The 276,558-nt window shown below is 44.5% G+C and overlaps 9 protein-coding genes and 2 long non-coding RNA genes across 17 annotated transcripts; 9 read left to right on the top strand and 2 right to left on the bottom strand.

The window, feature by feature from the left end:
• The first annotated feature begins 862 nt into the window (after positions 1 to 862).
• Positions 863 to 9,720, top strand: UBE2B (ubiquitin conjugating enzyme E2 B). Its single transcript, XM_065849318.2, has 6 exons — positions 863 to 1,020; positions 4,221 to 4,301; positions 4,999 to 5,024; positions 6,104 to 6,193; positions 7,788 to 7,876; positions 8,679 to 9,720. Exons 1-6 carry the CDS (start codon positions 977 to 979, stop codon positions 8,805 to 8,807), a joined length of 459 nt encoding a protein of 152 aa, XP_065705390.1. The 5' UTR covers positions 863 to 976; the 3' UTR covers positions 8,808 to 9,720.
• Positions 9,721 to 12,135: 2,415 nt separating this feature from the next.
• On the top strand, positions 12,136 to 16,346 carry LOC139829111 (uncharacterized). Its single transcript, XR_011741386.1, has 2 exons — positions 12,136 to 12,423; positions 13,889 to 16,346. It is a non-coding gene; the product is annotated as an uncharacterized lncRNA (long non-coding RNA).
• Positions 16,347 to 45,834: 29,488 nt separating this feature from the next.
• LOC136107683 (uncharacterized) lies at positions 45,835 to 57,086 on the bottom strand. The gene is made up of 3 exons (XR_010652316.2): positions 56,985 to 57,086; positions 56,823 to 56,887; positions 45,835 to 54,449 (listed from the first exon to the last, which is right to left on the bottom strand). It is a non-coding gene; the product is annotated as an uncharacterized lncRNA (long non-coding RNA).
• On the top strand, positions 54,978 to 133,746 carry JADE2 (jade family PHD finger 2). 4 transcript variants are annotated; one of them, XM_071814751.1, is made up of 12 exons: positions 54,978 to 55,241; positions 62,638 to 62,695; positions 65,647 to 65,732; positions 76,443 to 76,600; positions 94,836 to 95,005; positions 105,242 to 105,453; positions 109,355 to 109,522; positions 110,055 to 110,171; positions 116,325 to 116,786; positions 122,452 to 122,569; positions 126,644 to 126,772; positions 129,222 to 133,746. In XM_071814751.1, exons 2-12 carry the CDS (start codon positions 62,638 to 62,640, stop codon positions 130,109 to 130,111), a joined length of 2,568 nt encoding a protein of 855 aa, XP_071670852.1. In that variant the 5' UTR covers positions 54,978 to 55,241; the 3' UTR covers positions 130,112 to 133,746. The 4 variants fall into 4 exon arrangements, with proteins under 4 accessions (XP_071670852.1, XP_065704976.1, XP_071670853.1 ...); XM_065848904.2 differs by lacking the exon at positions 54,978 to 55,241 and adding an exon at positions 55,533 to 56,060; XM_071814752.1 differs by lacking the exons at positions 54,978 to 55,241; positions 62,638 to 62,695 and adding an exon at positions 55,533 to 56,060.
• Positions 133,747 to 153,617: 19,871 nt separating this feature from the next.
• SAR1B (secretion associated Ras related GTPase 1B) lies at positions 153,618 to 167,748 on the bottom strand. Its single transcript, XM_065848995.2, has 7 exons — positions 167,534 to 167,748; positions 163,014 to 163,087; positions 159,393 to 159,512; positions 158,542 to 158,607; positions 157,931 to 158,034; positions 157,644 to 157,775; positions 153,618 to 156,547 (listed from the first exon to the last, which is right to left on the bottom strand). Exons 2-7 carry the CDS (start codon positions 163,069 to 163,071, stop codon positions 156,431 to 156,433), a joined length of 597 nt encoding a protein of 198 aa, XP_065705067.1. The 5' UTR covers positions 163,072 to 163,087; positions 167,534 to 167,748; the 3' UTR covers positions 153,618 to 156,430.
• An 82-nt stretch (positions 167,749 to 167,830) lies between these two features.
• On the top strand, positions 167,831 to 193,860 carry SEC24A (SEC24 homolog A, COPII coat complex component). The gene is made up of 23 exons (XM_065848938.2): positions 167,831 to 168,010; positions 173,329 to 173,850; positions 176,088 to 176,255; positions 177,908 to 177,985; positions 178,312 to 178,478; positions 179,075 to 179,244; positions 180,282 to 180,384; positions 181,209 to 181,335; positions 181,606 to 181,715; positions 182,108 to 182,220; positions 182,909 to 183,027; positions 183,664 to 183,719; positions 184,032 to 184,238; positions 184,550 to 184,670; positions 185,235 to 185,393; positions 185,916 to 186,089; positions 186,500 to 186,610; positions 186,963 to 187,138; positions 188,604 to 188,741; positions 189,390 to 189,494; positions 189,634 to 189,726; positions 190,286 to 190,389; positions 190,788 to 193,860. Exons 1-23 carry the CDS (start codon positions 167,938 to 167,940, stop codon positions 190,900 to 190,902), a joined length of 3,309 nt encoding a protein of 1,102 aa, XP_065705010.1. The 5' UTR covers positions 167,831 to 167,937; the 3' UTR covers positions 190,903 to 193,860.
• A 2,062-nt stretch (positions 193,861 to 195,922) lies between these two features.
• CAMLG (calcium modulating ligand) lies at positions 195,923 to 202,871 on the top strand. Its single transcript, XM_065849256.2, has 4 exons — positions 195,923 to 196,153; positions 197,521 to 197,975; positions 198,647 to 198,712; positions 200,349 to 202,871. Exons 1-4 carry the CDS (start codon positions 195,988 to 195,990, stop codon positions 200,538 to 200,540), a joined length of 879 nt encoding a protein of 292 aa, XP_065705328.1. The 5' UTR covers positions 195,923 to 195,987; the 3' UTR covers positions 200,541 to 202,871.
• Positions 202,872 to 203,066: 195 nt separating this feature from the next.
• Positions 203,067 to 225,133, top strand: DDX46 (DEAD-box helicase 46). Its single transcript, XM_065849269.2, has 23 exons — positions 203,067 to 203,189; positions 205,462 to 205,647; positions 205,927 to 206,067; positions 207,656 to 207,773; positions 208,085 to 208,250; positions 208,534 to 208,676; positions 209,058 to 209,168; positions 210,032 to 210,197; positions 210,563 to 210,683; positions 211,028 to 211,203; positions 211,640 to 211,761; positions 212,557 to 212,635; positions 214,471 to 214,553; positions 215,309 to 215,473; positions 215,826 to 215,988; positions 216,898 to 217,091; positions 217,666 to 217,803; positions 218,449 to 218,598; positions 219,254 to 219,451; positions 220,030 to 220,248; positions 221,548 to 221,692; positions 222,357 to 222,430; positions 223,176 to 225,133. The coding sequence occupies exons 1-23, from the start codon at positions 203,173 to 203,175 to the stop codon at positions 223,221 to 223,223; spliced, it is 3,123 nt and encodes a 1,040-aa protein (XP_065705341.1). The 5' UTR covers positions 203,067 to 203,172; the 3' UTR covers positions 223,224 to 225,133.
• On the top strand, positions 223,186 to 243,134 carry C14H5orf24 (chromosome 14 C5orf24 homolog). 3 transcript variants are annotated; one of them, XM_065849272.2, is made up of 3 exons: positions 229,932 to 230,062; positions 238,457 to 238,886; positions 240,750 to 243,134. In XM_065849272.2, the coding sequence occupies exons 2-3, from the start codon at positions 238,460 to 238,462 to the stop codon at positions 240,788 to 240,790; spliced, it is 468 nt and encodes a 155-aa protein (XP_065705344.1). In that variant the 5' UTR covers positions 229,932 to 230,062; positions 238,457 to 238,459; the 3' UTR covers positions 240,791 to 243,134. The 3 variants fall into 3 exon arrangements, with proteins under 3 accessions (XP_071670857.1, XP_065705344.1, XP_065705343.1); XM_071814756.1 differs by lacking the exon at positions 229,932 to 230,062 and adding an exon at positions 223,186 to 223,254 and having other exon boundaries at positions 238,457 to 243,134; XM_065849271.2 differs by having other exon boundaries at positions 238,457 to 243,134.
• A 4,330-nt stretch (positions 243,135 to 247,464) lies between these two features.
• Positions 247,465 to 251,711, top strand: TXNDC15 (thioredoxin domain containing 15). Its single transcript, XM_065848979.2, has 5 exons — positions 247,465 to 247,588; positions 247,703 to 248,142; positions 248,701 to 248,864; positions 249,068 to 249,198; positions 250,080 to 251,711. The coding sequence occupies exons 1-5, from the start codon at positions 247,537 to 247,539 to the stop codon at positions 250,274 to 250,276; spliced, it is 984 nt and encodes a 327-aa protein (XP_065705051.1). The 5' UTR covers positions 247,465 to 247,536; the 3' UTR covers positions 250,277 to 251,711.
• A 107-nt stretch (positions 251,712 to 251,818) lies between these two features.
• Positions 251,819 to 276,149, top strand: PCBD2 (pterin-4 alpha-carbinolamine dehydratase 2). Of its 2 annotated transcripts, XM_065848980.2 has the most exons (4): positions 251,891 to 252,224; positions 254,601 to 254,732; positions 272,495 to 272,575; positions 274,026 to 276,149. In XM_065848980.2, exons 1-4 carry the CDS (start codon positions 252,030 to 252,032, stop codon positions 274,119 to 274,121), a joined length of 504 nt encoding a protein of 167 aa, XP_065705052.2. In that variant the 5' UTR covers positions 251,891 to 252,029; the 3' UTR covers positions 274,122 to 276,149. The 2 variants fall into 2 exon arrangements, with proteins under 2 accessions (XP_071670851.1, XP_065705052.2); XM_071814750.1 differs by lacking the exon at positions 254,601 to 254,732 and having other exon boundaries at positions 251,819 to 252,224.
• The last annotated feature ends 409 nt before the right edge of the window (positions 276,150 to 276,558 follow it).

Genomic DNA, 276,558 nt, shown 5'->3' with positions numbered 1-276,558 from the left:
AATATTTTCACGCTGGGATAAAAAGTGTTCAAAGCATAAGACCTTGCAGGGTGAAATCCTAGTAAAAGGTAAAAACCGAGCAGCGCTCAGGTCAGCTGTGTCTAAAGTAACCTGTGTCAGTGGAGCTGCTACAGCATGGGCTTGGCATAAACTTGAGCAAAAAGCAGCTAGGAGCTTTGTGCTAAATTAAACCCAGGATCGAAGCTTTTCAAGCACATGGAGAGCTGGAGGCAAAAGAAACAGGCAGAGGATAAAGAATGTTTATTTCTGTCACTTCATTAGGAGTCTGATGATGTTTTGACCTCCTTAAAATCTTCTGAAGGAAAAGCAAGGAGGCACACGCAGTCACACAAATGCAAGTTCTGGGGCTAACATCCAAGGCTCCACGAAAGAATTAGGTCATGACTTCAAAGAGATCTGCTCGAGTCTGTTTGAATAATAGGATTAAAAAACCAAATATTAACATCTCTGCCCTGGTTCCCTATTACTCCCCTTCAGAGCATAAACCAAGTGGGTACAAATACTTTTGTAAAACGATTTTTCACTCCTTGTGCCATTTCAAGTTTGAGGTTGTTCAGCAGCTCCAAGTTAAAAGCAGAAGGTTGCTGTTTCGCCCTTGCTAAAATCTGCTTTCTTTAAGCCCCAAACTGTAATTAAACCAAAACAAAACTCTATCTGCCGCAGGGGTGATGGAGCCGGACTCACGGAGCCGCGTACTGCAGTGTCCGGTCCTGCCGCCTTTCTCCGGCTGGACGTGCGCAGGTACCGCGGGACAGCGCTGCGCGCAGGCGCCTCCCCTCGCGGTGCGGTGCGGTGGGCCGGCCCGGGTTCAGCCGCCCCCCCGGCGCCCGCGACGTCGGCCGGCCCAGCGGCGCGGCCCGCCCCCCGCGGAGGGAGACGCCATTGCGGGTTGTTTGTGCAGGCGGCGGTGGAGGGAGGCGGCGCTGCGGCCGCGGACTCTTTCCCCGCGGCGATCATGTCCACCCCGGCGCGGCGCAGGCTGATGCGCGACTTCAAGAGGTGAGCGGGACCCCGGCATGGCGGGGAGGGGGGGGACCTCCCGGGGGATGGGGCCGGTCTGGCAGCGGGGGAAGCGTCGCCCGGCTGCGGGCCTGACCCGGCCATTTGTGGGGCCGGGGCTCGTCCCTGTCCCGGCCGGGGGAGCCGTCCCCGCGGGCAGCGGCGAGGAGCTGCACGGGGGCGCCGTGTCCCGGGCCGTCCCTCCGGCCCCGCTCCTTTGTGCCCGGGGGGCTGGCACCGAGCCCTTGTTTCCTGGGTCCTCCCTCGCTGGGTGCCGCGGGGCCGGAGCGCTCCGAGCCGGCGGCTTCGCCCATCGCTCTCTCGGGGAGCGGGGCTGGGAGGGGGAGCGGGGGATCCTGCCCTGCAGGGCCGGCTTTGTGCCGCCCGCCTCGCCCGTGCGTCGACGGCTGGGGGCGTCTGAGGATAAAAGTTGAAGCGGAGCCTCCAAAACAAGGGCAGGGCCCGGCCGCCCGCATAGGGAGGGCCCGGGGAGCCCCCCCCGCGGGCGGTAGGGCGGGGGCTGCGGTGGCTGTCGGGTCAGGTGTGAGTGTCCGGGGCTGCCCTTGCCCTGGGGGGCCGGCGGTGCGGGGCCGGGTGTTCGTGCCGTGCCTCCCGTTGCCCCCGCTCCTCGCACAAGCTTTTGGCCCGGTGTTCCGAAGGGACCGGGCTGTGCTGGCGCTTGGGGCTTACTGGGCTGACGGGCCCTGAAAATAAGCGCAGTCCGGGACGGAGATCTGAAAATGAAGAGCAAAGAATTAGCAAACGCTTTATTTGTCTGTATGTAATTAAAAAAGTAAGATGGCCTTTAATGTTTTTGTGCGCATGCTATTCTAAGGTTTTCAATCAAGACTCTCCTGTACAACATACGCAAACTGCTGAAGATGCAGTTATTAGTTGCGCTCTTTTAAATGTTAATGACTGAACCACAAACTCTAGAATAATTTATTTCCAGTCTGACATGTAAACACACTTAGAATAGTGTGGAAAAAGGTGGGGGGGTCTTTTGTAGGCTTTACAATAACGTTGTATGATTTCCCGGGACTGGAGTCGCTCGTAAGTTGTTGGAGGTGAGTCAGCTTTGATAGTGACTCTTTTTTTAGCATAGCTGTGTTAGACCAGTATCTGAAAATACATCAGTAAACAGTTGACGTGTGGTGTAGTTTCTTTACGTGACTGCATGTAAAACAGCAGCTGTAAAAGCCTGATTTGTCAATCTACCAGAAGTTGGAGGGTTTTGAGAGTGGAACCTGTCTCCTCTGTTGTATTTGGGTGGTGGTGTTTGCTGAGCAGGTGTTGCTTGATTCCTGTTCAAATCAAAAGAGGATGCTCAGTCTTTTGTGTTTGGTTACACAGATCACATGAACCGGTGTTTTTTATGGTTTTTTTAGGGTGAGGAACTAAGTAACTTTTCAGGATTGCAATCAGACATGTTTTTTGTGATTATATAATCTTAGAAGGTTTAATAACTGGTTTAATAACTTTGAAATGTAAGGTGGAGAGAAGACTTGATAGCTGTGGAAAATTATAATTAAATAAACACTAAGTAAATCAAATTTATTTGTCAAATGTATGACAACTTTAATACCCCAAAGCTTATGCAACTTTTTTATGTTATTTTTTTTACTTTTCTCCTTTCTACCATAAGTTCTATTTTTGTTTAGCCTTATATTATTTGTATAATACCTAATACTGAAAAAACAGACTGTGTGCTCTGAACTCTGATTCACTTTATTAAATACAAACTTATTTTGCGTATTGTGATTGTCGAGAGCAGTGAAGAGAGAAACAGCTCAACAGATTTTTGTATCTCGTCTAATTTGTTGGACTGAACCAAAAGAAAACCAAGTCAATTAATTTTTAGTTTTTACTGTTGGAAAAGAGGCTCTGAACACATTTTCCCTGGCTGTTAAAGATTTCCAGACCCCGTTTGAATCGGTCTAATTTTCAGTCCTTGCCACAACCTTTCAGTAATTGGAGCCTTTGATAGCAGGGTAGATGGGAGCTTTTTAGCTTGATCTAAAAACCAAATCCATCCTTCAGATACATTAGTCCGGCTGAACGCTTGGACATTATTGCTGGCGTGCAGCCTGGCTGTCACACAGTGAGAAGCCCCATTCCTCCTCTGCCTGCCCAAAATAGTCGGCGGCTTATGCTGTTGATACTAAGCTGGCTGGACTGGGTGTGTTGGGGCAGTGGGGATGTGAACACGGAGATCAGAGGCGACCTGACCAATGTTCTGGCTGCACACCAGTGTCTGCCCTAAACAAATCTGCATTCGCACACCCACCTTAATTAGAATTTGATACTTGGTCTGCAGGGCTTTTGGTGGCGACTTGCTCGTAAGGGTGTACTGTGATGTGGTCAAACCCCGTGTTAACACTAAATAATTGCTTTTGGAGCACGGGCAGTGACTTCATTTTCTTTATTCTTGCAAAATTCAGGAAGCTGAACAAGTAGGGTGGGTGAGAGCTGTCACTGAAGGGGTTTTATTGGGCAAATTGCAGAAGGAGAGTGTCTCAATCCTATTCTTTAGTTGCGATGTGTGTTGTGTATGGTCCAGGTTGATGTGGCTTTCAATAAGTAACGTGCTTTTCCCTAGTCCAAGGATTAAGGAACTAAAAATCTAAAATGCGTCCACAATTACTTTAGATACCAACACGTTTGTTGAAGCGGGAAGAGGGAGCAGTACATGGGTTTCCCCCCCTCTCCCTTTTGAGTCAATCGACTTGCCAGTCAGAATAAGCTCATACCCAATTTAGCCACATTACGCAGGCGGCTCTGGGAGCACAGAAGCTGTGCTGACAGTCCCAGGCGCTGCAGGTCACTGCCTGGGCTCGCCCTTCGTTCCCTTCGGCACAGCCAGCAGCAATCGCTGTCCTGTAGTTCATGGTGTAATACTGCCAGTCCCAGCTGCACCTCTACCTTAAATTACTCTTGGAGTTAATGCTTTGCTCCCTGCACACTCGATCTGACCTGCTGGGCTGTTATAGTGTGGGTGTAATACATAAGAAAATCTTGATGCGCATCATCTTCTAGGTTTGTCTTTTGGAGTATTGATAAATTGCGTGGAATGCGTTGTGTATTCTGTGATTTGGAATGAGAAAATATTTACCAAATGTGGATATTGCTGTTAAATTATACTTGCAAGTGGAAGTATTTCATTGATACAAAGCTTGTCGTTCTATATTTGTAATTCTTAGATTGCAAGAAGACCCTCCTGTGGGTGTCAGTGGTGCACCATCTGAGAATAATATAATGCAATGGAATGCAGTTATATTTGGGTAAGAGTTTTTGATCACTATAAAAAAATCTGTATCAAAGGGCTAAATATAATGAAACCTGGGGTTTATTTTTACAGTTATTCTTTTGTGTACATTAAGTTGGGAAACTTAGAAAAATGACCAAGCTGTTGCAGTAAAAATCTGGTTTTAGGGGTAACACGGAACACATAGGAAAGAAAAAATTAAATATGTTTTTTTTGTTGTTGTTGAATAAAGATTGCATATGGTTTAATAAATAGGTTAGACTGTGTAGGAGTTGGGTTATGAAAAAACAGGCTTTCTCTTTAAAGTACCTAAGAGCCGCATGTTCTCAGCCATTAAATCCAGATGTATTAGCAGTGATTGGATTGATTTCCAGCAGAATTAGGTCCAGGTTCTGTCTAGGAAGTTGCATTACACATCCTACAGACCAGGAACTGCCTCAGTATCCTTCATAAAACTGAAGTATGCTTGCTAGTAATTTGCTCATTAAGTCCCATCTGGTCACGTCATGGCATATATTTTGTTTGCAATGACGATAAAGTAGATATCTGGGCTAGCAGATTGGCTATGGAAATGTGTGTTAGATACAACAGAGCTCTTGGGGATTGCATTTGGATACTTGGGGAGGATGAGAGAGAAGATATACATTTATTGTGCCTGTTTAGAAGTAGGTAATGATCATTTTTAACTGGAGTTTATTTTTAAAACCTTTCAGGCCAGAAGGGACACCTTTTGAAGACGGTAAGCCACTAACTTTTATATCCTCTGTCATTCTTATAAGTATTACCAGTGTTAACATTGTTCTGCTTTGAAAAAATAATAGATGTTATCTGTATATAATTTGAAACAAACTAAGCAAGCAAGTGAAGGAGGAAAGTCTTGTTGGCGGTAAAAATACATATTTGGATGTAAGCAATGCCTTGTTACAGGGGCTGATGGTTAGTTAGAAAGCTGCGAGGAAATGCTTGTATCAAGAGCTGTTTATACAGATATACCAGAGCTCTTAGTGGGGGAGGTTGATCTGATGCTGCCAGATGTGTTTTCACATCTCCATAGCTAAGCACAAGAAGACAGGGTGCTGTTCTGGTTTCTTCTTTGTGGCATGTTTGATTCATCTCTGTTCTGTTAATGAAGAACAGGTGAAAGATCTTGAATTGTTTCAAATATAGAACTCAGTGAGGGGGAGGGAATACCAAATTTGTACATAAACATGAAAGTTGGTGTGTAATGAACCTCCCTTAGGCATATGAGGAATAATGAGTTTAATAATTATACTATTATTGCAGTAATCAGCAGCAGATGGGTTTTTCTCTGTGTTGGGTTGGAGCAGTTACAGTAAATTATTCACTGATCCATAATAAAGGTTTTCAGTGAATCAGTCATGAGCTCCAAAGCCTGAGATTGCTGATTATGAAATTCCGGTGTTTCTTTGCTGGCACCACTGTGCCTTCTTAATGAAACGCCTTAAAGTCACCAAAGTCCCTGGAACTGGCATGTTGGGTCACAGAAAAAGGCAGGGGGAGTTGGAGTTGGGGTGGAATAATTGATGTTGGATCTGGCTGCGTTTGCCTTGTATACTGTGAGGCTCCAAGCTTCCACCAGCTGCTGCTGCTGGGTTTATTATATCGCTAAGTAGTAGTTCTGTAGTTCCATTATCACTTGAAATATATTAAAAGAAAACAGACCCAGTGTTGTTTGTGTATTTAATGGTGAGGAGAAATATTGATCATGGGGCACCTAAATTAACTTACGTTGTGTGTATTCCTGGAGGAGGTGTTTTGTTCTTGGTTACCTGATTGTACTTATGTTTGTTTGGACAGGTACTTTTAAACTAGTAATAGAATTTTCAGAAGAATATCCAAATAAGCCTCCAACTGTTAGGTTTTTATCAAAAATGTTCCATCCAAATGGTGAGTAAAACATTTTTATTTAGCCGTAATACCCATAAATATTACTGTGTGGTCATGTATTCTTCAAAGCTCCAGAATGCCTAACAGCTCTCCATCTCTCTTCATTGCTGTCTCCTAAGGAGATGTCTGGGACAGAAACTGCTTGATGAAAAATTAAGAATTATGATGCTATAAGGAGCAGCTCTCTGTCTCTTTTTAATCAATACACAGCCTCGGTAGCAAAGCCTGCGAGCATTTGCAGCAGCTGCACTTAGCTTGGCCTAGAGAGGTGATTCTGGCTGCAGATTCCTTCCCCCTTCTATTTCACAGCAATTGGGTGTGTGTGGCCACATCCTGCGTTTGAGTGGGGAACTGACTGAGCCAAATGTTATTTATTTGTCAGGCGAGATTTCAGCCAAGTCTATGCCCTCGTTTGGTTCACTGTACCAACCAAGACTAGCTCAGGGCAGAAGGTGAGAACGCACAGTCATAGGGAAGCGCAGTTGATCCAAACCCTGTAACAAGGGCAGCGTTATGAGGACAGTGCCATGGTTCCTGCTCCAGCACTTTCTTGCATGCAGAAAACACAAACCGTGCCTTTTGCTTTTCCCCACGACTCTGTAGCAAAGATGAATATAAACTGGAGGGCTGAAGCGTAAGCCCATTGCTGCATTTCTTGTAGCTTGAGCCCTCTTTGAACAGGGGTAACCTTGGCTTCTGTTTGGTGACTTTCTCAGCAGTGCTGTTTAACCATTCATCTGTCACAGAAAACGCGTGCCAGTGTGCCTCTGACAAGGTGTTTGTGATTTGTTGGGGTATAGGAGTTTGAGTGACGAATCTGATTCATACAGGCTCTTGTATTAAAATGACAAGGCACAATAGTTTTAAACTAAAGGAGGGGAGATTCAGGGTAGACATGAGGAAGAAATTGTGTACACTAAGGGTGGTGAAACACTGGCCCAGGTTGCCCAGAGAGGTGGTGGATGCCCCATCCCTGGAGACATCCCAGGCCAGGCTGGACGGGGCTCTGAGCAACCTGAGCTGGTGAAGATGTCCCTGCTCATGACAGGGGTGGTACTTGGGGAGCTGGGAACGTCCTTTCCAACCCAAACTATTCTATGCTTCTGTGATTGTACTGAGAGGTATCCAGACAGCAGTAGGGTTTCAGGCACACTTTCCAGTATTTTCTATTACCTGCCTTAGCGTCTCTCATAATTAGTGTAGAGTATGTGAGAACAAGGCACGAACTCCCTCTGTTCAGTGTGTGAGTCCCTTCAGACTCCATGATCTGTGGCTGGTGCCGTGGATTCCATTCCTGCAGTAAATGTCTTGCTGGGAGGTCACACCAGAGGAGCAAGAAACCAAGTCTACCAGTTCTGTGCTAATGCCACAATCTTCAGACTTTCCTTCTTTTCCTCTGGAGCGTTCTGTTACTTCCTTCAAAATACAAGTCAGACTACAGGAGATTGTGAGACATAACTGCTGTCCTCTTTCCTAAAATGTTAATTTAAGCACAGACTGGATCAGAACAGTGACTCTGCCTTGAACAGCATGTAATGAACCAACTATAAAATAAATCTGAGTTTCTAAATGATAATCTGTGTTGTATTTACAGTTTATGCGGATGGTAGCATATGTTTAGATATTCTTCAGAATCGTTGGAGTCCAACATACGATGTTTCATCTATTTTAACTTCAATTCAGGTAAGTTTGCATCTATTTTGGCAAATAATTATGTTGTCATTATCTCTATTCCAGAATACACAGCTCAGTGATGTGGCTAGCAGGTATCTGGATCAAGGGGACTTCAAATACTTGTGAGCTAAGCAGTAGCTTTTTACATCAAATAAAGGTCATGGTGCTGACCTATGTAATGACTAATTTTGAGCTACAAAACTGCTATTTTATTTTTTTACGGGAAGACAGTTATGGATTTTGAGTCCTTTTTAACTGTTTTTGTAAAGGTAGGACATCAGATGTAGAAATTTGCCTGGTGTTTGAAACGCTGTAAGCTTTAGCATGAAGCCTTGCCCTAGGAAGTCCTCAAGGAGACAATCCTGCTGAAACTTGCTTTACTTGGAATAAGTAAAAGTGGCCTGGCACGGCAAAAATGCACATTTTTCTTTTCTCCTGCATGGTTGTTTTTCTGCAGTGAAGTTTTATAGGAGGTATCTTAAACCCCTCTTTAGTCCTGAATGACGATAGTACTGTAAATGCTAAATAATCAATTAGCATCGTACTGCTAACTGGCAAAAATGACCATGTATCTGTTAGGTTTGTGAACCTAGAAGTGCACGCAGTGCTAATGCTTATGCAATGTATAATTTGAGGTTCAGCAATGTAATTATGGGTATCTAACCATGAGTTTAACTGGTTTTTTTTCAACTGGGCTCTTGTGAGTCATGTCTGCCTCCTGAAACACATGTAATTTGAAAGCTGTAAGTTGATTTTTCCCTGATTTAAAATGTGTTGGTTTGTCTCACATTTTGTTTTCCCCTGTCTACAGTCTCTACTTGATGAACCTAATCCAAACAGTCCAGCAAACAGTCAGGCGGCACAACTCTACCAGGAGAACAAACGTGAATATGAGAAAAGAGTTTCAGCTATTGTCGAACAAAGTTGGAATGATTCGTAACAGCTGCTCTGTTACTCTCCCTCCTCATAATCATTATGTACGATTTAATTTTCAGTATAAAGGCTACCAGAAATTTCAAGTGCCACAGTTCTAAGAATTTGCATAAAAACTCATTTGCAACCAAAATTAAGCCCTCCAGTTTAGGAAACTTAAAAGCTTGTGTATCCTGATTAACGTACTTTTTATTGCATGGTATGAACTAAGTTATTGCTACATAAATTTGTAATATATCCTGTTTGTATTTTTTTTCCAAGTGTATAATGTTGGTGTGGAGTTTTCATGACAGAATATACACATTTTGTAAATCTGTACTTTTTCAAATATTGAATGCCTTATTTTTGAATTCTTTAGATTTTTAAATTGGAAAAAAGCACTTAACAAAGTTTTTATATATAAATATTTCATGTAAAACTGTTAAATACATAACCTTAGTGCAAGACATTCTGCTTTCGCTCTGTATCTCTTTCAAAGGGCTCATTTTTAGTCGGTTTTGCCTTTTGCTACACACTAGTTACACCATGCACTTTACCAACAGGAAAGTTAATCCAAGATGTCACTGTCTTCACTGGATGTCTCTGCTTCTGCACCAGCACTTGATTCTGTGTCCTCAGTTGTATGAGGAACAGCAATGTTGGCAGCTGCTGACTTACAAATGGGGAAGCAGCTGTAACTGTTTTGTTGGAAGTCCTACTTTAAACCAATGGCAGAGTTGCAAACAGGACCTGGATGACCAGGCTTGATGATTATGTATTCTAATAACTTTTATTTTTCAGGGAGATTGTATTTTACCAAGTTGTAAAATGTTGTCATCTAAATCTATCCTATATTCCCACACTGATACTATAATATAGTTTTTAATATCTTGTTATCTAATATCTAATTATTATCAAATAATTAAAGAGGTGTCCGATTAGTTTCCCTTGAAGTAGGGAAAAAGTTAATCACCAACAGAAGGAAACGTGTCTGCAGATTTAGTGGCGTTATTCCTCGGAACTTGGCTGTGTACCACAGGGTCAGGTCTTGTGTCTCTATCACAGAGGTTCCACATACTCTTAAATTGCCAGTTTTAAAGAAGTTTGGGGTTGTTTTGGGAAATGCTGGTGTGGTAACTTCTTACTGTATTCTGTAAGCCAGGCTGGCTGACCACAGGAAGGAATTAGACCGTTTTTAAATGGTTTTTTCCCTCCCAGCAGCAAAATTGTAGTCCTGCTGTCAAAATTCCAACCAGCATTATGTGTGTACTAAGACCCCCCCAATCCCAGACCAGAAAAATACAGCTCAGTGTGGCCTGACAAGCCATGGAGGTTTATTTCGGCTAGAAAAGAACACATTGTTTATTTGCAATAGTGATTACTAAAAGTCTCCGTTGATGTAGTGAAACAGGAGTATCAATTTACACCTCATACCTGCTCATAAAGTTGGTTTTGACTTATAGGAGCAGCGCTACAGCAATTGGAAATAAAGTCAAACCATTCTGTGTTAGTAGCTGGTGGTGCAAAACTATTCTACCTTAGATAAGAACTGTTAGAAAACTGTAACTGGTGTAGAAAGGCTCAGAAACATCAGTGCTACGTAATACTAAACTGCAATCTTGCTAAGTCAGTTTGCTTTCCTTGAGTCAGTGGATTCGTGTTTAAAAATTCTTCAGTCTTGTCTAATTAATAAGAGAAACCCAAAGGATCCAATTTGCCTTTTGAATACTGTGCGATTACAGTAACACGAGGAAAGTGGTGTTACATGGCATAAAGCAGCATCAGTGCAGAGATTTTTGTTCACAAATATAGTATGAAAAAGCTTCCTAAGAGTTAGTGTGAACTTGGAAGATTTCGGTTTTTAATTTTGCCTCCTGTTTCACTATTTTTGTTCCTTTGACACGTGTGAGATTTGCCGTTCATTACAGTCCACATTCATTTAATTATTCCCGAACAGCCAATTTAGCCTAGTTATAGATTGGTGAAGCTCAGAAGATGTTTTTAGTGTATCTGGGAGGGAGGCAGTGTATGTCTGAGAAACGGAATTGGAGCTGAAGGAGTTTTAATTAGCGATCAGCACTGCTAACGCAGAGGGCCCGGGCAGGGGCCCACAATTATGGGCACGCACATGTTTGAAGGCATCAAGTGGTGTTCTCTGTTGTAGGCAGGGTTTGGAGCCTGCAGCGAGTAAAGCCTGGGTGGAAAACGTTCTGCTGTCCCACAAAGTTATATATTCCTGGTGTGTTGTGGAGTTGGAAGTTCCCTTGTTTGCCCAGATCTCACATGTTAACACTGTTATGGCTGTAGGATCTGGATGAGACCAGCCCGACGGTGAGAATTCAGGTTTTTGATGCTGGGAAAGAGAAACCAGTGTTTCTTGAGGTGGGAGTCCCGAGTGTGCAGGAGAGCACACACCGTCCCCCTAGAGCTGCTGGGGAAAAGGACTCGGCAACTCCCGTGAGCCCTCCTGAAGTACACATTGAAAATGGAGTATAGATTAAAATCAGTTAAAACTTGATAGAGAAACAGTTCAATTGCCAGGCAAAATGAGCCTGTTGATTATGGTGTAAGCACGTAATGACTGCCAAGCCCACCTCCCGCAACAGGCGGTGGCTTCACTCTTTTCCCTGTTGGCTCCCTGGTGTCACCAGCCTGGACTTGGGTTCCTCCTACAGCTGGTGGCAAAACATCACCAGCTGGTTTGTTTGTACTGATGTTTAGGCTGGTGGGATTTCCTCCTTCCTTTGCTTTCCCTGCTCCCCATGTAGAACGATTTTGGCTGTAACAGACCCTCGAGATCATCGAGTCCAATCATAACTCTGGCACTAAACTGTGTCCCCAAGAACCTCATCCCCACATCTTTTGAACCTCTGCTGGGATGGTGACTCCACCACATCCCTGGGCAGCCTGTTCCAGGGCTTTATAACCTTTTCTGGGAAGAAATTTTTCCTAATATCCAATCTGAACCTCCCCTGGTGCAACTTGAGGCCATTTCTTTTTGTCCTCTCACTTGCGGTAGGGACCGGCCCTGCCCCGGCTGGGAGCGCCCTGGAGCAGCCCTGCCTTGCAGGAGCGCTCCTCGGGGATCCGCCGGCGTGTCTACACATTAACCCTTCCGCTGCGGATTTAAACCGCAGCGCAGGTACGTACTGCCAGGCACCCCGAGCCGTCTGCAGCCCGCGGGGCTCCCCGGCGACGCGCCCTTCCCCGGGCAGCCGCGCTGCCAGCCCGGCTCTACCCCGCTTCTTCCCGGCGCCCACCGACCCGCCCGGCCCGGAGCCCGGCTCCGCAAGGCCTCCGCCCGCCCCGCCGCCCTGCCCGGGAGGAGCGGGCGGGGCCGCGCAGGCGCGCCCGGGCTGGAGGAGCTGCGGACCGGGTCGGGGCCTCCGCGCTGCCCCGGGGCCGGTGCTGCGGAGGGCGGGGTGGCCGCGGGTCTGGGCGGCCCTTCGTGCTTCACCCGCGGGCCCGGGCCGGCAGCGGTGGGACGTGTTAAACGGGGCGGAGCGGAGGGGCGGCTGGGGGAGCCCCGAAGCCTCAGGAGGGCCCCGGGGAGGTGGTGTCGGGCGAGCTGCCATAACCGTGCTCGGTGACAGCTCGGTGCCTTCGGGTCTCGGGGAAACCTCGTACGAAGCCTTTGCTTAGAGGTGGGTTGGAGCCACCACGGGCTGGGCTTCATGGAATCGTAGAACCATTTTGGTTGGAAGAGACTCTCAAGATCATCGAGTCCAACCATAACCTAGCTCTGGCACTGAACCATGTCCCTGAGAACCTGGTCTATACACCTTTTAGACCCTTCCAGCGCTCCTGTTGGTCTGTCACCCAGATGTCAGGAATTTGGTGTAATTCAGCCCTCCTTCGGGAGAGAGAGAATCCCCCGAATACGCATGCTGTTAGTGGGTGTCTGAAGAGTTTCTGTTGCCAAAGCACCGGGTGAGGACTGTGGATAAAGGGCAGCATGAACACAGCTACTGCGCTTGCCTCTTCATGCTGCAAAGAGCAGGAGTCCAGTGGAATTAAAGGACAAAAAAATTCAAGTATACCGATTCACAAGAGCACAGCGTAGTCATGATAAACTTTGTGGCATGGTTAATTTCTTAATAGTGTGCTGGGTTGCTTGATTTTTAAAGCAATTAATTAGGCAATGTCGTTCACAAAGCTTGCTGGGACAGTGGGATTAATTAAGGACGTGCTGATGGTTACACAGATTTTGGTTTTATAGCTTCTCCCAGGGCTTTGGTTCATCAATATTACACAGTTCATAATCACTTATTTTCTGTGGGATCCCATGTAAAGATCTAAAATCACTCTGAAGACATTTTAAAATTATTCTTCCCAGCCCTTTTGTGCTATATGTGCACGTCACTCACCTGATTTTACAGGAGAGGTGGAGGCGTCCAGACCTGCAGCACTTTTGGGCAGGTCAAGAGGAAGGACCAGGGGCAGGTCTGAGTAGTTCGTGGTGATTCCTCAGAGTTTCAAGTACGAGAACACCTTCGCCTTCAGGTTTATCCTGCTAACGTTATTCATGAGAAGCTTCAAACACAGCACTGCTGGTGCTGCTCTCTTCAGATCTTGGTTCCCTGAAGATGTCTCATCCAAATATGGTCCCAAGCCAAAACTGTGGGACTCAGATCTTCACAAATGTGATTAACTTCACTAGTGTGAGTCGTCCCATTGGGATTCTTCGCTGTAGCACAGATAAATGTGTGTAATTGCAGAATCGAGGCCTTAGGCTGTGAGAAGTGAAGAAATCACAGCTTGCGGTGGTATATCCATTGTATCTTTGTGGGAGGTTTTGTATTAATAGTCAATTAATTAAATGTGTCAAACAAATAAAGCTTTAAATATTTAGAGATTAGGAGGTCCCTAATAAAAAATTTACAGGAAGAAAAAAAGGAAGATTCCCTGATCACTACAGCGGCATTCAGTTATTCAAAATAAAATAGGCAGGGTAATATAGACAGATAGCAAAGTACTTCGTGTTTAGCCTGTCAGAAGTCCATGAGAATAGCTGTTGATGTAGGTCACAATGCTGAGGAGAGGAACAGCCTCGTCATCTGCCCAGACTCCCCTGCCTTCTATTTTATTTGAGCACTTTACTGTTTGCAGAAGCTGTCCCAGGCAAATGCTATGACTTATTTGTTTAAAGATGTTTTTTTGGAAGAGGAAAGATGTAATGAACAGCCAATCTGCTGTTGCATGTGAGTTGACGAGGCACCGTTCTCCACCTCCGCTCCTTTCGATGGATGAAAGACCGAGAGGCTGGTTGGGCTGTGAGTGGGAAACCAGTGACCAGAGGCTCCAGATGGGTTTGTTTGTGAGCAGCTCCAGCACTCTGGTTGATGTTATTTAAGTTACTAGATAAAAGAATTATCTGGCCTTCCCTCCCTGCTTTCGTCAATTTTTCTAACAAAGAAGTTCAACAGAATACAAAATGCATCTGTCGGCTGCAGCATTGGGGTGTTCTTACAGATCCATTGTGGGGCACCTGTTGTCATTAGAAGGTGTGAACTCAGACCTTGCGCTAGTCGCTGATGTAAACCCTTGCGTGGATCCGGCCCTTGGGCCATACAAACACCATATAGCCAGTGGTGAGTGATTTAGGAGGCATTGTTTCTATTTCACGAAAGGTTTTGGGGTGAAATCAGTCCAAAACTAGGAGAACAAAGAAGAATTCTGCATTGTTGTACATGCGTGGACAGTTTTGTTGAACATGAAATCTGGAAATCTCTTCGTATTGAAAGAATGGTGTAAGAGGTAACGGAAAAAGGAGCTAAATCTAAAAAAAAAATAAAAAAGGAACTAAGAGAATGCATTGAAACCCCTTGTGCTGTTCTGCTGTTGCTGTGCATTCCAAGGATAGAAGGTGTCATTTTGGAAAACAATATACCTTGGATCATGTGTGTGTGTGTGCATAGGAGACTGGAGGGCTTTTTGAATTGGTTATTATAGAAACATTAAATAATTAGGTAGTAACATTGAAAATAAATGGGGTTTAGAGTTTGGGGCTTTTTTTTGTGCTTAGCATTGTTATTGCACCTTGAGTTTGTCTCATACCGCAGCTGCCATGAGCAGAGAACAAAAAATGCGCAGAACTTTTTAGACTCTGATAATGACTGTAATTAGCATCACAGGCTGTGGAAATTGCAATATTCCCTAAAGGTTTCTTGTCATTCTCCCATGTTTCTGCACTGAAAACAAAGATTTTTAAGACAGAGTATCTTCTGTATTTGGTACTGTCCCACTAATGGTAATGTTCCAGCCCCCGTGACTGGGTGAATCCATTCTTAATGCTTGTGTCAGAGTCGCATTTCTGAGCTGGTCTGTGTGAAAGCTGGATCCTGCCAAAAAGTAACCGTGCTACTCTTAAACAGTGTCTGTTGTTCAGCATCCAAAATGAAGCCTTTTTCTTTATGATGTGGTCAAAGCACGCAGCGTGGGATTTTCTGAGCTAGTGAAAACGTTAGTAAGAGAAAGTGCGTTTTGAAAATCCCGGTATGTGAATGTTTTAATGAGGAAATCAGCGATGCCATAAAATATATTTATTTTTGCCTTTAAAAATGTGCCAGGGCCGGGTCGCACTATGGTATAAAGGCAGTACTATGGTATGATGGTGTCGACTGATTTATTAGAGACCTTGGTGCAGAGGCCATTCACAGCGAAGGCGGGGTGACTCCTCCTGCCCAAGCCTCCACCTGTAGCGCGGGGTCATCAGCCCTCAACCCTCAGAACTGAAAAGATCCTGTGTTCCTTTCCTTGTTTTTCATTTCAGGTCACTAACTGCCGTGTCTGATTCATTTCGAAGCTGAATAATTTTTGACAGCTGCCAATTTGGCACACATACCACGGGCTGGGCTGGGGAGCTGCGGAGCTGGGAAAGGACGGCAGCCCGGGCAGCGGCTCCACCTGCACGGCAGCACCTCCGCACCCCATGGGGACCAAATTCCTATTTACTGGGGAATAGGTTGGTCAAAGTGAGGGCATCCCAAGCACCTGAGACCCACGTTTGATTTTATCCTAAATAAACCCTTGCTTACAAATCAGTGGAGGTGTCCATGCTGTTTTCGAAGCTACGAGTTGAACTTTGAACTGCTTGATTTCCATATCATATTATCAGTAACACTGTTGCTTATCATCACAACTCATTCATTATTTGTGTCTCTGTTCATTTTCAAGTTTATTTGGGTGTGAAGAGAAGATTATGGGTTCAGGGTTTTGCCCAGAATTCTGCCACATAAATACAATGTCCAGTAAATGTAAATATTGTTATTTTTACTACTTCATGTTATTGCTATTGTGATGGAAATTGAAGGATTTAGTTCTGAAATACGGTACTTCAAACAGACTGAGAGGCAACTTGTCTTCAGTGCCTGACCCAAACCGGGAAGAAGGCAGAAATGCCATCTCTTTTGAATTAATTATGAACCACACAGCTCTTGCTATTATCTGTTTACACATTGTTGGCCTTGTGATGTGCTGGTGAGAGATTTCCTTTCACTGTCTGGTCCAAATGTACGTTAAGTCCAATTTCATTAAAAAGACGGCTTGCTGTCCTTGTTGAAAGGGTCATTGTGTCAGTTATTACAGTGTTTTCTTTGTGCTCGCTTTCCCTAAATTCCAGTAACTATTTTGTAGAACAGTTTGCAAGTGAACTTTTGATGCCCGTCAAAGCTGCTTCATTGACTTTATTGGCTCAAGAGCCTGAAGCTCTTTATCCACAGACATATTTTAAAAGGACATTAAAAAGTTTCAGCCAAAGCTTATAGAATTTGGTACTTACGGTTAAGTATCATAGACCCAATGCTGTTCCCATGGAGACCTAAAAGAATTTTTCCATTGAATTGGGAGCAAAACATACCCTCTATTAAGTGGGGAAACGAGCAGACTGGAGAACTCAGTTTGTTGTTCCCAGTTCTGTTTGCATGCTTGCTCTTCTGTATACAGAAATAAAGAAGGAGGAATTCTGGCTATTTGTGTTGCGATCCATCTTTTTTGAGTTTGCTGTGTTTGCAGATAAGGCAGGGAGTGTGGTTACGGTGCGATAACCCACGAGGCAAAGGTGGAGCCCTCCTGGTTTCACTCATTGCTGGTGTTTTTTCCTGGAAACTGGGATGTGACCCTCACATCTCCTGCCGGAGAGAGCTCTGGGTGGCTCATCACTGTGATCCAGTGGCTCCTCAGGGCACTCTCTAATGTCAATTTGTTAGAACACTCTAAATCGTAGCAGTGAAAGTCCAACAGTTCTCTAGTATCCTCACGCTTAGAAAGAGTTGTTCCATTCTGGAAGTTTGGGATGTTGCTCAAGGGGTGTTGGAAAGCCCCTGGTGGCCCCAGCTCCAGCCACGGCTACAAGCGGGGGCCGGATCCTGCAGCTCTTGTGTACGAAGATTCTTAGTAATTTACAGAAAAAAAAAAATAAACAAAACCAAAGAGAGGCCTCAAATTGCACGGTGTGGTGCTGAAAATTGTTTTTGGTTGAAGCTGTGTCATGAAATCCTTGGCTACTGAAGTCAGCAGATTTATGACTGATTTAAATTGAGTGAGGATTTTGTCTGTAATGAAGTCCTTTCATTTTGGCTCACTGAGATTTCTCTTGTTCTTTGTTAGTGCCTTATGACACATTCACTCCATCCTTGCCTTAAACAAAGAGAAATTATACTATCATGGTCTTCCTTTAAATATTTTCTGTTTGAGGACTTACTGAAAAGACTCCAGAGGCAAATTCTTGGTTTAGAAGTTGCTATTTATGTCTAGACACATCTGAATGTCATTATACTTTGAATGTTCTGGATTGCTTGCCATTTTCTTTGTAAAGATGTATGAGTCTAGAGAGAGGGTGCATTATTTTAAATTAACTTGAAATAAGCTTTAACCAACCCAGGGTTGTACTTGTTACAACTGGCTCCCTTGATAAAAATACATAACAAACAACAGCAGAAGTAGAATTCTTATTTATTGGTGTTTTAAAGTAGCATGGAAACAAGTTCTCCATCTATGACATTGGATTCTGTTGCCATATTAGTATTTGAATTGTTATGGTGTCTCAGCTGTGTGGTCGTGGCCAGGGGCCTACATTCCATTGGCTTGACACAAACAAAACCAGCGCGTTGTCTTTATTCTAAGGGGCTTTCAGCACAAGCATAAGGCAGGTGATGACAGGGAACATGGTCAGGCACAGAAGGAAAGAAAATACCAAAATGATAATTACTGCTAAGAAAGCTAGCAGTCTCACTATTGCTTATGAACTATCTAACATTGTAATAAATAAATAAGTTGGGCAATTTGTACATTTAATACAAAAATATAATTACGGAGTTATGCACACCTCTAGCAAGAACCCAAATTGTACTCAGTTTCTGCATTTCAGCTCCAAACCCGTGTTACACAGTACGCTATGCACAGGCCAGGTGATCTCCACCTTGATTTTCCTGCAGTTCTGTATTTCTAAAAGGATTCTTCCAAGTATTCTGAAGTACTGCAAGTTAAATTGCCGCTTGTTTTTCTTCTTTCCCAGAAACTATATTTGCTTACCAAGCAGGTAAGAGTTATGGAGGGTCAACCCGAAGAGCAGCCGAGCTCCCCCATGAGCTCTTGAGCTCTGCTGATGCACATCCACCCCAAGAAGGATGGACCTGCAACTCTCACCCTACTGTTCTGTGGGTATTAATGTCACCACATTCTCCTATGCGTTACATTAACAAATACGGAATTTTCCAGTATTTTTATTTTATGAGAAAAAGATCCTCTGGATCAGTCATGAGACTTCTTGTTTGTGAATTCGGTACGGGCAGGGCAGGACTCCCGGCAATGTAAGCTGGTGAAACACTGGGCACGTTCAGGTCCAAATCTTCTAATTTGCCCTGGATCGCAAGGGTGGGACTGCAGGGATGTTGAGTGTGGGGTGTACACCAGCTCAATGTGGCCTCACTATGAGCGCTCACCTTGAATGGAAACTTCAGGCAACATCTTCAGGGACATTTCATCTCTAAACCTGGCAAAATAGAGGTTAGGTGTATGCAGGAGAAGGGCGGCACTCGTTGGTTTTACATCACTTTAAAGAATACAAAACATCATTAAATCTCCATATATCAGTTTATCTAACTTAATTGTCTTACTGCTGGCTGCATGCTCGTTTACATTCTTTTTTAAAGGATGAAAAAAATACTTCAAATGAATGATCAAAAGAATATTTTCCTCTTTTCACTGCCAGAGTACGGAGTCTATGAAACATTTATTCAGGAAATGAAATATTAGGGCCTGACAGATATCTCGAGTGTCACCGAGTAAGCAGGTTATCTGGAGATTTTCTAGTGCAAACAATCCAGTGCTTTGATGAATACATGAGTAAGACCATTATACTAGTTTGCAACCCAGATTAGATTGATGTTGAAGTTACAGTCATTTCAGCAATTATAATATAGTCTGAAATTAGTGGTCTATTACAATGAGAAACATCTTTCTTCATTGGTGTGTTTCTTATGCAAAGAATAACAGAGTGTTTTGGTTTACAGTGTAAATAACAATATTTTTGTTGAGCAGGGAGCTGGATGTAATGGAAAGAGGTTGGTACCCTGTAGCTTGGGTGGTAGGGAATTTTGCAAGAGTATCAGTGAAATGTTGCAGCCCTGCATGGTCATAGCTTTATGTTTGGCATTGGTTTTGCATATGACATTTCTCTGGGATTTTCACACTTCATTTTTGCTCAATGTTGTCATTAAAACCATGCAGACCCTCTGTTACCTTAAGTGGTTTGGAGCTCTGAGACCTTAAATTGTAATTATGTTGCTTGAAATGTCAGGTTCTTCCACAGCGTATCACTTGTGGTGATGGGAACCTAAGCAGCTTAGGTGGTAGAAACCTAAGTAGCTTAATAGCTTCACGATGGCACATCAGGGATGGGGAATCTCCCTGCCCAGAGCATCCGCCGGGGAGATGTGAGTCAGGGTGACAGCTCCAGCAAAGAGGCAGGCGGCGAAGTGAGGGAGCGCGAGATGCTCCCGGGAGGTGAGCTGATGATTTGCTATTTATAGATGTAGGAAGAGGCTCTGAGACAGGAGCTGCGGGCAGGGCCGCTCCTCGCTTCTCTGTGAAAACGATTCCTCTTCAGAGCTGCCAGCGAAACACAATTCGTCGCTGGCAGAGCCTGAGAGTGCCCTGATTGTATGAACACGTGGACATGCCACAGAAGCAGCTTTTGCTGAGAGCCTGAAATGCAGCACATTTTAGCAATACAGACACTGCTGAGTTTTATCTTTCTGTTCCTTGGTGACTGCAGGGATTTTTTTACAGTGAAGGACTGAAATGATGCCCTGTATCCTTTACGGCAAGAACAGTTTCCTCTCATTCTTTTAGGGCATAATTCAGGAATTAATTTGGTCCAGTTTATTTACTGGAAGATTCTCTCTCTTGTCAACCATCTTTGAAAACTAGTTATAGGTCTTACATATGGTAACCTTCTCTTCATAAGAGACATTAATGATTACAGAATCTGGTTGCATCTATCTCATCACCATCGGCTTGAATTAAAAACAAAGAGGTGGTGTTTGTTTCAATTATTTGGCAAAAGGGTGTCATGTTTTAGCTATCTCCTAAAACAAAAGGGGGACTCCAGAGCTCGGAGTGCTGGTTAGAAATCTCACAATCATTCCTCGAAGACCTTTGTGCGATGAAGCCACAGGCTGTTGCTGAAAGATGTATGATAAACCTGCCCACTGCCTCTGGATGGAAACCATAATACAGGGCTCAACAGTGACATTAACAGTTGAAAATGTCCCATATGTACATCCCAGAAGCTGTCTGTGGTGGTCAGTGGTGGGACGATGCTGCTGGGAAGCTGGTGGCTCTTCCAGGGGCTCATCCCCTGCAGTTTGGCTGCAGCTGAGCCAAATTAGAGGACGGTGCCATTGCCTCTGCTTCCCGCTGTTAGTGCCATTTTGGTTGGGATCAACACCTTCCAGGACTGTTCCTGTCCTAGACAGGGCTTAAGGGTTAGTTCAGGCCATTTTCAATAGGGGATTTGGACGTGCTGCTCCGCTCTGCAGAGGGGAAGGCTTTAAAATAAAGAGTGATGGCCCAAGTGCCAGGGAAGGATCCAGCATGTTCAGTTCAGCTGGGGAGATGGACCCTTTAGAAGAATCTACAAACCAACAGACATTATAATCCTACAAGTAGGCTGTGAGTTTTGTCATAAACCATTTTCTCAATAAGATATTTTCTGCCTTATGCTACAAGAAAAAAACCCATTTCTCTCCCTAAGTGACTGAACATAGCTCTGCTACTGCTCTGGCTTAGACCCTTGTGTCCATCCAAGTCAAGGATCAATGTCACGCTTGTTTCATTGATGCTGAATTGAGTGCTCAGGGTTCAGCTCTGCTTTTAAATCCCGATGAGCTCAATGAGCGCGGAAGGAGCTCATCACCTCGGCAGATCAGGCAGACACTGAAGCCAGCGAAGCCTCGCTCAAGCCCACGTCACACACTTGAAAAGGTCAGTCACATATTTACAAAAGCCTGACAGAATTGAATTGCACCCTGATTGAGATTACACTGGAAGCAAGACATGTGATTGTGCTGGTGTTTACATTATTCCCCAAGAAGGTAAAATTCAGGCGTTTCTTTTTGCACGGCACAGAGCTGGCAGCCTGATTTGTATTCAACTGCTGCATATTGAGGCCGGTCATAGGTCTTGTAAATGGTAGATAGGAGGAATTGCTACAGCAGATAAATATTTCTTCTGGTTTAGGACAGATTTTAACCATAGCCCTTCGACTCCTGATAACCGAAGCAAGAGTTATGTGTCTCGCATTCTCTGCCATACACTCCTGGTTATTTATTTTGCGATGTGCAGGAAGGAAGGAGATGGGTGCAATCTCCATTCTTGTTACCAGGAATTGTGCACCTAATTCTCTGTGCATTGTACTGAAAATGAACTAGTGAGATGTGTTCTGCATCAGCAAAAAGGCTCTCTTATTCAGTTGGAATGAGAACATGCATGCTATAACTTCGGAGTAAAGAAAATTGCTGTAAATGATTTCTTTAAACAGAATCTGTTGGATTTTTCCTTAAATTTTTGCTGAGAGTGAAGATTCTGCAGGGTTTTTTTCCTCCTTTTTCCTACCGAATTGCTAACCTTTCAGTTGCATGCGTTTCTGCTGCTTCTAGCACTTTTCATTCTGATGTCAGTTTTTCATCTCTTCACCAGCTTATGGCTAAAACAGTCCTGGTAACAGGAATTTCACTTACTCTCCAGAATAAATTTTTCCATTTGTTCCCACTCTGTTCCCAGGGGAAAGGGCTTCCTCATGTCTCACCTTGATGGATCCATCCTCCCAGTTCCTCTACTTCGGGCAAATGTCGTCTCCATGGGTGTCAACATCAGGTGACAGCACCTTTCTGAGATGTATTAGGACTGAAATTTTCCTGGCTGGCTACTCAATTAATAAAAATGCATCGGCATATGCGTGCATAATTATGGTAATATGTATAATTCTGTGACGTATTCTGTCTGAAAACTTTGCAGAAGGCTTCACAGCGGTGCCATGAAGCACCGAGTACAGCACAGAGACTCAAAACAAGTGCCGGGAATGGAGCGGATTCTTCATTCTCTTACTCAACAAGTCACTAAAATAACCAGGAAAACACATTGAAATTGTGATCTCCTCACCCTCTGTTCTGTGTGTTAGCCACTCCTAGATCCTAGGGTTTTTTCTGCAGCAAAAGGTATAATACAAAATCACAACTCAGGGTTTTTTACTGAAGAAGAATAATTTGTATGCTGTCTGATTTTATAAAAGCCTTGACCTCCTGCTTCTTATGGTACCTTGAGCTTTGAAAATCATTTTTATCTCTGAATCTAAAGGATTCAGAATCTAATAGACATTAATTAGTGAAAAAAATCACTGAAATTAGAGAAAGAGTGGCTACTTCTCTGCTCCATCCAAGTAAGAGCTGGACACCATTCTGTACAATCTTGTTTCCTACCAGTGTCACATCCCATCAGAAGTCAAGGTGAAGCGTATAAAGCGAAGGTGAAACCGTTGCAGTTTTGTGAAGACAGGTGTTAGGGTACGGCATGAACACATTCACACCAACAGCCATATTCCAGAGAGAGCACCAACATATTGAGCACAAGATGAGGTGCTGGGGAATGGCAGAGGATTGCTCTGCAGCCAGAGATGGAGCTCCCTGTGCTGGCGTCTCGCTCGTCACAGATCAGCTCTAGCAGAAAACTGCCTCGCTACAACTGATGTCTAAATTTAAATCAATACAAGTAATATCAATTTTTCCTGGTTTGCTTGGGAACACATTTGACTAACCCATAATAAGCTACTTGATATGGAAATAAGCGTGTGCGCAGTCCTTGCTCCAGTCAGACTGTATTGGTTTATGGATTCGTGTGAAGTTCTGCAGCAATACAACTTTTTCTGCAGCAAAGCCCTTGGAGAATCATCAGCCTCCTGTGTCGTCAAGGTGTGGAAGTATAAAGTGAAGGTTTAGAACGATTCCACTGTGTCAAACTTCTGAATTCTGCCTGAATTCATGAAGCTGTTGTATTATTTAATGCCTCACCATATAAAGACTCAGATGTTTGTTTCAAACTTTATGTTCCCCGCTCCAGGCCTGAGCTTAAAGAGTTGTGAGAGGAGCAACCTAGTGTCATTTATTGTAATAATTTGCTGGAAGGAGGCGAAGATGCTGATCTGGGTGAAAAGCAGAGGAAATCTGGTCTCTGCAAGTGATTGCTGGTGCTGGAAAACCCCCAGCAGAAAGGAGTAAAGGCAAATGCGTGTTTAAGTGCTGTGAAGAGAAGACGCAGCTGGTGATGGGAGGAGTGGTTCAAACACGTTGTGGGCAGGAATCGTAAAACATCCTGTGACCAGGGAGCCCAGAAGACGTATGACAAAATTAAAGTAGAAGCTGAGTGGTGACGTGGATTCTGAAGGGCATGGAATTGCCTGGAGATATTTAACATATCATCTAAATCTGTGTGTACGCTCAGTCTGTGTGTGAGTAAATGCCTTGCGAGCCTTTTAGCCGTTCCTCTGAGAGCCCTGTGCACAGCACACTGGTTCAGGCATTATTCCTCAAGGGTTAAACTATAAAGTGAAGTACCCTCAAGTGTGGAGCTCAAGTGAGGATGGGTTTTGAGTATCCAACAGTCTTCTAGCAGCTGGAATGCAGAGTTTCATTCCTGAGCTGTAACACCAGAGCCCACACACAGAAGTCGTGGTTGGTGTCTGCAGAGACCCATTCAGCTCCTTGGTTTTATTTAGGTCGGAAACCCTCCAGTATGAATTGGAGGGGTTTCAAGGGTACTAACCTGCAAAAAAAAGAAAAGTGGTCTTTAAATACTAAATAGAAAAGGCACTTAGAGTGTCACCACTGCGAGGATTTTCCACTTGCTGGGAGCAGCATCTGAGCACTCACAGAGTGTAGAGGTGCTCGAGGAAAGAACCGTGATGTGATGGGCGGTTCTCGTGTTTCTTCCTGCACATAAGCATACACGAACAAAACACTGACGTCAGTTCAGACCTTCTAAATTCTGCCAAAATCCCTTTGCCTGCGGTTTTGCACTGGCCAGGCATTGCTGGTAATAGGTACAGGGACCAGAGCAGATACAAGAAGTAACTGTGTGAAGCCAGGAGGAAAACGTCCCAAGAGCAGATGCCTCTTTTACCTGTTTCCAGCTGATGAACATCATGTAACACTTTGCGAGGGTCAGCAGGGAGCTGTTGCAATGCACATCTCCTTGTGTGCTCAGCAAGAGCTTATCAGGAGATGCCCCATGAGTGAGGTGTCAGACAACACGTAGATCTTCTGTGGGACATCTTCGCGGGATGCAGGAACCAGGACATGGACCTGTCCCCATCCATCAGGAGCCTTCCCACAGCCTCAGAACTTGCCCTGTCTAGCATGACAAAGGCAGGTGACTGCAGCTCCACAATTTTCAGGTGGTTTTGTGATTGACTTCTTGCCTCCGCGTGATGAAGGACAAGCTGCCTTCTTCTTCTCCCTGGGATTAGTCCCAGACAGGGTTTTTTTTTGGTGCATATTATGAAGGCATTTTATCAGTAGCATTTGGACTCCCATGAAACAGCAAAGTGACCTTGAGTAAATGGGAAATCTCCTGCAGGCATGAATTAAACACCAAATCAACCTTTTCTTCCACATGCAGGGGCCAGGGAAGCAAAGCGCAGCTGTGATGATGCCCAATGTCGGGCCCGTGACACATCAATAAGAGACCAATACAGAGGTATCTGTAAAAGCTGGATTTTGTGTTATATTCAGCAAATGGTTTTCCTTTACCCTCTGGTGTCTACAGAGGGGATTTACACACCTGGGCTGGAGAATGGTGGTTGTGTGACCAGCGCATGCATGCACATGGACCAGTTTTCTTTATTTTTGGCCACCTTACGGGGCTTTTTGTCTTCGGTCTGGTGACTCTGGCCTGTAAAGGAAGTATATTTAGGGAGGTACCTGTATTGCTGCAGTCTTTTCATTATGTTTACTTTCACTTGTACAGGATATTTAACCACTACTGCTGGGATGATTCTACAGTTGCCGCTCATTACTAATTATTAAACATACAATACAAATACAGTACTATTTTCTTTGCAACCCTGGGGGTAAGTTCTAGAGTATTAGATTTAGTTTTTCAAAACCAGTGTAAAGCTAAACTTTCTGTGTTGCCCCCGGGTTTTTATACTGCAGACTTGATCAATCAAGCATGCAAAAATCTGGTGAAATAAACCCTAGAGACCAGGTTTGAAATGTGCCTTTCACCATCCAGAATTCTCTTCTGCTCAAAGTGGTTGCCCAAACTCAGCACACAAGGCTTAATAATAATTAATTACTCTAAGCCAGATAATGAAAAAAGTGGTATGGACAGACTCAGTGTAAGCATACCATTTAAAAGCATTAGATTTATTTTCTTGTGGTGCAAACCATCGGTAATCAAATTTCCATTACCCAGTGATCAGTGTGAACAGACAGGAAAAATACTGAGTCAACAGAATACGAATTAGAGGTCTGCAAGTATCCTGCTTTAAATATAGCAAAGTAAGAGAGATTTTTCCCAAGAGGCTTATAGCATCTATGTTTGTTTTGTGGGTTTTTTTTTTTTTTCTTTGTTTGGTTTTTGGTTTTGGTTGGTTGGTTGGTTGTTTTTCTCCTCTTGAGAAACACCTTCTGCTTCTGGATGTGTCAGGAGATACACGAGAGGAAAAGGATCTGTTCCCAGCCCGTAGCAAGTACATGGCAGGGACAAAAGCAGTGAAGCAAACCTTTCTTGAGTGTCTTCTGAAGAGAGGAGGAAAAGTGGTTTGCTTTGTAAATTAGTCTAGTCAGTCTTGCTCTGGAATTGCTGTAGAAATCATGGAGAAGCTTTAAAGCACAATGGGAATGTCTACCAGACGTTATTCTTCATGCTGGATTTATGGCACAATACTGTTTTTTCTGGTTTGGAGATACCGCTCAAATTTGTGTGGCTGTTGGTACTGGCTGACAGACACTATGAGAAAATCAAATGTATAAGAGACTTTTAAATTCCTTGGGAAACTGGGAGCAGCAGCAGCCATGCAAGCTGCTGAAGGGGAGGCAGGTTTAGGTTTGGTCCCAAAGACTGAGGAATCAGGAGAGAGGATTACTTCTTCTGACTGCATTACAATCTTCATGCCTTTCGCATCTGTGTAAGTTTTCTGGGTTTTACCTTGAAACTGCATGTCTTAGCTACATCACACACCAGTTGTGAGATTTAATTAATATTAATAAAGCCCATTATGTAAAATTAGCCATAGACAGGAGATCCTTTAAAAGGTGAAATCATAATAGTCATGATCAGTGTCTGTGTTGCTTGGAAACAGAGAGTTTGTTCTGGTCTGCTCCTCAATATTTGCCTTTCATTACAGTTATTTCCTCCCCTACTTGTAGGAAAAGAGTTTTAAAAGAGAGAATCTATTGACAGTGATGACCACAAAGAAGAATCTTTTTCTGAGCTTCATTTTTTCTGGCCTTGGGTCTCGAGTCTGGCAGGTGAAGACCACGAGGACATTCGTTAGCAAAGGTGCCTGGCAAGAGCCAGCAGCAGCAGCGGCAGGTGCAGAGCACGATGCTGGCTTGTTTGGGTTTGAAGTAACTTCCCGGAGATCCTCATTACTCATTTTTCCAGTCTACAGAACCTTTGGAACTGGTTCTAAACCATCCCAACCCATCCATTTCCCAGCATAGACTTTAGCCATTAACTGCAAACACAAGCTTCAGCTGTTTCAACAGCTGGATATACACCACTGGCTTTTAGGTACAACCTTCGAATAAAGCTATGACATAGTCTTGAAAAACCTGCAGCAAAAGTACACAAGCTTAAAAATAACCACACGAGTGGTGTATTCAGCTAATCAGGAGTTCCGATTGTCTCGGCATTTCTGCGCACAAATCAGTTGCGTTTAGTAGACTAAAGTAGGTAGTCACCACTGGAGCCTGATTACATATTTTAAAAGTGCTCCCTGTTTAGATTAAACTTGGTGCTGTTTATGGCTGATTTAGAGAAAATGGGAAAAATCAGAGATGGGGTCCAGACACATAGGCTGATCCTGATTTTGAGAGTGAAAAAATCAGGACTTAAACCCAGACCTAGATCCAAGTTTTATACTGAGACACCTGTCAGAGTGGACTGATTAAAAATCCTGCAAGGAAAGGCTCTGAGTTGTTCACATGGAGAAAACTCGTATTTGCTTAGAAATAACTGAATTAATCCTTTAAAACTCTTGAAGGCTTATGTCCTTGGTACTGGGTTCAGTTTAAACAAAGATAAACTGCTAAGCCACCAAGTGGTTTACTTATACACAGAAATATGCATCAGAAGATATTTCATCAGTTCCTATAGTTTGCAACCCAACATCCTTGCAGGTTAGCATGTGTATTCTGTTTCAGGCTTTTGATTAATTACATAGTACCAAAACCATACATATTTATAGCTTGCAGAATTAGATAAATTCTCCAGATGTGGCGTCCTTTTATTTAAGTCAAGATGAATGGAGATCAAAGCCTTTGATCTTTAGCCTGACTGAAACCTGCTGCTGACATAAGCCTCTAGAAAATGATGCAGCGAGAGGAACTGGCCGCTCTCAACCTTGGTACAGAAGCATCTCAAACAAAACCCATGGGAAGAAACTTTGTGCAGGATATATCTATACACACCATTGAAAGCAGAAGGCAGTTTTCAATGAACCTTTTACTCTTAAATAACTTATTTAAATAGATTGATTTTATGTTCCAGCTGAGAAATAATTTAGGACTTTTCAGTGCATGCATATCCTCTGTGATGCACAGAACTGGCAGAAAATGTCATCATGAGCTAGTTTATAGCCTCAATTAAGGCTATTTCCATTGCTCCAGCTGTGTAAAGCAGACTTATAGGTGAGTTCCTGGTATGGTGAAATCCCTGATGCATCCCAGAATCAGCACTGCTAGCTCAAAGATATCTTCTTCATGAGCCTTGGAAGAAATTACAAATGGCCAGGGAGAAGCAAATTCAGACTGAATTCCGGCAGCATCAACACTTGATACAAGTCTTAGCCAGTAAGGCAGATAGCCCTGCCTGGGAACTCTTATCTTGGTTTATCCCACAGGTGATTCTAGCAGGCACAGCTACAGAGCAATGCAAAATGCTGCCTGGCCACTGCTGCCCATCTCTGTGGCTTCATAAGCCCCACAGCACAGCCAGAAACCCACATGGCTCTTTGGGTGATATTACCAAGGCAGTTCTGACTCCCATGGACAAGGTTGGTTCAGGAGCTGTTTTCTGTAAATGAAACTGGTACTGCAAAACAAACAAAACTAAACCAATAACAACAACAACAACAAAAAAAATCCAAAAACTTTCAATTCAGACTTGCCAATGTCAGAAGTAAAAACAAAAATTAATTAAGGACATTACAGTGTAGCTGACCCACAGCAACCTTGAGAAAGGCTGAAAAACTTGGGAGAAAAGTCTTACTAATAATGAAGTGAAGTAACAAGGAGAATGGGCTGCTTGCCCATCAGATACAGTCAACTCTGAGTCTGCTGTGGAGTCAGGAAGGTCAGATGGTTGATGCCTTTTGTTGTGACAGAAGAATCTTCCAAAGATCAATGCAATGGTCAGAGGAGGTTCTTCGTGCTGGATTTACAGCATGATACTGTTTCCTCCATTTCTTCTGGTTTGGAAATAGTGCTCAGCTTTGGGTGGTTGTTGGTGCCAGGTGATGGACAATGCTGTGAGAGACTCCGGAGCCTTAAATGTTCCTTGGGACATCTTCAACCAGATCAGGTTGCTCAGAGCTTCATCCAACCTAACTTTGAATGTCCCCAGGGATCAGGCATCCACCACCTCTCTGGGCAACCTGGGCCAGTGTTTCACCACCCTCATTGTAAAAAAGTTCTTCCACTTACCATCAGTAAATACAAGGAAGGGTGTGAGGAATAGGATGTCTTCCCATTGCAGACTCACGAGGGAAGAGCAGTGTTAAGGTCTCATTTTTCCCATACAACTCAGCCTTGTAGGAATACTGACCCAAACACCTACAGTCAGGGAAGCCTCTCCAAAGATTTCTGCTGCTCCTCGCCTTTGCATCACGGTGGTCTCATCAGCAGCTGGTGGGTGCTGAGTCAGCACATTTTCCTGCCAGGACAACCTTGCCCCATCACCTCTCCCCGGCCTGTTCCTGCCACCTGGATGATCAGACTGTGTTGCAGGTGGCTGCTCATGCTCCATCCTCTCCACGGTGAACTTGCTGGGCACAGTCCTGCCAGCAGGGCTGCAGCAGCACAGTGAATCCTACGCTTTGCATTTAACAAACATTCCTGCGGAGCTCAGCACAATTGTCCCTGCTGAACCACCCTCAGGATCACCACCTTCGTGTTTAACCGTTCGTCTATCTGGGAGAAAGGAGGTAACAGAAAGAAATGAAGATATTGTGTCATATATGTGATAATATTTCATGCTTGTATGCAAATTTTCATCCCATTGTGGTCAGAAAGGAGCACATCACTGAGATGCTGCATCTTCTGCTGTGCAGTTAGTAGACAAGTAGTTTCTGGTCAAAATATGAACATTATTTTACAGTGAAAAAGACTATTTGCTGCTATTCTAGATGGAATAAAAGCTGCAAAGCTGGACACCCATCTACCTCTCTGAGAAGTTTCTTGGTACTGATAGTTTTATTCTGCTGGCTCATCAATGTTTCGTTTGTGATAAGCAACACCTACCCCTTCAAACCTTCCTTTATATTTCCCTTCAGGTTGTGCTACCACTCCATTGAATGCTGCCAGCTCAGGTAAGGGGACACAGCCATTGTTTCTCCTTATTTTTTGGAAGTCCACAGCTATCTAATGGAGTCCACCACCTATCAAATGGAGACCCCTGGCAGGATGGAATGGAAAATGAGTGGGACTGTGGAGAACGAACAAACATCTTATTTTTAAAAAAGGCTTGAGGCGACAGTGTGAGGGAAACAAAGATGGGCACAGTAGCAAAAATCAGAGGTAAGCAAAGAGAGATACGAGCAATACAGGCTTCTAAGTCAAAATATGGCCATCTGGACTTGTGCAGTGACTAATGGCCACTTGCACGAGATACAATGTGTGATCTGAGACCTCTGACCTGCCTGGGCTGCTCAGCTGAACTAAAGCCAAGTGCAAGATCGGTTCATTGTCTTCTGTAGAGTTCAGGTATTACTCCCAGTCAGCTGCTCAGCCAACAACATGCCTCTCAGTGGGGCAAATTTTGCCCTTCAGCCCTTATGTGATGTCCATGAAGCTGCTGTCATGCAACACATAATGGCTCTTCATGATTTTATCACCTTATGTATTCTTAGGGCATCACCCTCTGGCTCCACCCATCTGTTTTCAGACCTCCTGGGCTGCAGCTCTGGAGCACACAACTGCCTCGCCATTACCTTTATGTGCAATGAAAAACGCTTACAGTTTCCAAAAGCCCGAAATCCATATGGTTCAACATCTGATTTGTTTCAAGCCACTTAAGTCACAAGTTGCAAAACCCTCCCTTTCACATATGCTTAGGAGTTGGGGTGTGGATTTCTCCAGAAAAAATCTTCTGCCTGCCTTTGAAGGAAGTGGCTTTGCCTTTGATGTAGCCATTAGCGAGGAGGTGGCCTCATCTCACGATGTGTTTCCTTCCCAGATACCTTAACTGCTGGGCATTATTTCCAGTTCATATAGAAAACTAGAAGCAGAGTCATATAATACATTGCTAATCATGACCAGGCTGGTTTTAGTAAATCTGAAGCATGGTATAGGTACTGTCATATAGATTTTACTGCTAAGGAAAGCAAATCTTTTCACTGCAATAGGCTCCAGTGTCAGGTGAGAGCACTAATAGGCATTAATTTCCCATTAATCATCCACAGCCTCTGCCCAGGAGCCCATTTAGGCTCAAGCCAAGACCATCAGTTCTTTTTTGAGCTGTAACAGGGAGTTGCTGGTCTCCAGCTCAGATACAGCTACGCCCATGCTGGGCATGGACCTTATTGATCAGACTCAGGTCCATGCACTTTCTGTCTTTGTGAGAGTCCCAGTATTATGATGGACCTGCCTGGGTGGTGTCTGACCTGGGTTACCCTCCCTGGATCTCCTGTTGACTGTGTGGCTTGTCCTCAGACCCTCCCGATGATGTGGGCTCTTGGTTGAACCTGGCTGTGATCTGTGGCTCTGCTCACCTTGCTCAGGTACTGAGGGCTTTCCTGGCTGTGTTACTGGGCTGGGTTCTGGCCTCCTTGTCCCCGTAAAGACTTTTAAATCTCAAATCTATTTATTTTAAATTGAATTTGGTAAGATGACTCATGGCAGGGACTGAAGAATTCAGTAAAATGCGACTTTTCCCCAGAACTAGCAGTTTGTGCTGGGGAGGTTATGTTGTCCAGGGCTGCATTCTAACTGATATATGAAATATCTGCTTTTGGGGAGTAGATAGATTAGGTCTATTAATGCAGCGTGAGGTGTGATGCGTGGCTTTTTAGGGTAATGGAGGGTAATGGGGTGTTCAAAGTGAGATGTAGAGTGTTCAGATTAGCCCTCAGACTTCAGCTGATACAGGGCAACCATGTGGCCCCAGAGGTCTGAGCTCTTGAAGCGTTATGAATTATCTAAAAGAAAAAAGGAATCATAATTGTAGGTAATGAAATGGTTAAAAACATAGGCACTGTGTGACCAGGTTATCAATGTGGAAGGTGCTGTCATATCCACTGGCACCCAAATCAAGGCTGAAACCCAGGGCTGTTGGTGTTTCTAGGAAGTGGGATGGAGTTAGTAATGTCAGCAGTCTTCTATGGTCTGATATTTTCTTAAAGAGGGCTATAAGTGTTGGGAGTTAAAAGGCTTTAGTCTGCGATATAATTGTAGGGATGAATCCAAATAACAGAAGGTTTATCACAAATCAAAATTTGAATCTAAATTTCAACAACTATGTACTATTTGCTTTTGTATTTTCAACTGTTTCTTCTGCCTTTGACCCCCGAACAGGCAGCAAAGCCCCCTGCAAGCGTCTGCAGACCTGCACCATTTTCTGGTGATTACACAGCTGTGCATGGCTCCCCATCTTCCCATATCAGGTGCAAATCCAGTATTTTGTCTGGGGTTATCACTAGCTTTAAGTAACGCTTTCTGCACCATAACACTGGCACTGAGCCTTGTCTGTCAGAGGGGGGAAAAACCCTCTTTTTCTGGTTAGTAAATTATCTGTCCAAAGTTGAAGAGCGTGGTGCAGCTGAAATGCTGACAAAAGCACTAAGTGCAGAGCTGCTAACACAAAGCTGTAGCAGCAATTTAGCTTGCTATCGCACAGTAAATAAGAGCTACCTGCTATTCTTTGATCAACCGTTTTTCTATTACGAACTGCATATGTTGACAAACTATGTCACCAAAAAGAACATCAAGTCTTTGATGAAATAAGAGGAAAGATGCACATGCTAGAAGTTTAAAAAAACGCGCTTAAATAGATGGCTGTAGGATTTTGCACAAGTGGGGCCTTACTCAAGGTGCATGAGAAAGGGCTGGTTTGGAGGTGGGGCAGTTTGGGGACAGCATCCTGCTGCTGGCCAGGAGCAGCCATGGTGGCCTCAAAGTCCCCCCTGAGCCCCACAGAGGCTTTGAGAACTGTTTTAACCAGAAAACTGCAGCTATAGCCAGATGTGGGTGATTCTGCACTGGGTTTGTGACAATAAGCTGGTGCAGTTTCTGCAAACAGGTAGAAATGGATGTTTTTTTGGTGCAGAGACACCTTGACAAGAGAACAGTACTGTGTCGTGGTAAGCAACTGGTTAAGGGTAAGGTTTGGGTGAGAACTGGGTGAAATTTTGGTAATAAAATTCTAACAGTGGTGCTTGAAGTGTTCAGTGGAGCTCAGACATGAATCTCGGTCAAATTCCAAGTTTCTGAACCATTGCCCAGAATGTTAGACAGAACTAAAACCAATACGTTTCCATGTCTGCTGCTTGAAAAACGTGACAGCAGTGCCAAGTGAAATGAGATACCACAAACAAGGGTGCAATGTACAGTTGGAAAGCACAGATTTGGACCTGAATTTCCCTGGAGTCTGGAGGCTTTCAGATCCAAACTCTTTGTTTCCTCCATTGCAGAGCTATCCTCTGCATCCTTCCTGCTCTCAGTTCTTCCCAAGTGCAGGATGCAGTAAAGCTGGGACTTGTGCTGAGGTCATTTTCTAGTTCTGATGTAACTAAATATCTCTGCGGTCAAGATCTCTAAAAGCTGGTTCTTTCCTAACTACAGGCATGTGATTGAGATTGGCTTTTGTCAAGTACATGAGGTCTGAAACCACACCACGTTGTGGTCCAGCTGGCTCCCGCACCCTGTGGCCAACTCCAGGCGCTGCAGAAGACTTTTATTTTTCCCCCAAAAAGATCTTATTCTAATACTTGAGGGATTGGCTTAAATCTTGATCTTTGCCCAGGCTGTGGCTCTGAATATACTTATTCACATAGGACTTGCGTCTCTTGACTGTTGCTGATTTATGAGCATCCATGACCTCTTCTAGCAAATCTAACAGCACATTTTTATCAATTTTGAGTTTACCACTTCACCTTAATGAGCACTAATTGACCATCAATTAATCGATTTTACAGTTAAATGATAATTTATATAGTAATATACTCAAATTAATAAGTATTAAGCCCAGAGGAATGACATAGACATCTTTAAGGTATCTTTCCAATGGCTCCAGCACAAAATGCCTCTGAAAAAATGCAGCATAGGTGTGATGACAGAACCGACGTTACTGCGCACAGGATGGGTCTGTACTGCCCAAATGTCCCTTCTCCTGCGGTCATGAGCTGGGACAGACAGCGAGTGGAAAAGGGCAGAGTGTGTTCCCAGGAGGGCTGAGGCCACAGTCAAATAAGAGGCTTGGAGTATGTGCCAGAGTGGATATTGCTGTGGTTCCAGGTAAACTATCAAGTGTAAAACATTAAAGGTGGGGAACCTGAGTGTCACTTGACTGGCTGAGTCACTTATACAAATCCTACTAGGATGTCTTCAATATCCAAGTACTTTTTTTTTTTTTTTTTTAAAAAAAAGGGTAAATAGTTAATATAAATTACTTTTTTCGAGTGAATACAAACTGTGTAGGCAACACTAGTATTTCTCTTGCCTGTAAATAACTGAAATACAGAAGACAAATCAGATAATTTTAAAATCTAACTAAATAAGCGGGATAGTCAAAGATTAATGCCCCACTTTGTAACACATAAGAACATGCTCCCAACAACCCTGACAGCCTCATTTACAAAGGCTATTGCTAGAGAAGGTAGCTTATTCAGATTCTAATGCATCAGAGACCAGAAATTTTCCTGATCATGTATATGTGAATATATTACTAAAGATAATAATTAAATTCATCCTTTTTTCACTGAAGGCTGAGCGCTGACAATTGTAACTTAGAGGTTTGTCTGGATTTTAGGTGAACTATGGTCTATACTGTTTCCATTCTTTGAGGCACTTGATTTTTCACCAGTCTAAAGCAGCTCTGCCCAGGGCTCCGAGTTCTCAGTCCCTTCAACTGAACATTTCCCGTGCAAATGGGACCAGGGCAGCTTCAAACTGACCTTGTCCAGCGCGTCTTAACCACTATATTGGAGAATATTCACTTTCCCAGCCCCATGGACTGGCACATGCAGAAGCTGGACAGTCGGACAGACTCTGCAGTTAATGGGTAGAGACTTACAATTCATCTTAATCTCTCTCACACATATGGCTCAATAAATACATTTGATGGCAGCTTTGATAAAGCTGCTACAGCTCCAGACGGTTCATGAAATCCTTGTGTTCAGTCAATTTGTAACCTGCAGAATCACCCAGTGAAAGGCGTAGATGCATTTGTTGAGAAAACAGCTGAATTGGAGAAATGAAACATCTCGCCGGGAATAAATATTGTTTGACAAGGTCGGGGGTAGCAAAATACTTTTCATGGTATTTTTCTGCCTGAGGCACCTCCCTTTTGCTGCCAACACAGTATACAGGACAGATGATGGTAACAGCACTGAGATGGGATTATTGACAGTTTTCCCCACTTCTTTATTCCTTGCCTCTCATCACAGCCACCAGCACAGCGTGGGGAAAAAAAGCCCCACACTACACAAAGTTCATTTGCTGCCTTTTTGCTAAATTAACCTACACAGGGATGGTGAGTGCCCTGGGGGAGAAAAGGGATTAGCCCTTCAAAATCCTTTTGATCCTCAGAGATGTATAGGAGTCTTGAGACTCCTCCAGAGAAATGTTTCACTTGTGGTAAGTGGAGAAGGTGTCTGTGGGCTCCTTCCAAGGGTCTGGGAAGAGTACCCAAGGAAAGCAAACCTGCAGCCCCTCGGGGGAAATACTGGGGGTTCCCCAAGCTGGAGAGGCTGAAGACCAAGCGCTCCTCCCGGGAGCAAAGGTACAACCAGGCGGAGCTCTGCTGCTGTCTGACTCTGCTTTGTCCTGCCTTGCTGGCTGCGGGTTGTGCCACAGAGATTCGCCAGCTGCAGCTGCCCACAAAAGCGGCCTCTTTCACCTCAAGAGGGGTTAATGCTTCCAGACAAGCTTTGCTGCACCACCTGTGCAGGACCAGGTCTTTCTCCTCCCCTCTCCTTAAGGTTCATGCATTTATTTTGGCTACATCTGGATCTTGCAGGAGAGTCTCTGTAAGTCCAAGGGACTGGAGGTCACAGCTATGCAGGATTTAAGCACCTTCTTGCTGGAGAAAGAGGGCTGGAGCTGGGACAGGTTTATTCTAAAGCCTTTTTATACCATTTGGGTGATGGGAAGAGGACTTGAAGTAGCCTGACTTTAAGAGAAAGCCAAGAGTGCTAAAATGGTCTGTGGGCTCTCCAAACTTGGCCTAGTTTGAGCTCCAAAGTCCTGCTGCTTACTTTTGAAACTAGCACCTCCTCATTGGGGAAGCAGAGTTCAGCCAATATCTGGCCTGAAGGCCTCTTAGATCCCCATCTCTGTAGAGAATAAATACTGCCTTCCCACCGTATCAACATGCTCCAGTCTGCAGGGGAACACCAATAGCAGTGGATGAAGGTCTGGGAGGTTTTTTTGCAGTTTCCTGTAGTTATCTCAAGCCTTCATCTCCAAAGTGCAAAGGCTTTTATAGCCTTTGTATTCTATTAGTGTAACACCGAATGCCCTTGTTCTTCAGGTATTTATAGCAACTTCTGCTGCTCCCATAATAACTCTTAGTGGCTCAGCACCTCGCAACACAATGTCTTGTTATCCCCATTTCACAGATGTGGAAATAGGGCACACAGAAACTGAGTGATTTCTGCAGGATTTTCTGTAACTCAGTGTGATGCCTTGACTGTAACACCACCTTCACCTAAGTGTGTAGCCCAGGTAGTGTATTGTGGACTTCTGCTATTCTCTTTGTTTAAGGTGATATATTATTAAGAGACATAAATGTTGATTCAGTAATAGTGCCCTGATTTTCAGCAGTTCTGAGGATCCTCAGATGTTTCTGGACTCCATTCAGACTCTCAGGACGTCTGAAAATTAGGCTGTTTTTTAGGTGCTTAAGTAATGGTGTTGTACTTAGAGGCAGAGCAGGGAATTAACAAGAGGTGGAGGGCTTGAATTAATAATGATGGTAATAATTAACTGCCACACCAAAGTGGCATAGAGCTGAACTGTTTTCCAGTAAAACTGTTTCTTGCTCCTGGACTAGATGTGTGCCTGAATGTTACCGTGCTGTTGCTGGATATGAGGCTGATTCCAGCCTGCGTTAAGCAAAACCTGAGGCTCTGTGATGAATATGGTCCTGAGCCCCACAGACCTCAGTAGTGTCATCAGAATCACTAAGTTGTGTTTTCAAACACAAACCTTTTTATCCTGGCTCGATCCTCTTGTTTACCTCCCCAGTAACACCAGTTCATGTTTCAGGCCTTTGGCTATGTGACAGGAGTGGGATATGTTATTTGCTGTAGGGGATGGACTATTTGGATGCTTGATCACTATGTTTTGTGAAGGAGTATGGCGGTGACACATTACGCTGTGATCCGTGGCTTAAGTTTTTTATTACAGCATTATTCCCTAATGATGGAACAGCTCCGGGATACATGGTGTATGCAGGCGCTAAAGGATGACAGTTAGGCAAAGGGCTCCTGTTGACATGGGAATCCTTCCCTAAGCTGCCATAGGTGATGCATATGCTGCTGCTGGAGGATGTTTTTATGTATCCAGAGATATTGCCCTTCTTCTTTCCCTTCTGCTCAGCAGGGCATCACAAAATTTGGGCATTGCCAAAGCACCTGTTTTTTGTGTCATCAGGATCAACTTTATTTGGCTAATGGGAATGGTGCTGGGCTGAGCTAGACCAGTGATATGTTTGGCCCTGGTCCTCATCCTCCATGACAAACATCCAGAGCTGATCCTTCAGCTTTGTTGAGAAGCAGAGCTTGCCTTGTCCTGAACCACACTGCACTTGAGATTGGGTTAGAAACTCCAGGAAAATGGCTTCTGCTGATAAAACAAAAGCAATGGTAATACGGAGACGACGTTTTGTAAGGTTTTCATTAATCTTGCTGTGGGAATGTCTATTACTTCCAGCCACAGTGTCTGGTACTGTTTGGTACTGAACAAATGTGTAACAAACTGTTTCTGCCCCAAAAGGGCTGGCAGTGCAAAGCCATACCTGCTTTGGACACATTTGCTTCAGCACATGGACATCAAAGGTCTGCAGAGCATTCAGTGTGGTGTGTTAAACAGATGGAGTCTTGGAAAATTGGTAGGTACGAACACAGGACGTTTTGAGAAGGATTATGTTTACAATAGCCCTTTATAGCCAGGGCCTTAATGCACTGCAGTTCATAATGGTAATTAGTTGGATTAAGTTGTACCAATATAAACAAAGTAAAAATAAGATGGTTACAGTAAATGGAATGAGCAGCACTCATCCTGTGCCAGCTGCAAAGGTACTGTCAGGAATTTTGGATGGGTTGCACAAAAACCTTGGATGTCCCTGGTCCTGGGGAGGGTGTCCACACACTTACACTGCTGCTTCACAGCCCCCTGTGGTCACCCAGCTTCTGGGGTGGCATTGGCTGCTAAATAGAGCAGGAGGGGAGCAGGAGGAGCACTGCGGATGTCTTGGCAGGCAAATAGGTACCAAAGCCCCAAATGGGCGATTGCGAGCACTTTTAACATGTGAGAGACGAAGGGCTTGGAGGAAAAGGTGAAGCAGTAAGGCAAGAAGTAGAAAATAAGATCAGATTACAGCTTTGCTATGTTTTAATTGCATTGTTTAATTCTAGTTTCTAAAGCTCTAAAACTAGACATCAAATAGAGTGCTAAAATTATTCTAAACCAAGCTACAAGTCTCAACATCAGAATGCCTATTACACTTATCTGTGACCTTCTTAACATTCAAACCACCATATTATTATTATTTTACATCTCCAGATTATTATTAGGCTTCTGAACTCTGCTGCAGCTTGATTTATAGAAACTGCTTAGTCACTGGCAGCAGTGCTGTGCTGGGAGGGAGAGAGATGCTCGCTGGTGTTTCAGCAGAGGCTCCTGCCAAGAAGCAGCCACTGCCCTTGACAGATCATTGAAAGCTGGTGTGCATGTTTCCCTCTCATATCCAACTTCTGGAACTGTTGCAAACCAGTGCAACCTCCTTCCTCATGAAGAGCTGGGGGTGAAAAAATTCCAGGCTCAATTAATGCATCCCTTCCAATCAGTCGGGGCAGATTTATTGTGCTTTGCATGAAAAGTAATCTTTTGGTTTGCTGTGTGCCCTAGATCTTGGGGAGATTGTGCTCGTGTGAAGTTGGGATTCAGGCTTGAGAAGCAGCAGTTTGAAGGGGCAGAAGCAGTCAGCAATGTGGGAAGGAGCCGCTGTGCCGCCAGGTTGGGATGGGAGCCAGGTGGGGACCTAGCATGGTTCAGGCACTGGAGCCCTCTCAAAGTTAAATACAGGGGGACATTAATAATCATTATGGGTTCTGTGACCCCGCTCATAGGAGCAAATGCTCAGAGCAGAAGTTGCAGGACAGGTCCTTACAAGAAGGGTGTTTTTCCCTGCGTTGTACATGCACCAGGGCATAGTAAATGCTAATAATTTACAACTGTCTGAACAAACGCATTACAAACCTGTTTCTTCTGGTTATTTGCTGAGTAACAACTATGCTAAGCTCTTTTTAAAGCACATCCAAAATCACAAACCTCAGCCCTGTGCCATGTATGCCCTGAATGGGTAGGGAGTGATACCTTAGCCGTCATTTCTTCAAACAGCATCATTCCTAGTGCTGCTGCTGCAGGGCTGTGCTCCAGGCAGGCCTGTGTTACTGCATGATGGCAGAACAGAGCCCTTCGAAACCTGCAACATTAAAAGCTTAAAAAAAAAAAAAGTGCCACCAAAACAAACCACCCATCCCCACACAAAAACCAGTATTGAACATTTCTATCCCAATTTCTTTTGCGGGTAAGTTTAAGCATCAGCTAATAAGGTCTGCCTGTTTGCAACGTGCTGGTATCCTGGAGTTTTAAATGGGATAGTTCAAAGAACACACGTTGTTTAAGTAGCTTAGTCATTAATTTTATTCACCATGAAATAAGCCATTGTTGGGTATTTTTGGGGAGCTAACAGAAGAAAAACAATGGCTCTATTTGGCAGAGTCCAGTGGATGAAAAGTATCAAAGGTATAAAGTCCTAAACTGAAGAAAATAGTTAAAAATAATGGATTAGTTCTTCTCTCCTGACTCCACGCCTTTCTTCATTTTTTGCATGATTTTTTTTATTGCCTTTGTTCCTATAACGTGTCATGGTGACTCAGTGTGAAAGGTCTGTGATGATGTTTCATTGCTCTGAATGCACCAGATAATCACTATTCATTCTCCAGCCTAACATGATTACAAATGTTTAGAATAGAGACAGAAGTGGGCTGGCATTGATAGAATAGGGTAAAATAAGAGATGGAAAGAGCATTAAAAAGCGTGTACTGAGGAATCATGCACCCAAAACCCAATGTTTTATGCATCTATTGGAAATCAGAAATGTCATGTGATAATCCAGTGATGTCCAGAGCTATTTTGTGGGATAGTTGATGTCACAGCAGCAGCTTCTGCCCTTATCCTCTTCAAATAATTGCACTTGCTGACAGATCCAATGCTTGAGTCAATATTTTCAGGAACTTTACAACTTGGTGGTGAAGGATCTGGAGCACAAGTGTGACGGGAGCAGCTGAGGGACCTGGGGGGTTCAGCTGGAGAACAGGAGCTGAGGGGAGACCTTCTGATTTCTGAACTGCCTGAAAGGAGCTTGGAGCCAGGGGGTTCGGGATCTGTTCCCAAGGAACAAGCGTCAGGGCGAGAGGAAACGGCCTCAAGTTGCACCGGGGGAGGTTTAGATTGGATACTGGGAAACCTTTCTTCCTGGAAAGGGTTCTTGGGCATTAGAACAGGCTACCCAGGGCAATGGTGGAATCACCATCTCTGGAGGGGTTTAGAAGTCATGGAGATGAAGTTCTCAAGGACATGGTTTAGTGGTAGACCAGGCAGTGTTGGGTTAATGGTTGGACTTGATGACCTTGAGGGTCTCTTCCAACCAAAATGATTCTGTGATTCAACTTGGCCTCAGACCATATCTGAGACTTCTTGCTCTTTAAAATAGCAAAGCTCCATGTGGTCCTGTATGACTGCAGAGCTGTGAGTGTGCTGCAGGAGCAGATCGGGGGATAGGACCCACCACCTGGTTCAGCTTAGGCTTTGATGTTAGAGTGAGTCAGAGGAGGTAGGTGCCACCTCCCTTAAAGCTCCTGTGCCCAGTTCTGAGTTTGCCAGCTTCTTCAGATGACCGAGCGCTGCCTTACAGAGAGAGCAGAGAGTCTGTTCCCAGAGACATGACTGGGTGTCCTCTCTTAGAAGGGACACCTGAGGACCATACTCTAAGCAGAGATATCAAGGCTTGGCCTAATAATAAACCTATTGACTTAAGGCATTTGGGGGCATAAATTCAATATATTTGCATTTTACTGAGCAGAGCATTGGCCAAGTCCCTTTTGCTAAAAGGATATCTCTTCTGAAGCAGCCAGAGTCCTACACACAGTAAACTAGAGAATGTATTAAAAAAAAAAAGTGCTGGCTTGACATTATCACACAGTCCTGTCCCAGTCTGTATCCGGTTCTCAACTATTCTCTGCCTTCAGTCCAATAGTAAAGTGATATTTATTTACTTGGCTCTGCTGCGTTAATGAGAAAGCCACTTAACAAAACAAATAGAAGGAAGGACGTTTGCAACCAATTATGGTATTGCTGATCAGTCAAATTGCGCTGGAAATTACACGTTGAAGTTCAGCCCAGGCAGCTGATCTATTACCTGGTAGCTTGGCACCAGTGCAGACTATCAACTTAATAAATCAATGTAATTTTGGTCGCTATGCCAGAATATATATGTGTATTCAATATGACATCAATATTACATAATGATGGTTAAAACTAATTAGCCAAACACCATGCTTTCTTATCTACTGTGCCACCCCACTGGAGCCCGATGGTGCTCTGGAAGGCAGGATGGAATCTGGCTGGCTATTCTTTAAATATACCCCCGAGCATAATTTGAAATCATATTTTTAAAGCCTTTCTTTTTTTTGCAACCACAAGGGAAGTTAGCACTCCAGCATATAATTCAGGGTTGACCAAATTGCCAGCTATCTGCTTCTCGGGGAAGACTCGCTGTGCGCCGGCTCCTGGCGAGGGCTGCAGAAAACGGGCGCTCGCTCTTCGGTGGCAGATGCACATCTTGGCTGGTTCATACACAGCTTCCTCTTCTTAATTAGCTCTGACATTTTAGCTGTTGTAATATGGGTTAGGTTTAGACAAGAAGGCTGAAAGCACTTTTTTTTTTTTTCTGATGACAAAGTTTGCTTTAAGTAAAGGGAAATCGGGACACTTCTGTCTGAAAGCTTTGTAATGGGCTGGAGCACAGAAATGCGGGAGCTTCTGGAAGTGCCGGTGGTCACTTGCTCCCACATACAAAATCAGCAGTTTCAAAGCTCTCTGCTCTCTTATTTCACTCCTGTCCAATTAGTCTGATCTCTTTGCCCTCCCATTCTGTGCCAGCAACAACTGCAGCTGACTGGTGGTTCCCAGCTCTGCTGTACCTCTGCTCCAGGGAACAGGCTGGTGTGTGTGTGTGTGTGTGTGTGTGTTTGTATTTTGGGACCATGTGCAGGAAATTGAGCCACAGTTCTGTGAGTTGCTTCACAAAAGCAGGAAAAAAAGGCAATCCCTGCCCTGAGGATTCTGCAGGTACTAATAACCATGAGGATGAAGAATACAACTAAAAGTGTGTATACATATATATGTGTGTATATACATATATATATATATATTTATATATATAAGGCAAGGACCATTCTTTGGTAGGGTAATTTGTAATAATGCTCAGCTGAGAGCAGAGGCAGGGAGCAAGGAAAGGAAGAAAGAAAACCTTAGTTCCTCAGTTGCCCAGTCACAGCCAAGGCTGTGTTCAGTAGGTTTTTTTGACAGAGGTGAGTTGTACAGATAGTTTTGAAGGAGGAGAAAGGAGTGGCTGTTGAGATTTTATCAGGAAGGTTTTCCCAGGCTCAGAAGCAAGCTGGGGAGAGCGTGAGTCTGCGCTTAGGGAAGAAGCTGAAAGAGATTATAGAGTCTGGTGAAGCAAAGGTTCTGGGCTGGCTGTACGGCAGGTAGGATATTGGTTCAGTGAGGTAAGAGGAGATGTGGAAAGGTAACAGGAATAAAGAAGAGAAGGCAAGAAGCTTGTAAATTATGTAAACAAAGGACTGGTATGATTGTGAAGTGAATTGATGTGTTCTTGAGGGCAGCTGCTGAAGCTGAATGTTACACTAACTGATGCAAGGGCAGAGAGGCTTGGAGGAAAATTTTTTGGGTTTTTTTCCATAAAAGGGTTTAGAGATGTCAAAAATAAAAAGAACAAGCTTGAGACATGATTCCAAAGAAATCCAGTCTGCATGTGGTGGGTGAGACTGGAAGAATGGTGGTATCACCTGGGCAAGAGGGAGAACAGCAGCAAACTGCACACACCGGGCTGTGGGAGGGGGACAGCAGAGACCTGAGCTGTTCTGTAGAGCTGCCGCAGCCTTTGAGTTATCTGAGTATTTTTCCAATCTACTCTCTGATTAACAGATCTTTATGTGTATGTCATTGGTGATTTGGGTAACTTGCCCAGTGTCACACAGTGCAGGTGATTGCGGGTGGTACCTTGAGGATTCAGTCAGTCTTCATCTGACACCAGCTTCATGCAAACAAGGTTTCTCTTGCTATTTCCAGAAGTTAATAGCAGCAAAATGCTCCAAGAAAATTTTGTCTTGTGGTGGTTTATCCTTTCCTACTTTGGCCATCACTCAAATAAAAGAAAGGCAGTGGTTTGTGGGGGAAAAAAAAAATAAAATAAAAAGTAAGATGCTTATATTTTCCCAAACCACCAGACCAGTTCACCCATTCCTGAAAGAAGATGCAATCAAGTAACATTTCCCTTAATGTCAGAATGCAGAATAATGCCTAGATGAGTCTTTCAAAGAAGATACTTTTATATTTGTCTCATCAAATACAGAAGATAATCAGCTATTTCTTTCTCCTGCCCCAAATATTTACATGTGGAAATGTTAAGTAGTAGATTTATTTTCCTTGCCTTATTTGCTTGGTTGGAAACACATTTCTTTATATGTTGATTTTTTTTGTTTTGTTCATGTTGGAGTACAAAAAAAGGATGCAGAACAGTTGTATATGGGTGGGGGATTTGTACCAGTTAGACTTGAAGAACATAATCTCCAGTATGGTATGACGGAAAGAAGGTGTGAAACCCTGGATCCAGAGACATCAGTACCAATACTTCCTTTAGTTTTCTTTATTAGATATGAGTAATAGAATAATTCATACTCTTCCAAGAGCAAACACTGATTTCTCCAAAATAAATCACTTCTTTGTGATCTTTTTTCAAACTGTAAGCCATGTTACTCTATTTTAGTGCTCAACCACATCAGCAACAATTGCATTTATGTTTTGAGAAACCTTCATCACAGCTTTGGCGCTGAGTTTACTTGGGTTTCCATGAGTTCCAAGGCAGCTGTGCAGCCAGGAGCTCCCAGCGCTCTGGGCATGTCTCTGTGTACACACACCGACGTACTGTGACAGAGTCATTTCTACTCAACAGATCAATCACCATTGTCACCATCCCTGGAGGGGTTTAAAACATGAGGGTCTTAGGGACATGGTTTAGTGCCAGAGTTAGGTTATGGTTGGACTCGATGATCTTTAAGGGTCTCTTCCAACCAAAATGATTCTATGGTGGCTGGAGGTGGAGTGATGATGATGAAGGTACAGTGATGCAGCCTCAGACTCTGGTACCCACCAGCTTCCGATGCTCTACCATGGCAAGTCACCCCTCAGGTCTGCAGGATGACTATCTGCTGAGAAATACAGCTGCCAACGAGCCCCACCTGGTCTTTACTTCGCACTTGGAGATGACACATGTGGATGGACATCTCCAGCAGCCCTTGATGCGAACTCCTCACCCTGCCACCCCAGCGATGATGATGCATTTGCATAAGAAGCAACTGGGTGAGTAATACCTGCCGCTGCAGACATCAAAATGCTGCAAGTATTTTGTGGTAAACCTGTTGCTGCTCAGGGCAGGGAGGGTGCACTTTGCCCTGAAGGATGAAAGCCTTTGTGGCAACGGCTGTGCTTTGAAAGCGACTGAGCCCAATCATCTGCACAAGCAACTGTTTTATTATCAGAATAACTGATCTCCTGAAGCACTTAACACCACTACCTGCACCAAGTGGAGTCAGTGCACGCTGCGGCCTTTTGCTAGTGCTTCTGAGTATCTTAGCCTTGCTCCAGCAGCAATATACTACTGTTAGTTACAATAAAATGGTGCATTTAAGGGATTCACCTGTTTATGTTGCTTGTTCAAGTGGGCTCAGGGCAGTACACAATGCAGATAACCACCAGGTATCTACATGACCTGAAATGGCTAGAAATTCCCTAGTTCCGAAGCTACAGGTGTGCAGTGACGCAGACCTGTGGTTGTCATCACAGAACTGAGTCTAAGAAGAAACTAGATTAGCACCTTGCATATCTGTTTGTAGATAAGATCGCTGTTCGAGATACAGCTGATGGACAGACCGTGAACCTGGGTATTGGGTTGTTGCCGACTTTGGTCTTGGCCACTTAAATCACTGGAGAAAAACTCCCTGTGCTTCTGTTTTCTTATGTGCAGATAAGGACACTGGTCCCTGGGTTAAAAGTGTTATTAAGGAGCCACATTAAGATTATAATTATTGTTTTATAGGCTGGACAGAGTGCAGAAGCTGGCAGCGCTGTCGCTTGGTTTCTTTAAGGAGTGCGTGCATTTGAAAAAGGAAGAAACAACCGTCCGGAAGGTTTTCTCATATATAGGCTGAGGAAACATTATCTGTGAAACAGCCAGCAGTTTTTATTTACTGTGAAAATTTGAATCTTGCTCTCAATTTCCGATCAAGATAAAATGCAGGCATTTGGTTAAAATGGTAACTTAATGCTCCAAAGGTTTAATTACCACCACTCTATAATCAGAATCAACACAGAGCGCAGTTTGCAGCTCCTGACAAAGCAGTCAATGAAAAGCAAATATATCGCATGCACTCTAGAGTTTGTCCTTCCTATAGCTGAACATGCAAATCTGCTACTGCTAACAGTTTTCAAACCTCAGGCTCTCCTTTAGGTATTATCAAGCTATACATCTCCTTATTTACTACATTTAAACTTTATGTATAATTTCTATATAGGTGTGTGTGGTACTGAATTAAGGGAGTTAACAGTGCTGGAAACTACATTTCCAATTTTTTTCTGTATCAGCAGGAAGTACAGGTCTGAACTAGTCATAATAGGGGTGATTATTGAAACTTTGTAAGGGCCTTGGTTGATAAAAGTGTCAAGAAGGCAGATACGTTTTCTGGACCATGGCTGATGTGATCTCTGGCGTGGGTCTCTCCTCCATGGGATGAATGATTGATGCTCCTCTGTTGCAGTTCCTTCTTCTTTTCTTCTATTTTCCTGTTTCTGCAGGAGTTGCAGTAGCAACCACAGATGCTGCTCTCAAAAAAAACCCCTTTGCTACAGTTTCAGTTCTCTCTAAGCAAGGGTTAATTTTTTTCATCATCACCAGCCCCTGTAAAAAGCAGCACATTTTGTATCCTGCCCCTATTGACTTGTGGAAATAAGAGATACCTTATTAACAATCCTTCTCCAAACAAAGTGTTGGCCTGGTTAGTGCCAGCACTTTCCATCCAGCACTAGTATTTGTTTTTCCATGCTCATAATCTTATAAATTGAATCAAGTCTGATAGAAGTGGCTTCCTGAATATTGCGTAACAGTTTGTGTCTGTCCGGATGGAAGACAAATAAACCTGACCTTGAACTTGGAAAGTTTCCTCCCAGCAGGTAGAAGCTTTACAAAGTGTGTGCTGAGCTGGGAAATGCCAGAGGGGGCTCTGGGTCTCCTTGCTGCCCTAGGACAGCAGCAAGGATACCCTGGCAGCCACCCTCTCCCCAAAAAAAAGCTTTGGAAAATGCTCTGGATCCTCCTCTGGGGACCGGAGAATCCCCGGAAAGAGCTGCAGCAGGAAGACAGCAGCACATTCTTGTTCCAAAAAGGAGACAGAGAAGAAATCCTGTCCATATCTGGCATAGTTTAGCCTCCAGGGATTAATTAAAGGCTTTTTCAGTTTTTCTTTTAAACCTCACAATATCCATCTTCGCCTCACTGAATAGGGAAAAGGAAGAGGCATTTTCTCTTGCGGATCACCAGGCTGCTTCAATTTTCAGTTTTACATTACAATAATATTTTTTCCTAAGGGAATACCACAGGAAGGACAAACTTTGGCTTCTCACTATTGCAGCATTACCTTATTAATAAGAGCTGGAAATCTGTGCTGAGGGTGAAATAAATATTCTCTGAACTTATCAGTCCCCCTTTGTCCTTGGTGCTTCTGTCCCCTCCTCCTGACCCACAGGTGAGGCAGCTGAAGGTGTCAGCAGAGATCCAGCATGAGACAGGGGACTGGGAGCCTGTGTGTGGTGATGCTGCAGGAGCTGGGAGGTGTCCTCCACCCTCCGATGGGAATGGAGCTCTGGGGCAGCAAAATCTATTTTTCCATGTCTCAGGCTTGTGGTGATGGGTGCAATGGGAGAGGAGGAGCCACCTGGCTGTCATTGCTCCATGTGAGACATATGGGGTCTTTCATGAAGCTTTCCAAGTGCCAGAAAAGCAAAGAACTTGGGAACCTCTGGTTTTTGGGCAGCATCCTGAAGCAGACCACAGCTCCTGGCTCAGCCTGTCCTGTCCGTGGGGTCCTGCAGACCCTCTGCTGTGTCCTGGCTCTAGCGTTTGTCTTCTGACCCCATTATCTATTCCAGTTTGGATTTCAACTGCTTAGACTTGATTATTTTAAACCCCCTCTATCTGATTATCATCAGCCCAGCCAGGCCAGATATGAAGCTTCCTGGGAGGTGGGGGGGAATCCCCAGTAGCACCACAGAAGGATAATTTGCTTCTCGTTTATGCTTCTGATGGGGGCTGCTCAGCAGAGAGCAGGGGGGAAGAGATATGGGGACAGTACAAGCCTGGGGGACAGCAGCTCCCTGTGTGCTGCAGCCTTGCAAAGCTGAGAAACTTTGCTACATGATTGATGACCTTGCTGCTGCGGGCTGGCAGGTGCCCACCACCCCCAGGAGGTATTGGTGACGGGCACCACGGCACATGCCAACCCACGGTGGCACGGATGGATGCTTCTGGAAGCAGCATGGTGACACGCCGGCATGGCAGGGTGCAGCAGATCGATGCTAAAGCAGGGCAGCCCTCCGCAGCCTTCCCAGAGCTGCCTTGCTCTTCTTTTCTCTCTTTTTTTAAATTTTTTATTGTTATCCTAAAGCTCTGCTCCTCCTCCCAGCAGGATGAAGAAGCCTCCAGCTGGCCTAGGAAGCTTATCAGCTCTGTCTGGCTGGGTGTTAACTGTTTATTTGCATAAGTACCTGTCCCGGTCATATGCCGCTTGCCTTTGTGACTCACTGTATCTGTTTATTTTTCCCTCCAGCATCCAGGCTCCCTGAGCTATGCCAGGGCAGATGCCACCAGCCCCAGGCACCCTGTGATGCCCCAGCCAGGGTGCACAACCTCACACGTTCCTCCTGCCCTGCGGGACCAGCTTGGAAATTCAATGTGTAACTCACGGGGTCCTGCTTTCTCCTGGCTGTCAAGATAAAATTAAATCCAACCCCCCACCACCACCCTTTGACAGCTTGGCAGCTGTCCCTGTGTCCTGGCTGGGGACAGCAAGGTGTTCCCTGGGACCACAGTCCCAGCTCCTGTTGGAGGGACAGGGGATGCATTTGGGTGGATGGCCGCATGATGGTAACGCAGTTGCTGCTCCCTGCTGTTAGGTGGGCATGAGGTGAGATCCTGAAAGCCTTCTCTGAATTCAGATCTCAACTCCAAAGGCAGAGGCTGCCTAGTTTGCCAGACCAACTCTTCTGGGTTTGCTGTGCTAAAGCATCGCTCCAGCTCTGCTCCAAGTGTTGGTCATGACCATGGAGTCACCTCCTCAGGTGGGAGCTCAGCCGTCTTGTTTCTGCTTGTTAGCTCTGAAAGGTTTTTCCATCCATAATAAGAAAGTCATTTATGTTAAACTTCCGCTGCCAGGTATGATTGATTTGAAGATTATAACCACTATAAAGGGGATATGAGTTGCATATACACCATGTTAAAGTCCTGGTGTGTAGGAATCGTTGCTTTGGTGGTTGTCTGTCATCTGTAGAACTCACCAGAAAATGGTTCTGAGGATGTGGGGCTGCTCAGCAGCCGGGCAGTGCTAGTTAAGAGCAGCTTGTTTTCAAAGTGCAAAGGCAAATTCAAATAAATAGCTGGTGCAACCTCTGTGGAGGGGCTGTCACGCTATTCTAGGAGAGGATGGACTTGATGATTTAACAAGTCTCCACCCTTGAAATAAATATTGTGTGAAGTGTCTCAATAAATCCCATCTTTATCTCTTTTCCTCAAAGGTATTAGCAGCTGATTGTCCTTCTGGCCGCTCTTTAGGTCTCTCTGAGCCGTTGTCACCAGTCCCACGTCCCTCCCTCTCTGCTGGTGGCATCCAGGATAAGTTTGCTACTTGGGAGTATTGCTCAGGCGATAGTGTCCATGTCAGCCCCTCTACAGTTAAAACCAACCCTGTAACCCTCCTCATCATTTTATTTATGACTTTTGGATGAGATAATGGTTTTCCGCTTTGAAAAGAGAGCTCTCCATTCCAACATTTATTTTCTATAAATACCTTGGCATTTATATTGCAACAGGAGACTATTCAGTGACATTATCTGATAAATATCGTGTTATACAGCTGCAATTTACAATACATATATTTTTAACGGTGCTTCTAAGCTAAATTAAATGCTTCTAAAATATGGTACTTACGGAAAACAAATGTCTGTTCTAGCAATTTTGTTTTTCAGGGTACACTATTTTTTTAAAACCAGATACCATCTTTATCCTGTCAGGCAGTAAATTATGCACTTGCACTTTCATAAACTCTCCCCTTGGGAACTTAGTCAATGAAATGGAAATGTCTTTTTCACACCCTCCAACTCCACAGAAATACAGGGAAATGGCCAACTCGGTTATAAACTGAATGTCTAGAGGGAATCCATATAAAATGCGGATTAATGCAGTCTTGATGCATGTATTGTTTAGCATATGTACCATTTGTTCAAATGGCGCATTGAATTGTGACTTAGATCTTTAATGTGTGTGTGTGTGTCTGTCCCCCTTTTTTCTTTTTAATAAGAGAGTAACTGCATGTTCTGTGGTGGGATCTGCAGGTGGGAAGACACCTGCTGGCACCTGGCTCTTAACCTCTCTCCCAAGCCAGGGAGGCTGGAGGAGGAGGAAAGCTCTCCTGGCCTCCTCAGCGGGGTAAAACAGGACTGTTTTTACACCTGGATGGATCCTTCCCTGTGGTGCAGGGTGGGAATGGGCAGGACAAGAGCTTGTAATGGCATGTCCTGCCTTTGGGATGGCCCTTCATGGCGGAGAGAAGAGGTATTTAGGTGGTTGAACTAGATGATCCTTGGACGTCCCTTCCAACTAAAATACGCTAAATCTTCTACATCTGGTATTTTTGTTGTCTGTCACCCAGAACTACAGACTTTGCCCATAGCAGTCACGCTGGAACTTGAGCGGTCTGAGGAGATGTGGTATCCCATCACCACATCGCATGTAGAAAGCTCAAAGTGCCAACAAAAAGGGGGCAAAGGAAGAAAAGTGGGGAAGGGCATTGCGGGGGAGTCTGCTGGGATACCCATGGGTCTGCCTAAACCATGAAGAGCTACAACAGGTCTTCTGTGGCAGGAGCAGCACTGAAGCTGCTCAGCTGACCACCAATGGTCCTTTTTTCCCCAAATCTATCCTTGAGGGCCCTTTGAAAGCCCGGGTTCTTCTGGCCTTGGGACCAGATGAAATGTGTGCTGCATTAGATACGTTTTACAATAGAAATGAACTTGCAGAAAACAGAGAAGCCAACAACAGGATAAAATGGGATATTGAAATTTGTCATGGAAAATTCAGTGCACAAAACCCACAAAAATGTGAGCACCTTTGCACAAAACCACTTATGGATGCATTCTGCAAAGGTAATCCCTTCAGACAGAGAGAGGTTGCCATTTCTCTGAAAGATATTAAAGCAGCTGTTGCTAGAACATAGTGATTTTTGAGCTATCCATCAAGGGATGGACATTTGTAATGCTATTTCTGTTTTTTGTTGTTGTTTACGGTTTATTTTGATACCAAATTTCTAGCTACTGAATGTAATTGAGACTGCAAACAACATCTCACTATCCACTGATCTGCCAAATCAATTTTTTTTTCTCCTGTAAGTATAGTATTTTTCCTTAGCTTCAGAGAGAAAAAGAATTATGCAGAATGAATGCGAAAGAAAAGGGATTAGTTTATATAATGACCATAGCTGCCATCTCTCCCTTGATCTTTCTGTAGTAGTTCATTCTCAAAGATGGGAGTGATTATTATTGTAATTTAGAACAGAGCTTGTTCTTTTTCCTTCTAACACATCTGCTTACTACTCTCCAAATGAACGTGTATCTCAACAAAAACGAACTATCCGGATCATAGCTGGGATATTGGATGACCCAGCCTGGGATATGGATGCAGGGAGATTTTACCCATCTTCCTGTTACCCTCTAGAAATGGCTGTGGACTGCTCTGCTCCTCACAGAACTTAAAGTGGCCTCACTAGCTAACATTACTAAATAGCTTGTTTCTAAGGGTCTTCAAAATGACAGTGAATTTTTATTATATTTGGGGAACACCTGTACTCCCTTGAACCTGTTCTATCTGTGTGTCTGGTGCTAATGTACTACAGTAACCAAATTTGATGCCAACAAGGCCACTGGGTTTTCCCCTTTTCCTCTCCTGTGAGCTCTGTCTGCACTGAGATTTTTCACTGATCTCAAGTCCTGTTGAGAAGTTTTATTAAACCAAAGTGTTGAGAGATAAATTATTTTGTATGCTTCTTCTCTGGAAGGTGTTCTCACAGTTTTATTAAATCAAACAGTTTTGTAACTGTAGCTGTACAGTGAACCCATTCACCCCTAAAAATCAAGATATTCACACCTAGTGACACCAGCACTGAGGCACGGACAGCAGTAGCAGCAGCTCCAGGGCACTTTGGGGTCTCATGTTTAGTGATGGGATTCAATTCTGCAGAACTCGCACAAAGCTCACAGAGACTCCGTACTCCACTTAAAACCATCTGTTAATGCTACGTGCATGCTCATCACCGAAAGGTTGCCTATATTTTTCTTTTAGGTATGCAAAAATTAGCACCAGTGAATGAAGATGAAAGGAAAATGTTTCTGGTTTCTTCCCTGGGGATTGTATTTCTTACTTGTTGCATAACTGCTTATTTTAGCATCAATCAGCCGAGCCTTTGTTGTGTAGACAATTCTGTCCTTTTAGAGGATTTGTGCAGTATTATTTCTTCCAAAATGCCTTTTTTTGGTTTTTATTATTAGATTTATATCTTCTTTTAGCAAGTGCCAACTGACAACACCCTGTCAGAGCTCTTCTTAAGTGTTACATAAATGTCATACTATGTAAACTGAGTATCATATATATCATGCAGCTGACCTTTCTGTAGAACCATCCATCAGGTGTTATCTCTGTGTATTTTATATGTATGTGTTACATATGCGCATTTGTATACAAGTTTAGTTTCAGTGTGCATATATGGTACCCAAAAATCTGCTAAGCGTGTGATTGCTACTGCCCAGGAAAGTACTCAAAATGCAGAAATGTCCGATCTCTTGTTGTCAGTGCAACTTAATCTGCATCCTTTTGTTGAAGCAGAACAAGATTTTAATTGCATGTTCAGATACTATTTTTCTTCTGCATCGCCGTGCTGCACAGAGCATGAGATGGTGAGCGAGTGGCTCAGTGATGCTGGCTTGTTCCTATTGTTCCGTACATGATCCTAGGCCTTAGCTCAGCACATTATTCACATGTCTGACCGCTTTTGGATTTCACAGCATCAGAAAATACAGCTCCGGTGTTGCTCTGCGCAGTTTTCAAAGCAGAACAAGGTACTCATCTTCTAAACAGCAAAAATGCATGGATGTTGTGTCTAGGGATGCTGTGGACCTGTCACGCGTAACCCACTGGCATTGAGGAGCTGATCTGCGTATGTGGATTTTGACACGCTGCGACCTCCTCTGGAAGTGTCCAGAAATCTTGGAGAAGTGGCCAGAAGTGTTGTCAGGCTGTAGCGTGGTGTATCAGACCAGAGCAGGGATGTTGGCAGGTTTCTCTGAAGACAGAATTATTAATTTCCTTATGGCTTTTTCTACGGTACTTTCCACTATGCTGCATCAGTGCTTCCACACCTTCATTAATCCTCCCCAAACACCCATTATGAAGATGGGTCAGGGTGACACATGGATGGGTTAAGGTCAGTTTTGACTTATTCGGGGTACTCCACCTGAGAAGCCTAATGTCTGCTTTTTCGGAGCATTTAACATGATACAGCACTTGATACATGCAAGCGCAGCACCCGCTGCTTCCAGCTGTACGAAGATGGATGTCAGCAATTCAGGCTAAAGGTTTCAAGCTACACACCCGGAACGTGGGCAATACAACCATCAGCATCCTAAAGTTTGGTTTAATTACTTTGTTAGCCTACAGAGCCTTTGGCGAGGGAAGGAGAGAATCCTCTTCTTTGGGAGAGTTTTATCCTGTTGTCACTGTCAGACTGTGCCTATGTCCTGCAGCCCTTGCATCACCCCCTGGGCAGTTTTTGGCTCTGTGGATAAAATGGGGACCTGGCCAAAATCTGTTTCCTTTTTGACTTACAGAGCAGGTCCATGGCATGCAGGTGTCATACGGAAAACAGATTGTGACAATGTTGTTAAGAACTGCATTAGAACATGCATGCACAAGAAAGTCTCCATAAATTGGTACAGAATGCCTCACTTTGGACAGTTCTGATGTTCTGACCAGGTAACACAGTGTTCTTCAAAATATCCCTTACTGCAGCTGGTGCGCAGAGATGGGGTGGGATCCGTAGATGAAGCCCTGGCACTGAAAGTCCCTGGAGCAGTGGGGCCAGTGCCCGCCAAGGTACCGGGGTCTGACTAAAAGTGGCCGCGCTCATGTGTCACGCTGCTTTTGTACCACCAGAAAAGGCCTTTTTTAACTGAGGGGTGGAGTTTTCCATTCCCTGGGGGGCTGTTGAGAGAGCCCCAAGAGCAGCATCTTGAGAGATTTTAGCAGCCAGAGTGAAGGATGTTTTTGCCATGTATTGCAAGCTGCTCTTCTTCAAAGACTAATAACATAACTAATTTGGGTGGGTTTACCTAGAAGACCATAAAAGGCTGCCTTATGCCAAATGTCAAGACCCTATTTCCAGAGTTACAATCCAAAATGCCACAGCAAACCCCAAAACAACACGAGCAATACTCCTCCTCTGTTTTCATCCTTGCAAGAGTCAAAGGGAAAAAAGGAAAAACATCCACCGTGGGCTGCTAAGGGTGAAAGTTGCAGCCTAATTCATTGAAGTTTGGCAAATCATAAGGACCTAGAACAGAGATGTACAGGGGAGCATCTGATTACTTTAGTTGTGGTGGTTCTAGCTGTGGTCTCAATGGGTTTTACCAACTGGCAATTCTGTTTCAGAGCTGACCAGCTTAACGAATTTAAGAGATGATAGAAGTTTGCGATTGAAAGACTGTCTTTAACCTGAATTTTAATCTGCAGCAATAGTTTAAAACAGTGAAAGGCAACTTCTGCAATTTGTTTTACTGTAGGGCCTTCGGGAGTTTGGAAAGATGTAGGTTGTATAGACTGCTCCATTTAATTATTATCATTTTAATTTAAGACCCTGTTTCTATCATCTCGACAGCTGTGCTGTTGCTGTTTTTAATCCTGGGGAAACTCCTGGCAATAGGCAGCCCTGAGCCACAGCGAACCCAAACCATCCATTTGGGGAGCACACGGCAGGGTCACCCCGCGAGGGGCGGGGGTGAGGGAGTCACTCCGCACCCCTCCGCGGAAACTCTGCGAAGTTTGGGGGGGATGATTCCCCCTCCCCCCCGCTCCGGCCGGGGCTTTGCTGCTCCAGCCGCATCTCCAGCCCCGTCGCTGCTCGCCCCTCCGCGGGCGCTCAGCACCTCCAGAGTGGCCGCGGAGCAGCGCGGAGGCACCGCGGCCCTTCTCGGCAATTCCCACGCCGCCGGGCCGCCCCGCGGCCGCGGAACTTTACTACGCGGAAAAGCGGGGGGGGTGCAAAGCGGTTCCACGCCGCGGCCCCCGCCCGCTCCGCGCTGGGCAAGAACCGTCTTTTTGACGCAGGAGAAATGGCAAATTTTAAGTACGTCATTAATATGGCGCCAAAAGGTTTTTTTTTTTTTTAAGTATAAGCATATTTTTTTAAGGTTGCAGCAGTGGCCCCGTGTACGCCTGTGCACAGCGCGGCGAGGGGGAGCGGGGGGGTGCTTCGGGGGGTGGTTGGGGGGGGGGGAAGAGGAGGGAAAGAGTGTGAGCGTGTGCGGGGGGTGCGGGGCCGGCCGGACGCCTCCGGGGCGAGCGGGCTCCGGGCGTGCGGCTCTGGGGCTCCGGGCAGCGCCATGGGGCCCCGGCGGCCGGCGGGGGGGTGAGGAGCGGGGCGGGCGGCGGCGGCGGCACGGCCCGGGATGGGACCGGCGCTGGCCGCACCTGGCCCTGCCGCTGCGCCTGGGGAAGGAAGAAGGCGCAGGAGGAAAAGAAATTGAAGATTTGGGGCGGCCGAGAAGCAAGGGGGAAGGGGGGGGTGTGGAAGCGCCGCCACCATTATCCGTCCCCGCTCCGAAAGTCGCTTCCCCGCCTCCCTGCCGGAGCCCGAGCGGCGGCAGGGCGAGGAGAGCCTGAGGAAGTGCGGGGTAAAAAAAAGAAAGAGAAACAGGCGGGCAGGGCTCGCCCGGCCGCCGCGGAGCGGCCATCTCGGCTGGGAGCGGGGCCGCATCCATGGAGTTACCGGGCGGGCGCTCCTAAGGAGGGCCCGGGCGGCGCGGCCCCGGCAATGACACCGGATTGAGCCGGCGAGGGGGCTCTCCCGGCCGGGGACTGCGGGAGCATCCCCCGCCCCCCGCCTGCTCCCCGCCCGTAACCCGAGAGACAGCCTCAACTCTTGGAGGACACTCTCCTGGCAAAGGTAAAGGCTCGGCGGGGCTGGCGTCGGGAATGGGCTTATTTTGCAGCGGATGGTTATTTTGCAGCTCCCCCTGCTTTGCTTGTATTTATTTAATTTTTTATTATTTTTTTCCCTCCGCCCCCCCCCTCCCGGCTGCGAGGCGGGGGATGTGCAGCATTTCCAGGGGTGGATTGCGCATGTTGGTCACTCTTGTTTTAAAGTGTACGAGGGAGGCAGCGGGAATGTAAACAAGAACTTTTAAAGGGTCGATTCGCAGCTTCGCCTTTTTTTTTTTTTAATTTTCCAAATTAATGACTGCGGCAGAAGCTGCCCCGCGCCCTGCCCGCCTGGGGGAGGGGGCTCGCACCGCGGCTTCTCGGGCCGATGTGCTGCACCGGGGGCTGGGGGGGCTCCGCCGCCGGGCAGCTTTACCGCGGGACCGGGGAGCAGCGGGCCCGCGGGCGCGGACTCTGCGCGGGGATGGCGGTGCCCGGGGGCGTGGCGGCTGCCGGCTCCCGCCTGCCCTCCCTCCCGGCCGCAGCTCCTCGGGGCTTTCCCCGCCGTGGGTCCCCGGGCTGGTGATGCAGGGTGGGGAGGGCTCCATCGCCCGGGCCCGAAAACATCCCCCGTGGCCCTACCGGGTGTCCCGTGGGGCGACTTCCCCCCTTCCCCGGGCTCCCTCCGGTGCCCCGCGCCGCCCCCGCAGCCGCCTCAGCCCCTTCCCCACCTGCTGAGCGCGGCGACCGCTTCGCTTTTAGGATGCGGGACTAGGAGCGCATTTACCTGCCGCCCTGACCCTCACATCCCCCCGCTCCGGCTGTTCGGCTTCTGGGGATGGAAGCAGCGACCTGGAAGTTGGGAAGCACAGCAAAGATGGGGGGATGCTGAATTGTCAAGCTCGGATGCAACTGGGCGGGGGGGGGGAATATGTGTATGTCTCCATACCTGTACATCCTGAGCGCTTTTTGAGTGGGAAGGGAAGGATGGCATTCACAGGGAAAATTCCCGGCTTCTCTCAGCACTCAGTGAAAATTGTTTACTTACGGGTTTGAGCCTAGACCCTCCTACTGCTGGGACATATCTAAGAAAGGGATTTGCTTGGGAAAAATCAAGGATCTCAGCCTTTCTCCCAAGGGTAAGGAGCCAAGCTCTTAGGAATAGTGTTTGACCTTTAAGCATTTATTGGCTACTGAGGTTAAAATAAGCTTGAGATAGAAGTAAAAATAGCTTACAGAAAGGTTAAATCAAAGGTTAAGTTTGTTTTTCCTGGGGAAATTGAGGCTGATGTCCAAAAATGAAGGCTTAGAGCAAAGGATGGAAGGGTACAAATTAGGTCTGTGGGCAGGGAGATGCAATTCATTTAAAGTATTGGTGGCTGCTGATAGTGTTTGGCACCAAGTTCTGAAAGTTGGTGGATAGGTGGTCCTCAGAGTGAGGTAATTTTAAATAAGACCCGGTCTTTGCCTTTCTCTGGATATTGGGTACAAAGTTTGGAGTGCCTGTCTCTCCTGTTGATCTTCCTCTGAGTTGTGGATGCTCAGAGACCTGCGGGATGGGACAGTGCCTGTGTCCCTTGCGTGTCCCTGCCCTTGCCCCGTGTCCCTGCCTGCTCCCTCCTGCCCCAAGGCAGGGCTGGCTCCGAGTGCCTGCAGGAACCTTTCTGATTACCTGTGCTCTGCCTGGGCTTGCTGAAGAAAAAAAGGGATAATTAGAGGGTAACAAGTTAGAGGAGGCAAGCGAAGTTATAAATGTGAGTACTAAAGAAAAAAAAATCCCCTTCTAGATGTGGAAAAAGGCAAAGCACAGGAAGTAAAGGAGGGCTTGTTTTGTTTTAAATTTAAATGAGATTAAATATTGCCCCAGGGAGCCAAGACAGCGTGCAGAGTTGATGTGGAGGAGAGGAGGGATGGCTCTGGCTTCACCTGGGCAGTTGAGATTTTGCTGAACACCTTGGAGCTGACAGCAGCCTGCAGAGGGGCAGGCAAGCCCCAGCTGGCCGGGACAGGCTCCCGCCATGCAGAAAATGACTGTTCCTGGGTACCAGGACCGTGGCTTTCTGGATTTACACTTTGCAGGGTTACCACAAAGATTAAGAAAAGGGCAGTGCTGCTTCCTCTGAGACATGGGGGCTGCGCACCAAGATTTGCTGATGGTCTGTTGGCACAGCGCATCCATCGGTCAAAAAGTTTGTTCTTCTGTTATTGTGAAATTTGGGTTGTGCCTGCATCGGGGGATGCTGCTGCTCTCTCAGAGCCTCCTGTTGCAGTGTTTGGCTCCAAAATTGTTAATTGAAAAGGCAGTCCGGCGGGGACAACCCTCCTACAGTGTTACGGCTAGGACCTTCCAGCCCTCCGCCCTTATTATACTTTCGAACAACCTGCTGGTGTTCCTAGACAGAGCAAAGAAGTAGTTAAGGCAGAGGGGAAGCATTGAGAGCAGCCCCTCGACTCCACATCCCCCAGCTGGGCATGGGTGATGGCATTGGGGGTGTGTGGGACCGGGATTCGGTGGAGCGGGGTCCGTGGGATCGGGGCCCCGGGCTGGCCGGAGCAGCGCGGGTGCCGCTGGGGGCACCATTTTCTGTTTGTGTTCCTATTTCTGTGCTGGAAGAACAAACAGGGAAGTGGTTTTCTGCAGTCTCATTGCAGCTCACAAACAGAGCACAGAATTCCGCCGGTGTTGCTCAACTGTCACAGCGTCAGAGGTGACGGCACAGGGGGACCGAGCACGGCGCATCCCTTAAAGTGCGGATGGGCGCTGGGAAGAGGTGATGACCAAATACTTTTTTTGAAATCTACAACTTCTGCAGGTTTCTGTGCCTGTTCCCTGTGTGCACAGGCACGTATGGATTTCTCCAGTTCACTTGCTACAATCCAGAATGGTTCAGTCTTGCACACAGCCCCTGCACATGGTGCTGTGATGCCACCAGGAGCTCCACATCTCACGTGGACTTGATGTTTGCAGGGAGCTGGGAAACGTCAGCGGATTCCCCAGAGCACAGGGATCCTGGAGGGGTTCACAGAGAGCAAGGAGTTCATTGGAAGGAGTTGTTTGCTGGCTGGAAGGTTGCATCAGGCATTTTGGTTTCCTGTGGATGGGAGTGAGGACAGGAGCTCAGGATCTGGGCACACGCATTTCTGGGGGTGCTGAAGAGTGCTGCTGCCTTTGCTGCTCCCAGCTTACATGGGTTGGGCAAAATTGCATTTCCTAAAGCTCTTCTCCAGCCCTCCCCTGCTGCGAGGCAGGACGGGGCAGCCTGAAGCCATCATTTCAATTTTACCGCCAACCCTGTGGCTAATTTGCCCAAAGCCCTGGTGATTTACATTTGTTTAGGCTGATGGAGGGCCATCATCTTCCTTGCTTTAGCATGTATCTGCCTTTCTCAGCTTGAACAAAGGCAATGCTGAACATGTGTTAGTTTGCAAGCAATTCCGTTTTTGAGTTTCCAGGCATTAAGGCAGGACCATGTCTGTGGATTCGAGTTGCAGACACTTCAGGGGGATGTTCATTTGTTTATAAAAGAAACCCACATCTGTTTCTGTTTGAATTTTTAAAGCAAGCATACATAGAAAGCTTTCTCTTGGTTTCTGGCTCTGTAAAAGCTAGATTTTGGGCCAAGTTTGACCTAACAGTGACCTTTCCAAAGTATTACAAATTTTTTTGGTATTTGTTTATGACTTTAATAATGATGCCATGTGGGGAGTGGGTCAGTTAAAGGTGAAATTGGCTTCTAATGTAAACAAACGATTAATTTTGGAGCAGAGACAGTATTTTGTGGGACTTTAATTGCTTACTAGTACACCAACTGAATTGGTCCCAAGAGCTTGCTCTCTGCAAGGCTTGGCCCTGGAGTGCAAGGGATGTGGGCAATGGGTCCCCCCGCACTGGGTGCTGAAGGGGCGTCGGGAGGCAATAACTTGCCCACCCACCATCGGACTTTATAACCCTGTGCTCCAGGTGGGGAAATGGCCCAATTACCCTTCTCCTACAGTAAATTCCTTTGTTAAGTACCATGCAGGTTTACTACTGTTTGCCTGCTCAAAAAGATGAGTCCCTTGGAAAACAGCATCTTCTAAGCACTGCCTGGAAGTTAACCCTTTTCTGCAAGGGGTTGGTTGAATTCTGAGGTTTTTGCCCCAAATTTCACTCCCTTTAGGCCAGCAATACCTCATTGGCCATCGTGTGCCATCCTCTACCCAGGCGGTCGCTGCTTTTCAGAGCTGCTGTGTTCAGAGGTGTCAGTGCTTTGCTCAACCCAGAATTTCATTCAGAGCAATTGAAATGCAATTTGGTTCAGAGGATGCTGTCTTGGATCCTGCCAAACAGTGGCAAAATGAATTACTGAAGTAGGGCCACTGTTTAGCTGTAGTGTGAACCAGTTCTGTATGTGGATATAAATTCATACTGTTATATAGTGAGCACGTAAAAGTGCATTGTGTAGGTAGGAGTAGGACAGGAGCATGGTACAGGGACCAGGTTCGATTAAAGGGATGGTCAGTGGATCTTTTCACATTTAACAGACCTAAAACTAGTCCCAGCATCCCGACACCTGTGCTGTGCATGAATCATATACCTTTTTCCCTCCTTTGGAAGGAGAATGATGTCAGCAACACTGTCTTGCTGTAAAGGCAAAGATGGGAAACACTGGAAATCTCCCGGGCTATGGGTAGCATTCCTTTGCTTCAGCTCAGGTGTTTCTTTTCCCCATTGAATTTGGCTTATTTAATCTCTCTGACTAGGATCTCCAGAATCCATGAAAGCATAGCTTTGTGCTCCAAAGCCTATTTACCACTTCAAACCAGTAGGAACCAGTTCAAAAGGTTCCGGTAGAATTTCCACTAAAAGTAAATAAATTGCAGTTAGAGTTGTCTTGGACATCATATTCCCCAAGCAAATTCTAATGATTACTTGGAACAAAGCTGGTTTAATAACATCTGTTTCCCCTTGAATCATTGGGGGAAAGTGTTGATATTGCTGTATTCTTGAGGAACATTTTTAATCATGTTTTGACAGGGTGATGCCTTACCACAACACTGATAGTTAAAATGTTTATGATACTATGTAATATTATGCCTTATAATGGTGTGATAAAACAGAGAACATATATTATAAAATACAGGAATTGCAAGGAGTTTATATACTTCTGGGGAACTTTTCCTGTTGTTCAGGGGGAAATAGCATGGTCTAGTCTGTGCCCCTAGTACCTGCTGTGAGCGCACCACACAAAACCACTGGTTTATTATAATTCCTACTTAGTGTTTGTGGGAGCAGTGCTGTGTGTGCCGTGTAAACAACCCTGGATTCTTACAAAATATCTCTGAAAGTACTAGGAAGCTTTCCACAAGGTTAACGTTGTTTTCTGCTGCTGTATTTTAGCTCACAACCCGTTGGATGGTTGTCTGGTCCATGGGTAGCACTTTCCATCCAGAACTCCCAAAGCCCTGCACTGGGGACTGACCACACAGGCAGGCTCCTCCCCTTTTTCCTCCCCTTTTTCCTCCCCTTTTTCCTCCCCTTTTTCCTCCCCTTTTTCCTCCCCTTTTTCCTCCCCTTTTTCCTCCCCTTTTTCCTCCCCTTTTTCCTCCCCTTTTTCCTCCCCTTTTTCCTCCCCTTTTTCCTCCCCTTTTTCCTCCCCTTTTTCCTCCCCTTTTTCCTCCCCTTTTTCCTCCCCTTTTTCCTCCCCTTTTTCCTCCCCTTTTTCCTCCCCTTGTCCTGGTACAGGTACTTGACTTTCAGTTCAGAGTGCTTAATTTGTGAGGGGCAAGTTCAGGAGAATGTGCTGATTTCAAGCAGTTCTGTGGCATGTCCAAACTCACAAAGCAAATCAGCAGCCAAGCTTGAAACGGGTCTCCTGTCCTCCTAATCGATGCGGTGGTACCCACTGCTGTGGTTTTGTCTCTGAGAGGATGGAGAAGTCACAGCAGCTGTGCAGAAGCCTCTTGCTCAGCCCCTGTGAGCTGCGGTGCCGGTGAGGGGCTGTATGGCTGTGCCAGAGCGGGCAGAGCAGCTCTGGGTGATGGGAAGCGTGTCTTAAAGTCTTAAAAGAAGGAGAAACCACCTGAGTGGGAAGATGAGTCAGAGGGTAAAACCCTGTCTCGCTGTACACAAGGGTCCTGTTGAGCACCCCAGTGCTCGGACTTCCCCTGCAGACATACTGAGAGTCCGCAGAGTTTCCGTTCTTCCATCTGCGAGCTTCTCAGATTTGCAGCCCAGATGGTTGGTCCTGGCGTTTGTCCCATCCAGCAGTTCCGTGGTCCGTGATGGTGCATTCTCTGCCATGGGGCATCCTCCGACAGAGGGAAGGACATTTGGTTGTGCATCCTGCGCAGGCAAATTGAGTGATCAGAGTGTGCTGACTGTACCTTCTAGGAGCTGGGGAAGCTGGTAGAGAAACACTGACACCCTTCACGTTTTAAAAAAAGTGCTGCGAGGGTTGTTTTCTTCCTTTTTTTAAGCCCCTGTGTAGTTGCCTGTTGTGAGGCAGGTACTGGCTGGTGCTGGGACAACACGGTGTGCAGATATTCAGAGATAACAGTGATTTGGTGCTGAGAGGAGTTCCCTGGGCATTAAGTGTAATGTTCAATTTCTTTCGTTACAGATGGAAGAAAAACGACGCAAGTACTCGATCAGCAGTGATAACTCAGACACCACTGACAGTAAGACCTTTAATTCAAGGCTTTGAACGAGATAACTAAGCTGTTCACCTCCAGCAGGGAAAACGCTTGAATAATTACTTTGCAAAGAGTGGAGGAAGCTGCATTTACTGGGAAGTCTCCTCACAATGAATTGTGCACGGGGCTGGGTTTGTCAGAAGTGCAGCAGCAAGCTGATATCAATTTAAATGCCTGGTTGTGGCTCCTCTTAACTGGTGAGAGCATCTCCCTCGCCTTGTGTGAATGGAGAACTGCTGATTGCAAATCTGCTAAGGAAGCAAACACCCTTTGTAGACAAGTTGTCCTTTCTTGTGAGCTGCAGCCTGAGACCAGTTAACTCTTGACTGAGTTGTAGTGGGGGAAAGAGAAGTTTTTGCCAGAGTCAGGGTAAAACCAGAGCTGCCTTGTTCCCTTCTTGCAAGCTGGAGAGTGATGTGGGAAAGGGGTAAGGCTCAAGCCAGCAAAGCTTGCAAGCCCACGCTTGCTTTTCAACATCTACCTCACTTCATCATTCAGGAAAGCGCAGAAGCATGTGCTCAACAATAAACATGTGCAAATGTGCTGAAATTTGGCTATAAATAGAGCGCTTTCCTCTCCCACTTATTCCTGGGTTTCACCCACTGCAGACATGCCGCAGTGCCTTAGTGTTCGGTACCCTCCAGGCACTAGTCTAATCCCGCGTCTGGGATCTGGAGTTTCCTACTAGTTGCTCTTGATTTCTTACAAATGTCACAGTAATTTCATCTGGGCCGTGCTGGGAATTTACTGTCCACGCTTTACAGGATCTGGCTGCTGGATACCCGAGAACGAGAGGGGCTTTGCTAAAGACACTGAATTTCTGGGCTTTTTCTTAACAGGATGATGGGGAGATTACAAGGGGTTACGGAAAGGCTGATCTTGCTGGGTTTGGCTGCTGTTCCCACAGCTTTAGCCAAAAAAATTGTCAGTGTGAGTGGAGTTTGCACCACTGCTGCCAAGGGGAACCTGCTTTTTGGTGGATGGAGGGGACCCCTGTCCTGCTGGAGCCATGGAGGGGGGTCTGGGCTGTGCCTGTGGAAGGTGTTTCAAGCTCTGTCAACACTGCTTGCTTCTTGTAAAATAAAACATCTCTATCTCAGAAAGGGGTTTGTTTTGGCGGCCATTCTCCAAACTTCCCGTCCCCTCTTGCCCAGATGCTCAGAGGCTTTCCCAAGCTGAGCTGTGCTGCTGGCTGCTCTACCTTTTGGGGTAAGGCATCTTTAATCATGGTGTTAAACACTGTGGCCTTATCTCTGTTGGGCTTGGCTATTTATGCTGCAGGTGATACCTAAGCTGTTGACAAACGCTCTCCTGCAGGATAATTGTAAAATAAGCGATGACCTTTTTTTATGCCTGTACCAGGGAAGGGTGGTGGTGGCGTGTATCTAAGTCTACAGAGTTGCAACACCACGTTGTACGTTGAGAAGAGGGGGCAAGGTGGAAATTAGTGGCTCAGTCTCTCAGTAGAAATGGTGGATCTGCTACTGCAATGGTTTGAGCAGCTCAATGAGTAAAGCAACGTTTCCTGGTGTCTACAGCACAGGGACTTCTACAGTGGGTTTTGCCTATGCGGTCCTGTTATGTACTGAAATAATACAAAAAGCGCATTTACCTGGAGTCTGCTTCGATGACACGGAGCCTGATGCTGCAGTCAGGAAAGCAGCTGTTCTTTGGTAACAGCTCATGCCATCAGGTGTGGTCTTCATTTTATGGAGTACAAGGAAGTGGGTTAATCATGTAAAGAGTGCAAAGTGAACTAGTGCCTCTTCCACTGTAAGCAAAAAAAAGGCATGTGAGATGTATTTGGGATCATGTGGGACGCAACTGCCTGAGCTGGCGGAAGAGGGATGTTTCCCACTGTGCTGGTACTGCACTGGGGACAACCCCAGTCTCTCATGCAAACTCAGTCCCCAGCTCCGAACCCCTTCTGAAGTCCTTCATGTGTGGCTCCATCATGTTTGGCATTTGCTTATGTGCACAGTGTTATTTCCTCCTATTCAGCCATCCAAGGATAAAATCAGTGTTAAATAGGCTTGTCGGTAGTTCATCTGTTGGAGCCCCACATTTTTATATAGTGGAATATGGGGGGATTCTTCTATACAAAAGATCCAGCTGTCAACATTATTGTAAAAGGATTTCAATAATTAATTTATTATATATTATTGTTAAATACATATAGGTTTCATGGTTTTTTAAGTGATAGTAACACCTGTGGGTTGGAAATACAGATTAATAACATAATGGTCACAGCACATTTCAGGCTTCAACTGCGCTTGCCTTGTTCAGGTGGTAGCGGTGCTGATGATCCTGCTGCAGACGGGATGGTGAGAGCCCACTCATAATGCTCCCAGAGTAAAGGGTCCCAAACCCCAAAACAAATACTCTCTTACTACCAAAAAGTGTAACATGCAATCTTTCGATGTGTTCTGGTTCATGGTTGCCACTTGATGCTGAGCTGCACACAGGTGTGGGAGTTATTAGTCCTGACAGTGGCAGAGGAGTTATACCCAGTCCGGTCAGTATTTTTGACCATGGGGGCTGAAGCCCTCAAGCAGTTCAGATACTTGTCTTTAAGCAGCCTTGTTAGAAAATTTTGATCTTATCTCCTTAATTCCTGATTCCAGCAATGGGCCTTGGCTCATTCCCTCCTAGAAGGTGTTCTTCCTCATGATTTTGGGTTTCTCATTTCTGATGTCTGCATTTGAAAACAGTGTTTGTAAATTTCAGCGACCTCTGTATCTATAGCAGCAGGAAAGTGACATTCACCTGTTTTGTTGAGGTACCCTCGGATTTGCACAAATATAAAGGTCTTGTCACCTCTTAACATTGACCCAAAGTGTTGGTTGAGGCTGTAGTAATGGCAGTGGGGCTGGTGACAGATATGGAAAAAGCTTTGTCTCTTTCTCAGGTAACCTGTCTCTGTTACTTTGTTGCAGGTCACACCACCTCTGCTTCCAGATGCTCCAAAATTCCAAACACCAAATCCACCTGGTCACGGCAGAAGGAGAAGAAACCCTCTGAGGTATGTGGGCTTTTGCCAAAGGAGAGTTTTGCCCCGGGGCCATGCCTGCCCAGGCGTGGTGGCAGACAGCGTGCCCACGAATGTGGGTGGTGGGTGCCAGGACAGGGCATCTTCTGGGAAGCCGGAGCCCACAGTGCAGAACCCCAGCTCTGCGGGGGAGCAGCAGGAGGAGGTACCCAGCGGGCATCTGGAACGAAGGGTGAGGGAGGGGGGTCCTTGTGCCCACTGCATCCCTGTTGATGCAAGTGGGAGGAGGTTGAGAGGGAGATTGGACAGTATTGTGATGGCTGTGTGCTGAGGTCCCCTGTTTGGGTGCCCACCTGGGTGCTCTTTCATTAATGGCACAGGTCGTAGCACTGGTGGGTGCTCGGTGGTGTGGAGGCTCGTCAGAGGTGCAAAGAGCTGTGAAATGAAAGACAGTGCAACTGGGTTGGAGATCATGTTGTGTTGGCTTCCTCCGGTCACGGGTCTCGAGGGCATTAAGCCGAGGCTGTTGGGATCTGACCTTGCTGCAGGGTTTTCCCTCACTCCTCGCTGGCCTGGGCAGTGCTGCCCACCCTGAGGACATCACCCAGGTCCCCTTTGTCAGCTCTGCGGTGCAGGGTCTGGGACGGGGTCAGGAGGAGCTGCATTCCCCGAGGACCGTGCCGTGATGATGCTGTGCCCTGTTTTCCCTTGCATGCCTCGGATACATTTCCACTAGACATGGAAACTATACTCGGCATGAGCTGCTGTTGTAGCAACTGCCATGTTTAGCCCTGATCCTCTTCGTTTCAAGAGCAACCTGAGCAAAGCCAGAGGAACATTGTTCTCACATTCCCTTTCCTCTGGACTGGGGTCTGGAGTCAAACAGAGCTAAGTTTAGCAGCAGGTGAAGCTGGCCTGGCTAATGCTGGCTTCAGGCTGTAAATTCCTCCCCAAGCCCTCACGTTACGCCTCTCTGGAGGCCGTGGCCCGATAAGCATGAACCTCTCTAACGTCCTGTTCTGCCTTTGCATCAAGCTGAGTGGAGATTTTGAGGTTTTTGTGTGGTCGCTGCCTGAATTACAACTGCACTTAGTTCTTATTGCTGTGACAGATTTACGTTGATATATCTAATGCGTTGGCAGTGGACAGAGATTTAGAAAGTCCGAGTTGCTTGTGTCTTGGGTAAAGAGCGGGGCTGAAAAGCTGTAATTACCAGCTGAGGTAATTGGAAACACTCCAGAGAGCGAAGAACCAGGGGTACAGATGTCACTGGCTGCTGACAAGGCTGTCGGAAAGTTGCACATTAGCGCTGGTAATGTCATTTTTTGATTATAGATGTGTCTCTTGAAATGCGTGAGGGGCTATATTTTGTGACCTGAGTCCCCTGCTGAAAAGGTGAAGTATTTAGAGCATCTCCTCTTCCTGGGGCACTGTTACCTCCTGGTCCAGAATATCTGCCCATCCCTGTGCCTGTTGAGTCCATAAAGGCACCAGATTAGCTGTGTAGGTGCTGTCAGGAGTGGAGATGCCCAGCGTTAGACCTGGTTACATGTCTGAGGATGTGACTCCTGTCACCAGCAGTGTCACACATGCCACCCTGCTGCTACCTAGTAAAATCCTCCTCCAAAGAGTCTGTGCTGGGAAATCTCTTTCTACATCACTGCTACAGACGCTCATTTGTCTTTAACATTAATTAGCTTTATCAGCCAGCTAGGAGTTTACCTGACTGCTAATGTAAGTCAGAGCCAAGACTCCAAGTGAAAATGCTTCTGCACTTTGTGAAGGATGTGCAGACCCAGATGCAGGTTTTGCTGCTCTACAACAGCTGGAGTGAAAATTGGATGTTAGTCCATGGGACCTGGGAAGATGTCAGATGTGGGACTGTGGAGACCAGGTTCATCCCTTCTGCTTCATGCTCCATTATGCCCAGAGGGTGGTTCTCAGTGCAGTGTAGCTCTGGAACAAATAAAGCAGAGTAAAAGCTTAATAATGCCTGGGTTAGCAACAGTTGGGACAGAAGGTGAACTCTGATGGCATACCCAAACTGAAACTCCCGGGGAATTTGGGGAGGCGATGTGTAAGTACCAAAGTTGGAGTTTGGCCAGGTTGCTCAAGCTGACAAACTGTCTTTTACAAAAGCGTGGTGGGAACCTGAGCAGATGGGACTGGTCCAGATCTCAGCTTTACTCCCCTGATCCCACGGCAGCAGGGGTCCAGGTCTGCTTGAATCCAGGTACAAACGGGTCAGGAGAGTGTGACCTGTCCCTAGGGTTGAACACAGGTCCAAGACCCATAGCAGTGCACGGTAATGGTTTGGAGCTCACTCTGGTGAGTACTAGTTTGTGGATTTCCTCTGTGACAGAATCTTCCAAACTTTTCCATAAGTGACCCAACTTCTGCCCTTACTGGGAGCATGTGTGAACCCGTCTGGGTCCATGTGTGGGATCCGCTGTTTGCCATCTGTGAAATGCTGCAGGGTTTGGGATGTCCCGGGGGATTTCTCGCCGGAGCCGTGGAGGATTTCAGGCGCGGACCAGGATGGACATCGTGTCCCGCTGGAGCAAGTGCTGAGGAGCGTAAAACATAAACCACTCCACTGTCAAACCCATTTCACGTGAAATACCGAAGTACCTTCCTCTTTGCAGTACCTTTCCATCTCATTGAGGATGGAAACCACGGGAGGGTGACATTGAGACTGTGATGGATGTTATTATCAAGGTTTTAACCCCGCCCCGGGCCATCTGCCCCAGACATTTTGGGGCTGAAGAAGCGTTTTCAAACAGTAACTTGCCTTCCAGGTTTACACACTCCTGTAGCTTTGTCAAGAGCAGAGCTGCCATCCAGGTGCAGAGGGTCCGCGCACAGCCTCAGCAGTGGTGATGCTGGGGGAGCAGCAGGGGTGTCTGTGTGCATGGGAAAGCACTGAGCTCTCCTGCTCCTCTCAAAGTCATGTCCACGTTTCCTACCCAGCTGCTGTCTGCATTCCCTCTGACAAGCCGAGCAGGAGATAAAAAAAATCAAAAGCAGTAGTGTTACATAGTTATTAGCCAGGTCAGGGGGTGATGTTTATTATGAAAGACTCTGTGAGAAGGGATTAACTCTACACATTAAAAACCACCCGATACAAGGCATCTGGAAAAACAAGCTTCTTAACTTGGAAAAGTACTGAGCTGTTTGTAAACATCCGTGAAGGGGGCCATTGCTAGGGAGGGTGATTATATTTATCTGTGCCTGTCACGGGGCTCTGCCCGGGCTCTTTCCTGATGTATCCCAGGCACCACAGCTCCGTCCCAGCCGTCTCCCTTGCAGAGGTGACAGTTGTCCTCCCCTACCCCATGCCTGGGCAGCAGAGACCTGGGGGCGATGTCAGCGGTGGTATGGGCACAGCTCTCCTCCCCTTGCCCATAGGATGGACACGGGCAGCTGCCAACAGCTTCTTGTGTGCACAGTGATAGCAGTCCCCCAATCTGGTCATTTTAATTAATCTTGTTAGAGCCCGTTTGTCACTGAACCTGGCCTCAAACAGAGCATGGTGGCCAGTACCCATATCCGAAGCCCTGCGAGGAGATGCTGGTTGTGCTCCATGCCCCTGGAGCTGGAGAGAGGGGGTTGCTTGCTTGGGTGCTCCCTGTACTGGATGCAGAATCTGCAGCGGGGAGTAAGATGTGCCTGAAGTTCGGATTTCTGCTGCTTTTCATGGCACATTAGCGGAATCCTGCCCCTGGCTGTAGGGCTGCTGGGGATGTGAGCAAAAGCCTTGCTGGTTAGACTGCAGTCATCAAGCCCTCTCTTCTGTTTCTGACAGGGAACAGTTGTCAGCGTCTAAGGAGAAAATATAAGAACAAGGCAAGTGTGTAATGATGCCAGTTCTATGCGCCAGCTCCCAGCCATCAGTGGCCTGGGGACTTCCTGAGTCACTGCCTTAGCCCATGTGTTAGTCATGAGCTCCTGAACTATTTAGGATCCAAAGCACTACCTTGCAATGAGTTGCACTGCTAGAATATATTTTTTTGGGGTAAAAGAAAGCCCCTGCTTTTTTGTGCAAACCACCTGCCTGAAAACCCCCAGCTGTCCCATTTCGAAGCTGAAGAGCCCTGCACAGTCTCATCTCTGCTCATCTCCCCAGACATCCTTACCGCCCTTCTCCCTTGGTCCGGACCTTGCGGAGCTGAGGGACCACAGCTGCAGGCAGGGTTCAAGATGAAGGGGAAACCACAACTTTATACAATTTACTTTATTTTCTGCTTGCCTTGTTTAGATGTTACTTCCGTGTTTTGAAAGATGACTTTGTCTCATTACAAGGATTTAACCCTTTTAACAAACATCCTTGTTGCTTCTCTTCTAAAAAGTAATTCTTAGTGCATTGCATCTCATTTTTTTTCCCCTGTGAGAGATATATAATGGCTCAGTGCAATGTGAACGTAGTCCTTGGGCTCTCCATGCTTGAAGAAGGGCTTTTATGAGTATGGCCAAGCAAGACTGGACATGCTTTTACTGGGCTGGATGAGGAGGAAAATCTGTCTCTGTTGAAAGGTTTGACTGCAGCAGCTTTGTCACTTTTCCCAAGCCGGCCTGGGGATAACAGATAATTGCCATTGTCTCCCGAATGCTGAGAAGGGCCAGACAAAAATGCTTCTTGTTCCTATTTTAAATTCTGTTGTTCATTGAATCTTCAACATTCAGCATTTTGAGAGGAAACAAGACTAGATGAAGAGATAGCAGGCTGGCTCCCAAATGAACATGAGAGTAAGTATTTTTTTCCCCACAGGCAGATAATATCGCTACCGACAAGCACGCACCAGGCATTGCCGTGTTTCAGAGCCTTGCTACCGGGTATTGCAGCTCGTCTCATTTTGCAAAGGGCTGGAAAAATGTGATATAATGGCAGGGAAATAGGGCTGAGGGGGGGCAGAGGGAAGTGGGACTGGGCAGCCAAGGGCTGCACCCACAGAGGTGCCGACTCAAGCTGATACGAAGACAGTTTGTACAACCAAAAACTATTCCCATGGCTCCCATTGTTCCCCATTGTTTTCTCTTTCTCTCAAAATCCTTGTGACTCATGAGCTAAAACAAACAATTTTATGCTTGAGAGAGTGAAGGGCTAATAGTGCTGGCTGGAAACGAGGAGGGAGCATCCCCCCAGTCCTGCTGTGGATGGAGAGAGGGGGCTATGGCTGGGGGGTTATGCGGGACACAACTGCCAGGACTGCAGCTGGGGGGAGAAAGAGAATGTTGAACCAAAACCTAAAGAAAAACTGTTATTTTGGTGTCAAGAAGCACTCCCATGTCCTCTGTGAAGTGACCTGCTGCTGCCCGTCCTTCAAAGCAGTGCTCGGAGAGCTCGTCTGTGTGAGGTCCCGCATCGCAGCTGTGGATGCGAGGATGTCAGGGCAGGATTGCGGATTCGTTGGGTTACAGGAGGGAACAGATTCAAATCTGAGTTTTCGGGTGCGGGCTGTGGCTGGTCCCACCTCTCCTGCCTGCCCTCTTCTTAGCAACTATGTTACACTTCAGAGCATGTACTTGGGTTGTGAACGATAGGCTTCATTTCTCTTATCGAACCAGTTGTTTGCATTGTGCAGTGCTTGGAAAGGTTTATTTTTGCTAAAACTTTAAGGATATGAACTTGTATAAACAACATCTGTAATCCATCCCAGTGCTGGGAGCAGGGGTGTCTCGTGTCCCTCTGCCCCAAGAGCCAGATCTGAAAGCCCCAAGGTCACCTGGGTGCAGATGCAGGGGAAGATGTATAACACAATTCCCGCTGGCTCAGAGAACCTTGTGTGCAGGGGGCTGGTTGCATTTGGCTGAGCTGCCTGGTCCCTTCGGAGCCGATTTTCACCCAGGAGGGTTTGCAGCAGGCGGCTGGAGCCAGCACCCCAACCACACACCTGTGTCGGGGGTGCCGAGGCTGTGCTGCCTCGGCAGCCGCGATCCGGATCCTGCACACCAGTCCCCGGGCTGGCTGCGGTTTTAAAAACTAATTAAAACCAGCGCTAGACGAATTTCTTCTCATTTTGATTTGAAGCCCAAAACAGATACCGTATTTTGGCTCTCACCCAGCAGCTGGTTTCATACGAGTGGAAAGTTGTTACCGTGGGATATGAATTCGATGTTTTTGGGTTGGTATTTGGGGCTAAGGGGGTAATTGGCAGGCACAGACCTACAGTGCAGCCACTTGAAAAGCTGAGTCCTTGGCAGAGCATGTAAAGTGGTAGTTGAATGGCGGTGAGATTGCTGGGCCACTTTATTAGAGGAGTTTGTGAGTGAGTCAAAGAACCTGGAAATCGATAAGAGGATTGCACAGAAAGGTGGTGGAGAGGCTTGGAGAGGGGCTGGTTGGCCATGGAGGAGGTGGAGAGGGAGGAGGAATGCTGCTGCAAGGCATCCTTTGCTAACGGTTCCTTACGGGTGCCTATCACAGCAAGGCACAATGTGCCACAGCATCTCCTCCCATGGGGAGCCGTTTCTATCTAAGGTTGCCTGAACATTGATGCTGGTCCATGCAAGAGCTCCTGGGGGTGCCCAGCAGCCATCTCAGGGTGCGAGTCTGGCAGGTGAAGCAGGAGATCCTCTGTGAGGTGGGATGCCCCGTGTACAAGGTGCTTGTGCTTCACAGGGGAGCTGACTCCAAGCCCTGCCTTTTAGGTCCGTTCCATAACCCCAGGAGCATCCTTCCCATGCTGGAGTGGAGTGAAGCCTTAGGATGTGAAAATCAGAAGATGTGTTATGTTTTGTTTGTGGAATTTTAATTTTTTTTTTTTTTTAGAGAGTAAATCTATACAGCCTTTGCTTCACAACAGAAAATTACAGGTAAAAAATATTGATGTATCATTGGGGGATGCAATGGCTTTGGTGTGCCTCCCTCCTGCAGCTCCTGGGGGAGCGCTGGGCACCTCCTTTCTCTTTGCCTTTTCCTCACCCTGCCCTGACATGAAACATTATTTTTTTGCTCACCCGTGTGGCTTCGGGATCAACAGGGACTGAGACACAGCTTTTGTCCTTGTGCCTTTCTTCTGCCCGAGGCTGCATGAGCACGTCGACACTGACTCCTGGTCCCTCTCTCTTGGAAATACAAAGGGAAAAATATCTCAGGATTTTGCAATTTTGTGTCCTCATTCCCCATCTTTAAAGCTGATGCTAGCAAAGGGTGAGGCTGTCCCCTGGGCATCGGTGCAATGCATCTCTGAGCATCGCTGAAACCTGCCTGAGGTTCCCGAGCAAGCAGAGGTAATAAAGTGAACGTCTTCGTTTGGTCTTCTCCATGGCCAGCAGATCGATAGGCAATAAGCTGGATCCCGCTGCCGGGCTGGAAGGGAAGGATGGAGCCAGGCCAGGGCTGCAGGGGGAGCGGGGAGGGATGCAGCCTGGCCTGGGAGACAATTTGTCAGCTCCTGTGGCCCGGGAGAAACAGTAAACACTCCTATTGAGGGAAAATTGCTTGTTTTCTGGTACCCAACTTTCTCTTCACCACCAGGTCCTTGGTTCATCAGTGCCCAATTTATCCTTTATTTGGTTTTCATAAATAATTCAGAAGAGTTTGAGTAGAATAATGAGTCTTTTCCCAACCCTAATCCCAGACAATTCAAAACAAAAAGACATTTAGATTACAATTTGAGCGTATTAGCTGTTGGGAGATATCCAGACAACTGATCTGCTTTCCTTTACAATTTCTGTGCCGTTCTGTCATTTCTAAAGTGTTCTGCTTTGATAGTTAATAATTTGAGCATTTCCAGTTCTTCATGAAAAGACAGAGGCATTGCTGTGATAAAGTGCGGGTGTGCATGCTGCCTTTGGATGGGCAAGCTTATCTGTTTTCCAAGAAGGACTAAATAAATGAAGTAGTGAGATTGCAAATCCAGCCTGCGATGTGCCTTATCATCTTCAGGGAAATAGATACAATCGTGCTTATTTGGCTTAAAATTAAAACTAAGCTCCTATGCCAATGTGAGCTGAAAAGCCAGAAGGGATGAATTTGGGGAAGGCTTAATGCAGAAAAAACACGAGCCTGGGATCCACACCATGCAGAGGGGAGAAATTACACTGAAGGCTGATCCCCTTGCTGCATTTTCCAATGCAGAAGCTGCGAGGTACCTGTGGCAGTTTGCCGGAGGGTTTTCCATCTGCTGAGGATGTTGTGAAGCGTTAGTGAGGCTGGTCCTGCTTGTTCAGAGCAGTGTTGAGCACTGGGGGATGCACGGCCTGTGGGATGCTGGACTGCAGAAGTCACAACCCCAGCAAACAGCAGAAAGCACTAAAGAAATTACCTAAGTAATAGCTGTAAGCAAAGCAAAATGTCTTTAGTGTGTGACACGAGGATCGGATGGAACTGTTTTATTTCCTGCCTGTGGATCGCAGCTCTTGGGGGTACCAGGGCTCCTCAACATCGCTGCTGGCTCCTCCCTGGGCTGGTTGCACAACCAGTGTGGGCTCCTCTGTCTCCCTCTTCATCAGTAGGAGGAAGGTGATGGGCCAGGCATTGACACAAATCTACCCTGGCTGTCGTTGGGAGGCTATTGAGTTGGCAGAGCGGGAGGTGGAGAGCACTTAAATGTCAGCAGGGTCCAGCTTGAGGAGCTTTGAAAACCTGTTGGGTGCCCAACACCTTTAGAAGCCATTCCTATCTGGTTTTGCGCACAAATCCTGAGGGGAAGTGTCTCTAAAACGGTATTGTCTATAACAGTTTTGCAAATGGAGCGGTGTAGAAGGACTGTGACACTCCTGCCTCAGTGCTGGTGACCAAAGCAGGGAGGTGGCACCAGTCCCAGCTGCCACCCATGACCACACGTGGTCCAGGCACCGGGAGCATCGTGTCCAGCAAAGCAGAGCAGTCCGACGTGGGGAGGCCTGCTCGGGTTGGTGTTGTCCTCATGCACCGAAACTGGGTAACGGAGATGCCTTTTGCCTATGTTGTGACCCTGGCAATGCAAGGGTGTCAAGAACAGGATGTATTTGTACACCGTATCTTAGAAAATGAGCTACAGCGAGGTTATTTTTATACACAGACACGCGGTACTGGAAGTACTATGACATCTCACATATCCCTTCTCATGTTCAATTATTATTTATCTTTTCTAAATTTCTCATACTGCCAACACAGTAAAAGGTTACTGTGGCATTCCTAACTGCATTTGTAGCACATGGAGAATTAAAGGAACCTGATCTTTCTCAAACTGAGCCTAAATCTGACTGTAATATGTAGGCTGTTAATTATGTTTATTGAAGAATGTGCTGAGGCTGTGTCTGGCCGACTCAAATCAAGTCTATATAGATGTAGTCAAAAACGTCTCCAAGCAGATGCATTGAGAGGAAGGTACCAGCACAATTCAGAGAGGTCCCAACATGGAAAAGGTTGTTTATGTATTGTATTTAACTCTAATTGGGTTAGCAGCTGAGACTCTGAGGATTAAACAAACTGACCTAAATACTGGTCTCAGTGATCTTAGTTAATGTCTAGTTTCCTGCTTCTCAGCCGATTTGGTTTTCCAGATACTCTCCAAAACATGTTATCTTTGTATCAAAAGTCTAAAACCATATTGTATCATTTATTGTGGTTCTGACAAAGCAATACTCATTTGGAGAGTAAACTCTGCAAACAGATTAATCAGCATCTGAAGAGAACACCTGGTCCATCCCGGTAATGCAGAGGTAATGCAGGAGTATCAGGGATGGAGTGGATAGAGCTCGATGGTGTCCAGGGATGATTGCTGGCACCGTTGGTTATTATTTCGTGTAACAGCAGATGGTAGAGAGGAGAAATCATCCATTTTCATTTACAATTTATTTTTATGCTGCAAGAGGCAGGATTGCTCGAGTCATTGCTGTCAGGCAATCCTCTGGAAGGAAAACCTTACCATGAGGGATTTTTTTTGGAAAGAGTTTTTTATTGTAGTATATTGGAGAAAGACTCTGCGGGGCCAGACATGAGATGGAGAATGAGCCCATCCAGTGTCCGTGGGGCTGGAGGATTTTTATAGAGGAGAGATCAAGTGTCCATCTCAGAGGAGGTTTATTGGGTCAGTAAAAATCTCTGTTATTTGGCTGTGGATGTTTTGGAGGCACCCCTAGATCACCTTTTAGTCAGATATTTTCCAGCTCTGGCATAACCCAGCTAGGCTTTATTTTTCCTTTTGCTCCTTGGTGTGCGATCACTACTGGAGGAGTCGAGGCCCCATGAAGAACCTTTAGCTTTTGGCTGTCCCAGTCAGGGCAGTGAGGTGACACAATGGGGACATGAGGGTGCTTGGGGCAGTGAGGTGGCTCCGAGTTTCGTTCATGGCAGGAATGTCATTTCCCCCAGTAAGGCGGGACATGAAGAAGCCCAGTTGCTGCACATCCCTTGGTGTTTGGGGTTGACATTCATGTGGCTATGTTGAAAACACCGACCCCCTGAGAGAAAGCAGCCTGTTGTTTCTTTAGTTTAATACTAATTTTTGTTTTGGCCAAACTTGCACCCTGCAGCTGGATTCCACATCTGCCTGGGCTGGGGGATCCAGGAGGGGGTGACAGCTGTGGGGCTCGGGCTCTTGGCACTGCCTGGCCTGCAGCACATTGTTCTCCCCAAATCCTGCCCAAACCTCACTCAGGAGGTGACATAAAGTGACACCTCAAAGCCACACCCTTGGGGATGAGAGGACCCACCGCGCAGTCCCTTGGGGACCGATTCCCCAGGACACCCTCCCCATGCACCCAGCCTCTGCCAGACCCATTCACCCTGTTGCATGTTTGTTTTTCCCGGTGCAGGTTTTCCGTACAGATCTGATAACAGCCATGAAGATCCCCGACTCCTTCCAGCTGAGTCCTGACGAATACTACGTCCTGGCTGATCCCTGGAGGCAGGAGTGGGAAAAGGGCGTCCAGGTGCCGGCGAGTGCTGAGGCCATCCCTGAGCCCGTGGTCAGGTAAGCGAGTGAGCTCCCCGCTGTGGGGTCACCTCAGCCTCGGTGGGGTGCAAAGCATCTCCGAGAACATGTAAAAGGGATGCAGGGGATCCTGGGCTTGCATAGGGATGGATGGACGGGACCTCCTGCTGCACCCTGCCATGGGCAGCTTCTTTTTGAAAGTCCCTCATGTACGTGCCCAGCTTTTCTCGAGCAGCAGCAAGGAGCCATGCCAGGCAGGCCAGGGAATTTTTAAAAGAACTGATAAAATCAAAGGGATGGTAAAAAAAAATACCAACAGGAGCCCACCCAGAATGTCAGCCTCTGCCTGGCTGGTTGATGCATCTTCATGTAGAGAGGTGTGGCTGTAGTGCTGGTATTTCACAGCAGGGGAGCGGGAATTGGTTCTTAAAAACTTCCTTCTTTACGATGTGAGCTATTTGTGCGTATTGGAAACGTGATGGGCATGCCGAGATTCAGGGCTTGGGAAAAGGAGCCCAAGGAATAGACAGCGATCTCCTGAACCTTGTAGAGGCGACGTCTATCGGCCCAGATCGGTGTCTCATTAGCTATTTTAAAATAGGGAACTGAGTTTTAAAATAGACACTTAAACAGCTGCTCGGGCAGAAAAATGTGGGGGAGCTGCTACACGTTCGTTGTGCGTGGGGAATTATCCCAGGGCAATGGGGGAAAGGCTGGTGCTGCCAGTGGGGAGAACCAGGGGGGATCAGGAAGGGATCCCAAAGCTTGCAGGGTTGGACCCCAAAACTCTTAGGGTGGGACCTTGAAACTCACAGGATTTGTAGGAATTTTGCAGCTCTCACACTGCTTGATCCGTGGTGTGCAGCCCTGGGTGTGCACCCCATGCTTGAGAAAGCATCATGCTGGTGCGATGCTGGGGCTGCGCCTGGGAGTGGGGCGGCTGCAGGAGGGTGCTGTGTGCTGGGGGATTTGGGCAGGGTGCGGGGGCCAGCGGAGGCTCCGCTTGTCCCACAGCAAGAGCAGCTGCTGCTGCAGCTGCCGACCCCGCTTCTGAAGTAAACTTTTGTGTACGCTCCCCTTCCTCCCCTGGGGAAAGCAGAGAAAGAAATGAAACTTTAATGAGTCTTAACATATCAAAAGGGAAGTTGTAAAGGGGGCTGTTGAGTTGATTTAATCCTTGGGAAAAAAAAAAAAAAGGAAAAAACAAACCCAAAACAAAAAAAAGAAGAGAGGGGAAATAAAAAACTGTGTGTGGAATATCTTTTTTTAGTTGTCTTTGATAGCTGACCGCAGTCTGGACTTGCGAGCGCTCTGCTCCCCAGCTGAGCGCTTCTGCTCCTGCTATTTCCAGCCAAGAAGCGATAGCTGGGCACTGCCTGGGCTGGCGGTGCCCGTGTACCGCTGCTTCCCAGCCGTCCCTTGGGTGGGGGTTTGCATCCCACACCTCTGAGCCAGGGGTGCTGGGGCGCAGGGCAGCTCTCTGCAGACCCCTCTGCTGTTCTCCAAGCCTTTGTTTTTTGGGGGGACCTCGGGGCAGCTCTGCTGGTGCTGCATGTTCTTGTGCAGGGATGCTGCTAAAGCCTGGTGTAGGTCATCCCACCCATGTCCACATCCCACCCTGGTCCCCACTCACAGCCCTGCTCCAACACCAGCCTCTCGCAGTGTCTTTCACGGTGTTCAGGCTGCTGTCTCATGCCTCCTCTGAGTCCTCTCTCCTCTAGATTAAACGGATGCATTCATCTTGAGCTTCCATCAACGGTCATGTTTTCTGGAGTTGTGAACGTTTTTGTTGCCATCTTCCAGGCTTCGCTCACATCGCTGTGGGGATGTGCCTGTGTGCGTGGCAGTGACCTGCGGCCTTTGGGGGAATCATCAGACACGCCACCACAGCCTGGTGCTGCCCACTCACCTTGAGCTTGGAATTCACTCCAACCATCAGATCCTTTCTGAAAAATGTCCTAATTCTTGGGATTATTTTTTCTCTTCTGATTATTCTCAAGCTCAATGCTATTCCATATTCCTTGATGAATTGCCTCTTGTAGTATTTCCAGCTCTTTCTTCAATTCCTCCACACCATTTTGTTTTCAAGCTTTGCTCTCCAAAGAGTTCATGGCTTCCCCTTTATTGGAGTGAAACTCAGCAGATTGAGTGGGTGCACCCATGTCTGTGCGAGGAAGCCTGGTCCCACAGAGGTCTCGGCACAGCCCACAGACACGGGCAAGCATCTCCTGATAGGCAGCATTGAAGCCTTGCCAAGCTGAGATGGGTCCCATCTGCTCCTTTCCTATCCACCCACCGCAGAGGTCCCAACCCATGCCGGGTTGTTTTCCGTGTGCATTCATTTAGATTGCTTATTTATGTGTTTCAGTGGTTTCCCCCAAGTTTCCTTTTTAAAGACAGATAATGTGTATCTTCTTCTGGTCTTCTGCAATCTGACCTGTTCTCCGTGACCTCCCAAAGTTACTTGTTGGTGGCTCCATCACTCTCAGCTAATCCCAGGTGGATTTTTGCAGCCCCTCCTGGTTACGATGTGCCCTGTTCATCCCAGACTGTTCCTCCCGGGCTGCTGCGGGATGGTGCTGCTTACCCACAGCCTGAGCTTCCTCAGAGGTTTTTCCTCTCTTGTTGCTCTGTCTGTCCAGCATTGTGTCTTATCTGCCTGAACCATCTCTCTTTGCTGAGCATGGCCTGAAGGGCTTTGTCCACAGACTGAAGCCTGTTCGGGATGTTTTGCCTCTGCTGGTGCGATCTGAGTGGAATGAAGAGCTCTTCTTACAGCAGTGTTAATGGTTGCACCCGGTTTGTGGCCATGATGCACATCCCAGGGGGACAAGCAGTGACACTGCCAGATTTCTTTTTCAATCAGGACAACATCTCTCCACATGCACACCAGAAGGCACAGCAGAGATGGGTGTGCTCCTCCTGAGCAGTTCTCCCTCCCACAGCATCCGTGCCCTCGATGTTTTCCCATTTGGATCAATGATGGGAGAGCAGGGGATGGAGAGAGCAGCACTCGGGCTGCCAAGGACAGATGGAGACTTCAGTCCCTCTCCGATTTCCAGTGTCAGACAGCTCCCTCTTGCAGCTTGCCCTCCTTTGGAGAGATGTCAAGTATTGTATCGGAAGAGATAGCTATATTTCATCTGCCTAAAGAGTGCAGCCTTAAAAGGCCTGACAGCTCCATTTACCTCCCTAGTTTAACTGCTTTAATTGCCCCTACCTCCATCCCAGCAGCAGTGAGCAGGTTCCTCGCTGGTCCCACCTGAGCCGCTGCTTCCACTGCCCCATGGGCTCTGCACCCCTTTTCCCCTTTCTTTCCAAGCTTTCCTTCTTCCACCACTCAAAAAATTTCATATAAACCCAACAGATCCTCCATGTGTCGGACATGGGCAATCCAAATTCTTTGCTGAAAAAAATCCCAGCACGTATTTTTTCCTAGACTGGGAATTTTCCTAGACTGGGAAAAAGACTCGCTTTTCCTTGCTGCAGCTTTCCCTCGCTGTCAGGGCAGCATTTTGCTTTTCCCCGCTGTCTCAAAGGTGTAATGCAGGGTTGTGACAGTGTCCTGCTGTTAAGGTTGCAGCAGCAGGGAAAGGATGCCCGTGGCAATCCAGTCCTGATGTTGTTACTCCTGACAGCCGTTTCCATGTGAAATTCCTAGAGGGAGAGTGGGAGATGCCACTATATCCCCCGGAGCTGGAGAACAGGCAGGCACTGCCTGCAAAATCATACTCAGCCTGTCATCCTGTGATGCCAGGAGTCTGGTTCCTGGGCTGAGCCCTCGGCAGGGAGCACATTTGCTGCAAAGAGCTGGATCTCGCCCTCCAAAAGGTGCCTTGTACCCAGCCGCTTTTGTCACCTCCTGCCTGGGTGCCTGGAAACTGGCTCTTCCTACCCGCACCCTGCCTCTAGGTTTTGTGCTTCCAAAGCTGAAAATTAGATTTTTTTGAGAGATTTTATTTTTCTGGAGCTCTAAAATGTCAAAAGCTGGGGGTGAGGCAGAAGGATAGAGCTGTATTTTAAGGAATGCTCTCCCCAGAAAGCTGCTGTCTCAAAATGCCTCCACTAAGAGCCACCTTAAACTGGAGAGGGTCCTTTCTAGGCTAGCACAAATTGCAGTGCAGTTGTGAGGAAGGCGGTGGGGGAAGAGGTGAAGCATCTCTTGGCTGGGTGTCCCGGGAAGCAGCGATGCTGCTGCCAGCCACCCGCACACCACGGTCTTCAGGCAGCACAAGAGATCAGCTGTTTCCTCTCCACAATTATTTCTGGCTCATCACTACTGAAAAAGGGTTTTATTGTGGACGGTAACATGCCTGAGAATTGCCCAAGGCTTGAAGGGCTCCAGCATGGCGAGAAAAGCCACTTGCAGCTGGATGAGAGGAGGGGAATGAGGAGTTGAGGTGAGGTTCCTCTGCCTGTGGATCTCCAGGTCACCTGCCCGGGGATGTGGGTGGTGATGTCACTGCATCCCAGTGATGACAGCATGTCCCACCTTTGCTAGAACCCGTAGCTGGAGGATCTCCCCTGACTTTCCAGAACCAGAGATGAACCTTACAAGCCCCGCTGTGAGCTCTGCAGTTATTTTACAAATGGGGAAACTGAGGCACAGAGATTTCCACCATCAGTCAGTGGCAAAGCCAGATACAAAGTCTCGGGCTGGTGTTGATGCACTATTGGGTGCTGAATGCAATGTTGGAGCGTCTGAGCGTGGCTTGAGTTTAAGGATTACGCAAGGTAAAGTAGCAGAAGGAGTAATTGCTACGATCTTGGAGCATCCAGGTTGCGAGTACCACTCCTGTTTTAAATGGGAAAGAGAAGCTTTAGATTAGCTTTGTCTTCCTCAAGTCACACCCTGATACACCCAAGAGGAAAGTGCTGGTTTGCCCTGGATGCTCTTAGGAGTCTGTGAAGCAGGTGTGCAGGGATCAGACCCAGGCTTGTCCCTACCCACTGGTGGCTTTGGCGGTGCCATGCAGGGCATCACATTTAGCTCACTCAGCAGAGCATCACTCCATAAAGCAGCACCTATGCGGGATTTTATGCACCTGTACAGGCTTTAATTCCTCTTTCATGTAATGATTTAACATTTTTGGCATGCGGCTCCTTCCCCAGGCCGACAGGGATGCAGGCAGGATCTAGAGGTGGCTCTTGGATGTTGCATTAAGCCACATTAGTATGTGCTGTAGATTCTGTTTCCTGTGAATTTGCCCACAGCAGGAGGATGAGCAGGAAGGCTGCTTTTTGTTGGCAGACTTCCCAGATATTCTTGGCGTTGCAGATCTATACTTATATCATTGCAGTGGCCCTGTTTTAACAGAAAACAGAAAGTGCTGTGGCTACAGGAAGGCACAACCTCTGCAAGTACCAACCTGGTGATGGCACCAGCGCAGATGCTACAGGGAGAGTGGCTGCCACGTTGGCACGGTGTTTGCATCACTGTCCAGTCCTCCTCCAGGTCCCCTCTCCTCCAACAGCTAAACAGACAGGTAAAGCAGCTGTTGGTGCTCCTGGGCATGTGCCGAGCTGGTGCAGGTGCAGGACTGGCTGTGCCTGGATCATGATGTGGAGCTGCCCTGTGTTCAGCTCCTTCCAGCTGTGTTGCTCTTTAGCAGACTCCAGTCCCATAGGAGTTGCCCCAACATCTCCAGGAGGTCCAGCAGTTCTTTGAGAGGATGCACAGTTGTTGGCAGAAATGTTCATATTGTGGTTTTGTGATGCCAGAATCATTGCAAAAGGGAGCAAGAGGAAAGATGCAGAGCTGGTCTGCTCACAGAAAGCGGTGTTGAAGATGCATGTACTGGGCCAGGGAGGAGAATTAACTCATTGAATGAGAAACACAGGAATACTGGTACACCGAATGAGTGTAGGACTTGGACATGTCCCTGCCCTTCTTCCCTTCTGCTCCCAGTGAGCAGATGCCTTGTCTCATCCTGGCAAGGCTGAATGCTGCATGCAGAACACCCAGCACAGGGAAGGAGCAATTGCAGCCAAGGGAGAAAAAACCCCCGAGAGCCATCTCTGCTGCAGTGTGACGTGTGGTAGCACTGAGGAGCTACGGCCAGGCTGGCCCAGCGATGGGGCGGCACGATGCGAACATCCCAGCAATGCCTGGACTTCGCCTCTGCCGGCAGCGGGAGCCCTGGATGGCAGCCAGGCTGGATCCTCGCAGCTGCCCGGCTCCCAGCCCGGGGAAGGGCTTTCCGAGGCTTCGTTCTCAGCATGTACTGTATGAACCAGCACACTTTGTTCTCAAGTGTTGAGATTGGATTTCCTTTCCTCGGTTGGTGATGCAGGCTGGCTGTTGACTCATCAGCAGCTTCCCTTGGGCTTTGCTGCAGAAGGGGCAGGCAGGATTCTGCAGCAGTTTGTGTATCTTTTGGAGCAGAGGTTTTTTTTAAACATGATCCTTTTTTCTTTTCTTTCTTTCTTTTTTTTTTTGTCCTTCCCTGCAGCTCATCGTGAAAAATGTTTGAGTTTGGGACTTGCGGGTGGCACGCTGGCGATTTTACAAAGGGCTGTTTCTTGGGTCAGTTGTTACCGTTTTGTGCCTGCCTGCTCTTAAATATGCCTGGATTCTAGTATGCTTCAGAAACAAGTGTGTGCTTCCCTTTTGACGTCTGAGACTGTTCTGATCAAAAGAAATAAAAATCCCAGCTGCCCTAGGCCTACATGGTGAGATCACAAGCCATGGGACATAGAAGTGCAGGGAGAGGAAAACTTGCTGCCTGCACATTTCTGTGTGCTCCCAGAGACCCCAGGGTGACACCTGGTCACGGTGAGAATGGGCTGGCCAGTGACAATGATCCAGGGCAGCAAAAAAACCCTATCACTGTGACATCCCTGAGTTCCCTCTGCAACCCTGTACTGGTTCAGAGGATCTGGGCTGTGCGAAAGGTGGTATTGGTGCTGTAGAGGGTTGTTAGATTGTGTCCAGTGCCTGTGAGTGCTTTGCAAAGGAATAAGCCTGATTTACTCTGTCTGTTACTTGTAATTATTTCTGGTTTACAATCTTACTTTCAGCAAGTTCTCACCTTTATTAGTTTGCTACGGGCAAACATGTTAATCCAGGATGTTCTTACCTAGTACCCAGCCACTTGGACTTTTATTTTAAATGTTTGCTAATCCTCCCAGTGGATGCCTGTGGTTTATACTGGATCAAGCACACAGAAAATCAAGTGTGCTTCAGCAGTTAATGTATGTTACGAGCAGGCTTGATTCCTGCTGCCCCGTAACGAGGTTTATGGCTCTTGGGACAGACTCCGGTTTGCTTCAGCCTTGGGAGACTCCACATCTCACTCCATCAGCTCCGCTCTCCATCCAGAACCGTGAATTTAGCGTATAGCCAGGCGAACAGTAGCAGATCTGATTGCTGCTGCTTGCAACCGCAGCAGTAATCAAATCACCTCTTAGTGATTTAGTGCCCCTTGTGTCCCCATTGAACGATACAAGAAACTATTACTCTTAAGTGCTCTTCAGAGTGATGGGAGGACCAGTGCAGCCTGGCAGTGGGAATAGCTGCTCGATTCTTGGTGCTGCTGTGGATAATCCTGTTGAATTTAGGTGAAGGCTGCATTGCTGGAAAGTGAGTTTTAGCGTGTTCCTGGGACCTTGGTGAGGTGAAGAAGAGCTGGTAGTTTTTTCTTTCTCAGTGTGCTTGTAGAAGATCTGGAAAAATGCACCAAAACAAGTGTAGCTGTGTAGCAGTATGGGGATGGTGCAGGAGGCAGACGGATCCCTCCTGGGTTTGTGGGATGGGCTGTGTGCCGCTTTGGGTGACTCAGCGCCAAAACTGTTCTCATGCATTTCAGGGTTCAGCGTTAGTGCAGTGACTCAAAACACATTAAAAAAGGCTGGATGCTGCCTTTTCAAATTCCTCAAAGATTTGCTTTCACTGGGTTGGTTTTGTGTAAGGAGACCTGTGCGATGGCACTGTGCTAATCACAGAAATAGTTGTCTTTGTGCCCTTGCCTGTGTTTGGAGCTTGCTGATGCTCAGCGCCGTTAGCAGTGGGATCGAGGGGGTTTGGCCAATTCCTGATGTGCTGTGGGTTGTGCTCCCATCCCGCTCAGAGCATGGCAGGTGCAGAGCTGCTGCTGTCGCTCGCAGCCTCTGTCTCTGCTCTCTGTTGGTAAGTGGATGCAAGTGGAGCTGTTTGTGTTACTGAAATAATTGTGGAAACACTATCTGGCTGAGATAATTAATTCCAGATGCTTTAATGTTAGTAGTTTGGCTTAAGTTACACAGGGAAGCATCATTTTTCGTCTTTTTATATCTAGAAAACATATGCTCAAGTGTCCCTGGCTTCTCTAGTAGCAATTCCAAGATATATGTTGCTTAAATGGAAATGAGCAGAATAGTAGTGACCTGTTGGCTGGGTTTGGAGAAGGTTGGCATGCAGCACTGGTCCCCAGAGTGCCACCAGGTAGGTTGGTGGTGCTCAGGGATCAGAAGAGCAGCACCCATGGGTGCTGGTGCTGGCTCTGCCCTGCTTGCCCATGGGGAGCAGATGCTACCTGAGCATCTTCTGCAGCTGCCCCGGGATGGGGACTGCCATGTTTTGGTGTATTTTGGGGCCAGAAGAGCCAAGGAGCAGGTTGTGCCTCTTCCCAGCACTGGGTCAGAGCTCCCCCATGGCCTTCAATGCTGCTGTTAAGGCTGAATGGCACAGAGGGGAAAGGGCGCAAGCAATATGAAAAAGATCCTTGCACAGCATCAAAAATTGTGTGTATTTTGCTCCCAGGCCAGATGCTGCTTTTGTCTAGTCAACCAGAAAAACATCTGCGCTTTGTTGTTCCAAGCAGCCCACCAGCAAACCACTGCCTGTTTGTCCCTGCAGCCCTGGTTTTCTTCTGCACAGAAGATGTGCAGATGAGCCCCGCTGTGAAACGGTGCCCGTCCTCTCCTCTTCTTTACCAGGTCCCTTCTCCGGTCTACATCAAAATTATTTTCTGGGCACGAAACCAGAGTTGAGACTTCATTAATTCATTTGTTGAGCTAAATCTTGGTGAGATTTAGGTTGGAATATAAACGTGAGAAAGACAGGGACATCCACACTCTGGGCTTTATCTAGTCTGCTGAGTATCAGGCTTTTTATGTGGTGATAAACAGCTCAGAAATGAAATTGGAAAAGCTGTCTGGGTTTAACAAGATGGCTGTTTAGTGCCTCCTGTTCACTTGTTTTCCTCTTTTTATCACATCAAAGAAGAGTGAATCACTTTCTCCTTAGAGGATCACGTTATTCCAGGGGCCTGGAAGGACCCACTCTGGTTACAGGCTGTTACTGGAGGAGATTCTAGAGGGAGGGGGGAAAACAGGGCATTTTTCCTATTGCACCCATTCATTGCAATTTGGAGCTTCAGCTGCATTTCTGTAAAGCTTCCAAGACCTGCCTATATGAATCTTAAACTGCCAGCACCACGTGAGGAGCCACCCTACCCCATCCTTAACATTTTGCACAGAAATGGGATTGTCAGAAGGGCATTTTCAAACCCAAACAGTGAGACTCTGGACAGTCCTGGACTCAAAAGGAGTTTCCCAGCTGAGATGTGCTCACAGTGCAGCAAGGCTGTGCTGGGGTTCCAGCACCGGTCACTATGCACTCTGATTACTGGAGATGCTTTAAAAGCTGATAATGATTATTTCTCCTATTCATTGGATAGCACTGAGTGGGTTTCAGCTGGGAAAAACAACAGATAAAGGGATGAAGGTTGCAGATGAGCCACACTTGTCCTGGGCTGGTCCCTGCCTGGCAGAGGGTGCCAGGGTCCCTGACGCATCCTGAGGTCCCTGGCACATCTCCAGCGCAGGAGGGATGTGGGGTGCAGGAGTTATATGGGGGGTGCAGGAAGGATGTGGGAGTGCAGGAGGGAGATGGGGGTTGCAAGAGGGAGGGGGGGTGCAAGGGGGATGGCAGTGCAGGAGGGGTGTGAGGGTGCAAGAGGGATATAGGGGGTGCGGGAGTGGGGTGCAAGGGGGCTGAGGGTGCAGGAGAGATATGGCAGGTGCAGGAGGGATGAGCGTGCGGCCGGGATAAGGATGCAGGGGAAATGAGGGTGCAAGAGGGACACAGCAGGTGCAGGAGGGGTGGGGGGTGCAGCCTGCGCAGCCACCCAGCATTACATCACCCGCAGCCACACTCACTGGCTGCTGGTACCCGGAGGGCAGGACACGGCTGCAAGCAGCGTTAACCCCTTCCTGAGCATTCCTGAGCACCGCTCGGGTAGCACAAAGGGACCTTTACAGGACTGAGTGTTGACCACCAGTGTCTGTGCACTCAGGGGCTGCCTTTTGGGCACAAGTGCTCCTTTACTGGAGCTTGGTGAATGCTCCCAGGGACAAATCCAACTGCTTTGTTCTCCGAAAACAGCAGCAAGAAGCTAGACAAGAGTTCAGAGCTGAACCAAGTGTTTACTGCCCATGTAGGATTTTGGGACAAGTGTTTTACTGAAGGTTTAGGTTGTACCTGAGGGTGGTGCCAGCCCAGCCGTTCATCACCCGCATCAGCAGTAGTGGTGACAAACCGTGTGGTTACACGGGGCTGCTTCCACAAGCATGGATGTCTAAGGAAAGGGTTGCTGTTATGTTAACTCTGTCAACTTTTTTGGCTAGAAATGTGCTTGTTACAGCCCCCGACAGGAGCGTAGCCTACGAGTGGCATGAGGCAGGGTGGCAGACAGGGCCACCGGACCAGACAGCCACTGCAGGTTCCCCTTCCAGACCCACCTTTGGCCCCCAGGCTGAGCCGTGCGCCTGCAGTTGCTTTGTTATGTGCAGATGAATTTTTGTGGATTTGCAAAGGCCGTTGCCAAATCTTGAGGGGTTTTGGATCCAACAGCTGATGAGGAAATACTGCAAATTCTTACTTTTCTGGACAAAGTGGTCCCAGCAGTGCCAGCTAAAAGTGGGGCTTTAATTCTGTTGAAGTTCTTGTCTATTTAATCTGTTTTTGAATAAAAGAGTTTGGTGCCAGTGGCCTACCAAGGCACTGTGTCACCACTCTCCTCCCTGGGACCTACAGCCCTTTCTCTGCTCCGTCACTCAGGGACATGTTGGCAGACACTGGGTACCAGTGGTCCCTCCTGCAGGGTCCTTGTCTCTGGTTTCGGGGAGACAGCGGGGTGCATGCAGGGCTGTGAGCTCTCGAGCACGTTGTGCTGGTGACCAGGGTGATCTTGATGTGACCTGGAGCATCTTCAGTCAAGGAGGGAATGGTGAAGTGCACAGGCATCCGTTAGCACTGAGACCTGGATCCTAGAGATGCTTTTAGGTTACTCCTCCAGCCAGTTACTTGCTAGTCTGAACATCAGACTCGTTAATTTAAAACTTAACCTATTTAATACCTTCTTGGCATTCCCTTCTTCTTTGAACCCAGCTCTGGGAGTATAGTTTTTGACTCATGGTTTTACAGACTTTGCTAGAAGCTGTAAAAGTGGAATAAGTAGGTGTAACATGGTCAGTAAATCTGGGCCTGGGTACGCTGAGGGTCCCAAAATCTTGCATGTGGGTTGCAGCTCGTTACTATGACAATCTACCACTCTGCAGCCCCAATCCTTCACCCTTATGCCACTCACCTCTTTTTCTAACATCTTAAATTCTGCTGTACTATCAAGGAGCAATAGCATCTGTAAAATCTGTTAGCTTAAGTTTATAAGAAGATTGGGCATCTGCTCCTCATGGCCTGCTAGATACTATTTTAATAAACAGAAAATGAAAATCATCCCTTTAAACTGCCTTTTTCAAAGTTGTCGAGTGCCGCAGGGGAATTCCCCTGCGAGCAGAGCTGATGGTAAGAACAGTATCAGCATCGGCTGACGGTTGCTGGCGGAGTTATCTTTCCACTGACTTTCCTAAGCTGATTTATTTATGGACGCTGGACAAGACTAATTTAGACTGTAACGTAGGTAAAGAAGAGAAGACTGACTAAAGTCTTCGTTGTAATAAAATTAAGTATTCTCAGAAGAGAAATACCACACAGGATTAATTATTTCTATCTAGTAAATTAAAAGGGAACATATAGAAAAAAATGCCTTTGCCTTTCAGCCAAGTGAAGCATTCAGTTTACAGAGATGATTAACTGTGGGAATTTGCTGAATATATTTTATTACCACGTATAATCTTCTCTAGGGATAGATGTGATCCTCAAGAGTGTTGGGGTCCACTTACTCCTTTTCCTCAAGTGTGCTTGAGACCCACTTTCAGACTAATGGCCTGAGGTTTGTTGTGAGTTATGGGCTGCTCCCAATTTTCAGCTCTTCCTTTAAATAAACCCTTGATAGATACATTTTTTTTTAGATGCAATGTCTCTGGCTGGATGGATAAATTAAGGAATAAATGCTCTTCCAGTGTGATCGAGCTTCTGCAAATCGTTTAACACTTCTTGGAGGCTTTGCCTCTGTAATGCTTTGCTGTGGTGGTGCAGGGAGAGCTGGACCATTGCGGTGGTGGCACATCACCAGCAGACGCCAGTCCTGATAGCTGTGATAGGAAGGCGTGTGGTCCCACCTCCTTGGAAAATGAGTCACGTCAGGCCACGGGTTGGCCTCATCCCGGGTCATTGGGGCGGCAGCGACGTGCTGTGGGTCAGTGAGACGCAGTTTATCTCATGGTTGTGGCTCTGCTGTGCTGGGGTGCTCTGTGATGGTGCTGAGATGCAGGTAAAGCCCTCGTGTCCCCCTGGAGCGGGGCAAGTCTGTCCTGCCCATCACCGCATCCTCTGCCGTAGGGGCTGGAGGGACGAGCAGGGCTTTGGGGGTCACTTCGGGGTGTGGGAGGGATGGCGTTGAAGAGCACTGGCCGGGCCAAGGCACCTTGTGGCTCTCTGAGCTGTTTGGTGGCACTCAGGACCGTGTTTTTTCCCCAAGGACAGTGTCATTCAGGTAATATGGTTCTCACTATGTTCTTCAGTAACACAGTGTGGTTTTTTTTTTTTACTTTCAGTAGAAGTGGGCTGTTTACGTGAGTAAATCTTCACGGTCCAGCAAAGAGATTTCTGCTTGAATTTTTTAAGGAATTTTTGAGATGAAGAAGACGCTTGTGTGGCTGTAATGGGGTAATGATTCTCTGTAATGCACCTATGTTGTACTGATGAACTTTCAGGCCATGCTGTTTGGTCCTTTAATGTTTTCATTTCCTGCTTTGGTGTTATATATCCTCTTGCCACCTGCCCATTCTGGGGCGTTGGAGACATTCCCCATTGGGGTGTGAGCCACCGTGACCTTGCGACCATTTCTGTCCCCAACCCAGGGTCACACACAATACTGTCCCTTCTCTCAGCGCCCCCTGCACATCACAATGCCTCAGAAGCTCACGGTCTTGCCTTACCCACGTGCTTCTTAACACGTTCCTTGCTACCCAAGACTCTTTTGCTCTAGTTTAGGTTGGGAGTGGTGGTTTGGGGCCTTTTGGAGCGTTTTCTTGCTTTTCATGCAGACTCAGTCTGGGTGGATTAGTTGGTCATGCCCTGCACAGGGTCCCTGGCTGCAGGGATGCTTGTGTGTTGCTGTCACCATTTATTTGGAGCATGCCAAAGCTGATACAGCCTGGGGCTGAGCATGTTTCGCCATCGAGTGTAGGAATGAATAACGAAGGCATCAAAACTCAGGCAGAATGGGAAAAACCCTCGAAGACACGTGAAATTCCTCTTGTGCTGTGGCGATGTGCCCGTGCAGGAGATGACCCCACCAGGACAGTGAGTTCTCAACCTCACCAATGCCCCAGCAATTAATTTCCTTTTTGCTGTTTCCTTTTGCTGTTTACCTGACTTCTTCTAAAAAGGAGGAAATTTTCTAAACAAGCCAGCAGAAGCCCTTTAATACAGATAAAGGCAAACGGGAAAACAGGTAATTGAGGTAATTAAGAGCTTGAGTCTTGCTTTCTCTCTGAGAAAGGAAAAATCAATGGAGCATGTCGGTGCTGTCAGCAGGAAGAGGTCTGGGTGCTCTCCCAAGCTGAGGCAGATGCCAGGGCACAGCACGACTGCATCGCTGGCTCTCACCGAGGGCGAAGAATAGATATTTTCACCAGTCTTTAGAAAATCATCTCCCTGAGCAGGCACCTGTGTATTGCCAGACTCCTCCGGGTACATGCTGCCCACCCCGGCAGTGGCAGTGAGCATCCCTGCTTTCCCACGTCCCACAGCCCGGGCGGTATCTGGGCATCCTGAAGCAGGTAGGAAGTCCTGCATCTCCCCCAGCATGCCTGAGGCTGGAATAGAACTAGAAAACAAGACTAGAAATGAGAAGGAATGGTTGATTCCTATGGGATTACTGATGCCTGAACCTGGGGTGTGAAGAATATTAGTACATAATGCAAAATTCACTGCAAATTTGTGTGAGTTGGTGGTGCATGTGCAGACATCATCATCATTCAACCTGTTTTTTTCTTTTTACACTCAGCAACTATGTGGAAATGTGGATGTTTCCAAAGGGATTAAGCCCTGTTCCTGCATGCAAGGAAAGCCCTGATGATGTCCCTGCCAGCCCCAGCTCTCGGACCCCAGCGGAGAAGGGCAGGAGATGCTGGCCAGGATGGCTTTGGTGGTTTCTTCCCTTCTTCTGACTGTGTCCATGCTTCAGTGCGGAGCACAAAGCAACACAAAGCTCACAGCCTTCCAGACTCCAGTTTTCTTGATGTTATTATAGATGAGGAGGGGTGCACAGCATGGTCTGTTCTCTGTATCACTGTAAATCAGGGCATGGGTTTTTCCAAAGGATTGCACTCTTTTATTAAATTGTAGGATCTCTTCCTTCCACTGTTTCTCCTAGCCCAAGGCAACTGTCTCTGCAGTCATTGATCTTTATATCTGTACACCAAGAAGCTCTTTGCAGGTGTGTTAGCATGTGTCAGGGAGGAACAGGCTGTGCTTTAGGAACATGATTTTACCCACCAAAGCAAATCCAGGAATCGCTGGGAGGCTGCATGCCTCCGGACATCATGTCCTGCTTGGGGTGTCCTGTGTGAGCCCCCAGCACCTGGCAGCCTTCTGCACCCCTTGGGGCGGGAGAGATGGCTGTACATGCTCATGCGATTTGCTGGATCGCCTGCAAGCCGTAAGAACGTGATGTTTAACCAAGTGCTGCAGGTGGGTCAGGGGATTTGGTCTGGACCAAGCTTCCAGTGGATCTTTGCATTAAATATAGATATTACTGAATCCTCAAGCCCTGTCCTAGATTATAGTGAGCTCAGTTTAAAATCTGGAGACGGAGAGCTGTCTTTTCATGGGGTGATTTTCAGACCTTGAACTGAAATTTGGAGATGTCCTCAAGGCATTGAGGCACACCTTCATTTTCTTTTTACTTGGGGGGGAAGTAAAGGAAATGTTCTTGATGTTTCCCTCTCTGTTCTTGATGTTTCTCTGAGCAGTGAAGCTGTTGCTTCTTCTCGCACTGGTGGCTCTGGAAGTGCCTCCAGTGGTTGTGACTGCAGAGGACAGCAATTAAAGTACGTGTCTGGGTCTGGAGAAACTCCAGGTTTGTTTTTCCTGCCATGCTATAGATTTCTTTGGGCAAGACAGACAGGGTCCCCTTCCCAAGGGCAGCTGCGCACAAATTTCTTCCCTTGACACTTACAGACCTTGAAGTATCTGGTACCACGATTCAGCTGGTTACGTGATGGACATGATGGCTTTGCCCCAGACACATCATGGAGCACGGGGCACACGATGCTCTGACATTAACTTACGTATCAGGACAGAAGGCAGATAAAAGTCTGACAGGAGCTAGTAGGCTGGTGCAAGAGGAGGGTTGGATCCTCAGCCTTTGCACAGCAGAAAAGCTGCTTGGAAAGGGCCACATGCTGCAGCAGTTGCTGTTTGCTTATTTGTTTCTTTGCAGAGTGTTCTTGTGTTGACATTTGTGCTGGGAGGTGGTATTTCAGGGAGGAAACGTGAGCTGTGCAAATACTGCAGTGAGCTTCAGCTCCCAACTTTGCAGAGATCTGGCAGCTGGCAGCACAGCCTGCTTTTCATTTCCAGCTCATCCTCTGCTTGCATGTCATTACGCGCGACACTGTTGACGTGTGCATGGCAAGTGTCATGCGTGTTGCTGCCGAGTTGCCAAGAAAAGGCAGAAGAGCTAACAGCGAGCGCCTGTTCGCTTTCTGTGCGGGGAGTCTGCAGCAGACCAGGCTGCTCCTCTCCCCACCCCTGGGGTTGTGACTGCAGGGTGCTCAGAACGCATCTCACAGACCACCATGGGACGTTCTCTGTTGCTGAGCTTGCCGAAGGGCTGCCCAGCACAGTGTGGATGTGGCACTGAAGTGCTGAAGGTGTCTGTGGTGGCAGGCAGCATGAAGCCTGCCTGAAACGTGGGGCTCGCTCGCAGGGGCTTGGCTCTGCCTGCAGACAGTGTTCTAGGCTATCAATACCTGCATGGAATGGTGTTGGGCATCTCATCTGCACAGCCCTGGACCAGGATCTGGTCTGCAGTAAATTAGCAGTAATTGCTTGTGAGGAGTCAGTGGCTGGAGGAGTCACTGTTGCTGTCAGTACTTGGACCACTGTAGCAATAAATTAGCAGTAATTGCTTACGAGGAATCAGTGGCTGGAGGAGTCACTGTTGCTGTCAGTTTTAGGACCATCGTAGCCATTGGACCTAATTTTTCTCAGGTAAAGAATTAATTTCCATAGATGAATGGAAAAACTATTGCTGTAGGTAAAGAGAAGTTGCCACGGACCCATGCTGGGGTGGGCTGTCAGTGTGAGCCCACCGATTGACGTTGGTGCTGTGGGGCTGGAGCAGAGAGCCCAGCCAAGGCTGCCACATCACTGGGGAGGGCAGCGAGCAAAGCTGGGTGACTTCTGCTCACCAAACTGTAACTCGTTTTTCCTGCGGTCAGGCCCTGGGCCAGGCAAACGGGGAAGCACTGGCAGAGCTGGGACTTCCTCCAGTCCTTGGGGATCTCTAGAGAGACTCGACAGACGCCTGTGCTCCCGCTGAGCACTATGCGCAGGGCAGAGTGCGGACAAGGCATTCAGCTGCCACTGGCTCGTGTTTCTGAATATAACTAGGGCAGAGCTTTGCACTTAAATTCATCCACTGGGCAGAATCTCATCTTCTTCAGGGCATGGTGTGTGTTGCAGTGCCAGACCTGGCACCCACGTGCCAGCCTCCTGCCTGATGGGTAGAAGGGGCTGGGTGGGAGCATGGCTGAGACAACGGTGGTGAGCAGAAGCCCTTGCTGTAGCCTTATCCTCATATTAATCCCGTGGCTTGGATGCATCCTGCCTCTCTGAGGGTGTGGGATGCTGCTTCACAGCCATGGAGCAAGGATGTGTTGGTCCCACTGCCCCAACAGGACCGTTGGCTCCGGGCAAGAGCATCACTCAGTAACAACCCCAGTCCTGTGCTTGCATGTGCTTTCCACATTGGATTTCCGAGTTTCACAGGCAGGACAGGGTATTATTTCTCCCAAATGGGCTATTTCTGCCCCGATGCGGTATTCCTGCATGAGCCTCTCATGAGGCCCCATGGGGAGAAACAATTCTCTAATGTCAGGAGGAGCAACATGAGGTTGCTGCCAGTAGCTGTAGCCATAGGTCAAGTTATTTGACTCGGGAATTCGAACACATAGGAAGCTGCTGCCGGGAGGAAGAAAAGGAGCCATGCAAAGTGAAAATATGGTGTAATTTCTCATGATTGTGAGGGGGAATTGCAAAGCTCTTGAGCAGGTGTGTTCCCAGAGAGAGCCTGGAGCAGAGCCACCCGCTCAATGCTTCCCCAGGGTTGCTCTGCGGCATGGAGCCCTGTGGGACACAGGCTGGTTCGTACTGTAAAGCATCAGAAGCCAAATTCCTGGTTCTCAGACTGTTCGTTCCTCTCCTGACTGCAGCTGGAGGCGGGTGGGCATGGTGCTGTGCTGGGGTGGGATGCGGGCTGGTCCTCAGCAGTGGGCACAATGCTGAAGCTGCGCTGCTGCTTTTCTGTGGGACGCTGGGAAAAGTACAAACTGCAGGTTTGAGGTCCCAAGACGTGGAGCTGGCAGCTGGAGTGTGCTCAGCTTTTTCTGAAAATCAGCTTGTTTTGGTGCATCCCAGCTCAAACCATCATATAGGGTACCCAGACTAGCAGTCTCTGGGAAAGTACTGGTGTACAAGTCACAGTCCTCAGAACATCAGAAGCACAGGAGACAGCACTGAGTGCATAAAACCCCTTTTATTTTGCTGGACTTGGTTCCTTCTTAGAGTCAGGTTTGTACATGGTGTGGTCATACCTTCCATGGCAAGAAATCAGATGCTTTTGCAAGTTGTAGCTCTTTCTTAACCTCTCTTTTCTTTCAGAATTATACCCCAGCTGGAGAACTCGCCTTCACAGGTTTCACCAAGTAGCCTGCCTGGCTCCGAGATTTCAGAAGCTACAAGGACTTACTTGCAAGGCATGAGCCGCTATGACCTGGATGAGCTTGATGCTTGCTGGTTGGAACTTGTTAATATGGAGCTCAAGGAGATGGGTGAGTATTGTTTTTATCCTTGCCTGGGCATCCCAGCATGGGCATTCGGTCTTTCTAAGTAATCATGTGGAACAGAAGTTCTTGAAGAAGACCTTTCTGTTCAGGCTCTCTGGAAGAGATTACACACTGCAGTGCAGGATCTTGAGTGCATTTCAGTGCCTCTCACTCATGTAGGGGTTTTGGGATGTGGTACAAGAAGAATGGGGCAGACCAGATGATGGTAGGACCAGTGCAGCATGTCCCGTGCAGCAGGGCTCTGGTGTGCAGAAGAACCAATAGATCCAGATTACTCATGACCATGCTCTGATTTCATGACCATCATTATCTCCTGTACACATCCCTGCAGCATCTGTGCTGCCGGAGGAGGTGTTGGTCAGGATGGGTGTGTTGAGCCTGGTTCCTCTTCCTTTGACTGCCCACATCTGAAAGCATTTCTCCAACATTTCTCCAACTGTAGCCAGCTGGGCAGATGGAGTCAGAGGAAAGAGGATTTCCTAGTCAAATGTGTAATTCTCAGAAATCCTGGTCCTGGATTGTCTCTGCTTTCCCAGGTGTCTCTAAATATCACAGCATAACATTGCCTGCATCACTGCTGTTGTATCACTGCACATTCCTAAAATCTATTAGTGCATTTGGTTGAGTGCAAGTACCCGGACTTGGAATTTGACCATTGGCACTAGTGCTTAGCATGGTCTACTGGGCAGATTTGTTGGCACAGGCACGTAGGTGTGTAGTTCTGCCAGACCGGCCAGGGATTTTCCAGTCCTTGTTAGGTCAGGATTGCTGTGGTGTGGTTACTGCTGCACAGGTAAGAATAACAACACAATAAAACATTCACCTTGTGAGGTCGGTGAAAGCTGAAGTGTGCCTACATGAAGCATTACTTCCTGTTGCAAAGGTCTTTCAAGGTTGGGACAAAGTACGTTCTCAAGTGCTGGAGCAGATGGGATCGTGCGCTGCTGAACAGGAGGCTGTGCTGAGTCTCACAGCCGACTGGCTCAGAGTTGCAGGGAGATTCAGTGCGGCTGCGGTAAGATTCAGTTCAGTAAGCTCGCACGGAGCATAAACGAGCTCAGAAGTTGGCTACCACATTGGCTGATCTTGGGTGCAGATCTCTGTTCTTCTGATGTACTCATCATTTACAACTAAATTTTGTTACCACAATCTCCAGGACCTTGAGAAAGTTGTAGAAGCTGCTTTTAGAGTTTGGCTAATTATGTATTATACATATCCTGTATATTGGATTCCCGTAATCTTGGTGTTGTGGAGTCTGTAGTGTCACTAGCAAATCACAGTCAGCTTTGCCCTCGTTAACTCGTCCGGTATTAGCAGCCTCAGCTCTGTTGTTAGCACAGCCAAGTTTTGAGATACTGGCAGCTACAGTCAAGTCCTTGGGCAGAGCAGAGGTGCTCCTGTGCAAAGACGAGTGGTTTGGTTCTGCTTGGGTGCCTTGCAGAGGATCCACCCTTCCTAACACTGACCAGCTGCAGTATTGCATCAGGGAACCAGCTTGTACCACACTGGACATCCTTCTTTTCAGTGCTTTAGCTGTAACTCCTGCTGTGTTTCCCTCACCCTGTCCACAGCTGGGTGGCCATCAGAGCTGTCTCTGGGCTCCAGAGAAGGGTTGTCTGTTTTCACTTCCCCCTTGTACATATTTTGTAGATCTCTCCAAAGGCAGCAGGCAGAGATTTGGCTTATCCAGCTGGGTTTAAAATTGGCTCACTTTATTATATTTATCTTCAAAGTATTACGTTACAAACGCGGTGTCTTAAATGACTTTCAGATGTGGAGCTCCCATGCTGAAGGGTAACTGGAAGGCTGTGATGAGACGGGTGCTGTCGGGGCAGGGATGCTCCTGCCCCAGGCCAGCCAGGACCTGGCTGTCCCCTGTGAGCAGGATGTCACCGTGGGGCTGGCATGTGGCAAACCTGCATGTGTTGAGGGAGAGAGGTGGCTTTGCTAGTGGGGCTGCCTTAGGAGACTGCTGGATTTAGGAGAGGAGCTTGAGCATTGTCACAGCCATATAGCCCTGGTAGCTGGGCTCCTCAGGTTGGCTGGCATTGCCGTGTCCCATGAGCACGCCCTGGCTCTGTGTCAGGGCATGGGCGATGCTTTGCTGCTGACCCTTGTGCAGTTTTGAGCGAGCTGCATTTTTTCTTCCTCCATCTCGTTGTCGTTTATCAGCCAGTGAGTTTGTTCAAGGACGGTCTTTAGGAGGTGTTGGTACAGCACTGGGCTGGGTGGGACCACAGTCTCTGATGGTAATAACGATCCCAGGAGATTAGAGCCGTAGTAATGCGAAGAGCCTCGTTGTCCGTTAGCTGATTCTCCAGCCCATTTCTGTAAGTGTAATTACTGGCTGAGCCTTAAATGCGCTGGGGAGAGAGAAGCTTTGAAAACCAGCATTTGGCATGTGAAATCCACAGTGGATATGGCTCCTGCCCAAAGGATTCTGATAGCTCGCCCCATCCCCTAGCCCTTCCCACTTCTCTAGCAGTATGAGGACTAGTGCATTTTTTTTGGTGGCTTGAAAGGGAAAACACGTGGCATTGATTAATAACCTGTCCCCGGGGCTGTGGGGAGCCAGAGGTCTGTCAGGGAGCAGGGTGGGTACTGGTGTCCCCCGCTGTGGGACCACGGTCACATCACCCCACAGCGGGGGACTTGACCATGGAGGCTGTGGGGCATCGGGGCTGCTTGGGCAGCAGGTTTCTTTGAGGGAATGCATTTTCCTTCTTGTAGAAGTGATGGATTTCAGGTGCACATAGAGGAAAGGTAAATCTATGGCTGCTCACCTGCCGGGCTGTGCTGGAGCAGAGACTTTGCTCCCTCTGCATCCCGTATGGGAGACGCCGTGCAGCTGGGAGTGGTGCAGGGAGGATTTGCATGCCCTTCACCACCCAACCCAGAAGGCTGCCACCTGCCTGGGTTGATCTGAAGGGAGTCCAGAAAAAGCACTTTCTTACAGAAAGCCCTGGACATACTGAGATTTCTAAACCAGTTTTGCTAACCTCCGAGATCATTAACATGACTTAATTGGAGAAGTGCAGCCTCTCCTATTCAGAGAAGTCAGGAGTTATCTCCCAACCTCAAGAGATATGCAGAAGTTTAAATTCCCCCTGCTTGGTTAGCTGAGCTGTTGTCACTGGGCAGTCCAGGGGCACAATGTGTCATTCCCAAAATATTTAATGACAAAGAAGGAGCCTGATCTGTGAGTGGCTCTTGAGGAGCCGCAGGGAGGAGAGCTGGAAAACACCTATGAGATCATCCATCTCGCTTTGCCGTTAGCACGGCGTTGATCCACGTAGCACATAGCACATGCCTTTTCCAGTCCTTTTTAGGTCACCCCAGGGATGGAATTTTATCACCAAGATCAGATAAACCTCCAGATAGCTCCATCACGCTGCACTCTGCTGGCTTCTCTCTCAGTTAGGTGGAACTGCTCTGAAAAACAGAAGTTGTTCACATAAACCGGCTTTAAATAGTTTGAACACTCCCCCCCCCAGTAAGATGCCTCCATAGGTGTTACTGTGCTCAGTAGAAATGTACTGTTTAAGGAACTTCTGCATGCTAGAGATGAGATCAGTGTTTAAGCACACTTAAATGTTTTATTTGTTGCTGCTGCAATATGAGATAGTAAAAAAGTGGGTCCGAAGGAGTCTGAATGAAACCCTGACCCAGATTTATGTACATGCCACTCCAGGCAGCACAGACCTTTCCTTTTAGAGAGGAGCTGTGCCGTAAGTCTTCATTTTTATATTAACATTTTATGCTGTATTTTGATTTCCACTAAATCCAAAGCTATTGTAAGAGCGAGGCTAGAGAGACTTCAAAGACTGAGGCTGCAAGATACGTTTGCGGTGATCGTCACTTCATAAACACACAGAAAATCCTCAAGAAATTGCTAAAAACATTGCCGGAATCAATTTTGCTGAAGGCATAGTCGAAGTTTCTAAGTATTGCCTTGACTTAATCCATATGGTGTATGCTGCTCACATATGCCCACCACAGCTTCTATCTTGGGAGCTGAAGGTGTTCCTGGTATTTTATGGCAGGAACATGCAAAGGTCACATTTATTGCTTTTGAAGCTCCGGGGGGAATTCATCACTGCATACTTGAGCGATGTCTGTGTACTAATGAGATGATCCCTCCCTCGGCAGAGGTGAGGTTGGTCAAGTAGATGTGGAATAAACCGCAGTCGGTGGAGTAACCCCGGGGAAGATGTACTCCATGGAGCAGAGGTTGCCATTAATTGTACGCCTTGGAGAGCAGCTGCCTGCCATGCAGCAGTGCTGGGAGTCCTTGGCCGAGGCTGCCCCCGTTGCACCGCATCCTTTTGGGATTTGGGGGGCCCCTTTCTACCCTGGAAGCAGCACATTGGTGTCCCCAGGCAGAGCCTGTCCCCATGCACCTGGCACCCACCCAGGTTGCCCATCACCGTGGCCTGGCTCCATCCGCTGCGTAGAGCCACCACAGTCTGTTGTATGAAACTTTTCTATTATTTTAATGACTTCAGGCACGATTCCCCGCTGTGCCACAGCAGCAGAGGCACAGCCCCTGCCGGTGCAGCCAGAGAGAGCCCCATGACAGGGATGCTGCCCCCACTGTGGGGGATCCACGGGCTGCCGTGCCCCCATGGGGCTGGTCCCCAGCCCTGGCTGGCAGGTGGATGTGCAGAGCTCTGGCCTTTCTGTGGTGCAATCTGTTTCCTTTAACCACCAGCCTGGCTTCCCCTTTTCAAACCTTGTGCCCAGATAGGGGACCACTCACAGCAATGTCCCTTCCACTCTTTTTCCCCCCTGTGACCCTGCACCTGGGCTCACCCTTCTTTTACCAGTCATCTCTTGAGAAAGCTTATCCCATTAATAATTCAGGCTCTGTTTGTTCAGATTTTTTTTCTTGTTTTGAAGACATCCTGCCAGTTTGGAGTTGTTTTATAACATGTCTGTGCTGCAGCCCACAACAAACATCCGCATGTAGCCTGAAATCTTTGTTCTCTGCCGAGATCATAAGCTCATTGCACAAGTTATCATTTCAGCAGCAGATCGGTTTGGTGCCTGGACAGATGAACCAGCTAATCCTCCACTACTTGGTGGTATATTACAAGCGAGAGATGTATTTAATAGAGGTACCGATGTACAGCATAGAAGTGTCTTGGGAGGGGATTTAGGGCTGGAAGCTGTTCTAAATTATATCACTGTTCATCTGGATTAACACCATTGGTGTCAACGGGAGGAGGACTTGCCTGAGCTGCCTGTAGGCTCACGCTTGCTGCTGGGATGTTGCTCTTAATGTAGAGGTCGATGCTGTTGGAGATCAGTGGGAGATTCTTTAGACATTTTGTCTCCATGTTTTTCAGCACAATCAGTTTTTATGTCAAGTCATCGTTTTGCAATTTCCGTAAATCCCTCGCAGTAGTTTCCAGCGATACTCGGAGTTTTGTGAGAAGGCTTTCATCAGAAGTGCTCCAGGACAGCTCTGTCAGTGCCGAGCGCCGCTGGAGAGAGACAGCAGCTTATAAAGTGCCTTCTAAAACATTTCATCATCATCTTAATTTTGAGCAATAATTGATGTTGGTGGGTGGCAGAAAGGGTGATAATTGGCTCCTGTAAATCTTTTAAGTGCATTAGCAGGCTGTGTTTGTAACAAAATATCTAGAAATTTCACTGGATGCTCAGCTGGCACAGGTTGCCTGTTACTGTTTGCTTTCTTGGTCACACTTCATGATAAGGGTCATCGATAAAAGATTAATGTTCGATTGCTGCATCTCTCAAGCATCGTGTGCCTGACAGAGATGGGTTGGAGGTGGCTGGGGGAGTCCCAGATGGTCTGGTGTGGTGTTGGGCTGCTTGTCCATCATCCCCTGGCCTTTGCAAAGGATGCCTGGGACAGGACCTGCGATACCTAGGACAGCACCCGGGCGGGGGTGGGTGATGTCCCCACGGGTACCTCGAATGTGCAGATCTTCAGCTCCCAGCCTTATTCAGAGGCAAATTGTGCTTCTCCAAAGTGTACTTCTGCACAGCGGAGCCTAAACTCAGTTTGAGCAAATAACTAGTGCTTTTTCCTTCAGATGGCTTTCGTTCTCCTGGCCTCTGAGGTGGGAAGGATCCTCAGCACAACTTTGCAGAGGCAGAAGCTGCAGTGGGCAGGTTTGAAGTGACTTGTCCAGGCTGAGCTGGAGGGACAGCAGGGTGGAAGGACAGTGAGGTGAAGTCAGGAGCCCAGCGTCCCTGTGACACGTACCAGCACCTCTGTCCCATCAGGGAGCTGCTATCCTTTCACTCTCAGTTTTCCAAAGATACTAAGAGACAAACCTACATCATCTCACAAGTGCTTGCTTTTTTTATTTTTTATTTTTCCATTATTTAAAAAAACAGTAATTTTGCTTGTTTATATACATTTTTATTGAAAAGTAGACTCCAAGGTTTATGGCTTGTGAATCAGCAAACGGCACAGCCTGCAGTCCTGATGACTGTTTGTTCATGAGCTGTTTTATCTCCAGGTATCCTCCACAGGGTAAAAGGATTTATTGTTTCAGTAAATTGATTTTAGTGGAGCACAGTTTAGTCAGAAATAGGTCTCTGTTTTGTGAGAGGTGGCTATTTTTTTCCTCCCTGCACAGTGAGTTGGCTCACACCACAATAAGGAGTAGCTGAGAATTCATTTAGCAGAAAAATATTGCTCCTTCATGCCACATAAATTACGATATTACAGAAATAATTGTAACGGAAAGCAGCATTGTATAAAGTAATGTGCTCGGTGGTTCTCCCAGACCCGACGCTGTGGCTTCGGTGCCAACCCAGCAATCCCAGTTCCTTTGGGATAAAATATTAAGTTCTCACTTCTGCCTGTGTCCCTCTGGTTAGAAACTGTGGAGAATTTTGCAGCTACATGGCACTTCTCTGCAGAGACTCAGAAAAGCTTCGTTTTCTCCCCATCTTTCATACAAGACCATGGCTTACCTTAACCAGGTAAAAATACCTTTCTCCTGGTCATCAGGTAGAGTCCACGGTCCAGGTGATGGTGTGACTTGCTCTCTGAATGTTGCTGGATTTATTCATTGTAGCCAAGATTAGTACCTGGGTTTTTGCTTTTCCTTCCTTGGGGTCAATAACAGTGTCACTTGTACACATGGAGTGTTTTGGTGGAGTATTTTTTTGTTTTTGCTGTTTAGCTGGTCACAATCAATACAGATAGCATTTTTGCAGCCAAAGAGATGACAATTTTATGAATGAACTCCTATAGCACAAACTTTGTATGATGCAGAAGGAGATAAATGGAGCACAAATGGAAAAAGCACTTCACCCCGGGCCCCATTGTTTAGTGTTTCATAAACGATTAATCGCTTCATCCCCATCAAGTGCAATTGTCAATTCAATAAGCTCCGAGGTATTCTGAATGGCACTTGGCAAACGAATTCCTAATGTAATTACATCTAAATGGAGAGAGAGAGCACGCGTGTGCGGGCAGGAGAGATCTATATTTTTTGATGTAATGGTATAACAAGTGTATTGCAGGTATATTCCCATGAAATGGGAATGGTGGTGATGCCCGGGCGATCCCAACCCCGCAGGCAGGTCAAGGTTAGGATTCCTGTGGAAACACCCATCCCTTTCCTTCCTGGCGCTGCCTGCAGCTGCCTGCTATCTGCCTGCCCTCTCCCCTGAGCAGCTCCAGAAAGTGTGTGGGGAAAAGCACCAGGAATGCTTTAATGATCAGTTTGCTTTCCAGAAGAGCAGAGGCTGAAATATTGGGAGAAAGGGAGTAACTCAGGCTGATGCTCCAGTGCCTGGGATCATGATCACAGGTGTGGATTTGAAACACAGACCAAGAGCTTGTTTAATCATAGAATTGTTTGGGTTGGAAAAGGCTGTCAAGATCATCAAGTCCAGCCATTAACCCAACATTGTCACTAAACCATGTCCCTAAGGACCTCATCTCCACTTCTTATAAAAACTGCTCCAGGGATGGTGACTCCACCACTGCTCTGGGCAGCCTGTTCCAATGCCCGACAGCCTTTTCTGTGAAGAAATTTTTCCCAAGATCCAATTGGTACAAGTGGAGACCGTTTCCTCTTGTCCTGACGCTTGTTCCTTGGGAGAAGAGACCAATCCCCCCTGGCTCCAAGCTCCTCTCAGGCAGTTCAGAGATCAGAAGGTCTCCCCTCAGCTCCTGTTCTCCAGCTGAACCCCCCAGGTCCCTCAGCCGCTCCCATCACACTTGTGCTCCAGACCCTTCACCAGCTCTGTTCCCTTCTCTGAACTCACTCCAGCACCTCAAGGTTTTTCTTGTCATGAGGGGAACAAATCTGACCCCAGGATTTGAGGTGGGGCCTCAGCAGTGTCCAGTGCAGGGGGGCGATCACTGCCCTGGTCCTGCTGGGCACACTGGTCTTGGTAGAAGCCAGGATGCTGGTGGCCTTTTTGGCCACACAACGCTCACATGAATTCATGGCTTGCAGCTCTCCATCAAGAGTAACACAGGTGGTATGTTTATAAAGGGACACCGTTAAGGCAAAAGTAACGCTCTGGCTTTATCTGTAACCCTCTCCTTGCGCTATTGCATCCGACAAGCACCATGCCAAGAGCAAGCTGCGCCCATTGCCAGGGCTGCTGGGCAATAAAACAGGTATTGTCAGGTTCCTTAACATGTTGCGGCACAGCAGCCCGAGCTCTTGAAAGGGCTGCGATAGGGAACAGTGTTGTCTGTCTTAGATGGTATCTCAGACTTGACACAGAAGTGTAAAATGCCAGGCTAGATGTTTGCAGAGACTTGTCAAGCCAAGGGAATCCATGCCAACACGAAACATTGGGAAAGAGCTTAAAAAGGCAGATCATGGTATGTTTGCTTGTCGAGCTCAACTGCAGGTTGCTTTCGCCATTGACAGAGACTTTTTGGCCAGTCTGTGACTGTCAGGGGAAGGTGCAGCCTCTGGCACCATCATCCAGCTGGAGGGACCAGGAATGCCGGCTGGGACCCCTGTGCCCAGGGGCCTCCCAGGGCCCCAGAGCTTGTCCAGGGCAGGGATGTCACACTGTGGCTTGAGAGATGCCCAGGATAACAAATTTCTCACTGAACATTTAATTAATAACTGCTTCATATTACTACTTCCTTAAGCGTTTTTTCCCCTTCTCTGCTCATAAATGAGATTATTTTCTCCCGTTACCTTGCAACAAAAAGGATGTACAGCAGCGCAGGTCAGGCTCCTCCGCTGTCTGGTGCATTGTGGACCATCCTGGCCATCACCACAGATAATATATACAAACAGAATGCAGAGATGAAGTGATTTTTGTTGCATCCTCCTGTTATCTCCATCTCCGCACCTTCTCTGGGGATGAAATAGTGCTCATGGGGAGACGGGGTGCGGCGGGGGCTTAACTCTGCCTCTCACCCCTCACAGAAAACCTCACTCCTGCTGCTGACAAGTTTTTTCCTTCTTTTTCCCTTACCTGAAGTGACCTCACATTGCATTTGTGGCACCAGGATGTTTGTGTGCGGGTGAGACTCAGCACCTTTGGCAGCAGCACTCAGTGTGGCACCGTTTTGGAGCTGCCGAGCTGCTGGCAGCAGCAGCATCCCCCGTGAAGGTGGCCAGGTATCCCGCTGCAAGGGGTTAATGCTCTGAAAAAGCCTCTTCTGGTGATTTGCCTCATATTCCTGGTCATCACTCTGGATAAATGGCCGGTGAAGCACCTCTGCCGCTTCTTTCCACTGAAGATCCTGGTATGGGGGGATAAAACACAGCACAGCGGTGTCTGACCTTCTGATTCCACTGAACGCAGCCACGGGAAAAAATCCTTACTTGTTCTCAGTTTCAGCCTTTTGCTTCAGTTTTACAGTTCCATTTAATTGGCCCTAAAAGGGTCAATTTTCAGTCTTAACAATTAAAGCATGGACTTTGTTTTGCCAAAGCTTGTCTGAGCCCTCGCTGCAGAAAGCATCTTTGCAAAACTTGTCTCCTTGAACATTTAAACTGTCAGACCTAATTATCCGCATTGCTTCAGCTGAATGGGTCTCTTTCCTCTCAGCCAGCAGCAATATTTTGTTACTGTCTATGAAACATAAACTGCATCCCAAGTTAGAAGCAGCCGCTTCCTGAATCGCCACTTGTACCATCATTGTGGATTTGCCTCTTGAGCTAAGGTTTTAAATGCTCAGCCCTTTGCAAAACGCTCCCCAAAGGCAGATGGGAGCCGCATCAGTGTCCTCCTCTGCCTTCTGCCTTGCAGAAAAGCCCGAGCTGGACGAGATCACCCTGGAGCGAGTGCTGGAGGAGCTGGAGACCATGTGCTATGAGAACATGAACATCGCCATTGAAACGGAGGAAGGTTTGGGCATCGAGTATGACGAGGATGTGGTGTGCGACGTCTGCCGCTCGCCGGAGGGGGAGGATGGCAACGAGATGGTTTTCTGCGACAAGTGCAACGTCTGCGTGCACCAGGTGAGCCCCCACTGCAGGTTTTGGCTGTTGGCACATCACACTCCTGTACCCTCCCCACGGTTCCTCCCATCCCCACCGTCCCTCTCGCCACGAGCGGCTGGAGATCCCTACTCAGCTGTTCTAGTGGATTCCCAGCACGTCTGCAGCAGAGCAGGGGTGGCAAATGGGGTCTTGGGTAGATGGCAGGCAGCAAACTTGCCTTTTTTTGCTTTCTTAGCCCCAACCCTTGATAAGTGCCCACAGAAATGAAGAGCCAGAGGCTGAGAACCACCTCCTGCGAGCTTGCTTTGCCCCCTCCCTCTGTTCCCTGTGATATTTCATTTTATGCCTTTTCTTCCATTAATGTGCTGATTCTTCTTTCTTTACGTTATCTTTCTTTAGCCCATCTTTCTTTATTAAACTGCAGCCATGGGACCTTTAGCACCCAGAGATGACCAGGACCATGTGTAGGACTGTGGGCTGGGAGGGATGCAGGGCTGCAGCCTTGCACTCACTTGCATGGACCTCCCCCCTCCTCCCCAGCATTATACTGAGGGTACTGGGGCCTTCCAACTCCGCTAGTGCAGTCTCCCATTACAGGGTTTCTGTCCCATCTTCCCTGCTATACAAGTATAGGATTACGTGTTTATTTTGCTGCCTGGCGGAAAGTAAATTTATTTTTAGAATTGAGTGCAAACACTTCAAGCCCTTACTGGGGGGGTCTGTGGGCTCCTGCTCTTGGGGAAACCTTGATAAGGAGAAAACAGCCGTGCAAGGGTCTCCCTGGACTCCTCATGGGTTCCGGGAGATTTTGCTGGTCGTGCTTTGAGGGGAAACACAGTGCAGTGCTGGGATGGTGGTGGCAGCTCGTGGGCTTCACCCTCTGTGTGGAGGGATTTTGGCTTTTTTTTTCCCTCTGAAGAGAGCCATTTGCTCATCTTTTGGGCAGCTTTTCCGTCATCACTTCCTGGAGGTGGGAGAGCATTGGAGATATCTATAGTTGCGGGATGTGGGTGTTTTGAATGGTTTCCATCAGTGAATCAGATTCCACAAAATACCAGGACCATTCAGTGTTGGGGTTGATTTTTAATTTTGTTTTTAACAAGCCCAAGTGGCAATGCAGGCCATGAGCTGGCACGGGCCTCAGGGTGGGCAGGTCAGCGTGCACGGGGCTGCTGTGGGGACATACGGACCCTGGCTGTCCCCACCGTGGGCCATGGCACCTGTGGTCTCCGCTTTCGGCATCAACCCCAGTGCTGGGAGCAGAGCGGTGCTGCAGAAGGGGACACAGCGGGCTGGATTTCAAGGCTCTTGAAATAAAAGTTTTTCCATTGTTTTCAGAGAGCAGAGTCCAGCCCAGTGACAGCCCATAAACTGCCCCTGATTTAATCTCTGCCCTGATTTACACAGGTCCAGAGCCACAGCGCAAGGTATTATGTGGCATCATATTCCTTATCTAACCTGCCCCATGCCTTTGCAAGCCCCACATCCAAAACTTGTTGGGGACGATGCTTTCCTGTGGGGAACCAGATGCCGATGCCAGGGATTTAGTGTATTTGGGAAGCAGTGGAGGGGAGCTGGGGTCCCGTGGGGCATGCCCAGACCGGTGCCTCGTCCTCCTGCATCCCAGCGGGAATGGGCAGAGCAGGGTTGTGCCAAGACACACATTGGTGAGTTATGGTGCCAGAGGGGATCGTTGTAATTATCTTATCCGCATAACACAAGCCATGAGGCTTGCTATTAGTTAATTTCTATGAAATGTAGCTTTTAGAAAACACATACAATCTTAATTTCTAAATTTTTGGTGAGGAGGAATCTTCCCCCCACTGCTAAGCCATTGTGGTTCATTGCTCTTGTGGTAACAACGTCGCACATCTCTTTAGCGCAGGAATGATCCATCCAGGTTGCAGCCACGATGCTGAGGTCCTGTCGCTACCAAATCCCTGTTCCCAGGCGTGGGGACACAGCCGAGCTCTCTCTCTGTTACGTGAACCAGGCCAAGCTTTGCCCTGGCTCAGCATCCTCCCCATTTTTTTGGTGTCCCCTTCTCTTTGATGTCGAGCCCATGACAGGCACAGTGATACAAACAGCTGCTCTGCTCCTACTGAGCTGGCTCCGTGTTCCCGGAGCACCTTCGGTCGGACTGGCATAGGACTGGGAGAGTGTGTTTAGCTGATAACCCGCATCATTTCCAGAGCTGCTCCTTCTCCAGGACAGAGGCTCCTAGGAGTAGAATTGCACCTTCAGCTGCTCTAAAGCCTCTAGGAATAAATAACCAAAAGCCAAGGCTCTGCTAGAGATGTACACCTGGTTGTAATTCCTGTTTTCCCTGGGATTTTGAGATCGCTCTGCCAGTTTGTTCTCCTGGTAGTACATACCTAGCTGGTTTTGTCTGGTACTAAATCACATTTTATAAAACTCTGTTACAAACAAGATTTATGTGTCAGATTTTGAGGCACTGTGAAACACACAGTTAAGTCTCCGAACTGTGTAGACTCACAGCAATAATATTACCTCCCTTAATTCCTTATTATCACAATAAGATGTTCATGAAGTGGGTTTTTCCCCTTGGAAGTCACTATCAGAGTCACTTTGTGGTCTGAGGCAGCCTAAAGCCATGTTATTAAGTCTGTTTTGGCCAGTAAAGGCCAAAGATGTACTTTTCCCACGCTCCCGCATCTCTGTGTGCCCTCTCTGCCCCATCCCCACCTGCGGCTCTGGCACTTGCTGTGGCGGTGACTTACAGCACTGGGACGAAAAACTTGCTATTTTTTGGGGTAAACTACAAGAAACAGTGTTGATAAATGCCCGGACTGAGTTTACAGCCAGCAGCGCTGGGGGTGCTTATCGGTGCTGCCCGCTTGCCTTCTGGAGGGATGTCAGAGCAACCAGATCTAGACTTAACTACATCACCTCGCTTAAAGTAGACACAGCCACACATTTAGCGCCCAAGGCAGTTGTCTACCGCTCTTGAAAACCGTTTAAGTGTGACTTATCAGGACCTGCTGGAGAAAAACTGTCTAGTTTTAGCAGTAGTTGTTTTATACAGTCGTAAGTTACAGCCGAAGTGGAAAGTATTTTATCGTCACCATTTCGTGATACGGCTTATCATTTGGCTCTTCCCCAAGTACAGAATCGAAATATTTATGAAGCGCTTTGGCTTTTCTGCATCCTGTGCTATCACAGCAGGTTGGGAGCTCCGTGGGTGACCAGAGTCCTTTAGCTCTGGCTCTCCTGGCCATAGTCTTGTCCTTGCCTCCTTTAGGTTTATCTTCCTTTAGATTTACCATCCTTTTTGGTTCCTCCCTTCTGATTTATATTCATGACTATCGGTTTCCCCTTTTTACCTTTCCGTAGTTCTTTTCGCTTCCCCTTTGGGCTGGGTTGGGTGTGTAACCAATGTGGGCAACTTTCTTAATCATGGGGTTGTGGCTTTTCAGCCCTCAGCTACCTCAGAGGTTTTTTCCACACAGCGTTTCTTACTTCTCTGAGTTGTCGTGGGTCTGGTAGCTGTTCAGGAATGGGCAGGAGATGAGCAGGTAGATGTCTGCATGGCAAAGGTGCCAGTGATGGGGGCTCTAATGGAGCAGCCTGGATGCCCCCAGCACCCTGACACACAGCCGGGTGGATGCTTGGCACGATACACAGCACGTTTGTCTACTTAGCTTTTAATTAAAAACCAGGACATATTGATCCAGGATGAGTCTCCACATGAAAATAGGGAAGGCAGCGAGGAAGGAAGAACTTAACCTCACTGTCTGTGACTGCGGAGCTGCTTTACATCTGCTGTTTATCATTAGGATGCCCAGATGCAGTGGCAACAAGCCAACGGTAGTGAAAAAGGTGCGAGGGAAGGAGGAGACACTGGAGGATGCTCTTCCTGGGCTGCTGGGGCTAATCCTTCTCTCTTGTGTCCCCACAGGCGTGCTACGGCATCCTGAAGGTGCCCATCGGGAGCTGGCTGTGCCGGACCTGCGCCCTCGGGGTTCAGCCAAAGTGTCTCTTGTGCCCCAAGAGAGGGGGAGCCCTGAAGCCTACCCGGAGCGGGACGAAATGGGTCCACGTTAGCTGTGCCTTATGGATACCTGAAGTAAGATGATTTCCAGCCTCCTCTTGACACGTGTGTGGGCACAGACCTGGTTTCCAGATCTCAGCCTACGATGTTCATTTATGGTTTAAATAGCAAGTCCAGTTTGGTTCGTCAAGCCGTGCCCGGGTCAGAGCTGCCATGCCGGTCGGTCATCGGGCTATGTGTTTAATTAGCAGCTGAGCTGCAACTCATTAAGGGAGGACAGAGGTGGGGAGTAAAGGTACAGAGGTGGGGGCATTCACAGGACCTGCCTGGGCAGGGTAAAGCTGATTTTGTGTGCCCATCTGAGATACACAGCGACATCCAGGTGAGGAATTAGTTGAGAGGAAACACTGTCATGAATTTTTACTTCCATTTCATCCAGATTTGCTTCTGGGGTTTTGGGTTTGTTTTTTTTTTCCCACATTACAAATGACACTGAAAAATAACAAATAAATTATCCATCCATAATTCATATTGCTACAGACATCACCTTGTAGGAGATTTGGGATGGTAACCAGCATTTACAACTCGTCTTCTATTTCATTACCAGGTTAGCATTGGATGTCCTGAAAAAATGGAACCCATTACAAAGATCTCACATATCCCAGCAAGCAGATGGGCTTTGTCCTGCAGCCTCTGCAAGGAGTGCACTGGGACCTGTATTCAGGTGTGTATTTTGACACTGAAATACTCAGACCTCTGGGGCTGTGCCTGTAGTAGCCACTGGAGAGTCTCGACTTGTTGGCAGACACGATCTGGCTGAGGCTTGTTCCTGCTCTGAGTAAACCTAACAACAGCGAGCACTAGCACTCGTCAGACATCATCAGGTGCTGTTTGCAATCGTTTAATGTATTGAGTGCTAGGAATCTAGATTAACTGTCTTTGCATAACACGGGGATGTTGCTGTAGTGACACTAATTACTGGAACTACAAATGACCTTGGTTTGAAATCAGGAATCTCCAGCAGAAATGCTTGGCATAGCTTCTGGAAAAGTGAGATACTCATGAGATATGTAGCCTGAGTATTTCACAAACCAGTGGGGATTGGCTGAGAAGCCTTTCTTTTGGGGGTATATCAGGAAACCCTGGAATTAGATAGTCCTCAGTAGCCTGCTGGCTTGGAAAATAGAGTATTGACTGCATGTTACATTCCACATTTTCTCCACACCTAAGCAAACCACTGCAGGCATCTGATTGCCAGCTCTCCCCCCAGCAGCAGCGTGAGATGTTCTCTTTTCAGACCGAAAGCAGGATGCTTTGGGCTTTCCTGTTACAAAAGTGGGGCAGAGCTTCCAAGACCATGATCTCTCTTCTTGGGGAACAAAGAGCAGAAGCTGCCATCCAAAATGCAGCAGACTTGATGCAGGAGCATTTGGAGAGCCTTCTTGCATCCAGTGATTTCCCTGCGTCCCCCTACTCTGCCAGTGTAAGGGGCTGACAGTCCTTAGGAAGGGGCTGGGGGATCATAGAATCTTGGAACAGTTTGGGTTGGAAGGGACTTTCAAAGCTCATCCAGTGCCACCCCTGCCATGAGCAGGGACATCTTCACCAGCTCAGGTTGCTCAGAGCCCCGTCCAGCCTGGCCTGGGATGTCTCCAGGGATGGGGCATCCACCACCTCTCTGGGCAACCTGCGCCAGGGTTTCACCACCCTTGTTGTAAACAATTTCTTCCTCCTGTCTAACCTGAATCTCCCCTCCTTTAGTTTAAAACCATCACCCCTTGGCCGATTAGATCTGCTGCTCTGCCGTGCTGCTGCCTGTTACTTTCATTGGCAGACCAGGCGTGGAAGCAGTCTTGGTGTGCAGAGAAGGATGGACTAGCTTTGAAAAATTGGGAGAAAGTTTGGAATGTGGCCCAGTTCCAACTGTTGAGCTCCCGTACAGCAATGGGAGCTGTACCTCAGAGGTCGGTGTAGGCAGAGGTGACTGTTGGGGACCAGAATAGCTGACTGGTTGCAGAAGGACGATAGGAATAGTATCTCCGCAGGCTCTGTTACGTTTGTGTGACTGCCTTGGGTTTAATACTTTAAAGGGAGCTATTTAAAAGCAATCCCCTTAGCTTGAAATGAAATATCACAATACTTCTTTAAATCTCTAGCGTTGACTCACTTCTTTTTTGATGGCTCTGGGTGGATCTGCTTATTCACCCTGCCAGATGGAGATACTGTGTCATAACGGCAACTGCTTTCAAAGAACGGAAGGGCAGGGAAGGAGGCAAACAACAGGCTTGGTAGCATCAAAAAGAATTCAGCTTCTCTGAGGCTTCATCCTCTTAGTGCTGGCATGGCACGGGAGCTGTGAGATCCCTGGGACTGAATGGATTTGCATTAAAGGTCACCTGAGATGGAACAGGAGCTTTATTGTCTTCTGTGCCGGCTGCTTACAGTTTCTAAGTCTTCACGAGATTGTCACCGGAGCATTCTCCGAGGCCACCCTAGCACGCCCGAGATGGTTTAGCTTCAAGGAAAAGGGGGAGAAGAAGCAAAAAAAGCAGGCATTGACTTTATTTAAGGATTTATGGGGTAAATCAGCAAATTCACCCATGGATAAATAAACACGCTCCATACTCAGTGGTACAGAGCTCTGTTTTGAAAGCTTATGTTTATGAAGCATTTTTTTGATTAGTGCCTGTTTATACAGGTGTAATCTAACTACCTTTGTCAGCGTTTCAGGTTTATGACCCAGCTCTGAAAGGAGAAGATTGTTTTCTGCTAAAGCACTGAGCTTTTATCCTTGGCAGTGAGAATCGAGTGTTCCAGGTCAGGCAGGTCTGGGGAAGGAGGGGTGTTACTTCCATGAGGGGTTTTTCCAAGTGGCTGGTTAGAACTGGGCTTTGCTGAAATGGGAGGTGATATCCAGAGGTCAAGCTTGGAGGAGCGAAAGACCATCGTCCCAGAGGGGCATGGGGATGCTCAGAAAACACCCACCTCCACCACATTTATGGAGACGAATATGAGGTATTTCTACATAGGCACCTCTGTGCCTTGGGGTATTTTTCCCCATCCAAATTTGGCTGTAAAAATGGAAACGAACCCAAGGAATCCTGAGGAAGGGCTCCCCACTGCTCTCCATGCCTCTGACCACGATGCTTGTCTGTAATTACTTCCGTTGCTTGGCTGGTGCGGAGCTGTGAACCCAGGGTAACTTGGTGTGGCTGTAGCTGAGCCAGAGTTCCTGGATGCTGGGCAGGGATGCAGCCTCCTCATCTCCTGTTAAGGAGAAGTCATGACCTCATGGTGGTTCTTGTGGTCAGACATCAGGAGATGCCAAAGAGAGCTCAGTATCCAGCAGGAATTTTCTCGTTTGCATTGCTAAGATGGAAAAGAGGATGCTAGGAGCTGGTCTCTGGCACAGCCTGAGTCCCAACTGCGCTTGCTTGGGACTCCAGCTCCTTCCTCACTTCTCAGAGCAACTGGAAGAGCTCACCAAGCCCTTGCAACACCGCACAAAATGCCAGGTCTTTATTAGTTGCTGGCAGGCTTCTCCAAAGGGCACCATCTTTTGTTGTCATTATCTTCCAGCTTTCTTTTTGGTGCTGTTTTTTTGGAGAAAAAGCCCTGGGAAGCGTCCTCCACTGCTCATTTATTATCGTTCCTTTGACCACTGCTGCCAGCTCCCCTTGAGCTGCTTGTGCTACTGGTCCCCACCCACTGGGATAACTGGTGTGGCAGTTCCCGGAGCTGTCATCCAATTGTGTCTGTAGCCCTGAAAATGTGCAGTTTGCCCTGGGGGGAAGAGCAGGGTGTTTGCACTGCACAGCCCCCTGCCATCCCCTGCCTCAGCCCCGCATCCTCCCAGGATGTCTCCATGCTGAAATCACCTGTTTTAGCTGAGAAGTGCTACCAGGATCCAGACCATCTGTGGTCACTAAAAATCACATGGTAGTTTTTGTGAGGATGCAGAAGTGTTGTGGCTGATGGCTTGGCTGGAATTCAGCACCGGTAATTAATTTTTCCTTCCTGAGTTCCCCTCGCAGGACTGTTGGAGGAGCTGCTTCCTTCCCCTCTGGCCCCAAACTGCAGCAGAGCATCGCTGTGAGCTGGTAAACTCCTTGGCAAATAAAATCATCCCTCTGTTTCTTCCCAGTAAGAGTGGTTCGAGGACTAATTAACAGCCTGTGTTAATCTCTGGTGCAGTTTTCACCCTCTCTCTCGGAATTCTGTTTGGGGATGGATTTGCCTGGCTAAGCAAAGTGTGCTGAAATCCTTGAATGAAAGGTGCTGTAAGATAACGAAACATGATCAGTAATGAAGCAGGCTTGGGGACTGCACCATTCTTTTGAGCCTGGTTTATTCTGCATGGCAGATCCCTCCTGCCCATGAAGAGCAGCTTCATTCCACCGTTCTGGGATGTATCAATATGTTTTTATTGTCAGTTTATGCAAAGACCTCAGGTAGCCACGGCTGACCAGGTACCTTTCTTTGCTGCCCTGTCAGCTGAGCTGCCTAATTATTTTCTGTTTGCATTTTGGGCACGGTTTCTGACAAGCGCTGCTTGCCATCTGTTAGAGGAGAGATCCAGGGTGGGTGTCACTTGCTTTGCTTTACTCCTAAGGTGGAGCGATGGTCGTTCCTGTGAGCAGGACGTCGTCCTGGCAAAAGCCACAGCAGTGCTGTTAATGCTGTTAGTAGCGCTGGTGGCAGAAACAGGAGGGAGGGGAGATGGCTGCCTGGCTTTCCTTAGCTCACGTACTTCATCGATGGCAGCGAGTTTTTAATCTCCACTTTTTCTACATTTATGTGCGTAACAGCACAAAAAGGATGCTGTAGTTTGAAGCACCTGTGGCTGTTACACCAGAACAACCAAGATGGAGTACGTCAGGAGTGCATGAGGAGTCCATCAGGAGTACGTCAGGAGTATGTTAGGAGTACATCAGGAGTACCACAAGGGCTCTGTAGCTCCATGCAGCACCATTACCATGTTGGCTACCAGAGAAGAAAGCTCGGTCATGGGAACTTTCAGCTGGCAAAGGCAACCTGAAAGTACATCACAAATCCGCCTTATATTAGCGCTCACCCCATGGCTGCAGTAGTGAGCACCTGCACTTTAAAAGCCATCGTATGATGTACTGACAGGCCTGAATAAATCTGGATGCTGCAGAGTTGGGCTGGGCTCCTGCTGTCCCCCGTGCGGTACCAGAAACAAACAGTCCCGTGCAAGCTGATTTTTGCGAGCTATCACCTATTTTCACGAGCAACTTCTGGCTGAAATTAGGAACAAATGGCTGTATTTACACAAGGTAAGCGGGGGGTTGGAGTGCATAATCCACTTGGATTTGGTGTCCGCAGGAGTTAGTGCCCAGCATTGCTGCCCGCAGCCCTGCTGGCACAGCTCAGGGCTCGGCGGGGGCTGCAGCCAGCTTGTCCCACTGGTTTCGGAGGCTTTGGAGCAGGGCCTGGAGAACCCCCTGGAGAACCCTGGGAGGGGAGGACTTGGGCACTGCTTGCCAATGCTTTTCGTGGCCCTGGCAGCTGCACAGGTCTCTTGCTTTCATAAGGACCAGCAGATTCATAAACAAAGTCAGGGGAAATATCTAAAAGCACACTGGGTGACTGAGCAGGAGTTCTGGGCTGATGGGATGAAGATAAAAAGACATAACACTTCTGTTCCTCAGCTACTAACAGAATTATTTTGTTTTTCTTTTTGAGAATAAAAGTGCAGCAAAGCCCAAGTAAAGCTCTACAGCATCCCGAATGGTTTGTCATCAATGTCCAGGAAATTTCCTGTTCCTCTGCCTGGTCCCTCAGGCCACAACTGCATCTTCATCCCCTGCAAGAACTATAAATGCTGAAATATGGTGCCTACAGTAATAGCCCACTTAAAATGTCTCATTATTGCAGTTTAACTGGTCATTAGCAGCTGGAATAGACTGATTTCGTATGGGTTATGGCTGAATTAATTACCTGACACTCTCAGCCATTAAAAAACAGTTAATGAGTAGAGGGGGAGAAGATACTGGCATGGACACGGGCACAGTGCTGGCTGGAGAGGTTCCTCTGTAGGAAACCAGGCTGGAGTTTGCTGCCTGTGGGGTCCAAAGTACTTTAAGCGTGAGATAGGTTAGGAAAATTGTTAAAAAATTAATCTGATAGAAGTTGAACAACATTCCAGCCACTATAATAGTTCTGAAAAGTTAATTTCATGATGTTTTACTCTGTATGTACTGAGTTCCCTTTTTTTTAATCCTTTTTAATGGAGCTCATTAGAGGCTATGTAATTTCCAGAGGAGAAAGACATCATGCTCTGAGTGTTGGCTGCTTCTGAGATACCATGTTCACTCATAATCCTTGACGTGTTCTGTATTGTTTCAGTAAAAATTACGCATTTGCTTTAGATGTGGTAACATAGCGGGGTAGTGTAAGGGTGAAATAGAGAAGAAAATTTCTTTGTCGGGAGAAATCCATTGACAGTCTTTGAGCATCCCATTGGGCCATGCTATTGTCACTGGCTGTTGATGTGTCTTGCTGGAAGAACCATCAGAAGCTCCTGTTGATGGAAGATGAAAGATGAGCAGGGCCTGTCACAGGGGAGGATTCAAGCAGGTGAGGTGGGAAGGTGCCTGCTGATATCTGCTATACCTGGGTTTCTTCTGCTTGTGTTTATGGCGTCCAGCTTGTAGGTGTGCAAGACTTGGGCAATACAGGTGTTCCTCCATAGGGAGAACCTGTGGTTGAGCATCCATCACTTTGTGGTAGGTGTTGTCACTCCCATGGGTGTCACTGGGTTTGTAGTAAGCGCTTGTGGTCCTGTAGTGTTGGTAAGCATCCCCCCACCAATTATGCTTTGCACTGGCTGTAAGCCCTTTCCTTTTCCTTGCAGTGCTCCATGCCCGCCTGCGTCACCGCATTCCACGTCACCTGCGCCTTCGATCACAACCTGGACATGCGGACTATTCTAGCAGACAATGATGAAGTGAAGTTCAAGTCCTTCTGCCTTGAGCACAGCACCGGTGCCACCAAGTTGCCCGAGGAGGCACGGACAGAGCCCGACCAAGCCCAGCTGGACTTGGAGAAGGTCACGCTGCGGAAGCAGAAGCTCCAGCAGCTGGAGGAGGACTTCTATGAACTTGTGAAGCCATCAGAGGTGGCTGAGAACCTTGACTTAAATGAATCGCTGGTGGATTTCGTCTACCAGTACTGGAAGCTGAAGAGGAAAGCAAATTCCAACAAACCGCTGCTGACACCAAAAACGGATGAGGTGGACAACTTGGCCCAGCAAGAACAGGATGTTCTCTACCGACGCTTAAAGCTCTTCATGCACCTCAGGCAAGACCTGGAGAGGGTGAGTACAGCTTTTCCTTTAGTGTTGTACCCGTGTGCTCCATCAGAGCTGCTTTAATGTGGACTGGCAGCTATAGACAGAACTAGCCCTGTTCCCTCTTGACCCCTCACAGTTGTGTCCCTTCATCTAGTGCGTATTCAGATGAGTAGTGGTGCTCAGCATGCATTTGTCATCGCTGCCAAAACACTGACACTGATGAAATAAGTCAGTGGTGGTCTCAGCTGGGGTTTCAAAATCTCTGTGGGGAGGGATGCTTCAGCGAGGCAGGTGATGCTGCAGCTTATATCCACTACATCTGAATAGTCTCAAACCACAAAATTGTCCTGTGCTGCCCCTCAGATGCTTTCCAGCAGCAAGGCATGGCATCACTTCATTACTTCCTCACATTAAACATCAAAGACGGGTGAATGGCAGGAGTGAGCTGCAGGGCCAGTGGGACTGGGCATTCCCTGCCGCAGCCCAAAGTGGGTCGGCTCCTTGGGGAGCTGCCGGCGGAGGCAGAGCTGTGCCAGAGGATGCAGCCGGAGGATGCAGGCATCCCTGTGGCACAGAGCATCCTTGCACAGGGGGAGGGAGCAGCTGCCCTCCACAGCAGCTTTTTGGGGGAGAACAAACGTTGGTTTAGCAGCAGTGCCAGAGCGGTGCCAGAGCCACCCCCGAGGCTGTGCTTGGTGCCGCACTGCGCTGCCAGCCTGCGGGTTTGGCTGTCATGGCTGCTCGGAGGGAAGGAGCAGGGGTGGGCAGAGGGAGGCTGGAGAGGAGGAGGGGTGGCCAAGGCAAGAAGCAGCCAGGGGAAGAAGAACAGAAGAAACACAGCACCTGGAGTGGAGACAGCAGAGAGCAGCCAGGGAGGGGATGGGTGCAGTAGCACCACTGCTAGTTGGGTACAGGGGCACGGCAGTGGGACAGGGACAGGCAGGGCAGGGCTGCTGAGCCTGGCATGCAGGGACTAAGCTCCCTCTCCTGCTCTGCTTAAAACCTGAGCCCTGCCTGGTCCCCCGTCTCCTGCTCCTGCCAGAGGGGTGGACCCATGGCCCCTGCCTGACCACCCTCCAGGGGTGCAAAACCATGGAAGGGCTCAGGGGGTCTCTGGAAGCAGCAAAGAAGGAGGAAGGCAGGAAAACAACATCACTTTGACCCGGTGGTGGAGGTGGTGCCATGGAGACCCTAAGCTGGGGGTGCAGAGAGCGCTGCAGGGGACATGCTGCTCCCTGGGAGGTGAAGATGACGGTGATGCTGCCCCTGCCTGTCCCTGAACTCTCTCTCCAAGCTGCTGTGGGTCTGTGGTGTAATTAAACCCATCGGAGAAAGGTGGTGCAGGTGAGGACTGTGTTCGTGTCCAGGTGGGGTTTTGGCTCTGGACCAGCCTGCCCTGGTCCTTTGCTGCACCCACCTCCTCAGGTGGGTCTCAGAGCCTGAGACCCTTCTCCTGTGTAAAAGCAACTGGATTTCAAGCTATTGATACCTTTTCTGTGGCCCTATTGGCCTTCATCCCTGTGTGTGTTGTTGCCATTGCTCTGCCAGTCTGTCCCTCCTTTGCTCCTGCCTTTACTGCATTATGTTTCCACCTCTATGTTGGGCTGGGCTGGTGCCACCGTTAATGAGTCTCTAGCACCAAGCTGTAGGCAATAGGCTGCAGCTGCCAGATCCAAGGGTGAGGAGTTCAACTCACTTTATTCCCGTCATCTGCTTCTTTATGTTGTAAATGTAAACCAGGCTGCTCCAACTCCCTCTGCTTCCACTTGCTCCCAGCCTGGCTTTCCCAGCTGCGTGGAACCACTGTGCATCTCTGGGTACAGAACTTTGCTCCAGGAGCTGCCTAATTCAAAGACACAGCATGGCAGCTTCTCTTTGATTTCTTTGTGTCAAAACTACAGGTTTTACCAGATTTCTCATTTTGTCGAGTTGCCTCCAGGCTTTGTGGGGTCATTCCCCATTAGTGTTTAGCCTTTGCTTAGCAACTCCTGGACGCGTTTCTCTGCCTGGGCCTGAAAGAGCTGTTTGTTTGCTCTTCTTGCAAGACGGGGGGAACAATAAATATTGGCCAGATCAAAGTTCAGTGCTCAGATGGGTGATAGGGGTTTAAATCCCATCACTGCCAACACACCACAGGTGTCTGATCCTGTTTCACTTGCAATAACGAGGCATCACGTTGTAGAATAGATCATAGAATCATTTTGGCTGCGAGACAACCTCAAGATCATCAAGTCCAACTGTTAAGCCAACACTGGCACAAAACCATGTCCCTAAGAACCTCATCTACATGTCTTTAAACCCTTCCAGGGATGGTGACTCCACCACTTCTGGGGGCAGCCTGTTCCAATGCCTGACAGCCCTTTCCATGAAGAAATTGTTCCCAAGATCCAATCTAAACCTCTCCGGTGCAGCTTGAGACCGTTTCCTCTCATCCCATTACTTTGATATTTCATATCAAATAGGGGTCAGAGAAGAGCAGCCTGGAGGGGTGGCTTTCAGAGGGTGTCCTTGGGATATCACATGCCATTTTAGTGTTTTCAGCAATTAATCCAGCAGAAATGGTTGTGATTTTGGGGCTGATGATGGCATCTGGATCCAAGTGTGGGGGAAGCAGAAGCAGTGGGGCAGATGGTGCAGGGACAGCCAGGGTGATGGTGTTTCCCTTTGCCATCCCTTGACCGCTGTCATTTCTGCACTTCAGTGTCAGCAAATTAAAGCTGTTGCCTGGGAATCCTAATACAGTCCCTCCGTTTTCTTTTGGGGCTTTTTTAACTCTCTTTGTCTTTTTATTTTAAGCTTTTTTCCAGGGACTGGTCGTTTAAATTAAAGCTGTAAAAAACCCTGTAGTTTCCAGGCTTTCATACCAGCATCTAAGTGTCACTTGAGGAAGCAGCGCTGGGTGGGGTTAAGCTGTGCAAGTGTGTGTGAATACCAGCAGTCTCTAAACAGAGCACAAGTCATGTTTTCTTCCAGGAATACCGAATCATAGAGATACCGCCAAACACTTTGAGATGCAGGTTGCCAGAGGCGGTTGTTTTTCTCATAAAGAAATTTTAGTTTGATGTTTTCTCCAATCCCGAACAAAAAAAGAGAATTTAGTAAAATATATAGCTCACTGATTTATGTTTCTAACTAGGTGACTCAACAACAACAAAAAAAGAGCAGCTCTTTCTCCTCTATTCCTCGGTGTTTCCAAATTGTCCTTAGGTAAGAACGATGCTATTAGGGGATGGCCATGGTCATCCTGCTGCTTTCACAGCCTTCGGTGGCAGAGATCAGGTAAGTGTGGGACGAGGTCCCGGCTTACCCTGTCACCATGAGAGGTACAAAGGCTCCTGACCCCGTAGGGGCAGTCCCCCAAGCCTGGAAATAGCCCAACCTTCCTCTGCAGAGAGGGGTTTGAGGACGAGGAGGAATCAGAGACATCAGGGTCATGTGCGAGTGTGGACATACCCATGCACATTAGTGCCTGTTGATTCAGACCGCCTCTTCCTCACCTTATTACAGGCAGTTTTGTTCTTTCACAACATCAGGAAGCTGAGTAAATGCTCTCAAACCCTGTTAGCTGCTATCAGCACTTTCTGTTTTGCACCTAAACCATCCGTTTCCTCCAAAAGCCGTGAAGCCTGCCGCAACCATGGTGACAGAGCCCGTCTCTCCAGCCACCCTTATGCAGGGCTGGCAAAAAGCGTGGCACTGAAATTTGTCCCAGGGCAGATGCCAGCGGGTGTCACAGCATAACCCTGTCATTGGGGGCTGCTGAGGCTGTTTATCGGCAACCCCATGTGACGAGCAGGGTTTAACAGAGCTCACACGAGCATTTGTGTCTCATGCTTTATTGTTTGCATTTATGGCTTCCCGCTTGGGTAATAGTTTCTTGTACTGGGACAAAATGCATCAGTGGTTTGCAGGTAGATGTGGAGTAAGAGTGAGTAATCGTATCGAGGGGCCAGATTTGGGGTAGGAGAGCTGCACCCGCTGCTGACCTGGGCCAGCATCACCTGGATATTTTGCTGTATTTTCTATGCTCTGTCCTGGCATTTGTTTTAGAGCAACAGGCAGTTCTGTAAGGCAGATGTGCAGATGGGTATCCTCATACCTGCAGCTCTGTCCCACCTGTACTCCTTCCCCTTGCTGGCTGCGGGAAGAGGGTCTCTCCCTCTATGCAAAAGGAGCAATTTGTGGATGAGAACTGACGTGTTGACCCAGGGCACTGAAGTACCTCTGAGCATTTGGCATTTCTTTGTGCAGGCTTCTGTGTCGGGTGTGAACAGGGCATGTGAGTGATGCAGCTGCTGGGCTGAGGGTTCAGCTCAATGCTTGGGGCCCTGTGCGTCTGCTGGACCTTTGCATAACTATATTATAGTGCTCCTTTTACAGCATCTTCTCTTCCAAGACTTTCCAGATCCTTTAGAGACATTAACTTCTTCATACAGGTCTGTGAAAATTAGCAGGAGATTAAAACACCCTGTGTGTCCCCACCGTTGCCATACCTGGGTAAGATCACAAAATAATTTACCTGTTTCTCCTAGCTCTGTTCCCATTTTGTGGGTCTTGGTCACTTTGTACACTGATGTGTAGCAACAACAGAGTTAAGGTGTGTGCTGCAACAAGTACTGGAAGTTAATCCCGACTAATCGGAGCAGATTAGCAGCATGCTTGGCCCCGTTTGACTCTGTGCATGTTGTGTTATTCGGGCTGAATTTGTGCCCTCAAAAGAACTGATGCTGAAGGGCAAACCCTGCCTGTGTGTTCAGGCCTTTGATGGGAGAAGTTAAAGGTTAACTTGCTTTACTGATTATGGTCAGAAGAAGCCAGAAAAGAGAGAGACTGTCCTGCATGGGGACGGCTTCAGACTGGGGCTGCCCCTTGGGCAGGACAGTCCCAGCTCGCTACTGCCCCAGGGACTGTCAGCGGTGGTGGCCAATGTCCCTCATGCTGTGAGAGAGGCTCGGGGAGCCGTGTTTGGGGTTCCCAAGGTGGCTGCTCTGGTTTGGAGTGGGTGCCCCAGGCAGACTGGCTGATATCTGCAGGGCTTTGCAGGGAGACTTGCTGCTGCAGGAGAGACTTGCTGTTGGGGTAAGCAAAGCTGCGTCTCTGGAGATATCATGCGTCCTTATGGCTTTCGTGTGCCCAGCACGTGTGCTGGAGAAGCCAGCCAGCCCTCCTTGTCCCCTCCATGGGGTCATGGCCATTGGAGCCAGAACAGACGTGTTTAAGAATCACAGAATCATAGAACAGTATGGGTTGAAGGGACCTTCCAAGCTCACCCAGTGCCACCCCTGCCATGAGCAGGGACATCTTCACCAGCTCAGGTTGCTCAGAGCCCCGTCCAGCCTGGCCTGGGATGTCTCCAGGGATGGGGCATCCACCACCTCTCTGGGCAACCTGGGCCAGTGTCTCACCACCCTCAGTGCAAACAATTTCTTCCCCATGTCTAGCATGTTTAGGTTTTGAATAATTCACTGCATGGTCTTTCCCACATGTATTGCGCAGTTTGGATCAAGACTCCTCATCTGTAGTCCTGGCATATCCAAAGAGCCCTGGTAGAAGTTTTGGTGCAGCGCAGATGATGGAGAGATGAAGAGGACGGAATCACGGGGCACAGGGATTTCCAGCAGCGACACAGCTTGAGAGGACCTTCTTTGAACCCTGTCTAAACCAGACACTGTTTCTTGTGTTTCTGTAGGTTAGAAATCTCTGTTACATGGTGACAAGACGGGAGAAAATGAAACACACCATTTGTAAACTCCAGGAGCAGATCTTCCATCTCCAGATGAAGCTTATTGAGAAAGATCTTTACCCAGGTCAGTACCACTTGCCAGAGCTGGTTCTCACACATGTACGTGCCATCTTCTGCAGCTAAAGACTCGTGCCCGAGTCTCAGTCCCCACCTCAAGGAAACCAGAGCTGCCCCCGCCCCTGCCGTGTTTTTTAAGCACAGTTTGTATTTTGACTCTTTGCACATCTCCAGTTTTGTTCAGAAACAAACAATAAAACCATAACCTGGGTGACCAGGAGTGTTGGAGCCCCTTGTTTTTCACAGATCCCTCTTGAACCTCCTCTCCACAGGAATCAGTCAGAAAGACTAAATGTTTGGTTAGATGGTGATGCTAAGGCAGCGTTTTGGGTGACTTTCGTGGAGATGGAGCTGTTTGGGAGCAGATGACAAATCCTGGGCACCGGGCTGCTGTCATTGGGGCTGATCCACGGCAGCTGGCTCCCTGGCACAGATCAGCAGCCCTCGCTTTGGACTCTTTGGAGATGCCTTTGGCTCTGTCAAGAACCGAAGGTTAAGCTGCTGGTGGGATGTCTATTGCACCTAGAGACCAGCTCCTTTAGCTCTGGTTGGCTGCAGCTCTCTGCTCCATGTACTTACTAGTCAAGAACATGGCACTACTGCATGCAAAACCTCTGGCACCTTTTATTAAGGAACTGAAATAAAGTTTATTTCCTTCTGCCCCATTTTTTTTTCCTTTTGCACAAGTAGTGCCAGAGCCCACAGCTCCTGCTCCCCCCTCCTTTCCCTTCGGTGGCAGCGCAGACCAAAACCCATGGCTGCAGAACGGTTTTTCCAGCAGCAGCATCTGGTGCTTTGGCAGACTGTGCCGACGGTTGTTGTGTTTGTGGCTTTGGAGTTGCGTTTGAAGCCATCACATGGCTGGGGTTTCTTCAGGAACCGTCTGGGCTGAGCTTTCTTTGACAAAAGTTTCCTTTGACTGAAGCTTTGGAGGCTGAGAAGTGTGTATGTTGAGAGGTTTGTGACTTGGAGTCTGTGCTATTTCCTCTCAATGGCCAGAGGCAGGCAGCTGTGCAGGGCAGGGGTGACCAGGACCTGAGGAGATGTGGGTCTCAGTCCCCAGGACTCTCCATACATCCTCACTGAACCAGCGATATGGGTCACCAGCTTGGACACACACAAAATGGTGTTCCTGGTGTTCCCACCAAGGGCAGACCCTGTGCTGCACATCCCCAAAGCCGTTCCCTGGCACCCACAACATCTGTGCTGGGTGCTGCTCCCAGCAGTGATGCTGTTGGCCTGGGCGGCGAGGCGGGAGGTCCAGCTTGGCAGTAATGGGTGGATTGAAGACAAGACCAACAACCTCAGATCCTGAAGGCAGATGCCATGTGCTGTTGCTGCCTGGCTCTGGGGGTTTTGAGGGAATTGCAAAGGACCTTGTGATGCTCTTCAGTTCAGCTGGTTGAACTCAGTTTATCATTTGCAGTTCTTGGGAGGAGACAGGTGCTGGGTAGGTTGCCAGGAAGGCTTTTTGAGCTCACCTCCCTTGCAAATGGAGCGAGGCATTAGATGGCTGGAAATTCCCCCTGGGGACATACATTCCCCAAAATGCCTTGGAGAGTCCAACCTCCAGTGCATGGCCAACCCTCTCCAGCACAGTGATGTGGGGAGAGTTGGTAGCTCCTCCAGGGAGGGCTTTGGGGTGAGCTGGAACCTTGCCCCATGGGGTAGGGATGCCAGACAGCGAGCAGGAGCAGTGTCAGGACTCTGCCGGCTGCATTTTGGGGCTGTCTGCAGCACTTGGTGTTTGTTCTGCTTAAAGGTGAGCGATCAGAGACAAACCCGCAGTGTGCGGGTGGCTCGGGTGGTGATTGATATGCAGGTTAGGGGATTGTTTCATATGTTGTGATGTGAATGTTCTTCTCTCCTACTCTAAATGGTTGGTGTTTGCCAGTTTGTTTTGTGATCTCAACCACCTGATACAAGCTGCTCATCTCTCCCAGATGGGCTTTTTGGTGGAGCCTGAGCAGGGGCTGCTGCCTCCGGGAGCCAGCTGCCGCAAGTCTCTGCTGCTGGGGAAAGGCTCGGCTGCTGGAATTTGGTCCTGGGATTTCCAGGTGGTTTTGTGCACCTGGGTCCTTCCCATGTCAGGGGGACATTAGGGACGTGAGTGCCTTTTCGCGTTGGTGCGTATGTTCTCCTGAGCTCAGGAGGAATTCCTTACCAGGAGGCAGCATCAGGCCGTAAGTTGCAATCCCGAATGTAGGAAGAGAGGATGACCTGGTTAGTTGTGACAGTCACAGTCCAGGTAGGAGCACAGCATCGGTCCGTACCTCCTCCACGGTGTAGCACACGACCCTCAGGGTGACCCCCAGCTCCTCCGGGGCCATCAGCATCACAGCACAGAGGGACAGTCTGCTCGATACCAGTTGACGATACTTAGAGCTAAAGATACTCATCCCCCAGTGGGACCAAAGCTCTGGATAACTCACTGCTGCGTTTTGCATCATTACGAAGCAGTAACTGGTTTGAAAGTGGGGGGAATGGATCCTGTAGCATCCCTTCCACATAACTCCTGACTGGGCAGCTCTACGTACTTGGGGTTTCGTGGAGAAAAGAAAAAGTTTGCATTATTTTGCCTGGATGAGGCCAATTTTTAACTGCTGTTACAGTAGTCATCAACTGAAATCTGTTTGGGTTATTCCAAAGATGGTTTTGGCACAAAGGTTTTTTTGGAGTGGCTCCCATGTAAATCTGAAAACTGGAGGGGTTTTATTTTTCACGCTGACAAATGGTCATTTAAGCAGGAGATTTTTAATAAAATTAGCGAGAACTGCCCATGTAAAGTGAACCCACCTCCCTCACCTATGTTTTTCATGGAGTGGAAAGTAAACACTGTTTAGCTTTGAAATACGGCTACTATTTTGACAGATTCCTCTTCAAAAAGTACTGCTTGGGTTTCTCTTTAGCCCTATTATGCTGTCTAAACAAAGTTAGATCTTTATTTTGTAAGCGAAGTGAAAAATATGTCTGCATTTCTCCAGTTATTTGGCAGGAACGTAGCACATACTCGTTTTGCTTCTACTTTTCTTTCTTTCAGTGAGTCCTTTGGGCAGGAGGGGTTCCTGGCTTGGCAACCCCAGGACTGTACATGCTCTGTTAATCCAGACTCAGGCAGGTGCAATGCGAATTCTCTCCCCTGCTCGCCCAGTACATTTCCACTGCAGCACATTAAGAGAGGTTATTCCTTCTGACCCAACCAGCTTTTAAAATTGTTGCTTTAATAGCTGCACAACTTCTCTGGGTTCAACCTATGGGCCAGACTCTGAAAAACCTGCATGTCTCACCTCCTCATCCGTCAGCCACTCACATTGTGGTTTAAGGGCAATATCCTTCCTGCCTCCGAAAATTAATAGAAGTTTTAGCATGTGTTTCTTTGGGAAAATGATCTAATGGGGTAGGTAAAGACTGTTGGAGTATTTCGCTTGGCAATACAAGTCATACTTTTATAGGGTATTTGTCCTGTTTACCCAAGAGGAATAAATGCAATAGAAGTTCAAAGCCATTTAGGAAACATTGATTTTTAGCTGAGCGTCTACATAGCTAAGAGTTATATCCCTGGCTTTCCATAGGCAATGCTGGTAGTCTTTCCTATTCTATTTATGTATGTTCAATATACTGCTTAATTTTTATATCTTTGGGGTTTTTCACCCCCTCACAGTGTGATTGCAAGCAGTTAGTATCACCGAAAGGTCAAATCAAATCAAAAGTCTGCTTTAAAACGCTCCCGGTACTGTTGCTGTCAAACTTGCAGGTGAATCCTTCCAGGACATGCTGTAGTTGGTGACAGGTGACACACTCGAGGTCCCCATGGCTCCTGGAAGGTGTTTGAGCAGGGCTTGGGGTTCAAGGCCCAAATTTCTTTTTATATAACCTATCAGATACAGATTTTCTTAACCTATAGAAACTTTAGCCTACAGTTAGCCAAAAAGCAGCCGCTGTTCTCCCTTCAGCTTGGAGTTGTTTGCAGGTCTGGTCCAGGTCTCCACCGCAGGGTTGTGCCCATGGGGAACTTGCTCACCGCAGCATCCCTGATGCCTCGTCTCACATGGAGTTTTCCTTTTTTTCTGAAAAATGCCAGAACAAACTGGGAAGAAGACAAAGGGTAAGAAAAGTGACCCAAGAAGGAAAGGAAGAGATGGTAGAAAAAGTAGTCCTGAGAAGACAGAGAAAAGGAAATCTGTCAACGAAACTGTATTGGGACAACTGGGTAAGTCTGATTTTATGGGTGCAGAGTTGACCCGTGCCACTGGCAGCTCCTTGTTTTGGGGAGCAGGGTTATGAGTCCCAGAGCCCCTGATCCCTCCTGCACGTCGGTGGAGATACTCCTGAGGCCAGGGAGCCTCCCTCGCAGGCATCAGCCTGAACGATCCATTACGGTGGCTCTATGGGAGGGAGACATCCCCATCCCTGGTAGGGCAGAGGGTGTAAAATCCCCCCCCACCCCGCAGCCTCAGGCTTGCGTCCAGACTGGGAGAATGTGTTACAAACCCAGTCATGTGCTGCTGAAGCATGATTTCACTTTCAGGTGATAAAATCAGACTTACCCACCCCGCAGTAGGGCTGATCCCCTGTATCCACTGTGCTGTGCACCGATGGTGGGTACAGCACGTGGGCTGTGCTTTTTCATGGCATATACTGTCCAGGACTGTGTGCTTGTGCTGGTCGTGCTGGCGGTCCGGGAGCATCCAGGAGGGAGGCACAAAGCGTGGCTGGTCTCCTGAATTTGCTCGAGGGGCCAGGAGATACAGGCTGCCTCTGCGGATGCTTCACCCACCTCCAGCTCTTCCCCATCAGCTATAACCTACCACCGCTTGGCAGCCGATAGGTCTGGGGGAACTAAAAGAACAGAACAGAAAGGTCTTTTTTGTCAAGATCCTTGACAACTGCCTATGGTTTTCACATTGAATTGGGGTTTTGTTCAGCTTCCTCTGGCACTGTCACCTCCTCCAGCACACAGGGCAGGAGGTGATGAGTTCACACATGCTCAGCTGCTCCGTGGGTGCACAGAGGTTGCACTGGTGCCATGGGGCACTTGGACAGTCCAGGGGTGCTATAAATCCTGCCGGGGGGTACAGAGAGTTTCTGAGGGAGGTCTGGGGATCTGGACCACCCTGCCTTGCCCTGCTTTGCCCGTTGCTCGCCCTGACTCTGCTGCGTTCTGTTCAGCTTAAAGCTGTTGGGTTTTAGGCAGGAAGCCCTTTGGAAACAGGGCTTTTGTGCTCATCCTGTCGCTGCACTGTTCTCAGTGGAGAAAGTTTCGATTTTCTGGGGCAAATTTTGTCAAATGATGGAGGGCTGGGGCATCTTTGAGAAAAGCTGCACTTTGTGAGCCAGGGAAACTAGGCAGCTGACCCAAACCTACACTGGGGTCTTTGTAACCTCCTGGATTTAAATTTTAAGCGTTTGAGGCATCACTTGAGGCAACAGTCATCAGGGCAAGGCTGAGGGAAGGCAACCTTGACAGTGCTCTTGCCAGCAAGACCTCAGGCTGTTCCATTCCTGGGTACCAGGCAATGCCTGAGCTCATCCCTGTTCCTGCATCCCCTTCCCTGGATTGGGCTGCCGGGGCAGGTGGCTCACTTCTCCAAAAGGACCATGGGGACCTGCCAGGGGATGTGGGACAGACACCTGGACAGTGTTGTCTCCCAGGAGGGCTCTGACGTGACCCACCACCCCAGTGCTGCCCTTGAACAGCCCTGGCGTCACACAGGGTTGTTTGTGTATCCCCGGGATCATTGCTGCTCACAGGGGAGCATGATGCAAATTTATCATCAAGATGGGCAAACACTGCAGGTGTGAGTCGCCCTGCCCATGCTGCTTCTCTTTCCCTCACCTGTTGCTAAATGAACTGCTTTAAAAGGAAAGCTCTCACCTGAAATAAAAAATCAAATCTAATCCATAAAACCAGCTCTGGTGTGGAACCCAGGGGTTTTTGTTAAGGGGATTAAAACTGGGCTTGCTGGTGTAGGTGTGTGCCTTTCCGGTTGCTAATTAGACCCACCCTACAGTGCTCCCCTTGCTCTCAAAGATAATCATTAGGAAGTTTTTTAGCTTTTCCCATTCCAACCTGTCATCTCTGCTCCTCCTCTTCAGTTTTCACACCTCTTGAGTATTTGGAGATGTTCTCAGACCTGTCTCCCTCCCTCCTTGCCTTTGCACACAGATTTAGCACTGGTCCCATCACTCTGCTGCTGCCCGGGGTTTTGACAGCACATTGGTAGCCCAGCAGCAGCTGGTCCCTGGGGAACCCCACACCCCTTTCCTGGGCACACGTCCCACTCTGGTAGCAGTCACCAAATTTTCAGGCTTACGCTCAGATTGTTTGTCTGCTGCCTTTGTACGGGGATGTGTTTTCCACCCATGCTGGGGTGGGTTGGGGCTTGGCATGTTTGGGGCAGAAAGATGCTCCGCTTAGATGTGGGGAGGTTCACGGAGTGTTGGGTGGGGGACTGTGCGGGTTGTTGTGTTGTGACCTCAGTGGAGCCTAAATTCAGCATTAGTGCTGGAGTAAACTCTTCTGTGCCCTGGTACATTATGGGTGACTTTTTGAGTGATTCTCTGGTGCCAGGGAGGCTCAGTGAAGTTGGTGGTGGTGTCAAAGGGCAGTGTGGCCATTTCTGGCTCCTGAGTCAATCTTACCCTTTTGTTTTTTCCAGGCTTGTCAACCTCCTTCCCCATCGACGGGACCTTTTTCAACAGCTGGTTGGCTCAGTCAGTCCAGATCACCGCCGAGAACATGGCGATGAGCGAGTGGTCCCTCAACAATGCCCACCACGAGGACAGCACCCCCGGCCTCTCTGAGGAGCTCCTCCAGGACGAGGAGACCTTGCTGAGCTTCATGATGGACCATTCCCTCAGGTCCCCGTTCAAGCAGAGCGAGGCCACAAAGAAAGTGAAAAGTAAAACGAGAACGAACACTAAGAAAAAGCTGCCCAGGAGCAGCCCCCCCGCCGTGGGTGGGAGCCACCCAGAGAGCTCGGAGCCCTGGACTAATAATGCCAGTGACTTGTCGGATGATGCCACCAAACCCTTCGCTCCCGAATCCAGAGCAAGCAAATCGGAGAAAGGGGTGGTGAAGCTTCCCTCCGACCGCAAAGGGACGGGCGAGGTGAAAAAGGCCACCAACAAGGGCTCTCTCCCAAAAGCTGGTGAGCCTCACCCCCCAGCCGGGGCAAGGGGCTGCGTCAGCAAGGAGGAGGAGGAGGAGGAGGAGGAGGAGGAAGAAGAAGAGGAAGAGGAGACGCCAAGCTGCACTCAGCCAGAGCCCAGCCCCACGGCCAAAGTGCCTGACTCCGTAGGTAGCCCCAAAACCGTTGTGCGGTTCAAATTACCAAAGGAGAGCCGAGGGACTCGGAGGTCGCAGCCCCCCAAGCCCGACGGTGCCGGCGGAGCTCCCTTGCATCGTTTTGATGCCGAGACAGACGGCTACTTCTCCGACGCAGAGATGAGCGACTCGGACGGGGAGTCCCGCAGCGGCAGGGCACAGCGGGGACAGCTGGATGCTGCCGGCGAGGACATCGTCAGGATGAGCATCCTGGCATCCTAATTCCTCCCGATCACACCGGCTCGACGAGTCCTCAACCCAGTTACAACTGCCATGTCCAATTTCTGCCTGGTATCATAGCACGGGGGATTTTTAATATGTGTATATAGTTGGAAATTCGGCACTGTTGTCTTTTTTTCTTCTCTATACGCCTGTGATACAGCTTCAGCTTCACTGACATCGATGAGCGTGACAGTCGTGGTCCCTCCCTGGATCCCCGCTGGACCCCACTTCCCGGGAGCGCAAGCTGGCGCCCGGTGGGACCGATGCCGAGGGTGCCGGTACCCGTGCTTTCTGCAGGGACGACAGTTTAATTAATGGGCATTATTTAACGAGGGGCAGATTCCTGCCCAGGACGGTTGCCCCCGAAGCAGGGAGCGAGCGGAGGGTACGGTAGCAGAGCTGCAGGAGGGGAAATCCCTGCCTGCCTGTGCGTATGCGAGGAAGCAAAATAAGTGATACTAAAATTAAAAAAAAAAATGATTAAAGCACAAAAAGCTTGTTGGAGGGTAGTGCTTGGGGTGGAAGAGAGCAATGTTATGTTTCTATTTTCAGAAAAAAAACCCCTCGGTCGTTATTTTTCCCCTCACCTTTCCATCTGGTCAGGATCCGTCCAGGGGCCAGGATGCAAAACTTCTCCCTATCCCTGCTTTGCGGGTCGACCCTGTTGAGGTCGTCAGAAAAACCGAAGTGATTTACTCAGGTGAACTCATCAGCTCTTAGCAAGCTGGAAAAATGGAAAGGCGAGGCAGGATGGAGGAAAACAGCATCCTTTAAAATCACCGTGGGGAGTCAGGGTTGGTTTAATCTGGGAGGTTGAGCAAAGTTTTTCTGCCCGCGCTTCTCTCCAGTGCTGCTGTGGTCCCACCATGCCGGGGCAGCACATCTGAAATCCCCTTTCCACAAGGAAAAGCTTGGCCCCGAGGGTAAATGTACTGTCACTGAGGGGAAATGGAAATGCTTGCCTTCACCATTTTGTGTTCCCCACTAAACGCTACAATGGAAATGGTGAATTTATTCCTCCCCATCTTTTTTTAATTTTTTGTTTTAATTATTATTCCTTAAGTCTTGGTTACAAGCTGTTGACTCGTTGTGGGAGGGTGATTCACAGAAGCTGACATTATAAATACTACAATAATTTAATGCATAAAATGTCCCAAATAAGCCTTAAATGTTGTTTAAAAGCCCTTGTTACCTACAAGTCAGGCGAATTTCCATGTTTGCACTTAATTGCACCATTACTTCGGTTTTGGCTTCAAAGGTCACAGTTGAGTCGTGCTACGTGTTTTATTGGAGTGACCCCAGTGTGAGCTCAGGGAACAAAAAAAAAGGAATTCACTGAAACTTTTGTTGTTGTTGTTTTTTAAAAATAAAAAATGTCTAAAAAAAATAATAAAAAAACTTAAAAAAATAAACCAAACCTGGGACACTTCTGCAACCGGTTAAACCCATCACTAAACAAAAAAACCTTGCAATCTTCAAACCAATCCGTCAAATAATGTTGTGGATGCCAAAGAATATTTTGACAGTCAAGCAGCACAGCCAGAAACCAGAAACTTGTCATTACGAAAAAGAATTGGAAGTTGTTTAACAACAAAGGACTAAAGACACACTCATAACACACTGCTGTGGCGTTAGGTTCCGAGCTTGCTCCGAGGGATGCTGCTGCTCCCAGACCGCATCCTGCCGTTTTGATTTCCGATGCTTTGTGCTCATTTCACTGTGAGCTTTCTTTTGAAACTCTGAGACTCCTTCAGTTGATGTTTTAGAGTAGATCATCTTTATCAGCCTTCCAAAGTCCTTATTCTTGATGAAATTGCAGCAAAGATAAGCGATGACAGCCGAGCTCATCCCAGGCATGGCGAGCGGCGGGGGCTTCGGGTGGGACGCACCCAGCCCTGGCTAAGCCCCACACTGACCATGCCTGGGGGGAAATCTGCCTCAGATGGGATAAATGCGACACAAGTTATTAGCAGGAAGAAAAAAAACAAACAAACAAAAAAAATCAACAAAATGGAAACCACCTTTGCTATAAATTAGCAAAATCCATTGAGGTTGGAAATGAAAATCTGCTCATTAATTAAGGCTCAGTGTGTTCAGATAATGTTAAATACAGTAAATAGGACTTAGTTTATCTTATCAGGCTTGCTAGCTTTAGCTACAGTATCCTAGTATAAGAGTCATAACAATAATCAATATGCTGCCTTTTAATGAATCTTGCTTCCGTGTGCTTCACTCAATTATGGTTAAAAAAAAAAAGCAATCCACAAATTTCACTGTACACAGCTCCATTCATCAGCTTCTGCACTACTTGTCTTCTCAGTACAGGAAAGCAAAAAGAGGGAGACTTGAAAGAACAACCAACCCGGCGCCACCAGCACCAGGCAATGAACCAGTTTGAAATGCTCCCCAAAACGTTGTGTTTTGGCATTGGGAGACAGTGTTTAGGTGGGGAAAACTAAAGGGGGTTGTGGGGCCTGTCAGACCCGGGGAGAAGAATGGGGTGGGTGAAATAAGAGAAAAGGGGTATCCATGGAGGGAAGGGGCTCTTTGAGGGCTGTGGAATCCCTGCCTGGCGCATTCTTGCCATCCCCTCACCTTGGATCAGGGGAGCCTGGCATTCAGGAGAGAAAATGCACAAGGCAAATATTTTTGATGTCACTGTAAATGTATTTTGGAATTAATAGAAAGGAATTAAAAGCAAAAATACGAGGGTTTATTTTAGTAGAGAAATGTTGTGTTTTAAAGATGTATAAACTGCAGGAATCGCCATTTGCACTGAGCAGCCGTTTCCTTGAAGAAGCAGCAGCTGTTGTGGTTGAGATGAGGATGCGAACAGCATCATGCGCTGAGCACGGAGCACAGCCCCAGCACCGACCCCAGCCCCGAGAACAGCTCCGATTCCACACACCCCTTCTCCACATCCTCATTTTTTAAACTTTCTTTTGCTTGCACCTGTTTGACGGGGTCTGGGTGCCTGCTCTCCGACAGAGCGCACCCCAAGGCGGGGTGCAGAACGGAGCCAGGAGGTGCAAGCGGGATGCGGGAGCAGCTGCCGAGCGGGAAGATGCTGGTGCAGGGCAGGTTTGGTTGTTCTTTAAGGAAATCCCCCGCAGTTTGCGCCATTTCATATACAAAACAGACCCACTTCACATCAGTTACAGGAAATGATATGAATGTCACAGGAGGAGAAACCCTTCTGTTTTCTTTGTTTCAAAGAACGTGATGTGCCATTTGTTAATATAAAAGAGAAATATTGAAATATATTGAAAAGAGCAATTTTAAATTATTTTTGGCTTATGTTGCAATATTTATTTTCTTGTATTAGAAATTCCTTTGTAGAGAAAAAAATGTATTTTTCATTAATGCAAAAACCTATTTCTCCTTTTTGTACATTTTCCATGTTAGTTAATCCTTAAAGCAATATAATGTTATCAAACTCGTTCTGTGTGAGACTGTATTATGCATGCTATTTGTGTTGCCTTGGAATAGCTGTCTGCCATTATTTTCATCCTGTTTAGGTACAGTGTATGCTTTAATACACATTGGGACCATGGCCCATTGCTTATGAAAAGAAAACCCTTTGCATTCCTCAGTGTACTGGCAAATGCAGTCAATAAAGCAGTGTTTTCTGTGTACCTCGGTGTCTGTGTGCTGAGCAAGGTCACATGGAGCAAAGTTACCTGGGGACCATTTAAGCCATTATTTTGTGAACGAAATGTCTTCCCAGGAAGGTTTGTTGGGCACTGGAAGAGGCTGCCCAGGGCAGTGGTGGAATCACCATCCCTGGAGGGGTTGAGCAGATGCAGAGATGAGGTTCTTAGGGACATGGTTTTGTGCCAGAGTTAAATTACGGTTGGACTCAATGATCTTGAGGGTCTCTTCTAACCAAAATGACTCTGTAATCCCAGGGATGCAGCTCTGTGCATGGGGATGAGGAGGTGGTCCAGCCCTGCTGGTGCAGCCACCGCCTGCCCGCAAACAGTGAATTCCAAATTTCCGTTGTGTTTGCATTTACATTCGTGCAGCCAACAGTTGCTCTGTATGTCTCCTCTTCCCAGAGAGCCCGTTTCACAGGAGAGACAGTAACCAACATGACAACAAAACCAATCCACCAAGAATAGCTCAGCTCCTTAGTCCTGGAGTCCTTCTGGTTGAGCAAACAACTCCCAAATCAGCAGCTGGTTCTTGCAGGAGCAAGGAACAGGACCCAACTCCTGGGTCCCCACACCCGGGCAGTACCCCAGTGCCCATCACCAGGTGAGAGCCACCAGCCCAGGTCCCCGAACCACTGCTGAGGGTCACCGCTGTTCTTCCAGGCGCCCAACAGAGCAGGGACATCATCCCCAGCCACCCCTGGGACACCAGGGTTCCACCAGCAGCAACACATTATCCTTCTCCTACAGCCCAGCCTGAAAAATACTTTCGCAATAAAGTTACAAAAAGCCATTCTTATTTAAAAAAAAAATACAGGCATTAATAGCACATAGGGTTTCCCTGTGTTGCTTGCTTGGGGTTTGCCTATAGTACCCTCCTCACAGATGGTGCTGAATGCCTTGATCGGAAGTGAGCAGGCAAAGAATCATTTCAGTTTAATTACAAAATAAATGTTAGGCTATCCCCAGTATGTTTTGCATAAGGACTGCAAGTGCCACCATAAATACTAATGGGACAAAAGTGCCTCAGTGTCAGTAAATCGTCAGCAATGGGTGTGAAAATGAATTAATTTCCCTTCAACTTATCCTGAAAGAACTGCAGTCAGATCTCGTTTTATTGTGTTTGATTAAGTGCTAGTGGCATAACATAATTTCCCCTAACCATTAAAAACGCTGGTGCTGTACTTCTGCATAAATGCTCCTAATGCAACGAGAGTGTATTTAATATTTACTCTTCCAAAGTTAATACATTTAGAGAAGACATTTTGTGTGCTAAAAATAGTTTGTTAGACTTGTATTTCCATGTAGGGCTGTGAAATGATGTGTCTGCTGTGATTGCAACAGATGAATAAGAAAAAAAATCTAAAAAAATAAACAAACCTATGACTAACCCACACAACAAGGGGAAAAAAACCTCCCACTGCAGCCAACACTGACCCTGGCTGAACCAGCTGGATTTTGCCAGCGCTGCCTCTGCCTTGATGTCTCACCCATCCCAAATTCCACTTGACAAACTCGTTCCTTGTCCATTTAATGCACAAGTTAAATATAGACTTGTGCATGTGACATGCAGGGTTTAACCGGCACCATTTTTCACAGGGAAGTCAGAGTGATGAGAAGGGGCTGTTTTTGTTCACGGGCAGCTCTTTCTGCTCCTGGGATACACCAGAGACCATCCACGGATTCACGGTGGGCAGGTGCTCAACCCCCAGCCAAGCGGTTTTGGGGGCAGAGGGTGAGCTCACAGCTTTGTCTGAGCGGGTGCTGTGGGCACTGATCCTGAATCCTGCAACCAATTTATAGGGGAATTAGAAGGAGGTGGGAGGAATACAGTGCCTTCCAAAGGCAGGAGTTGGGTGCTGGGGGTGTTGTTCATGCTGTGGCTGCCCTGAGAAATGAATCCTGGGGGTGTCCATGAGCTCGGCTTATGTGTGCCGTGGTGGGATGGAGCTTCCCAAAGTGGTTGGATGCCATTTCCCAGCCAAACCCACTATGCTGAGTATCAGACGCAGTGTTTTTGCTCGGGAGAAGCTGTTGTACATTCCAATGTAATAAAGATTAAAATAATTGACTGCCTGTGCTTATATTTGGAGTGGTACTTTATAACACTGACACTAAACACTAGGAGAAAATGCAGAGGTTAAAATTACGGTTATGGCTTGGCTATTGGCAGCCCTGCAATGAGCTTGAAATGGTCTGATCAATGAAATGGAGTTTTCCCTGGGAGGCAGGCAGGTCAAAAAGCAAAATAACACATCTGCAGCCATAACTCTGGGAAAACTATTCCAAGGAGCAAGACGCTGTGTTTGTTTAGGATGCTGCTGCCACGAGAGAGGGACACCGGCCATCCGCACCGGTCTGGACCTGCCTCCGTCCGAGCATCCCCCTGTGCAGGCTGGAGTACCACCAGCAGCTCCAGGCACCCTGCAAGAGAGAATTCCCTGTGGAAAACAAGGTACAGAAACCCCTTCCAAGAATGCTCAGCTAAAAATAGGTGTTTGTTGTATGAGATGTATGAGATACCACAAATAACACCCAGGCTGCGCAGAGGGACTGGCAGGCGGGGGATAAATTCCTGCCCTTAATTAGCAAGCAGGATCAATAAAGCATTTCTAAAAGAGGGAAATCAGCAATTTTTGTAGCTCTGGCTTAAAAATGACTAAGTTTGGGGGATAAAACATAGCGGCAAGGATGCCAGTTCTTGTGCTGCGCATTCCCAAAGACACCAGCCCAGGGGACAGAGGAGTCCCCAGCTCCCAGAGAGATCCTACACAGACCCAGGGTGATCCTCTCCCCACAAAGGGTTGCTTCTGGAGACACGTGGGGAATGCCCTGGTCTGAACCTGCATTTTAAATCCACCATACAGACAGACAGCAGCCTCTGTAGTAGCACAGAGCCAAGCAGCATCGCTGGGTGGCCAGAGGCAGGATGGGGACACGCATCCCCCGTGCCCTGAGCATAGCCTCCTCAGCACCGTCTCTACTCCAGCAGCAAAAGGTGCCCATGGCTGATTTTTTAGGCTTTCTGAGGCACGAGACTGCCAAGGCACAGTCAGGCACAGGGCAGCAGTGCCACCGTTAATCAGCACCGCAAGAGCCAGATATGTGCTGAGCCGTGAGAACTTTGGTCACTCCTCTGATTTGAAGCCTGCGAGCATCTCCCCAGTTCTCTACTTGTGCTAGACAACAGCTATGAAACTGGCTCACATAAATACACCAGGATGAAGAAACACTATAAATAGCTGAGCTCTGGGAGCCATGCCTTCCCCCACCAACAGCCGCATCCCACCAGCAACGCGTGTGCAATGTTTTCCATCCCAAGCGTTAGAAAATAGTGGGTGAGGATGAAGTAACTGTCCCACCTGATAGCGAGGGAGATGTCACTGCTGCCTACGGCTCACAGCTCTCTTCTATGGCTGGAAAACATAACCTGTGCTTTGAAAGTCAGAAAACCTGGTCCCCTTGGCCCAAGCAGGGGGAGCAGCACTGGTGGGCATTACCCTACAGAGGTGTTTCCATCCAGGTCACTCCCATCCAGCAAAGGCAAAGCTGGATGGAAGGGAGCAGCAATGCAGCTGGTTTGGGAGCAACCAGCCACCTGCACTTACTACAGTGGTAACTGGATATAATTATCATTTGAAGACACCCTCAAGCTGAGAAAAGACTTAACATCCCCTGCAAAGCCCAGCTACGTTGCAAACCTGACCCACCATGTGGTCTCTCAGTGGGGATTGTAAATGTCTGACAGTAACTTTCCTATAAAGTCATTTATTCAGCGTGTCCTTTGCAAATCTCCTCTGCTGAACTGCTCATTGAATGCTGCTGGGAGCAAAGCAAGGAGCAGAGATCACCTTTAAACTTCAGAGGAACGATCTCCTCTCCAAGCCTGGTCAAGCTCTACATACTTTCTAGCACTTTAAAAGAGAGTTAAATTAGTTTATCTATACCAGGCCATTCAAAGTTTCCCAGGTTGAGTGGGGATGTGAACCCTTCACACTGTGTTGTTCTCACTCTTGCAGATTCTGATGTCTTTTACCGAATATTCAGATGTTGAGCGATTCTTTATTTAATCACACCATCTTATCTGTGTGATACAAATCTGCAGCTGTGACATTTCAGGGTTATTGCCTTTGCAGCATCTGTAATAACAGAAGGATGAAAAATGTCAGTATGTGCATGGGACAAGGCAAATATGCACTGAGTGTTTGGGGTTGTTCTACATGAAGAGAAAAGAGAATGGGTTGTTTCCCATGTGACAAGTATAGCAGTTGCAAAGGGGAAAACAAAACAAAACAAAAGATTGACATTGAGTATATTTTTATTGCTCTAGTCCTCCCTGCCCTCCTCTCCTCTGGGTTTCAGTAGTATATCAGCAAGAAAGCTGGAAAAGAGCCAGTTAAATGCAGGACAGAATACACTAAACCATCAGGAAACCCAGCAAAGTCTATGTGAAAATGTCCCTTTTGCAGCTCTGCCTGTGAGGTTGCATTTGGGTTTGGCGGTAAATAACAAGAGCGCCGTGGTAAACAGCTCAGCTTTCATGGGGGTTTTCTCTGAACTTCTTCAAAGCGAAGGCAAATTTTGGCTAAGATGCCTTAAGAGCAAAATTAAATGTAGTTTTGAAGGCTGTAGTCTTCACCAAGAGGATGTTTTGGGGCTGGAAGAGGGTGTGCAGCAGGAGGGAGGCTCAGGGGTAGGATGGATGCAGAAATGCGTAATGTCCTGATAAACAAAACTCACACTCTGGAGATGCTGAAAAATGTTTGTTCCTTCATTTCAAGGGAAATGGCCTGGATAAATCAATAGATATTTTTTTCCCGTTCTTCCCTCTCTGTTTTTTGTTCAGCACTGATGATGCCGGTTTCTATCAGCTGCTCTGCTTTCCCTCTGGGTGTGGAAGGGAGAAGCCAACGCTCCCGACAGGAGAACGTGTCACCTTTGGGGTGGTTCATCCCCAACGAATCCACAGCCAAGGCCAGCTCCTCCGGGACTGGGCACAAGCCAGGATGGAGAGGAGCAGCACTGGTACCTGTTGTATTAACAGGGAGAGCGGTTTTTTCCAAACTCCTGGCAGCCGGTGACTGCTGATCTGCGGGGAGTACCTCGGACTGCTTTTATGCACTGCGTAGGGTAAGCAGATTTATTTCCCAAATGAAATATTAACCTCTATGTAACTCCCTGCTTTCTAATGGGGGCACATAGGATGCCATTTATTGGCTTACGAGACTGCTTGATGGCTATTTTTAATACTTTCATAAAAATCTTTGGCATAGCTAAGGATCCCCATCTCCTTACAATTAAGTGGACACCACCATTCGCTTGAGCAAACAGAATTACCTTGTATTAACGAATGCATGGCCGAGTGAGGCCAAGGGCAGTGCTGTCTGCTAATAAGAAGGAAATGCGCTTGTACCCTCATAAAAATCACATTTTGGCCATTTTCCCAGTCTGAAGTTGGCGTTTGCTGGCTGCTGAAGAAGAGATGGGATGCTGGGGGCTGGCATGATGGATTTACAGGCTCCTTTTGCATTTTTGGTTTCTGTATCAGTGAAAAGGATCCCTTGGAAATGAGGGGATCAAGATGCAGGGAAAGGTTTGCTGACTGAAGCTTGAGTGGATCTGGAGGGCTGTACCACTGGGGTGAATAAATCAGGAATTAGCTCATTGCTGAATGACAAGACAGAACCAGGAGCCAGTTCCCAGCAGCAACTGAAACATCTCCCAGCCTCAACCATTGACTAAACCCAGCTCAAATGAGCTTTTGTAGCTTTCTGAAGATAAGCAGCAGGAACTGAGGTCTTGTTGGTAAAACATCTCCATTTCCTTCACTTTGTGCCCCTTTGCCTTTCCCAGGAAGGCATATGGGGCCAGGGCTGTGTGCCATCTCTGGGACATGACCCTCAGTGCTGTCCCACCCTCAAAAAATGCTCCCTCCAGCTGGTCCAAGGAGAAACCCGACTGCAGGCAGCAGTTTCATCAACATTTTGTTCTGAGATTTTGACTCATTCCAACCTGAAAGTCAGAACGAAACTCACAGCGAGGAGGTGGGGCGATCTGAAACACTGAAGTCGGGCTGGGACCAGTAACCAACTGGGAGCCCCAAACGTTGGTCCCCTCTGCTCTCCCATCTAGCATCCTGCTGGTGCTGCACCCCTTTTAGGATGCTCTGGGACCTGATCCCAGCAGGGGGACTGACAGGCTCAGCTCCCCTGTGGCAGAGTTTGTTTTTTCCATCCTGTGACGCTGTCAAACGTACGCCTAAAGGAAAAACCCAGACTGGTTGATGCAGCCCTAACTCTGTCCTCCAACAACTGGCCCAAATCCCCCAGCCTGGACACAGCCTTTGCCCCACATGAGTTGAGTCCTGCTGCAGCTCAGCGCAGCTCGGCAGCACAGGGGGATGCCTGATCCCTACTCCAGCATGTGCAATCAAGACCCAAAATTATCAAGGCAGGGAAGAGAACATCTCCTTCCTAACTGAGATGAGGAGCCTGCAGTGCTGCCTGTCCCAACCAGGGCTCAGCCCCTGCCTCTCAGCTCCCCAGGGCCATTGTCTGCCCTCAGTGCAGTTTTGGCATCTTCACCTGGGAGAAGAGGAAGGAGGTGAAGGCATTGCTCAGTGACACCGAGAGCATCATCCTCCCCACGAAACACGCGTCACCTCCACAGCGCCCAGCCGGTGTCAGCTGAGACACAGGATTGAGCACTCTGCCCACACACTGCAGAACACAGCCAGCCAAAACGGGGTGTTGGGCTTCCCAGCAGCACCCAGCCCCCTCCTTCCTTCCTCCACCCGCCGCTTTTGACAGCCACTGGCTCTGCTCAAAAGGATGCTGAGGGTTTTTTTTGCGGTTCATCTGGGCCAGATGGCTTTAGAAAGAGAAACTGGGGCTTATCTCTGCTCTCCCTGAGTTACATGCAGCTCTCCAAGCAGTTTGTGTCAGGGTTGATGCGGTGGAGAGGGGTTTTGCTTGAAGAGAACTTCCCCTCACCACTGCACACATGCTCTGTGCTGGCAGCACAGCCCTGCCAAGCATCTTCCCACCCCTGCCAGTGGGGACAGGGACAAGCACAGGGCAGGGGACAAAGACAGGGACCCCTGAGGCACACCATGATGCTCAGCCCACCAGCTTCCCCATGCTCTGTGCATGCAGCGCTCTTTACTTACTGATGAAAACAGCTTGAAGATGTTACTGCAATTATTTTATGACTGTTCGAGTCTAATTTGACAGCAAACTGGTGCTCCGACCCCACAGGCAGGCGTCTGTGCCACAGAGCATGCCAGAGACATCACTGCTCCTCCAAATGACACGGGGTTGTCCTCATGTGTCCACCCTGGTGGCTCACCACCCAGCAAGCCGGTGGGTGAGAGCAAGGCTGAACCTGGCAAAATAAATCCATAAATAAATAAAACCACATTAACCACTATTTCAGCAAACAATACAGTAAACCGCAGGGGAAGGGTGGGGATACACTGAAATTTGCAGGCTCTTGTTACATACAGCCACTGTTCAGCTGCGTGGCAGTTACTTACTCATGTTGTTTATGCAGAGATATCGTGCAAATAAATGTAAAGCAGCGCTTGCTATAGAGACTGAGCATAACCCTCCTGATGGGAGAAAGAGCATCCCGCTTTGGCCGCCCGGCAGCTGCCGCATCCCCAGCTCTGCATCATGCAGCTCAAAAAGTACTTCTGAGATCTTTTTCGGATGAAGTTATGGACAGATCAAGCCAGGGGAAATGGGCACTTCTGAACAGAGGCTGAATTTCTTCTGGAAGTAATTGCAGGCACTCAGCGCGTTGGAGCAGCAGGCAGAGATGGAGCCTGGGAATAATACAGTAATAGCCCAAGCCTGAGCAGAAGGGGTTTCTATTAAGTGCAATGCTTAACCTGTAAATTTCCCACAACAACCTGCAACACCTTTCTTTGGCTTTCCTAACACAGATGTGAACCACGATGTGAAATGCCTTTAAAACATAAACATGGCCTAATGCCTGCTGTAATGTTTCTTATGCCACTTTTGCTTCAGAGAGAAACAAGAGAATTAGGCTGAATGGCATCAACCATCACCAAAAAGCAAAACTGGTGAAGCTGCGGGATTAAAGATCATCTAACACAGCTCCCACCTGCAGGCACAGCAGCTTTTCAGGCGTTACAGCTGAGCATCCCACTAGTGCCAGCACCCGCATTTACCTGAAAGGGTTTTTTAACCTTATAGGCACAACTATATTTAATATCTTATAGGAAAAACTGCATTAATAGAATTTAAGGTTGAAAAACCCAATTCTGTGTGAGAAGAGAGAGGCCTTGACTCATGTCCTTCCCAGTCATGACACATGGCGTCACCCATCGCCAAGGCTCAGCCCTGGGACACTCAAAGCATGGTGGGGTCCCTGCATCCCTGTGGCTCATCCTCCAGTCCAGACTGAGGGACAGGGACCATCTTCTGAACTCTGCTTCCAAGGACACATGATTTTGGAGGACTACCAAGAAGCTGGGGTATACATCAGTGGTTTGGATAGTGGCTTTTTACAACTATTTTTAGTTTTTTGCTGATGTACTTGAGTGCTGGGAACCCTCCTGCTGGGTGCTTGGAACCAGTGGAGGCGATGAAGGCTGCGGGTTTCCCCGCTTTTCCACCTCAGGCAAGGCAGGACCGCAGCGATCCCGGCCCCAAGGACAGCCACCACCTGCACAGTGAGGCCCCTGCGTCCTGCACAAATCTGCATTTGATGCTACAACAAATGAAGAACCACTGTTCTCACAACTGTCTGACATAAAAATCATTCCTTAGGAATCTCCTGGAGTGGAGAAGAGAAAAAGCCACCCAAATCTGGGCAGAACACTGCAGAAACCCAGTCTCTGGCTCAGACTTCATCACCCAGACTTCTACCCCCTCTACGTCCCCTTTATCCCCCAGGATGCCAATCCCCACTCACATCCCACACGCAAGCGGTTTCTAATCGAAGGCCACTGCAAACCAGACTGAGATCACGAGCCCATTTTGTGTCAGACACTAACCAGACACAAGATGATCGCTTCAACATAATTATATAATAATCAGGCCCTCATATTCCTGTCATCTGCAACAGTCAACGGCAGCCTGAGCAGAGCTGCTGCTCCTCTGGAAGAGCCATCACTCATGACCGCTAGCTTCTGAGGTGTCAAAATAGCGGTAATTTTCCCTGCGATGTCAGGTGATGGCTGTAAAACAACCCATGGTGCTTCAGCTCAGAGCACCATCAGGGAGCAGCTCCTGGGGCTGTGGGGATGGAGAGGTGGGATAACGTCCCAGCGGTGGCATCGGTGTTGCACCTCCATCAAGTGAAACCTCCTCCTCGCCTTGTGTGAGCAAGTTGTGTAAGGCATAAGTATTTAAGTGTGTTATTAGGGAAAGTTAAATACAAATGGGTACGTACTTTTCCCCACAGGATCAGAAAATAAAGTCTGAGGAAGGAAATGTGGCTTAATCTACCATTCAAACAGAAGAAGATCCAGTTCCTTGAGGTCCAGCTGAGCACAGCATCCCTCCGGCACGTGCAGGGAGCTGGATGTGCTCCCTCTCTGTCGGAGGAGACCACGGCCTCTCCCAGCTCCTCTGCTCACCAGGACGGATCCTGCTCCCTCCCTGCATCTTCCACAGCTGAACAAAATGTGCAGGATTGTCCTGTTTCGCCTGGGAGAGCCAACAGCCCCAGGAGATTGATGCATAAACCCTTTGGCTTTCTCCTTCCCCTTTGGCTGCCTTTTCTCCTGACCAAGTCACAGAGCTCCCCATGCATACACACTTTACTATAACTAGAATGTTTATTATTATTTAACTTTCACAGGCACCGTGTACAGCGTGCAAGCAATCCAGGATTGCTCTGCTGCCTGTCAAAAACCCTGCCACCTTCCTAGTTTCCCAGCGAGTCACTACCATTGCTCCAGCAACACCTCATCAGCCAACAGGCAGGTGGAAAAGAATATCTCATGCAATTAAAGCCATGATTAATCTTACAGGAGAAGAGTAATGACTTACATGGCAGGTTTCCCTCACCCTTGGCCAGTGCTGCTCCCATGCAGCGGAGCTTTTCTGTCTCACCCCTGGCCCAGCCACACTTCAACAAATTCCTGATTGGTGGCCCTGGGAGCAGCCGTGACTCATTGCCTCCTCCAAACAAGCACCTTCCTCGCCCTGAGCCCGCTGACCTCTCAGCCCTGCCTGCAGCCAACACAGGTTTTGGTAGCTCGGGTTATCAACACCATGGAGCAAATTGTACCCACACAAGCAGCTGATCCTGCCCTGAGTTGTCCTGTGTCCCCACTGTGTTTGGTGACACCCCCCGGGCCTGACCCAGACTGCAGCCAGACGCACACAGAAAATGCAAAAGCAAATTTGAGCAAAGTGGCTTAAATCTGCATCACAAACATGACTTTTTGCATCCACGTGCTTTTGCAAGGGAAAGCTGTTAACCATGGTATTTTTCCTAAGTAACTTACCAGATAACATTTCTGCTCTTTGCAAGGGTATGTTGGCCCAAAATAGATGCTCGGCTGCTCCTTCTTACCTCCGAGTTTGACTTTCTCTTTGCTTTCATAGAGCAATTAAGTGAACAACTGGAAAGGATGTTTTATTCTTTGAAAAGAATTCATTGCTCTTATACCAGCTCCTTGCAGCAAAGTTCTGGAGATCGCTGCAGAGCTCGCTGAGCTCCTAAAAACCAAAGATTTTAAAGCCTGCTGCCACCTATGGACGGAAACCAGTGAGAGCAGGAAACCTCCCGGGGGGGGCGAACGGCTGAAACTTCAGCTCCGAATCAAAGCCACAGGTAGTGGGGAGCTGCCAGCAGCCCTGGGCCTTCTCCTTCCTCAGACAAACTTAACAAGGTTCAGGACACAGAGGACTAAGGGAAGGTATTGGGAAACTTGCTTCCCATCCTGTGATTACATCCTGTGATTTCTTGCCTTCCTACTCTTCTTTGCCAGTCCTTCCTTGATTTACCTTTACAAGGCTAATAAGAAAACCATTTGAAATTAATCTCTAGCCAATATTTCTACAAGAAAAACCAAACCAAACAAAAAAAACCCACCGAACCAACCAACCGAAAAAAACCCCACAGAACCCACACACAAAATCCCACACCATTTTTTGGCTTGCTGGATTAATCTGATTACAGTGGTTTTAATTTTTTATTGACAAACTATAGCTTGCCTTGCCCTTTACCTAATTGTTCCGACTTAAAAAATGGTACAAATTTGTGTTCAGATTGCTAAGGTGATAATTTCTGCAGTAGAACTCTACAGAATACCTAAAATGGACATTTGTGGGGCCATGCAAACTACAGAGCAGTGTGTTCTATCCTCGCTGGAGGGAATGGGGTTGTCTATAACAGCAAGTGCACATTACTGGTACAGCATCATACTTGGCAGAGCTTTTAGTCCATGGTCGAGGCTGTTTGGTGGCTGCTGGGGGACATCTCCCACCTGCCAGCCAGACCTCATGGGGAGCTGCGGTCCTCTTTGCCCCACAGGACCAACCTGTTACCTTAAATTGGACCAAAAAAAATGAGGCAGTAGTGAGCATGATGCATGCAAATGACCACAATTCAATGTTCTATAAGATACTGTTGTGTACACCGTATTTAGCACTTATACTCACAGTATTCAGCTGTGTTCCTCTGGTTGTCTGCATGCACGGTCTGGAAGTGCAAAGCTGACTGCAAGGTTAGCGGTCTAATCCGCGGGTCTCAGACATCCACCAAAACCACTGCCTTGCTCTTTAGGAAAAGATTTAGTCCTTTCAACACAGGGTTAAAGATGTTCTATTATTTTATTCCTTTTTGCAATTTCTTCTGCTTCAGCTTCTTGAAAAACCTGTTTTTCTTTTATCTTGAGTCATTTGCATGGAGAAACTATTGTTCTAAACTGTGACTCATCAGTTTGCATCACCACTTTCCAAACCCCTCAGGGGCACGCGGGCTACAAAGCAGGCAATGGCATGGCAGCCAGCCTTTATTTACCAATAAATAGGCATTTCATCGCTGCATTGACTCATTGCTCTGCAAGACTAATTTTTTTCGTACTTCCCAACTGTGAGCCCGGAGTGATCGTTCTGTTTGCTTTTGTAATCATCTTCTATGAAGAGCATTCACATGAACTGTGTCTTGCTGACAGTCTGATGTTTAAATACAAAAACTTGCAAGGAGACACAAGTATCTAAATGCTAGCTCTGATATACCTGGAAATATCAAGTTTCCGGAAACCAGCCTTTCATGAGGGAGAGAACACTTCTCTTTGTTGCCGAGACATACCTCATCTACTAGAATTCATAGGGGAGAAGAGGCCACCATCCAAATTATTCACTGCATTGAAGCTCTTACACAGATCGTAACTGTATATTTTTGAAATCCAAGTGAAGAGGAGATGTTCTAGAGGTAGTCTCCCCTCTGCCTCCCAGACGTATGCCATCCAGCAAATGTAATGCCAGCAGCAGCATGCAAGGGATGAGTGAATTTTGTGTGAGCAAAACAAAGTCTTCAGAGGTCAAAGGTGCAAAATAAAAGGCTTGATCCTGTTTTTCTTATGCACCTAGATCTTAGTAATTTTCCTTGTGCACTTCTGCTACTGAATGTGTCAATAAAATGAAAAAACCTGAGGAGTCTGATTGCATTATTTCTTCTAAATCACACAATTGTCAAGACTGATACTCAGCACCTCGCCCTAAATGTGTGACGCAGCGCTTGGGCTGAGATTCATCTCAAGGGCAGGAGGCACAAGGCACAGAGCAGCCTTAACACCAAGAGTCCTGCTTGAGGTGAGAAAAGTGCGAGAACATCACTTGAAAATGAGTGGGAAGAATCAAACAAACATCCAGACCTAAGACTATCATGATTTCTGTTAAGTGGCCCAGAAGTGGGTTTTACACCATGAGCTTAACACAGGGCATAAATTCCCTGTTTGCTCTAACAGCAAATAGCCTATTCATGAAATTGTGCATAGTTTAGTTTTTCTTGCCTTCCTACTCTTCTTGGCCAGTCCTTCCTTGATTTACCTTTACAAGGCTAATAAGAAAACCATTTGAAATTAATCTCTAGCCAATATTTCTACAGCAGTCACCACCCTTCACCGCTGGCAGAGTTGCCCAACCACACCTTATGAGGCATGGCTGTATTTTTGTGGGGGAATGAGCTGAATTTTGGGCTTGAGGGTTTTCTTTGGCTCTTGAGCAGCATTAACACACGAGCCTGGGATCCTGACAGAATCCTCCTCATCTGGCACAGCTTTCCACTGAGGACCCCTCCTGTACTGTAGAAGGCTTGTGGCAGGGAAGCTGCTCCTTCCACTTCACCTAATGTTTTAGTTTTAGTACAAAAACCCTTCAACCTTCCTAACGACTAGAACTGGGAGCAGATTAATCCCTAGGGAGATACAGATTAGAGGGAGCAGGTGCAGGGTGGCAAACACATGCCCTGTACGCTACATTCCACACAAGAAATGAAGGCACATGCTGCTCCAGGAGGTTTGGGGATGTGTCTGTGACTGGAGGGCCACCACCTGTGTTTGAAAGGACTGTCTGCTGAGTTGATTGCTGCAATAAGGCTGGAGTTCCATAGAACCGTAGAGCAGTTTGGGTTGAAGGGACCTTCCCAGCTCACCCAGTGCCACCCCTGCCATGAGCAGGGACATCTTCACGAGCTCAGGTTGCTCAGAGCCCCGTCCAGCCTGGTCTGGGATGTCTCCAGGGATGGGGCATCCACCACCTCTCTGGGCAACCTGGGCCAGTGTTTCACCGTTCTCCTTTGACTGTAACTTCTGCGAAATGAGAAAAACAGGAACGAAGTAAATGCAGGATCCTACTAGTCTTTTTTCCTCCATGTTTTCGCTCTCCCTCCTTGCCTGACTTTTTACCCCCAGTCCCCAGGATAGGCTCTGGTTTTCCTCTCACCTGCCCACACAGGCAGGCTGCTGCTTGTCCCAACAAGCTCCTGCCTGGTGCACCCCAGCACACAGCCCACTCCCTGCCCACTCATCCTCTGGCAACAGGCTCTGGATCCCCAGGAGGCTGCCCGAGCCTCTAGACAGCAGTGAGCTACACCAGCTGTGGTGCTGTATGAGAAGATGCTGTGTTAGGGCAGCGCTGGCCATGTGTGCTTGCAGCCCAGAAGGACAATCATGTCTCGGGCTGCATCAGAAGGACCGTGGCCAGCAGGTTGAGAGAGGTGATTCTGCCTCTCTGCTCTGGTGAGACCCCCCTGTGGTGCTGCGTCCAGCTCTGGGGTGTCAGCACAGGACAGACATGGACCTGTCGCAGAGGGGCCACAGAAATGATCCGAGACTGGACAGCTCTGCTGTGAGGTCAGGCTGAGAGTTGGGGTTGTCTGGCCTGGAGAAGAGAAGGCTCCAGGGAGACCTCATTGCAGCCTTTCTGTACTTAAAAGGGGTCAATAAGAAAGATGGGGACAGAGCGTTCAGAACGGCGTGTTACAACAAGACAAGGGGTGATGGTTTTAAACTAAAGAAGGGGAAATTCAGGGTAGACATGAGGAAGAAATTTTTTACAAGGAGGGTGGTGAAACACCAGCCCAGGTTGCCCAGAGAGGTGGTGGATGCCCCATCCCTGGAGACATCCCAGGCCAGGCTGGACATGGCTCTGACGAACTTGAGCTGGTGAAGATGTCCCTGCTCATGGCAGGCGTGGCACTGGGTGAGCTTGGAAGGTCCCTTTAACCCAAACTACTTCATGATTCTGTGATCTACGGCCGTCCTTGAGTACCAGGGAGGAACGAAGCATCTGAGGTAGGGACCATCACCGACCTTTGCACCAGGGATACAGGCTCAGCACTGGAGCTGATGCAGAGGTGTCAGGGATGGTCCCAGTGACTGCAGGTGGTGCCACATCTCTGGGAGGAGCAGCAGGATGGGAGGGCATGGCTGAGGGAGGTGCCAGCACAAGACTTGGGGCAGCACCAGCCCCTTCCCCACCACAGCCTTGTACCATGCAGGTCACCATCGGTACCAGCTGATGAGCACAACAGCAAAGTATACCATGTCATCTTTTCTGTCTTGTGCAGTCTTGAGACATTTTTTCTTAATTTTCGCAGGAAGATCCAAGTCTCAGCTGTGCATCTGTTTTAACAGAAATTTATTTCAAATCTGCACTGTACAAAAGAAAATATGGGGGGGCTTTGGCTTTTTTTTCTCTAGGTGATATATTGTGAAGTGCTCTTGTATCCAACAAGGTGTATGAGAGAGTATTACAGGAATTCACAGAACTTTCCTCTTACCTGGTAACACACTGGGTGGTTTCTTTGCTTTATTGCTTAACCTATTCCCCTTTCAATGATCATCTTCCAGCAGCACGATGTTCTGCAGTGAGTTCAAATTCACTTTGTACTCCCAGAGAGGTGCAAGTTCAGTGCCACATGACCAGGTCAGACAAGGACTCCACCAGCACCATCTCATGGTGTGTATTTCATAATTTCATGTTTACAGAGACATAAATAGACTCCATCCCACAGTCACATGCGTGGGGATCTGTTACACATTCTTCGCTGCAGACAGGCTTGCGGCAGCTCTGTGAACTTCAGTTAACCACGGTGATTGTAACTTCTTTGGTTTTCCTCATTTCTCCTAAAATAATAACAGCAAACCCCACATACAAATCTTTTACTGATTCTCTCTTGTCTTCTGCCTGACAACGGCTCTGAAAATACAAGCAGATTTATCTTCTTTTTGATAGAGGGCCTCCTTACAAATTTCTTCCCCAGGACTTTGAACATCCAGCTGTTGAAGTAAAGCTCTCCCCAAAACAGCCAGGGAAAAGAGTCATATTTTTTAAATTTAGGAGGTAATTCAAGTTACAGATTAGGAAACAAAATGGTATTACTGAAGAAAAGCAGTCAGGACTGACACAAAACAAAACAAAACTACTATAAATCAAAAGTTCTCTTTACAGACCATTTTTCAGGTACAAACATCAAATCAAGGTACCCCCTTTAGGAGATGCTCAGGTGAGCTCTCCAGAACCAGCTGCCACCGACAGCAACGCGCAGGACACGCTTTCTAAAAACTGCTGAAGGAAACATCTCGTTTTGCAGGAACACCCAAACTATTTTACGCCGATGCTAAAAGTGTCTCAGATGCCAGTAAGAAAGCAAAAAAGGCAAACCATATTATTAGTTCTGTCTCCTGTTCTGCCTAAATGCTGCTTCCCCAGGCGGCGCCCAGGACTCCAGCTGCTTTCCCTACTGTAGCTGCAATATGAACTTCCCCCCCAGCATCTCCTGTAATTATTTATTCACCAGCAAAGCAAAAGCTTTTAATTTTCTCTATTTCAAACTCATCCTGACTTTTTTAGCCTTTAAAACCTGCTATGAACACAGACTTTCACTAAATGTCCTCTGCAATTTCATGCTAATGCATCTCAGTAACAATATTTTGAGCAGATTTATTTTAAACCTCTTGTGTGTGTAAATAAGCACACATATGTATTTATATATTACGTATATATTACATGCATATATGCACACACACATCACGGAATACAAAAGTTAAGTGGCACATACAGGAGCCTTCCTTTTACAGTTCCAATTTATTTGAACATAAACTAAACTCCTGCTCTAACAAAGCAGTAGAGAAAATGGCATTTGGGCACTGGGGCTGGAACCAATCATTTAGGCTGAACTCAAAATCCAGCTCTGAGTGCCAACAGGCATGAGAGAGTTTGAAATATGGATTTAAGTTTTGCAGGTGGTGCTTATCTCTGGTCAGAAGTCAAGTGCATTAAACAAGCGACCTCAGCTTTGTCCTTGGGGAAGTCAACCAGGGATCAACAGTTTTCAGTGACTTAGCAAAACCCAGCTTAATTGTAGGATACTGGATTTCAAAATAACCTGACAAACACTGGCATTAATTACATAGCGTGCACAGACTGATTGAAATACAGCTCCTATCTCTAGTTGATTTTTCTCCCCACACTTTGCTTTCACAAGCATCAGCATTTCCAAACACCAGCCCCAGGGTCAGCCCAAAACAAGCCGTGGCAGAGCCACATTAGGAGCCCTGTTCATAATTGTTCTCCCTCTTACCTCACTGGCAAGAGGACATTTTTCAACCCATTTGATTTTTCCCTTCCTCCTTTGCACAGCCAGGAACCTGGTCAAGTATTTCCCTGAGACTGTCGCACAAGCTGCAGGTCAGGACCCGGGCTGCGCTGCCCAGCCCTGACCCCCTCCTCCAGTTTGCACAGAGCCCAATTTCCTACAAGCACAGGTTTTTGGTTTCAACAAACCTCTACCAAAGATTTTAACAAACTCAAACTCAAAACAAGTTCCAACCTTCCTCTCAAGAGCCACGTTCTCACTGAAAAGCAGGTTCCTTCACTTGGAAACCCCGTGTGCTACAAAACCCAAACCGCCTCAGATCCTGTTGCGGGGTCAGATCAGGTTCCCCGTCTGCCAGCCCTGTCCCCTCCCAGAGCAGCCGCTTGTCACAGGACACCCCTTGTCAACAAACCAGCCAGATATGCTCCTGTTTGGGTGCTCAAATATCACTGACATGACTAAGATCAGGTCTCCAACAGCTCGTCTCTGCCCCAAGCTACTGCCAGGGGTTTGCTCCAACTCGTGCTGCTCCTGGGAGTTAATCAAACGGCTCTGACAGTAAAGTACCACCTCTGCCAGGGCAAAAATCTAACCAAACAATATAAATTCTTATTTGCCTGTGCCAAACCCAGGCATTTGGATGCAAATACTGAAAGTATGCCTTTAAATTCTCTTTTTGCAAAGACAGCATTTATTTACATCACACATTTAGGAAAGAGAATCATAAATTGCAAGTAGATCCAAGGTTTGCACCCACTCCACACATAACAAGTTAAAAGAACAACACAAAAACTTGAAATCTACTAAATATTGTCATAGTTGGGTGCAACACATTTGTCAGTGAACAGTACATGCTTAGACCAGCTTTTTTGCTATGAACGCAGAGGCGGCGACACAAAATGCCACTGATTTACACATGGTTTGCACAGTATCTTCAGTAGCTTGCATGTGATGAAGGCTTCCATCATCCCTCTAGGACATGAGCAAATGGTGCCCAGGTGAAGAGAGGAATCATTTCATGCGACGCTGCCCATGGTCACTGTGAGAGCTGCTCTTGCTCAGGCTGTGACAAAGTACAACTAATCCCTCCGGATCTCACTTTCTTTGTAGCTTAAGCAAGGGTATCAAAACACTGTGGTTCACAAGGATGTTGAGGCAGCATTAGCAGGTGGAAAGCTTCAAGATCCTGGAATAAAAGGCATCAAAGACTCCAGAATATTATTAGAAATTTCTAACTGTGATGGGACACACGCCATAAGAAAAACAAGTTTACCATAACTGTTCACCACCAAACTTCTAGTTCTAAAGCAGTCAAGTACAAAATTATTTTAAGACTACAAAATAATTTGAAGACTACAAACTAAGGAGAACATCTCTTTAGGGCTGGAAATTAGTTCTCTGTGACTGTAGGTTAACACGCTTTCCCGTGGGCTGTGCCAAACAGGGCTGAGTGGGCTCAATTTGATGAGCATCTCAACTCGGTGGCAACCCCCACCAGCCCAGTCCCACCAACCGCGCAAATCCCAGAGGCAGCTGGACCAAAGGCAGCGTCACTTGCCTCTAAGATTGGATCCTTCCATCTCATTTTAAAATTGCAACAAAGGAACCTTCGTTTTTTCCACGTTCAAAGAGTTTTCCAAGCAGAGGATTTGCTTCCGTGCACACGTGAACAGACACCCCAGCAAAGAAGAGACTGAATTATCATTACACCCAACTGGATTAACCCAAACTCACAACTAAACCAAATACTAAGCACACTTTTTCCCCGGTTTTGATAATTTGACAAGAACTACCTCTCTAAAATTTCTTTTTTTTTTTTTTGTTCAAATTCCAAGCCAGAATTCTATTTTCTGTTCCTGATACTTAAATTTCAAGTATGGGATGGGATAACATAAGAACTTGAAGAACATGTTTAAAAACACTTTCATAATTAGCTTTTCTTCTGAAGTTTATTATATAAATTACGCTTTTAAACATTTAGAGCACTCACATTTCAAAACAGAAAACGATCAGTTCCACACTGAGATTATTAATAGTAAAAAAGTGGTTTATCTAAGTGCAAGTAAGTTATATGTCCCCACTGCCAGCTCGTGGATCAGGCTGTTTTTAATATCACTCCTACATCTGTAACCAACAATGTTATACACACTACATCTGAGCACGTTGTAGTCAATAGAAATCCTGGACTCTGGCTGGTAACAAATACTTGACAGTACAGACAAGAGAAGAACAATTCCACTTCCAGCAGACCCGTGAATTCATTGGGATTGGAGACCACCACTATCATTTTTCTGACCTGACTTCAGTTATAAATAAGCGATGCCAAGTGTTCTATTTGACATTCAATTCTAATCATGAAAACTCAAATGCGTGCAGGCGTTGTATTCCAGTGAATGCCACAGCTCATCTTTGGCACATCACAGACAGTACCTGAACAGTGAATCCAGAATTATTCGGGAAACAATCTTGATCTGGCAAAAGGATAAATGAGAAAGCTCAAAGATCCTTCCCATCTCCAATGCCAATAACTGTTGCTGAAAAAGTTATTAAACCAAGACTGAAATCTAATAATGCCTCTCAGTTACAAAATACATACTAAACCCAAAGCTTAATTAAATCCAAACAAAATACATCTTATTCAACTCATAAATACAGAGTATGTGGTCACTGCAGTGAAATACAGGCCATTTTGTCCGTAGTTACTGGTATCGTGGGAATCTGCATTCATTTATCTTAAAGAACTGTTGTGATATAAAAACAAGATCTGAAACACTTCATAAATAACATCTTTATTAATGAGTTCTTCACATTCTTTAAAGTGATGTTGAATTGAAACTGCATAGTCAAGAGTGAAGAAAAAAAAAGAAATATCATAGAAGTCGGACCCAAATGTGAACTTTGCTTCTAAGTAGGACTGGTCACAATCATGGGAATAAGCAACCCCCAGAAATAAGTGACTGGGGAGATGTGGAGAGGGTGAGGATGAAAACCACCAGAGAAACTCTCCTCAGTATGTTTTTCTATTAATAAAGTCTTCACACAAAGACACACAACACCCATTCATGTCCATGTGCACCACAGAATACAAACTACAGAAGATACTTCCTCTACCGAATGGAGCAAAACAGAGCAAGATTATTTGTGTATTTAACCGAGTGTTGATCAGCTGTTCCCACAACAGGAACCTTTACAATACCCAGGTGGATAAACACAAGGTCCAGATTTCTTCATGCCCTTATTACAACCACATTTAAATTAGTGCCCTACAGACAGAAACGTGAAATCTGAGTATTTCCATAATACTAAGAATTACCCATATCACACACATAAAGCAGTATCACCTCCTTTTTGAATTCTTAATGCTACCACCCCTTTCCTGACTGCTGGTGTTATTCACAGTTGGATGGCCAGGAGAGGAGCTCTCGGTGCCCAGGTCATGGCTCAGCCCGTGGAAATGTTCTGCACCAGAACATCTCCAGCTTCATTTCCACATGCTCGGGCACCACGGTCCCCAGTCTCACACATCAACACCACAATGTGACTCCACTAGTAGTATTTTTAATACTTACACCATCTACCGAGCTAACTGCTTTTCTCTGCATTCTAACCATCACCAGAAAAAACTAGAGAGAAGAGGCATGTCCCCAAATGTAATAGGTGTAGGCAGCAAAGACTCAAATATTGTCCACATGCTGGTGCAAGGCCATTTCTTACCTCCGGTTTTGATTTATGCAGAGACACTGCTCTACAGCTGAGCACTAGTTTAAATGTAGAATTCTCCTATGTTGGTCATTTGGAAAAGCTATCCGATACCGCGCCTCTGAACTTCACTAGGCTTAACGCTTTGCATGTGACCATGCAGTAACAAACTTCAGTCACAATTTATATTACTTAGGTTCCAAATTATTCATCTTATTCAGGTGCACGATCTAGGACTACAGGGAGCTGATCATCAATATTCAATCATGCAAGTTCAGATCTGGGCAATGAATAAGTCTCATTTATTTGTTATGAGCCTACAGGCTTTAAATCTGAGATTCAAGCCCAGTAGGTCAAGAGCAAAAGTTATTTATGAAATCAACGCAGTCAGAAATACATTTGCTGCCATGGATCTTGGAAACATAAGGCCTAAAAAGTATTTTGAAGACTTACAGCAGTGAGTAAGTGAGATTCAGCAAAAACCTCTGTAGTAGTTCATACTCTTACAAGGGGGAAACAAACTACATGGCAAAACTCAAACCCAGCAGAGTGAAATGGTGACTCCAGGGCTGAAACCCTCCCTGTGCTCCACGGATCAGAATAGGACACCCTCAGCACAGGGAGGCACCAACCACAGCTCTTCAAAAACAACCTCGGGGAACTGATGCACTCAAAGGGGAAAAAAACCCACAGTCAGAAGTCTGGAAAGGAGGGCTGCAGATAACCAAATCTTACCCCTAATAATGCACTTGGGTAGCCAGCAGCTGCTACACCGACTATGTTCCAGGGTGAAACCCACAGAAAAGAATCCATCTTGTCCCAGTTCAAACCAGCAAAAATAAAACGGGCCTATTGGGTGTGGGTAGATACATTTTCACAAGAAACAATGGCAACTTTTTTCATGGCAATTTCATTGTCAAGTCTTCTGGTAGAGTCTAAATCTAATTAAATTAGGAACAGGATATTTGGTGCAGTGGTATTCTTAATTTCTTCAGAAAAAAAACCTGTATTTCTTGTGTTGCTTCAGCGGTTTAGTTCATGAGACCAGTAGAGTAAGACCACTTTTGACATTGGTTCAAGATTTACATTGACACAGCCGATTTACATTAGTTGTACGTTTTAAAGGTGGTGGTTATAAGGGTATCGGATTAGATTTTTCTTTCACTAGTGCAAAATCCTACAATAAATGCAATTTGGTAGTCTGAAAAAAAAGCAACACACCTTACTCTTTAACATACAAACTACTTCGTGGCCTTCTGCGTTTCAGGAAAATACCCCACATATTCAGATGATCAGGCAGTCTCGCTAGTTAAAACACATTAAAATGAAACATTTTCCATTAAAGTTGCCAAAAACTGGATTTAAATTTATTGCATGACGTTGCATAAGAAAGTATATTATTGAAAACTGTAAGGCATCATGCAATTATTCATCAGCTAATTATTTATTATTCCTTGATAGATGGTTATATACTCTAAAGTTATAAAACCAGTTTCAAAAAAGTACATAAAAAATTTAACATAAGCATTAAATATTTTTCACATGTTCGTAGTTCTTAGCTGTTAAAAAGTGCATTCAAACAGACCGTACTGGAAAGTTGCTCTGACTAAAAATGGTGCCAGAGACTTGTTAAATTAAAAGCTGCAAAAGAATGTTGCATGGGTTTAGAAAGCTCACAGGTTGTGGTAAACTTACACACTTGTTTGAAATAATTCTTCAATCCTCACACTTACAATTTAGCATACGTGATATAATTAGCTAAAAATGTATATTTTTATAACTAAACAGTCAGATGAATTCAAGTTACGTACACTGAGTGATCAAATAAGGAGCAGACTTCATATTGAGACAGGGGACAGAATGTACTGATGGGATTTTGGCATTAATCGATGTACTGTGCCATCCAACGGAAGCCTTCGCCGTAGCCTTGTCTCTTCAGCACGCTGCACATAAACACTTCTAGCGGCCTTGCGTTCAGCTCTTTCAGTGGTATACTGCCCTGCGGAGAGACAAGTGCTCCAAGTGACCGTGTTGTCATAAAGAGACAGTTTGTGTCTACGGAATGCCATTATTTAACTTGTGTTAGATACTGGAATGCTATAAAATGAATTAATCTAAAACCTGTACGTGTTACTAAGACCAGGGTCACTTGAGATACGTACTGACAATGTTTTTGTGTGAATACACATTTGGAGAGGGTGAAGTACATGAAACTAGAGTGCAAGAGCAAGCACATGCACAGAGAATTTGAGAGCTTATATTTAATTTTCAGTCGCAGTTCCCTGCTTCGTTTCTAGTAACTCTCCAATCAGATAAAAAAGCATTTGCTACCAATTGCAGGACTAACCATAGTAAGAGTGCAAGTTGCATGCTTGCCAAATTCAGCACAGTGTGATAAAGCTGTTGCTCAACTGGAGATTCACAACAGTATTCATATTCATACTTCAGACTGTGTGCAGTGTTGCAAAAACCATGGCAAGGTTTAAAAAAATAATAAAAGTCACTAGTAACTGCTTACAGCCCATTACACCCACTCTAAAACTAACCTGTGCAATTCTCTGCCACATGGAAAACAAGAAGGTAAAGATTTGTCCCATAAACTCTGACTGGCACTGAACTTTAAGGGAAGCATCTAAGAAAAAACATTCTTAGAGAAAAAGAGTACAAACTCAGACTTCTGCAACAGTGGAAATCTATTTCTAAGCTTCAGGTAAACATGTTAAGTAACAAATTGTACTAAATCTGCACTTCAAAGGAGAAAAGCCACTTACTGGAAGACTTGATCCATTTTTCTCTTATAGGTCTCACTAGAACTACAGCCACTGAAAATTTGTTCATCCTTTTAAAGTCCTAAAAATTATCCTAAGTGCAATTAGAGTTCTTTGAAAATATGTGGCAGTAAATATGACATTAAAAAGTTGTAACAGAGATGCATCTAACACACACACACAAACTCCATAATTCATCCATACGCAGTTAGTACATAACTAAGTACATTTTAAATCATTCCTCTTGTGTAGCTGGAGTTAACTGGAGTCAACACACAAATAAGGTAAACTTCCCAACAAAACAAAACAAATAAAATGGAGCATTACCTTTCCTGTTGTCTGGCCATACAGACCAAACATCTCTCGTAACCTCTCTTCACTAATGGCTTCAGGTCTGTCAATCTTGTTACCAAGAATTAGGATAGGCACATTAGCAATAGTTTCATCTGTCATTAGTGACTAAAATGGAAGGAAAAGAGATTAATTTAGACTATAGAAGGTCAAATCCCTACTATTCATGTCCAGGTAGCAGCAGAGCTCTGCTGGATACTGGGAATTTGAGCTTATTTCTTAGAAGTGAAAGTTAAAACTTTCAAAAACTTATTTAAACTTACATCAAGTTCTTCTTTTGATTCAAGCAATCTTTCTTGATCTGCACAGTCCACCAAGAACACAATGCCATTGATTGCAGGCAGATAGTTTTTCCACACTCTGCGAGCTACAAGGAAGAAGTGAATTAAAAGCAAAACAAAATTATCCCGAAATTACTGATCTGTGTCACTCTGAATTAAGAAGCAACAGTTTTTTTGGAAGTCTTAGCTTATGTTGCCAGCCTTCAGGATGCAGTTTTGTGTTTTACAAAGCTTGAAATAATGGAGCAGACACATCATCCCCTTCACTCTGTCTATTCCATGAACACTGACCTACTGAAACTTTGTGTTTCCCCAAGAATTATGTCAACTAAGGTAAGTTTGAAGCAGAAAGCTTAAAGGTAAATATAAGTGATCCAAAGTACAGAATTCTCTTCAAAATACAGATATCCATCAAAAATTTCTGCTCTGCTTCAACTCTTGGCAAACTTTTTGGGATTTGTGATAAATGGTGGAAATGGACAACAGAGCAGTGAATGTTTTTATACTGTCAGAGTGCAGAAGTCAATCTCTGCAGCAGAGTTGTATTTCTGATCCGAAACAACTCAGTGCAGTACGTCACCACATCCTCTTACCTTGAGCGTGTCCACCCAGATCAAACGTAGTGAAAGTCATGCCAGCAATTGTCAGCTCTTCTGAAGCTGGAAATACACAGAATTACGTTCTCTGTGAAATTACGCAGTGTGTTGCAACAGTCTAACCTTCTAGCATGCAGATTTTACTTTACCTCTTGGGATTTTTCAGTATTTTGTTATTCAAGAAACAAATCAGAGCAATACATTTTTTTCTCATTTTTGTTTAACAACGACGCTATTAACCATTAAAACACATATGAAATACCTATAAAGCTAAGAATAGCAGAGAATATTCATACATTAATTGACTGTACACATGATACAAACAACAGTTGGCTCTGGCATCTGGTTTGCCACGAAGATGGCATTTCACGTACAATACTGTTTGTTGTTTCTCTTCTTCACGTACTTTCCTGATTTCTTGCCTCCTTACTGGATGTCAGCAATCTACATTTTAAACCTGTGTTGAACTTTTTCTCCTGCGAGGCTACCAGGATAACGATTACACAGCAACCTCTGAGCCAAAAAAATTAAAACAGTATACATAACTGCTAGTTTTCCAGCTACACAGAGAAGCTACTCCCAAAAACTGCAAGCCCAAATGTCCAGAGCTTCTGTTATCTACACTCTCAGCTTCATCGCTCTGCTTGTTTTTATCCCATTTTACATATACCACACTGAACTATGCTACACTGTTATTTTTTTAGCATTACTTGAACTATCTACAGATTACAATCCCAGAAATTTGTTTCTCCCCAGTTACACTGTTTGCCTATACAGGTCATCAGATCCTGCTTTTCCTGCAACATTTTAAATACTTTCTAGCTATGGAACCAGCAATTCTAACTTACTGGGGTGTAACGTGGGGACGTGTTGTCCCAGTCTGTCATCTTTGAGCATGTGCAGCAGCGTAGTTTTTCCAGCATTGTCCAGTCCAAGAAATACTAGTTTTCCAGATTTCTTGTACAGTCCTAGAACAAAGAAGGACCTAGTGAATAATCAGTTAAATGAGTGGGAGTTCATTTCTAGCACTAGATATGATTTTACTCCCAGGAACAAAGTACAGTCGTGTACAAAATACGCGCCAGCCAAACTCCACCACGCACTTTATCAATGCCCTTTATCCGCGTTCTGCTCGTACAAACTGCGCTCACACTTGCTCATGTACCCGCTGCACTACATGTACCATGTGCAGCCTACAGGATGTGCAGTGGGGGAGAGACACACAACCGGTGTGAAAGCATCACTCCTATAAATGCGTTTATGTTATCTTAGGAAAACCACAACAAAACAAGACTAAAGTTTGCCAGTGTGTCTTCCTCTGCCCCAGCAATAGACCAGTTTTGCTTGCAGGCGGTGGAGAGTTGGGTGTGCAGGTACAGTGCTGACAAGCTCTAAAATACAGACCATCCTGGACCCAAACAGAGGGTGTTTTGTTCAGCTACCTCCAATTCAGACAAAAAACTTGTTCAAGGCAAGAAGGAAGTTCAGACCTCAATAGGTATATTATGGAGAAACTAGTTTCAATGGCAATAGTCATAATTAGTGTATGTACAAAGTATTTTATGTTGGTTCATCTATTGTTTTGACAAAAAGTAACATTCACCCATACCCCCAGCTAAATTGTATGGATATATCCTGAATGGCATCGTCACAGCAATTCTGACACGCTTGCTGTCATGCGATAATGCCTTCCTAACAGGAATAAGGAATGTTATTTTCACTGATTGTCATCTTTATAAAAATGCCTTTTTTCCTCTACTTGTAACCCCAGAAAATGCAACAGTTGCTGTGAAGGAGAGGAAGGATGGGTAAGACACGAACACCATATTGTCTGAAGTTTGAGGTTATCAAGGGCTGATTCTCTTAAATTCGCCAACACTACATCCTATGACAGGATTATTTTTCACTGCTTCAAAGTGACGGACATTCAAAGTAAAACATTTCTAAGAAAAAATTGCATTTAAAAAAATCACGTTCTGTACTGAAAAACTACTGATGTAAGAGACTTCTAGCTTTGCCTGTTTTTAAAATGAAGAAAATCTTCCCTTATTCCCTCCTAAAGAGCTGTGTCTGGACACTACACACTGCACATCTCTTTAGGAACCACCACTGACCCCACAGCCTCCACAAGTGCTGAAGAGGACAGAACACTTACAACAGAGGGTGGGAAAATAAATATTCATGTATATGCTGAAATTACATTTTCTTAAAAGCAAAACTGGGCTGTGTCACTAGCAGAATTCTCTCTTCTTTCTGCAAAAGAACTACAAAATACAGCCAAATATTGTAATGTGTGAGTTTTTAAGTCACCAAGATCATCTGCTATACAATGTCACAGTGTTATGGTTCTTTGCAATACGCTGAAAAAAGTTTATTTTACTGCCACGGCGATGATCCAGAAACATTTTGTGAAGAACACAATCAGCTTTTATAATTAAAGCTCCACTGTCCCCTCGCTGGAATCCCTACCTGAAACTGCACCTTCTCCTGCAAGCACAACCAACACTCCCCACCTGCAAATCCCACCGCGCCATCCTGCGCGGCGCTCAAGCGGCTGGTGGCCACTCAAAGGACACACAGACAGCTGCCCCGGCTCTCCCTGCACAAGCCACTAACATCCATTTCCAGAGCCCTCATTATTTTCTTCTTATCTAACGTGCTATCCTCATACGCATTTTATTTGGTGGGATTTTCGGTGATGTTGTTGCACGGGTGGATGCTCAGACGGCCCCGACGCCGCAGTGTTACAGGGACACACGTGTCTCTGCCCGGCCGACCTTTACACCGCTGCTGTTTGCTCCCCTCAGCCTTTGAGCTGATCTCTGGGATCGCGTTCCAGCATGACGTGGTTTGGAACTTGCGGGAATATTCTTTCATATTCCTCAGCTTTTCATTAATTATCTTTATTATTACGGGTACGGTAGAGTGTCTTCACAGTTCTTTCAAATACAACAACTCTTACTTCCCAAACTCACCTTCTCACATGCCCAAACATGTATTAACTATTAAACTCCACAGCAGAGGAGAAAGTATTAAAGTTTACAGAGAAAGAAGGAGTGGATAAACATTTTCATATATTAACTTATGCCACAGGAGAAACTCCAGTTGACACTTACCTTATGAGTTAAGCAAAACCCTACTAAACCACAGTAAAACAATATTTTTTGCCACTCTCAGCCTGGAAATCCAGGAGCTTTTGCTCATAAATCAGGTGTTGCTGCTTTCACTGAAACAGTTCATGCTGCCCAAGTGTCTTTCATAGAAACACAAGACAAACAAGCAGCAAAACTTCAGCTATTAGCTATGTTAAGACCACAGTTTATATATATATATATATATATATATATATATATATTCTTTGTGCATTCTAAAGGTATATGTGTGCAAAGCTGTACTTCATAAAGCGATCTTATCAGCCTGCCGACAGGACAGCACAGGGAGCTGTGGGGAGTTTCCCAAATGTTATAATCAATCTTCAACTGTAAATGTAACTGAGAAAGAAAAGACAAAATGTTTCTTCTAGAATAAGAGGGACCTATTGAAATTAATTCTCCTTCCTACTCCCAGCTTCAGTATCTTTCACCAGATGAATGTGTGCATGGGAACGGAAAAGCAGGCTGGCGTGCAGTAATCACTGCTTGGCTAAGTAAGAGGAGATAAGAAAGATTAGTCAACTTAGTTAAAATTTCACTGGCTAATATTTTGATAGTAGGCCAAGGGTATAAAATTCAGCAAAAAAGTTTAAACTTTCAGCTGATAAAAGGCAGGTGGCACAGTTTGCCATGATTCATTAATCTCAAATGCTCTTTATCCGGGTCAATAAAATCCTTGGAACTTGTAAATTGTGCCTTTTACCTGTGTCATCTGCGGCTTCTGTTCCTCTTTTTAGTATCTAACATTCCTTTTCTTCCTGTTGTGTTCCTCCCCCTGTTTTCCACAAGCTAATATTTCACCTTAGATTGATACGAATTGTAAACTCCCTTGGCCTTTCCTGAGGCTCTTCAGCAGATGCCAATGAAGCTTCACACCAATTTCAGTGACATCAGTCACAAAATAATGTACTGCTGAACATTAACAAGGGCTTCGATACCTGGCACTAACGTTTTATAGACATTCCCTCATATTTGGATTCTCAAGTGATATCCCCACATGCAAAAGAACTGAACTAAATAACCGAGTTCACTTCTTTACCACAGAGAAAAGTCAGGAGAAACTCCATAAAAGTAAACTGAATTACATCAGCTTAAATGTAGTATGATTAGAAAAGTCAAACCTATTATGCTCATAAAAGAAAACTAACTTTTTTCAGGAGGTTAAAGGATTAACATGGGGATAAGTGCAGAGCATGCACTGAAAATATTCAGTATTGATATTATTTAATCAGCAGCTATGTTTGAAGATGACAGAGGTGAACAGACACTTTATATAAGAATAGCAGAAAGGAAAAAGCCCAAACAATACAAACTTACCTAAAAACTGTAATACGCTACTGAAACCACTGTAAATCCAATCAAATATGAAGGACATATCTAAATCTTATAGTCTGAAATAAACAGAAAATATAATGTGGTTAGTATCTGTCAGAACAGCATATTAAACATTGCAAGATATTTCTACGAAACAAAAGTAATTCAAAGTCCTGGGTGAAAAGCAAAAAAATTTAGCTTCAATGAACTGTATCATTGATCAATTAAGTGACTCCGAAACACATTAAAAAATTAGTGTAGAAATGGAAAACAGAATCCAGACCTTGTGATTCAACAGCAGAGACCTTTTCCTCCCCCGAGAAAACGCTACACAGATGAAGTCTTTGCAAGAAGTGAAAATAATTCTGTCTTAAGTACTGTTTAGTGGAGGTGTACGATGTTCCACTGAAGATTTCAAGTGGGATCATCATGTAGACTTTTCAATTGGGAAAAGCAGCATTTTTGAGAGGGCAATAGAGGGATGTCAGTGCAGAGTCAGTGCTCCAGCCACCCTTGGGAGCTGCTGGGGTTTGAAGCAGAGGCAGTAAGAGCTGAACAAGTTCTGTGAAGTTGAATCCAGAGGAGTTTGGTACCAAATAAATCCCTATTCTCGGTGCACAAGCCATCTGTTTGGCTTGTAACGAGAAACAACTACTTAGCGCAAAGCACCGGAACTGCTATTCAAAGACCACGACCTCCTGCACTGTCCTGTGCAGGCTGCCACAATTTAAACATTAAATGCAAACCTTATTTTTATAAACGGGGTCTAGAACACCGTGTTTCCCACCAAATTCCTTCAGCTTAGATTCAAGCCCAGCAGGATGAGCTGTGTGCAGCAAGGATGACTATAACCAACACTCTGGTTGTGCTGTGCAACCAGCAGCCAGGAAACCCCTTGCCACCAGAATGAAGCTCTGCTACTCCACGAGTACCCCTTCTCTGTGGTGTGGTTAAAAAAAATTGAGGCTGTTACACTCATCCCAGAGAAAGAAGCAACTGGCCACAATGGACTGCACAGACTGATGAATTTGGTTGTTCTTGCTCCAGAAAAGCAGCACATCTCGAGCACCTGGGTAGCGCAGAGGAGGAACTGCTGTTCCCGCCAAAGCGACGCTTTGGGACACAAGAATAGAGCCATCACTAGGCTCACTGCGCAACCGCGAGCAAGTAATTTCTTAGTTTTCATCTTAATTTCCTCATTATGTAAAGTGAGGATAATCACACTGAATGCAGTAGTTGGACACAGTGAATTAGTACCTAGTGTGAAAACATTTTGAAAGACTAAATGGCAACACCCTTAGAAGCCTTTAGCCAGCTAATTTGTACTGGAACGCATAACCCTGTCTGACCACCCTCGAGAAACCAGGCTGTACTGGTGAGTGCAGGGACACCCACGGCACCAGAGGCTGAACGGTTGCTCCTGTTAGTGCTGCGGTCCTGCCTTGAGGGTCATGCAACGATTTTAGGGCAGCTCGGACCCCAGAGCACAGCACTCAAAACACAGGTAAGAAGCAAACCAAAATCCAGGCATCCGTCAGAGCAATCACACGCGTGGCAACAGAGTTTCTCCACTGCACAACAACAGGTATATCACAGAAAGATAAGATGGGAAGAAGAGTAAACAGTATTTTAATTATGTTTGCTCACACTGGAACAAAATCTGTTCTCCTGGAAATGTCACCCACATCCTACATGACTCCAAACAACCCACCAACTGCAACAGGCACAAATTTTAAGAATACAAATCAAATACATTTGTCAATGCATAAACACCCAGTTACACAATGTCACAACTGAAACTGTCCCTTGCATAGCTAAAAAGCAAAGGTCAAGAATAAGCAAACATGGCAGAACATACACGTCAGCAGATTTATTTATTGCTTGAGCAAAATACCAATCGAGAAAAGCCTCTATGGAGCTTAGAAAAACGATCAACTCAAATAACCTGCAAATCAGGGCAAACGACATGATGTAAGAGAAGCGCTCAGATTACTGACGTGAGAATAACTTCACTCGTTTTGTTGTATTAACCTTTTCCACCTATTAAACTTCTGAAAAAAAGAAAAAATCTTTATGCATTGCAGAAAAGACTTTAAGAATCAAGATACAAATGATTAAAGTGAGAACAAGATTACTCTACAAACACAGCTGAAGTGGCATTAATATAGGTTAAATTTCCATTACCACAAGAAAAGTGGTTTTGGAATCAGAGCTATCCAAATATTCCCATAACATTCTCTGAATCAGCTGGCAGCACTTAAAGGAAAATACTTTTATAAATGGGGAAAAAACCAGACAGCTAATTGTAAAAGCACACTGGTAGTATTTGAATATAGATATATTAAATCTACTCTTATCATACAGGAAAAGCAACCACATAATTCATAGGGGTGTCAAATCGCAGCATTAAAAAGCCATAGTGGCTCTGCACTGTTATCAAGAGCTGTGACGCTGCAGGGATGCCCAGCCCAGGGAGCTACACTGAACCACGGCGATGCTGAAGCCGTTCAACACACACAGACACAAACCCTCAGCCCACATTAAAAATACTGTAAAAGCAGAACAATGAAAAGTCTGGCAATGATTGTTCACAAGCAAGACAAAAACACTATTTTAAGTTTACTTTAAGGGTTCCCTGAAAAATAACCAGTTGCAAACACATATGAGCTTTTAATGAAAAATTGTGCTGGACTCAAGACAATCTTTTTGATGCCAAATATTTTTTGCAGATATCATCAACTTACTCGTGCCTCCTTATTGAAAATATGAAAGTTAGTTTTCTAGCATCAGATCAACAACAGATAGCTTTCACAAAACGTCTCCAACAACTCTGGGTACTGTTACTTGATCAGCAAAGTATCATTCGGTAACTCCCATGGAGCCCCGTAAGCCACCCCACCGCCCAAGGAGATGGGTTTGCTTACTGGAAAGCACTTCTGACCGTGGGGATGCGGAATTCCCACCAGTGGCTTTGGTAACACTTTGAGCCAGCCTCCCGTATGGAACATCACCAATGGCAACGACTAGCAAGCAAACTCACACTAATTTATTTTACATAGTGAAAACCAGGGAATTTTTCCCAACTCTGGATCTCCATTTTTCTAGCTAAAAATCCATTCTTTCACTTCTGAACCAGTTAGTGCTCACTTCCAAAGCCTGTGAAACTTAAGTTAAGAGAGAATATCAGGCTTTTAAAGAAAGCTCAAAATTCCCTTTACGGAATAATTACGAAATAGAAACCAGTGACACTCAAGCAGAACAGCTCTTGCAGTAACTGGTAACACACTGTGCTCCACCTGGGTGGGTACTGTGAGCAACAGCTACAGAGAAACCTCTGCCCAGCCAACCTGCACCAGCCCTGCGCCCCGGCCACAGCTTAGGCTGAGAACACGACTTGCCAACAAGAGCTTAACTCCTACTGTTAAGTGTGTATTTGCAGCTTTTCAAGTAGGATCTAAACACGGTCACTTAAGAATGATAATTTCACACACAATCATTTCAACATTGTAAAAACGCTACCATGGACAACAAAAATTAAAATCTCTAAGAAACTCTGTGGATAAACTGGTATCTGCCTTCTACAGTCCCGTTTATTCTATGATATGAAAATGTGCTTTGGCATAGTACTTTAAAAGTTAAGGAAAAGATAGAGTTTGGAAACAAGGTAATGGCATAGGTTTGCTTTTTTAACCATTTTTTTGATAGTAAGTCATCTTTGAGATTTCAGAAAGAATAATCACCATACCAGTCCATGACTAACGAGGCTGAAAAACCAGGAAGATAATAATGTATTGCACAGCAGATTACTTAAATTTAGTTGTATTACATCTTTTACTCTGGGATGCCCTATTTGCATTCAACATGGAAGTTCAGCACACCTGAAGCAGCAAAGCAAACCGTTTGTGTGGTTCCTCAGGACACCTGATGCAGTTCAGCCGCAGCCCAGTTCACAAAACACAGTTTTCAGAGCACAATATCAAAGTGGGGCCTGTTGGAGCAATTTTCCTACTTACAAAGAAACAAAACAGCTGCATTGGAGCACAAGTATAAAATTATTCCTAACCTTGGAAGTCACGATTTCTTAAGAAATAAGAATCCTGGCAGACCAGTACAAAGGGGCAGAGAGCTGCACAGCACCTGCAGGCTGTGGGTCACAGTGACAAAGCACTCTCGGGCCACAGACCCACCGAGGGATGAGCCCGGACTACAGCAGCGCTGCCGGACCCCGGGAGGCTCCGGTACCGGACGGGGGCACACGGGCCGCTGTCCCTAGGCCCGCCGAGCCAGGAGAGCTCTCTTCGGGGCGAGCGAGAAGAGTGAGCGGGAGGGGAGCGGAGCCCCCAAGAGCCGCACAGGCCGCGGCCTCCCCGGGAGCGCAGGGACCCCCGATCGGGCCCAACCACAGGGGGAGGCGACGGCGGCCCAGCGCCCTGCGGGACTCGCCCGGGCCCTCCGCCGGCCACCGAGGGCGAGGCCACAGCCCCCGGCGGGCAGCGCCCCTCACCGCCCCACCATACACTCACCTACTGCCACCGAGCCTGAGGTGCGGGCGCTCCGCTCCGTCGGTACCGACACGCAACCCCGCGGCTGCACCCCGCTCCGCCCCCGCGCGGCTCCTTCCGGGCCTGGCGGCCGCGTCGCACCACTCACGTCTGGCCCCGGCTCTGCGCTGAGCTCGGCCCGCGGGGTTCCCCCAGCACCACCCCTTCCCCGCGGGCCCACCCGCAGCCCGGCGGTCCCTGCCCCCTTAAGGATCAGGCTCCGCCCACTGCCGCAGCGCGCTGCTCCCGGAAGTGCCACGTGTACGCGGTGCGCCTGCGCGCGCCGCCCGGTAGTTCCGGTGCGGGGCCGTCCTTCCCCTCCTCCCCTGTGCTGGGCCGGGCGCCGCCAGACGGGCGGCACCGCCGAGCCGAGACCAGCCCGCGCCATGGCCCAGCCCGCCAGGCCCCCCGCCGCCTACCCCAGCCAGAACGGCGGCGGTCAGCAGCCCTACAGCAACGGTGAGTGCGGCGCTGGGCCGCCCCGCTGGCGGTAGGGGGCTGTGTGGCCTGAGCCGCGAGGAGGGAGCCTGGCCTGGCCGGGGGCCTGGCCGGGAAGGCTCCTGCCCTGTGGCGCTTCCCCCGGCCCCAGCCCGCTCTGCGCCTGTTCTTCCCGGTGCTGCGGGGGGCAGCGGCGCGGGGGAGGGGGCCGGTGGCCGTGGGCAGAGCGGCGGGGAGCAGGTGTTGGGGTGCTGGGAGTGGGGCCGCCGGCGGCCGCGGGGGCTCCCGGTGGATTGACTGCTCGGCTCGCTGAGTTTACAGCCCGTAGGAGCGGGCAGAGTCCGCGGCGGCCCCGGGGACAGGTCTATATCCGGCTTCAGCGGTGTCCTCACCGTATCGCGGACACCTTGTTTCTCGAGGGGAAGTGCAGCTGGATTAGGAAACAAAAAATAAGAAAAAAAAGTAGGTAATGGTGACTGACCTCTGCTGTGAGCCCCCGCACCCCGGTAGCGTCACCCGGTCTGCTCGAGGGCACAGGGGCAGGTGGGAGCCGTGGCTGCAGTGGTTCCCTGGTTGGGAAGCCCCGGGGGCTGCTGGACGTGGGGGTCGCAGTGAAGCTGCTGGCGGGGCCTGTCCTGCCCGAAGCGTTACCGAGAGACAGGCAGAGCTGTTTACCAGGCACGATAAATCCTCATTCCTATCTCTTCTCATGACAAAAGTGTCCCTGCGTTTTTTTTTTTTTTGTGTCTCAGCCTATGAATAGGTAAAAGTGCCTTTCAGAACACCCGTGTTTGCACTAACGAGGTGAAATGTGTGGCAGGAGCGGCACTGGGCGGTGTTTCAGCCTGTACCCTAGCCGGGGACACAGCTGAGGCAGCAGCCGGAGCCTCTGACCCTTTGGAACAGAGTTGTACATGTGGCACCCGCTTATTGCTGGTGGGGGCGGGGGGGAAACCTGACTGGGCGCAGGCTGCAGTGACTGGATTTTATCTTGTCATTCATGTAAAACCGATATTATCTCATTCTGCATCCTACAATCTGGGAAAGTCTTGGTTAATTTCTTCCTCTCAAAATATATTTTTTTTTATAGCAGGATATTGAGGGTAAAACTGGATAACTTACTGGCCAGCCTTCTAAGCTAGGAAGAAACACAGAGCGAGCCTTGTCTCTGTATCTATTTTCTTTGTAAGCATGGAAATCTCTGCTGTTGGAAGTATTTAATGATTTCACATGTACAGACAGCATCCTCTGTACCTGGTTCCTTATATACTTCTGTGTTTCAGTACTTGTGCTACATCATAAGCAATTCATTTATAATAAAATATTTTGATTTTTCTGCTTTCTGTATGAGTAATTAAATGGTTTGACTTGTCTTCTTCCTCCTCCTTCACAGCATGCTTATTACTTTTCCTCAAAGTCATCTGCAAAATGACATTTTACAAACAACTGTATAGTTGCTTATAGGGTCAAGAAAGTGGGAAGCGTCTGAGTACAGCCTGAGGAAAGCCTCTGTTCTGGAGAGCTCACGGGCTAAGCAGAGAATGTACAAAGAGAACGTTTGCTAATGGAGTCACTGAGTGGGATGATGTACAGACTGGCATCACTTTACATTTCCTGATTTCCCTGTAGCTGGATTAAGCTCATAATGGAAGTTCTGGGGAGGAGGAATTTCAGGCTACCTCGCTGTCAGGTGTACGAAAAATAAAGAACTGAAATTTCAAGTTATGCAAATGCAGGGTGATAAACAGTTGTTATGGTATGGTAGAGATAAGGTTTGGGTTCCAGACCTTTTGAATAAATTAGATTATTCAAGCGTGGACTGTTCATAGCATCATTTAAAATCTGTGTTGAGAAGGCGCTATAATCCTTGACCTTTACAATAAAAATAAAGCTTTTCAAAACAGTCTAGAGTCTACTGAGAGTGCTCTTGTGGTACTTGCAGTGATCTATGAGGAAAGAAATGATGAATTGTTAGATAGTTGTCAGCTCTTCTCTCAACTTGTTGCTTGCTTTATTTGTTTGCAGGTAACTCCCCACACTTACGTGTCCAGTGAAGGCAGTAAATTGTCCAGGAAATTGTTTAGCATGGAGTATCGGGTTGCTTAGCAACAACCTTCCTCTACTTCATTTATTTTTTTAATAGGATCAGTATTTTGTGTTATTTTAACTGCAGATTACTGATTTGCTTTCCAGTTAATAGGCTTTAAATGCAGATGAGAAGGAGAAACAATTATTTTAGGGTGTTTTGTTCTCCCTATGTGATGTCTTAGAGTGGCACTTTGAGGTCCTGAGAAGCTTTGGCAGTTGTTGATTTTGGTCAGCTGTCCATGAGCCTGGGGACCAGTGGGTCAGACTCAGCTGGAGAGGGCACTGGTGGGCACTGATGGTTTGTTTGGGATGCAGCTTTCCAGTGTGTTTATCCTTGCATCTCCCGGGAGCTTGGAGAGGTGGCACCTGCTGAAAGTAATGTGCTAAATAACTGCCTGGGAGTAGGTGACAGTGAAATTCTGTTTGGAAGAGAAGGTCACTTGAGTCCTAGCCTCTCGTACTAGTATTTGGACCCCTCATTTTATAGAACCATCAGGCAACCTTCATATATATATTCTGGTGCCATTCCTGGTCTCAGGAACGTTAAATGACCTGGTGTTGCTGTAGAGGTGTCTTTTGCTGTTAAGTATGTGGCCTTTCTTGTGTTACTGACTCATCTCCGTGATCTCCGAGTGTTGGAGGTTTGGGTGCCATGCAGGTGGTCCAGCTCTTCATTCTGTGTTCAATTCTTTGTTGGCTCCTTGCTTCATGGAACAGCACAAAAAAACGCAGCACTATTATAGGTAAAGCTGCAGAACCTATGTGCTCTCTGACAAGCCTCGGTAAAGAGGTCAGGTAAGGATGAATACCTGGCAGCACCAAACCAGCAAGTTCTGAAAAGTTTTTATGAACTCTGAGGCCCTTTAGAAAGCGTTTGCACCCCTCAGTGGTGTTGCTTTAGTTTTGTTGGCAGCATTATGCAGGCTTGTCTTGAAAACATGAACTGCCTGTAGGCAATCGAGACTTCTAGTTGTGTTTCTGACTTTAAAAATCAAAACTAAAATCTGGAACATTGTGCTGTGGTGAATTCAATTTTTAAAGCAAAGTGCTATAGGAAATATTAATATCAGGTCAGTCAGTTTTGGGTTTTACCTTGCTTCCATTACTTTATCCTCAAACTTATCGCTCAAGCAGGGAAAACAGTGTGTAAGAGAGAACTTTCTGTACTATGACTCCTGCCTGTGCTAGACAGTTATGCCTGAAGGCAAACAATCAGGTTATGAAATTAATTTATGTTTGTTCTGTGTTTTTCATATGGCTTATAGTAATGTTGTTATATCAGTGTATGTGGTGATACCATCAGGACACTGGGCATCACATAAGAAATCATTGTTTTTAAGAGTGAGGAAGTTTGATTTACAATGGGTTTTGTAAATCAGTTGTTGAAAACCCATCTGACACACCGCAAGGTAATTTTTGAAGGTGAGTCATTTGTTAGCATTTTCGTGTTTGCAGGCTTTTTCTTCAGACATCATTGGGTTTAGAGAATTATTACTAAGCTTTATGAGCAGCATTTTAGGGACAGTGGGTTATAACTGGACTTCCTAACTGAAAGGCAAGCAGCATATTGAGATTAATAGGTGGAGAATAATATGGTATGTACTTTTTATGCACACACAACAGAGGCAGTGAGGATGAGGTCACTAACACTGTAGTACTGCCTTGCCTGTGTATTATCCTGGATATGTATGATGTTCAATGAATTTACAGCTGTCTGTGAACCACAGCCTAAGGCTTTCTAGGGAAGGAGGGGCTGAATGACCAGTGCAGTGTTTGTCCTAAGAGCTTCAATGTATTCAGTGTTTAGCTTAGTTTATTGTCAAAAAGGCCTGAGTTCAAAGTTGTTTCAACTTGGAAATGCAAACTTCCTCACCTTTTGAAATTTAACTAGAATGTCTTAAAACAAAGACAGCAGGTTTCCTATTAATGTTAAATGAAATCCTGCGATTCCATTCTGATGCCAGCTGTTTGTAATACTTGTACGGTAAATATATCAGTTCTGGCATGTTTTTGAAAACTAAAGTGGTGAATCTTGCAGAATTTTCTGGTCTGGAAAATTAAGTGCTTTTGTTTATCTAGGTTCCAAAAAATTGTCCAAGTCTTAACTAATTCTGGAAATCTGGAAAATAATACAGGATTGCAAAGAAAAGAATCTTAACTCTAAACCATGAAGAGGATCTTCTCTGCTTTGAGATGTTTAACCATTTATGTGAAATATCTTCACTATTCAAACTGTGGATGGGGGGGAACCACAATACCACTGGATTAAATAAACTATATACCACTGGAAAGTGGTTTAGTGATTTATATATTTTTTTTAAGGAGTCATGGCTGGCTGTAGGATACATAATCTAGTGTATTCTGCTCAGAAGGATTTAGCTCAAATTTATAGTCTCCCTTCAGAATGTCTGTTTTGTGGCAATGAACAACCTGCAGCAGTAGCTTTCCTGACAGAGCGTTTACCATGCTGGAAATCTCACAGTATCCTGTCTCTTTGTGTTCTTGTGTAAAGCAGAAATCTGATGATGCTCTTACCAGCATTGTTTGCTGTTTGAAGAATTATTAGCCTTTTTTCAATTTATTTTCTTCAAAAGATTAAAACTCAGTGCAGCTATGCCAGCCAAAAAAATACATAAAAAGCACCATTAACCTGTCATGTTTTATTTTCCTGATTGATTAATTGCTCTATGAGAAAACTACTGGTCATTCCATCTTTGTGACCAGTTGGCTGCTCACATGAGCGATATGTGTATGAATAGTTCCCTTACTAAAATTAACTGCAGAAACTTTCATAGATTAACTCTGTCACTTGAGAAACAGCATAGTGACCTATGTTGAAACTGGTCGTTGGTGTCCTTGCCATAAGCTGAAGTTTAAGTTGATGTCAATCCTGAAGTGAAACTGAGTTATTAGCAAATGGGTGCTTCCACTTTCAGTCTGCTCACGTGTCCTACTGCCAGCTGTGTGGGTGAGCACTCCGCTTTGGTCGGCTCCTTTTTGGGTATTTCTGAAGGCAGAAACAGTGTCGTGTGTGTATTTCAGTCCAGGAGGATGGATTGTGCTCAGGCACCAGAATGCTTGATGTTTGGGAGGCTACTGTAAAACAGAACAAATATCTAAGTGCCGGCAGCAAAATTCTTGGCTTGAAGACTAATAAAATCCTAAGGAAAGTGATTCCCAGGAACATCTCTTATTTTCAGCAGTGATACACAACACTGACTTTCTAAAAGGTTTGTTTATTTTTCTTCCAGGTCCCGTTCAGAATCAGCTGATGCATTCACCAGATGGCCAGGGATATAGCCCTTTGGTTCCAGGATTGTATTCACATCAGACACCGGCAAAGGCTCCTCCCCATCAGCCTTCTGGACAGTACAACTACAGTGGCTCTCAGAATGTTTCTCAATTAAACAATTATCAAGGACCTGGGCAGACTCTCAACAGACCACCAGTGGCACCTTTCTCTGGGTCACCAGCACAACAAGCAGGTCCTGTTCCACAAGTGCTACCACCTGCATTGCAAAACTCAGCTGCTATATCATCTGCCGGTAGCTTTCCTACTGGAGCGAGCCCGCCAGTGCTTTCAAACTGGCAGTACAGCCAGAGCCCTGGGAGTCAGCCCGCTGGGTCACCATCAAGCCATTTGGCTCACATGACTGGGACAGCATCAGTTCAGCCACCGTCATCCTTATCAGGAAATACAAATCCTCCAGGAAATTATCAATATGCTGCTTCTCCAGGAGGTCCTCCACTTCAGAACAGCTATATGAAGCCAGGTAACCATACATTTTTGGTATTTTGCCAATGCCCATTTCTCAGTGTTTCTTAAAAAAAAAGTGTTTTGCTTGTGGAATGAAGTTGTCAAAACAGATACTTGGAGAAAATGCATATTGTAAATACTGGGGAGATTTCCTTGGATTATAAGTGGAAGTTCTGTGTGCAAGTCAGGCATTTCAGTTTGCTTGGATGGCTGAAGCAGGTAACCCCTGAATGGTGTCTTGTTGTTTTGGGAAGCTGTTTGTGGGAAATGCTGTTTCCTTGGGGTGGCTGTTGGAGCATTGGCTTCAGTCAAGTGAGAACTGTGGGACTTCAGGGTTGAAAACTGTACCCATCTTTAGTGACTGTGGTCTTAGGCAGTTTAAACCTTGCTAGCCTTTCCGTTCATCGCTTGATTCAGGTCCTTCTCTGAAATGCTGCATTCAGATTTATGCAAACAACTTGAGCACAGTCTGGAAAGAAAGCTGGAAAGTGCTCTGTATCATGAAATAGAGGCCAGTTGAATGGAAAGCTTCCTTCCTCTAAACTTGTAATTTGCACTCCCTAATAGTAATCGTCAGTCTTTAGAAAGCGTTTGGAAAGCTGGAGATGCAAAGAATTACCACTACTGCAGCCTGCATTCTGTTTCTGCCGCTCGTGTGTTGGTATATGCAGTGGCGAAAACCTTTTCTAACAGTAAATAGCTCTATTATGCAAGTGATTATTATGGAAATAAAGTTAATCCTTAAGTTTCCCTTTGCCAAACTGCCGTTTGTTGTTATAGAGGTTTTTCTAACTGAGCATGCAAATAGGAGTTACATACAGAAATATTTAAAATGTTAAAGCAAATATTTTTTTTCTTGTGAAGTACTTTTAGCCTCAGTAGAGATTTTTCTTGATGGTAGCTTTTTGTTAGATGTTGACTGATTTTGTTATGATGTTCGAACTGACTTAAGCTCACAGAATTTATGAAACTATTTCTGGCAGTTTATGGGAATAAAAAATTAGTACTTTGGAGTTAGTGAGGAAAGTGCTGAGAGATTTTGGGAAGTGGTATACGAAATGAGAGCGAGTGTCTGGTATAAGAGAATGCTTATATCCATTCAATGGTGAATCCTCCTGAGCAATTTCCCTGGTAGCTTTTGTGGAACAGTGATCACTATTAAAATGAATGTAGCTTGTTCTTAGCACAAAGGTCTGACAGCTCCCTGCCTGTGTGGCCAACTTTGGGCAACCTCTTAGACACAGAATCCCTTCCACATTCTGTTATAGTGTAGCCTGTATATAGCAATTATTAATTAGCTTTGCAGTATCAAACACTAAGTGAACAAACAGATAACTTCACTGGATGTGACTTTTTTTTTTTCCTTTTTTTTTTTTTCTTTCCCTCCTCCCTTACTTGCAGACTTTTAAAGTTGCATATTTTGTGTGGTGGGGAATTCGTTAGTGAACTGTCCTGTATGGCTTACAGGCTTCTATGCTGGGTTGAGACCTGTGATGCTGGACAATTTGGACTTATCTTTTGAAAGGCTGATTTTTATATTAAAATACATTGGTATCTTCCTAAAGTTAAAGGACAGTTATACTGGCCTCTGGAATAATATGGAACAAAGAGATGGAAGTGCTTTTAGGATTTGGCATTATTTGATGGGAATAAAAGCAATTGGGTTTCTAACTGTCTGGGCTTGAAAAAGTCCTAGAATTTTAAAACAGAAGCAATTGAAAGACTTCAGAGCAAAACACCTCACACTTGCACAGCAAGTTTATCCAAACTGCACATTGCTGATGGTTTTCCAAGAGAAATCTTTCTTCCCAAATAATTTTAGTAGCTATGGAATCTGTACATTGCTGTTTTGCATCAGATTGAAGGTGAGCATCGTGTCAAAAGGGATCTGTTTAGACTCTTAGTAGTTCATTATTCTCTGTCTAACATGGGGCTGTACTGTAACTTCATAAAGTCCAGACTTAGTAATTGAAGTTGAGATTCTTTCTGTACCTCTTGAAATTCTTACCAACAAGAGCACCAGAAAGAAAGAGATCATGGATAACAGCTACAAGAACCCACTATGAGAAGGGCATGACAGAAAGAACCTGAAGTTGTGAAACTTTCTACATGCATATTAGTATTTATGTATATCATGCTGTTTAATGTTTGAATAAGAGAAAAAATTAGATTTCAATCTGTGTGGTTTTGTAACAAAACTTTTGTGACCTTTTCATCTCAGTTAAACTCCTTCTAAAAATGAATCTCTTACAGGATCTGCACCTCCACCAGTGACCCAGCCTTTAGCTCCACTCCACCCTCCTCCAAGGCCACCTTTGGGCCCCCCGCCAGTCGGTGGTCCGCCATTGATTAGGCCGTCAACACTGATAGCAGGACCACCTACTACACAGTCTCTGCTAAATTCAGCTCCAAATCGAGAAGGTAAGAAATAATTTGTTCTTTTTGTTGAATTTGAGTGTTGCACCTTGCTCTAATGTGTAATGTTTCAAGTCAACTGTGCTCTTTGCAAGTACACTGTTAGACTCAAATAGTAAAATTTATACTAATATAGCATAATTTTATCTGAATGGAGCAGGTAAGGACCTGGAAGGAAGTAAAATATTTCTTGTTGACAGTTGTTAATAAAGTAACAATAAAGACTTAAAAATAGTTTTCTAAGTGCTATTTAACATGTCCCTGTCTCCCATAGTTGCCATCTCTTTTTTTGTTTTGTTTTTAGCTTTCTAAAATGGTATTGAAATTCTGATTTCTCTGCATCCCTGACTGCTGTGGAGGACCTAATCGGTGTATATATCATTTTATTCTGCAGGGACACCTAAAATGAAAACCCTGCAATTCCTTACCTGTTTACATAGCTGTACCTTATTCTTCCTTTCTGTTTAAAATCACCGAAATGTATCTTGGATTTGTTCATTTTCTGCAGGTAGTTAGTAGAGATTGTTAAGTGTCAGCTGTTAAAGACATATGACTTTCTCTGCCTCTTGTGGGCCCTGCACAAATATGCTGTTGTTTAAGAACTCATCAGGGCTCTGTATCAAACAGAGCTGGAGCTGTATTGTATTTACTGCCCCTGCTAGATGGGGCCATGTGGTAGTCAGCAGTTTTATTTTCACATATATAGTTTGTTCTGTCACAGCTGTTGGTTCGTTGCAGGTTCAGATTGACAGTTTCTGTATGGTAGCTCTGTGAGTACAAGAATAGTATATTCAGATATAGCTTAGTTTTGAGCATGCAAAATGCATTAGAAACTGCTTTTGCTTAGAAAGTCTTTTCTTCATAATGAAGAGAAATGTTTCCAGGGCCCTGGAGAGATAAAAATGTTTAGTCTGTGAGGTAGGGTGACTGCTGCTTACTAGCAAGATTCAGGATAATAATGTAAATTCCTTTCATTGGGTCATCTTTGAACATTTTAATGAAAATAAAAAGTAAATTGCGTACTGACTCCTCCTTAGCAATAGATAATCGGGTTTGTAATTTAAACATAGTGTACAAAAAGCTGTCCTTTGGGAGCACTCTCACACTTTCAAGGTTTTTCTTATCTCAGCTGGAGTTTATATCTTGGCTAGTATGTGACTGTATCAGAACTGTTGGTATTTGGTGAGCAGTACTGGACTAAGTGAATGTAATTTGATGTTTCCTTGAATTATTAGTGGAAAAGGTTCTTCAGGGAACTCAGTACCTATATTCCAGGGTATTCTAAAAACTGTGGCCTAGACATTTCCTCTGATGAGGAAGATGCGTCCCCTGACACTTTACTACATGTCAGCTTGGAAGTTATGGTGAATATCTGATGTAATCTTAAAACATCATTCAACCCAAAGAGTAGAGACTTTTGTTTTCCTTGAAAAAAGATCACAGGGCTTTGTGAATGTCCTTTGTTGAGGTCACGTCAGCAGGGGAAGTGTGTGAGAAAAGAGGACAAGATGTATATTCAATACAGTTTCATCCTGGGACAGGAACAAAGTAGATCCAAACTATGGTAATTTTAATATTTCTAGGGTTTCTTCACAGTTACCTCATTACAACTTCTTGTAACTTGTGAAAATTTTTACTGGGATTGTCTTTCTTAATAGGCGATGCCACATCTGTTGCCAGTGATGGGTCTGCGGTGCAAAACAGCTATGATGCAATAGAAGGTGGTGGCCTCATGGGTAAGGCTTGGGGATGAAAAATGTTTACTATTATGTGACTTTTTTTAAGATTTGGGAAAGATCGAAGTTTAGGCATTTATGTACAAACATATATACTTGATTCGATGTCTGTCTTGAAGCTAAGTGTGAAATTTGAAGCACTGACAGCATGTCTTTGCCTGTAAGTATGGTAAAGCAGTTAAGAGCATTTTAGAAAATTCTCTACAATTGTCAGTTTTTTGCACTTGGAAACTGAACTACAAAACATCTTACTGCTGTAGTAATGCATTGAGCAAGCTGCACTTCTTCAGCAGTTAATTTAAAGTATTTGTCTTCTCTGCTTCTAGCAACTCCACATCCTTCTCCTGCAGCACCGAATCTTAACATGAATAGAAATGTTGGCTATTCTTACCCTGCCTTACCTCCAGGCTACCAAAATGCTTCCCCACCTGGAGCACCGGGAATGCAAGCAACTGCTTTGCAGTATCCAGATGGAGCAAAACATTTCCATCAGGTAGAGATTGTTTGGTTTTGATCTCATTTACTACCTGTGGTATGTGTGGGTGAAAAGAAGTGCTGACTAGTGTGTGTTGTGCATCTCTGGGGTCCTGCTTCTCCGGTTCACTGCTTGGTGCAGCATTTGTTCAAGATGATGGACGTAGCCTGAAATTAATGCTTTTGCTGACACCTTGTACCAGTTTGGAAAAGCCGTGTGCCAGCTCTTTCTGAAGTGTTCTATCCTTGTATCTGTATTTATCTTAAAACCTTCAGCTGCTTTTGGCGTGTTTTTCTTCCCTTGAGTTGCTGTTGTTAGCTGAAGTATTTGTTTTTTCCCTGAACTTTCAAAGCGAACTGAGCAATGCTTCTGCCAGCTGAGCCTCTGTATTTTAAGAGCTTTGTACCAGATACATGCTCATTTTTGCCTCTATTGTGTTGCATGCCTAAATTTAAGTAACAACTAGTATTTCTAAATATATCACTGTAATACAATGGCAGTTAATACACAAATAAAACAAAAAAAATGAAAGGGAAATGTGTTTGCTTTTTAAATGAATGGCAGGTTTTATCCAAATAATTGGTGTTAATTTCTGAAATTTTATTTGATTCTAGCCTGCCCTGGGCACTAATCACTTAACTGCATCTATGGGTGGCCTGAGTCTACAGCAAGGATTAAGACCTGTGAATCTTCTTCAAGAAAGAAATATTCTTCCTACGAGCCTCTTGAAAGCTCCTGTCCCGAACTTGCATGAAGACATCCAGAAGCTCAACTGTAATCCTGAGTAAGATTATCCATTTGCTGTAATCCATCAAAATAAAAGGAAGTATACATTTCTGCTTGTAAACGTAACTCTTCATGAAATATTTCCTTAATTTTGTGAGTAGAAAACATTGAAAACAGGCTTCACTTTGTGTTAAGATAAAGGTGGTAAGTGGTTTAAACTTTGGAGTGAGGAAAATTACCTGTGTAGAAAATATGAACAAAAATACATTGCTTGCAAGGCAGCTATAGACAGGTATAAGACCTTTACAATACAGTGGGCAATGAGCATGATTGAGAAAAGATAAAATAGGAGTTAACTCACTTCAGTGAGGTATACCAAAAAGATTGTGAATGCAGAAACATGAGTGACCTCTGTATTGAACGTAACCATTTAAAACAAGGGAGTAGATGGAACATCAGACAAGCAGCTGGCACTTGGTTATTCAAGTAATCTCTGAGGAGACCAACCAAACTGTGAATAAGCAGGTACTCTTGCTCTGCAAGCCTTTTGTGATCAATAAAGGAAATAACAGCATCTTTGGGAAGTTGTTCATGTAAACAAGCTGGGCTGGGTTTGCAGAAATACTGTGCACTTCTGCGCTTCAGGAACTACCGAGTTCTCAAGTCTTTAGAAATTACTGTGGGCTTGTTTATATTTCTATATAGTTTTAAGACAGCTTTTTAAACTTCGTTGGTTCAGATTTGTTTATAAGACCACCTCAAAATAGCAGTCCAAAATAACACATAAAATATGAAGATTTGGTGCAACTTTGAACATTGTTAGGCTTTAGTTACTTTGACTTGAGTGACTAAAATGATGCTCAGTTCTGTGTAAAAAGCATCTGTATAAAATAAAGTAAGCACTCCAAGTATGTACTCTGAGTCAAGCTCAGACTAAACCAGAACAATTTGAGAGAGTTGGAGAAGATCCTTTATCTGGAAATGGAAATTTGCCGTTACCAGCTGTAGGAAAGTATAAAGGATACTCTTTACTATTGAAATCATATTTTTTTTAATGTGAAAGCCTCTGAAAATAACCCTTTGTCTTCCATGTAGGTTGTTCCGCTGTACCCTGACTAACATTCCTCAAACTCAGGCCTTATTGAATAAAGCCAAACTTCCTTTGGGGCTCCTGCTTCATCCTTTCAAAGACTTATCGGTATGACAAATATTCAAAACTTTAAATGCTGAAATATCAACAATGCCTTTATTAAATCCAGAGCTGGACAACGAATTATAAAAGAAGGTCAAATATGTTAGTTAATCTTGGCCCAGAAAAATTACCTTGGTGGCTGACACTTCCCTGTTCCATAGAGATCATTGCCATTTTTCTGATTTCTTTTTTTTTTTCTTCCAACTGTTTTTAAGTTTTCAAGGCTCACTTCTTAATCAAGAAAACCTCCCAGACCTCAAAAAACCCAGAAGCTTATGTACTGCACAGCACTTGGACTGTGACAGAGGGTGACACGTATAAATTCCAGTATCGCTTATACAGATTTATCTTGTCACGTATCTAGTTGTAGTTATTGATTTCCTATACCAAACCTAGTACTAATTCTAAACTTAGATTAAGAAAGATAAAGAGGATGTCCTTAGATAGCTGGGAGACTTTGAATTTAACAGGGCCTTTTTCTTTTAAACATTATTTTTCACAATTTAAGTAATTTTTCAAAGATGTGCACTTTTTTTTCTGATTTTTGATGTGTACTGTGTGTAGGAGTTGGCCTTAAACCACCAGTGTAAAATTCAAGACTTCAGAGGCTTGAAAAGTGAACCTACACAGTCAAATAGCTTAGAGCTCAGTTCTGGCCAGTCATCTTTTTAAGGAATTGTATCAGTGCTGTGAGGATGCAGAAATACGTTTTCCTTTGGGAAGTGAGCTTTGAGTAGCTTACCAAGCAGTACAGTGTAGGTAATGCTGTTACCGTAGATGAATAGCTGTAGTGTGGTGATGCTTTAAAACACGAAACTTTTCTTTTCCAGCAATTGCCAGTGGTCACTTCAAGTACTATCGTGAGGTGCCGTTCCTGCCGGACGTACATTAATCCTTTTGTCAGCTTCCTAGACCAAAGGAGATGGAAATGCAATTTGTGCTATAGAGTGAATGATGGTAGGTTTTAAACGTGCTTGTTGCATTAAACTCTTAAGGTTAGTGTTTTCCACCTTGGCCTTTGAGCCTCTAACATTATTGGCCATATCAGCACTAGGGATCGTCGTCAGTCGTGCCGGGGCTGTGAGACACAAGAAGTGTTTCCCTGCCTAGGGTCGTTCTCCAAGAAGCGTTGCCCAGCAGGCACAAAAGAATCAATGTATTTATTTTAAAATGCAGCATAGCTAATACTAGTGTGAAATAATAATATATGTAAACTTATCTGCATAGTTCCTGAAGAATTCATGTATAATCCTGTGACAAGAGTTTATGGAGAACCTCACAAAAGACCTGAAGTCCAGAATGCTACTATCGAATTTATGGCTCCATCTGAATACATGGTAAGTCTTTATTTACTCTTAGTTATTCTCTCCCTTTGTTTTATTTCTAGAGGAAAGTCAGAAAAAGCCTTGTTATGGAGGATGTTTCCCAGTTTAGAACAGTTGCTGCCTCGAGTATATCTGAGAACTCCTGGGAAGAACCTCAGATAGTTCTCCATTTCTAAACATTTAGGGTGTCAGAGGAGTTTTGTATTTAGAATATTTAGATGTTTGTAGATCTTCTGGAAGAAAACGGTAATTATAGAATTAGCCAAGACAAGACAAATGCATTTAGAAGTTTTAGCTATTATCTGTGTCGTGTTTTAATAGAGTTTAAGCTTGCCATGGAGTTACATAAGCCAAATCTAATAAATGTCACTTTAAAAATTAAAGGTAGTCTTTTCTTTGCTCAGCTACGTCCACCTCAACCACCTGTGTACCTCTTTGTGTTTGATGTCTCTCATAATGCAATAGAGACAGGATACTTGAATACAGTCTGCCAGACCTTGTTAGACAATCTTGACTCGTAAGTACCTTTTCCTTACAATCTCCTATTTTCTTTACTCTTCTGAGACTTGTGATAGACTTCAACATGCCACTGCTTCCTGTTAAGAGAAGAAATTTCCAAGGGCTGGCTCGCAATGGCCAATGTTGTATTAAAATATAGTGTAAAGCTGTAGTCTTTTTTTCCATCACAGTATGAAAGGTAATTTTGAGGCATATTTTTCGATCTGGCTCTTTTCTGTCAGTTTCACCAATCCCAAAAATGAATGAACATCATGGTTATGATGTCTTTTGAACTGTGTTTTTCAAAAGCTGAAGTTCAGATATGTATTTACTGAAAAGAATGCATATATCTAATGAGCTTTTCTTAAAATACATGCTGTATGAACTTACATAAATCCCACTTGGTATTTTGCAGCTCGTGTCTTACTTTTCTTACATTTCTTAAAGATTTCCTGAGTGTCTCGTAGATGATTCTACTGTACCTTTTTTTGGTTTGTTTGGATTTGTTGGGTGTTGGGGTTTTTTTTGTGTGTGTGTGTTTGTTTTTTTCACCAAAATGACTTAGTCAAGCTGTTGCACTAGAGCTGTTTAGCTAACTACTGAGTAACAACCTTGGGCAGGTGCAGTGGATTTTTTTTTTTTTTAAGAAAAAAAAGCATGCAGAAATGAAATTTCATCTTGCCAAACACCATATGTCTCCTTTTTAGGCTTCCTGGGAACACTAGAACAAAAATAGGCTTCATAACATTTGATAGCACAATCCATTTCTACAGCCTTCAGGAAGGTCTCGCTCAGCCACAGATGCTTATCGTTTCAGATATTGAAGGTATGCAGAAATAACTTCTGTCATTAGTGTCTACTAATGACTGTTGGGTTTGGCAGCCTTTTTAAAAAATATATCTGTGGGAGTTCTAGATACATCATTAGTCTCTCCAGTAATAGCTTTAGAAGTAGCATATGTCTCTGTTCGTTTGTGAAGCCTCTGATGTCTGGGCAATGCTTTGGCTGTTCATGACTTCAGACATCAAGACAACCTTCCCAACTTGTAGTTTAATTTGTAAAATTATCTAGATTTCTCTTATGATCCCAAATATTGTTGCTTGGTAAATTGCCGTAGATTCTGTGGTGACTGATGCTTAGTGCTTGTTCTTCTGCCTTTAATTTCAAGTCACTTTTCACTGTATGTTATGGGGTAGGGTAGAATGAACACTAGAAAGTCTTTCTTAGGCATTTTTACTTAATAGTCTTGATTATCCTTCAACCCTGTCAGTTGCTACTCTGACATGGCATTCAAGGCATGGGTAGGCTTATGAGAAAAAATAAAACCACAGAATTATGTTTGAATGGATTTACACGCTGATACTGTATGCTTTTCACAATGGGTATAGTGATTGGCAAATGCAACTGGTGGAAGCTTGACGTGTTTTTGAAAAATAAATTAAAACCTTTTTTTTTCTTTCAGATGTATTTATACCAATGCCAGAAAACTTATTAGTAAATTTAAATGAAAATAAAGAGGTAAGAACTACCTTACCGTACATAATTAGTGACATTCACACAGTTTCAGATATGCTTGATAATTTTTGGATTAGTCAATGCCCTTTAACACCTACAGTTTAAATGCAAGTTTGAGGTGGAAAAAAGAGATCTCTTAATTTATCGATGTGACTCTGAACATTTGCCAACCTGAAAGAAGACAACGCTTTTGCTACGTTTTTTTCTTTGCTCCCTTAATGTTAAAAGTGTTCATACATGTTCAGCAGTCAGCTATATAAAAGAAGAAAACTCCTCGGACTCTTGATCTTAATATTTTTGTTTTCTCCATTGTAGCTAATTCAAGATCTGTTGAGGACCTTGCCACAGATGTTTACCAAGTCCCTGGAAACCCAGAGTGCTCTGGGGCCTGCCTTACAGGCTGCCTTTAAACTCATGTCCCCCACTGGAGGTAGAATCTCTGTCTTCCAGACACAGCTTCCATCTGTGGGAATGGGAGCACTGAAGTCACGAGAAGAGCCAAACCACAGAGCAACTGCAAAGGTTTGAAAAGCAAAAGGTTGAGAGAACTGTCTACCCTGTTCTGTATATGTAGGTGGTTCTGGAATTGCCCATTCTGGGTTACTTTTGTGGTTTGCTTGTTGAGCTAACCTTCCCTTGTTAAAGCAGTAGAAAGAACAGCAACAACAAAAACTAGGCAGTATAAACACAGATTTATGATCTGATTTTTTTTTTAAGCTATCACTGTAATTAGTGATGGAGAGTCAATTGTTAGTGCCCCTGTAAACAGGCAATAAATGTGTTAATCTGTTTTAATTTCCTTTGTATTTTGTAATACTCCGTTGTATTAACAGGACATACATTTGACACCGTCAACTGATTTTTACAAGAAATTAGCCTTGGACTGCTCGGGGCAACAGGTTGCAGTGGATTTATTTCTTCTTAGTGGACAATATTCTGACTTGGCTTCTCTAGGTAAGGCATATTAAGCTGGTTTGGGGTGTGTAACTCTTGTACTTTTGGCAAATACATAGAATCTACATTAACTTTTAGTATATGAACCCGATTTGAATGAATCTAGTGTGTCAAGTTGCAAATTCATCCTTGATGAGCAGTGACAGTGAATAGATTGTAATCTTGCAGTCTTTCCTGATTTAACCTAGTCGTTCTCATATTTTCCCTTGTGATCCTGGTATAAGTGGCTGAAATACTTCCCTTGTATGCCTTTTAACAACCAGTGTAAACATCTTTAGAGGAAGCTTCATTAGCATTTAAATTTTTTTCTCCCTTTAACCAAACTTTCAAGTGACAAAGTACCTGTCATTTCAGGCCAATGGAAAACACCTGAAACTACATACATACTTGAACATGTAGTTGTTACATCTATGTCTCTGTATGCAGGTCTATAAGTGTGTACCCGAGCTATTTGCAGGTGTGAACAGTTTAATAATTGAAGGGAATATTACATTCAACTGATATATTGAAAGACCACAGCAGCAGCTGTCTGCACTCTGCCAATGTCTGTTGTTTTGGTTTCAGGTTGCATATCAAGGTATTCTGCAGGTAGTGTCTATTACTACCAGTCTTACCATCACAAACACAACCCTGTCCAGGTGGAGAAATTGCAAAAGGAACTGAAACGATATTTAACTAGAAAGATTGGGTTTGAGGCTGTCATGAGGATAAGATGCACCAAAGGTTTGGACACAGGTTTTTTTGGCCCTTGGGAGTGTGGAGGGGAAGTGGGTGTTTGCTGTTACTAGGGAAAGCTTTAGTTGGTATTTTGGCTGTCGTTTAAACTTAAATGGTTAAAAGACAAAGATTAGAAAAGTAAAGTTCAGTACCAGGAATCAGACCATTAATTAAAAACTGTATTTACAGTATCTTTACTGGCATCCAAGTTCCATTTTACAATGGTTAAAACTGGAAATTTTGTTGGACTGCTATTTTCCACAAGGGACTGTTTTTATAGTCTGGAGACTTGCTGCTGTGGTGCATTGATTTGACTTCCAAATTTGTGCTTTCTGCCAGCCTTTGTGGATTCTGTGGATTAGCTGTCTGTTTGGGATGTTCACCTTTCTTGAACATACTTGTTTTCATTGTGAAGGATCTTAACATCCCGATACAGAGCCATCTAACAGTGATGGCAGATGTGTAAATGGTGTCTGTACTTCATGACTACAAAAATAAAATGGATTCAATTCAGTGCTGATCTTCTAGGTCTTTCCATTCATACCTTCCATGGGAACTTCTTCGTACGATCTACAGACTTGTTGTCGTTACCCAACGTAAACCCAGATGCAGGATATGCTGTGCAGATGTCAGTAGAAGAGAGTCTTACTGATATGCAAGTTGTTTCTTTTCAGTCAGCTCTCCTGTACACATCCAGCAAAGGTAAGATATACAGGCAGTTCAGCTGCATTAACAGTACAGTGTTCAGATGAGTATTTTTATGTCCATTTATCAGCTGCAATTCAGTTGCAGTAACTTACACAAACTGTTTTACATAACATCAAGATCACAGCTGTGATGGGTTACTGCATGTTGTTGATGTTATTGTGTCTTCTAGACCAAGAAGTTTTTCTTGGGAAACTTAGTTCTGATCTGAAAATATGTAGACTTCACCCAGAAACTGAGAACTAAGAGTTTTTAAAAGCTGCTGGAGATGGCCTGATTCACCTCTTGTATGACAAATTAGATTAAATCTTGGTTTGCTTTTTGCTGTTGAGTAAACAGTGGCGTTTCTTGTATTGTTTCATAAAACAGAAGTTATGTTTGGAGACTAAAGTTTTCTTTCCTTACAGGTGAAAGACGAATTCGTGTCCACACTATGTGCTTACCTGTTGTAACAACACTGAGTGATGTCTACCTGGGGGCAGATGTACAAGCGATCACTGGGCTGTTGGCCAATATGGGTAGGCATGATAAGAGCCTTGAGCCGTAATCCTCTGGGAAATAACATTAGAAGAAAAGATTCTCTCTTTCTAAGAGTGCTTTCTAAGTTGCAAACAGAACAGGATTTTTTTAAATGCTCGTCTTGGGCAAAGTGTCAGTGTAGTTGTATGTAGTCACCTGGATTTAGTCTGTTGCATCGTCATGAGCCTCTGGATTTTTTTCTGAATCACTTATCTTGACTTCCTCTATTGTGTAGTAAAAGCTTATTAAGATGCATGGAAGTATATGTTAAAATGAGAAAAGTTAGTATATGTGCTTGTATTTCTACCAAGGGAGGAAAAGCCTCTTATTTGAGCTTTGTACTCTTTCTAGCTGTGGACAGATCAGTTTCTGCTACCTTGAGTGATGCTCGGGATGCCTTGGTCAACGCAGTGATAGATACTTTATCTGCTTATCGTTCATCAGTCCTAAGTATTCAACAACCTGGTCTCATGGCCCCCTTCTCACTACGGCTCTTTCCACTTTATGTACTGGCACTCTTAAAACAGGTAAGAGTTAAATGGAAGCTGTGCAAGAACATGATTATCTGTTTGGCATGTCAGCCTGCAGTAAAGAGACATTTATTTAGCATATAAAATAGCATTTATCTTCTCTTTCAGTATTTTTGTAGGATGCAAAACTGAAAAGTTGCTTGATTTAGAGTGTTTAATAAAATGAGCCTTCCTGCAATTTGCCATTGGGGTTCTGAGATATTTTACAGATTTGAGAATGGTCCTTCTTACACAGATAAAGTTATCTCAAGATAACTGCACCCCAGAATTTGATGACTTGAAAGGTCAATGTAGAACAAAGCCTATTCAATTGTTTCTTGAACCTGGGTAGATAACATGTAATTTTACAGGTGGTGAATGTATGTTTGTATTTTGGAGTCTGATATGTTATAAAAAATGAAAGGATTTGGAGAATTTTATGGAGCAAATGTATAAGGATAGTAATGGACAGGCCTTCTGCTCTTGCCTGCAGAGGAGAGCAAGGGGATAGAGATGTTCGAAGAGTATAACTTACAGGAGCGAACTAGTTGAGAAGTTTACAAGTGTGTACAAAAACAAGTATAAGTTATATAACCAAGGGAATAGGAAAATATTAGAGACACTGACTAGTCTAGAGAATGTGGAAGAGTACTGGTAGAGTGTTTTTTCAAGAACCTAATTTCTGTGCATTTCTGGAAATGTAGATCCACATAGCAGCTCAGTGTGGATTAAGAGAGCTGGATGGCTGGCAGAGAGGTAGTTGGCTGCCTGCTCTCACAAAAGGTTTAAAGTGTTTCATAATATTTGCTCAATAAAAGTGGTTTTTGATTGGATTTCCCTGAAGTTGTTTTAAGTGTTGGACAAGCTGCCTTTCTGTTCTAGAGAGAGTTTTCTGATTTATAGATCTTGATAAGGAAGTAACCAGCATGTTGCTACTAGCGTGTTCGTAAGGACACTTGAGCTTTTTCGTGTAGAAGACTGTGTTTGACTCAGTCAAGTGGGAGGAGTGAGCCCTTGTTCCAGTTACAGCTGGGCTTTTTTTTTTTTGTCCCCAGAAGCCAGGACTGTCTGTATCTTAAGATTACTTAATTACTTAAGATTCTGTACATCGAAGCCAATTTTAAACTGCTCCAATATTTATTAAGTTCCATCAAGTAGCATTTTTGAGGTGTATGTTAGAAGGGAGATATTTCAAGATGCTTTTATCTCAGCTGTAGTACTCACTGGAAAGGATTGATGGTGCAAGGTCATCTAAGTTCTAGAACCCAGAAATGGCAATGAGGAGGATTGTATAATTTGTATGTGAAACACTGAAGAGAACTATGGAGAAGTCAAATAGCAGTGGTAAAGTACCATATTTTGAGAAAATACTTATGGCTCAACTCTAGGACTTCAAAGTAAGAAATAAACAATAGATGGTGTGCTAAATTCAGCTTATCACACCTTGCTTTCATGGTCAAATTAAATGCCTGATTTTTTGCAGAAAGCATTTCAAACTGGGACGAATGCTCGTTTAGATGAACGCATTTTTAACATGTGTCAAGTGAAAAACCAGCCCCTTGTTTACCTCATGCTTATGACACATCCCAGTCTGTACAGAGTTGATAATCTTACAGATGAGGTGAGTGTTTGCATTGCTACAACGTCTTTGTCTCGTCCAAAAAAGATTTGTACGATGTGAAAATAAATTTGTGTTAAAGATCTCACAGGTTTTTCACATTAACACAGCATAGCTAAAATTTGCTGTTTCATATTTTCCCATTTGTTGCATTTGTTGTTTGGGAATTCTGGAGAGGAGCTGTACTCTGGCTATGGATGCACAGGGAAGGTTTTTCCTAACCTTTTTCCCTTGTCATTATCTTGCACTATAAATCACATGTATGTAATGACAGTATAACATCTGTTTTAGCTTTTTGTCCCTCTGTAGCTTCCTTTATTTTAAAATGTCAAAGTAGTTTTGTGAACAGTGAGAGAATGTTTATGAAGGAGCCTGGATAATTTTAGAAATGACATCTTTTGTATGTAACAAACCTGATACTCCAGTTCTAGAACTAATTAACTAAGTAGAAATATGCAGTCTTTAAATAAACCATTGAGATTTATTAATAAATCAGGCACTTTAAGTGTGACTTGCATTAAACTGAGGAAAATGGTCCAGCTTCAGTATACAGTATAATACATCCTATTCCTATTTAACCTTTTGTTCTTGTGCCTGTTTCAATGCATCAAGATGTGAACCTCTGTTTTTCTGTTTGCTTTTTTCCTTTAGGGAGCTCTTAACATAAATGATAGAACTATACCTCAGCCACCCATTCTCCAGCTGTCAGTGGAGAAGTTGAGTAGGGATGGCGCTTACCTTATGGACGCTGGCTCTGTAAGTTGTGTGGTGGTGGTTATTTAAATATTATCTACATTTACTTGAGGGGTTCTTTCTGAGAACTCAAAATGTGCAGGAGACTGGTGAGGTGTAATTTTGCATTGAATTATTTTTGTTATTGCTGGGTATCTTTCAGGTAATGTTTCTGTGGATTGGGAAGAACTGTGGGCAGAGCTTTATCAGCCAAGTCCTTGGAGTTCCAAATTATGGCTCAATACCACAGAATATGGTATGTGCTTGCTTTGCTGTACACCAGTCATACAGTGCTGCCAGAAATATGACCTTCATGAGAACTAAGACACCACTGTTCAAATATTAGCCCTCTAGTTATCATTCACTATAAATCCAGATTCAGGGCAAGAAGGAATTTCCAATACCTCTCTTGGTGTTTCTCCAGGTTAAAACTTTGTAGATCTCCCATGAAAGCAGAGTAAGAAGAGGCTGGTAATGATGAAGTCTCATAGAACTGTGGGAGCAGACTGAGAATACTTGGGAATATTAAGGATAGTGGTTTAGTGGGAGATCCTTTGGTTTCTGTAATAAAAGAGGTAATCGATCACAGCTCAGTCATCACTGTGCTGACAGGCAATTGCTGATACCAGCATAGTGGATTTGACCGTTTCAAGCCCTTTTGAAGGTGACTAGACTAAAACTATCCATCACAAATCGTATCTGCCCGAGTGTCCTTTATACCTGATTAGGACAGTGTTTGGGCTATTTTAAGCGTTCCTTTTACTGTTTTTCTGAATACTATCATGTGTGTATTAATATTATCCTTTGTCTCTTAGACACACCTCCCAGAACTTGAAACTGCAGAATCCATCAGAACAATAGCTTTCATTTCTTGGCTGAGAGAACAGAGACCTTTCTTTCCTATACTATATATAATAAAGTAAGTTTTTTAACAGTCTTTGTGCTTCTTTGGGGACCCCTTAACAATACATATTTAGGTATCATATACTGAGCTTTCTTAATGGAAGTTTTAACAATGGTGCATGCTGTGCCTAACAGATTTGACAACAGATATGAATTATGAGTTGTCTCCAACTATTTTCCATAAATTAAAAAAGACTAAATATCACAGAATAATCTTTAGCTAACAGCAGATAAGTAAATGCTGATAAGTGCACTTGTTGGGGTTAATCACAAGGGCTGTTGGAGAGCCTCTTTTCATATTTCCTTAAGTTCTTGAAATATTTTGCCGCTTGACCTCTAGCTTTTTGAATGTGTTGCACTGTAGATCTTGGCAAATGTTTATCTCACTCAAAGCCTTATATTTTCATTTTTAAGGGATGACAGCCCATTGAAACCAAGTTTTCTGCAGAATATGGTTGAAGACAGAACAGAATCAGCCTTATCATACTATGAATTCCTCCTTCATATACAGCAGCAAGTGAATAAATGAAACACTAGCCTTTGGCTGACTTCTTTAAGGAAAGATTTTTGCAGTAAAGAACAATTGTGCTTGTAATATCTTCATTAAATCTGTGGCCTGAGGCAGTTGATGAGAAGTTCTCACTGTGATTTCAACGAACTAAAGCAAATAAAGGACCACATCTGAGAATCAAATGTGCAACTACATAATATTGTACCTTAAAAATCAAACTATTGGAACTGGTTGAGCACCTTTAATTTGCTGCAAATCATGTTTTTACTGTAAGTAGTTGCAGCATGAAGTACATTTACAAAGGCAATACCGAAAAGGTGAAATACATTTTGTAAAATAAAGAGCTCTTTGTTGTTCAAAATGTATATTTCTGTAACTCTTTGCCTTTTTTTTTTTTTGCTGCTAGATATAAAACCTCACAATATTGATCATGATTTGCAGGGAAATTCTTGTTAAGTGCATCCAGTGATTACAGACAGAGCATCTCAATGTTCTGCTTGATACTTAAAGTAGCAATGAAACAACTGTTCATTGTGAAATGAACAAATACTTTATGAAGTGTAGAATCCAGTGCTTGGATTGGATTGTGGTTAATAGGACTAAAGGTAAGCTTAACCCGGACAAGGTGGCTGAATTTGTGAAAGCGTTTCATAAATCAGTATTCAAATTAAAAAATAGAGTGGGGAGAAGCGGGCCGTATATGAGACATTTTAAGAAGTCTGTGCCTGAGTCAGCAGTATATTAGGTAGATGACAAGCTTTTTTTTTTCTTCAGTAAAAAGAATAGTTTTAATTTCAGTTTGTGAGTGGTGTGGGAGGGGAAGGGCAAGGGAAGTTATCTCAGATTTATTTAATTAACATTTAGAGTACTTTTGGCTCTTGTTTACATTAACTGAATGTTAGGCCCCTAAAATGTAGTGTGTCTTTGAAGTCAGTTTGTATGACAGGACTTCAAACCTAATGTTTTGAGACAACATTTAATATTGTGATGTTAAAATTGGAAATGAAATCATTTTTCCAAAGACAAAAATATTATATTGTGTTTGAAGTTTTGTCCATGGTTTCAGACACACTTGAAGATTTTAAACATTTTTTTTTACTGCAGCTGTGTCTAGGTCCAAAGCCAGTGTGCACCAAATAAAAGCTTTAAATATACTCTTACATCCCTGGCAGAGCTACAGATGGAGGTTGACATTGACCCTGAAGTGAAAATTTATGCACAAAAATCATTTTATAAAAGTGTATTTGTAATTGTTCTCTTTTGGAGATTAAGCTATCATTGATGCCTAGCAATGTAAAGAGTATTTAAGTTACTGTATCCCTATGCCCTTGGAAGTCTTTCATATGGAAAAAATCTTGGTTTGTTTTTTTTTTTTGGTAAATAGTGGTAAACTGAAAGGTCTTGCAAAACCTACTTCCTGGGGCAAGTAACTTGAACAGGTGAAACACTTTGAAGTGGTCAAACATGTACTGTGATGAGGCTAGTTAACTTACATTTTGTGATACAAGTGTCAAAGGACATCATAGGGTAATAACTTGCTACCATTTCAGGCAGTAGCTTCACGTGATTGTCAGGAGTTGCCTTATTTCAGGGGAGGAGTTTATTTGGGGAAATTGTTGTCACTTGAGCATGAGAAGCTGAAGTTCAGAACAACGTCTGAAATAGCATGAAAAGACTATAATGGAACCAATTTAAGCTTCCCTGTCTGCTGGCTCCATAGCACACAGGAGTATATTTACTTGAACAGCTTTTCAGAGAATTGCACATTTTCTAGTCATAGCAAAGAGGTTTTTTTAAGTTTTGACAGTCTGATTTTTTTTTTTTTTCTGGGGGAAAGGGGTCTCTTCATTTACATCATAAATGTAAGTTATGTGGTTGCATAGGCTATGGCTTAAAACTTGTGTTTTGGGTGTATTATCACTCAGATGTTGAAAATCATCCTTATATCTAACAGCCCACCCAAAGTCTGTTTCTTACTATGACTGTATTTTGCTACTATTATATATCCCATAGTTTTTAAAACAAACATAAATGTTGGAGTTGGCTTCACTGCTTTATGTACACCTGACTACTGGCTAAAGATGTCGGTCTTTGTGGCAGTTAACAACTTTGAATTAGGATCCCTAAGTTTTACAGAGTAAAACATTATAAACAAGACTCAGATGAACCCTCTTTGGGAGTTCTCTTCACCTTGGAAGAAACTCTGTATTTACCTTCGTTAGTTTATTCGCTTGCAGTGGGAAAGTCCTGCTGGTTCACCTTGGATTGCCATAAGGGCAATACAGGGCAGATGAACACACAAACTACCTGATTTTGTACCTACAATTGAAAAATGAGGACACTGAAGATGATCTGCAAAAACAGGCAAGAGAGGCTCTGGTACTTAGATCTCAGCACGACAACTCTACCACTGCAGATGTACTCTGTTTTTCTAGTTGAAGACTTTTTTTTGGTTCAAACTCTTGCTGTATTTGACACCTTAGTGTTCAGCCAACATTGTTACCATCCATTTTACTTTGCTTTCATTATCGTTTTTAATTTAATATATTTGAGTCTAAGTCTGCATAGACTGTGTTGCAATAACTAGAAGGATTCACTTTTATTTAGAATTAATTTCTTAACAGAAACTAATCAAAGATGCAGAATGGCTGTTAGATAAGGGACCATTAAATGTGATTTTAAGGTTCTGTTTACTATTATGGATGTAATCCTTATAGTAAATTTAATTTTGTAAAGTAGTGTATAATATTGTAATATTAAATCTTTGCTTTATGAACTCAAACTTTTGATCTTCAGTATGAAGCTATAAATCTTCCCCCTTCTGAATTTGAGACAGGATTTACTTGTCCTCCTTTTTACAGTTTGTAATTTTCACTGTTTTATTCCTGTAAAAAGTCATTTGTAACACATGCAAATGCTTATTTTATCTGTGCTAATTTATCAGATTTGGCTACGCAATAAAATTAATTGAAAGAACTCATGCAAGTCCATCAGTCCTTTCTTATAAATAGAATAATACATTTCATCAGTCTAAATACCATGTACCAACAAATGATAAATTCTACTTTTAGCTAAAATGTAGTGTTCAGGTGAGATAAACTGAGGGGGAATTTGAGAAAATTAGTTGCAGCTGATCCAAACTTCCCTTCTGCCCCTGGTATTTTTTCTCCCTCCAGAGCATGTCTTGTCAGTCAGCACTGTTAATTCCATCCTACCTTGGGGTTTGTTCTCCCAGTACCCCCACAGCAGGGCTGTTCCCCGCTGAGTGGTCCTCGCCAGCTGACATCGGTGGTTGGAATTTAGCCTTCAGCAGTGTTCCCAAGGTGATGATCAATTTTATTGTAGGTAATCCTAGATCTTCATTTAACAGCCTATTATTTCAACACCTTTTTATAAAAGTCATTCCATCTTCCGCTTGCCAGGTTTTTTTATGAGCTGTCATCACTGCTGCTTCTGGTTCATCATATATAAGTTAATGCACAAGCTTGGTACTTTCATCTCAGTTTTTGAATACAGGATGGTATCATTCTCTAAATCACTTAGTATCACTAATTGGACTTGTCAACACAAAGGTTTTCCCCAATACGTGTAACAATCTCTGTCCTGCTGCTGCTGAATTTCATTCGTGGCTCCACGTTCCGTCCTGGCAGCAGCCTGTGGAAGTTCAAGAACAGGATCCTTAAGCAGAGTCTTGCTTCTAATGGAAGTGCCTGTGCTGCAGTCTGGGAGTTATGGAGTGCAAGTTGTTAAGGTAATTAATTTGAAGTATTGATCCATGTCACTGTCTTCATTTGGTTTGGCTTTCAGGTGCTTTCACTATGTGTGTTAGCCATGGAATGTTCAGTTAAGTAAAGAATACTGTGGCCTGGTTTTATCACTTTTTCTCATGCAATTAGAGGTGTAATGCACTTTTTGTTGTACATAAATATGAATATTACACCAACCATATCTTGGTAGAAATAACTGGAGATGTTTCTTGGTTTATAGTGTTATGGTAATTCTGGAATCCTTGAGTGGTCCTTGTTCCCGTGTTTTTTTCCCTCACTATCCACAGTCAATCCCTTCATTTGCTTAATGTATTAACAGCTGTGCAGTGACACCATATGCGGAACAGCCTTTGGGAAGCAGCCCCGCGCTGCCCAGCAGCTCCCTGAAGGCATTTTCCTACGTTACGATCCCTTTCACGTACACATGAAAACGTCTGTTTGCTCACACTCCAATAAGCAGCATATTCTCTTCCCTCATTTGGAGTGTGCCCAGAGACGACTCATTTCCTAAATTCGGCTGTACAGCAGCACTCGCAGCTTTTCCAACAGCAAATCTCCACCCCCGGGCGTGCTCCTCCATGCACTGCTCTGAACATCGTGTGCTGGAAACAACTCTGGCAGTCTGTCCTTCCGAACCCCTCTGACATATTGCTGCTTCCGCACGGTCACAATTTTGTACAGTGTTAGATAAATACAACTTTGGCTAGAAACATGAACCTTCGCTTATTCAAATACTCTAAGTTTCTATACAGAACACTGCTCTCATCTCTTTGTATGAGAATGAAAATGTTACTATCCTGCCTTACTTTTTATACTGCCTTGTTAAGCAGATTCTCCTCACTGAACACAAGGTGGATTTGCCAGGTTTACTGAAACCAGAATTCAAGCCAATTAAAGAAGGAGCTGGCCCCCGCTCGCCCTCAGAGCACGGCGTCACGTCACTGCTGGTTTGCTTTTCCGATAGCCACGCAAAACCCCTCGCCTTGACTGCATCTGTCAGTCAGGTTTTTGTCAGCACCGAGTCTTCCCCGCCACCGCCTCAGCTCTCGCCACTCCCGCCCCCTCACTGCGCAGACGCCATCTCCTTTCGCGCCGTAATGTCACTTCCGAGGCCGGAGCGGCCATCTTTAATGCGGGCGCCGTACCGTCAGAGAGCACGGCCAGTGAAAGGTACTCCCTGCGTCGCCCATTGTTCTCTTGCCCTTACGCAAGATGGCGGCGCCTGCTTCAGCGGCTGGAGGGTGCTAGCGGCTAGAGGGAGCTAGCGCCTGCGCGCTGAAGCGGGGCGGCCCCATTGTGCGGCGCTGAGGTAACGCCGCGGCCTTTTCCGTTGGGGATGGAGGACGGTGGCGGGACGGGAGCGGCGTCTGCGCCCCCGGGAGCCCCTGCTGGCCTCTCGGCCTCGCAGCGCCGAGCCGAGCTGCGGCGGAGGAAGCTGCTGATGAACTCGGAGGAGCGGATCAACCGCATCATGGGCTTCCACCGGCCCGCGGCGGGCAAGGGTGAGCCCTGTGACGGGCGGCGGCGTGAGGGCTCCCGGCCGTGGGGCTGGCGGTAACAGCCGGCGGCGGCCTCCTCCTGCCGGAACCGCTCCCCGTGGGACGGCAGCGGCTGCTGTTTGGCCCCTCAGCGCGACCTTTCGTTTCAGCGATGCTTTAAGTGAAGCCTGAGTTTCTCTGGTTCTCGAGAAACCCACGGGTAAAACCCACATGTCACCAGAAATGTGCTGAGATCAGGTCACGGGCCTGTTACTGTGCACACACAGCGAGTGGACAGGCTGTCACTTCAAGTGGTTTTTCTTAGCTGAAGAAATGATGAGCCTCCCCCATGTTTTCATTCAGTTTTTGCTTCCATAGTTGTGTTTGATATCAAAGTTTTCTTGCATTTGGATAATTATCAGTCATTGTTTATTTGCAGTTGGCATGCAGAATTTTCTTGCAGATTTATAAGTAGGTTATTTGTATTTCTGTACATACTTGGAGGAGGCTGACTGTCTTGTCAGATTTCAGTTTACAAGGATGCCCAGAAGCCATGAATTATTCTGCTTTAATGCTGAAAAGTGTTGATTCCCTTCTCTGGTAGGAACAGACCTGTTTCGTATGCCCCTCCATTTGGTTTGTGTTCTCTGGCATCACTTTCTTCGCTGTAATATGGGGCCTTCAGGTTTAATACAGTGCAAGTTAACGCTGCTTTGTCTATGACAACGGAGAACAAGCCAAAGTATGCTTCCTTTATTGCTTGCTCATTTCTCACTCTAATGTTCCTTCTATGTAACTTACTTTCTTTGAATATTTGTCTTTTTTTTACATTGCTCCCTGTATTTGGAACATCTTGCCTCTTGTGCACGCAGTGTTGCTGCTTGAGGAAGTCCAGTGTTTTCATTTCTCCTTTGCTGACTGACAGCTTCAGCTTCCAACTTGCCTTGCACAGCTTGCTGTCTCGTGTCTGCCATTTCTGAAGAGTGGTATGTGCAGGGTTCTTTGTAGGCTGGCAGAAGGGAGACAGGAGTGTGCTGAGCCTAGTTGTATACAAGCATAATCTTGGTGAAGCTGATGAACATTTAAGTCTGGTCCACACTGTGCTCTTCCCTTTTCATTATCATCATCTGTGGGGTGTGTGTGTAAACATTTCCTTCGATACACAAACAGGCTGTGTATCAGCTGAGCCCATTTCTTTTTACAATAGGATTAATTGTATTCAGGTATGTCAAATAGCTTTGCGACTAATAATTAGCACTTTTATTAATAATAAATCTGTGCTTTCACTTTGGAAGTGGAGTCGTCAACCAAGGACCTCAGTCCAGTATGACTAAAGTGTTGTTCCTTGTAGCTGGTGTGCATAACTCTGTATTTTTATTTCTCTTCTTTAGATGATGAAAGTCACACAGAATCAAAACTTCAGCACGAACAAGATATATCAAACTCCCTTCCCATTCCTTCAGTTTCCAAGCGAATAGTGCTTGGTGATTCTGTCTGCAATGTGGTGGGTGCAGCTGACCATGGAGGCAGCGTGGTAGATCTCAAAGGGGATAAGGACTTCTTCAGTAAAACTCCAGAGCTTGTCAGTGAGGGTACAAGTGAGCTCCGTCACCGTCACAGAGCGGAGCTGCCATCTGAATCTGCACCGCGGCCACCTAGACGTGGATTAGACCAGTACTTATCCAGATTTGATGAAGCTCTGAAGCTGAGGAACCAGCTGATGAATGAGAAGCCAAGCCAAGAGAACGGAAATGCAGTGGAGGAGTTTGACTCTTTCCGCATTTTCAGATTGGTGGGATGTGCTCTGCTTGCCATCACAGTCAGGGCTTTTGTGTGCAAGTACTTGGTGAGTTCAAGGAAAAAAAATCCTATTTTGTTTTGCTAGTTAACTACAAACTTACTGTGAAATACTCTTTATCTAGGGGTGAAATCTGTTAGCAATGACCGGGAACTTCAGCCACTCTTCACATTTCCAACAACTGTATAAAACTGTTTGATAGGTAGAAGCATTGTAAGAGTTATTGCAGCTTAAGTCTCCTGCGAGTTTATTCCTGTGTGTGTGAGCACAAGTCAACTGCTCTTCTAGTTTGGAGTCTATGAAAGAAGAATAGAGTAAGAACAATAGTTGTCCCACGATAATCAGATCGTACTCAATTATCGGTCTTCTGAGAAAAGTAGTTCCTCAGTATTTGGGGTGTCTGCCAGTACATCATGCAGAGGTGTGTGGCTGGTACAGCCTTCTGCCTCCTGGATCACTGGGCTCATTTTTACACACTGTTGTATGCTTCTGCAGTTTCAGGTTTTTAGGTTCAAATAAAATAAGGCAGAAGGTTATTTTTGACATGTGACTTGTCTACTTAGGTTTGTAGTATTCAAGAATACTGTTGCTTTTGTCCACAAATTATTTTTTACCTGCTTAATTTTCTTTTATGACTCAGGAAGCATTAAATTTGTGTGTTTTCTTTGCTATTACTTCTGACCAAGTTAATTTTTGTGTATTCTTTTCTGTTCCTTCAGTCAATATTTGCACCATTTCTTACTCTACAACTTGCGTACATGGGACTGTCCAAGTACTTTCCAAAGGTAAGGTATTTTTTCAGAATTAGATTTAAAATGTTTTACATTAAACTTGTGCTTAGATTGTCTTGCTAAAGAACCAATGCATGTGAAGTATTCTTCGTTTTAAACTGTAGAACTGGGAGTTACCAAATGCTGATAGTCTATATTAGTTTTTAATCAACACAGATTTAGTCCAAATCTTTTTTAAAGTTGCTGTGAAAATGTATACTGGCAATTTATTTAGCTGTAGCCTAATTAAAAGCACATGACCAGGAAAGCAAATTAGTTCATTCATGCATTTGGGAAACTTCTTTTTTTGTCTTGTAGGTCACACTTTTCTGTAGTTACTGCTTGCTGTGTCAATAGCTGTTTTGCATGTGATACATGGATGAAATTTGGGAGGGTGTTTGTTAAAAAATGAGACAGTCCTTTGGTTTTAAGGGCTCTGCATTCCATTGCTAGCAGCAGTTTGAGTGACAACTTGAAATAAGACATTTCTTTGTGTGTGAACCTTGCTGCTTATTAGCAAGATTTGCTATATCACCTGCTTTTTATGTTTACACCAGTTAATTGTGCTGAAGTATTTATTTGGTTAATGACTTTGTCAGGTCTGCAGAGCAAAGGGGGTTTGAATGATGCTCAATCCATACTTGAAAGCAAACATTAGCATTTAAAAAGGAAAAATAGATTAGCTGTAGCATGTCAGATCAGTGGTTCTTGTGTAGTTAAGTATCTAATTCAAAACTAAACTTCATATTAGGCATTCCAAGCTGATGTGTCAAAATACGAAACATTAGAATTAGCCTTAGACTTGTAGTAGCTCATCTTGATCTTGTTTCTACTGTTTTAAAAATCGGCTCTTCAGTTTCAGCATTTAAAGAGTTGGTTCCTTTCCACAACTTGCTTTTACTGCACTTAGATGAGCTCTGTCAGCTTCTTATCCTTAATTTTTCTCCTATGAAACCTAGAAAGATTTTTGAAAGCTTTAGATTGGATTAAATCAAGATATCCAGCAAGTATCATCAAATTACCCAAATTTTCAGCCACTATCGTTTTTTTCCTGCCTGTCAGACTTCCCATCCTTGGGATTTGTCATCGTAAGGACAGAAGAACAGCTTTCAAAAGGATTTGAGGGCATTTCTGAGTTCAGAGGATAAAACTGCCAAATAGAGTCTTACTAAAATAGAAAGGAACAAGTTGGCTTTCAGTTCTAAATAATTTTTCCGTGTTAGAAAAGTAACAGTATCCTTCGCCAAGCAGTGTGGAGAGATTAATCGTGTTCTGCCCATGCAGATGCCTGACTTGCCTTCTTACACCCAAGTTGCTCTTGTCTGGGACTCTTCCCACTCATGTAGAAGCTGCTGCGCTTTACATCCTGCTTGGAGTGCCAGCATGAAGTAGACATAATATCTGTGGTAAATTTTATTCGCTGTTAACCGGGCTCTCATTTGTCTCTGCCGGATCCATCACAGCATCGGTGTGTAGCTGGGCTAAGTGCTGTGAATCCAGGAGCCTGTCTGGAGAGAATCAGGCCACGTGATGAATCTTGAATGTGCCTGGCTAGGTCTGAAATGGGCACAACACCTGCATAAAGCAGATTTGAATTATAACAGAGGAACTAACTTCACACTGTTGTGTTTTGTTTATTTTTTTCTTTTAGTGTGAGAAGAAGGTGAAAACGACAGTACTAACTGCTGCCCTTTTACTGTCTGGAATCCCTGCAGAAGTCATTAGTCGTTTCATGGACACCTACAGCAAAATGGGAGATGTTTTCACAGACCTTTGTGTCTATTTCTTTACTTTTATCTTTTGCCATGAACTTACTTTGGTTTTTGGTTCTGAAGTACCATGATGGCTGTAGAATTCAACACGATAGTTACATTAAAGCTTTCTGGACCGTATTCCTTTAATGTCTGACTGTGCAGACAGGTTTAAACCTTCATTAAAATTCTTACCTGTTCAAAGGAGCCATTTTGGGAAAGGAAGAGCAGGTTTCCAGACTGTCAGTTGCATTGGTTCAGTTTATTTAAATACTGTGACTGCCTGTTATAAATGTGAAGAATAGGATGCAAGTGTCAATGGATTATTTATTTGGTTTAGTTAATGCTGCTCTTCTCAGCCTCCTTCATAAACATTTACAAAGCTGCCTTTGTTCTTTTCAGTGAGAACAAAGAGAATTCCTTTCAGCAGAGCTATATATATATATATTTCTCCAGTATCACTATAGCTAATAAGAACTGCTCATTTTGTGGTGTTCCCATTTTTTAAGAAAGCTCTCAATAAAAGAAATTCCTGTATCCTGTTGTTCAAATTCAGACTGTTGAACCAAGTAGCTGCTTCTGGAGAATGTTGGTGAAACAGGCCACTTGGTTGTCCTAATCCTTGCCTTGCTATACATCATTTGTTGTGATTGTGATTAATTTCATTTTATGATTATAATGCAAAACCAACAACAAAGTCCTGTTGCTTACAAATGTCATTAGTCAACAAGCAGGAAGAAACAAAATTGTTAATCTCACCTGTTTGTGAGTTTCCAGCAGCCTAGTACTAGTAGCTCACACGTATGTTTTCAGCCTGATGTCTTTATTTTAACAGTTCATCTCATGAGGAGAAACTTGTATATGTTGGCAACCAACCTGCAGCATCAGATGGTTGCTCTAGTAGACATAAAACTGCCAAGGGAAGTATTTTGGTTTTTTTGTAGCTCCTTCCCAGATTGCACAAGACAACTTTTAATATGACACTAATTTCTGCAGGTTGTTTATTACCAGACATTTGCATGTAAACAGGATCTTAATTGTGGAGGAGTTCTGCTTCTGCTGTGTAATGCTACAAACCAACAGCACACAGCCTTTGATTCAGCAGAGCTATTTATCTTAAATTTTTTGGTGTATTTTGGAAATTGGCCCAGCAAAATCATAGTAGCCATTCCTCTTTAAATCCTGAATACTTCAAAAGACAGTGCAATAAAAAACAGTGCTTTGAGTTGACTCCCGCATGAAAATCTATGTATGAAGGGACAATAGTGCTTTGTATTTTGTTCTGTGGATACCCAGCCACACAGGTGAAATAATGACAAATACAGATGGATCCTGTCACTGGACACAGTAATAAAGTAGCAACTGCTCTAGTTTTCAATCTCATGAATTTTGCACACCAAGAGGGAGTGTCATTCCAAGTAGTTTAAACAATAATCTGTGAAGATTTCTATTGAAGCTAAATTTGCTATTATTTTCAACTTGCAGCTTTCTGTTTAGAATCTGGATTTCAGATAATCTAGGCCAATGCTTTTTTTAACATAGAGAAATACCTATTTCTGTTGGTATTTGCAGACATTTTTTAGGCAGCAGAAACGTTTAATTATGCCTCTTTAAAGTAAACAGCCCTGCTTTCTGCTTAATCTTCTCTGTTAAAGCTTCCTGATTTAATTTTAGCACTGCATTTCTAACCCCTAAGTTAAATATATGTTTGTTTGTTGCATGAAAACAAAAAGCCTGTGTTTTGATTTGACAGTTTTCTTTTTTACTGAATATTTTCAGTATGCATCATGTTACAGTTGTCCAGGGCTGGGCTGCAGAAGATTCTGACTTAGGTCTATTAGCACAAATATTTATTCGGAAGCTTTAAATTTGTATTAGGAACTGAATTGAAATAGCTGCCATTTAAATTAAGGTTGAGATATGTAAATGAGTTTGCTCAAATGTTAGACTTGTTCTGACTCTATTTATATGCCCAAACGTAATACAAATAAATTGCAAAAATACTGGCTACTAACATCTGCAAAGGCAATGTTTTTTTAATCCTCAGTGTGAAGATTTTAATCCCAATGAGCAGAATGCTGAGAACAGAGCTGTCCCAGCTGCTGTGTGTTCACTCAGCCCTGCAAGGAAAGCTGAAGTGGGTTTTCTTCTCAAGCAGTGACAGAAATATTGCCGTGAGACCTGACCTGGAACTTTTCGGCCCATAAACACTTACTTTTGTCTGACGAACTCAGGGTGAGCTGGAGGAAACCTTGCTGGAACCGGCAGGGCGCGAGGAGGGGCAGGTTCTTCCTCACCGTTGGTCAAGGAATTTGTCCCTTTTATTCCGTTTTTAACTTATTCTGTTCATGTACGTAATTATATTTTAACGTTTCTCGCCAAACTGATTGTTTTCTATTAAAAGTATATTTGTTACCCCCTTCCTTGGCGGTTTGTCCTGGCTGGGGAGGGGGTTGTATGCGCCACAGACGCTCCGCACCGGGAATCCCGCCGGGGCAGCCCCAGGCGGTTGCGATGGGCGGGACTGCGCGAGATGCCCGTTCCTACCCGGTTTTTGCTGCCCCCGCCCCGGCTCTGCGTCCTCCAGCCGCCAGGGGGCGCGGCAGGCGGGCGGCGGGCCGGAAGCGGGGGGGCGGCAGCTTCCCGCCGCGCCTCTCATCGTCCCGGGCGCTGAGGCGCGGAATGGCCGCCACCGTCTAGCGCAGGGCCCGCGCCGCCGCCGCCATGGGCCGGGAGTCCAGGTGAGGGCAATGGGATCGCTGTCGCCGACTTGGCCCGCGCCGGGGCTGGCGTCTCCCTCGGGCCAGTACGGGTGGCTGCGTGGGGGGAACAAAGGGCGGCGGCGGGCACGCTGAGGGCGGCGGTGGGGCCAACGCGGCAGGGCCCGGGTCTGGCGCGGGGGCGAGGAGCTCACTCTGAGGTGGATCGGGACTCCGGGCCGGGCTTCACGGCCCGTTCCAGCCGCCCGGCCGTGGCACTGTGAGGGGCTTTGCGTTGCCCCGGGCTCTGCCCGTTCCGGCCGCCGCTCGAAGGAGCCGCTGCGGGCCTGGAGCCGCTCGGGCTTTGCGCGGGGGGACGCGGGGATCAAGCGCCTGGTTGCAGTGCGGGGCATTGGCCCCCCGCCCCGAGCCTCTCCAGGCACACCTGGACTTTGCTTCCTTTTTAGAATGAATAGCAATGGCATCATTAGTTGGGTAGCGTTTCTGACCTGGATTAGACGGTTTTGCTGGTTCTTTTGAAGTTTTTGCAGGATCACGTGTCTCTTGTTCTCTCGTAGCTTGTACAAACACCTGATGAGGTGCTGTGATTAACTCAGCAGTAACGGGATCGTGCACTTTTGTGTGTTTCGGGTCAAACCCATGCTGCCAGATGATTTGGAGCTGCTCACACCTATTAGGCTTTAAATCAACTCCGTAAATTACAAGTGCTGTTGTGGCATATGTCTCTATTTCCTAATTTAACTATCAGATTTTAACACTGCAGCTGTGACAGAATAGTCCCCGCTTGCAGTTGTCCCCACACTGTAACAGCCTCCTTAGATCCCTAACTGAGATTTATACTGAGAGGGGCGGATGAGCTGAAAGTTTAATAACCGCCTTAGGTTCAACTTAATAATTCGATGAAGAGCTGGGCCTCCCCATAGGTATGTCTAAATTAGTTTTGAACTAGCTAGCGAATTAATTGTTACCAACAGGACACTGCTAGAGACTCAGGCTGCAAAATCTCCTGGGAACTGAATGCCAAAGTGCTGGCACTCAAGTGAGCAGGACTCCCATGTTTATCACAGTTCAGCCGCTCTTCTGATGAATACAAGGTTTTTTTCTGTTTGGGCTAAAAATAATGTGAGAAGTGGGTTTCAACTTGTGTTAATTTTCTATTTGAATACCTACAAAAAGTTTTAAAAGCGAAGAAATAGGAAGGTGAGAATGAATTGTGGGTGGAGATGAATTGGGTGGGCTGCATGTGCTGGAGTTGGAAATATGCATCAGACTAGAGCTTTTGAAATCTGAAATCATACGCTCAGTTTTATTGCACGCTGTAGAAGAAAATGTAAAAAAAAAATAGTTTAGGAAAGGGGGGAGTATGGAGCAGATCTCACAACATTTTGTGACAGAGATGCGAAAGAAATTAGAGATACTAACACTGACAGATGTGTTTTGCATTCAGTTATACTGCTGATAGGCAGTATATGGATATCGTGCTGCTACTGTAATGATTCCAAATGTACATGATACCTAAATATACCAACTTGCTGAAATAAACTGTATTATTTTTAGTGCCGATAGTGGTGTAATACAACCCTGGGTGGCAATGGCGGAAGGAAAAGAAGGAGGTGGGGTGCCTGAGGTCTTGCCCTTGGTGCTTCTTCCTGCTTGCTAAGCCTGCCGGGAGAAAGGGCCTGCGAGTCCTGGGCTATGGGAGGGTGAACAAGGGAATTATTCTGACGTGGTGACTGAAAATCAGGAATTGGAGGAAGAGGAGAAGGTCGTAGTAAAGGTCCCTCTGTGACTTGTATGCTTGTCACTTAGGCTCAGGGTTTTATGTTTCCATGTATGATGTTTTGGCAGCTTCCCCATTGAGCAGAGGTATAATTTACCTAGTTTAGCTGGGTAAAAATTATATATTGCATAAAAAGCGATAAAGAACAGTTTTATTTCTGTGACAAATTTTGAGATAACTTCAAAGGGTCTTAGTCTTTCTGTGTGTATAATGGAAATCTCTGGATTTCTATACAGGAAATTGTTCTTGGTGTTCTAGTTTTCTCATTATGTGCTTATGGTAGTACTCTAAAACCAAAACAAAAATGACCAAGTAATCGCTCCAATTTCAGCATCGTTAAGAATATATATATATCTATCAGTTTGGCAAGATGATTACAAATGTTTAGAAATTTAAATGGTCCAAGGAATCAGGATAAATAATTCTTTTTAGCCTGTCCACCTAAATATGACAAATGTCCTTCAACTGCAAATTGTTCTTATGCTCATGTTCATCTTTACTGTCAATATGCAGGCATTATCGGAAGCGCTCTGCATCACGTGGACGCTCTGGTAGCCGTTCTAGAAGTCGTTCTCCATCTGACAAAAGAAAACGCGGAGAAGACAGACGGTCTAGAAGTCGAGATCGAGAACGTAGACGTGAGAGGTCACGCAGCAGGGACAAGAGACGGTCTCGATCGCGTGACAGAAAGCGTCAAAGGTATGAGTTCTCAGTTCTAATCAAAGTAGATAAAAATGCCCGTCATCTGAATATTGATGTTCTTACACTATAATTAGTGACTTTGGTGTTGTTCATGACAGATTTTACGATGCTCAGTGTTTTTAGTTATTAAACAGTTTCTAGCTGCTGGTGCTGGAATTTGTAAGTTCTTAGTAGTCTTGATGATCATTGGATTCCTTTTACAACCTCTTCCTTAGTAGCAGCCTAAAATTATACTGTGATCATGTGCTAAATAAATGCAATTTTGTTCTGTGGCAGACGTTCAAGAAGTAGAGAAAGGGAACGGAGCCGGGAGAGAAGAAGATCCCGGAGCAGAGAGAGGAGGCGCTCTAGAAGCAGAAGCAGAGGTAGACGATCTCGATCCTCCAGTCCAAGCAAGAACAGGAAAACAGAAAACAGGTATTTGTGTTCTCTAACGACAGTCAATGTCGTAGTAACAAAATTAACACTGAATTTCATTCTGAAAGTTTTGTAGTGCTTCTTTGTTATCTCAGATTCCGGTATCAATAAGTAATGTTTTGTGTTCTGGCATGTATACCCAAATTAATAAAGTACAGGTGCTCTCTAGCACAGACATTACAATGAAGTGTAACTTTCTTTAAACTTGTGAATTGCTGGAGAATAGTAAGTTTTAGTTACCAGATTTGCTGAAGTTCAGTGTTCTCAGTGATGCACTGTATCATTTTCTTTCTCAGATAAAGCATTTTATTTCTTTGGAAACATACTGGGCTTTTGAAAATGTGGGCAAGGTAGCAATACGAGATCTGTAAACAGCATTGTGGTGACATCTGTAACAGAAATTTCTAAACTGCTGAATGTGCCAGTGTTTGCACCTGAGCTCAGTGTTTCATCCATTCTTTGCAGAAAAAGTGTTCTAAAGAATGTAAGCCAATAAAGTTTGGAATCTGCCTTTTCAAATTATATTTGTGCAGAAAAATCAAGTATGTAGTGGTAGCACTTCAGAGAAGCTCAAGAAGTCTGCTTCGGTAAAGCCACCACCTGTTTCTCTGCGGTTTGTTGAATTCTGTAGGTGTGCTTATAGCTGCAACAGTTTGGATTTGACAAGTGCCAGTCTTAGGTGCTTACAATTGAATAGATGTCTAGTAAATAGGCTTACTAAAGAGCTTGAACTCCTTTAGATGGTGACTTCAGAAACATGTAAAAACTGAATATGAGTCATGTTCTTTTCAATATATTTTAATGGAATCTTCAGATATAATTAAAACCAGCATATAATAATGCTATATTCTCAAATGAGTGGGAAGTCCCTAAGTTGTAACAGCAGTACAGAGAATAAGCAGGTTGATGACAATCTAGAAATTGTAATAAGCTGGAATCATAAAGTCCTTTGAAACAGGCATATGGTTTGTATTAGAATAGCCCAATGAAAAAGGCTTAATGAGATTTAATCGGCTTGGTTTGGATACTTTTTTTAAAAAATTGAAAACAAGTCAGAATGATTGTTTTAAATGCAAGTCTGCATCTTACATTGAGTTACATGAGTAGCTTTTCCCAGGGAGAGGTGTTTCAAGTCTTTCAGCCAGTATTGTACACTCAGAGTGATGTTCAAACTTCTATGGCAAGGGGCTACATCACTTTACCTTTCTCTAGACGTTCCACAAACAGGAGTTTTTTTAGTATCTCTTTTCTAACCGCTGTCTTCAAGAAGGTGTAAAATAAACTGCAGAACCACTGGAGTATCAATCGTGTGTTCTGGAAATAAGTTCTGCAACTTCCCCCGTAAAGAAATGAGGAAAACAGAATCAAAGCATGTAAATCCATGGCTTGCAATAGATACTACATTTCTGGTAGTAAAAGGGAATATTTCCATGAGATGGAAAGGTCTCTGGGAGGCAGTGAGCTTTGTAAGGTATTCGAAAGCATAAACCTGTACAGGATGTTCATAGTTCTGTTTCTATCCAGGACGTGTATCCTTCTCCTGAGAAAAGCTGTAATGGTCTCAGAAATCTTTGATCTTACTTTTTAGATCAAGATCTAAAGAGAGGACAGATGGTGTAGAAGTTTCCAAAGAAAAGAAAAAAGACAAAGATGACAAAGAAGAAGAGAAAGATAAAGATGCTACCACGAATACCGTGGCCACTGAGGTAGATGCTTTTAACACTGATAAATATAAAAGAGAGAATTTAAACCAGGAATTAAGTTAGTTGTAGATAACTCCATTGACAAAAGAAAACCTGTTCTTAGAGCTGCACAAATTCCCCCCCTGAGAGAGTATTCTCTTTAGTAATGAAGAATAAATCTATCTTGAAAATGTTATATTTGATGTTAGTATTTTTCACTTCTTCTGTGATAAGTTTCTGGATGTCCAGTCTTACACAGCATGCTCACACTAGAGTTCTATTTGGCTAAAGCCAGTGGCCATTAATTTGCAGTATTTGATTGGTTTTTATCATAGAATTTTGATCAGAACAAACTAGAAGAAGAAATGAGAAAACGGAAAGAAAGAGTGGAAAAATGGAGGGAAGAACAACGCAAGAAGGCTATGGAAAACATAGGAGAACTGAAAAAAGAGATTGAAGAGATGAAGCAGGGGAAAAAATGGAGTTTAGAAGATGATGATGGTATTTAACTTTTTATATCTAACAGTTAAAATACTTTTCTTCCTAATGAGGTTTTTATTACCCTATCTTTAAAGCATTTAATTACTTTTCAGAATGTGAACTATAAAATAACAAAGCCTAAATCTGGTCGTGGCTTCAAATGAGATACAGTTGAGATTAACAGACTGGAGAGATTTGTATGAGGAAAGATGTTACAATAATGAAACTGGACTGTAATTTAACACACATGAGCACTTTTCTCTTTCCCTGTCTGTTTTATTCCCATCTTTCTTGCTTGTATTAGATGATGAAGAGGAAACTGCAGAAGGAGAAAAAGAAGGCAATGAGGTTGAAGATGAAGAGTTAGATCCTTTGGATGCTTATATGGAAGAAGTAAAAGAAGAGGTCAAGAAGTTCAATATAAAAAGTGTGAAAGGTGGAGAAAAGGTAAAATAACTTACTAAGATGTCTTATCTTTGTCGTTTAAAAATAACTTTATGTTTTAATATCAAAATGGCTTTAAAAAAAAGGCAAAAAAGCAAGAAATAAGTTAGATGCACTTAATGCCTGTTTGCCTTAACTTTAATTTCCTGATGTTTTTATCAAGCATTATTCTGATAAAATTTCACTGAATTAAGTGAAAGGAAAAAGAACGAAACAAATCAAACCCACAAACAAACAACAACCCCCCACCCCAAACAAACCAACCAAAGAGCATAATTCATTCAGAAGTACAAATATTCTATATATTTTATACAGTTTGTTTGTTTTATTTTGTTTTGTTTTTTAATATGGTGATGCTATAATGTTTCTTAACTGGTTTTGTAGAAATCTGGACCAACTGTTACCAAAGTAGTAACTGTGGTGACAACCAAAAAGGCAGCTGCAGAGTCAAAGAAGAAAGGGGAGCTCATGGAGAATGACCAAGATGCAATGGAGGTAATGAAAGGATCTTGTATTTCTAATATGAAAAAGCGATATGCTTCTTACAGCAGGCAGGAGGATGCGGGTAGTCCTGGGATTTTTCCATCTCCTAAGAGATAAACATTTAAGGATTCAATTTGCAGAACTGTGGTCACAAGATTTTTGATCTTACACAGTTTCTTGTTACTTGTACTGTTTTTTTCAGAAATTACCGTCACAGCTTTGCTGTTCAGAGGTGGGCTTAGACACATGAGAACTGAATGGGTGCATCAGGTTGTCTGGCTTTGGAATCTTTCTTAATACGACTGGGCTGGTGTATGTCACACGTGTGTGTTCAGGTCACCTTACTGAAAGTGGGCAGGCAGTCCTGGTGACCCCGTGTGTTAACGTGCCATGAGGTAGTATAGACTGCTTATGTTTGCAGCTGTATGTTCAGTTGCATATATCTAATCTGAAAAAAAACGAGGTCTTTGTGTTACATTTCTGCTGAATTTCCTTTTAGGTTTAAATATTTTAATTTCTGTAACACCTGTAAGTTACAGATCTCACAACACTTCATAAATCAAAATGAGACATCTCTTTTAACACAGTAGAAAGGAATTTGATTCCGCCTAGAGCTACAAAATGGTATTCTAAGTCATGTGTTCTAGTAGACAACACCCTAAACCAAATTTACAAGTATTTTCTTTTACACTGACTGTAAATAAAAAAGAAATAGATGAAAAAACAATGGAGACTCTTTAGTGGGTTTTCAGTATCTTGTCTAATAGGGTGAGGGGTAACTGTTGCTTCTGAGTAAAGTTCCTCTATAAATGAAAAAACAGAGCCTCTCAGAATGCCATTCATGCTAATTTACACAAAAATTATAATCCACACAGTATTCCTCAGAAGAGGAGGAGGTTGATCTTCAGACTGCGCTGACTGGCTATCAGACCAAGCAGAGAAAGCTGCTGGAACCAGTGGATCATGGAAAGATAGAATATGAACCTTTCAGGAAAAACTTCTATGTTGAAGTACCAGAACTAGCTAAAATGACTCAAGAAGGTAAGGACAAATAGAACCAGAACACCTTGGGTACCACTGAAGAGTGATGGATTTTGATGTGCAAAGAAACAGCAAATTATTTTGCAATTTAAAGAGCATTTGGAGCAGCTTGTTGTAGAAAAACACTGAATCAGCTGGATCGCTGTTATTGATAACTGCATATAATTATTTGTGAGGCTTTGACTGAAAAATTTACTCAAGTCCTTTCTACCTACTTCCTGCATTTACGTGTAGCAAGCTAAAAGCTGTTTTTCTGGTGGTGATCAAAATAGTATTTCATGTTCAGGGACAGATCAAGATTATTTTGATCAAGGTACTAGAGAAATGTCAAGCTTGACTCTGTTGTAATGCAAACTCTGTTTCAGAGGTGAATGTATACAGGCTGGAGATGGAGGGAATTACAGTCAAGGGAAAAGGCTGCCCCAAACCAATAAAAACCTGGGTACAGTGTGGTATTTCCATGAAGATTCTCACTGCCCTCAAAAAGTAAGCAAGCACATTATGAACTATTTCACATTTGATTTAGCTCACTGTGTTCTATCATATGTTTACAAGGAAAACCTTTTTCTTTGTTGCATATTAAAACGTGCCCATGTTTGTAGATGTTATATATAGTCATCAGAGTGCTTATCACTCAGTATTGAACTGTTATGAACTATTCCTTCTGCCATTTGTAGCTGATTTTGCTGCTCATTTTTAAACTGTATTTTTTTAATGGCACTGATATGTGTATCTAAGTATGAATATGGAATTTTTTTCAGCATGGCTTTGTGATTCAGGTCTGTCAAACCCTATTTGTTGTTAAAATATCTTTTTTTCATCTCTTTAAGACACGGCTATGAAAAGCCCACTCCCATTCAAGCCCAGGCTATCCCAGCCATTATGAATGGACGTGACTTGATTGGCATTGCTAAAACAGGAAGCGGAAAAACTATTGCGTTTCTGTTGCCCATGTTCAGACACATTATGGATCAGAGAGCGTTAGAAGAAGGAGAAGGTCCCATAGGTACAAAGCTTTTATTTTCAAAATTGCTATGTAAATTAATAAAAGCTCACACACTTAAGAAGGATCTTCAGTTCTTCTCTTTGTTACAGGGAGGAACGTTTACTTATTAATGTCCATTAATGAGTGGCTAGTTCTAATTTAGTTAATGACCACCATGCTGTTCAGTGTTGTTTGTGGTGACAGTGCTGTCTGATGTTGTTTCAAGAGCACTTGCTTGTCCATATATCTAGGAGACCTTACTCTTTTGACTTTGAAACTTCGACCAGAGTTCCACCCTATTCTCATGCTGTCTTCAGTCTCTTTTTCTTAAAATTACAGTTTTAGAAGTACATATAAGTTAATTGCTTTAAACATAATTACAAATGATCAGTTTTTATTGGATGAATAACAACATATCTTCCCTTACAATGCGTGATGAAAATGTTGTGCTTTTCAGCTGTCATTATGACACCTACTCGTGAGTTGGCTTTGCAGATTACCAAGGAGTGTAAGAAATTCTCAAAGACACTTGGGCTTCGAGTTGTCTGTGTTTATGGAGGAACAGGAATCAGTGAACAGGTAAGCAGAAGACATACCTTACTTGTCAGATAACTCTTGAACTTCATTGGTTAATGTTACTTTTGCAGTGAATTTAGTTCCTTTCTCTTTCCCATAAATTCAGTACGTATGCAACCTTCATTATGGATTTTCTCTGTATGAATGGTAGTAATGCAGAAGCCTAAGTGTTGGCACATAATTTAGTCTTAAACATACTGATCTCCTTGAAAATTCTCAAGTATGGTCCTTAAAAGTTTGTCTGTTTCTTTTTACATATGTACTGAACATGACAGCAGTTAAACTACTAGTGGGATGTGATCCTTTGAAAGTTGTCAAACTGTATTTTTATGAGTTCCCCTCAAGATGACGAAAGCCAGAAAATGTTCACTTTGGTTTATTACATTATCAAATATTGCATGTTAGACTAATTTTGAGATTAATTTCAAGGTTCATCCTGCCCCCTCTCATTTATGGATTTCTGTGTCCATCTGTGACGGAACATGATCTATTTAGTGTCAGTTGTCCCTGATACAATGTGACATTTTTTATAGGCCCTTAAGCGTATAGAAGTCATATCCCCATTATAACTGCTTCAGCTGGTAGTAACTTTGGTTGTCAGAGGTTACTCTTTTGGAAAGTAAGGTTTTCCAAAAACTTAAGGTAGTTGCCAAGTGAAAGCTTTATATAAACAATTCATGTTGGTAGTACAGCTGTATTACAGTGTATGTTTTCTTTTTTGCAAAGTGATATATGTTTAAAAAGAAACAAAGCAAAAAAACCCACTCTAATAGTTCGATTGCTATGTTTTAAAATCAGATAGCTGAACTCAAAAGAGGTGCTGAAATTATTGTTTGCACACCTGGACGTATGATTGACATGTTAGCAGCTAACAATGGTGAGTAGAAAACCTTTTCCTATGGAGAATTTTTTTTATTTGTTGTGTAATTCTAACAAATTCAAAAGATCATGTATTTTGATAAATGGTCTTATGAAATTTTCTTATATCTCTTCAGGCTGCACTATCTAGCTATTGAGAATATATAACACTAATAATAGGTTTAATCATATATTGGTTTGACTTTTTTGGGGAGGACAGGAAATACTACATACTTGAAGAGTTTCTGTGAATATTTATCACTGTTAAACTTATAATGTGCTGGCCCAAATCCTTTCACTTCAGGTCATTTAGATAAAGGTTATTTAACAGTTGCTTATTTTGTCTGCCCATTGATCCTTTATTGTTAGTGTAGCTCAGCAGTTACCCACTTTTACATAAGAGCGTCTGACTCTGCCTTCATCTGTTGGTTTTAAAAACCAGACAGACAAAGAAGCCCTCCCTAAATAACTGTTCAAAAGTAAAAGAACTGACCTTACATCAAATACTTAGATTGATTACACTGAGCCACTGCAGCTTTAAGAGGTTTTGTCCTAGTGTAACCATTGCATGCTTATTAGATAAAGTTTTATTATTAAATTATTCCACATCAAAACCTCTACTAAACTGTTGACATTATTTAACTTCTGTGGAAAAAGTACCTTCAAGACATATAGAACTGGGCTTCCAAGACTTAAATCGTCAAAGGTAGGTACATTAATGCTGTTCCCAAGTAATTTTACAAAGTTATTATTTGGGGATGAAAGTGTTAAGATGTTAAATAGATATGTAGATTTTAAGAAATATTTATTTTGTTCCTTAAGTATGAACTCCGTATCTTAAAAAAATGCAGCGCTGAATCTCTGAAAAATGATTTGAGTATTCAGGTACAATTTGCTGAGGCTGAAAGGACCCAATTCTACTGTAGTTTGATAGGCACAGGTCTGAGTGATAGTTGTACAAAATATGAAAAACCTGTTCCCTTCTGGGAGCATTGACAGTGTCACTCCAGAATTGTTTGGAACTGAATGTGTTCACATTTCTATCATTTGAGAATATGTTTCTTAAATCCTTGAGTTAGATCCTTCTCATGAAAGAGAATCTCTTAGCTATTTGTTTGGGAAGGCTAATTATCTAATTATCCTAATTAGCTAATTATCCTGTCCATCATAATTTCAAAATGTTCACAGATATACAACTTGCTTATTTTGTTTCCAGCTGTCCCAGAATTTGGGGTGGTTCTCAGTGTTAAGCTTAGTCGTGTTAGTGGGTAGGTTTTAATCTTTATTTATTCATTTTGAAAAGACTGCTTACTCTGTTTTATGCATATTATTAGCAGCTAACTAGAATTAGTATGATTATTTTCAAGTAGCTATTTCTAACTCCAAGGAAGCGTTACAGATTATATGTATGAAAGGAATTTTTCTGAGGCTGCAGCAGTTAGCACTGGACTTTGCCTTCCACACATGCGCTGTAATCTCTAATATGTTTTTTTCTAGGTGGCGCTGTCAGATAATGGCTGATGTGGCTCCTTGCTTCATCTCAGTCTTAGTTTTATGATGTGTTTTGGCGAGGGCAGTTTTCTGAATTTTACAGGTTCTTCTGGCCCTATGATGGTATGCAAGAGAAGAGTTTAACAAAATAAAGGGCCTTGTGCATACTTACACGTTTCCCAGAATGTATATGTGATTAAAATGAGAACATTAAAATTCACATTTAGTGAATTTTTTTTAAATTAATTAATGTATTTGTTAGAAGATAGTGAGACTATATAACATTAAAAAAAATTATTCCTGAGGGAAGCTAGATTTCCATTTGATTTTGTTTCCCATGTGTTTTTTCCTCTCCTTTCACAGGTCGCGTGACAAATCTCCGTAGAGTCACGTATGTTGTGCTTGATGAAGCAGACAGAATGTTTGACATGGGTTTTGAGCCTCAGGTAATTAATTACATGAGTGATAGTACCACAAGACGTTATTTTCCACTGGAAGGATTTCGCAATGCTACGTTATTATTACACTGGCAATGAGTGTTCAAAAAGATGTGCTACATATGGACAGCAGTTTAAACTGACTCTTTAATTTTTCTGTTGTCCTCATGTGCTTTGGTTTTGATAAATTCTTAGATTTTTTATTTTTCTCCGAAATACTTTATTATTATTATTATTGTTGTGTTTTGTTTTGTTTTGTTTTGTTTTACATACTTGTTTTGGATACTTGTGACCATATTGTAGCCCTATGTAATCCCTTGATGCAGGTGTCATGGTAGTAGTTGTATTCTGCTTGTAAAGTCTTCAGTATATCCTGGCAATGTTGTGCAGGAGACAGGAATGAAATGTTGGTGACAAATTACTTGCTGGCTTTGGACATCTAGGACTTGTTCAGTTGTCATCAGGCTATGTTGTCCCCCCAAACTAGGAATATTCCTGTATTTTGTCTCTTGAGCTGTAGGGTTTCTGCTGCATGTCTTAAGATTTCTGCTGGGCTGTTGTTGGGTTGCATATTCCCACTCATTTTCCTTTCAAATCCAGCAAGTCTTCCAGTGCCAGGACCTGCATCCCAAGAGGAAATTTGTAAACAAATGCTTTGTGGTCTGTGTCGTGCAGATCCTGCTGAGCTTTAAAGACAGCTCTGGGTGTGTATGAAGTTCAACTACAGCACTTGAGTATTAACTAGGAATGTTCTCTTCACCCAGGTTATGCGCATTGTAGACAACGTCAGGCCTGATCGTCAGACTGTCATGTTCTCTGCTACTTTTCCCAGAGCTATGGAGGCGTTAGCTCGGAGGATCCTGAGTAAACCTATAGAAGTGCAGGTGGGAGGCAGAAGTGTTGTCTGTTCTGATGTGGAGCAACACGTTGTGAGTATCACATGTCTGCCTCGCTTACCTTCTCATTTGCTTGCAAAAGATTATTTCCAGCAATATTGAATGTAAACCAGTATACCCACAGACACTTCAGTTTAGTGACCATATTAGACATAAACTCAAAATAAACTAACACCCTAATCTGCAGATGCAATCACCTTTTTTTAAAAAAAACCCCTTGGTTTTATACCATTAAACTGAACAGCAGTTTGCCACTAGCTGTGGAAACAACCTGAAAAAGTCATCTCGTGTTCCTGATTTTTATTTTTATACACCCTGAACATGTTTAATGACTTGAGATACATTTCTTGCTTTATCTACTTTGCTTTTTTCTGTCTTTTTCCAGGTTATCTTAGAAGAGGAGCAGAAGTTTTTGAAGTTGCTGGAGCTACTGGGACACTATCAGGAGAAAGGATCAGTTATCATATTTGTAGATAAACAAGAACATGCAGATGGGTTGTTGAAAGATTTAATGAGAGCCTCTTATCCTTGCCTGTCTCTTCATGGAGGTAATCTGCAATCTTAAGGATTCACGTTAACGATTTCAAATTAGAATATTTGTATTCGGTAGTCACAAAGAGAGGTTACTTAGTTCCTCTGTAGTATCAATTAATATTTCTTCCTAAGCAGGTTTTGCTTTATAATTGGGAAAAATATTTGTCTCTTAATTTGAAATAGACATGATAGTTTTTCGTCATTACTCTTTATTGTTCCCTGTGAAATGTCATCAGATGCCAGATCCTGTCTGTGCAACAGGATTGTGACTGAGAGTTAACATCTCTCAGGGAATATTGCTGCCTACATTATGGTAGTGACTGCCATTGGGGGAGTATTATATCATATTTTAATTTGAGATTCTGCAATAATTGCAGCTGTTGTTTCACTTTTCTGCCATCAAGTAATAATATAACAGAAATAGTTTAATAGCAAGAGAAGGAAATCTCTTTAAAATATTGTCCCAGGTATTTTAAAACTTTCTATATGTGATGCTCCTAAAAATACTGTAACCAATAAGTGCAAAACCACTGTTCATTTAGTGCAGCAATGGAAGAGAGAAAAATAGTCTGATTTTCCTGAGATTTCTGTTGCCTTTAGACAACAGACAAAGCCTCCAGATGGGGTCTCAATTGAATAGAAGAAGTCAAATAGAAAATTATAATAAATAAGTTTTTGAGGATCTTGGTATGGGAAAACAACTTGCTGTAGTGGAAAATTAAAAAAAAAATATTTTGTTATTCTGAATAATAGACTAAGAGATTTATTATTCTGGCTAATGTATTTTGCCTGTAGAAGTCTGAATGTATTGAAACTTTATTAGCTTAGGCTTTCAGTTGTATGGAGAGTGTTTGAACTGTGTACAGGTTCTGTTGCCTCAAAGAGCAAAACTTTATAAGTAACTTTTCTCTGGTTTCTTGCAGGTATTGATCAGTACGACAGGGACAGCATAATTAATGATTTTAAGAATGGAATTTGCAAACTTCTAGTGGCCACATCTGTAGCAGCAAGGGGCTTGGATGTAAAACAACTGGTGCTGGTGGTCAATTATAGCTGTCCCAACCATTACGAAGATTATGTGCATCGAGCAGGCCGAACTGGACGAGCTGGCAATAAAGTATGTATAGCCAGGTGCCTCTTTCAGTTATTACTGAATTTTTTTCCTTATCTATTGCTTGGTCAAGGTATTCCCCAGGGATAGCTACAGAGGGACTAACTTACATTATTGGTGGGAACAGGATTTTCCTTTTGAGTGCATCTAAGGTTTCTGAGTGGTGATGTGTGAAATATATTCTCATTTTTAGCGCTATGAAAGTTGGAACTTGCATCATCTTCTGATGTATGAATGTTCTTTTAAATCCCATTTCTGGCTGAAAGTCTGGGTGTTTTTTCACTGGTGCAAATATGCCCAACTAAATTTATAAGACACTGTTTTCCAAGCTTTTAACAATGACAAGATCGAAAGGAAAGACTTCAGCTTCTACTGTCTGTGGTTGATGACCTCGGTATCTGCTTCTTGGGAAACCACATTATTCATTCTACATTCTTGCTAAACAAAGTTTATTCATGAGTATCATAGGTACTTTTATTGACCAGAAGAGCAACATCTGTGTTAGGGTGCTTCAAAAAATTTAGAGATAAAGTATCTTTAAAGATTTTTCTTTATTATCTTTTAAATTAATTTTGACCAGGGCTTTGCATACACATTTATTACTGAGGATCAGGCACGGTATGCTGGTGATATCATTAAGGCTTTGGAATTGTCTGGGAATCCAATTCCTGCTGATTTGGAGAAGCTCTGGGCTGACTTCAAAGACCAACAGAAGGCTGTAAGTAATTCTTCCTTCTGTAGTGGGTTTTGGTCTGGGTTTAATGCGTATGCACGTTGGGTCCAGTTGTACAGAATATACACGAGTCATCTCACTGACTTCATTGAGAACACACACGAGTGCTTAGGTAAGTGTGCAGGTGTTTTCAGGATTGGGATCTTCAATCGTTTACAGGGTTTTTCTTGAGAATTTAATTCTTGTCAACTGGTATGTGACAGAGGAGCACCTGCTGTATAAAAGGTACTTTGGCTTTTATCAAAACTCACATAAAATAATACAAATTCTGTGAAAGAACTTTATTATTTCTGGAGCTCTCTCCATCAGAGGATCTTGCTCATGCTGAGAAGAGTGACTTTGGAGTTTTTTCTGGAGAGTTTTATTTCCTTACTTTGAAAAGCGTTTAAAATGCATATTTACAGAAAATCCCAATAATGTATTGTTTCTATCTGCTGAATTGACATAGCTTTCTATTACACTTCATTGCAAAATACAGTTTTTAAAATTTGAAGAGCTCTCTAAATGTGCTAGGATTTACTTTTTAAAATAAATAACCTCAAAATTATTTGTATAATTTTACAGTTGTTTTATGGCTTGGAATCAGGGTTTTAAACTTCTAAGTATGAAAATACATGATTTTGTTTTCAGGAGGGAAAGTTGATTAAAAAAAGCAGTGGATTCTCCGGCAAAGGTTTTAAATTTGATGAAACGGAACAGGCGTTGGCTAATGAAAGAAAGAAACTACAAAAAGCAGCTCTTGGCTTGCAAGATTCAGATGACGAAGATACAGCTGTTGATGTAAGTACCTGAAAATCAGATTTAAGTTGTTTAAGGATTTCCAGTATATTTGTTTTTTCCCCAGTAGGTTACATAACATGTTGTGGAATGCATGCATTTTTGTTACTCCATGTCCTGCACTTCTGACTTAGTTAACTTCCATGAGTAAGATCTGTATGTATTCTTGATATAAAAGATATATAGCTATGAAGGTCAAGATCTATGGGAATCTTGAAGGTCTCTGACCTACTGGTATTTTATACTTAAAATATGTAGCTATGTAAATATCAGATAAATTATTTTCTTTGTACTATTAATCTTGGATAAATGAAATAGAATTATTACCCTCAATTACAAACATGTTTTTACTTGCAGTGTTTTAAAGAAATTCATGCTAGCCTCTTCTATTTATAAATCCCTATTAGAATCCTTTCTTAATGTTTTTTAGACTCCTGATCGTGACATTGAAAGTAAACACTATGTTCAGACTTTTTCCTGATTATTAGATCATCTGTTCCCTTTGTTAGTTGTAGTTCTGTGTAGTCTTCTACCATCTATACAAGATTTATGTCTTTAAAAGCATGTAAACTAAATGCACCTTAGTGTTTTCTTTCTTTGGGATGATAAGATTATGTAATAGTCAATGCAGTGATCTTATAACTGTTATTTTCTTCAGATTGATGAGCAAATTGAAAGCATGTTCAATTCAAAGAAAAGAGTGAAAGATATGGGAACGCCAGGAACCTCAAATGCTCCTACACCATCAGCTGGGAATGCAGAAAAACTAGAAATTGCCAAGAGGTTGGCTTTGAGAATCAATGCCCAGAAGAATCTTGGGGCAGAGGCACAAGTCTTGGTTCCCTTCCACTTTAAGGTCAGGCTCTTTGCAGAGCAATTTCTTTATTTTCTTTTAATAAATCTTGTTCAGTTACTTGTTCGGCAGTTGCCATTTTATTTAGTGTTTCTGCACACTAATACTACATCATTTAGCTAATTTGTGCTGGGCTAACTCAGTTACAAGTTGTAGGATTTGTAATTGAGCTAATATGATAATAAGATTTAATAGAGAACTGGAAATTCTTTGTCTGCCCTGGCAAAGATTTAATTCATTATTTATAAAATCACACAACTGGGTTTTGTCAGCTTTAGCAGAGTTGCAGAACATCTTTCTCTGCTGAAGTATGTAACACACAATCCATTTAGATTTAGGTTAATGTGGTCTGGAATGTCCAAAGGTATTTTGAGATGAAGATACGAAAGACCAGTAAGATCTTTTCTATGCAAGTGTGAGAGGAGTAACTGAGAGGGAGGAAGGAAAGAACAGAGAGCAGTTTGGAGAATGTATTTGTTTTGTGGACAATTACATTACGTAGAAAGCTTTAATGAAAGCTTTGGTTTATATTGGACTTCTTTTGGCTACCTTGTTTTCAACATGGACCTACTTTTTTCCAGGATGTGATGCAGCAGGCTACAAATGCCATCCTGAGAGGAGGCACAATTCAAGCTCCTACTGTGTCTGCCAAGACTATTGCAGAGCAACTGGCTGAAAAAATCAATGCTAAGCTCAATTACGTACCCATAGAGAAGCAGGAGGAAGAGAAGCAGGATGGAGGACAAAACGAGTCCTTCAAGAGATACGAAGAAGAATTAGAGATCAATGACTTCCCACAGGCAAGTAACTATTCTGCTCTAATCAAGTGTAAATGACTGTTATTTAACAAAGGCTATCTTCGTAGCTTAGGTTACACCAATAAAATGTTTTGTCTCTATTTCTTATACCTAATTGAAATTACCACATTATCTGTGATTGCTTCTCAGCTTAGACACACAATGCTTTGGACATATTCCAGAGAATATCAGAAAAACAAGCATTCCTTATCATACAAAATTTTTTTTCACCCTCAGCCACTGACTTCTCTCTTATCCAAATCTTTGACACCGTCTGGCCTTTTATTTCAAAGGCCATACTGCTGTGACTGATACGGCTTTTTTTATTACCTCAGTATTTTTGCCATTCAGAATATTGCTGCTCTAGTTTACCTCATCTATTATTTTGAGGATTTATATTCCACTGTATCAAGCACAAAGTCTTTGTATTTATCTTTGAGGTTCTGTCCACGTTTGCCCTATTTTATCAAGTTACTATTAGTTTATTACTCTTCCCTCTCCAAAATCCTCCTAATTCTTATGCTAAGCAGTTTCTCATCCATAGAACTTGTTCTAGATTTTATAATTTTGCTAAGGATCCTTCTAACCCTTTAAGGATAAGCTTGCTGGGTGCAAAACATTACCTACTCCTAAAAGCTGGTCAGATAACTCTTCCATTTTCTGCATATGTGTGCCTGCAAATAAATTGTTATTTCATTGTCTGATGGGATGCACTTATTTAAAAATGAAATGTTTTTGAGGATATTGTAGAGATTTGGGACATTTTTTTCTGAAAAGCACCTGGCAGCGTTTATTCCTTCAGCTTTATTTATGGAGATGTTAAGGTTGACTTGTTTTTGTCTTTAACCAATGAACTGTTTAGAAATAAGCAGCATTTATTTTGTTAAAGGGAAATACTTGCAGCCATTAACATTGTACATTTGCTCTTGAAGTCTATTCCTGTACAAAAAGTGCTAAATAAATTACTTGAATGCTGCTGCAGAAAATGGTAAGAAAAAGTCACAAGTTTTAAACTTCCAGTGTCACAAAACGGAGGGGTTTTAGAGTAGCAGTACTATGCATCCATTCTCTTTTCTCCTTTTTCCGTAGCTTTATCTTGCTGACACAAGAGGCAGATATTTTTAAATATACTTGCATTAAAATAAGTAGCTAAAATTTCAACCTACTTTTTTTAAAGTAGAATGCTGTGACCGATTTTCACAGTGCAGTGTCCTTGTTGTCTCAAATGTCACCTAACCTTTGGCTTGCCGCTGTGTGTGATCCGTTTCTCTTGCTGATCCTCCCACATCCTTTTCCTTGCAGACTGCCAGATGGAAAGTTACCTCCAAAGAAGCGCTACAGAGAATCAGTGAATATTCTGAAGCTGCTATTACAATCAGAGGAACTTATTTCCCTCCAGGCAAAGAACCCAAGGAAGGAGAACGAAAGATTTATTTGGCTATAGAAAGTACGTATTTTTATAAATGTCTCAAATAAAGATACAACCCGACTTTTATAGTGAGACATGGAATCTCTATAGTCAGAGTGTCTGGATGCTCAGTTACAGACCCACTGTAGTTACTTTGCAAATTAATATAATTAGTAAAGACACAATTGTTTATCTTAATATGCTTTGCCATATGACCCATGGGGGTCACAGAGATGCCTCTTCTGAGAAGACTGATTCACCACAGCAAATCTGTATGGAATCAGTTTGGAGGAGATGGAAAGGAGGAAAAAAAGTCATAATAAGCACAAAGATGTCTGTGCCAGTGCGAAATAAGGAAGAAAATGGAATTGTGTAGGATTTGACTGGTATAAGAAATTGCATCAACTACTAGAACAGAGACTTTGCATATCTCATGATGGTTGAGTAGAGGTTTTTCTCAAAGGTTTTCTCCTAGGTGTTTCTGAATAGTGTCATTTATGACTGTTTTATGTATCTTCCTTGTAAGAGGAGACAGTCTGGCTGTGGCAGTCTATACAGTACTAGAGTGTTCTTTGGCAAATAGTTGAGGATATTCAGCAAGTTTATAGCGTTTCTGAAAATAGCTTCACAGACAAAAAGTGCTTATTCTGTAGGCTTCGCATACAGAAAGTGTTAAAGACAGTAATACTTGTTTTGTCTTTAGGTGCCAATGAACTGGCTGTACAGAAAGCAAAGGCAGAAATCACACGACTTATAAAAGAGGAGCTCATCAGATTGGTGAGTGATATATCCAGAATGCAGAGGGGAAGGTGGCTTAATTGATGCTTTAGGAGATCAATTTCTGCAAATGTTGACATTTTTATTAATATTGGGGACTGGGACCTATAGATCTCAAAACCATTGTGTCATCAAACAGCCTAGAAAGTAGGTTGCTGTGTTTGATCAGCCAGACATGGGGCTGTTATCAGCCAGCAGGTGGAGGTAACACATTAACAGAACTTTTTGACTGGAGACCCCTTCAAGAGTTACCTCCCAGCACATTTCCTGATTTCAGCACCATCAGGCCAGGGGGAGGAGAATTATTCCCCTCATTTTAGTACTTTAATATTTTATATGTGCTGAGAGATTTGTTTTGCCATAACTTTTCCCAGCTAATAATGTGCTGTGTTCAACATATTCTTTTTGCAAATAAGATATTGTCTTGAGAAATAGTATTTTGAGTTCCCTAGTAGAAGAAACTTCAGCTTTTGCTAGAATAACCTTCAGTGATGCTGCATTAGACTGGACATTGTCTTTGGCTTTTTCTCATGAGCAGCCAATTCCAGTGGTCCAGTTGAACCATTATTGATAGTTTTCTTTCTTTTTCAAAATTGATGACCTCTCCATACAAATGTTTTCCAAAGGAAGTTGCCAAGGAGCTGCTTATTTACATGGAATATAGAATTATTGTTAGTGGAATTTTATTGCAATTGATTTATCCATTTTCACTTGTAACTGTGATTATTCTCTCCTTTATTTGCAGCAAAATTCATACCAACCAACCAACAAAGGAAGATACAAAGTTCTATGAGTATTTGGAGTTTTCTGTCTGCCAGTGGCTGGTGCGTGAAACTTTGTGGCTTCTGTTGTTTTTGCTGTTTACACTGCTTATTGTAAATTAAGATTTTATTTTTTTTTTTTTTGTCTTGCGGACATTTTTTAACAGAAAATTGATACTTGCTGAAACGTCTTCATTCTCTCCACTAAAGTTATCAGTCTTAAAGCAGACCAGTTTTGGCAGAACATGATTTAATTTAAAAGTGCAGTTTATATACTTTACACCATAAGGAATATAAAATAAAACAGATTTTACTTTTCCTGACAGACTATACTGTTAAGTAAATTAAACAATGTTGGGATTTGTGTTGGAAATTCTTAGAATGTACCTGGTTGGTTCATGCCATATCAGTTTCTACTGGAAAAATGATAAACCGCCAAAATAAAGGCAGGATTTTCCCCTGATCCATAGCATCTCTCTGGCTGGTTCCACACACACTCGTGCCCTGTACAAATGTCCCGCTAAGGTCAGAGTCTTGCAGTGATCAGAGAATTTTATCCAGAAATACTTGAGGTCTAGTTTTAAGATCATATTATCCTTTTCACATCCCATTCTGTCTTTATCATCCAGGTAATAGATTAACTCTTTGGGGTTTTTGTAAAGTGAAATGTTTTGTAGTACGAAAATAGTTTTCCTGTTTTTTTCTAAGCATCTGAATTTTAGGATTTGATTTTCTTTCCTCATTCTCTGCCATAAGAATGAAAGCCTGTTTAGTTTAAAAAGAAATTATCAGGAAAAAAAAAAAGGAAAAAAAAAAGAGAAACCTCTTTTGTAATAAAATACGACCTGGTCACTTTTTTATAGTGTTCTTATATATACATTTAATGTGATTTTTTTTTTCCCCCAGGGTTGTTGTCTTTATTATTGCTAGGACATGGCTTTAAGTAAAAATGAATAATGATATTTATGAGTGAGTTCCACAAATATTGATTATCATTGCATTCAATAAGCTACTGGGACAGGCAAGACCTTTCTTTTTGAGGTCTTATCCCCATAACCATTAGTATTTACAATGGACATGTAACTACTCTTAAGCATTTAACTTTCGTGTCTACTTATCTGGAGCCTGGGCGGTAGCAATTTGAATCGTCTCGTTCTAGCAGCTGCAAGACTTTCAAGATGAGGACTTTCAAAAGGACTTTTGTAGAAAGCTTTTCTTACCTGACACATTCAAAGGAAATGTGTTGTTTTAAAACAGCCGTGTATATACTGCTTTAACCCTCGTTAGGACAAATCATACAATCTGCATCATGGCTGTATAAATTCACAGCTTCTGTTTCCCAACTTCAGGTAATTTAAATGATTATTTCTGTTTGCATACAACTGTCTGTTACTCTCATGTCAGTGTACTTTGTTTGCCATACAGGAAAGTAATGGTCATACCAAGTTAACAGTATATATTTAGGATAAGAACACCCAATACTTGCCAATATTAATACATTGAGAAGAAGCAAGCACACAATAGCACTTCTCAAAATTTAAAGCAGAAATCTCAAGCCCCATGGTTCCCTTTAAATACGCTGGGTTTTCTTCTGTTAAGAACAGGGTTTTGATCTGTTCCACACAGCTTGTTTGTTGAATTGTCTGACTTTCTGACAGCGTCCCCCCAGAAGAGTAACAGATTTTGGTGTATTTAATGAAGAGCACTTTCAAGTTTGGACAGTCTGACGCTTCTTTAAAACTCTTGTTTCAAAATGTTCATATATATATTGGTATCTCCTAAAAAAGGCATGATGGAGACATTTTTGTGATTTCCAGCTTTGCACTGTTGGATTTCAGAAATGCAACAATGTATAATCTTTAACTTCCTGGGGTTTTTAAATGCAATGTCAATATTCCTATGTTTTTTAAATTCCAGCAAAAATAAAAATAATTTCAATGTATATTTTTCAGAAAATGTCTTTCTGAATAGCTCATCTGTTTTCTGCACTTCCATTGCTTCTGCATTTTTTTCCTATGACAGTTAACCTCGTACTTTTTGGAGTAGGGTGATGTGTACAGTAACCAGTGCTTGTGTTTTTCTGCTGGAAATGTAATGAGATGCAGCTCAGGCTCAGTTAAGAAAGTTGCAGTGAAGGTGTTTGGATACACAAAACCAGGAGCAAAGTCCACATAAGCCAGAGGAGAAAAATCTCTCAAATTAACAAACACACCAGTGCTTTGTTAAAGTGGAAACAAGATAATAAAAGTAGGGAGAAGACACAATAATGAAAGATGTTATGTTGGATGCTTTCCAAGTGTGTCCATGGCTATAGACAAGATCTTTATAAACATCACACTTTGGTTGCTTTCCAGGGAATCTTGCCCTGCATGGATTCCTGTCACCAGTTGTTGGAAGAGCACAGGGATGCTGGTTTTGTTTGTATGTTTGGTTGGTTTTTATTTAATACGTATAAGCAGTGTTTGTTCTGTTACCTGCCTACGGTGATAGATGCACTGCCAGCTTTCTAGGTTGCCTTATGCTTTCAGCGCTTGGGCAAAGAGTGGTATTTTGGGTGGATAAGTATTTGATTCTGGATTATGAACGAGTTTTTGTTTGTGTTGCAGTAACGCAGTGCTGACATCATGCTGTGACAGTGGTGAGGGGGGATACTCTTGTGGTGTTGCTGTTCTTGGGGAACAGGTCACTGGCACTTGTAGGCGGCAGAGAACGGTGTACGTGAAGGTCTGTGCATCTGGAGGAGATGATGAACACTGGGAGTGGCTTCCTGGTTCTCGCTGCAAAGTGGCACAGCAAAGATTCAGCACAGCAATGTTCCTCCCCACGTTGTGAGGGGTTAATAGACAACCTGGCTGTTGCTGTGGTGGCTGTCGGTGTGCGAGAGCTGATGTAGCATGTCAGGGTACTCTCTGTGTGCCCAAGTGGGCAAATGAGCAGAGGTTTTGCACTGTGTCCTAGCCAGGAAAACAGGAGGTGAGGACTAAATCCAGTCTTCTAGATGGGGGAAAAAAATTCACACCAAGATGAAAAATGCGTGCAATCACAGTTCAGAATTTTACACTACCCTAACTATATTGCACATCATTGCCACCCTTTGTTTTGTTAACTAAGCAGCTTAAGGCCTACTTTACATTGTTGTGAAAGTTGTAACCAAAGTATGAGTGTAGATCACAGTGTGGTGCATTCTGTAGCTGTTCCCTGTCCTGGCTGCTTGAGATTTTACTTGTACAATTGAAGCAGTGCAGTCTAGGTAATGTGCATACAGCTGCTAATTGAATAAAAGATCCAGAGGCTCCAAGTGTCATCTGTAGGAGCTTTTCTCACTCAAGTCTTCCAAGTGGAAGACAAAAAATAAAGATTTTTAAGCAAAGCTTTGCTAAAATTCTGCAATTGTAATAGGTGAATATAAAGCAAACATCAAAGGCTGGATTTGGTATGTTGCTAAAATAATATGTAAAACAATACCAGAGTGTAAGGGAGAGCAAGTGCACTGTGGTATTTCAGTCCTTCAGATGTGTTTACATTTATAAGAAATGGTGGTTAATTCAGTGAAACTAGAGACAGGGTTACAGTGACAGGTACATGTATCTCTGAGCAGGGAGCCTGCGTAGCTTCCCAGAATTAGTTTTTAATGTTCTGCCATGGACACGTGCCATTGATGGCACATTGCTGAACACCTCTAGTAAGAAAATGTTTTCTAAATTTGCCTAAGTGTCCTCAAATAGGCTGATGAGGTTCTTCTCAGTGTGAACGTTGGTGTAAAACCAGCCCTTGCCATGAGTCTGCTCGCAGGGAGTCACTTGTGAAGGTTGCGCGCAGCCCCTTCGCTTTATCCCAGCATGAGCGCTGGGCTGTGTCTGCGCGTTCTGGCCTCCTCACGTGATGCTCCAGGAATGCACTTTCCTTTGATTATTTTTCTTAACCCAGATCTCTTCCAAATATGGTCTCAGCTTAAACAAGTTTGTGTACTTAGAGCTCAGGCATTTGCAGAAGAAATTCTGGCTTTCAGCTAACTGTGGCTGAAGCAGAGGGGAGTGGAGGCAGAGAGCAACCTAAAAATGTAAAGATAAAAGGCACACAGCTGGACTCAAATTTGTCCCAAAATGTACATTTTGTAAAATGTTTATACAATGCTAGGCAGGAAGATTTGTTTTCATAATTTTAGCTACAAGGGAAACAACTGTTTTTAAATAAATGACCATTAGTCTGAGTGATTGCCACCCAAACATTGCTTCTCTGAGACTTCTCATCTGAAACAGATTTAAATATTTTTCTTTAGTCAAAATGAGAGACACAAAATTTTCAAGCTGACCAGCATAAGCAGAGGTAAGTTAATTAGTATCTCAAAACTAAGTAGTTCTAGTGCGCTAAGAAATTATTAATAACCTACAGTGGAGCGAGCTTGTGATTCTGAAGTAATTTTATACTTCGGCCATTTTAAGTACAAAGTTCATCTTCACAAGCACGTTGCTCAGAACAATAAATGCTACTGGGCAACTGTTCTGAAACTAACTGCTGAGGAAAGAAAACGTTATGCTTCACGAAAATCCTTAATCTTAACAAAAACCTCCATTTCCTCTGCTTGTACATGTTAACAAGCAAGTGACTTTGTAAAAATTATCAATGCTGATAATTCACAGTGAAAGAGGAGGTTGTGGCAGTTACGGTGCTGAATTCTGGCTTGCTCAGCCAGCTGTACAGCTGAGGGACAGTGAGAGGCTCCCTTGTTGGCAGAAGGAGAAACTTGTGCTTTTAGGCCCTTCCTCTCCTTGAAAATTTGGATCCACCCATGAGAACTCCAGTGAGGAAGAAGGAGAAGAGGACTTTGTGATCCAGATGCAGGAAGGGGCAACATTTCATTGTATCTTCTACCTTATGGGTACTGCTAGTGAGAGCCGCCCTTCAGAGAAGGGGGAAGCAGATTCACAGTCCGAGTAACGGCTGTGCTGCAGGCCCTGGGGACACGCCGCAGACCAATTTGTCTTTTGTTTGTTCCTGTTTTGATTAGCACGGCGTGCAGATGAGGAAACCGGACCCCGTTGCTACCAGATGAATACTTGAGCATAGTGGGCACTGGAGTTGGCTCAGCTGGAGCACGATCCAGGGCAGTCACGCAAACCCGGCACCCTCACCGAGGCTTGTCCAGCTCCAAGGTCAAGCGTTTAGGTCTTGCTTTGCCACCCATAGTCCCCAAACAAACCCGATTCAGGTTTCACAGCTTCTGGGGATGGAACCTGCTGCTGCTTCAAATTACAAGATCACTTCTCTCTATTACCTGACCACTTCTGCATTTTGTTCAGATCATGATTTCTAGCTAAATCAGGAGCCTAAGCCCAGCCTAACTCACATCACCTCAAGACTAAGATACTAAAAGGAAAATAAGATATCAAAGAGGTATCAAACTCTACTGCTTTTGATTGGCAGCAGCTTTCCAACAAGAGCTAAAAAGCAGCAGAAATATGAGGTTTGTAAATAAACTGAATAATTTGATAAATTAAGCTAAATAAACACTGGTTTTCCTGCTGATTTCTTATAATGCAAGTGAAGATTCCTGCATGCATTAGGAAGCACTGGCAAAAAATGAGCCATCGTCTTGGCAGGATGTTTCACAGCAATTTTTGGCCTGAAGAGCTCCAAGTATTATAGAAATGGAATATCACAGGGCTGGAGTACAGCAGCCAGCTCCCCAAACAACAGCAGGAGAGGAAAATATTTAGAAAAAACAGAATTAGCTGTTTTTTTAAAAGCTGCAGGGGTTTTTTTTTGCCTGATCTTTCTTGCTTTTTAAGACCTCATCTGAATAATGCAGAAGAACTTTTTCAGATGTCAATCATGTAGGGACTTATATGTTCATTTAAACCCTGTAAATCGAAGGTGTATATGCTACTGTTTATCAGTAGATCAAGAGTAGTAACAGAGTAACTAAACTCTAGAATGTAGATGGATGAAGTAGGGCAAAATCTTCAGTCATCAACAGTACTTCACTGGAGCAGCTGCTGTAAGACACAAGTGGCTAACGGTGCATGGACTCAGCTCTGAGTTACATTGGAAGTGGCTGCTGTCGTCATTGCCGAGAACTAATCTAATACATCATTTTAATACAGTCCTAAAGCTTGGCTATTCTATAATGGATTGCAATATGTGTACGTTTGAGATGCAGGGTATCATTCTTCTCCATCCAAATTATAGTAGTGGGAACATCCTGAGTTTTCATGAGCATCCCTAAATCCTTTATGGTATTTCAAATATAGAGAACATATTCTACGATGTATTTTACTGTACAAGAAATCAGCGATTTATCCTTCAGAGCCAAATGCAAAGGCAAATGTGGATAATACTCTTCATGAGGTAGAGAAGAACAGGAATGATGGACCAGAGCTGGTCCTGCTGCTCAGCAACTCCTCTGCTCCTGGGCCCTGTCACAGACCTCTGGGACTACGGGGATCGTTTGCCTGTGCTCGAAGCTGCTGCACGCCTGCCTGGCGGCCCTGCCTCATCCTGTGCAGGAAAGCGAGGAGCCGGCCCCACCGCGGCCCTCACCGCGCTGTGTGCGCCTCGCACCTCAGCCCAGACCCGGCCCGGCGCCTTCCCGCCCGCAGGACAAAATGGCGGCGGGTCCCCGGCACTGAGCGCCTGAGAAGCGGGAGGAGCCGCCCGCCGGCCCGGCCCCGCCCCGCGCACGCTCGCCGCGCGTCCCCGCGGCGCGTCCCCGCGGCGCGTCCCCGCTCGGGAGCGCGCCCCCGCCCTCCCGCCCGCGCCCGCCGCAGCGCCGCTCCCTGCAGCCGCCCGGCGGGGTGTGGGGGAGGCGGCCGCTCGCTCCCACCCACCGCCCGCTCTCCCGCCGCCCTGCAAGTCGCCCCGATCTCTTCAGGTAGGTGCAGGCCCGGGGCTGCATCCCCCGGCCCCTTCTCCGCTCGGTGGGAGGCGGCGGGCGGGCAAGATGGAGACGCGGCCGACGGGGGAGGGGAGCAAGCTCCGCTCCCCTCCCCCGCGGGCCGCGTCCTGCCCCGCCGCTGATGGGGGTCCCCGGTCTCCTCACGGGGGGCTCCGCCTGCGAGCCCTTCTGGGGTGCGGGAGCCGGGCCCCGCAGGCGGGGAGCTGCGCCATCGCCACCCCCGTCCCGCTGTGCCCCCCGAGCCGGGCTGTGCCCTGGGCCGGGGGGAGACGGCCGCAGCCTGGGCCGAGCGGGGCTTTGGGCCGGGCACTACTCCGTGCCAGCCGCAGGAGACAGGTGACACACGAGGCCAGCACCCCGCGGTGGACGCTGAGGCGGCAGGACGGGGCTGCGCCGCCCCTTTGTCCCCTCCGCTGGCCCGGGGCCGCTCCAGGTGGAGCTGGGCCCTCCCAGCCCGGCCTGTGCGCGGTGCGCAGGGATCGGGAACTCCCTTCAGCACCCGCCGCTCTGGTGCGTGGGGATAGCGGGTACGCAGGGCTTTTTACTTGGGACATATTTGTATTAGTGTGGGGGGTCTTAATGCCTGCATACAGTCCATGGATGTATTTCCTCGGCGCACCTACGTAATGCCTTCATTCACCTGCATGTCAGGGTACCTGGAGAGCCTCTGCTGTGTTCCTTCTGTGCCTCTTTGCGTTCTGGCATAGTGCATGTGAATGGTGTATATTCTTGTGGATAATTACAGATAGTTTAGTACATACTTTTTTTGTGCATAGCCCTTCTGGAGTAATTAATTAGTGGGTGGTTGCACCTTTAATTTGTATGCATTTCTCTCGGGATATCGCTCTAACAAAAGTAACAGCTATTTTGATCCATATGGTTTTTATTTTTGTAAAATGAAAGAGAAGAACACTCAGTTAATATATTTCTTAAATGATGGATTATTTCTATTTCAATCTTCAGATGCCACAGTTTCTCTTACAACTTCTTTTTTTTTTTTTTTTTCTGTGTGCATATCCTTCAGGTTCTAGATACAACCTTAAACGAAAAAAGTCCTGCATGTTTGTCCATTGACCATTGTTGAATAGATTCAACAAGTGGACTTTGCCTTTCTGTAGTCTAGCACGAGTATGCTGCAGTGGTTGCGTTTGGTGTGTTGACAGATGTCTGGAGCTGTTCGCACTAGTCCTGTGGCAGAGAAACGCACTGTGAAAGTGCACATCAGGAAGGAGATGTTTGATCCATCTCTTAAGCTTCCAAATCATTTTTTTGGAGGATGGTAGGGAAAGAGGAGAGGGGAGTGAGAACACCCACTGAGATGAATGAGCACCTCTCACCTCTCTGAGCTATTGTTCTAGACTACAGCGAGGTCTGTTCCCTGGGGAGAAGAGCAAGTGGGTGAGAACACCCACAGAGATGAATAAGCACCTCCAGCACCTCAAAGCTGATGTTCTAGGCTATGGCAAGGTCTGCTTCTGTTTACCTGGGAATAGCTCCTTGAGGTGAATGGGCAATTTCACGAACACTAATAATCCTTTCTTTATAAAGATCTACCTCTACCTGCTCTGTCATTCATGCACGTATTTGGATTGCCTTGAACTCTGGTAATTACAGAACCACAGAATAATCAGGGTGCAGTTTCACAACCTCGTTGTTCTAAGCCAGTCTGTCTGGCCTGATGACTGCCTTGATTCTGCATTCCCCCATTCCCAGCTATAGGGTTTTTTCCCCAACCTTCATTGCCGTTGCTGTGTTTGGGACTTGTCATACTCTTCATTCAACTCTTCTAAGTCCATTAAGATGTCAAAAATCATTTTTTTTGAGACCTGCTTAGGCTTTTAAGTAACAGGGACCAGGGGGGAGTGAGTCAGTGGCAGCCGTGAGTAATGTGGCTTAGGCAGACCTGGGACCTCAGTCTGTCTCTTTGCTTCTAATGGAAATGTGTGTTTCTGTTCTTCTCTTGTCTCAATGCCAGACAACTGTTACTTTTTCTTTCTTGTTGGATTAGTTTTCACCTGGGTAGGGTCCCTGGTGTTAGTTTGTCCTGCTCTTGCACAACAGTTATTGTTGGCACAAGGAGCAGGAATGCAAGAGGAAAGGGCAAGATTGTCCTGTGTGGAAAAAAATGCAGATTAAGAGTGATTTCTCTTGATTCTGAAAACAAACTGTCAATTGTGTCAGTGTAAGTAGAGGTACATAGTTAATTAAGTTATTGACGTGATCATCCTTAATTTTTGTGAAGCTGTCCTAACCCTTTCAAATGTACCATCATTACATGGTTATATGATCTTAATTTTGAGGTGGGAAGAAGTCAGCTGACGTTCTTGCTGATGGTAGCATCTAGTGAAACTCCACCCTTAGATAGGACTTTTTTGTCTTTTAAGGCTAGAGAGCCTAACAATTAGTTGTTTGTCTGGTTTTGCAATCAAATCATGAATGATCCATGAAAGTCCCCAGTTTACTTGATGCCCTAGCTAGTGCCTGATGATACCTAATCTTTGTGAGAGCAGAGCTGATCTCAGTCTTTAATACAAAGCTGGTGATTGGGCTTTGGAGAGCACTGTTTCTCCAAGAGTGTCTGAGCCAAAAGACTTGAACTCCTGGAGGCACAAGGATGTTGCCAGGTTTCAGTGCTCTGGTGAGGAGCAGTAGTTGCAGCCCCATTGCGAGGGGAGGCTCCCCCTCCGCCTGGCACATCTGGGGAAGAGGAATTTGAAGGGGGTGGGTATATCTGCTCTAAATATCTGTTCCCTTCTGTCATTTAAGAAAATTACCCTGGGTCACCAGGGGAGGGACCGTACTTGTAGGTTGTTATATTGCTTGTGGAAGTCTTAATTTCTTAGTCTTTTTGCACTAGGAATAATTGAGAAAGAAACTGTTTTCAAAATCATAGAATAATTTTGGTTGGACAAGACTCTCAAGATCGAGTCCAACCATTAACCCAACACTGGCACTAAACAATGTCCCTGAGAACCTCATCTAAACACCTTCTAAACATCTCAAGGGATGGTGACTCTGCCACTGGACGGGGTGGCATAAGATAGTGTTCTATCTTCAATTTGCAGTCTCATGTTGTTATGTAGGATCTCTAGTGAGTCACCGCTGTAAAGAAATTGTTGCTCGTATTTTGGCTGGTTTTAATGTATTTTACCTAGTGTCAAATGATGAGGAAAAAATGTATTATGCAATCAGCTGTGGAATGTGCTTTGTAAGCACACTTTGAAGAAAGTGGTTATCCAGCTTAGTAGATCAGATTTCAAGTGCAGGTTCCAGGTGTTACGGTGCATGTTGTGCCACTGACAGGTTTTCGTACTTAGTATTTATTGTGAAAAAAACAGTTTTAAGTTTTAAAAAATTGGGTAAGGCCCTACTTTAGCAAGAACTAATGTGTAGAAAAAGAGCTGGCAATAAAAGGGACACTTGAAAAACATTTAAATTGATATTCATTCTTTTCACCAAGTGACGAAAGTATTTCTCACACCCACTGTCCTAAGAGGGAAAAGCAGAACCAATACCATATCTCCGTTGCAATCTTGAAAGGCAAAATATATGTGCTGGTTAAACTCCCCTTACAAAGCAAATGAGCCCTTTGGTATTCCCTGGGGCCTACAGCCCCTGTGCTGTTGTACGTGGCATAGAGCGTTCTTTATGCAGAGATCTCAAACAGAGCTGGTCCTGTGCTCTACTTCAGCAGTTTTAATTGGTAGAAGTGACGTTCAGAGTACTAGTGCAAGGTACAAGAAATAATGCCTGTAGCTGCTTGTGATTTTAAGGAATATGTCATACAGTTTGTATGTGTTGGATGATTGTGAAAATATACTGCTACAGCCTCCTGCTGCTCCATCAATACTGTCGAAGCTATTGCAAGCTCAGTGATGGAAAACTTCAGAAAAATCAGTGGGTTTTATATATTAACCCTCATTAAAAGCAAAGTAGTCCCTGTTGGTGATAGGAGGTTACCTTTTCTGGTGTTGATAATTTGAAAAGCTGTGATACAGATGTACTTTCAGTTTTGCTCTGATTCAAGTGTGTTTTACCAGAAGTTGAAAGCGCTTGCTGGGTCAGGTCTGTTTTGGTGCTGACCAGGCATAGTTACAGAAAGCAAGCCGGAGGGGTGAGGCCAGAGCAGTTGCCACCTTCTTATGTTGGAACTGATTATTCTGCTTAATGCACAGGTCCGGTACTCAGTATAAAATATTTAATGACCAAGTGTCTGTTCCGACGGGCTTGCGTACTTTCTCTGCTCATCAGAGGTCTTATCTTTTGTACACTGGCAGCTAAATTCTGCCCGTGAAGAAGGCAAAGGGCATGATGTTTGAAATCTAAAGACATGTCACAACCCAAAAAGGTGTTTTTATGTGATGTCATTTGAGTAGTTTGGATCCTAAAATTTTGTGTAGTGAACAGGACATGAATGGGGATATTCTGTGTACTTCAAGCCTAGAGAGAGATGGGTCATACCAGTGACAGCAGCCTTAGCAGTTGCAAGCTAGAACTCTGCAGTGTGCTAACCTGTATTTAGGGACACGAGGATGCACTCTCTCTGTCCAAAACCTGTAATACCACTGGAATTAAACAAGATTTCTTAAGTGTTTTGCTGCATCCGTATTGCCTAAGTAGGGTTTCTGTTTCATCTCCCAGCAGAAGAAAGCAAGCAATACCATGCTTGACTGGGAAATACCAAAATTCGTAATGGCAGCCTCATACATTATGTATTGACTGGTCAGCCTGGCTGCCATCTGAGCAACCCAAAACTTCACACTCACGTGGCCAGCACCAAGGGAGGTTAACTTTGGCGGGTGCTCGGAAGAGTGGCAGTGCAGCTGTGCTTTAAAAGAAGGGGTCCTCACCACGTCCAGAAATCCACAGCAGCAAAGCTCTGCAGGTCCTGGATTGATGATCCTGTTTCTTTCTTTTTTTCTAGCAGTGATGGAGATTCTGCACTGCATTGTGTTGGAAGCTCTAATGCTGCATCTCTTTTTTCCAAACCTAGCTTATCCAGTCATCTCCCTTCCACAGCATTGTAGAAAAATAAATTACCAGATAGGAAAGGATCCATACAGAAAATCCTCTACACCCACTTTCCAGTAAAAGATATTTTTGAGATATTAACTAAATTTCATTACTACAGTGCCTCATCTTGACTACTTTTTTACACAGACACTCAGCCAATCAGTTGAATCAGTTTAAAAACTGGTTTAAGTAAACTGTTGCAAATATCTTTTAGGTATCTATTGACAGGTTTAAAACAAGGAAGTTCTATTTCTCTGGAAACTTTTCTGGCTGGGTTTATTTGAGAGTGCTAGCACACAAAGTTGTGTGTGTTTGGCTATACAATTAGCTAGAGTATGATTTTTAAGTTGGCATAGGTTTGCATTTTATACTGATTCTCATTTATACTGTATCTCCCTGCCAAGAAACCTGCTTCCTCTCTACAGATAGACTCACTGCATTCTTTTATTCCCTGCTGTAATGTGAAGTAAAATTACATTGGAGATGTCCATGGTAGGGTAATTAAGCTCAATTGCAGATTTCCTTTTTTAAATTTTTCACAAAAAGTCTTAAATCAAAAAACACAGAATACAAACTTTGGCTCCTACTTGCAGTTTTCATGGCTTGATGAAAAACGGTGCAGGGAGGAAAAAAACATCCCATTGGCATTCTTCCATCAAGATTGTGGGTTTTTTTAAGCTTCCTTCTCTTGTAAGAAATTTTAAACGGTTCCTGATTTGTATGTTTTTCTTCTTTCATCAGTTCCAGTGCGGTTGCCAGATGGAAGGTAAACTGGCATCAGCCAGGTTTTGTATGTAAAGTTTGTGTTTGTCAGGAGCTCTCAGGGATATTACAGGAGACAAAACACAGGCATATGATGCTGAAGGTCCAACGTTTGCCAGTTACAGCAGGATACAGTCACTGTCTGGGAGTACCTGTGATGGTTCTCCCCATGAAAGATGAATGGTGTCTGTAGGAATAATTCCCCTGACAATAATGAGGAGAAATAGCAGAGAATTAGAATATAACATAGAGAGGAACGAGTCTGGGCGGTCGTTGGTCTCCTGAGAAATCCCAGAGGCCTCCACTGCATTCAGTGCCTTCTCCCTGCTCTGGTGTGTTCCTCAGACACTGAGCAGCTGAACTGATCCTTCTTTGTTGAGCTCAGAGTGGCTTTTTGGGGCCGAAGCCAGTACTCCTGCATTTAAAGTGAGCACTGAGACAAGAATGCTGCTAACCACTCCAAGTGTCCTCTAGTGTATCCACAAACAGTTGAACAGCCTTTCAGAGCCACTGGGCTTTCTCTCTTGGCAGCAAAAGTACATTAGCAGAACCCTTATGTTTGCAATTATATATCATAAAAAATCTCAGGTATTTTTGTGATATTGTGAACCCTATTCTAGTGGGGTTAAAGAAAGGTAACTTTTTTTACTGCTAATAAGCTTAAGCTTCCTTTTTATTGCTGCACAGGAAAGTCTGGCTGGTCTCTTGACCTGTAGCTTACTGCCTTTGTTTTTTTGCAAAGAGCAGGCTTGCTAATTATTCTTAGTTGTTTCATTTATTAATCAAAACCCACAATAACAGTGGTTTCACATTTGTTCCACTATAGCCCATTCCACACACCAGAACTGTAGTACTCAGATAATCTCTGCTAGAACCATGTCATATTTAAACTATATTACTGTAATAATTTCACTATTTGACATAAAACCATATTCATGTATTTGCACAAGAGTAATGCCTACACTGTGATGTGCATTTGACAAGCCAAAGTAAATTTGGTATACAAGAGGAAACGTATCCATTGTAATGAGAAGAAAAGGGCACAGGGATTTACTCCTGGGTAAACAGACTCTCTGCTCTGTGTTTTCTCTCTGTCTGGGAGGAGACATTCATAACTGCCAAATAAATTAAAAAATCAATGGCAGAATTTATATTTGGTTGCTCTAGGTGATATTCCAGAGCTACTGCAGGGAAAATACAATACATCTTCCAGGCCTATGTGCTAGAGCAATTTGCCACAGGAAGAAATAGTTGTTGTCCTAAGCATGACTGCAGGATGCAGAAGTACTTTGATGTGCCAAATATTGATGGGCTTAATCTTGTCTTCAGCATGGCTAAATATTATCTTAAACTGAGTATTTGCATCTCATTGAAGTTGTAGAACCAATATAGTTGATGGGTGAAAATATCATTGTGTTGCTCCTAGAGTGGCTTGCTGGGTTCTTGTAGTATTGCTACATTGTACTATGAAGAAATCTGAGGCAGTATCTGTGCAGTTGGTGTTTAGAAGCATTAATACTAAAAAAGTTTTAGAATACCAGTAGAATTCTTAATTGTTATGATTCCGTGCCAGTACATATGTAGCAGGGATTTGATATATGGATATAAGCATAACCTGTTTACTCAGAAGTAGTTGCTTGTAATCATGACGGTGACCATATGTGGTTTCTAGCAGCTGGATGACAGTTTGTCCATTATTGGAAGCAGGTTCGCCTGCAGTAACATGCAGGTGAGAGTCACCCTGCTGCTGTCCTGAAGATGGGGCTTTGATTCTTGTTTAAAGAAATAAACCTCTGTAAACAGAGCACAGCTCAACTTGGTTTTGTCTAATGAAAAGAGCAGGCTATATAAAACAGCTGTTGACATCAATGTGCCATGTTTGTTTTCCAGAATATTTGGAGATGTGTGATAACATGCATGTCTGTAATGGGAGTTATGGTGTTTTTCACAAAGTTCTTATCTTAGAGTTGGCATTGCCAGCAATTGGTACCTGCTTTTCTGACTAGGACAGCAGTGGCATTTCTGCAGTCTAGCTTCTTGCACTTTGCAATAGACTCATTTTGTACCTCTGCTTTCCCAACTATGGCACCATCATCTTTACTGAATGCCTTACCTGATTCTTTCTTTCACATTAATTGTGACAAGAAATGACAAAACTGACTAGTGTCTTATTAATTTGCTGCAGTTAAGCAAAAAAGAAAAGAAAAAGAAATAAGAAATCTTTAGGAGCCTATATCTGCTAAATTAAGAGAGTGATACCATGTTTTTCCTTGGCTCACAGGTGATAGGCTAATCTTGCAGCTAGAACAGCTAGAATTTAGATGAGATTCTGTTAGAAGGGTTTTGAAATGGTGGTGGGTGAGTGGATACTGATTATCTTGGTTGCTGTAATCTAATCTTCCTTAATTATACCTATCTGAATAATACATAGTTAAAATTGTCATTTTTAAATATGTGTAAAGGTTACTGTGTTTTACAAAAGATAGACAAAGTAGTTTCAACTAATTTTGAGAAACAGAGGTAGCTTTTATCACTTGTGGATTGTTGTAGTATTCTTATATATTGATACATATTTGTCTCTCTTATTTTTGATAGAAAATGATGCACCCAGTTGCCAGCAGCAATCCAGCTTTCTGTGGGACTGGCAAGAGTTCTTGCCTTAACGAAGATAACGTGAGAGCTGCCGATCAGTTTGACTTGTACGCCACACAGCAAAGCAAATACAGCCACGCGGTCAGCCACAAACCGATTGCATGCCAGAGACAAGATGCGTTGAACGAATCGCACTTGCAGACCACAAGTGGCAGAAATATAGAGACAAAAGATGAACTAAAGAAAAAGAAAAACCTCAACCGATCTGGTAAACGTGGAAGGCCATCAGGGACCACCAAATCAGCAGGGTACCGAACCAGCACAGGTCGACCCCTGGGGACCACCAAAGCAGCTGGATTTAAGACAAGTCCAGGCAGACCCTTGGGTACAACTAAAGCAGCAGGATACAAAGTCAGCCCAGGCAGACCTCCAGGTAGCATTAAAGCTCTATCACGGCTTGCAAATCTCAATTATACTTGTGACGGTGCAGCTTTTCCCTATCCTATGGTGCATAACAGAGGAGTACATGCTGCTGGTGAAACTAGTAGCAAAATGAAGCAGCCTAATGAATGAAAGGAGCGAATTAGTAACTCCTTACTAATCCACTTTACTCTGAATTTTGGCATGTTTCTTGCATTTTGTTGTAGTGTTTGCCTAAGTCTGAATTTCTAGATTTTCTTTTTATTCAAATAATGCCATAGCCTACAGGTGCAATTCGGTAACTTTTAAAGCAATGTTGAGGAGGCACTGGTTTAAAGGGGGTTTTCTTGGCTTTAAATCGTAATTTATAAGGAAGTCTGAAGTGATGCGTGTACCTTGGTGTTGATACTTAAATAATGTCCATGTCCCTAGTTTTACATGCAATTTCTGGTAAATCTAGTTGTGTGGTCATGCATTATATAATTAAAGAGGACAGAATTAGCTGGCTATTGGTTCATGATGTGGCCTTTCCCACAGTAAGGAACGTAGCCAGATGAGTTCTTATTTGATAAGAAAAATTGATGAAGCAGCAAGTTACATTTTCCACTTCTGCAAGAGCTCCTACGGACCTCAAGTAGATACTTAAAAAACAAAGAGAGAAACTCAAGCTTTTTTTTTTAAGTGCTGATTTCAGGTGGCTTTTGTTTCTGGAGTTGTAGCAGTAAGACAATTTCAACTAGTGCTCCAAAAATATTTTTGAAAATATTAAAGAAAACTGAGCATTTGTACAACACATTACAGCTTCACAGCACCTTATTAATACAAGCTAATTTGCCTTTAGGTGATAGCTGTTCTTTTAGTTCTGCTGTTACAGGATTCTGCTGTGTAATTTTGAAATGCCTAATAGTACCTATACCAAACCACAAGTAATTCTTTGAAATTTGAAATATTTTATAAGAAATTAAGAACTGGTCATTGTAGTTATGCACTTGGTTAATATTAAACAGTATGTTCTTAAATCTGTAAATAGGTATTTACACTCTTTTTTGCCTTTAAAATCTGTGTTTAGGTGGCGACAGTTTAATAGCTTTTAAAGTATTAATCTATAATGTTTACAAATTAAACTTTTTAAATAGATGCTGTTGCCAAGTTTTCAGACTTAGTTTTGCCAGATATTCCTGGAAATAGAGTTATTTCGTTGTTTGACACTTATACTATATTTAAGTTATGGAAGCTTATATATCTACCAAAGGACACCATTTTCATGATTAATAAAAGCAAACTGTATAGCTGGTGCAAACAGGATGCAGTTTACTGCACTGCCAGACCCCAGATACAAAGTAATTCATCTATGCACACAAGCTGAAAAAAAATGTAGTTGGTTAACTATAAATACCTTTCCTGACTCAAACGAAAACCTTTCCTCCTTCTAAAAGAAATGTTCAATTTTTCAGCTATGTTTAGTGGGGTTTTTTTAAGTGTGAGAGAGTGTGTGTGTGTGTGCAAAATACTTTCCTCTAGACTTCAAAAAATTAGTCCTCAATGTTGCATATTGTTTGTTCTAAATTTGTTTTACTGGAATTAAAGCTTTTTTTTTTTTTGCATCTGAAAGTAAGTTTACATTTAAGTTGTTTCACTTATAACATGGTGTTACGATAAGTCTGTAGCTTCAAATATCTGGTTGGGGGGATATATAGAGTTTGCAGATTTGGGGAAGCAGAAAAATTTGGGTTAATTGAGCTTGCGCTGAATGAGTAATGATGCTGATAATTTTTGTTAACATAAATGCTATTCTGGCCTGCTGTCATTTTGATGAGAACTCTTGATTTCAGTGATGACAACTTAAGAAACAGATGTTTCATACCTTTTTTATCAGGAAAAAAGCAGCAAGCCTTCAGGTGTTCCAGTGATGCCTAACACATATTGAGCTGGACTTTATGCTGTACTTTACAATAGGTGTGTTGAATTGTTTTGGGGGAACTGTGTATGCACTGGCAACTAAGACAATGAACCTCAACGGCTCCTTAGTCGATAGATGAACTAACGGCAGCTAAACTGCTACTAAAAATAGTTTCTTCATGCTGAAGCTATGACATCCAGTTATATGTTCTGTTCCTCAACAAACTTGCAAGTCTGAAATTTAGCAATCTTTCTCAGAACGATGTAACTTCCGACACATGCAAAATGCTAACGTGAGTTAATTCACCCTCAGGATCTGTGTTGTATTGGCTGTTTTTAATCAAATGATTTTTCAAAAAAAGACTGCTTTAAGTTCTTTCCTGAACTCAGCTGGGAAAGCCGTCCTCTTCAGCTGAATGTAGTAACTGCACCTCGCTGCAAGGAACAACACGTGTTGCATGTCACCGCTGTACCTTGGAGAAACTCCACATCTTACCTCCTCCTTGATCCTCTTTGCTCCTGTTTTGTTTCTCACTTTTGCATCTACTCGATGGTGCTGTGCTGTGTATCAGGAGATAATGCAGATGTATTGCCGTTCTGCTAGTATAATGAATTTTGTATTCGAGTATGCTGATGAACTAATGAGATCATCTAAGCAGTTTCTGTTCATTATTGTGTTTATTGATTAGATCAGATGGAATATAATCCCAGAAAACAAACAAACAAACAAAACACAAACAATTAGCGTTGTCAATTGTGAAATGATGAACATAAAGTAGAAAAGTGTTCTGAGAGTCTGTAACGGGCTGCTTGGCACTCTAGTTTTAGTTAGGAGACCAGAAATGCACTGCTGAGCATTTCCTAACTCTGGCTTATTTGATATCTGACTATAGCTTCCTGGTGCCGTGCAGTGAGGGGAAGAAAAAAGAAGTTAAGAGATTCAAAATGAACTAGAAATGGAATTTTCAAATACTTCTGCTTTTCCTATGTATAATCTGCAGAATACATTGTACTTTTTTTCAACACTTTTCTTTCCATGAGAAACACTGAAACAGCATGTTAATGCCTAAACTTTATTAGTACCAATGGGAAAACTGGTCTTTTCCCCCCATAGTATGAAAACATTACTTGCAAGGTAAATTGCTTATTTTATGTATCATAATTCAGCTGTTCATAAACTAGGGTCACTGTTGTGTGTTAACACTGTTTGAAAGATCTACATGTCAGGTTTGTTTTTTAATAATTTCTTTTAATTATCAAGTTTCTAACATCTTATTTATACATAAGTAAAATGTATTAGCTTGCTATTATTCCTTAATGATGCTATACAGTTCACTGTTTAATATACATATAATAACTGCTATTCAGTTTCTGATTAAATTTACTTAAACTTTAAAACCAAATAATTTTTCTATTATAAAGTCTTGCACTGGACGTATTTAAGATGCTAGCACCCTATTTTGGCAGAAAAAAAAAATCAGATACCATCAGAAGTGGCTGACTTTGATATGAAAGGTAGTATTTTTAAAATCAGCAGCTAGCTTTGTCGCTAAAGCAATGTTTTTTATATCTTGGATTTAGTATCAAGAGCCATTAAAGATCTCTGTTCTGAATGAATATATTTTATTTTGTCTGAAAGATCTTAAGAGTTCAGTCAGGACAAAACCAAGCCTTGTCAGTGAAAAGTGATGTGTCTGTGAAAAGAATGACTTGGAACTACAATACACAGAGTACACGGATACAATACAATACACAGATGAGATTTTAACTCCCTCCCCCATTTTTGAAGAGCTTTAAAAGGCAGAGCAATGTGAAGTCATTTGTCCGATGGTTTCATTAGCTGTGACTCTGCTATTCTTTGTTATATGTGTAATAATGTTTCACGCTATCCTTAGAGTTGACAATTAAAACAGTTGATAACAATCATAAATACTTTGAACTGCAGACTTCATTTCTGACCACAGAAGTTTATTCTTCTCTATTTGAATGCATATATTTTAACACTGCTTAAATATATTTATGAATTTAGTAGAGAATAGCCCTTTCTCCTTGTGATTTTTTTTCCAGATAGATAAATCTGTATTCTGAAATTTGAACCACTTTCTGATACTTTAATCTTTCATCATTGGCTTTTCCACAGTTTTACTTTGCAGGAAACAGTAATCTATTAATAAATAACTAGTATCGGCACCCCGTCCTCTGCTGTAAAAAGCCTGATTAGATACTGTGTATGTTTTTATGTCCATGAACTTGAGCTACTCGTGTGCAATTATGTGTATGGGAATGGAGTAGTGTTCATGATCTGTATTTACATCATCATATGGATGTATATTTATTAATAAAGTTAATACTTTAAAACCTATTTTTTTCTGTTGTCTTTTTTTTAAATATCTTTTAAATTCTGGCTAAAGATGCCTATTGACAGCGTTACCAAACCAATAACCTTAGTCCTTCTTTCTTGTGCATGAAAATGCTGTTTGTTCTCCTGATGTCTCAGTCATACTTAAGTGACTCCAACGGGCACTGAAATATTTTGGTTCACCTTGTACAAGTTTCACTTGACTTGTGTTTGTCCCTTTCCTCCCTGATGTGTAATTGAATCTGACTACAATAGACTGAATGTGTTCATGCCTGTGTAGACTTCAAAATGCACACAGGATTTGTGAGAGCCAGGAGGCCACTGTATTGTGAGATTTTAAAATTAAATAAGCACACCCTTTCAGTATACTTTGCTTTCTAAATTTCAATGTGAGATGTGAATTGCTTGTTATAGGCAAGTCTCATATGTTTGAATTAAGGCAAAAAGCCTGTATGAATTGCAAGGTGTTTGAAAATAGAGGAATGTTGCTTATTTTTTAATGATTGAAAATGCTGCTACAGTGACTTAATTGTTTTTATCATTTCACTCAAATATGAGAAGAGAGGAGGAAATGAGTTATAGCTGTATACATACAAATAGTAAGCTGCTGGTTTTTTTCTGTGTTGCACATGGAAATCGGTTTCAAATTACTCAAACTAAACTTTTTAATGGAATAGTCATCATTATTCATTTTTGTGATGAGTAAGAGGTATTTATCCATGTATTCTAACAATATTCCAATTTATGTGTGTTAGTAAGATGTGCTCTGCACACCACCCAACTTATTTCCCCACCCCACTGAGGTTTTTCGATAACTCCGGGGGAAAACAGGCCGTTCTACCTACCGGAACCTGCACCCAGGACTCCTGGGTCTGCATCCTCCCCTTGCTCTCCAACACCCTGTGTTTTCTCTTTCACATACTTTCAAAGGCCCTGAATATATCTAGGGCTGAAGTGTTTTAAATGTCAGTTGCAGTTATTTTGCAGACTGTAAGTTGCTTTTACCCGAAAAAGACATCTGATGCCTTTTGTTGTTGTTGGCCATTCTGGTCATTGTAAATATTTGGCTTTCAAGTTGACTGGATATGTTCAGAACAGAGTTTGACTACAGTCTACTACATCCTGATCTAAAAATCAGTTCCTGGATGCGATTCCTTGAGCAAAATGGATTATTTTCTTGGTTGTAGTAAAAATGTGAGTATACATAAGTCGGTCATAAATGACATCGTACAAGAACACGGAATTTTCAACTGTGGTGGAAGTTGCTTGGCTGCTGCCATGGCTGCTGTGTTCTCTGCCGTGTAATAACCTGATCAATGACGTTGCCCCGTGGTCTGTTCCCTCGACACACGGTGTGTCGGTGCAGATTCTGATGATGGGACCAGTTCATGATTTCTTCATGCTGATAGACTCGGTGCTGGGTGTCAGCTGTGGGAGCTGGACATCTTGAAGGAGTCTTTAAGATGGTAATGCATTTTAATAATTTCATTTATATGTATGATGAGACACCAGGGCTTGACTGGGACCTGGACTGGTATTTTTATGGTTTTATACCTCTTTGGTGCAACCTCTTAAAGCAGCACAAATAGAACAGCGTGAATTAGTGATCTCGCACCTATTAAATGTGCCAGCTCAACAGAGGGTGTTTTTGGACCAAGACAAAGACTGTTCTTGACAGTTCAGCATTTAAAGCTGTAATGCCTAAGAGTAAAGGGCTGACTTGCCACCTTGTGTTGTGTGCTGGTTTTATTCAGATTCTACCTGTGGCTCTGTGTTTAAGATTTAAAGAAAATAATTGGCAGCCCAAAAGCCACCGTCTTCTGGAGCTGTCTCTTGCACAGGTTCCCTGCACAGCCTAGGGACAGTAAGCTCTCCTTTTCCCTATTGGTAAAAACGTGGTGAAAGTATCTGCTTATCTTGCAGGGTTGCTGGAAGGAATCATTGGTTAACAACTTCTAACTACTTTGAAGCTGAAAAATGTTGTGGAATTCTGAAGTGTTGTTTAAATGATCTGAGGCAAATACATCTTGCCTTTCGTATTTTTTTAATACCACAAAAGCTTGTTCTAATTAGTGCAAAATATCACAGTAACAATTAGTGCAAGTTTGATTACTTAGAGTATTACTTTGAGATATGCATAATACTAAAATGTGTATTTACTGCTTCAAGAGGCCATATTTTAAAATAATCAACTGCAGCCACATTGAGAAAACAAAGGTTACAAAGTCACACATCCCAAATTTAGGTGTAGGTGTAAGTTCCCTGTGTGACCTCAGCCTGTGCTTCTGACTTCAGTGCCCGTCATGTTTTCTCCTACCTCGTCTTTTCGCTGTTGAACGTCGCAGCTGTGAGGACGTCAGGATGATACATGAGTGGAAACCTTGGTCTTCGTGAAGGTCCTGGCATTGTTTCTTTGTCCCAGTCTGTGTCCTCTTTGGGTCCTTCCCTCACCACGTTGCCCATTAAGGGGTTTGCTCAGAGTGACTGAAATCTGGAGGATTTCAGCTGCAGAAATCTGAGATGCACAAATGAGTTTGGGTGTTTATTCATGGGTGCAACAAAATACTCATGTTTTGCCAAATCCTCCTCTTTGCTAAATTCTGGCTCCTTTGTTAACAGAGAAAGCTATTCTAATGTGCCCAAGTTTTTGTAATAGATGGAAAACAATGTATTTTTTTAGTAGACCTTTTCCTGAAAACAGACATCTTTAAAAATCAGAAAAATGTAAGCCACGGAAAAGTTTTGCAAGAAAACTGGCAGGTATTGTAAGCAATGTGCCTTCTCTGTAGTCAGTAAGCACTGGGACAGCGCATTTGCTGTGAGTTGGGTACAACAAAGCCTGACTACCTGCAATTCCTGGGAATTCGTTTGTGTTCCATTAGTAGATTACTTAGTAGTGCCATGAAAAAGATTTTGCACAAGACTTTTGCTGTTACAGTAGGAAGAATATTATGTTAGGACTAAGCCCACAGATGCCTGGGATGGAGGCACGCTGCCAGAAAGCTGTCTGTTATTTTAAAGGTTTGGAATATCATCACCTGTCCTTGAGGTCTGGACTCATCCAGGGGAAACATGGGACCCTGATGGTGGCACAGAGCCATGAGCTGGGAACCACGTGCCCAGAGATCGTTTTCAAGTTGAAAACGTTGCTTATATCAAACTAAAAGATAAGGACAATTAGGAATGGGGCAGTTTTTTCCTGGCTAGTCCACACCAGCTGGGATTCCTTCATGTGCTTTTTGCTTTCAAGCTTGGTCTGTATCAGCTGCTTAAATCCAACGTTTTCCTTCTTGGTGCAAACCTCATGTTTTGTATTTTTTGACTTCTCTGCCCTCAATATTAATGCTTATGCAAATTGGACTTTGAAGGGAAAAAATTTCCAGGCAACAAGAAGGACAGACTTGGAGAAGCATCCCCTAGTAAAAACAAAAATCCCATTTTTGTATTAAAGCTGACACCCGTTTTTATTTCTGTGCATGTAAAGTGTTTTCCATGTTTTGTTTTGTTTTTTTCCCCTATGCATGTGTATGGGTCATACTCTCATGGTTCATAACTCTCACTTTTGGACAGATGCAGGATTTCGGTGAAATACCATTGTGCACTGCTGACAGTTTTAATGAACACAGTAAAAAAGGAGGTGTGAGCAGTTGAGTATTACATTCCTTTCCAAAATACCACAAATAGTCCTGAAGCTTCACTATTAAACTGAAAACTAAGAATTCTGCGTCAGGGCGAGTATTATTTCCTAAAGGAATAAATGCCGGAATATTTATCTTGCCTTTCAGCTTGGGAGCTTTGGGCAATAAACGGATCGGGAAGAGCTCGTCTTTTACCCTTACCCCAGCCTGGCTGTAGGTTAAAGTTTATTTTTCAATTGAAAACGTGACAACACATCCTCTCCGTGCAGGAAAATCCTTCGGCGGGCACCCGTGGCTGTAGGTACTTGGTTAAAAAAACCAAAACAAACTCCTATTTGTATGTAATACTGGCAGGTAGTGGTAGCTGAGCTGATTCCTGCCTATTGTTCTGTACCGCCCAGAGCCCCGGCAGCCTCCTGCCCCCTCACGGCGGGGTCTCTGGAGCCCGCGGCTGTGCCGATCGTGTCCCCGCTGCATCCGAGCCCCCCCCGCGCAGAAATACAAACGGGCGGGCGGGGGAGGAGTTGCGGCGGACGGCCGCTGCTCGGCCTCACGCCAGCGAACGCCCGAGCCGGTCGTTGGCGGCCCCGCTGCCCTCGCCCCCGGCAGCGCAGCCGCGGCCCTGAGTACAGACAACATGGCGGCACTGCGCCCTCACGGCGTTACGCACGCACGGCGGTGGCGTGGCGGAAGCGGAAGTGAGTGAGGGCACCGGCGGAAGTGGCCGTTGTCCGGGGAGACGCCGTGGGGGTGAGGTGGCGCCGGGGATGTGGCGGCTGCTGCTGTTGCTGGTCTGGCTCGGCACGCCCCTTCCTCCTGGTGAGCACGGCGGGTCCCGGGGCTCGGCGGCGTGTGCGAGGCTGGCGGGGCGCGGGGAGGCCGGGGCTCGGCCGCAGCGCGGAGCTGACTGGTCCCCTGTCCCTCCCGACGCAGGGGCGGTGACGGAGCGCAACGCCGGCGGGCAGCCCCGCTTCCCCGGGGCCGACTCCGTGCAGGGCGGCGGCGAGCCGGTGCGGTACCGGACTGCGGAGATGGCGGACGCGATGCTGGGCAGCGGGCTCCCCGCGCAGGAGGACCCGGGGCTCCCGGTGCTGCCGGGGGAGGCGACGGACGGCGTGGTGTCCGACCTCGCCACGGAGGCTTGCGATGCGGCGGCTGGGGGTGATGCTTGCGGCGCGGGGGGCAGCCCCACGGCTCCCCCGGGGCAGGCGAACGCCCGGGACCGGGACCAGGCCGTGCCGGAGCCGGTGCCGCCCGCGCCCACCGAGGAGTCGAACGGCACCGACAGCGCCAAAGCTCCCAAAGTGAACTGCGAGGAGAGAAACGTCACCGGCATCGAGCGCTTTACGCTGCAGATCCTGAACGTGTCTCAGGTGAGCGGGTCGCCTGGTGTCGCTTTGAGCGCATGGGGCTGGTGCGAGATGCCCCGTCAGCACCGCGAGTGTGTTTATTTCAGTGTTTGACTCGGTGAATTGCCTTGTATAACATCCTGTGCGCTGTTGAAAAGATGAAATGTCTGGGCAAAGAGGCTTTTTGTGTCATTCGGATTAGGAAAAAAATAAGGGGGTACAGCTCTGTCCACATGCCTGTGTCTCTTATCTGTGCACCTGCAGTGAGCTGTCACTGTTCATGCTGCATGGATTAGTGTCTCTCTCTGAAATTGTCAATGGTGCTTACTGCCACTGCCCATTTCTAGTTTGTTTCTTGTAATGGATATGTATATAGATCCATACATAAGTAATAAACTTCTAAAGCTACCTTTAACAAAGTTTAAATACACTTCTTCTGTTTTAAAAAGGTTAAACAAATGGGCAAGTACTTGATAAATATTGTCAGGTATCGAATCAGTTTCTGAATGATGGATTCCTCTGCAGAACAACTCTATTAATTATTTAATTGTCCTTGTCTGCTTCTATTCGGCTTTCTCAAAGGACCTGATGGAGTTCTTAAACCCAAACAGCAGTGACTGTACGTTAGTCTTGTTCTATACACCATGGTGCCGCTTTTCTGCCAGTCTGGCACCTCATTTTAATTCTTTACCTCGAGCATTTCCAACTCTTCGCTTCCTGGCACTGGATGCATCTCAACACAGCAGGTAATTGGCACTTCCTCTGCTTTAGCATCAGTTTATTTCCATTAGCAAGTTGTGTTTTAAAAACAGAAATGCTTTTTTTATTATTATTATGAAATGACAATGTAATTTAGTAAAACTGACACTTCTTGTATCGTGACTATATTTGATCCTTCCTCCAGTGGATTTCTTTTCATTCATACCTTGTATTTGTTTTATGTCCACAGTTTATCAACTAGATTCGGAACGGTGGCTGTACCAAATATCCTCCTTTTCCAAGGTGCTAAACCTATGGCTAGATTTAATCACACAGACAGAACGCTGGAAACACTGAAAGACTTCATTTTTAATCAAACAGGTACGTAAATCAGCCCTTATGTGTCAGCAGGAATAGCAGGTCAGGTCTTAGCTCTGAACTGGGCTTTCTTCTCCCTGCTCTTTGTTCTTTAAAATGAATTTCATGAAGATCCTGGGAGGACCCAGTGGAAGTTTATATAATCAGCTGCTGTAGTGAGCTGGATTTTGGGGTGTACTGAGGGCAGAAGCTCAGCTTCCAGGGCTGCTGTCACAGACTGGGGGGAAACAGCAGGGTTTAGCTAGGGAGGGTGCTGGAGGATCGAGCACATCTTCCCACCCAGATATTTAATTTGAGAGCAGTGGCAGGTGAACCTCAGCATCTTTGCCAGAGCCATGTAAGGCTGGCAGCAGCTGAGGGACAAGGGGTTTTCAGACCTTGTGTTGGAGGTGACAAAAAGATTCCCGTTTCTGTGATCTGGCTGTTCACGTTGTGAGCTTCATGCCAGCCAGCTCGTGGTCCTCCTGTGCCCTGTGAAATAAAGTAAGACCACACACGTAAAGGCCTATCAGGGCCTTCATTAGAGATAAGAAATTGATATATTTGCTAATACAGCAGAAACACTCAACACAAACAAAAAAACCTCCACAGAAAAACAAACCAACCAACCAAACCAAAACACAACCCACAAACTTTCCCAAGGCTGTGCTGTGGAAGGGCAGAACAAGCCTTCTGTTAGAAAAATATACATAAATACTATTATGTTTTTACATAAGTAAACTGTATGCTAGACATATGTTAACATACAAGGACTGTCTCACCAAAATTTGATGTCTAACTGTACATGCGCGTTTGTCTGAGAATTGGAACAGAGCTCCAAATGCGACCAGCTTATCTGTATTTAATGATTATTACCAGTGTTGATCGAGTGCTTTCTTTTGCAGGTATAGAAGCTAAAAGCGACGTGGCTGTGACAAAGGAAGACTGGGAAGGGCCCCTGCCCAGTGTCCTGACAAAAGGCATCGACTGGCTGCTTCTGTTTTCTGTGCTCTTCCTGGCGAGCTTTGTCATGTACGCGACTGTTCGGACAGAGAGCATTCGGTGGCTGATCCCAGGGCAAGAGCACGAACATCAGGAGTGATCTCAGATGCTGGATTTCCTGCTCATTGGTAAAGTGGGACTTCGTACGGAGTAGTAGTACGTGAGAACGAACTGTTGAATTTGTTCATTGCAATTTATATTCTTGACTAAAAGTCTGCTTTATTTATCAACTACTGAATCTGTAAAAAGCAAAGTTGTGGCGATTAATGTGGTAAGTAAAGAAATATGAAAAAATATTAACTAAAAAGGTATTCAGTTGCTCTGGTTTATTTTTCATGGACTTTAATGTAAATAGGTGATACAGTTCTATTTTGCTCTCCTGAAGAAGTCCCTGAGCTTTGTCAATCACAGAAGATTTTTACAGCATGTGTGCAGCACTGCTTGGCATGGGAGTGGAGTTGCTTCTGTGCAATCTGGAGATCTTCCTCATACATCCTACAGACGTACGGACTAAGGCTTCTACACAGACAATGTGGTAAATGCTACGGCACTGGGATATGTTACCCCACAGGGATAATGTTCATATGTTCTGAAATAATAATGTTTTAAAGGGATACACCAGTGAATGGTGATGTCACTGCATTAATTGTCAGTAAAATGACCTATGAAGAATATTTTTTTTTAATAGTGGACTTTTAATTATCCCACTGTTGAAAAGATTTTAATATTACCAGTGTGTATTCCTGCAATAGCAACAATTCCAAAGTGTGTTATACAACCCTTGGCAGGGTGACTGTTTTCCACTTTTGGTGCTGGGTTCCTTGTTCACTGTGCCTCTGAGTTTTGACTTAGTGGTGGTTCTTTATAAGATTTAGAGTAACTTCCCAAGCTCACCTCGTTATTTTTGTGTGTGTATGCACAACTTATTTACCATATTCCTCTAGAACTAAATTGCATTCATTGTCCTTACTCATTTAAAATAAATCAGGTTTTTACTGTAACCTTTTAAGTCACTTTCTCACAGGACTAACAGCATGCAACATCTGAAGTAGGGTCACCTACCTAAATTAGCAAGACCAGTCCTGAGACTTACTTAAATTTCTACAAGCATGTTTGGTGGTTGCACAGTCTACAGCAGAGGCTACATAAAGAATTAACATGGGTTTTAGTTATAATTAGCATGGAAGACTTTGAATTAGGTATGGACTGGTATGTTATGTGGTTTTCAGATTATTTGATTGCACAGCACTTATCCATGGTGGAGGTTTACCACAGTACCCTGATAGGAAGCTTCAGAGCGTGAATTAAGCAAAGAAGAAACAAAGACAGCTGTAATATTTATTGTTCAACAAAGAGCTCATATCCCTGGAATATAATTCTTCAGGTATTTTTCTGACAGCCAGATCTTTACAGTTTGGAAAGCTGAGGTCCTGTATATCTGTGTGTTAAAAGGAAAATGCACTGATAAAACTTTGGTATTACTGCAGATAAAACTAGGCAATGTTTTACTAATAAAGATTCAAGATTTTGAACAAGTAGTTGGAGTGTTCTTCCCTCTACCATCTGCCCAGGCTGGATTGTCCCCAGGAACTATCTCCATACCTCTGAAGAAAGTGATGTCCTGAAAAACGCGGTGCCTCCTGCTCTGAAAAGTGCCTCTTGCAGTGCAGCCCCGTGGAAAGGACAATGAAACGTCGCTCGGGGTTAAACACGGACCCTCTCGGGAGCGCCGGGACTGCAGCCCGAGGCGGCTCCGCTATCCCGTTCTCCTCCGCGCTCGGTGTCGTTCCTGGCCGGTGGCTCCGTTACCGGTACCGCTGCTGTTGCGGGGCCGGGGTGAAGCAGCTCGCTCCATGTCTCCCCGCTCGGTTCCGTTTTGCAGCCGCGGTTCCCGTCGGGGAATCCGGGCGGCGGCTCCTCCCGCTGCCGGAGCGGCGGAGGCGGGGCCGGGGCCGAGCGCGGCGATGCCGGGTGGCGGGGCCGGGCTGCGGCGGGCGCTGCTGGGAGCGCGGCGGGCGGCGGGCGCGGCGGCCCGGGGAGCCGCCATGGTGAGGGGCCCGGCGGGGCAGGGGGGCGGCCGGGGCCCTATCGGGGCGGGCGGTGGCGGAGCCGGGTCCTGCGGGCCCGGCCGGAGCGGAGCGGAGGGGCCGCCCACGGCCACGCGTACTCGGCGCGCAGCCTCCGGCCCCGCTCCCCGCCCGGTGGCTGGTGGGAGTGTGTGCATGGAGCTGATCGCTAATGGCCCTCACCCGTCAAACCGGCAATATTTAACACTAATTTCTTAATGTCCTTTTTCCCCCCTGAACTTCTTCTAAATGAAGGTTATCGATGACCGAGGTTAAGCTCCACGATGGTTACATGTCACCCGTGTGTTGTGGGTCAGGTCATATTCTGTGCTAGGTCAATATTGGTATGTCGGTGCCCACACTGCACGTTTCTGCTTTTCTGGGGGGCCCCGTGTTCTGGTACTGTGGGTGCGTGACTGTGAACATGCAAGTGGCATCTCCCACCTCGCTGTTTACAAGCAAGTTCGTGCTGCTTTCTGCTGCATTTCTGAATATATTGTGAATGCGTTGGAGGGACTAACGCGGGTAACTTATTCCTAATCAAAATGCTGTAATTGGCGCACTCTGGGGCTTGCATCAAACTCACTCTCTGTATTTCTATTAAAAACTACTCAGTTTAACTTGAAGGCACAGCACTGCCTGTGTGTCTCGGGAAGGTGACTGTAACGTCCCTAAAACCAACAGAGATCATCTCTGCTGCCGGCTGGGGACTGAACTTGGTGCTGCCTCCTGGTTGCAGTCCTGGAGGACTTTGCTATCTCAAAAAAAGAACGCCTGCATGATCTTTTGTAAATTAGCCTACTCATTTAATCTCTTGCCAGATAAAAATAAATTTTAGGACAGCCATTAGCTTTGGCATTTTTTGTATGTGCTTGGAAAAAGAATAGTGTAAGAAATTCATGCCTGCAACTGCACTTATAGCAACAACAAATGTGATATTTGTATTCTCACAAGTCAAAAGCTGTGTTTGAAGCGTAAAGAGCCTAAATTAGTTCATTTTGCGATCTTTAATCCCATCTCTTGGGCCAGGTGTATACTGCTGAACCCAAGCGGTGGCAGTGATGCCGTCACATGGATTTACGCTGTTTCGGGGTTTTTGTCCCTCGTTGTTGGTGAAAATGTTGCTCCTCGGCTGTCTGCACCTCCAAGCCTTGCTGAGGTCGCACTAATTGCGTTAATTCCTGCTCTGCTCGGGCTCGCAGCCCCATCTGGTGGCACTGGGGCTCCGGCCGGTCTCTGCAGCGGAGCTCCGGCGCTGCCAAAGTCAAAGTCAGCCCCTGAGCTGCCGTGGTGCGCACAGACCCCCGCGCCCCAGGGGCGCTCTGGGGCAAAATCGCTCAGCCCTTTTCTGGAGGTTCTCACAAACCTGTGCTGGCTGCTGATTTAACGGCTACAGCAGCTTCAGTTCTGTTCTGCTGGGGACAGAAGTTCATCCCGTTTAAAGCATGGCGTTCATAATGCGAATTTGAGACCCACCTGTTAGAATGTATCGTCCAAGTAATCTCTCATGCCCTTAGTCTCTGCTCTTTTTTTCTTTCTTTTTTTTTTTTTTATATCCAAGCCCCTCTGAACACCCCACAGAACTTTCCTCTGTCTCTGGCCTCATGTGCAGTTCAGACAGGGATTCAGATATTTAGGCAGATGGTGTAATTTGTCACGTCTGTGTTCCCGGTGGCTTAAGAAGGGCTAATTTGCTTAAAACAGGACATATTTAAAGATAGGTGCTTTGCAGAATCTAGTGCTTGTAGAAGTAATTTGTAGCGTATCGTAGTTGTGTCTTTATTGTATTTTTTTTTCTTTTCTTTGTGAGTTAAAAAGCTCTTTATTGCTTGCAGAACTCCACAGTGTGTGCTATCTTTAAATCCGCTCCAGCTCCCTTAGGAATAGCAACATGCAAGTTGTGGAGAATACAATTTCCTATTTTGCTTCTGTCTTTTTAGATATTCCCCTGATATCCCTTTTAACCTTGTAATTGTATATTTAGCATATAATGTAAATAATCCTTTATTTATATGACAGAATGGAATATTTGAAAATTAATTCAGTTGTTACAGCATTTGGATGATTGAGGTGAACGAGGGTACAGGTGCGCTGGTGTCCATGTTCATTCCCATGAAGGAGCTTGATGCTCTTTGTTGGCTTTGTACAAAAGCATTTACTGGACTTAATTGACCAAACAGAAATGGTCTTTCTTGGCTGCTTTGAGTTAAGCTGGTGTGTGAAATTATAGACAGTAAGAAACGGTGCAGTGAATTTTCTACAATACATAACCACAATTTCATCGTGTGGTTTTCTTATTGTTGGACAAAAGAGAACCTCAGCCTCACTCCTGTCATGTTGTTGTTTTTCCCTCAATAGTCTTCGCAGTCTCACTGGTTGACAGCAGAGGAGAGGAACCAAGTTTTACTTGATCTCAAAGCTTCTGGCTGGTCTGAGTTAGGTGAAAGAGACGCCATCTACAAAGAGTTCAATTTCAAAAATTTTAATCAGGTAATTATTTTTATATACCACTTTGAATATAAAGGAAATGTAATTGCTTTGATTTCCATATGATCGTGGTGGGAAAGTATTTATATTCAGAAATTTGAGAGCATCCTTGTGGGGCCAAACTATCTTGGGTTTGCCGTGACAGATCGCTCTCCGATTCTGATCTCATTAGGTGGAGTAAATTAATTCTGTTTTGTAGTTGTTAAGTAGATTTTTTTCTAATATTACAATTTCTTGATTATAATATTAGGGTCAGTACTATGGGATTAGACAAATATTATTTGATCCTGGTATTTTTTTCATTACTAGCACTCATAAATCAATGCTAGAAATATGTAACTGATGGAGAGTGGTGTTCATTTTTGACTGGAAAAACTTGAGAAAAAATGGGTTAAGAACAGAAAGTTTTGGGAAATAAGGTGGAGAAAATATGATACATTTTGCCTTCTCAGCAGGAAGGCAGAACTCTAGTATATTGCGGAACGAATCATAGTAGCTGATCTCGCAGTGTCTTCAGCACGGCAGGCTGGAGTTAGACCACGTTGGCTTTTCATTTGAAGTCAGAATCCTGAGCCGTGTCCCAAACTCACAGTAACACGTCTTGGACATCAGTGACAAACTTACCTTAGAAATCCCGAGTTTATCCTGAGATTTGCGGTCGGCTACATTCCCCTCAAAAATCGCCTCCTGAGGAGTCATGACACTGCTTAGAAAAAAGTCACGTTCCAAGAGCAGGCGTTTCCCTTCTGTTCTATTTCTGAAGGGGGTGAGCGCTGTCTGGGTAGGAGGGGAAACCCCAGGTTCTGTTCGGGCGATGGCTCCTGCTGAGCTGTTTTTTCCCGCTGTGAGGGGGACGGGGTGAGCTCCACAAGCTTTGTTGGTGTGCAGGGGGACCTGGAGCTTTGCTCTTCTCATTTACATGGCTGTGCCTCAACCCTGATCAAGATTTTTTTTTTGAAATCACAGTGAGCTAAATAAACAGTAACTTGTAAGGCTGGCTCTTTATTTTTCCCCCATTTCATGCAGTAGCTATTATGGCAAGGAAAACCTGGGCAGTAGAGAGAAGGTGGGTGAGGTGCTGGCCCCTCTGAGCTGGGGGAAAGCAGAAGAGAAAACTTCAGACAACTCCAGCTCATGAGCAGGATGGTGCTGGCCCAGGGAGCACATCCAGAGCCCCGAGTACCTCTTTTCCTGGATTGCCCTTCAAACCTGAACGTTAATACAGAACAAATCAAACCATATCAGATAATTCAGAGGGGAAGGAAGGAGGGAAGCCCGTGAGAGGGAGCTCACATGAAACCTTGGTGAGATGTGCAGACAGCTCTGAGCTGGAGCAACCAGGAGAGACCGGCACATTTGACACCGATGAGGTGGAAGTAACCCTTGGAAGAGTTGAGATTTTCAGCCTTTGTTCTTTGAATACTCATGAAACTGCATCTCTGCGGGGGCATGGTCAGAGTCTCTGTTGCTTCAGCACAACTAGAAATGACTTTTTGTCCCAAAGTTAATAAAAAGTGGTTTTGTACACTGTAGATAAATCAATTTCATCAGAGGGACTTCTGTGTGCCAACAGGCAGGTCAAGAGACAAACCAGTGTGCCCCATCAGCAGATATTTAGAAAACCCATTGCTATCGCAAAAAAATTACGAAGTTGTGGGGTTTTGACTGTGCGTGTTTGTCTTACAACACAGGTAGATATCCATATGTCTTCTTCATTTGAAGATCAATGAAGCACATACCAGTATAGGAAACTGAGTATGTTTAATATGTCCATTAGTAAATGATGTAGTATACATTTATACTTCTGGTACATGGCATCTTAGACAGGGTACTCAAAAAAATTGCCATTTGAATTGTTTGGGAGATATTGGTACAGGCTCTTTCATTCTAGCCTGCCCTTCATGGATGTCGGGGAAGGCAGAAACGAGAGCAGAGGCTGGAAATTGGCTTCAAAACTGAACATTCTGTGCCCAGCCAGGAGAACGAGCTGGGCAGGTGGGTCCCCTGTTTGGATCAAGGTTTATGTGCAAATATCTGAAGGCAGAATTTCACCTGCTGATTTGTAGGAGCTGCTGCAGTGTCCCCATTTTGCAGAGGACAGAACCTGTTCCTGTTATCAGAGTCCCGGGAAAGGGCTCAGTGTGCAGATCCAGAGGGGATGCTCAGAGCTGGTATTAGGGAGCAAGTATTTGCCTTTCAATAAGTTGATGCTGAAAGTAAATTGGAATTATGGATGTATGCTTATTGATGCATATGTTTATAATAACTACTAATAAATATTGTGCTTATTACCACCTGGGGAACAAATGACAAAAGCGGAACTATATCTGCATGGCACTTCAGGAGAATTTACTCCTGCAATGAAAAAAATCAAACTCGCAGATACAACTTATTTCATTTCACTCAATAAATACTCTGTTTTCTTTATTTAAAGTGTGCGTATTTAGTGAAAGTCACGGGACTGAGAATTATAACTTCCTCACTGATCTTCCTGCTGCCCTTTTACAGATGGTGTAAAATCAGGTGTGTATAAAATAGAAAAAAAAAGGAAAGAGTAGTTGAGCTGACATGAAAGGTATTTCAGATTTATGTTTTGCAGATGATATTGGTATGATTAATGTATTCATTGCTTTTTTTTTATTGCTTCTCGCAGATAATGTTCATGATGCATGGAAAATTCTGTGGCTTTAAAATCTCTGCCAGGTTTACAAAGTCTGTGTATGTCAACAGATGTTAAGAATATAAACACAACTTTTATTATAAAGTCCTGCAAATGTGTAGACATGAGTTTGGTTTATGTATATTATTTTCAGCATGAGAATGAAATGAAACTTCTGTGAAACAAGAATTATTTAGATTCCTGAAGCTTTCAGGCCGAGCTTAGCTCGGGTAAAAGCCATCAGTGACGGGCTGCCTCGGTTAAGGCTGACGAGCTAATGACACCGCTGGCTTAGGGAATTAGTTTGGAACCCAGAACTTGAAAACACTGGTGCTGTTGGTTAGTCAGAAGATACATTTTCATGCAAATGGGCTTTTTGGGTACAATTCTCTAAAAGAAGCTGGAAACCAGCCTGGGGCCCAGCTGGAAGCCCTTTTGTTGTGGTGAGTGCCCACCACACACTGGTCCTGGACTGGGTGCTGGTCTACGTTCCTGTTGCCTTCAGCGTGAGATGGGTGGCGGGTGTTCTGAGCCTTGTATGAAATATAAATACATAGAGAGTGAGAGGAAAAATGCAAATGTAACTTAACTGTGGAGGAGAGCACTTTGGAAGAGCTGCGCTGATCGCACTGAGGCATCCATTCCTCCTTACGCCTTGCAGTTGCTGCGGGTTATTGCCACTGTTGAACAGCAGGTGGGCAGCAAGGAGTTAAAATCAGAGTCTTTTACCTCCAGGACCATGGCTCTGGTGCACTGACTCAAGGACCCACATGATGCACATGCTTGGCAGAAAGCTCTGACCACGAGCAAGGTCTTGGCGAGCACGTGTGCTCAGAGCAGCCATGGCAAGTCGCGAGCCCTGCCACACATCCAGGGGCTGGTGAGTCTCTGTGAACCTCACAGCCACGTCAGGGAGCTTATTCAGGGCCTTTTTCCCTGGCTTCAGGGAAGAGAAGAGCAGCTAGTGATGCTTTTGCACCACTGTGTAGCACCAAGAAGACACGCTCTAGTCCATTCGTGTCTTTGTGCTGCTAAAAACGTTTCTCTTCCAGCTGTGGAGCAAGCCCTCTGCTTCCAGTCTGCCCAAGCAAAGTTCAGAATCCCGATAGAAAGTTAATTTATGCTTTCAGACCATGCTGGTAACTTCTCCCAATTATTGTTCTGCACACTCAGAAAAGAAACTGCAGAAACGTTGGGAATGATGTTAAAATCTGGTCATCGAGGGAGGGAAGGGTTGTTGAGGACCTTGATATTCTCAACTGTATCTCAGGAATTTCCTGGGATTTTCTCAGCAGTTCAGTACATCTTGAGAGGACTGATCCTGCAAAGACCTGCCTTAAAAATCAGGGTTTCCCTGGGTTCATCCTGAGCCCAATCCCCGCGGGGCAGGCGGCTGCCAAGGGCTCCAGGGGATGGTGCTGAGCACTCAGTTTGGGTCCTTTGCCCAGCTGCTCGTTTTTGCCAAATTTGCAGGAACATCTTAACTCCGAGACTTCAATGTCTCTTGTCAGAGTTGGTTGGATTTGATCAGAGGGTTTAAGGGGCAACTGCCTGTGTGATTGCATTTCCTTCAGTAATCACGCCAAGGCAGAAAATGCAGTTAGGAAATTACAAAGGTGGGCACATTTGCTGATGGTCAGGTTCAACGTTTACAGCTGCTTTCTTTTATAGGGTAAGTTTTTAATTAAGGTTGGTTTCTTAAAAAAAAAAACCAAAGAAACAAAGTCATGTAGGAAGTCTCCATAAGACCTCTAACGTCATTTTGTAAAATGACAGGAAATCAAATGCTCTAAGAGATTTAAAATAGCTTTTAAAAATATCTTCTGTTTTGGGGCTACGGGACCAGGCACAAGATGAGCCTGAGTGGAGGGGACAGTAAGGAGATGCCTTGGAGGACGGCACTTCATGAGAGCAGAAGCACATGTGTTTTGTTGGAATTGTTGCTTTTTGAGAACTTATTTAAAGATATGGAAAAAATCTGGAACTGTTAAATAAATTATTATTCTCACTTTGCATTTCCTTTCTAGATTTTCTAGCTCCGTTGCTTGAAATACAGAAAAACAAAACAGAACAAAACAAAACAAAACAAAAACCCAGACAGAGCATGTTACAGTAGACGCCTTTTTTTCCCCGTCCTCATGGAAATGCCAATTATTTTCCCTCAGATGTAGGGAGACATACTCAGGTTTGTCCCTTTAAATTGATAATCCTTATTGTAATATCACAATTACACATCTGAAGGAATTTTGTAGAATAGGCAATGAATACTCTTTACTTATTTTGATACTGGTACTTGGGGCCAGTCCCTGTAACGTCCTCTGTGTCAACGCTCCCTTTTCCTACTCCCAGCATGTTGCTTTGTCTTCTGGATTGATCAAAGATTGGAAAATTTGTTTTTATGTACATAGGCAATGTATTTCATTGCTGCTTTATGTACTTAATTTTTTGGCTGTTTGGCTGAAATCTGTCCACGCCTTTTGCGTATTGAAAACATAATATCCTTTAACCTACAGTCTGCAGAGTTAAAATGAATTTCATGTTAAATATTCGGTTGTGGATCACATCTCCAGCTTTTTATATGCCACAGTGGTCTTGTGGGTTTTTTCTTCTCCATTGTCTGATAGTGAGGTCATTTTCAGTCCTCTGAGAAATTTTATTCCCAGCCAGATGCAGGCCATATATTAAAAGTAGCACCTGTGGCTAATATCACAGCAGCTTACCATAAATTTACATGGTAACTAGGATTATATCTGTCAAGACTGTTAAAAAATGTCTAGATTTAATTTGATTTCCAGTATTGAAGGAGCTCTCCAACATTTTGCTTCATAACTATATTTTAAAAGTTAAAATCACTCCATTGTTAAGTTTTATAGCACTCCCAGTGCCCATTAAGTTGATTTGTTAAATGGGGGTCAGAATAAAGCAAGTTGGCTACAGGAGGATCGGAAACCAACCCATTTGTGACAAATTTAGTCCTCACGTGTGAATCTTCTCAGAGCCGGGGACTGATTGGATTCAGGTGCAGCTTATGTCGGTTGTGTTTAACCTCAAAGCCTGAGCAGCTTCAGCCCCTGACTGTCACTTGTGCTAATCAAAAGACAAACCTGTTTTCATTTGTTTGGGGAGGAATGGCTATTTTTATTGTAGCATTTTAAATTTGGGTATTTTTAATTTTTGCTGGTTTGAATGTAGTATCAGTGTGCTTGCTCCCTCTGCTAGTGTTTTTGTTAGATTGCCTGTTGAATGAAATGTTGGGTTTTTTGTCTGCCCAGGTAGGTGCTGGTTTTCATATAGTTTTTCCTAAACTGCTTCATTTTCTGTTATCCTTTGAATCCTCTCCCATATGCTGTGATTTGTGCACCTGCAAAGTTATGAAAGTATTTCTTTTGGTAGTTATGTTGTTCACTAACTTCCCTGAGTTTATGAATACAATAACCGATTTCCAATAAATCAGAATTATTTATGGGTGGATTTGCAGAGTTGAGAAAAATCTTTGTATCTGAAAATAATGAATTTCTGGCGTATCTTCCTGTTGACGTTTTCCTTTATTAGAAACTGATAGTGAAGTTTTTGGGACTGGCAGAGGTTAACCTGCTGGCTGAAACGAAGCCAATGAACTGACTCAAGTGTGCACAGTAAAATACATATGATTCCTGGATGGTCCAGCCTTCTTGTGATTCAGTAAATAACGCTCTCGCCTCGGACTCGGCAGGTTGAGGTGCAGCTGTGGGACATGGACATGGTCCCCCTGCCCGTGCCACTGCCTGGCCTGCCCATGGAAGGCAGGGAGCTCCAGGCTGGTGGAACACGAGCGGGTGTTCTGGGGAAATGGTTTGTTTGAAAGCTTCAGAGTCTCCTTCCCAGGCCTTAGAGAAGATGCTGCTGGTGGGACATGGTGTGTCCAGTGATGCTCCCAGTTACCTGTCAGTGAGCGGTTAGCTACAAGTGGGAAGTTCTACAGAGCTTGGAAGTCTGTACTGCTGGAAATAAGGAACTGGGTTGCATCTAGGCAGAAATTAAATCCTTGGTGCTGGGAAATACTGGATTTATTTTCTTCTCATGATCAGCATGGGTACAAAACCACATGTAAAGTCAGCCAGTGCTCCAGAGTATTTTCAGACCAATGTTTTGCACTTGGCAATGTTTCTGTTTCAGATAGCCTTAGTGCATCAGCAGCTTCTTGTGTCTTTTAAAGTCCTTCACAATTAGTCTTTCCTTATATATCTGGGAACTCTTGTTTTGTCCTTCAGTCCCTTCATTAAAACTTCAGAGTTTAATGCATATGAGAAATTAATGTCTGATAAAAGTCAGGCAGGTGATGAGTGGTGATTGCTCCTCTTCTCCTTGTCGGATATCTCATCTCCTCTTTGGCCAGGGTCTGTGTGTACGGGTCGCACTGCCCTTGTGTCACATCTGCTTGGGGCAAGTTACAGTACTAGTGTCACCGTTATAACGTCATCCTGGCAGTACCACCAGTATCAGGCTGCCAGGATTGTATAAAATGTCATTATATTAGTCATATTTAAATAAAATTAATCATGTTGAAGTTAAAGATTCAGAGTAGGAATGTCCTTCATCTCTTTCATCATGCAGGGTGGCCCATCATAGGTGTTGGAGGAGTTGCATCCATTTAATTTTTCTTGTGACTTAGCTGTCATTAGGGATGCTCATTTTCTTGATGAGCTAAGTCATATTTCACCCTAGAATAAACCATTACTTTATTGGTTAAAGTCATTTGGGGCAGTGGCATTCCTAGTGACTGAGTTTGCCCCACTGAGGAGACCTGCTGTATCTCCATTTAAACAGGCCACTGCTTAAATCTGCCCAGCTGACCTTTGGGCTGCTCTCCGGTTGGCTCTAATACAAATGCTTTCCTTAAAAGATGGATTTATTATCACTCATGTAAAAATTATTACAGCATTTGCCTTGTGCTTGTCTCATACATTGATCTGAAAGTGCAAAAGAAATTATTTGTCAAAATTCCTTTCGGATTTCACAAGCTGTCTTGTACATTTGGAGTGGAAGAAATGTTTCTCCTTTTTTTTTTCAGCTGCACAGATTGATTGCCCGCTCTGTTTGAATTGAATAGAACAAACGCTATATCAGCCATGTGTGCAGGGCTGCGGTACATTTGTACCAAAGAACTGCAAATGTGAGCAGGTCAACTTGATTTTAAAGTTCAGACTCTTTCCTTGTTAAACCACCTTTGGAAAATGTCACAATTTTGAATGCAGTTGGACGCCTTCATTTGGGAAAATGCAAGTGTGACTGATGCTGCCTTTGCTGAAGAAGATGGTCACTCAGAATGCTTTTTTACTTTTTCAGTTAAGGAAACCTGGTGTCTTGCTACTCCCTATGCATTAGAATTTATTTTTATGGGAATGCTGGAAAGATACTGATGAAATGCAAACAGCACATCTCTCTGTCCTGGTTGTTTAACCTTTTGCATCCTCTTGCTTTTGGAATAACGCCTGACTGTGTTTTCAAACCATTAATTGCCTTTTACGCCAGCAGCTCTCACTTTCTCCTACTCCCATGAAGGAGGGAGAAGCTTTGGAATATTATCCTCTGCAATTGTAATTAAAAATGGACGCTGGTTGGCAGAATCAACTAAAATAAATCTGCAACGCCCCTATTTAAAAATTAACCATTACTCACCAAAAAAGCACATCAAACCCGCTTAGCGGACATCCGTTAATCCCGCGGTGAGCCGTTTCGGGCTTTAATGCACACTGTTTTACACGTTAAGGGGTTTGAAGTCGCGGGCCGGCACTGACCTTTCACATCTGCTCCTCTCGCAGTCGGAATCTCCGCTCGCCGCTCCCCGTCAGGCCGGATTAGCGTGATGAAGTGCAGCGCTTCTGCTGGCTGCAATTTCGGGGTTTTGATCAGAATTATTTCTTTCACAAACAATCACGGTTGGCTAAAACGTTACATCTGCTCTGAAAAGCCACTGGCAGGCCCGCAGTTTATTGAGGTGACGTGAGTGTAATTTTTTTTTTTTCTTTTATTCCTCTTTATTCCCACAAACCTGCTTTGTATGGGGAGCACTTCCCATCTTCCTCTTCCCCTTCTCTTCTTTTAATTTTGTTGGACTGAGATAACAAGTTGCTTTGGACAAACATAAAGCCGACTGTGATACCTTGGAGGGATTTGGCGGGGACCTCCGTGCTGAGTCAGCGCCTCACTGCTGGGCTTACCTAGTGCTAAGGGTGCTGTGTAGGAAAAGGTGGTTTTATTCCTAAGATCAAACAGGAATGTCCTGATTTCATGATTTAGTATGATTTTCTTCATGCTGTGATAACAGTAGGCAGTTAAAGTTATGTCTGTGTACGACCAAGGTGTCCATGGTTGGGAGAATCTTTATTCCATGAGACAGTAGGTGGGTGGTTGTAGCAAGCAAAACCACTGTTGGCTGGACAAGCCCAGGATGTTGTGTTTCTGCATCATCTTGTAATGCCCAATCTAATGAAAAAACAGAGGTGTACAAAGAGTTTCCGTTCATGGTGTGCTTCTATGAACTTGGAAAAGAATTTGGTGTTTGCTAGAGGACTGAGAATTAGTATTTGTCTCCCCTTATGAGCCCATCTCTCTGTTCCCAGGTGTACCGATGTACTAATGGTGTGGATTACCCAGAGGAACCCTTGTATCTTAGTGAAAAAAATCAACCAGCCAAAAAAACTAATGGGACCTCTCGATATATTATACATTGAATGTACTCTACCACCTTGGGCATGTACGTGGAGCACATGGAGGGGTCTGAAGACAGCTGAAAATGTCAAATATAGCTTGTCTATCTAAATTGTTGGCACTGAAATGAGCCTGGTTCTTAATAATGTGACTTAAGGCAGTTGCATTCCTCCATTTCTACATGACCTGCTCCACTCATTCTTCCAGATACCAGGGACAGGAGATGAAGCACAGGTCTGGGTGGCCTACAGGTCACGGAGGGGAGCAGTGGGCATGGCAAACCAGGCAAGGTACCAAACCGCTCTGAGACCAAAGGATGCTGCAAAGAGGAAGATGCTTGCTTTCTCCTGCTCTTTCTTCAAAGGATCTGTCACTTTTAGAGTTGAAATGTCTGTCTGCAAAATAATGTTTGAATTTTATAGTGCAATATAAATGAAAAGCCAAACATGAAGACCCATTCTGACAATACAGCAGGATGCTTTCAGCATCCCTGGCTGGATCTGCAGTAAATGTTCCTCAGTTTGCTTTGTTTCATAGCATTAGGTCTTTTTTAGCTTCTGGCTTGGCCAAGAGGGTGATCAGAAGACCTCTTGAGAATTCCTCACACCTCCATCGTGATTTCTTTGTCACATATTGGAAATCTTGACCCTGTCTTAAAAAAAAAAAAAAAAAACAAAAAACCAAAAGCAAACCAAAACAAAAAAGCTGACAGTGTGACAGTGTAGTGGGTAATGGGGATAGTGGAAGATGGAATGGTCAAGGGACCAGGAACTTCTTAATCCATCAGAAAGCAGTGCCTTTCTTATCACTCTTTGATGTTTTCCTAGGATCATAAATGGCAGAGATTTAGAGGGTTGTCAAAGGCAGGATATGATTCCCCTTGGATACTCAGCAGAGAAAATTTTGGATATTAAACTGGTAGTACATGTAATCTTGGCCAGAAGACCAAGGAGAATTTTGTCTGAGCATTCCCTATGTTATCTACAGCATGCATGGCATGTGAACGTCATATTCACGTCTACAGAATGAAACAATTCCTTCATGTGTGTTTAAAAAGAAACAGAGGTAAACCAGTAATATTTTGTCCTGATTTCACCAGATCTGTTCCATCCAAAACATGGTACAATGGGATAATGAATGTCTCTGTTCTTCTGCACCGTACCTGAGCTCTTTAACAAAGTCAGAGGATTTGAGCACCTTTTTTGAAGTGGGGCAATCACATAAATGAATTTTTATTTAGGCCATTTTGTCATGGCTAAGGCTGGCTCATTGCCCGAGTGGCAGCATCCTTGTGCAGCACAAAGGACGTCGGAGGGCAGCGCCCTGGCAGAGGGTGCCTGAACTCACAGGGCTGGAGCTGGAGACCATCCGCACCTTGTTATGGGTTTATTTGTGTGGTGGTTTGTGTGATGGCTTTATTACAGTACAGCCAGGGCTTTCATCTGCCGGGCCAAACATTTGCTTTAACAAGTGAAGTTATCGTTGTTCTTTCAGTTGTGCAGCCAAGAGAGTTTATTATTTAAAGTGACTGATTGCTTTAGCAGGTGCTTGGTTAATGGGAGCTTCGCTGTATTATTTAACGTTTTTAGGTAGAGTGCAAAAAACTCATTTTAAAAAGTAATGTTTCTTGAAATAGCCATTTTATTTGGTGTAAACCTCCTAAGTGCAACCTTTATATTCCATTTTTGAGCACAAAGCATACAAAATTGGCTTGGGAGGTGGAGAGTCACATTTAGCTGACTATGTGGCTGGAGGACTTATTCTGTGTTCTAGTTCAGTCCTGAAACCAGGGATTATTTTCCTTCTTTCTCTCTAAATTCTAATTTAGAGTTCTGTATTTTTGAATAAATAATATTTATGAGGCTGTGTTTACCTAGAGTGCTAAGGAACTGGAACTGGGGGGAAAAATGGCATTTATTTTGAATATTTCTGTGAAGTGATATATCACAGATGTAATGGGACCTTGTTCCAGGTTTGGTTGGGATTTAGGATGTCTACTGATTTTGCAATAGTCTTTATGGGCAACTGTAATTATTTATATCTACCTATAAGCAAATGAATGTGTTTTGTAATATGGTTGTATTGAGCCAGCAGAGTCCAGGCTTGAAACTTTTATCACTCACAGAAAAAGGTTTTTATGCCGTTTTACGACATCTCCATGTTATCTCACTTCTACTCCATGAAGTCTGTAAATCTTTTTGGTGCAATAGGTGATTAATTTTGGCGTGAAGTCTGTTCATTGAATCACCGAGAATATTATCTGCCTTCTGTTCATGAAATCCAGGTGCAATCACTTATTGTAATAAAAAAGAGAATAGGAAAAAGGATCCTCAGCAGTGAGGCTGCTGGGAAAGTCAGGATGTGATGAGGAAGATGGTAACAGATGTAACATTTTGTGTTATCAGCAGTAAGAGAAAAATATATCTAAAGTCAGCAGTTATGAAAATCCTGATATTAACAGACTGAGAAAAGCTAAAGTTGAGGTTTGTTGTGCAGATCGTGTGTATGTCACACACTTGGTGAGGAGCACGAGGGGAAGAGGAAAGGCGAGCGAGGAGAAGGCTGTAAGAGCAGGTCCCTGCTCTCTGCCTTCCTTGGTCCCTTTGCTGGTGTTGATCCCATGTCCCTCAGCCTCAAATGAAAATTTGTATTTGTTTTTCTAGACCAGTTGAGTCTCAGATGGGGCAAATGACTCTTGCACCTGCTTTGTGACAAACTGATGTCATCACTTAGGTCACTGCTGAGCTTGGGAGATGAAGCCCTTGACTCAAACCTCTTTTGGAGAAGCTGTGTCTCGAGCAGCATCAGGACGGTGTCGTGTCTAGTGCTGCGCCTGGTCTGGATCCTGCCCAGCGAGTGTAAAATTCCAAGTGGTTTGGGCTTTTCCTGGGACAGAATTCCTGAAATTGCCTTCTGTCATCTCCTGCAGCTCTTGACATTGTACCGGTACCTGTGTGAGAAACGTCCCCGTTGAGGAAAGGCTGTGCCTCCCAGCCCTGCTCCTCTTTGCCTCCATTTATTCTTCATGTTCTTCAAATTGGTAAATCATATGACAATAAACAGAAATACCCTCAATGAAGAGAGAAGGGGAAACTGTTGTTTATCTGGTCAGGTGGTTTAGATTAGCGGTGATGCTGGTCTGTATTATGTTACTTTAAATCATAGTGTCCCAACAGGACATAAATTATGAAGATTGTTACAGTATGTTTCATCCAATGTAAGATCAACAAATTGGAATAATTTTTTTTTATAGGAAAATCAGTGCTTTGGCAAGGTTATTGTTGAAGAATTTAATTTAACTTGAGCTTTACTTGCATTATTTCTTAATATATAAAAACTATTTGCATAATGTATGAAGTATAAACATTTTTAGAATCAAAGGCAAGAATGCCTTTTCCAAGATTACATAGAGTGGCAAACTACTTAGAATAGATCAGTGTTTGTGCTTTTGCTGTCAAAAATGTTTGATATAGAGCTGGCGAGCTAGTTTCTTCACCGACATAATTGTAAACAAGTCTTGGGAGACAGAAACAGCGTTCTTTGCAGAACATGGTGTAAAGGTCTTCACAGATCTAACATGGAGGGCAGTGTTTACAGCTGTAGTATGAATATAAAAAGGTAACTTTTTTAGAGAGCAAAGCAGCATTTCAGTACTGTATAAATGATGTGTGCAGATAAGTATGGGGGATGTGAGTAGTTGGTGCTGGATGTTAAAAGGATATTGTAAACACAGAAAAGCATAGGCAATTACATTTGAAATTGTAGTTGTGGGGGAATTTTCTAGTTTCACGTTTTGTTATGTAGACAGAAATGGCAGTATGTCTGCAGTATTCCTCTCCCATCCCTTCCCTTTATTGGTGTTGTTCAGAATTGGGAGTATGGCTTTCCCCAGTCCTGAGCGATGCCTGGGGAGTGGGGAGGTTGGCTTGGGCTATTACAATATCTGCCTGTGATGTGTGGGATGTTGCTCACCTTCAGAGCCTTCTGGCTGCTCGTGTCTGGGTGGGGAGGGAGGAGGGAAACGTGGGCACAATGCCAGAGCTGGCGTGGCCATCGCTTCCACTCTCACCGGAGAGATGGGGACGAGAATAATCTGAATGTAGCTCTATTTTGGGACATGATTTAGTTGCATTCTCAAGGACTGTCCGGCTGTTCTTGGAATGGTATTAAAAAGGCGAAGACCAGTGGGAAGGTGTTCCCCTGGTTTATGTCATGGTTGAATACAGACAGGGCCCAGGAAAAAGAAGAAAAAATGAAAATATCTAATGCCACATGGATGTGGCATCCCTGGGGATGGTTCAGGCAGGCAGATGAGCCCATCAGGGAAGAATCCCACAATGGGCATGTGGTTTTGAGAATGAATACCTGTCCTCCCATGCTGCCATGACTTTCCTAAGTACCAGTTGGATTCCTCTTTTTTTTGTGTGTTTTAACCATCTTGTTATTTTCAGATGTAGAGTGTAGCCTTGTGGGATAATTTTTGCATATTTGTAAGGTAAAAGTCTTTCTTAATGAAGTAAAGAGAGTTAAAATAAAAGAAACCCTGCATTTTTCTTGAGAGCACAACAGAAAATGTCATGAGATTCAGTCAAACTCTTGTGACTAGCTAAACATGACTTAAAACCTCATTAATGTCAAGCTATTTTTCCTTTTATCTGCTGACCCATAGCTCACTGTTAGGTAGTAATGTCAGCTGGATATGTGAAAGCTTCTGCAGTTTGGAAGTGAACCTTAAGGATTTGAGTTCATTGTTGTTACACGTGTCGAACTCCTCCAGAGAACACGTGCTGTATACTGGGTAGTTTTCACTGGGGCGAATGGAAAGCAAATGTGTGAGGTGTCGTCATCATTGCCTTGTATGATAATGTCGCTATAACTTGTTTTATTTATTCATTTCCCACTGATAAATGATACAGATGCAGGCTGGGTGGGTGGGGAAGGGAAGACAGGTAGCCCTCACATGCCAGAAGGTCGAGGTTAATGCTACCTCCAGTGTAATAATGACAGATGGGAGGCAGAAACCTTAATGTACTTGTGATTAGCATATGGTTTCCTTGGCTGAGCGTCCGAAGGATTTAAGAAGCCTGGGTATGCTCTTCCTAGCGTACGCATTTTAGAACAAATAAATAAAAAGTGTGTATTGTTATATTGTTGAGCCTTTCAGCTGTTTTTCTTGAATATCTCCACTTTCGAGTCAAGTACTGTCAGCTGCTTTGTTCTGGAGATGCTCTGGGATAATCCATCACTGGGGACTTGCGGGCGGTGATATATTAGCACGACATATCGACCTGTGTTGCTTTGATGTGTAACTCATCAAGATAATGTTGGCAAGCGTTGTACAAAAGCAGCATGTTTTAAAAGTATTAAGATGAATTGATTCCTTGCTTAAGAAGTGTGAAAGGAAGAATAATAGCAGATTAGCTCCGGGATGCCGTGGTTCTCCCAGAGCTGTGCAGCCGCGTGCGGCGCAGAGGGACAGATGGAATTTCATCTTTTCCTCCCACTTCTGACAGCAAAGTGTCTGGCCCTGGTTTTCCCATTCTCAGGCAACAGAAGTCACATTAAGTTTTATTTTGTGATGGCATATTTTGTCACTTTCAAAAGAAGTTGGGCCAGTCCCAAAACACTATGCAATAGCTGAATATTTTAAAGTGTGTGGGGTTGTGTTTGATTGGGTTTTTTTGTTTGTTTTGGGTTTGTTTGTTTGTGGTTTTTTGTTTTTGTTTTTTTTACTTCATTAGGTTAACTTGTTCTTCCAATTGTAGCTCCAATTTGTATCTCATAGAGGCATACTATGGCTGGTGGTATTAAAATAACATTTTAGAAGTAATGTTATTACTGAAACACCAGGTTTTAGTTCCTTTAGGTCCTTCTTTCATGATCTTAAAAGACATGAAGGGAAGAGACATACTGGTACACCCAAGGCATCTCATCTGTGCAGGATTCCTTCACTTGCTGCTATTTCTAATGATGTTTGTGGCTTATTGAACGGGCTCTCTGTCTGCTCTCACTTGGGAGACATGATGAACTTATTTAGAGAAATCTGTGTGTCTGGATGTTATTTTAGCCCAAAATGTCCTAAAAGGGTTAAACTGAAAGTGTCTGCCTAATGTGCCTGTTACTGAAATGTCAGAATACTTGATAATATTTAATACACCAGAGTCTCTTAAAACACTTCTTTATGCCTTCTAGAAAATGCACAAATCCTTTCTTCCTCTTCTCTTTTATTTTTTTCAGGGAAAAATCTGAATAAGTTCGTGGTAGCGGCTGAGGGCTGCAGATCTCTGTTACTAATATAACAAAAGTCAAGATTGTATTGGGTCTCGCTGTGGGGAATGAAGTACTTGCCCCACTTTCATCAAGAAATGTGTGATGGTCTGATAAACTCTGCCCACCAATGCAGTCTTGACAATGATCTTGCACTGCAGACTGCTTAATAATTTTCATTATTTTTAATTAAAGTTGAAGAAGTGCAGACTCCTGCTCAAATTAAGGTTGGTTGTGTTGCCGGAATGTGGTAATTACTTTAATTGATCACAAGATAGTTTCCTTGATCACCAATTAGACCAAATTACCGATCAAGTTTCAAGACGTGAAGAAATGTCCAAACTGATTTTATGTAATAGTGTTTTCATATCTAATCAAACCTAAATATATTTTCCTTCCAGAGCCAATTGTATTTTCCCAAAGAAAGGTTATGGCTCTACAAATATAAAGGTGATTCATAAACAATAGCATTCCAATTCGTTTAATTAGCAAAGGAAGTATTTAAGACCTTAATGGAGATTGTACAATGTGTAATATAACCTGCATATATATGTAAGTGGGTGAGTTCCTCAGATGGGCAGACAGACACTGGTAGAGTGCACATGAACTTGGTAGGGATTTCACAGATTCAATCTGTTTTTCCCCTGCTGTCTGGTTGCACAGAGGCAATGTAGTTGCAGATGCAAGTTTTAAACTTTTGGGGACATTTCTATGTAGACTGCTGTGTTGGAAATACATTCCTATTAAGCCCGTGAACACTCTAAAAACATTGAGTATCGTTCAGCACTATTAATGCAGAAGTTTTGCAAATCATTGCTAACATCTAATGCACAACTTGGAGCTTTCTGCTTCAAACATGCTGCTGAAACATTTGCAAATTTTTAAAATTAATTGTTCACTTGAAGTAAAACTAAACCAAGTGAGACCTTCAAGGGAAGTTAGGTTTTCCCGAATTTCGGAATGCTCCTGGGTCAAAGAAAAAAGCTTTTTAATTGCTGACAGTTTGGTGATTTCCAAATGACAAACCTCATTGGAATGATTTCCCCTGATTATAACGTTTGCATTCATTTGACTGGCAAAGCAACTAACAAAGTCATACTTCATCCAGGCACTGATTCTTTTTTTTTTCTTAAAGTTTTTTGTAATTTGTGAGAGGAAAAAAGACTGAAACTATTATCAACCATTATATGTTATTCATTGACCACATGTTTGTTTGAAACTGCCATCACTTGCTGGAATGCAGGCTATATACATTCTCTTCCATAAATTAGCACTAAAAAAAATACCTAAATCAGGTAGGGTTTTGTTGAGGTTGTTGTATTATAATATGAACCAGACTATAATGTGGATGTTACTTTTGCTTTGCATGTTAATTTGGGTCCTGAACCCCAACGGATGGTGTTCAGTATGAACAAAACCCGCTGACTTAGGAGCGTCCTGCTCACACACTGAGGCCCTTTGGGCCCCGCTGCGTAATTGTGTTCTTGATTTACATGGACATTCTAATTTGCTTTATAATGTAGTGATTTGCTTCTAAATATTTTGGCAAGGTCCTGCTATTATTTTCTTCTTGAGCTTGTGATAAAACCTGCATCTTGAGGGAGCATGCTGTGCATAATACAGGAATGGAGGATTGGAAAACCAATTTTAACTCATTTTAAGGGAAAATATTTTCTCATAAATCAGAGGGGCAAACTCCCCTGCCACCTTTCTTACTGCAGTAAAAAAAAATAGCAAAATAGCTACGTGAAAGGATGCGTTTCTGGAAGTGGTATCAGTAATGCTGTGACTTGATGCTTAATTGGAAGTGGCACATTTTGAAGATGCAGTAAGGGACGAGGGGTTTGGATGTTTAAAAATCACTGTTGGATACCAAAGGTAAAATCATTGCTCTCATGCTCTGAATCCTGGAGTAAGTAACATCGAGCAGAGTGATTTACTGGGGTCTGAAGGGGACGATTTCAGCAGCCTCAGGAAATGCATCGGTATCATGAGAAGGTGAAATGCTCCTTGAACGTGCACAAGGCTGGGGTGCAGCAACCTGGAGCATCTCCAGGAGTTTTTTAGATTTTTGGGGTGAATCATGCAGGTCCGCTGCCAGTCCTGGCAGGTGGAGGAGTATTTTCCTCTTTGCTCTTTCTCTCCTTAGGCTTTTGGATTTATGACACGTGTTGCTCTACAAGCAGAGAAGATGAATCACCACCCGGAATGGTTTAATGTCTACAGCAAGGTAAGGTGTTCACCAGCCCTAGTTACAGGCATAGCAAGTTAAGGAGATGAAACCACTGGCTTTTTTTTTTTTTTTTTTATTAGTTTATATGCAAGGAGGAGGTAGGGGAATGGTAAGAGGTTGTGTGTCTTTGTAAAGATATATCTCAATATGTCTTTAAAATCCCAAATTTGTAGTGGTGATATGTATGGCCTCAGAAATCAAACTCTTGGGACCTGTCTTTTACCACTCTGGCTGAGATCTAAAAGTAAAGTAGAAACCTTTAAACTCTTATTTAGGCAACCTGGATAAATTACTGTTTTGAAACTACCCACCAACCCTCATTCCTTTCTGTGCAACAGGTCAGGAGCCCAGCGGTGCAGGGTAGCAGACTGTCGATGTATAGGTACCTAAATGGGAGCCTGGCAGTCTCAATTTAAGGTTGACTTTTTAAAAATTGTAGTCTTCTATGTCTCAACATAGCAGCTTATAAAATTTCTTTATAATATTACCTGATGGTGGTCTCGTATTTACAAGGCTTATAAGGTATACTGCAACCCTCGAATGAAAGTGCTGTGTGAAGGGGGAAATGATTGCTCTCCCTTTATTTTTATTTTCTAATACTTCTCATTGCATTGTAGCGAGTTGTTTCTTTTAGAATTTAGCAAATATGTGGCAATCTCACGAAAAATATACCAAAAGGACATGTGGATAAGCAGCCTGTGGCTGGGAACCACCACCCCCAGAGCAGAACATTCCCCCTAACAGAGGCATCCCAGCACAGGTTACTCCTCATCAGCCCTACAGGTCACCCTCTTTAAGGGGACATTAAATGATCAGCAGACAAAGTCCTTATCACCTACTCTTTATTATTTTCTTGGCTTTCCAGCATATTCAGAATTATTATTACCCCTCTCTCCCCAAAATCTCAGTCAAAAGCGAAACAGAGTAACACCCAACATGTCATCTGGCTTAGTCTAAACAAACCCGCGCAGGCAGCTGCGTCATAGCAAAATGCACCAGTCCGTTTGTTTTTCTTTTTGAAATTAATCTGCAACAAGCTCAGCGATTTTTTTTTATTTTTTTTTTTCCACCTTCAGGGTGCTGGTTTTTAACAAAACACATGGGCCCCTGACTTGGCTGTTGGCAGCTTGTTCACTGGCCCAGGTTCTTCATGAAACCAATCCGTGGAATTTAAATGTAAAGACTGAGTTATTTAATCAGACACCTCTTCTTGGATGAAGCCCAGGAATGCAAAGGCTGTTTTATTCTGCGAAGGGACTCACTTTGGTCAGACTTCAGGCTCTGTTAAGCCTCCTCACCTCCAATGTCTCCTGGTTTACGTGAGCAGTGAACATCACGTAAAACCAGTTCACTACAGAGACACACAGCATTCCCAATGAACTGCTGCTCAGCCTGCATGGCAGAGATCAAAATGGCTTTGTAACCCCTTTCCTTTCCTTTGTAACAGGTTCAGATCACGCTGATTTCCCATGACTGCGGTGGACTGACCAAGAGAGATGTGAAGCTGGCTCAGTTTATTGACAAAGCTGCTGCCTCAGTGTAGCTGAGATGTAAAATGCTTTAATACAGTGTCCACCAGTATTTTTTATTTAAATGGTGTCCTTTATACCTTGTAACCTTTATTTCACAAAACCCATGATACAAGATATTTTGTAGAAAGAGTATCTTAGCCTTTTAGTCTGAGACCCCTCTGAATGCTTGTCCTCTGCCATTACTGACTCTGCCTAAAATATTTAGCAGCTAAACCAGTAACAAATCAATTTCAAACATTCCTTTTCTAGAAAGCAAAATAAGCTGGACTGGAAGGAGTAGCCCACCCGCATGTGTCGGTGTTCCCCAAGCCCACAGCAGCTGAGGCTGGTGGCAGCTGTCACGTGAGCCTGCCCTGCGCCCTGCCATGTCCCTCCTATAGATCTGTATGTCTTATCGCTGCAGACAGCACCAGAGCAGCCAGACCGGGTCAGTCCCCTCTGGCGTGGTCCCTCCATCTCTACCAGTGACCAGTGGCAAGTGCAAGGCATGCTGGTAAGAGCAGCACAAGCAGCTGATGATCACCGAATCACAGAATGGTTTGGGTTGGAAGGGACCTTCAAAGCTCATCCAGTCCCATGCCTGCCATGAGCAGGGACATCTTCACCAGCTCAGGTTGCTCAGAGCCCCGTCCAGCCTGGCCTGGGATGTCTCCAGGGATGGTTCATCCACCACCTCTCTGGGCAACCTGGGCCAGGCTCTCACCACCCTCAGTAAACAATTTCTTAAGTCGTGTTTCCTCGGAGTTTGCAGCTCAACCAGCAGTTACAGCTCTTCATTTTGGTGTTTCTCTTGTGCTTGTCCAACAGCTCCTGCACTTCAGATGGGGAACAGCCATATCCAGCAAAAGTCTTGCCATGTGCTTGAGAATCATTCCCCGTCTGAGGTGCTGGACTGGATCCTGCAGTTCCTGCAAACTTCAGCTCTAGTCCAGCAAATCCGAAAGAATCCCAGTGAGCTCCTGACGCTCACATCATTAAATGAAGCATCCGCTTAAGGGCTTGGCTGGGTCAGGTCAGTGCTCAGCACCTTGCAGGATTATTTGTGTTGTAACGCTCCCCTATCTGCCAGATTGTTGGGGAGCAGCTTGGCTGAGCGCCTGGAGCACTGATGGGAGCTGCCGACAGTGGAGGAAGTGGCATTCGCAGGATTCTTGCTAAGCTGGGCTCAACTGAAGCTATGCTCACCCCCCCTTTTTTTTTTTTTTCAGTAGCTACAATTAGTCATTGCAAGCATTGTTCCAAGAGCTGCAGATCCCACTGATGAGGTTAAAAACAATTTCTTTGGTGGTTTCAAGGTCTTTGTTTTTATGCTGTGATCCTCACCGAGACAGATTTCCACTGCCGGCATGGAGACTGCATCCTGCTTAAGGCTTGCAATCCCACTGCCGAGTGTCCCCAGCGTGCACCATCATGCCCTGCAAGCAGCTCTGGGTGCGGAGCTCCCAGGAGATTGACACCTCTGAAATGCCTGAGTGCATTGCTCGAATGACACCGCGGCGGCACAGCTACTGAGAAGGGAGATACACGAGTGCCAAAATCTGTATCGGGTGTATATGCGAGGTGTGTGGTCTCTCAGATATTTGGTATACAAAATGCCACTAGCTGCCATGCAAGGATTCATGTGGATAAAATAGGAAAGGTATTTTTTGTTAATCCTTAGCAAGTGCGCTGTCATGTGCTAATTGATCACGGGAAGCAAGGTGTAAGATGTTGCGGTTTATTGTCAGCAACCCTACTTGGGATATCAAGTTAATGCCTAAAAAGACCCAAACTCAGACTACGTGCGCAAATGTTCTTTGCTCACAAGTGCCTTTCCCCAGCAAAGCGGCAGATTTCCCCGATATGGCTTGAAAATGGTCACTGTTGTGAGGAATGAATAAAACTAAAACAAACAAGCAGGCTGTGATGTCTCCTGTTACTGGTGGGGAAATGAAATGAGCCTCACCCAGAGTTTTGACAGCATCTCTGATGAACTGTGAAAACTGTGTTAGAAATTGATATATAATGCAATCACTTTTAATAAAACCAATAAAATCAAATTCCTCCTTTGTAATTTGTTTCTTTGTTATTATACATATGTGACAAAGCTGTTTAGTTTTAAGATAAATTTAAGATAAATAATATTTAGTTACTGGGAGGTCTTTGGTTTAGAGTATTGATATTTATTTACATACTCTGAGGAAAAAAAAATCCCCACAGACTAATGTAGCTCAGAGAGCTGCACTGTCCAGCTATGGCATGGAGCTGTGCAGCCGTGGTACTTTGAGGATCCTGAATGGCAAAGAGGCAAAAATAAGGGGAATAAAGGGGAAGGTGGCTTGGAAACACTCACGGTTTCTAGGTCAGTGCTTGTTTAGCCATAATTTCTTGTTAACTTTTGGGTCATCCCCCAGACCTGGGAGTGTTTTGTGAGCGTTGCTGTGCATAATAAAACTAGTGAATAAACAG

The sequence above is a fragment of the Patagioenas fasciata genome, chromosome 14, assembly GCF_037038585.1.
Source record: "Patagioenas fasciata isolate bPatFas1 chromosome 14, bPatFas1.hap1, whole genome shotgun sequence".
Lineage (NCBI taxonomy): Eukaryota > Metazoa > Chordata > Aves > Columbiformes > Columbidae > Patagioenas > Patagioenas fasciata.
The sequence above is the reverse complement of the archived record's forward strand: the minus strand, read 5'-3'. Positions and strand labels throughout refer to the sequence as shown.

Excerpts from the sequence above, each read along its gene's own strand:
- SEC24A (XM_065848938.2), top strand. The coding sequence starts at position 167,938 with ATGGCCCAGCCCGCCAGGCCCCCCGCCGCCTACCCCAGCCAGAACGGC. Across the intron at positions 184,671-185,234 it reads TTCTGACTTGGCTTCTCTAG|GTTGCATATCAAGGTATTCT; the intron begins GTAAGGCATATT and ends TTTTGGTTTCAG. Across the intron at positions 189,495-189,633 it reads ACCTTATGGACGCTGGCTCT|GTAATGTTTCTGTGGATTGG; the intron begins GTAAGTTGTGTG and ends GGTATCTTTCAG.
- PCBD2 (XM_065848980.2), top strand. The coding sequence starts at position 252,030 with ATGTCTCCCCGCTCGGTTCCGTTTTGCAGCCGCGGTTCCCGTCGGGGA. Across the intron at positions 254,733-272,494 it reads ATTTCAAAAATTTTAATCAG|GCTTTTGGATTTATGACACG; the intron begins GTAATTATTTTT and ends TTCTCTCCTTAG. Across the intron at positions 272,576-274,025 it reads GGTTTAATGTCTACAGCAAG|GTTCAGATCACGCTGATTTC; the intron begins GTAAGGTGTTCA and ends CCTTTGTAACAG.
- TXNDC15 (XM_065848979.2), top strand. The coding sequence starts at position 247,537 with ATGTGGCGGCTGCTGCTGTTGCTGGTCTGGCTCGGCACGCCCCTTCCT. Across the intron at positions 248,143-248,700 it reads AGATCCTGAACGTGTCTCAG|GACCTGATGGAGTTCTTAAA; the intron begins GTGAGCGGGTCG and ends GCTTTCTCAAAG. Across the intron at positions 249,199-250,079 it reads CTTCATTTTTAATCAAACAG|GTATAGAAGCTAAAAGCGAC; the intron begins GTACGTAAATCA and ends TTTCTTTTGCAG.
- JADE2 (XM_071814751.1), top strand. The coding sequence starts at position 62,638 with ATGGAAGAAAAACGACGCAAGTACTCGATCAGCAGTGATAACTCAGAC. Across the intron at positions 65,733-76,442 it reads AGGAGAAGAAACCCTCTGAG|GTTTTCCGTACAGATCTGAT; the intron begins GTATGTGGGCTT and ends TTCCCGGTGCAG. Across the intron at positions 126,773-129,221 it reads AACTGTATTGGGACAACTGG|GCTTGTCAACCTCCTTCCCC; the intron begins GTAAGTCTGATT and ends TGTTTTTTCCAG.
- UBE2B (XM_065849318.2), top strand. The coding sequence starts at position 977 with ATGTCCACCCCGGCGCGGCGCAGGCTGATGCGCGACTTCAAGAG. Across the intron at positions 1,021-4,220 it reads CTGATGCGCGACTTCAAGAG|ATTGCAAGAAGACCCTCCTG; the intron begins GTGAGCGGGACC and ends TGTAATTCTTAG. Across the intron at positions 6,194-7,787 it reads AAAAATGTTCCATCCAAATG|TTTATGCGGATGGTAGCATA; the intron begins GTGAGTAAAACA and ends TTGTATTTACAG.
- CAMLG (XM_065849256.2), top strand. The coding sequence starts at position 195,988 with ATGGAGGACGGTGGCGGGACGGGAGCGGCGTCTGCGCCCCCGGGAGCC. Across the intron at positions 196,154-197,520 it reads CCGGCCCGCGGCGGGCAAGG|ATGATGAAAGTCACACAGAA; the intron begins GTGAGCCCTGTG and ends TCTCTTCTTTAG. Across the intron at positions 197,976-198,646 it reads CTTTTGTGTGCAAGTACTTG|TCAATATTTGCACCATTTCT; the intron begins GTGAGTTCAAGG and ends CTGTTCCTTCAG.
- C14H5orf24 (XM_071814756.1), top strand. The coding sequence starts at position 238,460 with ATGATGCACCCAGTTGCCAGCAGCAATCCAGCTTTCTGTGGGACTGGC.
- SAR1B (XM_065848995.2), bottom strand. The coding sequence starts at position 163,071 with ATGTCCTTCATATTTGATTGGATTTACAGTGGTTTCAGTAGCGTATTA. Across the intron at positions 158,035-158,541 it reads TCTGGGTGGACACGCTCAAG|CTCGCAGAGTGTGGAAAAAC; the intron begins GTAAGAGGATGT and ends TCTTCCTTGTAG. Across the intron at positions 156,548-157,643 it reads ATGGCCAGACAACAGGAAAG|GGCAGTATACCACTGAAAGA; the intron begins GTAATGCTCCAT and ends GTCTCTCCGCAG.
- DDX46 (XM_065849269.2), top strand. Across the intron at positions 209,169-210,031 it reads ATGACCAAGATGCAATGGAG|TATTCCTCAGAAGAGGAGGA; the intron begins GTAATGAAAGGA and ends TAATCCACACAG. Across the intron at positions 214,554-215,308 it reads ACATGGGTTTTGAGCCTCAG|GTTATGCGCATTGTAGACAA; the intron begins GTAATTAATTAC and ends CTCTTCACCCAG.